The sequence below is a fragment of the Enoplosus armatus genome, chromosome 4 (assembly GCF_043641665.1).
Source record: "Enoplosus armatus isolate fEnoArm2 chromosome 4, fEnoArm2.hap1, whole genome shotgun sequence".
Lineage (NCBI taxonomy): Eukaryota > Metazoa > Chordata > Actinopteri > Centrarchiformes > Enoplosidae > Enoplosus > Enoplosus armatus.
The window spans coordinates 5,223,545-5,488,503 of NC_092183.1; the positions used below are offsets into that span (position 1 = coordinate 5,223,545).

General features: G+C 40.5%; 13 protein-coding genes across 21 annotated transcripts; 8 read left to right on the forward strand and 5 right to left on the reverse strand.

Moving 5' to 3' along the window:
* Nucleotides 1-227: 227 nt before the first annotated feature.
* On the forward strand, nt 228-30,428 carry nos1 (nitric oxide synthase 1 (neuronal)). Its single transcript, XM_070903600.1, has 28 exons — nt 228-949; nt 3,702-3,804; nt 7,952-8,089; nt 12,760-12,905; nt 13,079-13,241; nt 13,508-13,599; nt 15,777-15,918; nt 16,029-16,168; nt 17,083-17,257; nt 17,868-17,969; nt 18,407-18,601; nt 19,031-19,116; nt 19,672-19,816; nt 20,734-20,838; nt 20,916-20,974; nt 21,096-21,212; nt 21,824-21,998; nt 22,556-22,694; nt 23,251-23,329; nt 23,540-23,733; nt 25,240-25,409; nt 26,649-26,859; nt 27,856-27,943; nt 28,600-28,721; nt 29,011-29,159; nt 29,691-29,885; nt 30,163-30,281; nt 30,389-30,428. The coding sequence occupies exons 1-28, from the start codon at nt 228-230 to the stop codon at nt 30,426-30,428; spliced, it is 4,311 nt and encodes a 1,436-aa protein (XP_070759701.1).
* Nucleotides 30,429-35,297: 4,869 nt separating this feature from the next.
* lrrc74b (leucine rich repeat containing 74B) lies at nt 35,298-44,963 on the forward strand. The gene is made up of 10 exons (XM_070905099.1): nt 35,298-35,396; nt 36,311-36,503; nt 37,129-37,271; nt 39,347-39,479; nt 40,526-40,732; nt 41,827-41,936; nt 42,848-42,963; nt 43,423-43,501; nt 44,530-44,625; nt 44,720-44,963. The coding sequence occupies exons 1-10, from the start codon at nt 35,298-35,300 to the stop codon at nt 44,852-44,854; spliced, it is 1,311 nt and encodes a 436-aa protein (XP_070761200.1). The 3' UTR covers nt 44,855-44,963.
* Nucleotides 44,964-46,408: 1,445 nt separating this feature from the next.
* On the forward strand, nt 46,409-54,213 carry nipsnap1 (nipsnap homolog 1 (C. elegans)). The gene is made up of 10 exons (XM_070904446.1): nt 46,409-46,485; nt 48,141-48,268; nt 48,945-48,990; nt 49,425-49,519; nt 49,919-49,989; nt 50,212-50,352; nt 51,654-51,685; nt 51,816-51,910; nt 53,009-53,092; nt 54,149-54,213. Exons 1-10 carry the CDS (start codon nt 46,409-46,411, stop codon nt 54,211-54,213), a joined length of 834 nt encoding a protein of 277 aa, XP_070760547.1.
* A 2,401-nt stretch (nt 54,214-56,614) lies between these two features.
* On the forward strand, nt 56,615-76,239 carry castor1 (cytosolic arginine sensor for mTORC1 subunit 1). The gene is made up of 9 exons (XM_070904526.1): nt 56,615-56,830; nt 62,747-62,817; nt 65,807-66,000; nt 66,579-66,714; nt 69,505-69,628; nt 69,929-70,045; nt 70,549-70,631; nt 71,152-71,246; nt 75,197-76,239. The coding sequence occupies exons 1-9, from the start codon at nt 56,718-56,720 to the stop codon at nt 75,266-75,268; spliced, it is 1,005 nt and encodes a 334-aa protein (XP_070760627.1). The 5' UTR covers nt 56,615-56,717; the 3' UTR covers nt 75,269-76,239.
* A 9,346-nt stretch (nt 76,240-85,585) lies between these two features.
* spring1 (SREBF pathway regulator in golgi 1) lies at nt 85,586-89,713 on the reverse strand. Of its 2 annotated transcripts, XM_070904557.1 has the most exons (5): nt 89,205-89,713; nt 87,685-87,841; nt 87,423-87,574; nt 87,033-87,146; nt 85,586-86,096 (listed from the first exon to the last, which is right to left on the reverse strand). In XM_070904557.1, the coding sequence occupies exons 1-5, from the start codon at nt 89,298-89,300 to the stop codon at nt 86,013-86,015; spliced, it is 603 nt and encodes a 200-aa protein (XP_070760658.1). In that variant the 5' UTR covers nt 89,301-89,713; the 3' UTR covers nt 85,586-86,012. The 2 variants fall into 2 exon arrangements, with proteins under 2 accessions (XP_070760658.1, XP_070760659.1); XM_070904558.1 differs by lacking the exons at nt 87,423-87,574; nt 87,685-87,841.
* A 292-nt stretch (nt 89,714-90,005) lies between these two features.
* On the forward strand, nt 90,006-100,888 carry rnft2 (ring finger protein, transmembrane 2). The gene is made up of 10 exons (XM_070904556.1): nt 90,006-90,091; nt 90,227-90,304; nt 91,066-91,577; nt 91,699-91,775; nt 92,768-92,868; nt 93,212-93,365; nt 97,064-97,213; nt 99,865-99,930; nt 100,062-100,163; nt 100,754-100,888. Exons 2-10 carry the CDS (start codon nt 90,258-90,260, stop codon nt 100,886-100,888), a joined length of 1,344 nt encoding a protein of 447 aa, XP_070760657.1. The 5' UTR covers nt 90,006-90,091; nt 90,227-90,257.
* Nucleotides 100,889-104,679: 3,791 nt separating this feature from the next.
* fbxw8 (F-box and WD repeat domain containing 8) lies at nt 104,680-123,950 on the forward strand. Its single transcript, XM_070904920.1, has 11 exons — nt 104,680-105,165; nt 105,246-105,350; nt 106,116-106,280; nt 106,656-106,744; nt 110,211-110,368; nt 110,652-110,848; nt 111,448-111,666; nt 118,243-118,370; nt 121,950-122,123; nt 122,720-122,836; nt 123,681-123,950. The coding sequence occupies exons 1-11, from the start codon at nt 104,680-104,682 to the stop codon at nt 123,844-123,846; spliced, it is 2,004 nt and encodes a 667-aa protein (XP_070761021.1). The 3' UTR covers nt 123,847-123,950.
* Nucleotides 123,951-124,204: 254 nt separating this feature from the next.
* tesca (tescalcin a) lies at nt 124,205-132,086 on the reverse strand. The gene is made up of 8 exons (XM_070904387.1): nt 131,964-132,086; nt 130,376-130,445; nt 129,806-129,886; nt 128,300-128,439; nt 126,402-126,463; nt 125,265-125,372; nt 125,117-125,164; nt 124,205-125,029 (listed from the first exon to the last, which is right to left on the reverse strand). The coding sequence occupies exons 1-8, from the start codon at nt 132,022-132,024 to the stop codon at nt 124,937-124,939; spliced, it is 663 nt and encodes a 220-aa protein (XP_070760488.1). The 5' UTR covers nt 132,025-132,086; the 3' UTR covers nt 124,205-124,936.
* Nucleotides 132,087-133,157: 1,071 nt separating this feature from the next.
* Nucleotides 133,158-139,488, reverse strand: fbxo21 (F-box protein 21). The gene is made up of 12 exons (XM_070904780.1): nt 139,265-139,488; nt 138,547-138,682; nt 138,156-138,265; nt 137,864-137,985; nt 137,587-137,733; nt 137,215-137,351; nt 136,975-137,111; nt 135,820-135,999; nt 135,473-135,605; nt 135,131-135,321; nt 134,863-135,020; nt 133,158-133,504 (listed from the first exon to the last, which is right to left on the reverse strand). Exons 1-12 carry the CDS (start codon nt 139,486-139,488, stop codon nt 133,263-133,265), a joined length of 1,917 nt encoding a protein of 638 aa, XP_070760881.1. The 3' UTR covers nt 133,158-133,262.
* A 1,355-nt stretch (nt 139,489-140,843) lies between these two features.
* nf2a (NF2, moesin-ezrin-radixin like (MERLIN) tumor suppressor a) lies at nt 140,844-169,368 on the forward strand. 8 transcript variants are annotated; one of them, XM_070904603.1, is made up of 16 exons: nt 140,844-141,039; nt 142,322-142,447; nt 142,583-142,705; nt 145,405-145,488; nt 151,752-151,820; nt 151,916-151,998; nt 153,797-153,872; nt 154,482-154,616; nt 154,941-155,015; nt 155,227-155,340; nt 156,217-156,339; nt 156,710-156,927; nt 158,405-158,510; nt 160,245-160,363; nt 161,923-162,082; nt 167,040-169,368. In XM_070904603.1, the coding sequence occupies exons 1-16, from the start codon at nt 140,926-140,928 to the stop codon at nt 167,088-167,090; spliced, it is 1,776 nt and encodes a 591-aa protein (XP_070760704.1). In that variant the 5' UTR covers nt 140,844-140,925; the 3' UTR covers nt 167,091-169,368. The 8 variants fall into 8 exon arrangements, with proteins under 8 accessions (XP_070760704.1, XP_070760705.1, XP_070760708.1 ...); XM_070904604.1 differs by lacking the exon at nt 167,040-169,368 and adding an exon at nt 162,543-162,609 and having other exon boundaries at nt 161,923-162,081; XM_070904607.1 differs by lacking the exon at nt 154,482-154,616.
* Nucleotides 169,369-210,049: 40,681 nt separating this feature from the next.
* Nucleotides 210,050-230,550, forward strand: LOC139284429 (calcium-binding protein 7). Its single transcript, XM_070904696.1, has 5 exons — nt 210,050-210,158; nt 226,133-226,276; nt 226,420-226,532; nt 228,490-228,640; nt 230,420-230,550. The coding sequence occupies exons 1-5, from the start codon at nt 210,050-210,052 to the stop codon at nt 230,548-230,550; spliced, it is 648 nt and encodes a 215-aa protein (XP_070760797.1).
* Nucleotides 230,551-251,527: 20,977 nt separating this feature from the next.
* LOC139284706 (transmembrane protein 17A) lies at nt 251,528-253,743 on the reverse strand. The gene is given in 5 exon segments (XM_070905064.1): nt 251,528-251,902; nt 251,904-251,930; nt 252,161-252,274; nt 252,830-252,936; nt 253,617-253,743. Coding segments are annotated over 5 exon segments (750 nt in total).
* A 582-nt stretch (nt 253,744-254,325) lies between these two features.
* On the reverse strand, nt 254,326-256,338 carry selenoe (selenoprotein e). The gene is made up of 4 exons (XM_070904943.1): nt 256,231-256,338; nt 255,850-255,926; nt 255,508-255,586; nt 254,326-254,643 (listed from the first exon to the last, which is right to left on the reverse strand). The coding sequence occupies exons 1-4, from the start codon at nt 256,336-256,338 to the stop codon at nt 254,500-254,502; spliced, it is 408 nt and encodes a 135-aa protein (XP_070761044.1). The 3' UTR covers nt 254,326-254,499.
* Nucleotides 256,339-264,959: the final 8,621 nt, after the last annotated feature.

The following is a 264,959-nucleotide window of genomic DNA, read 5'->3' on the forward strand; positions in this document are numbered from 1 at the left end:
TGTGTAATATTACCTTCTGCAAACACTCTGCTTTAATGACTCATATACCCTCTTTGACTCATATTAAAGCAACACACTGTAAACAAATCATGCAGTCAAGGTAATTTCCTCTAAAACTAATAGAACTCCTATTTCCCCTCCCCTCTCTCCTTCTGTTGCATTTCAGAAACATCCCTGGGGACACGCATATACTTGCAAGCACACACACACAATCCCACACAGGCACCATGCAGGAGTCAGAGCCTACAGTGTGCCAGCTGCAGCCCAACATCATCTCAGTGCGTCTTTTCAAGAGGAAGGTTGGCGGTCTGGGCTTTCTGGTGAAGCAGAGGGTGTCCAAGCCGCCTGTCATCGTGTCTGACCTCATCCGCGGCGGCGCAGCAGAGGAGTGCGGCCTGGTGCAGGTGGGCGACATCGTCTTGGCTGTCAACAACAAGCCCCTGGTGGACCTGTCCTACGAACGGGCCCTGGAGACGCTGAAGAACGTGTCGCCCGAGAGCCACGCTGTGCTGATCCTCCGTGGGCCTGAGGGCTTCACCACCCACCTGGAGACCACCCTGTCTGGAGATGGCCGCCAACGCACAGTGAGGGTCACACGGCCCGCCTTCCCAACCTCAAAGTCCTACGAGCACTGCTCCCCTCTCAGCCCATTCAGCCCTGGGCAGCAGCAGCAGGTCAACAAGGAGCCCCAGCTTAGGGCCATTGAGAACCTGTCCTCTCCGTCCATCACCCAGTCCCTCCTGCAGAGAGGAGGCGTGCAGGCCCAGGACCCACTGCTGATGAGGGATGGGGGGCGCGGCGCTCTCCTGTGCAACGGGTTGGAGGAGAACAACGAGCTGCTGAAGGAGATCGAACCAGTGCTGCGCCTCATCAAAAACAGCAAAAAGGAGATCAATGGAGAAGGGCAGAGGAATGCGGCGAGAAGGGACGCCGAGATTCAAGTGGCCTGGTAATTTGTGATGTGATAGTCCCTTATTGATCCCGTACTTAAAGCTTGTTCCCCTCCACAATGTGTGTTGGAGTTAGAGCATGGGTAGAATTAGAATCAGGATTTAGGTCAAGGACTTTTCAACAAGGTGGTTATTAGCCGCCACAAGAGCCTACACCTGGTCCTCCGGTTGAAAGCAAGTCTGCCTACTCACTTTGCCACCCTGCAGTCCCTAAACTACCTTACCCAGCTGTGTTGGGATTAGCTACCACAGATAGGGTCTCATTCATCTAATATGACTCGGCGAACAGTGCCAAGTAATTGCTGTCTGCAGGCTGGTCTCTAGCAAACCTCAATTAAGACGACATCGCTCACAACATTCGTTATGACCATTTGCTATTCTTCAATTACTGGGACAAAACAAACAATGTAGCTTGCCTTTGGCAGTTTTTCCTTCTTTAATTGAAACTTCTAGCCTTGGATCAGGTTTTAGGTTATTTAGCTGCATCTTTTGCCAGAGAAAACCATTAGCATGTATCAGAATGTCATTGCAAGCTGCCTTAATTTGAGGAGGTTTTTACTGCAATTCACATAAATATTTTAGGATACACCGTTGCATTAGCTTCATTAGCATTGATGTCAGTTCCCATATTAATGTGACATAGTACACCCCAATTAGCATCAACACAAAGCTTGTCACAAACTTGTCATCAGCTTGCAAGAGAACAAAACATCCTCCGAACAGTCCCTCTTGGTTATGGAGGTCAGGTGCAGCAGTGTTTCAGCAAGCAAGTAGTTCAGAAATGTGAAATTGGCAACAATTCTGTATATTTGACAAGTCTCCTTTTTAACATTTAATGAGGAAGACTCACAAATGTTGCACTTAGATTTCTTGTTTGTTTTTGAGTGTTCAGTCTGGACCAGCTTTTCGTAAGGCTTCACAGTCTCAGCCAATGCTCCATCCCAGGCTCTGTCTAAATGGTCTGCGCAGTGTACTGTTGATATTGGCGTCTCGGTTATCTCCCATTGTACTCCCACGACCAATTGAAATCAAATTGAGGCCACAGTCTCCTGGAATCAATATCTCATTCTTGACCAATCCATGCACATCCTCCTCTCTTTCGTGAATACACTTTGAGTGATTCATTGCATTCTGAGGAGACATGTGCTTCAAAAAAAACTCGTAAGCAACAGTGACGTTTTGCTAAAATGGCTTTTCGTAATGGGGCCACCTGTCTGCCCAGAAATGGGTTTGAAACCTATAGACAATCTATAAACATACTGAAATTTGGTCAGCACCCGGAAGGAGACGGCTAACTTAATTTTATTTTCTGTTTTAGCTTTGGAAGAAGGCTTTCTGAAGAGTTCTAAATAGAAGCTAATGGGGAAGGTTATTGGGAAGAGAATAGCCAATAATATCTTTTTTTTTTCTGGGCACATTTGTACAATAACATCTCTCATATTACTTCTTGATGACTATTTGCCTGGAATAGAATGGCACATTATAACTGATAGCTTGTTTTCAGAGCAGAAGCAGTTACAATTTCACAATTCAGCATGGGGCTGATGATGCTATATGTCAGTCAGAGCTAATGACAAATGACACATGCAACTTCTCTCGTTGTTTCTGCATGTCTGAACTCCAGCTCCTGGATTGTGGGGATAAATATGCTCATGTAAATTGCAGCAATAAAGAGATACAGTGTGACAGGGAGTGTGAAAGGGAGAAGGGATGCCTGTGAGGATTTACAATTAGCATGGACGTGTGCACATGAGAAAGCTAAGGGGGGGTTAGTGTGAAAGATAGGAGGGGGCAATATGTGTGTGGGCGTTCTCGATTGGAGGAGCGCAAACTTGAAATCACACACCGATGAGTTTGCCGTATTTATCCATGTCTCTTGTGGTTTGCCACAGTGACAGCGCAGCGATCTCCCCTCCCCCTTCTCCTTTAGTCTCTTCGGATCGTACAGTTACAGCTCAGAGTGAGATCTCTCACTGTTCACATCCTGTCCTTTTTGTCTTTAGGGGGTGAATGGCAGCTGTTTGTATAGTAAAGTGTATTCTTATACTCAAAGACTGTGTACATTCAATTAAATGACCAAATAAGACTTGGCCTAAATCAGTCTTTGGCTATGTTCTCATCCATCTAAATGCAGAGATCAGATCTAACGAGTGAGCTTGTGACGAGAAACCTTAACGAAGTTTTAATTTAATTTCCGGGATGAACTAGGAACATGTAGGCAGGGAAAGTGATGGAGTAACATTACTTTTCAGAGAACCTAAACAATCAAAAGTGTTGCTAAAGTGACTGACATCACAGAAGTAATGTCAATACACCTGTGTTTTCCTTCTGAGTTTTTGTGGTTAACACCCACTTCTCCTCAGAATGAAGTTGGAGCAGGGGTGTGGTGAGAAATTCCTGTAGCTTACCTAAAAGTGCGAAGAAGTCGACGAGCAAGTTGTCCCAATGCAGCACAACAGTTGTGATAACACAGGAGAGCTTGATAGATGCCAGCCAAGCTCCATCTACGCACCCACTAAGTCCTGAACAGAGAAAACACCTATGTGGGTGTGCAGAGCCTTTAGAAATTGCGCAGGGATTCCCGATTTAACAGCATTTTGGAAGGTGTACAAGTCTGTTTTATTTATTTGTTTATTTAGATAGAGGGGTTGTTCACTTGTGTTTGGCTGGCATTTTAACATGACATGAAAGAGTTATTTTGCACCAGATGAGAGCACACACACCTGACTGAGAATTGCGTATGACTTCTAGGGACCTTGGCGTGGGAAATGGCACGTCTCCCCAGCTGGCGTCAGATAACAACAGAATGCTGGAAAACATGCCGGTGGTGCTCTACAACGCTGACACAGACAAGGTAAAATGAAACAAACTTCCTCAACCCTTGAATTCATTTCCAGTAAAAGGGATCATGTGTAAGCATAAGTTTGTACAACTCTACTCTCTGAGATCAATACCTTGAAGATCCATTGCCCTTTTTGTCCGTGTGTGCATGTGTTTGCAAGTGTTCATGAGCAGGCTTTCTAAGTGAGTCTCTGCAGCTGTATAATGCATGTGCATCCATGGCTGCCTTTGCCTGTCTGGCTCTTTAGCCTTGTACAATAATCCACACCATTGGCACTTTCCATGCTTTCAGAAATTGAACACGCACATCTGTGTTGCTTCTTTGCACATAGTAGTAAAGCCTTTGCTTAAGATCCCATCACCTAGGCATTAGATCCTTCCGGGGAAAAGCTTGTGCAGCATTAAATCCAGCTTATGCCTACCACACAGAAGGGTCTGGTCACAGGTCTGAGTGCCTGTGACAGGGATAGTGTCGTAATCTGCACATGGTCCGTGTTATCCACCCACTTGTGACGTCTCTCGAGCCCCCATCAATGGGACCGGATGGGGCGAAATGATTCCAGGAGGCATAATGAATGCGTGCAGCTGCTGATCCGTCTCTCTCTCCATGAAATGTGGCCCCTGTTGAAATGATCCAGCCCCTCAGACCTGCAGAGAAGAGAGCGTTAATGTGCATGTTTGTGAGAATATTTGTGTGAGAGTGTTGGAAAGAGGGAGGGGAGAGGGGGATATGGATGATGCATGCTTGACGGCGGTTAGACTGGATATGTATGATGTGGTGAGAAACCATATGTTTTTCCTGGTAGTGTGTGCTCAGACTGAGGAAACCTATGTGCTTGTGAGAAGGTTTGTTTGGGAATCAGTGAATGTGTGTGTGTGTGTGTGTCCAGTATATTCATGTGTACTGACTCATGCAGCAAGAAGTTCCCCTGCAGGCGTTTTGCTAGACACTGATGCTAACTTTGATGGCTCATCGCTCAGTGTTTAATTCAACAGACTCAAGTCAGACACGAAGACACTCATTTTTTTTAAAAAGCACCAATGAAATGGTTTCAGAAAATTTACGTCATATTTTTGATTAAATACAAGAATTTCAAGTCACATGTCAATGGCCTGCAAATTAGTTTTCTCACTTTGAAGGATTGTCCATGTGCCTCCAGCTTGAGCTTCTGCTCCCGCATAATTTAATGTTCAGTAAGCCTGCTGCAAAGGAAAGGTGCCAGAATGTTCTGTCAAATTCCACCAGCTAGTGATTTCTGGAGAAACCACCCATGATGATCCATTGTAAGCAGAAAATATGCCTCAGCGCCTCCTTTTTGGAGGCTTAATGGCTTAATCATCACTGATTTAAGGTGCCAATTGTCAAACCATGAATTTACTTGTCTTAAGAAACATGACTAAATCATATAAATATTTAACAAATAGCATCTCTTTCCATTTCTCAGGTCAGTCTCACTTTCGTCTTTTTCTCTTTTCCCATCTACCCCCTGTCTTGCGCTCATCATCTCCATTTCCCATCAGAAGTTTGAATTGATGGGTGAATGAGGAACTTTTACTGCATAACTACATTTACCAGAAAGACTTTGGTCATTACGCCCCATTATGAAATTATCTTCATCAGATTAGCTTCAATTATCTTCATTTCTAGCTCCATGAATGCTCCCCTCTGTTACATCCACACCTTATTCTTGACATTAAGGCCTGGTGACTGATGCATGATGGGATTTTACACACACTGTAAGTATATGTGTTGCCCAGCAACTTTCCTCAGTAATATGGACTGCACGGGGGAGGACTGTGCCATTAAAACAGGCTGGACTTACTTTGTGCATAAGCAAACAATCATTATCATCAAATATGTCCTTTACAATATTAACGGTAGCAGATTTACACTCAAAATTCCAACAAACTTTTGAAACAATGGGTCCTGATTTCAGGCAGAGATAGACAAAAGCAGGCTATCATTTGTAGCCGGTGACCTTCAATTGCACACTGAAATGACAACTGTTGCTGGCAGATTTTACTCTTTACTGTCTGACATTTTATTTGAGTGTCCAAATTCTGATTTTGTAAATCTATCCACAAAAATTCCACAATGGAACGAAAAAACTAGTGTCCATTGCACGTGCACTACTTTCTGCTAACAATCCTGCAATGCTCTGCATTTTACAGAAGACTTTAGTGATGTGTCAGTGATGATGCAAAATGAGGATGATAAGTAAGTGTCTGAAATCTCAATTTACTGTTCATTAAGTCAGTTGAACAATTTCTGGACAATCATCTCTCTTTATCAATGTCTCTCCAGCCCAAGTGTTTACATAGCAGTCATTCAATAGCTGACCGCGCTCTCAAGTAAATGTTAAAGGGCCAAAAAAGATTTGCAGACTTCCACAGTGACTCAGACATTTAAAGTGTCAGTACACATGTATGAATAAAGACAAAAGTAAACTGACATTTACAGGTTGTTCATATAAACAGGCTTCTCTGAAACCCGCATGTGGCTTTAATAGAAAAGTGACTTTCTTATATGTAAATGTCGAGGCGATTTTTTAAAAAATATAGCAGAATATAACAAATCAAAGTTTGCCGCAGGGGTCTTAACAATCTGTACAGCTTACAACACCCTGAGTCCTTAGACCAGGGATACTCAACTTGCTTTGCCCAGGGGCCACTTTTGCAAGATGACACGAGGCCAGGGGCCAGTTAATAAACAAACATTAATAGGCCTCAGGCCTTTCTGCCAGAAAGCCTTTCTAACACATGGTTAATGTTGTGAAACGGTTGCAGTTTGGTTAGGTTTAGGTGCCAAAACTACTTGGTTAGGTTTAGGATAAGATCATGGTTTGGGTTAAAATAATCATTCAACGTTGACTTTTGGTTTCACACGGGACACAAACAGCAGTCTTCTGGCCGAAAGCCTTGAAGGCAAACTTATCCCACGTGCCCCGAGCAGGTCAGGTCTACATGAACTTTTAGAAACCAAGAAACTGCACAGATCAGATAGGCTAATATGCAACTTCCCAAGTAAAAGCCAAGGGACATTATTGAACATTTACTAATTGGTATAAACAAACAAACAAATTCCCAGTGTGAATCCATTTATTTTCATTGTGAATTACAAAATGGTATCCTATCTCAGATTGGCCCACGGTCCACAAGTTGAGTTTCACTGCTTTAGATCCTTAGCTCCGGTCAGTGACCGACAAGCCTAATGTTCATATTCAAATACACTACCGCTCTGCTTTTATGTCAACAAGCCTTAATTCTCTGCATCTGATTTTCTTTGCCTCTTTGACGGAAAGTCTCTTTACGCAACAATGATCTTTCTTCCTGTTCACGAGCTCAGTGATAACAATGTGTCATATGTGAGCCGCACAGCGGGGGTTACTGCTGTCGGAGCATGAACACACAGGAACTAAGCTCTTCACTCTCAGTGTGTGCAAAATCATATTCGGTTCAAACCTCCTCATTCCTCTCTGCTGTTTGAGAGGACACGAAATGACAATGAGACTCAACTGGCGTGACACTGTTGGTATTCATCTCCCCGGCGAGCATGATGATTGTGCCACTGTTGTTCAGAAGCTGCTCCACCACTGTGCAATTAACAATGCTGTGCGAAATGATGAAAGAGCTTCCAAGGTGTGGGATTGATTACATTGATCTTTGGCAATCACTCGGTGCCTTTTCTCTAGGTACGCTTACAGTTGGCTTTGGGGTTAAATTGCAGGCATTCATCAGTCAATAGCTACAGTATTGGAAAACTCAGTGAGCCAAGCGTTAGCTGCTGTTAAATGTTAAATGGGAAATAAAACCGAAATGGTGGAGGAAGAGAGTGTAAGAGGTTCCTGTGCACAAGTCTGTGTGAGAGAGACTGACAAACTGATTTTCCTGGGAGTCCGCAGAGAAAGTCCTGTTAAAAATGGTTCCACATGTTATTCCCATCTTAAAATTGCCGATCAATGTCCAATTGTGGCACTCAAATCCACTTCCCCACAGTGGGAAGGCTGCGTCTCTTCATCTTTTCTCAGTATGACTCCCAGTCATAACAACTTATCCATCTTGCACCAAAGGTGTCTCCAGAGGTCAGAACCTATTAGCCAGACACAGTACAAAGGCATGAAGTAATGACTTATGTGTAAATGTCTGTGTGCTCTTTCCAGCCTCCGGCCCAGGGCAGGACCTCACCCACTAAGTCGCTGCAAAATGGCAGCCCCTCCAAATGCCCCCGCTTCATAAAGATCAAGAACTGGGAGACTGGCACCGTCTACAGTGACACACTCCACCACAGCTCGAGCAAAGTAAGGCGTATGGAAATCAGTTCATTTAATGGTTGGATAAAGGGGGCTGATGCATCATTTACATTTGTCGCTGAGGCAACCATCCTGGCAAGGATGAGAAAGATTTTGATGTCATGATTCAAGTCATCCTATAATAGCCGGGGTTTCTATGCCAGTGTTGAATCTTAATGAAGGCTGTGAGGTGCTCTTGTTTCTTCACGCCCTGACACCTTTCACTAAATTGAAAAGGATTAAAACTACTGCCACCAAGTGACAAGAAAAATAGAAACACCTGTATGATGCAAGTGTAATGCATTGCAATACAACAGCCCTGCGATAAAAACAACTTTATTTAAAATTCTGTTGGGCTGCAACGAATGATTTTTTTTTATTATCGATTCATTTGCTGATTATAATCTGTTTTAAAGTATTTTAAATGTCAGATAACAGTGAAAAAATCACAGTTTCTCATAATCATTAACTTCCTAAAGCCCATCTTCAGAGCACTTGTTTTGTTCTATCAACAGTCCCAAACCCAAAAACATTCAGTTTGCAATCACAAAAGATACAGAAAAGCACTCACAACAAAAGCTAAGTTAATTGTCAAAATGTATATAGTTTATCGATAATCGTTATTAATTGTTAAGGCTCTAGTTGATTAAGTTTTATGGTAAGTTTTGAGGCTGTGCTTTCAATTGAAAGGTATTTCAAATATTTTATCTGCTTCATTTGAATACGATATTGCAACCCCATTGCAATTCAATCCAACTATACCAAAAACTACGACTGCAAAACACATTAAGATTATATGTTTCACAAAGAGAGCATTTATTACAGGATTGCATTTCACAAAGATATTTACATTGATATTGGTTGCACTTTAAATGTTTTAGAGGTTCAAAATGGAGTGCATGGCATGATTATTGATAGCGATAATCATGTAACTGATTCAGAGGTGATCTGATTTGTCAAATACAACAAATGCACAAATAGTTTGATCTGGTTAATTTGTTGTTTCACATCACAAAAGGGTAAACATGACACCAGATTGCCATAATAGCAGATATAATCTCTGTGGCTTTAATAGTATCTTAAAGGCACTGATGAACATCAAATTCAGCATATTGGGTGACTGGGAAAACATTTGGCCTGCAGACTTACCAACACATAATTTGCAAGTCAAGTAGATTGAAGAATAAAAGCACAGCGCGGCGTGCCTTGTCTCTGCTTCTCACCAACTATTCATACATTAGAGAGTTCTTGCCTGAATTAAGCAAATGAAACAATGAATCCCTCCACACAAAAAAAAAAAAACAACAGATCACTGACATACTGTATGGGGACAGCTCACATGGTCATACAATGACTCACATGGTCATATAATGAGTCAGCATTTTCAGAAAACAGTGCTGAGAAATCAAATGTGACGTTTTTATCCAAAATGCCTGATATTAATGCGTTCATCTGCAGCACGACTAGCTGAACAAAACTGATCCATCCGTCTTAGCTGCAACTACTTCCATAACCTTTACAGAAGAATGGCAGTCTTTCCCACATTTTACATGGTAAAATGCTCGCGGCTCTGTGAGTCTGTACTTTGGCTAAGTGGTGCTTTGAATTGCATGCTAATATCGGCAAGCTAACTTGCTCACAATAATGATGTTAACATGCTGATGTCTAGCATGTATAATCGTTTTTATGTTCACCATCTTCGTTTTATGTTTTTGCTAATTTGCACTAAACGGAGCACAGCTGAGGCTAATAGGAATATCATGAGCAAGTATTGGGTAAATTATAGTTTTGAGCTGATAGTAGCACTGGATGAAAAGTCACTGAAGTTATTACAATGTATCCTGAGGTGAACATGAATGGCTGTACCAAATTTCATGGCAATCCAATCCAATAGTTAGACATTTCATTCAAAATCACAAATACCCGGACAACAAGTCCTCCAAATTAAATGACAAATTGGTCCTTTCAGAACGACACACACAAGCATTTTTCTGATCTGACCCCACTATCAACAAGACAACATCGTCGTTTCTAAAATAATAAGACAAAACCAACTTGGCTAGGGACAGATCATGATTTGGGTTAAACTAACTATAGTGGTCAAGGATAGGAAAACATGGTGGTTTGGGTTTAAATCACAACTTTGCAAAGTTTAGGGGACCTTTTGTCATCGTGGTTACAACGATAAGCACTTGGTTGAGTCTCGGGAACGGTTCCGGTCCATAAACCCACGTCGATTGTTGGTTGGAAACAAGAAACACCAGTCTACCATGCTGACGTCCAGTGTTATGTTGACCCATCCATCCACCCCCAAGGCCTCTCAATGCAAACTTTGTGGCTCTATCATAATGTCACACTACTTCCTCCTTTACTCTCAACGGACAACTGTCATCATTTCTACGGCCGCCAGAGCGCTTTGTCACTTGAATGTAAACACAAGTCGTTTTGGGCACAAAACAATGTGTTTTTTTGGGCAAACGACTGATGCTGTGGTTGTTCTTGGGAGGACAATCTCCCTCGTGATGGCTTCGAAAAGCTAAAATAAGGTCATTTTCAAAGACTTTGTTTGAGGCTAAAACACCAGAAAACGTCAGCTACATGCAAAATACTTTGGTAGGAAAAGGGATTTCTGTGATGCCTTTCCATCCCTGTATATCGACCGCTCTGCCCGTCCATTTTCTCCATTTTATCATGCAGCCAAAGTTTCTTCCTCTAGTTAGTAAGCCAGTCTAGCAAGCACAAGGTGAACCCCGCTGTTTAAGCATTCACCCCTCTAAACACTGCAGCCATTCGTAAACAGCAAACAGCAGCCTAATTACTTCGGTGACTTATCGGACTGGCTGTGCATCCCAATGAATGGCCTGTAGTAGCATCTTCAGATTTATTATATATCACAGACGCTGCTGTATTCGACGATGATCCGTCTTTTTCGAAAAGGACAGCTGGCTGGCATGAATGCCCAGAGCGGTATGATGAGCGGACGTGCTGGAGCACGAGTGATTCCTTTGTTTTATTTTTAACACTCCCAGCTCTACTCATCCATTTCCCCCTTTTACTCTGTCACCTCTTACCGTTCATGTTTTTCTGTCTCAGCTTGTTGTTCTCTCTTGTTGTCAATTATCGCTTCTTAGCTTCCTTTTTTCGTTGTAATTATCCCTGTATTTTTATCTTTGTTTTCTTGACCACTTTTTCAGATTCTAACTCAATTTCCTTTTTCCATTTTGCTTTGTTTTGACTGGCTGTGATGGCGTGTTTGTTGTCTTGTTAAACAGATTTCTTTTCTCTTTCTCTTTATAGAGTTAGGGTTGGATTTGTTGGAAGGGACACGGAGGGAAGTTTATTTTGGACAGACTGCCAGTCCACGTCTGAGTGTTTGGACAGTGCAAGTGTGTGGTTCAGTGTAACAAGCCAATTTTAGCAGCGCTGGGGTCATTGTCAAATTTCCTCTTCGACTGCACGCCTGCGCTATCGTTTCTGTCGTCCGCTCTTGCTCACTCATTCGATCTCTCTCCAAGCTGGTGAAGGCATTTAGGCAAACCAAAGTGACAGCTGACTTCAGCTCTAATCATATTAAACTGACCACACAAGGTTGCTCTCAGCTATGAGCAATTTTCTCTCTGCATCTGTCTGTTTTCTTATTTTCTGTCTTTCCTCCTCGCTCTTTCTGTCTTCCTGTCTCCACTTAATGGAAGGACACCAATCCATGACTCACTGACTTACTCATTCATTAACATGCGTGCCAGCCATGTGTGAGCGATATAATGAAAGAAATTGTAAAACAGTTATGATCCCTTGTGTACGGACATAAGAACAGAACGTATAAAAATTGATCTTACTTATAATGAAAATTGACCTTTTTATTTGAACAAAGTGGAACATATTATGATATAACTGGAACTGAGTTGGTACATTTGAAAGCCTTTCAGTGCAGATGGAAGTGATCTACCAATGGCCTGTTGGCCTTGCATATTGCAATACAGGTTTATTTCATATGGACACCTTTCTGTCTTTTATCTTGGTAAAAATGAAAGCTGTTTGTCCATTGGGAAATCTCTCTATCAGGGATAAAGAGCAGCTCTAAATATGATGTTAGAAAGTATAAGGTAAATATATTTTTACATTGGGTTGGCACGTTCTTCCAAAAGGAAAATAATTGTAGTGAACATGGGTCAGACAACCGCTGAAATTAAAAGAGGAACAAGAAAAAGTTTAATAAAATTGGATTGGTAAACAGTTTTCTTCTCTTTTGAATTATTCCATTTGCATTAAGCATAGTTCAAGCATTTCCTAGATCTGTTCCACATCAAGCAGAGCAAAGACTTAGCCGGTTAATCCAAAATGAATAGAGAAAGAAGGTAATGTGATAGCTCTGCCTTTTGTTAATTAAGAGGACGCCATGCTTCTCTCATTTCGCATTCAATCACAACACAGAGATGGAAGAATTCTTTGTCCAATAAATCTAATTAACAACTTCTGTTTTTTGCAACAACAAGCCAACATGGTATCTTCTGTGTTATTCTTTGCTGGAAAGTAGATTTTGTGGATATTTGCAGATATATTACCGGAGAATTGTACCATATGCCGTGATCACCTGGCTCTTCAGCACAGAAGAAAAACCAAAAAGCAGAATTCATCCCTGAGAAAGCCTCCCTCATCTGTCGTGTTATTTATCTTTTCAGATGCCAATCTGCACTGAAAATGTGTGCATCGGCTCTGTGATGATGCCCAACCAGCACGTCCGCAAACCAGACGAGGTCAGAAGCAAAGAGGAGCTTCTTCCACTGGCCACTGACTTCATAGACCAGTACTACACCTCCATCAAAAGGTTAGCACAGCCTGCAACATCTTTTTTGTTGTGTAATCTCAGAACACTTGTGCAAGAGGGCTGCTGTGTTAAAGATATTTTGATAGATGAAACAGGCCCACATTTGTTCATGGAACTACAGGGTTAGGGTTCTCTTATATTCTGTTGTTCCTGTGGACCTGTCCTGCCTGCAGGTATGGCTCTAAGGCTCATGTGGACAGGCTGGAGGAGGTGACCAAGGAGATTGAAGCTTCAGGAACTTACCAGCTGAAGGACACTGAACTGATCTATGGAGCCAAGCACGCCTGGAGGAATGCTGCCCGATGTGTAGGGAGGATCCAGTGGTCCAAACTACAGGTAATATACAGTATGTCTAAAATCATAGCATGGGGCTGTTGGTGTTTTGTACTCCTTTACATGCTGTTTTTGACAATTTGACAAGTAATGTGGTTAGTTCTTTTTTTGTATGATATCCAAGAGACATAGTATAAGACTTTTGGTTCAGTCACTTGTTTGGCTTTTCTACAAAATATACATGCTGCATTTATTTTATTGGTATATTTAAAACACTTCACTGTGCATAAACCTGGTTCTGAGTTTTCATGTTCGCGTTTGCTTTCCAGGTTTTTGATGCTAGGGACTGCACAACAGCTCATGGAATGTACAACTACATCTGTAACCACATCAAGTACGCCACCAACAAAGGCAACCTGAGGTATAAAACACACACACACACAGAAAAGTTTAGTTTCTTTATGTCGTCTGTTGTTTCCTTTTGTCCATCTCAGCCCGTGGTCCTCCGACTACATATTTTCCTGTCCCCATCTGTCGCTCATGTATGTCCCTAGCCACCCCTCTCCATCTCTGACCATCCCGACTTGACCCACTGTCCCATCTGTCAGTGTGTGCTCTGTCTCTTAAGGCTGTCTCTGACACTATCGGCCGTTTGTTGTTCGCCGGTGAGGCGGTGGGCCTCGCTGACAAGCAGTCATTTGTCAGACCTGCTCGCTCACTTTCTGCCAAGTCCTAATCACATGTGACACCTCATATTTACTTCTTGGATGATGGATAGCTTCTGACTCATTACTACGCTGAGCCTGGCCTTCGGAAGGACCGCACGGATACACATGTCACACAGCCAGGATGTTGTTTCAACATAAATAAACACACATAAATAAACATATAGTGCAATTGCAACATGTTTCAATAGTTTTGGAATTACTTTGCTTATTCAAAATCACCTGTCAATATTGCAAAAGAGGTGATTCTGACTGTTCCCAAAATATAAATGCACTTCCTAAAAGGTCCTAAAGTGATGCAAAACACAAGACTGAGTCAGCTGTTTTAAACTGGTGGATTTCCTGGGAAAAATTATATTATGTCAACAGTGCAGTAAATATTTGGTCAACAAAGAGATTTTTACATAAAAACCTGTCAAAATGTTATCAGATTTCCCTTTTTAAACATGTTGCAAATGAATTCAAAGGCAATGAATGTTGTAAGTTGCTGAATAATATAATATCACACTACCACGTTCTCTTAAGGCACCTTTTATAAAGGGTTTATGAGCTGTAACGAATGGCTTCATCAATTATTTAATCTGTTATAGTGAAGTCATTAGGGATTAATAAGTACAAATGTTGGGTTGCCAGGTTATGAAAAAGCCCATTGGCTGGTGTTTACACTTTTAATTCTTTAATCAATTAATAAGTGAGCATTGGTTTCTCATTTTTAAACAAGCCCAAGCTTTAAGTCTGCAATTATAAATGCACAATAACTCATAGGTGGATTCTGGTCTAGATAGTCTGCGGCCCCTTCTGATCTAACTGGTCAAAGAGTTTTCACAACCTGGCAACCCATACTTAAAATGGCTTATAACTGATTTATAAGGATTTATTAACCATTAATAAAGCTATTAGTTACAACTTTTAAATCCTTTTATAAAGGGTGCCATATTTGAAAGTTGCGCCAATGCTGTACAGGAATGTGATTATTATTCATAAAGCATGTGGCCAATCTGGAACTAATGATTTGGTAATGATAATGTTTAATAATATAATAACTTACACTTTTTGCTCTTCCTTCTCTCATTTTTGAATGATCACATATTGTATGTCCTAATACATCATCTGTCAAATTATTAGACTCCAGGAATTAAGATATATTAATAATTGCTTTACCTGTATCTGGGAAAATGATTACATTATGACTCACTCAGTACAATATTTCTACTTCTTTTTGGAAATCGATTACCCCAACTACCAATTATTACATTATATACAGCAAGTGACAAGTTTCATTTTCATTTGTCCAGTTGTGGGCAACATATAAAGTCTGATCTTACAGACTTTGACTATTGGTTTCACCGTTTACGCCAGTTTTCCGAAGCCAAGCTGAGAGACTGTTTGCTGCGGACGTAGACTGCTAGCACAACTGGCCCAGATTCACACCAGCTGCTCTCTCTCCTCAGCGACTTACAACCGGCTTAGCAGTATTAACACTTTCACCCGGTCATGGCTTTAAAACACCACTGGGATGTAGAACAGACCAAAGGTAGCTAAGCTTTGGCCCTGCTATGAGTCCTTTGATATAACATAATTGAAAATGCCTTTGGGCAGATTACGTGCACAATGCCAACCATCTGTCAGCAATCTTTTTGATTAACGTACTTAAATATTCATATACACTATCTAATGTTTTTGTGTGCAGAGATCAGCATGCTATCGATCTAAGATATTGCTGTGGCAGAGTCTTATTATATTATTCTTAATATTCTTTGAGATATGAGAGTATTACTAAAGCTAATAATAACCTCACATATGCAAATGTTGTGAATATCTACACACAAAATTGTAACTTTTTTTGTTATCTTTTTCTGGTTTTCTTTCGCAGGTCGGCCATCACCATATTTCCTCAGAGGATTGATGGCAAACATGACTTTCGAGTGTGGAACAGCCAGCTGATTCGTTATGCAGGCTACAAACAGCCTGATGGACATATCGTGGGAGACCCTGCTAATGTTGAATTTACTGAGGTATACTAGAGGAGCTGTAGTTTTAAGCCAATGAGGTAAAGCTGCTAAATTTCACTTTAGGAAGAAATGCCCTGTTTTCACTCAGCTCACATGTTGCTTCTGGTCTCTAGATCTGCATGCAGCTGGGATGGAAAGCGCCAAAGGGTCGATTTGATGTCCTGCCCCTCCTGCTGCAAGCCAATGGAAATGACCCTGAACTGTTTGAGATCCCTGAAGACCTCATCCTGGAGGTGCCGATCACACACCCAAAGTGAGTTATGCCTTTCCTCTTGAGCATGCATAAAATATACAGAATTTAGCAAAGCAAGAATAGAGGGGGCTGCAGAAAAAGACATCCACCCACACACACATCTCTTCACAACACCTCTTAAACAATGGGGTACTTTTATGCCAAGAAGTCTGATTGGGTTATCGTCACATTCCAACTGTGCTGAATATTGCCAGAAAGCACAGCTAGCCATGCTTTATCTGTTGCTATGCCAGCTTTTGTGGTAACCATGGGGCTTGTTAGTGAGGTTTGGAGCTCCCTCCTGTTTTTTATTCTTACGTGTTTATTTTACTTTTAAGAAAACTTTTCTTACATTGGTAGCTACTGTACAAAATGCTCGTGAGGTCTTAAGCTTTAAGCTGCTGTATCTAATACCCATAATCACAGAAAAGAATTGGGTATTACCGCTACACTAGTTTTCACACATGCAGACACAGATGCACACAGACTTATCACTACATCGCTACAGAGAGCATTTCAGAATCCCTTGACACACTGATCTCCCTGCCAGACTCCCCCAAAATTGGCATCTCTTGCTCCATACCCTGCATCAACCGGCCCTCAGCTCTGGCAGCAGCTTGGCAAAGGCCGAGACCACCAACAGCGTCTCATCATTACACGAGTTTAGACCCAGCTCTGCAAATAATACACTGAAAGCAATGTTATCAATCCCCCTAGAGGGTGCAAGGAGTGAGTGGTGGGAGGTAGATTGAGGTCCTGCCTGCTCTGTCCGGTGCTGAAAAGCTGCCAAAAGAGGTTTCTTTGTGTTAATGTTGGTTTTGGCTGCGCTCCTTTTTGATGATATGTGTCAGTCACCATGACTGTAATGATTTGTGGCTGAGGCAGTTGAAACAGCTGCAGTTCCCACCCGTCATTCCCCTGTTTACTCTGCGCAGGTACGAATGGTTCAAGGACCTGGACCTGAAGTGGTACGGCCTCCCGGCGGTCGCCAACATGCTGCTGGAGATCGGTGGCCTGGAGTTCACTGGCTGCCCCTTCAGTGGCTGGTATATGGGCACAGAGATTGGCGTGAGGGACTTCTGCGACAGCTCACGCTACAACATTCTGGAGGTAATGTGTTGTGCCAAAATACAGAGTCGTGCTCGATTGGAAAAAGGGAGGGGGGGGGCACAGATTGACTGAAGCCTTGTGCGGAGAGGAGCATGTGTTGTGTCACCAAATGACCCAATCAGAATGCCATTCTTCTTCTAAGAATGAGAAGACTGAGGAGAAAGCTGATTAACAGCACTTGACAAGAAATAAAGCCTCACTGTGTTTTGTCACAAACTTCTTAACAAAATTATATAGCGTTCATTTTAAAATTATGCCAAAATATGTATTTAATTATCTATTTATTTATTCATACAATCATATACTGTATGTTTATATGTATATGGAGAGTCAAATGAAATTGTGAGCTATTCTGTAGCAGTTTAGCCTAAATCTTCAAATTCTTTAAGTGGATATGAAACTATTTTTGATGCGGCATATAGTTAGATCAATCAGACTGTCTACTGTCTTTACATGTATCCTGTTCAGACAAGTAAAAGAGAGGGTTTCCAGTTCAAGCTTAGTCACAAGTCAAGAGTGAAAGAAGCATTTCAACAACTGTGGTTACCAACCGGCACAGTGACTTTCATATCAGAACTGTCATATTACATTTTCTTTCTGTATTATGTAGGAGGTTGCTAACAGAATGGCCTTAGACACCAGGAAGACGTCCTCTCTTTGGAAAGACCAGGCACTGGTGGAGATCAACATTGCTGTTCTCCACAGCTTCCAGGTTGGTGCATCTTAACGTTATGTTAATTTAAAGGAAACTCCCCCCCACCCCCTGTGAGCTGGCTCTGATAAGTTTGTTGTTTATCATTTATGAGGATGACCGCTATAGTCACTTTAGATTGACAGCACTAACAAGTGACCAGAAAAAAGTATCAAAACATTCATACAAACCTCAGATCACTACTGTGACATAATACTCCTCTGTCCATTTGTACACGCAGTATGTCCAAATACTCATGTTTGCCAAAATGTGGCTAAATATGTTTATGCTAATGCAGTTTGCTATTTATGTTTGTCAGTCATGAGTTACATCCAATGTAAGCAGGTGTAAAAAGATTTTCAGTATCACTTTAAATGTAAACTACTGTGATTACTGAAGCATCAGAGAAAAGACATAGATGCATAAATGAGTTTGCTGTTTGTGTCCTCTATTTTTAGTTATGCAAAGTGACCATAGTAGACCATCACTCAGCCACAGAGTCCTTCATGAAGCACATGGAGAATGAGTATCGGGTGCGAGGTGGCTGTCCTGGAGACTGGGTGTGGATTGTGCCTCCCATGTCAGGAAGTATCACACCGGTTTTCCACCAAGAAATGCTCAACTACCGCCTCACTCCTTCCTTTGAGTACCAGGTGAGGGGGAGGTATATATATAAAAAAATCTCATCTGAAAATCTAAATAATTAAGTGCTTAGTGCTTTATAGCTTCACCTTTTCCCACAGGTTGACTTCTCATAAAACAGGCAGAGATAATAATATCTCATTAGCTTACAATAGACCGTAACGCAATTCATGGGATGTGTTTTTGGCAGAGGACACCACTACAATTACAGACATGCACTCATGTTTACAAACTGCTTTGCTGCTAAGCTATATTAAGGAAGTCATTAAGGTAAATTAAAGTTGGAAATCACTACCTGGAGTACAAGTAGACCAGGCACGTTAGAGGAAAGTGTGTACAGCAAATTGTGAATTGCAGCTGATATCTCAGTATCTTTGAATGGATTTTAACCTGAACAAAGACAACCTCTGAACCCGAATTTCTTTTCCCATGTGCAAAAGCCTGATCCCTGGAATACCCATGTGTGGAAAGGAGTCAATGGGACGCCCACAAAGAAAAGAGCTATTGGATTCAAGAAGCTTGCCAAGTGAGTTTGTAGTCACACAGAAATATTAGAAACCATGCTTTGTTTTGTTTAAATTAGCGATTTGTTTCCCTCTCTTTTTTTTTTGTCTTCCTGCATTTATAGACTCAAGGTTAAATTGCAGCCTCAAATGTCAAAGATAATATACTGTAGGATGTGTGTATGATAATCTAAGACCAAACAAGTAATCACTTTCCTGACAAAAGTTAGACACATGGGAAAGAAGCTGGTGTACTCAGCGATGAAATTCATCCAATTAACCCCTCGGGGAGTAATCAAAGCTTTGTCAGTGGTTTGGTTATATATGCATGCACTCGTGCACGCATATGTTCTGCTATTAATATAATTGCCCCGAGGATATGACAATCTAGGTAATCACAATTGTCATCCATCCGCTACCTTGACATGATGTCTGCTGCATGCTGAAGTGAACCATACTACCCTCAAAAACAAATGTTTTATCACACTCAGATCACTGGTCCTTGGATGTTATGACCTGTGTTTTTCTCCGCATCTCATTCTCGCTGCCTCTCTCTCTCTCTCTCCTTGCCTCTGCAGGGCTGTGAAGTTTTCAGCCAAGCTCATGGGCCAGGCCATGGCCAAGAGGGTGAAAGCCACCATACTGTTTGCCACAGAGACGGGGAAATCGCAAGATTATGCCAAAACTCTCTGTGAAATCTTCAAGCACGCCTTTGACGCAAAGGTACGCTTGCTCCTGCCTTGCATCATCTTATCCAAACGTCGAACACCTATGTGTCATTGTATGGACGTCTAATTGAAAAAGGAGGAATTCAAAGACATCATTCCTATACCCCCTCCCTTCCCCCTCGCTTTCTGGTTGATGAAGCCAAGCAGATGCCAGCTGAGTGCAGGCGACGAGAGGGTAGAAGAAGAAAGTGTGTCTTTTGTCACATTTTCTTCTTCTCTCATGCAGTGAAGCGCTGCGGGTCGGAGGCAAGATTTAACCACTGAAGCGTTGAGCAGCGCAGTAGTTTAAGACAAGACCCTGAAGCACCCCTGGCTGTGCAAAACTGTTAAGAAAAAGAGAGGGAGAGAAAAAAAAAAAAGCTAAACATGCTGCTCTCGATCATTCACTGTGTGCTTTTCCTCCAGGTCATATCTTATTTTCCCTTCCTGTTTTCCCAGTGTGATCAATCATTCAAGAAGGGATTTGTGCATGCAAGTGTGTGGATGTGTGTCTCACTGAGAGTGGGTGTCTATAGATGGATCGCAGGGCAGATGTAAACACCCGGGGCAAATCCTCGTTGGTGTGGGGCTAAAGCCTGTTTTCTCTTCACGCCTTTGGTTGTGTGTCTCTGTGTGCGTGTGTGTGTATGTGAAATGCAAGTGAGTTCCGTGGCAGACAAACACCATCACGTTGAGTGGTGTGCATCATGGATGCTCGTCGTGTGGCAGCAGCATATTATCATCTCGTTAGAGGCGAGGACAGAGTGGTCATTACAACCTCCTCCTCTGCCAACGGCTGTGTGTTCAGGCTTAATTTACACGCTCAAGTCATCCTTCGTGTGGAGTGTGTGTCTAGGAGACGAGAGCGAGACACCATGTAAGTGGATGCTAAGATTCCCTCGGCGTGATGCTCTTTTTTTGTGACATCTGCAGGTCATGTCAATGGATGAATATGATGTGGTGGACCTGGAGCATGAGACGCTGGTGTTAGTGGTGACCAGCACATTCGGTAATGGTGATCCACCAGAAAATGGAGAGGTATGTATGTTTATATGTCAACAGTTAAATAAGCACGGGACAGATACACAGGTTACTAACAGCCCTTCTTTGGTTAGAAATTTGGAGTTGCCTTAATGGAGATGCGCCACCCAACATCCAACACAGAAGATAGAAAGTGAGTTTAGTCCTTCAACCTGCCTGTGTTTGCATTCGTGCATGTCAGTTTCCATCTTTTGCGTCCCTTGAGTTATACATCCGTGTGTCTCATCATTTCGCTTCTTTCGCCTTATGTCCAGGAGCTACAAGGTCCGTTTCAACAGCGTGTCCTCCTACTCTGACACTCGCAAGTCCTCCAGCGACGAGCCAGAAGCCAAGATTAACTTTGAGAGCACAGGACCTCTCGCCAACGTCAGGTAAACCAAACCAAATCGGATCATGAAATAAGACTCTGTGATAACACTTGTCTAAAGAATGCTATCCTTCCCAGTGAGCAATGATGTGGTAAGCCCAGTTTTAACCAAGACATGTAAATCACAAAATCAGGTTAACAATAAAAACAATAATGGACATCACTGATTAACAAGTACAAGATATTACACATATACAAGATATTATATCTTTTTCCTACAAACAAAATGATCTGTAATACAAAAGTGAAATAACATGCTGACATTATATTGCAGTGGACAGTTTGCTGACCTGTTTCAGAAGAGGAGGCTACAAAAATGTTGCTCAAAGTTGAAGCTGATGTAGGTTGACTGCTTCACTGTGAAGCATCAGAAGGGTGACCTGTCTGCTCTCAGAAAACCAATCTATTTCATGTTTACATCTATCTAAAACCAAACAGGACACGTATTCGTAAATACGTCAGCTGTTTTGGTGCTTTTTGCGAGGGAAGAAAGGGCAAGTTACTAATGTGGGCTTGGTGGCTGGGTTTGCGAATGTCTGTTGGTGTTTTGCTTTTTTAACACTACCTACTTCTCTATCTCCGCCTCTTTCTTCATATGCGTGTGTCTCTGTTTAGGTTCTCAGTGTTTGGCCTTGGCTCCAGGGCCTACCCACACTTCTGCGCCTTTGCCCACGCTGTGGACACGCTGTTTGAAGAGCTAGGGGGGGAGCGCATCCTACGCATGGGAGAAGGAGATGAGCTGTGTGGCCAGGAGGAGTCATTCAGAACCTGGGCCAAGAAGGTTTTTAAGGTCGGTTTCCTTGGCTAAGACCCTATGGGCTTGGTTTAGTTAATTTTGTCGATCATAACAGGCAGGAAAAGCAAAGGTGTAAATAATCAAATAATGATGGCTGAATTCCAATTAGCTGCTTCAGTTTCAGGGTCCTGGTATATTGTGCATGCTGGCTCACTGTCATGACTTACTAATAGCATTAACGATGGTTCTGTTCTGTTCAGTAACACCTGTGCTTTTTGTGCTTTTCGTACTATGTGTGGTGTGCTTGGAATGGGCTTTAGCTGATGATGTTGGTTACTTGTTGAGGCAAGTGGTCCCCTTATTTCTGTGCAACCACAGCAACAAAAATTTAATCAGAAAGCCTTCTAACCCCTTTTGAAACAACCCCCAACAGTCAAGGTAGCATTTTGAAGGTGTTTGGCCACACATGACCTCGAGCTGGCACGGGCAGCCCTACTTAGAGTGCAAGAGATCGTTTACCAAAATCCTTTTGTTATTCCTGTGTAGGTGTGAAGGGGGAGCTTTGAATAATGGCCGTGTTCTTTCCTGTGACTGTGTTGTTACATGTCAAGGCTGCCTGTGACGTGTTCTGTGTTGGCGATGATGTGAACATTGAAAAGGCCAACGACTCCCTCATCAGCAACGACCGCAGCTGGAAGAAGAGCAAGTTCCGCTTGACGTACACGGCCGAGGCCCCGGCCCTCACAGAAGGTAAATCATAAATCTGTAGGAAGTGAGTGATGTACATGTTGATGGCGTCTTGATATTAAAGGGGCAATAAGTACTGATAAACGCAAAATGACTGTAATATATGTGTGCAGGGATGGTAATGTTATTGATCAAGGCCAGTGACTCATCCATTATAGCACCTGGAGCTGAGATTTGTGGCTCTGTTGTGGAATGAAAAATGATAATGCAATGGGATTTCAAGGCCTTTCTATCCTAGAGGTCTTGAGTTCTAGTGTCCAAAATGTTAGATCAGGTCTGAAATAGACCAGTGGCTCTGTTACCTAATTTGCATACATTCATTTGGTAAATTATAGCACTTTAAATGAAATTGTGAACTAGGCTTGATGCTGAGCTGCATGCAAAATAGTAAATAACGACTACCAAGCTAATAAGATTACATTTAACTTCATTTAACTGTTTCTGTTATTTAGCCGATCCTCACTGAAATACGTGGGGTGGACAAAATAATAGCAACACCTGCAAGAAATCAAAGTAAATTCCATGTATGTGATGTTGTTTTGTTTCTGTCGGCCAACAGCATTATATAGCGTTCACAAGAAGAGAGTTTATGGAGCGAAGATGCTTGAATCTCAAAACTTACAAGCACCCAAATCCAAGTAAGTATGTACTGACGCATGAACCACTTTCACAGCAAAGAAATGAGTCACACATTCGTCTGTTTTGGTCAACTTGTGAAATAATGTTTGATTGATCTAATGCACTCTTTTAGTGTCCAACTCCATTCAGTTTTCTGTGGCGTGTGAACTTAATGGAACAGACTGAAAATGGCGCAACGTTGTTCCCCAAATCTCTGATCTCTTTTACAGTCGCTCTACCATATTTGTGCGGCTCCACACAAACAACCACGACAGACTGAGCTACCAGCCCGGCGACCATCTGGGCATCTTCCCTGGCAACCACGAGGACCTGGTGACGGCTCTCATAGATAAACTGGAGGATGCTTCACCTGTCAATCAAATTGTCAAAGTGGAGTTCCTGGAGGAGAGGAACACTGCCCTAGGTGGGTGATGCTATTAGCAACGTCACGCTACTTTACGAAAATAGTAGGCATGCTATCAGGATGGTTGCAGTTGGAAATCTGGGCAGGATGTCAAAATCAAAACATGAATAAGAAACAGTCTCTCTTGCCTCAGCAGACAACATGAAGTCACACTTTAGCGAGGTATCTATGCCCAGAAATCTTTCAGTGAAGCTGCATATTGGCAAACAGTTGTGGTGACACTGGGTGACTTAAGTGTGATTTTCACTGTGACTGTGAAGCAAGGTGTTTCTTAAACACAGTATGTGAGCTTAATCAAACTTTCCCTTGACAAATAAAACCATTCTTGGTTATGGCTTATTAAACTTCCTGCCTTCCTCTGTAAAATGCTTTCTCCTGTCATACTAGACTCATCTGCCAGGATCATTTGTGTCCGCAGAGTCTTCTGAACTTGGCATAACCGTTCTGTAATAGTTTTAAGGGTTTAAGCAGAAGGGTTTATCTAGAAGGACTAAATAAATGGTTTATAACACACTACAATATATGGTAGATGATAAACTGGTGTATTGCTAGGTAATGAATTCTTGATATCACAGTATAACATAGCAATGACCGTATGTAATATGTGATTACACCGTGTGCAGCATACGTATATAAATAATAACCCAGCTCAAGTTAAAACAATGTGTCCAAATCTTATGAAGTTATATCATTAGATAATATTTGCTTTATATGACGAGTTACAGTTGTTGACAAATGCATTAATAAACCCTTACAAATGCATTAAATCTGCTTGCAAATACATTATACAGTGTTAGAGCATAATCTGTGTAAACCAAGTGTTTATATACTGCTTAACATAAGAGACTTCCTGGTTAGGGAAGGTTAAATACATTTAAAACAATTGCCAGAGAGAGGTGTTGGAATAGGACTCCATAAACAGAACGGACTCATGTCTAAAATTCCAAAAGAATAGACCAAACATGTTGTTATATTATATTAAATTATATTATATTATATATCTTTTGCCACTTGGGGGCAGCGGACCAGACATATTATCATCTTATGAAGGTGTTGCTGAGAACATGTTAGCAAACAACTTCCAATTTACACATTCAAATAACATTAGCTTTCATTTGGATTTGTGTTTCTGTCTCCTCTTAGCTCTTTTTTGGTCTCAACCAACTCCTGAGAAAAATAGCTGGCTCTTTTGTAATAAATTCTCAGTCACCTTTGTCTGTCTGGCGTTTGGTGCTGGGCAAGTTGCAAACAGTGGGTTTATCAGTGCTTTTTGACTTCAAACGGCTGCCTGCTGCACCTGGAGACGAGGTTGATAAGACCTGAAGTCAGACAAAAACAAAACAAAGAGCTAAAATAAGCCAAAATGCTCTGTTGAGCTGAGGGTAACTGAACTGGAGTTGGGTAATAATAATCTGTGGGTTTATAACCACGAGAGAGCCCTTTCATGTTACACACTGTCAATAAAAAATATAAATGAATATAATGAATGCGCCTTCTTTTCTGCAGGGGTAATCAGTAACTGGACAAATGAGACTCGTATCCCCCCCTGCACCATCTACCAGGCCTTCCAGTACTTCCTGGACATCACCACCCCACCGAGCCCTGTGCTGCTGCAGCAGTTTGCTGCTCTGGCAACCAATGACAAACAGAAGAAGAAACTAGAGATCCTCAGTAAGGTAAATTCACTTAGTCTTCAGCTTTACCATTAACACTGACCTTTAGAATTATTGAACTGCAGCTGCACCGAACGCTTATCTTGGTTCGTGACCAGACGTATGAGGGATTTGCGATGTATGTGCGTAGGCTACATCCAAAAATACACCCTCTCTTTTTTTCCATTTCAGAGCCAAATGTATGCAGACATTTTTTTCACTTTTTATTAGAACACTTTTCATAGCACCCTTCTATAAAAAGTCGCCATGTGTTTAAGGCACAACAATAACCAACACATTCATCATGTTTGCTATCAAAATATGAGAGATAGTTTTCTGTGTCTGAAAGCCAATTTGATGCACTTTGCACTGATGGAAATGTGTACAGTAGGAGTCAGCTGGCGCCAAATTAAAGCCGCTGATCGTTCTAACCCAGAGCCATTTTTGTCAATGTGTGGAGAAGGCTGGCTGAGGCCAAGCAGTGACTCACTCATATGCTCATACATCGCATCATTGTCCCAAAAGCAAGAGGAAAAGATGGAAGGCTTCTGAATTCAGAACAGTAGAATCAGCACTGCAGATCGTTTTTATTTTTGTATGCAGCAAACATCAGCAGTAACACAGGGTTTCTCAGACTTTTATAATCCTGTTTTTTCTCACAACAGACATCAGAGAACAGTCAAGCTGTGATGTTTGTTTTCAAAATCATGAAAGAAGTAATTGATTTAAACAAAAATAATATTACAAATGTATTAATATCTCAAATAAACTAACTTTATCAGTCTCTGAACCCCATCTGTGTATCAACATTGAAAAACCTGAGTCCAAAAGTAATTTTGATGTTGAGATTTTGCTAATTGTACATATGGTGCTTCAAACAGTGCTTCAGGCTCCGAATGGAGACCGCACCAGGCTTCTCAATGGGCGCTGTGTCGCTCATTAGCAGCTTGAGAACAAAGCAAAAGTTGGGAACGTATCAAAGTTTTCCAGCCTGGTGGCGGTGCTCTAAATTCATCACATCCAAATGTCAGTGATGACACACAAAAACAGTTGGGCAGTGAATTGTGAATGGCTCTGCTTGTGGCTGCCTCCTGCTCTCGAGTCAGAAGTGTTTACAGATCTAAAAGAGGAAACCATCCTCTTATTGTTGCAGTTACTTTGGTTTCTTAATTAGAACAACAACAACTTACCAGACAGAAATTATATCTAATAAGAAGCCACCTGTGTTTTTATCTCACTTTATCTTTCTCCTCAAATTCACAGGGCTTGCAGGAGTACGAGGAGTGGAAGTGGTACAACAATCCGACACTGGTGGAGGTGCTGGAGGAGTTCCCCTCCATCCAGATGCCCTCCACCCTGCTGCTCACCCAGCTGCCCCTGCTGCAGCCTCGCTATTACTCAATCAGCTCCTCTCCAGACCTGCACCCAGGAGAGATCCACCTCACCGTCGCTGTGGTCTCTTACCGGGCCAGAGGTAAGGACCTACTACTCATTTGGGGCTCTTTTTCAGTTCAAGCACTGCTCTAATGAAGCTGGGCATTATGTAAGGATTTTAAGGCTGTGTAGGTGTACATGCAGGTGCTATGGTCTTTTCTGCTGACTGCGAGGATGAACTTTAATGCTCCCATTAGGCTTTTGAGGGTCTGAAATGTATCTATGGTATTTCGCACGGCCAATTTCTTGACATTTCAGTGAAAAGGCAAAATAAACTCAATCACACCCTGTGGTTTCTAGTGAATTGTATTTAGCAGTAAGTTATTACTCAAAGTACGTATCACACACACACACACACATATATATATATATATATATATATATATATATATATATAAGGCACTGTGCTGTGGCTCTTTGGCTCTTTCAAGGTTGCTGCAAAGACTCAAAAAGTCAAATGACTCAGCCTCTCTGATGGCTCAAAGAAAATTGATTGGAAGTTATCTTAGAAAGCCAGTCTGCTTTATAGAGCAGCCAGGCAGCGACTGTAATTACATGAACCGTAGATTTAGAAACACCTCAGGAAGATTCTAAACAGATCCTATTTAGAGATATGGACACAAACACAAATGAGAGAAGACACTGCAGGTATACTAGTTTGTCTGACAGTATACAAAATGCTACTTAGCTATTCAGGTTTCAGTTTAAGTGTTTGGTGCATAGTATATCACAAGGCTCTTATATCTCCACCTTTTGAAATTAGCATCTATACTCTTAGCCTGTTAAGTAGCCAGTAAACATTACCAGCTGCTATCACTACAGTTTTCTCTCATACGTGTGTAACATGTTACTATGATTGTCTAATCAACGGTTGAATTACTGTAATTTCCCTTTAGCGAAAGAGAGAGGAAAGGCCCTAGCCTTGGAAGACGTGTTAAGGCCACTCTCCTCATGTTAGTTTGTGCACTTTAAGAGAGTGGGAGGTGGAGGGGGCAGAAAACAGGTAAAGTGCTTGCTTGGTAATCATCCCTTTCAGATGGAGAGGGACCTATCCACCATGGAGTGTGTTCATCGTGGCTCAACAGGATAGAGAAGGGGGAGATGGTGCCATGTTTTGTGCGAGGGTAAATATCACAATGTTTTTCACAAGGAATTTTGTAGAATGTCAGATGAATCGTTATCGTGTCATGTAAATGAAAAGTTTGACAATTTACGAAATAAGCTAATGATGATATGATGATGTTGACACCACTCTCATGTCTGTGTACTAAATATGAAGCTACCATCAGCAGCTGGCTAACTTAGCTTAGCATAAAGACTGGAAACGAGGAGAAACAGCTTGCTAGGCTCTGTCCAAAGGTAACAAAATCCGCCTACCAGCACCTCTAAAGCTCACTAATTAGGTGGAGAAACGTCAAAGCGCCATTTTACCACAGGTTACAGGCTGTTTCTTGGTCGGGACCAGTAACTTCTTGGAGTTTCCACGGGTTGTGGACCAACAAATAGTCCAGCCCATAACCCCTTCAAACAGCAATTGTTGATACAGCGTTTTAATGAGTGACCTTTAGAGTGCTGGTAGGTGGTAGCTGTTTCCAGTCTTTCTACTAAACTAAGTTAGCTTCACATTTAGCATACAGACATCAGAGTGGTAACATCCGATCTAACATTTGACAAGAAAGCGAATAAGCATATTTCCCAAAATGTGAATTTCCGTTTAAGTGAATTTCACAAGCTTTGTGTTTTACTTCATTTATATTTTTTGTCTCTTGTATTGTTTTAGTGCACCATCATTCCAACTCCCCAAAGACAATCAAGCACCTTGTATCCTGGTGGGTCCAGGAACAGGTATCGCCCCATTCAGAAGCTTCTGGCAACAGAGACTATATGACCTTGAACACAAAGGTAGGTTTTCTTCTCATTCCTCAGAGATGTATTTATTACTTAGAGAAGAGTTGCGGTTTTCACTGGCTGCACATGAACCTGCAGACAGAATCTTCAATTTGATGGCTGATTATAAAGATATCCAGATATAAGTATTCTCCCAGTTAAAATGCTGTCATGTGCACCTCTGAGTGATAATGGAAATCAGAGCAAATCCCTGTCAGAGATTTCGATAATACACAAAACAGCAGACTATCACTTCTACAACATTATTCAGAGCAACAAAGTAACTCTGCCTGTCACCTTTTAGGGATTGAGTCGTGCCCCATGATCCTGGTGTTTGGTTGTCGGCAGTCTGAGATGGACCACATCTACAAGGAGGAGACCATCCAGGCCAAGAACAAAGAGGTGTTCAAGGAGCTCTACACGGCCTATTCCAGAGAACCCGGCAAACCAAAGGTACAAGTGCTAAACTGTCCGTAACTGGATGAGTCAGCTTGTCACAACTCCCTCTGGACTGCTGCGTGGGTTTGAAGTAAAATCACAGAGCAGAGAAAGGGCTGAATTAAAAAAAAACGCTGTCGTTATACTTTGAGGTGCACTCCGATTGACATCATGTGTTTCCATTTGACGATTTTATAGTTAGTTTTTTTTGCAGTCCTCCTTATGTCTCTGTCTGTTCTGAATGATTCATGTTTTGTTTACTGTTCTGTTCCTTTTAGCAATGACGCTTAATAAATGAGTTTAAAAAGAACGGGATATACAGAATATAAAGTTTGGAAAAAAGATTCTCCATACTCTATATTTATTTAGTCCCTGGACACACCAACAATCTTTCAGCTTTCAGTTTGCAAATTCCACTTCATTTTACTTTATTCCCTATCTGTCAGTTGTCTCTGACTCCGTTTTTTCACCTTGTTTCTTTTCCTGCTTTTCACACACTTGTCTTCTTCATGCACACTCATCATTCCTCCTCTGCCTCTCTGTCAGAAATATGTACAGGATGCACTGCGCGAGCAGCTGTCAGAGACAGTGTACCACTGCCTGAGGGAGGAGGGAGGACACATCTACGTGTGTGGGGATGTTACAATGGCCGGGGATGTTCTCAAGACTGTCCAGCAAATCATCAAGCAGCAGGGCAACATGACCCTGGAGGATGCTGGCTTCTTCATCAGCAAGCTACGGGTGAGAGAGAAAGAAATAGTGCAGTTCATTGTGCAACATTGTCACCATGATGTTCACCATTAAACCCCACTGAATACCTTGGAGTGATGGCTCTCCACCATTGCAAAGCTGCCCTTGAGCAATGAAATCACACCCCAGCTGAACAGGCGAGGTTCCCCTGGGCAGTAAAGGTTAAAAATCAGCCCTTTTATTCACTGTTGAACAATATCCAAATAAATATCCATCTGACATTTTCCTTTCCCTCCTCTGTCTACTTTCACCGTCCCACCGCATCCAGGATGAGAACCACTACCATGAGGACATCTTTGGTGTCACCCTGCGCACCTATGAGGTCACCAACCGGCTTCGCTCAGAGTCCATCGCCTACATTGAGGAGAGCAAAAAGGACTCAGATGAGTAAGTGGTTTGTGTCTTTCATTTCCAGCATTATCCGTAGGTTTGCTGGAAATACCATGACTAATGGCAGATTGGGATTTTAAAAACACACAATTCCTTCTCCAAAGCAGATCTGTACTGGGAGGAGAAAAACATCTCACTGGTTAAGTTAAGCCTCAATGGGTTGGGCCAAATAATAGCAGTTCCTTTTCAAATGTCAATACTAGACGAAATGCCTTCAGGTCATTAAACACAAAGGTCTATCCTATTGCCAATGTGAAGGTGCTTAGTAAATTTCATGGCAACATTGACAATATAATCAGAACAAAGACTAGAACTGTTAATATAATCGAGGCCTCAGGCCTAAAACCTTTCAAGTAGCTATACTAACCTTTTGCTAACTTGATAAGCCATGTCGGTAACCGGCTGACTCAGTCATGAATCATACTTCACCTCATTCACCAAATGAAGCCAGAAAATAACTCGCATTCATTTCTTTATTCCTGCATTCATTCATCATTTTCTTCCCTCCTTCATTGGTTCATTGTTAGTCCATTTGTCTCTGATTGGATTTTAGGAGGTAATGTCTTGTGTGTACACACAACAAATAAAACCAGGATCATTCACTTGTCTCGTCTGCAACACCGCTGAACTGCGTGGGATGCTTAAGGTCTATGATGTGTTTGTCTCATTTATTCGTCTTTTCGACAGAGATCCTTCTTTGCCACTCAGATTTGTCAGCAGGTTAGCTCATGTTTTGTAAGAAAAAGTGTTTCGGCTCAGCCCATTGAGATTTATCTCAGCCAGTGAGATTACCACTGCAGCTCTATCTGCGAGAGGCGTTTGTATAAATCCACCTCCAATCTGCAACCTATAGTTGTTGGCGTCGCCGATTGTGTTATCACCTCTAGTTTCAGATGAAAACAGAGTGGGTAACCATAGAAACCTGTGGAGAAGAGCCTTTAAACTAACAGGATTAGAGTGAAAGCGAGTGGCTCTGTTCCATTTCTGTTTTTGTTTCCGTTGTTATTTGTGCATATTCAAGATTAGACACTTCATATACCCTTGCCATGAGAGCAAAACAAGGGCCCTACATATCCAGTATGTCTCATTAAGCACCAACATAATGCATCACAGACGATGGTTCCTGTTTGGATTGTCACTTGAATTTCACATTTGGCCATCAAAGCCCCTGCTCACTGGATGAGTAATGACTGTAACATCTCTATTTCTATGTCTCTGTCTGTCTCTCCTCCTGTCTTCTCTCTCTCTCTCTCTCTCTCAGGGTTTTCTGCTCGTAGGTCTATGAATCTGGGGCTTTCTGACAACAACCAGTGTAGAGGACACAGCAACGCTGGTTAAAAAATACTGTGCCAATTTTTGTACTGTAAAAAAAATGGGTTTCTTTCTTTTTTTTATACCACTTTAATGTTTCTGTTGGGCTCTGCGATTTTGTCTGTAGCAAGTTGGAAATGTTCTGTTCTCTGAGAATCTGTTTTGCTTGTTGATGATACTTCCAAAAATTATAAATTGATCATTTTGATTCATAATGTGTGCACCTAGTGTAATGACCTGCCTCATTGTGAATGCATGACCAAGACAAGAATATACTCAAGAAATATAATATACTCTGTGTTATTGTTACAGTTAAAAGGCTTTTATTGAGGTTTTATATTTACAAGGAAAAGTGCGGCATTGATAACAAACTCAAAGACATTTCAGAAGTATGAATTAAGTCGACTTTACGTTTCAGGAAAGAATCAGGGCTGGTTGAATCTATTGAGGTTGTTTTTTTTTTATTATCATAGGTTGTAGTTTCAGGACAAATAAGTGAAAGATGTACAGGCATGCAGATAAAAAAAAACCGAAAAGACAGATTTTCTTTTTGCTAACAAGTTTGGCGTGTTGACAGGTCGCCCTGAATTATGAAAACAGCGATTCTGTCTCAGCCTCAACAAACATATTATCTAGCTCTTCACTGGCAATCCATCAAAATGCATCAGCCTCTGTGCCAGCTCTCTTTTTAGTGGCCTGTCTATTCTCTCTCATAACATCATAATGTTGTGTGTTCCAGCTGGTGCTTGCCCAACCCACAGCAGCTGCATTGGAATGTGCAGGGCAGCCACTAAAGAAGAAGAACATATCAAAACAAACTGTAATTGATAACAAATAAAAACCTCTTTAAACTTCTTTGAGGGGGGGCTCTCAGATTATAAAATATCTATAGTATTGATGAGTTGATAAGAATAAAAGAAAACAAATTTGTGTCAAATCATATAATCATGGTGTTTTACAAGTTAAAGGGATTGTTTTGACATTTTGGGAATTACGCTTATTGTCTTTCTTGCTTGAGAGTTAGATGAGAATATCAATACCACTCCCACATCTGCATGGTAAATATGGGGCTGCATTTTTGGCTAATGTAAAGTCTGAACGCGGCCTTACCTTAGCATAAAAACTGGGAAAGGGGGGTAATGTAACAATATCTCTCTACCTGCGCCCTAAATATTAACACGTTATATCTTGTTTGTTTAATCCCCACAAAAAACAAAGTGCAAAAATGGCACGTTGTGGTTTTTACAGGAGATTATGTGCCAGAATTTTTCAGCCACCGCTCCCGGCCAGCTCCCGACCAGCCTGTTTTCAGTCTTAAACAAATAACCCCCCTCCCCATAAAACAATTTTGTTCATTTTATACTTAATTAATGAGCGTTAGAGATGCTGGTGGGAAGATTTCCTCACCTTCGGACAGAGCCAGAGCTAGCTGTTTCCCCATTTTCCAGTCTTTTTGCTCAGCTAAGCTAACCTCCTGGCTGTAGCGTCATATTTACCATGCAAACGATTAATCTTCTCATCTTTCTCTCAGCAAGAAAGCAAATAAGTGGTTTTTTTCCCCCTGTATCTCTGTAACTAAACATTGTTCAGCGAAGCAAAAAGATCTGTTTTAGCACCCTGTGCTGCCCAGATCACATCAGACAGCTGTGGTCCAATCGTCACCTGCTGAGCTTTTAAAATTTGTATTTATCAGCATCATAACTCCTCTGCCTCTTGCCTTACATTAACTCTCTGCCTCTGCCTACATACAGCGCATCCTTTTTCTTTTGTCTCTCTGCATGATGTTGCGCAACCCTGCGGCTCACACGCCACCCTTTCACTGTGACCTGACACCTGCTCAGTAGCATCTGTGTGTGTGTGTGTGTGTGTGTGTGTGTGTGTGTGTGTGTGCGTGTGTGTGCCATAGACTTCATTATAAGTGTGCGCATCTCTATACGAGTGGGTGTAAGACATGCATGTGCTCAGGTGTATGTTTTTACATGGTTCTTCTGCTTGTCGGTTACCTTGTCAAACTGGTCAGATTTTAGAACAAGCATGAATTTGTTGCTCTGTGTGTCACACAAGCCTGCAAATTTAATCTTACAGATGGTGTTTTGGTAAGAGGAAACTGCCCTTATGGCTTTTAGTTTTGATCTCAGCTGTCCAGTTCTATTGTTTAAGTTCCAGTGAAGTTTTTCATTCAGGGACAAGAGGCAACCTCATTGCCGCTGTGGTCATTTGCTGCTTTCCAATGAGTCAGGGTTGTAATTTGAATATATTTGTGCAGGGGCCACACTGTTTGTTGATCACCCACTCTGCAGTAACCTGTGGCTTTTCTTGTCAGCTTCTGAGTCTTGTTTGTTCCCTTTCTAAGTCTTTGACTCAAATTAAAGATAGCTGTCAGCATGATAAACAGATTTCAATGTGATTTTCAAACGTCCCCAGCTGCTGAGAATATGTTTGTTTGTTTTTTTTGTTTTTTTTCTGAGTAAACTATTTTTACTGCCGGGAAAAAAAATGGGTGAGTCCCATTGTCCCCACAGTTGTTCATTCTGGATGAATGCCTCCTCTGTATAATTTGTTTAAACAGATTTAGTTTAATTGGAATGAGAGCCGTCAAGAAAATGTCTGTGATGTAAAATGTGCAACAGGAAAACAATTGATACAAGATATAGCTATATATAAAATGGACTATATATATATATATACACATATATACATATATATGTATATATATATATTCAAAGTATAGAATATAAAGAGAATCACTTCGATCTTTTCTAAGAATGTATTTTGATTATGTAAATGAGCACTATGATTCTGCTTGATTTAAAAAGAACAAAAAAAGGCATATTCTATGGTGTCTCTCATATCCTTTAGGTATGGGGATAAAACAGCAGCATTAGATAAATGCATGGTGATCTTCTGTCTCCTGTTCATATTTAAAAAGCTCTGTCTATTTACCAGCACTGTGTCAGTCGGTGAGACTGTATTGTGAAGTTGTCCGGCCTTTCTCACAGGGCTTTGGATGGTAAAAAACATTCTTGAGGGATTTCTTTTTCTGTGTTTGCATATCGCTGCTGCTATGAACAACTCTGATCATTGATTTACTTACAAATAAAGAGAAATATTTACAGAATATGTCAACACATTTGCTTGGTTTGTTTTTCTTGTTTGTGAGAAAGAGGCCAGACTGGAAAGGTTTATTCCTCCAGTAAAACTTGTTTAAGGTCGAAGCATTTTAGATTGAAGGTCAGACTTAGATACAGAGTTTTTCCCTGAAAAACAGAGTTTGCAGCAAACAAGCCATTTGTTTCCCCTCCCCTTTCTGCCTCTGTAAGTGCTGGTCGTCATGGCTCAGAGAGTTGGCACTCAGAAAACAGAAATGCGTCTCAGCGCCATGGAAACGTGTCAACAAAACAAGCCATCCAAACTTAACACAAGGACTCTGATTGGTGACTGCCTGTCACGTAGAGAAGCAGTGGCCTTTCTAATTAGCCCAAAGAGTTTGACCCTCCTATTAAGCAAGATAGGTTGCATGAACAGGCTGCACTGCCTGCTGGTCAAATGCAGTGCAGTGATTTCACTCGCAGCACAAATGTTTTAACACCACGTTGAGTCTAAAAACAAACAAGCAAAGAAAAAAAAAAGCTATATTCAAAAGTGATAAAGGTAGAAAAATATATCTCAGTATCAATATCGCCATTACTCAGTGTCGAAGTCATGGTTCATGGGAGGAAGTTGGCCAAGGAGACGCTGCTGCCTTCTGTGCTGGAAGACGATGACGCAGACACAGAAAGTGAGAAGCTGCAGCTGGGGGAGGTAGGAAGCTGAACATCCAGCCAAGTCTACAAACTCTTTAGCAATGGAAGTGTGAATACTCAGGTAGGCTAGTGGAGACTTCTAGGACTGGTCAGAGACAGATTTCTATGAAGCCTGTGATTAAAGACACAAGAGGGGGACTTTCGGTGAGAATTCAAAGCACGTTATAGACCTGCAAGAATATATTAGGCTTCAGAAAAGGAGGTCTTAATAACAACTCCATCTCTAGACACGTCTGAGCACTTTCCTTGCCCAGGGCAAGGAAATACAGGCTCAAAAATAAAGGCTAAAGACCAGCTATTTCCTTTTTTATGGATCGCTCTTTTGACCTGTGTACTCGCATGAATTAATTTAACAGAGTCTCACCCTGAAAGTCTGTTTTAATTACACTTTTATGTAGTCTAATCACAGTGCTGCATGCTCCGTGATAAGTGTGAGAAATATAGTATGACAGAAGTGCATTTCAAATACCTTTGGACCACACAAAAAGGGTCCTAGAACATGTGCAGTACTACTCACGTGCCAAATAATGGTACTTCTGAGGAGTCTATTTAGTCCTGAAAATAACAATATATGGCATGGCTGACTGAGACGTGTAGTGAATAAGCCATAGGCCTAAAAATAAAGGGAGTGAAAGACGGCTAAAACAGCCTCTGGTTCACGATGTTAAAGGGAGGTGGGAAGAAAGGAGTAGGAGGGAAGGGAAGTAGTTACAAAGACTAGAAGGACAGAGGGATACAAGCTTAAAGAGACAAGTTAAAATGGTCCATTCACATTGATGGACTCAGTAGTCCAAAGTGTAGGTATCAGATTTATTCTCCTGGCAGCAAATCCATCAAATCTCCTCACTCAGGCTGCCAGCAGCAGCCACCTTTGAGGAGTCACGATGTCTTCATTTGTCATTCTCCACCCAGCAAAGAGTGAGCGGGACAGAGGTCGACGTGCGTGGGCCAAAGGACCTACGCTCAAGCCCTGACGGGAACATGCTAGACGGAGGTGAAAGAGAGGGTGAAGAGGAAGAGGAGGAGGAGAATGAGGAGGAGGAGCTGGGAGGAGAGGAGTGTGTGATCTCTGATGAGGACTACGACACAGATTTGGAGCTCGGAGGTATAGAGAAATTTGATTTTGGATAGAAAAAGGGAGATAAATAGGGAGGGAAGGTTATTAGATTTTATGATAAAGGGTGGATGTTGTAGAAAAGTGGGGAACCTGCTGAGTCATATATTTGAAATTAACCATTTCATGCTGTTATTTTCTGTCTGAAATGATATTATATACTAGGCTCCAACAGTACAAAGTATTTTGACAGTGAGTGTTAACTTGATCTTGATCAGAACATGCATTGATAAGGCAAAGCCCTCATGTCGCACCGTCTGTTAATCTTTTCCCTTCTGCCTTTGCATCTTTTCAATCTTTATGATTTCAGAAAAAAACAAAAAAAACAAAACAGAAACTCCTACATGCACCTGCCCACTCATGTGGAGCCCTGTCCTGCATGTTAATGATTTCATCTCAGTCTTTGTGTCAGGCTAACTTTTCTCCAGAAGTGAAAAACCAACTGGTATGAATGAGCTCCCCTGACAGGGCGAATCAGCCACACTAGGAGTTTTCAATATCACACTCAAAAGGTCCTCCTCCAGGGGAAAGTGCCACATCTCTCCGTTTTCAAAGAGGTATTGATAGCGAGCAACTCAGGCAGACAGTTCAGCTAGCGTCTTTGTTCATGTTGCAGATGAGGAGGAAGCATATGACCCGACGGGGCAGACGTGCTACATGGAGGCGTGTGAAACGTTACAGGTGGTACCTGTCTCTTACTTCCTGCGGCACATGCAAAATAGCGAGCTGTCCTTGATGCATCGTGGGCTGGGCCCTCAGGTATTTTAATCAGAAGTTAAGGACTCTATAAAAATTATTAGAGGGGAAGTGGGGCAAGAATTTGGGGAGGGTTTCCTCATTTTTGACCAACAGGCTTGCACATTAATAGAGAACCATCCTCCCACTCAACTCATTAGTGTAACACAATGTGGGTGCGGAAGCTACTGCTGACTATGACCCTGATGAAGACCTATTTTGGTCCCAACGCGTTGATTTTAAATACATATTGCCATGTAGAATAAACTGAATTACATTTTTTCACAGTGTGGATCATTTTTGAAGAAGACTTGCATTTTACATTTTTGATTATATTCCATCCACACAATGAGCCCTTCACAAGATGGAGTGATAATGCTGCTCTGTAACTGCTGCATGAGTAAATAAACAACTGTTTGCTAACAAGTTCAACATCATTAAGGTCATGATATGTCAATGCTGTGTTCACAGCGTGTTTCTGCTGCCCCCAAGTGGCAAAAAAAATCAGTTATTGCAAATATAAGGTATGGGGGAGGGTGTTTTTTTTTTTTTTGTCAAGGGGAGGTGCCAAAGAAAATATGAATAACTCCCCCCACCCCACCTGCATAATTTTCATACAGTTCCTGACACTGTCTGTCTCAGCTTCATAGCATGTAAGAGGATCTTTTCCTTTTTCTTCACCTGTCTCGCTCATCAGATCAGTTTCACCAAGGGGAAGGTACTCAAATTGAACCTGCCTCCTTGTAAGAAGACGTAAAATGTTTGAAATTCTTTGTCTCTCCAACGCTATTTCAGATCAGCCCAGACCTTTGTTCAGCGAATGACTCATTAATTCAAAGTCACATTCACCTCCAGGGGGACTGCACAGATCATGATAAAGTCTGGGGAGCACTGTGTTAGCAGCTGAGCTTCGAGGAATTATAGGTCTTTTCCCAGGAAATAGATCATGAATGTGTCTTTGCAGCATACTTTACATATGGAATTGCATAAGTGTAGTCCATTACATAGATCTACCAGCATACATTCCAGTGGAGAGTCCTTCAACTCTTCGAAGAGAAGGGAGGCTGCTGGTATTGATTTATACTCTGAGAGAGCTCATTATGCAGATCAAAATTTTAATTTTCTTCTGGGGAAATTTTCTTAATGACAGCAAATGCTTTTCATCATTTAACCCAAGTGAAAGTAGCTTTATTATTTGGAGCATTAGACACTAGGTCAATATTGTTTCTACATGTTTTAGCTCTCATATAGCCCAACATATCTCCATATACAGATCTACAAAGACATAATCAAATGCTTTTGGCAGGTTTAGACCAAACAGGGGAAAAAATTGAAGATGCATATCTAGTATTCTTTTTTACCTTCAACCCTATTCAACCTCATTTAGCCCACAAGTAAATAACAATTAGCTGTCAATGTAAAATTTCTCTGTGGTTGTACATTTCTGACTGAGGGAAGAGTACATCCTCTGCAAATGTAAAAATGCATTGCCTGGAGCTCCTAGCAACACAGCTTGACAGTTTTACAGGCTTCCACTGGTTCATAAGGTAGTAAATGAAAGTTAATAAAAGTAAATCCATTCCTTAACAAGCCATTTCCCGAGGTTTCGGCGTCATTCATACAGATTTAATTGGATTTTGAATAAGTCTTCACCTGTCAATCACAGAGAGTAGAAGTAAAATAACTAAGTGTATCTAAAAGGTTATTTATTGAATGTCTTGCAGACTGATAGAAATCTTACAGAAAGATATTTAAACGTACATTTAAACATACTATAGCCTCTGATGGGGCTGTTTCTGCTCTCTTTTTTTAAGATCAAGTTAACATAAGGCTTCATGTACTCAACTTTCTCATTAGCCGTGCTAGAAACTATAATTTTCATGTTCTGCGAGCTTCATTTCTGACCCACGCCTCCACAGAGCTCCCTTCTGCTTCATTTGTCTCACACAGGTTTAATATTCCTCTCTCTCTCTCTCTCTCTCTCTGCCCACCTGCATCAGTACATCTAGTCTTTTAACTGGAATACAGATAAGAAAATATACTGCAGTGAACAAACAGAAGAATTTCACTTTATGGGGGGGTTGGTTGTGTGTTTGCAGGGCACCAAAGCACTGGCGGTTCCCCTGGTAACCAACACTTCAATACTGAGGCTGAACCTGCGAAATAATTGGATGGAAGGAATGGGCGGAGCTGCTATAGCCGAGATGTTAAAGGAAAATTGTTACATTACAGGTGGTTTTACTGGGCACTAAGCATGCACACATATTCTCTTCCTTTTCCCTTACTCTATCTCACCTTATTCTAGCAAAAGTGCCACCCCCACTCCCACTCATACGCCTCTCACCCCAATTATATGCCACATCACGCGACTGAACATCTGGGCTTCCTGTTTAATATTTGTTAAATGTCAGTCCTATGTGCAGTTCAGGAACCTACAGGGGGGATCTGTGGAGAATGACTCCTGTGAGTCATGCATGCTCTTTGGCTTGACGTTATTTTTAACATCCTTTATCATGCACCACTATTCAACTTTCAGGGGTAATCCAAATTTATGTATATACAGTATAACAGGTTAGTTGCTGATGTAAACTAAAAACATCAATAATATAAAAGGACTAAAGCCACGCTAGCGACAGCGCTTTAAGCTAAATCCTAATGTCAGCATGCTAATATGTAATATTTAATGTTTCATTAATATAATGTTTATATTATTCACCATCTTAGTTTAGTGTATTAGCATGCTAACGTTTGCTAATTAGCACTAAAGACAGCTGAGGCTGATGGAGGATTGGACAAATTAAAATTTTGACCAGACGATGGCGTTGATCCTGGGAGGGGGGGGGGCGTGAATGTCTTTACCGAATTTTATGGCAATCTCACCAATAGTTGTTGAGACCAACGTTACCATCAATAGAGCCATGTCGCTAGCATGTCCAAAAACAGCAGGTATTGTGGACCTTCAGGCATTCTCTGTGGGTCCCTCCCCACATCCACGGCTATTCATTCTAGTATCTTTGTGGGCCCTCCTCACATAAGGGCCTTGCATACTGTTTTTCGTTGCTCTCAATGCACATATACAGAAATTGACAAAGACAACAGGCTCAACAGGGTAAACATAAACATTTAACTAATATGTACAGATATTATATAACAACAACTACAGCATAACAGTATAAAACACCTTTTGAATTGTTGAAAACTCTATTGTACTGCATCTCTTTGGGCCCTTCTGTGATGGGAATCAGCCTTTTACCTGTGTATTTGTGTGTCAATCCCAGAGGTGGACCTATCCGACAACAATCTCGGGGATTATGGGGCCAGAGCCATAGCTGGTATGCTTAAGGAGAACATCACCCTGGTGAGCCTCAATCTGTCAGGAAACCATTTTGCAGACCGGTCCGCCGAACACCTCGGCCCAGCACTGATCACCAACACCAAGCTACAGCACCTCGACCTCAGCCACAACGCTCTAGGAGAGCGTGCAGGTAGCATAGCAATTGTTTATACACATTAAAAGGTCTCATATATTCTGTGAGCCCTTAACCTTTCTAAGAATGAAACGGCACCCATGGCTCGCATTTTGATATTACAGATTTACACTGTATACTTTTATTACCGGTATCCATTATTAGATTTTTGGAAAACCATTCTCATAAAACCAGTAAGAGTTTGGCGTAATGGTGCAGCCTCTTCTCTGAGCAGCAGACTGTGGCATTCAAAGGTCAAGAACATTTCGCCTTCATTAAAACGTCTTTCAATTATGATGTGGATGAGCTTTGTGACAGGCGCCTTGTGGAAGAATGGCAGACCAGGTTGCACTGAGCATCTGATGTGGGTAATTGAAAATAAATCTGTCTTTGGGAAAGGGGACACCACCATGTCTCATTTCCATGTGTGTGGCTATGATTCATCCCCACATATTCAATTCTATTTTCTCCACTGCTGAAATATCAAAGAACATCCTCATTTGTTTTGAGCGCACTCTTCCATATAGTAGGTCCCTGAGAGAAAGGATACCAATCAAACACTCTGACATTCATGCTATGGTGTTATTGCTTTTTCAGCCAAGCACAGTAAGAGCGTCTTTTTCTATGATTATGAACCACTGAGTGTCATGCACTTTCTTATCCTTGTGATAAAGAGGGTGAGATGATGATGGGGGAGCTTTCTCTTTCCATCTCTGCCTCTACAGCTCTCACTCACTAGTGCTTTTAGGCCATGAAACACATAATCACATCATCTCAGTGGAACCTACTGGAGGTGAGAAGAGTGGCTCCCAAAGAGTGTAGAATTGAGTGTTTTAATAAGTACTTCTGACTGTGCTTTCTTACCACTAAAATATCTCAAATATTTGAGATTGTTTTCCCACACCAGGCTGGATGGGAATAATTTTCCAAATTAAGATTTCCATTATTCAGGAGACTGTCCCAAACTCTACAAACTGAGTGATAACAATGAAGTTATATTAGTTTTGAAGAAGATTTTGTAATTTAAACATTTTCTTGGTTTTACAATTAAATAACAGAATTTTTTTTTTAAGCTTTTTTGAGCTAATCTTTATTTTTTTCCCTGTTCGTAGGGCAAAACCTGGGAAACTCTCTCTCAGAGAACACAGGGTTGCAATCACTAAGTCTGTCCTGGAACTGCATTCGAGGAAGAGGAGCTGTGATGTTGGCCAATGGCCTCGGGGTAATACACCTGGAAATCCTTGTTTTAATACAATAATAATAATAAACTTTATTTATATAGAACCTTTATCTAGATCTACAGGTAATACAGTGAATTGTTAGACCAGGGCCATTTTTTGCTCACATCATATGAAGCCATCAAATAAAGAAAAGTTAAATTTAAAACATTGCTCATGTCGGATTGAATAGCACACAAGTTTCATCTATCAGTCATATAGTGCATGGCCAAAAGCATGTGTAGCATGTGGCTAAGAATCTCGTACTAAAACTATGGGCATTAATATGCTGCTACAACAGCCTCCATTCTTCTTTAAAGGCCACAAAATCCAGTTCATAATTGGGACTAAGGGGCATGGACCAAACCCTGAAAACAGCTCCTGACAAAAGTAGCTGGATTTCTAGAACCAGCATTAGAAAGTTAGTAAAGTGACTGTAAAAACAAGATCATGAAATATCCTGGTTATACTGTTTTGAATTTGTAAACAAATATATTAGGTTAAATAATATGATTCAGTAATGCAGATTAATGATTGCTACTAGAGGAAGATACTGCATATCATAAGCTGGCTAACTCGCTTATCCTGTTTTGTGAAACAGCCCCCTGGTCAGGTGTTCATTAAGCATCTCACAGCAGGAGAGACCGCGTAGAAGCAGTTTTTCCTTCCGTATCTTAATGACCAAGATGGTCAAGGGGACCCTGATCAGTAAAGCTGCACTGACAGGTTTGATTGATCAGGTCCTGAGAGGCTTATTAGCCTACTTCAGGATCTATGCTGCTGCTCTCTCAATTTAAATGAAGGTGCTTCTTTGTTCCTCGGTTAATCTTGTTAGAGAACTTGATTAAGTTTTACTTGTTATTGCATTTGAAATCTTACTTTACCAAAGACCTTTTCTCTTTTCCGTTTTCTTTAGGGAAACATTTTCCTTAGAACTGTGGATTTGTCATTTAACGGCTTTGGTAAAGAAGGAGCCATCGCTTTAGGACAGGCTCTGAGAGAGAACGCCGTTTTGGAGGAGTTGAATGTGAGGTATGGACATTTGTTATCTGATCATCAGATTATCCTACAGTAACTGAGTTAAAAGGGGCAGAGGTTGCAACTTTAGTTTAGATCATTCTTTCATGAATCACTACTGAGAGCAATTAACATGTTTTGCCTTGTGATGCAAAACTAATACAAAATATCCTTTATGGGACTCATTATGGGGTCAAATTGCTCTACCAGATTTTATATAATTTTACCAAATAAATCTTCAATCTTTTTTTCTTAAAGCGAGACTGCTGCTATAAACAAAGTTCAAGTAATTCAGTTTTCTTCTGCCTCTCATTTATCCTCTCAAGCAAAACAAAGCTTGCCTCACAAATTTCCAGACATTTGTGCAACATGGATGAATAATGCCATTTAAAAAATAACACTTTATGATTGCTTCCCCTCACACTCCAACACACATTTTTTTTGTTTGTTTTCTGCGTTTGTTTCTCGCCACAGTAACAACCGAATACCCCCTGAAGGAGCCATCCGCCTTGCCATGGGCCTCAAAGTAAACAAGACAATCAAATCCCTGAATGTAAGCTGTTGAAAAGAGATTGGTTCTAGCTTCAAAAGCAATGGGGGGCATCAGTGGATAAAATGGGATAAGTAAATGGATCACTGTACTTTGTTTTAATGTCAACACGCCCAAGCAGAGTTCTCAGGGACTCATCTTAACTGCCTGAATCAAGTTAGTGAGTGAAAAGAAGTTATGGTGAAGACTTATACTAAAACTGAGTTACAGCCTGAGCATTTCAGATTGATCTCATAAGGAATAGAAATAGAGTTTGAAACTTACTACGAACAGCTAAATGTTATTTAGGCAGTTCAAGATATAACAATGTGATTATAGATAAGTTAGTTAAACATTTCAAAGTTCAAAGACGTAATCTAATTTGCATCTGCATTAATGGCAGGTAATTACTGAAACTGTTTTCATCTGTTTTATGTTTTTCTTCTGCATCTAGTCTACTTTAAAAAGAAAAAACAATCTGTTTGGTTAATTTGATAAGTAGCCTAGAATGGCTAACTTTTATCCTGAGCTGCTGGTCAGTTCTTAAAGGAATAGTTGGGGAAAATACACTTATTTGCTTTGTGAAATATGCTTACTATCCAGAGGTTAGATGAAAAGATTAATACCGTTGTCATGTCTGTAAACATGAAGGTACCGCTAGCAGCCATTTAGCTTAGCTTAGCATAAAGACTGTAAACAAGGGGAAACATCTAGCCTGATTAAGTTCAAAAATCCACCTACCAGCACATCTTTGTGATAAGCTAAGCTAAACCACTGCTGGATGTAACCTTATATTCAACGGAGTGGCATTGGTCTTTTCATCTGACTCTGCCAGAGAGCCAAAAAGTGTATTTGCCAAAATGCTGAACTATTCCTTTACAAATGGTTACATCCAATAGAAGGATTGTTTTGAGACAGTGCAAGGGGTGGGAATCTATTTTAAAATGCCATAATAGCATTAACAACTTATTTCATCAGATGCATAACAAAAAACACAGTAAAGCCACAGTCTGTGCCATATTCTTACATTTCTAATATTTGTCTTTGGCCAGATGGGTAGGAACCCCATCCAGAGTGCTGGGTGCTATGGGATCCTCAAGTCTATACAGGAAAACCCAGATTCAGCCATGGAGGCATTAGACCTTTCGGTAACTCACACATTTTCCACCTCTACGAGACTTTCTGCAAATCTTCTCCTTTTTAAAAGTATTTACTCGCTTCTCTGTGTATCACTCTCTCTAGGACATCACAGTGAACCAGGATTTTGAAGACTTGTATACGGCAGTGAAAGAAATATTCCCTGCGCTTACAGTAAATCACGGGGGCAGAATTGGCACATTCAGAAAAGGCAAAAGCTTGAAAAGTGTTTTTGTGTAAATTGTGTAAAAAAAAAAAAAACTAAAAAAGAACTGTAATCGCTTTACTTTTATGCCAGAAAAGATGGAAGGAGTCTTGTCAAAGCCCTGTGGACCTTTTTAATCGACAGATGAACGAAAGGATGAATGCATGAAAGGATATTATTTTTAAAAAGAGCCATGAGAGAATATTCCTCTGAACGACATGTGTTTGGGTAAAATAAAACTTGTTGAATACCCAATCAAATGAAAATAAAGATTATTCAGAGATAATCTGTTCATTTTCCAAAAGCAACTACGTACACCTCATATGTGACTGCATGAAATATAGTGTTGTTAAAGTCATTGAACACAGGCATACAAAACAGGTATTGAGTTCTTTTTAGGTATGATCTGATTTAATGTTATATAATGTCAGTGGGTAGAATGATGGAGAGGATCAGAGCGCACTGCATTGTGTATGAAAAGAAATGAAAGTGGGTTGCACAAAAAGGATTTAAGTACTGCATGACTAGTCTAATAGAGAAACCAGCTTTGAAAGAATGGTCCACTATTAGATAAGAGACCTGTTTACTGCAGCAGGACAACTCAAACAGTGTTAGATACAGTAAGCTGTCAATGGAGACATGTATCCCTCCCACACAACCCCAAGAAATGATCCCCAACCCAGTCATTTTATTTCATATTAACAATAAAAACGCCAAATACATCTAGTAATATTACTTATATGTATTTGTATAAAACCTTACATTGTATGACTTTGTTAGGCCTATTAATAATCTTCAAAATGCAGGGATGGAAAGTAGTTAAACATTTATTTTAGCACTATTTTTAAGTACAATGTTTATTGTTTTTGTGCAACTAGATGGCTCAAAGGAAGGGTTTTCAGGGGAAAGTATTGTAATGACACATTTATCTAATGGCTGTAGTTCCTTTGCAGAGAAAGAGTTTAAGATTTTACATTAAAAAAAGAAGCAATTGGATCAGCTGCTAAACTATAGTGCAGATAATTCAGATAATAAATTCAGTAATTTAACTCTCTGAAAGGGGTCATCCCTCATAATGAGTAGGATATATAACTTATGATAATGTAATTTAATTTTTTATGTACAGATTTTTACTTTTATGAATAGAAATGACTCAATTTGATGTTGAATGTAGGTATTTTAGTTTGGGAGTTTTTAAACATTTTATTATGCGTATTATTATTTTGTTTTAATCTCTCATACACTGTACTAATAAAATAATAAAATAAAATAAAACACAGATGCTATGCATATAATTGCTGGTTTTAGTAAAGGATCTAAATACGCATTTCAGCAACGTGTCAGTGTTTTAAAGTTTCTCATTATCATTGAAAGGAACACTCAACTAATCAGGTCTGATCGATTGTGCGTATTGATCGCTGCGTACTGCGTCACAGAGTCACGCCTGTTTTTAAATCTCCGGCGGGCCGGGCTAGCTGCTCGGCAGGTGTAACTGGGTTAGCCGTCAAAACATCACAGATAGGGAGGTAAACATTAACCAGAGCCGCGTGTTTGTTCGTCAAAAGCAGTTTTTTACTTTACAGAGGAACATGGCGACGACTAGTTGTGTGTGGTCTAAAGGACAGACGTTGTCCAGGTACCCTTTGACTCTGCAGCGAGCGACCAGGTAACGTTTAATACGGATAAAACATTTGTTATGTGACGTTAGCTAAGCATTTATTAAAAGGCCCGTGTAACGTTATGTATGATTACGGTAAATCGCCTTCGCCTAAACTTGAGAACATTTTAAATCATCTAGCGTTAGTTAGCTGTCTAAGTTTAACTTCCAAACTAAAACAAAATTAAATGACTTTTCAGTGTTTGCTATGCGTTAGCGTAACTTAACATTAAACCTAACTTTAACCGCTTTTTAACCGTCGTTTTTTTTTCAGCCAGCGGTTTGTTAACCTGGGTGACTCCATATGTTATATGTTTGTTTTCACTCAAGTGTGACAAATGATGATTGTCTTAATGCTAAGGTGAATCAATGTGTACGTGTGTTACATTATGTTCTAGTAATACCTTTATGTAAGATACCAGGGGTCATTATTAACCAAACAACCGGGCAGTTTTCCAAACCAGCTTTAATCATTTGCTGGACCTCTGAACTTTGTCCTGTAAAGCCACACTGAATGTAACTACCACTTGTTAACAACTTATCTGTGCCTCCACATTGTGTGCGTTTCCTCTGTGGCTCTCTGTGTTCAAAAACAAGTTTTTGGCTTTGGCTACTTTTGTTATTTTTGAGAGGGAGCCATGGGGAATTCATTTCTAATTATAGCTCTCAATTAAAGCCATTGGCCCATGAGGTTATTAAAAGAGAAGTCCCACTGACCTTGAAAGTTTGTGGATTTTAGAATAATAAAATAAAGCCTTTGAAAGTTTGTGAATTAACAGTCGGCCTTGAAAGTGCCCCATATAAGTAAACATATGCACAATGTAGCTCCCTAATCCATAAGTGGGCATGTACCAACTGTTCTCTTTGGGCCATTCATGGTTCAGCATTTCACATCCTGTGAAAAATCCTGAAATTGAGGTTAATGTTGACATTTAAGCTGCTTTAACATGGTTTCAGAATTATGACGAAATTATGAGTTTATAAAAAGCTATGAAAGTCATTCAGTTATCCTTGGATTTGATGTCCAGCTGAGTGTGGGAGCTCTGTTTAACAGTGCATATGAATAGACATATTTTGTGTAGCCGGTGAAGCAGCTGACATCCTGATTCCATTGACAAATTGTCGATTTTTGCTTTCCATTTTTAGTTTTTATACCTTTTACATAAGGCGTTTTTTTCCCCACAGTTATACCCTCACGTTTTGAAAAGATGAGTTATATCTAACTTATTCTGAGCCATAAATAATTCTGTTTTACCTTAATTTAGTAGTGTTACTGGTTGGAATAGTCCCTGATTGCTTTAATGCGACTGTTAGTCTTACTTCTCTGCTCTGAGAGACAGTTATTGATGCTGAAATACTGATTGGAGCCTCTTACATTGTAACAATAGTTCTTAGAATGAATGATATTCCCCTTTTATCCACTCCAGAGTGGGTGAAAAGAAGTTTTATGCTGAAGACACAAGCTGTGGCATTCAGCCCACTCACTCATACAGTATGCATGTTTTTCAAATCAAAGGATATTAGCATGATTATCTTTTAGCCGATATGTCAGGCACATCTCCATGCTCCTTTTTAATTTTTTTTTTTTTATATCGATAACTTCTCTGTTTTATGTTGATGCTTTGAGCCTTTGTGAAACTTTCTTTCATGTTGTTTCTGTGTAGGAGGATTTCAGAGAGCAGCGACAAAGGCTGGTTCCGTTCCTTATTTGTGCACAAAGTCGATGCCAGGAAAGATGCCCACTCCAACCTGCTGTCAAAGAAAGAGACCAGCAACCTGTATAAAATTCAATGTAGGCATAAGATCTTTTACTTACTTACAAGTTAAGATTTATTTTCTTTTAAGCGTGGGGTTGCAGAGGGCCAAACGCAATGTGATACAGTTACATTATATTATAATGAAATGGTTTCTGTTTTGAGTCTCAACAGTCTGTCACCCATTTGTCTCTGCAGAAAACAGCTAAATAAATCATGTTGATTGAATTCAATCCACACTGGCCTCAGTGACCTCAGACAAAATTGAAAGTAACATGAGAGACAAACACAGGACTGCACTGTATAACATTACATAACAAGTTATTTGTTATTATACATGTGCAACATAAAGGCAGCAACAAGTTATTCTGTGATAGTATGACGTATCAAGTCTGTAAAGTCTTGTAAGCAACATCAAAACTATTTGTCTGGTTTTCTTTTGAGCCTGTGGTGATAACTGTGTCTGTCTTTTGTAGAGAAATCTATCATTCTCCCCGGGCTTTGATCTTTTTTTGTGGCGTACATCTCACCATGTAGGGATTTCAATTTGGACACTCTATCAGCCGTAGCCTATAACCTATTGAAAGTGAATCAGTTTTGTATATAGAAGTCTTTGCTGAATCGGAGTGTGAAATTACTTTGTTGAAGAATTTGATTGTTGCTTGTATTTTAAAAAAACACTCATTTCTGATAAGTCTGGCTCTTTTTTTTCAGTTCACAACGTCAAACCAGAGTGCCTGGAAGCATACAACAGTCTAGAGTGAGTGTATTCACTGCTTTAAAACCTTCCCTGCATTAATTCCATCAATCACGTTGTGTCTTCAATCATTTGCTTGTTTTATTGGGGTAAAAAAACATATATTTATAAGTAAATATCCATACAGTCTGGTAGACAAATTAGGTAAAGTATGCTTTGAGTCAAGGAGCAGCTAATTAGATTGTGTTGATGATATAATTTTAGAGTTCCCCACATTCACAATTTGGACTTTATTCCATGGTATTCTTGTAGAATCACAAGAGTAATTTAGCATAAAATGCAAGTAATAGAATTAATGTCTGAGTGAGTGTAACAGCAAGTTGGATAATTGTGGACTTTATGACCTCTGAGTGCCCTCTAGTTGGTCCTTGTGGTGAAGTGATAGTCAATTATAACTGTTGGCATACTGTTTGTATTTTCTTTTATGCTGACTTTAGGGCTGAGGTGCAAAACAGGCTCCATCAGGACCCAGACTACCCATGTGAGGTAGTGGGAAGCTGGAATACCTGGTACGGAGAACAGGACCAAGCTGGTAAGCAGCAGTGCAACAGTAAACGGAGAGCATGATGAAAAGATGATGAAAAGTGTTACGTCTTATTGATCGCAGTCACTGTTTGCCCCCTAAGACTGGACTCATTTTTCTGTCTCAAACCCTCATGGACAACACCACTTCATTTACGTGGCTGCAGTTTGTGCTGTATATTGTTTGGCAGACCATCACAGAAAAATGTACAGACACTACCAGATGACTCACCACCAACACCTCTCCTTGTACATATGATATCATTTACAATATATAGTATATATTAACAGCATTCAGCGACAGCAAAAAGTGATCAAATGGTGATGGAGGTGCTGGATCTCTTGGTTATGTGGGTGGCATCAGTCCTTACACAGTGCTACAGTGACATCTGCTGTTGTGTTTTTGCAGTGCATCTATGGCGATACAGAGGAGGTTACCCAGCCTTGACTGAATGCCTGAAGAAGCTGAACAATAACAAGGTTGACTGCGAACCGTTTCTTAATTTTTTCCTTTGTTACACAGAGTAGGAAATTACAGAGATGCGTATTCAGAAGCTGATATTTTTATCTTAGTTTTATCTCCACAATTTTAGTTCACACTTGAGTAGTAGAAAAGCACAGCACAGTATAGTATATATTATATATAGTATAGTATATATTTGTATATTCTCCTTTTCATTTAAAACATTTTTATCTCTTCAGGAGTATTTAGAGTTTAGGAAAGAGAGGGCGAAAATGTTGATTTCAAGGCGAAATCAGCTCCTCCTGGAGTTCAGTTTCTGGAATGAACCCTTGCCCAAACCAGGACCGAGCATCTATGAAATGCGCACCTATCACCTCAAGGTATCCACATATATTATACCTATTACAACTGCCTGACTTACATGTATTTGAATATTACTTCATAGGTTTTATTTGAGTTCTGAGAGACTTTTGTGTAACTTGTACTTTCATTAAAATGAAATCCAAATTTATTGCTTCTCCACATATTGAGACTACAAAATTACACACAATTGTAATCAAAATGATTTAACCCTATGTGAGAATGTATGGGCTTACACATGAATGGTTTTCTAAATTTATCATTTTTCTAATTACATCTGTATCAGTTGAGTGACGTCATTAAATGTGTGTAACGTAATCTTTCTGAGTAGCAGGATTTTTTATAATACAGCAATTTATTTAATATTGCTGTTTTTTTAATCACTTACTAGTATGTAAGGCTACTAAATTGATGCAAAACACAATTAAGCTTTTTAGGAACTCTATAACAACACTAAAGTTGCCTCAGCTGTAATGCCGTGATATAAATGCAGGTGTTTAAGCTGAGTAGAACTGTGTCAAAAGCTAATAGAAGAAATGATTTCATTACATCAAAAGGACAGTGGTTTCAAAGAACTGTCCAAGACACTTCAAGTTCTAAGAGACACGGTTCACAGCATCATACGCTAGTTTAAAACTCACGGTACAGCAGCAAACCTTCCTGTCAATGGATATTTGTACATACCAATTTTTTATAGAATCGCTGTTAGTCCAGGTTATATACACATCCCTACTTATTTTCAAAATGTTAGGTATTTGCATACTTTTGGGCTGCCTGTAATGCAATTCTCTTCTCATTTCTCTTCATCAACAAGGCATATTTTAGCTCTTAGATTAGCAACTGACAGGATTCATTTTGAATGCATCATTTTATTAACACATTAATGCCAAGAGGTTGACTATTGTGTCTGGTACAGTCATACTATGTCCACATCTTGCCCATTCTACTATTTTACCCCTCCAAAAGCCACCTGTGTGATTTCCACTTACTTAGTCATAGCTGACTCAATGTGTTGAGCTGTCCACAAATGATGAGGTGTACCTAATAAAGTGGTTCAAAACATAGCTACGATAATATATGCATGCAACCAACACTGACGTTCTTTCTGCATGTGGGCTTATGAGGATTATAGAGTTGGTTGGTCCGTGTAAAATTAATAAGCTATGAATGTGCTGTTAAACTGGTGTGACCATGCTGGTTCATACCATACCACTATGGCTGATTAGGCTGTGTGTACATGTAAAAGAACTGTCCTGTGTACAGTTTAATTTAATGTCATATTTTAGTTTAAAACTTCTTTACCTCCTTGTATGTGTTTCAGCCAGGAACTATGATTGAATGGGGAAACCACTGGTAAGGCTCAACAAGTTTAATTTGCTTAAAATATTAATAAATGCTATCAGTTTTTCCAGTGTTAGCGTCAAGTATTACAGGTGTGCAGGTGATCATTATACCCCTGAAACATGAACATGTCTTACAACAGGGCGAGGGCAATCAAGTACAGACAGGAAAACAACGAAGCAGTGGGCGGGTTCTTCTCACAGATCGGCGACTTATACGTTGTTCATCATTTGTGGGGTGAGTATGTAACATGTTCACCACCTCAAAGATATTGTTTTGGGTGTTTAAGAAGTAGGCATGCTTTTGTACCACTCTCAAAGGAAATGGTAGCTAAACAAGCTCTGAATCTGTACAGGCAGATAGCACAAGAGTTGAAACTAGATTTTATGTGATGTCTTGTTTAAAATACATGTGATATATTTGGGAGGTTGATGATTAGAAGAAGGTGAAAATGGAGTAATCACTGAAGTAGAAACAGCATTTAATTTCCCCCACAGGTTCCCATTTTGTAGAATTTGTTTGTGTTTTATAATTTTTATTGTCTATACTGTCGTTTTTACTATGTTGGTCTATTCTGTACACACAGCATCTATTGCATGTCCATCCTGGAAGAGTTCGACCTTATCCGAATCGCTGGTCTAAGGACAGAGGGTGTTGTATGTGTACAGAATGTAAAGCCCCTTGATGCAAATATGTCATTTGTGATATTGGACTATATAAATAAAACTGACTCGCATTGTCAAAAAACTAATTTAGAACAACTTGGATGAAGTGGCTTTACATTTGGCCAATTATTGTTGTATATGCAATATACAACCATGTAAATCTTTATTTCAGCAATGTTGTAATCAATCCAACGTAGTGAGAATATCACAAGGTATCTAACTACCTACCAACAGATAGATGTGGATGTTGACATATGCTACAGAATGACTTGTCCCATGCATAAATGATAACCCCTGACCCACAGAAAAAGCTTCTATGGTGTGATAACTATATAAAGCCTAGATGGATGCAGTTTTAAGGGGATTTGTATAACTTTTCAAATTGTCCAGTAACAAAAATGAAAACTGTTGTTGAAACCTGGGAATAGTAGGGCTTGGGGGTAGAGTTAGCTATATTGCCTCCTCTGTGGCTTGTCAAATTGGAAAAAAAGGGAAATCTTTGTTTGTATATTTCTTTGACTACAGCTACTGAGGTTTAACCCAAGCAATTAGATGATTTCTGCTTCCATAGTGACTCTGCCTCTGAAAATTCATTTGTACAGCTAAAACTCTATTTTACCTGAAATCAATTTCTTAAGAACATATATGGTTTGGTTACTTGTGTTTACAGCTTATGAAAGCCTCCAGTCCCGGGAGGAGACCAGGAACTCTGCCTGGCTGAAGGAGGGATGGGATGCAAATGTGTATTATACAGGTAGGAGAGATGCACCACCCACACATATATTTATTGTTTACTATACTATTTAGTCGAGGGTGATGTGCGCCTCATGAGATGACAGTTATAAGCCAATATTCAACATAATATACAGCATAGTATTTTCTCTGAAATGTTATACTTATAGTAATGCAAGAGGGGGCGGCTTTGTCTCTAAAATGTTGCCATTTAGATCAAATCAATGACTGAAGTTGAGGTATAACTTGTGTGCAGTAAGAATTGTTGCCTCACAGTGATTGAGATAGGATGGCAGATGGGAGCGATGACAACATGCTTTAAAATTCAAACAAGATGGAAAGCACTGGAGAGATGTTTGTACTTCACAGCAACACAAGGAAAGAGTAAAGAGTTCAGAGACAGACAACTTGTTAATTATAATATAAAGTCTACTGGACTATCACTCCCTGTGAAGCGTATTGAGCAACAGATGAGTGCATAGGAAGAGGATCAGTGCAGATCTCCTTCAGGGACTGTAGAGAAGAGAGCCCACAGGTGGATGGTGGAAGCAAACGCATTCATTTATCAAGAGCAGTCTTGTAGCAACATCAGCAAAGTAAGCAGGTAAGCACAGGGTTATACACAACATTAGTTAGCATATAAGGGAGGCACTTTGTTGACTGGCAGTGCCACACAGGCTTGGTTTTATTGATAGCACAGTATTTGTTCTGTCCTCTCATGAAGACACATTTATAGCTACATAGATGTTTCAACAACATAAAAGTATATATCTGGGATTGTAAAACATTGGCAGCTTAATGAAAACACTGAACATGATGTGATGACGGACTAATGAACACTTTGATTAATTGAACTATACTATTACATACTAATATTGTCTAACACTTGTACTGACCTATGACAAACTGTGAAATAATGTAGACATCCTGCTTCACTTTGAATCATATCATGATGTTGCAACTTGAGAAGTTATACTTTTTATTTATTTGTATCCTTTTGAAATGGAAATTACAGTAAGTCCATGGTGTTTGAGTTAATGTTAAACTCCTTAACATGTTTCTCCTGTTCTGCCCTCAGTGCCTTTGATCAGAAGCATGGAGTCTAGAATAATGATTCCCACCAAGAGTTCACCTTTACAATAAGATGATGACTGAAACTGGGAGGATCTCTTTGACTAGAACTCATTCACCTTCTGCCAGTGCAACATGTAGTTTTTGTTTTATCTGCTGGATGATCAGTGTTAAGTTCAAGTATGTAAACAAAAACATTTCCAGATTCTATACTTGCACAGCAGCCAGCCAGTCATGACAAGTAATGATGCAGTGTTTGTGTGCATATATTTTGAGAGTCCAGAAATGCCCATGTTTCCAGAAGTTTAGGTCAAATATGTGGAGCAAAGCAATGACAAACTGGTACAATGAAATGCCAGATTATATGTATTACATTACTTGCATTTATATTACACTATAGAGTGAAAATGACGTGATTGTGGAGAGCTAGGTGTGGTATGTTTCCTGCTTTTTGTTTTTATCATGAATTATTTGTGTGTATTTGCTTTTCATAATGAAGGAATAGTCTCCCCCGGCCTTTTATGATTGTACTTTTATGACTGGATATGAATCACACTGAATGAGATCACACTGAGCTTCACAGCTGTGCCTGTGAAACGCATGTTTGATAAAATAAAACTTGCCAGACTACCTCATTCATTAGAATATTTGTTTTTCGCTGACTAAAATTTACAGTAAGTTGTGTAAAGAGCCTACCAGAAGTGAATGTTTAACTTCTGGTATGAAGTGGTCGGTATTTTCAAAATAAAACTTGAATAACACACAATAGTGTGGTCTTTGTAGTACTCAGAACCAATGTTACAAACTGGATCGTGGGAATTCTAGCCAGTCAAGTTTTCAGAAATATAACTGAGAGCTAAAAGCTAAACTAAGTTAACTAAACTAAGCTGGGCTGTTTTGATGGGTGAACAGGTTTAAAGCTATCCTTGTGATAGTACTTCAACTTTTATACCCCCACATTTTGCTGGTATCCTCCTTAAATTATTATACTCAATTTGGCACGGAAATCCTCCATGCACAGAGCATGTTTTACATTTCCACAAGAAGAAACATTATAGCCATTTAAATTATTTAAAGAAGTAGTTGAATTGATCACCAAACAAAAAATCACCAGGGGAAAGTGATCCCAATGCAATAGGACATCCATTTTACTGATTAAAGGTAGTGTTCGGGAAGTGTAGGGAATGTCCGAGTCCATCAAAGAATTTATTAATTTATCCTGTCACCCTTGTGTGAAGATTTTGATATTTGGCTACAGGGATTTGATGCCATTCAGCCACAGGGACATTAGTGAGGTTGGCTACTGATGGCTGATGATAAAGCCTGGCTCGTAGTCGGCATTCCAGTTCATCCCAAAGGTGTTGGATGGTGTTGAGGTCAGGGCTCTGTTCAGGCCAGTGAAGTTATTTCATGCAAAACTCGTTAAAACATTTCTTTGTGGATCTATGGGATTGTTATGTTGAAACAATAAAAAGCCTTCCCCAAAATGTTGTCACAAAGTTGGATACACCCTATTTGCATGAACAGTGGCCTCCAACCTGGGAGTCAGGACCCCCACAATGGGTCGTGAGATGATTTATGGGGTAGGAAAAAATAAAAAAATTCTGCCAAAAAAAGAATATTTATTTTTTTGGACTTTTCTCCAATCTTTTATTGTTTTACCTTGTACACCCTGTGAAGGGGAACCACAAGTAAATGTTTCATATTAAAGGATAACAAGCAAAAAAGGTTGTTTATAAATGGCCTAAAATATTATTGTATGCTTACCCAGAGTTGGATGAAAAGAACTATAGCACGGTAAATATGGAGCTGCAGCTAGCAGCTGGTTAGCTTAGCTTGGCATAAACACTGGAAATGGGGAGAAGCTAGCCTGGCTCTAATAAAAGCTGCCTACTAGCATAATGAAGGTGGCTAATTAACACTTATAATGTACATGTTTAATCCGTACAAAAACCGAACTGTAAAAACGACACTTTATGGATTTTCAGGGGGTTATGTGCCGGACTATTTCTTGGCCGGACGCATTTGCTCGGCAGCCAGCAGAGATTCGGTCCTCAACCAAGAAACTGTCTTCCTTACGATTATCATTAGATTCCAGAAAACGATTCCTTTAAGATATCCCTTACAACAAAGGGGGGGGGGGTAGCTCAAACTATGAAGACGCTTCAGACTAAAGGAACACAATAGGGTGTCCACATATTTTTGGCCATACTTTTAAAGTACTTCCACGCCCAAATCGCTTAACCGGAACTTAAGTTCCTGCTTCACACTTCCACCCTCTGCATGCAGACGCTGAACATCATCAACCTGCCGCTTTAAGAGGAGGGGGCGTGTCGTGTGCGGGGCTGTCCCTGTTATTTGAATATACAGTAGTTCAGCGGGGCTGGAGTCCGATTGCGTCGGATGTTTTTCGTCTTGTGAGACGAGCACAGCGGGACGCGGTGGCGGCTTTACTCGTCGGTAATGCTCATCATCCAGGCCTATATTTAACATTTTAATGATATCACTCAGCTAGGAAGGCGTTTTCTCCGCCGCATGCACACACAGAGGGGACTGCACCGCTCGCAACCGACAATATGGACTTGCACATATTGGACCACAGGCTACGGGTCACCAGCATATCCAAGAATGGGCTGGTGAATTTCACACACCCCCTGATTAAACTGATATTTCTCCGGAACAGGACACGGTAAGAAGACTCATTCATCGGGGTCAGATGTTGGTGTCGCTCCGGTGTGAATCAGCCTGGTAATCCAGTACGGATATATGAGATAACCTACATCGCCTCTCCATTCACTGGGTGGCCGAGGCAGTATTGGGCTATTTGCCTGTGCATGCCCTGCTCTGCCTCCATGAATGATATGCTGCAGTGTATTTAGCTGTATGTAAGTACAGCAGTTTATGACATATATTGAATGTTTGGAAAACTACACATCAGCCAGAATATGATATTCTTTAGGAATGTGTTCTTACAATGGAGATAGGATTGCATCCACTATGTTAACTAATAATCTACATTATATTTGCACAAAAAAACAGCAGCAATTTAGTAAACACATTGCATTCTCATGAATTTATTTTGCAGTCTTGTAAAATGCATGAATGCCTTTTAATGCATGCTGCTTCAACTGAACATAGGACCAGCATTGATGAAACATCTTAAAAAGCATGTAGTGCCCCTCCACTTTATTTTGGTGGGACATTGTTTCTCCAGCTCAAACCACTTGACCTCCTTTACCTAAAACCAACCATCCAGTTTGCAAGTTGTCCGGATCTCATGTTGGCATTAGTGCCAGTTTTCAGTTAATCCCTGGATATTCTCTCATTGTTATGTAATTGTTTATTGCTCTGGCTGCCCCACATATGCATGGCTAGAAGAAGAGCTCAACATCTGTCTTCAAGCTGCCCATGATATAGGTCAGACAGAGGCTCAGCTACTGCTTTCATGTCAAGTTACAAATAAGTTGTAAGCTAATGTCAGCAAAGATTTTTCTCCTCTGCTCGCCTTTGTGCTCTGTGACGTCTGAAGTATAGAAATCACACTGTCCTCGAGGATTTGCTTAGTGTAAGCATCCTATGAGTACTGGCAACAGAACAGCCCATTTAATAATCAGTTTACAAGGCAATAGGACTAGCCCACGCCTGCATGACTGGATCATGATACTGGAAAACACTTGTTGTCCATTTCTTGTTAAATGAGATAAAGAAACAAGATTTGAATCTTATATTTGGCTGCCAAATGCTTCTCATCCGGTCACGCCTCGCCGCATCCATCAGCTCTCATTTGTTTCAGAGAATCGGGCGATACAGTAGGTTTTGACATGTCCATACCAGACTCACTGTGTCATGATCACTTGCACCACTTTATTATGTCACTCAGCTATGAAGGCTAAGTAAATAACTAGTCACTGTGAATAATACACAGATGTCCTGTAATTGCGCCGGTATTTCTAAGGCACGGGCCAACAGGTTTGTGATGACTAATTCTGAATGTTCAAGAACTGCGTCCAGGTTTACAGTCAGTGTTTTATTTTATTTCAGAAGTGTGAGCCTACATTTTCATTTGAACAGGCTCTGTGAAGCATTCAGTGTCTGGCGGGGGGGGGGAAGCAAAGTAGGGTGAGCCCAGAATGAACCAGAAGGCAGGCGACACTTCCTTGGATTAGCAGGCCTGTCTGCTTTTCAGTGTTTTGTTGTGCATGCTTTGGAGTTATGTAATCATACTGTGATATTGATGTGTTTTTCCTGTTCTTTTACTGTAGCAGGGGTTGTTTTTATTTTTTATTTTTTCCCCCCCTGGTCAAACTATAGACAATGCAGATCAGGGAGTGGTGGAGAAGATTGAGTTCATGGCAACTCAAAACAATAGTGGAGAAAAAACAAGCCTGATTGCCTCTGTTGGTTTTAACCATCTCCCTCTTTCAGGCCCCTGCTATTCATTAGAAAACAACCACCCGAGACCACGCACAAAGTGATTTGAAAGCAGTCCTGAGCAGAATTTTAAGGAGATAATCACTTCTAAGAGGCAGACTTATCCCAAATTGTAAGAACGTAGATTTTCCTCCTGTATCCTCCAACGAAACTGAGGCATTAAGACACCTGTGGTGCAGAGGTGCACTTGATTTAGGTCAATTTAGTAGAAGGTTCGTGCTGTAGTGATATGGGTTACAGGCAAGAGTATGAGTGTGTATCTCCACACACAAAAAGTTAATGCATGCCTGCAGCAGCCAAGTATGATTAGGTTCTATTAAACACCAAAGGGTGTGAATGAATCCACCCATGATGGGCGAGAGAGAGAAAAAAAAAGACCATGGGCTTGTAAGCTGTTAGTTTGGAGTCTTGTAATGTCCTTAGTTGTTGTTTTGGAGTTTATGGGTGTGGTTATAATCAAATCCCTGCATCAGCCCAATATATCAGTCTTACTGTACTGTGCATGCAGTCCTGCAGGCTCCACACAGTCCTCTTTTCTTCTCCTCGGCAGCTCACTAACAAGAGCATGGGTTGGAACAATGCCTAAGCTGAGCCAGAGACCCAGTGGGGAGTTTTCCACTTGTCTGCTTCAGTGGTCTGTCAAGGTTGGGGCTCTCACTCCCCTCGTTTACATAAGGCGCCCCCTCCCTCTAATAACAAGCAGAGATTTCTAGAAAAAAAACATTGTTGTGAGAAAAAGTGGACCCCGTGAGAACGCTATAGATCGGTTTGTAGGCAGCAGACAGCTTGGTCGTCCACTGACGATAGGCCTGAGATAGCTCGAAGCTAACTCCTCACACTTAAACAACATCAGTTTGCTCCACTCTTATCACGTTTCCTCAGCTGGAGCATCAGTTGCAGAAACCCCACCACCACCACCACCAACGCTCACTCCCTCACCGCCGCTACCACCCGTTGCTTTGTGCAGCTGGATCAAAGTCCAGGCTCTTGTGTACTTGGTTTTCATCTTCCCCACTCGGCCGCTCCCTCGCTACCTGTTGCTTCTTCGTCTCTTTTGGTTGTTTTCCGTCTCCTCTTCTTCATGTTCCTTCATGCCTCAGTAGAACGAACTCATTACCACCAGTGATCACACACAGGCTATGTGGCACTGTTACAGAGTGCTGTCCAAGCATGTTTGATTAGTCGATTAATCACTGAGTTTATGAAATGTTCCCACAGCCACATAAATCTATCAACATAGGCTAGTTGTAGACTTATTTTCTTTCAATTGACCAATTGATGAATCGACTAATCATTGTGATTGTGAAAGGGAGGGTTGGTGGTATATTTTCTCAATGATTACAGACGTTTTTGGAGACAATGGAGGCTGAAGAGGACAAGATTCGATGGTTATGTTTTTGTGTTTGTTAAAGCTGAACTAGCGTCTTTGCTTTAAAATGTGTGTATCAAAGGTGGTTCAGGGTTAAGCTGCCAGTATGCTGCTGAACCCTGAAGCAGTGCTTATCGAACGGTTGAATAGCTTCAGACAACACGTCGCACAAACTAGTTCTGTTTCAGCATAACCCAACCCATAGATGCTGTGCTTCCTTTGGGCTCCATTTTTGCCCTCTACTTGTTTGTTTTTCTCTTCGTGTGTTGCTGTGGAGTCAAGGATAGTTTGTCAAACCTCTAAATGCACTAAGTGATGCATAACAATATCCTTCTTTCGTTGAGAAGATTCATTTTTTGGAAGAAAATGGAAAGGAACTTGGTAGTGAATTTCCACCACAAGAAATGTTGTTTTATTTCTTAAGCAGTCCAGGGGTGTACTGATTGTAGGTTAAAACAACCTTCCTTAGACTGTGATAGTAATGAAGAGGATTGAATCTTGATTTTGAAATCAATGTTGGCAAATACATTTTCCTGTGTGCTTTTCAGTATTATGTAATGCAGCTTAGGTGAGGCATCTTATCTGTCATATCTGTACTTCACAAACAGGAAACTAAACAAGCACAGATGTTCCCTCAAGTTTCTTGACAACTCAACCAGTGTGTTGCTGAGGTCTGGTTGCCTTGCAGGTGTAATCTAAGAGCCTTCATTGTCTTCTCCATAAACACACCACATGTGATAACGCTCCTCACTTGATCATTCTCACTTGCAGGATAGATGCTTGGCACACACTACCTGCAGGAAACTGCGAGCTGGGGAAGGGGAAGGGCCAACAGGAAATGAGGGGGGGGGCGGTATTATAACACAATGGGCTGGCTGAGCTTGCTAACACAGCTGGTAGTTACTGTTAGTGTTCTCTCTCTGTCTCTCTCTTTGTCTCTCTGTGGGCTGATTGTCCCATCTCATGGCAGGGATTACTTTTTGCTGAATCAGGAGTTTGGCGGTCTCACTCTGGCCTCTACTGTAATAGCCTCAGCTGACTGATAAGCAGAGGAAGAGGAAGGTGTATCTCCAGTGAGACGCTTTAAGAAAACAGGAATATGTAGCACTTCCCCTTTCAGGAATTCAAATCTCATATCTTCTCTTTACCAACATTTAAAAGCCTTACTAACTCAGTAACAAGGCCTCTGAAGGGCAAAGGCAAACTTTTGGCAGCCTTGAGCCATAAGGCAGGTGGTATTTTGTATTTGCTATCTTCTTGCATCCAACTATTAGTGGACATCTCCTCTCAAGCTTTAATTCCTTTGTTGTTCTACTGAGATATATGTCCAAAGATATGTTTCTACAAAGTGTAATCTTCTGCTTCAGCTTGCCGTTAGCAACACGCACAACATCATTTTAAACTCAGTGACTGAATGTTTCTGCTTGTATGTTTGAGTTTTTATCAAAGAACCAGATATTTCTTAATGCAGTTGCCCCTCTTTTATACTCACGATGAAACCAGGTGAATGTTATGCCTATCCAAGCCTTGGACCGGCTCCAGTCACCTAACATTGTGATGAAAATAAACAGGACTTGTAGGATGCCGGAAATAACACCTCCCACTTTGAACTCCTAACTGTTATATTCTTTTAAGGAGTCTTGGTTGAAAATCTTCCCCAGAAAGTGAAAAAGCCACATCAGCCTAAACTTGAAGTCCTCAGGAGTTTGAGTTGAGAGGGTATTTAAAACGCAAAGTGAAAGCCTGAAGTCTGGACTGGCCAATTGAACACAGGTTTGTCTTGTCAAAGTTTCCATTAATGTCAAAGTGAACAAGAGGCAACAGGGCAAGTCCAACTCCTGAGTTACACAGTAATCAGTTCTCTCCATCTACAGCTCACCTAATGATTCAGTTCAATCCCAGTCTCCTTGTTGTTGCTGGCACACTTATCAAAGATATTTCTTTGGAAGTAGAACGAGGAATTTTCCATCCAGAAACTCAATTTATCATGTGCTGGCCTCAAAGGCTGATGTAATCCAAGAAAATGTGTGTTTCACAGCTCTTGAAAGCCAATGTTTGGCCCCAAGCCTGATGAACAGCCAACTGGAGAGTGGAAGTACAGTAAATTTAAAGGTTCAGTCTTGTAGAGAGCAGTTTTGAGATCCCAAATGACAACAACCTGATGCCAGCTGGTCTTTTTCCTTGTAAATCTTTAACCCCAATGGGCTGTATCAGTTGGAAAAACTGCACTGTCTTTTCAAATATTTAACCAAAGTTTTTTATAGAACAAGGTAGAAGAAGACAGCAAAAGTCACTTTTAAAGATTGTGGATATGTGGATGACTCAAAGCCTGCGAAAGACAGACCTGAGTGGTACTGGTGAAGAGACGTTTCACCAAGTTATACACTTGATTTTCATAGCAGATGCATATACACATTCCTGTGAATTCTGAAACTCGCATCTAATCACATTTAGAGTGGCGTTCTCCGGTCTTTCCTTGAATGCAGCAGTTGGTTACTGAAGTAGTGCCCCAGTTTGGTGTGTTACCCACCATTTGCTGTAGACAAAGGAGCTATGCTGACATAAAGCTGAGCTTGTGCTTGTGCTAATTGAGTGACAGCCAACCCTGAAAACAGTGTGAATTTCGGGGAACCCCATTTATTTGATTCCTGGTAACTATTATTATGAAACTCTGAACCTCCTTTTGTTGGTTGCATATGAATAACACTGTCCTTCCACCCTCTTTCTCCTTCCTCTTTATCTCCTGCCTTTCATGTTTTCTCAACCACATGCCTCTCTCCATCTGTACTTCCTCTCCTGTTTTAGATGCAAGTTTTTCAGTCTGACGGAGACACCAGAGAACTACACAGTTGTCCTTGACGAGGAAGGATTCAAAGGTAAAACACCCTTGCGCACACATACTGTATCTTTCATCACTTTTACCAGGCAGGGGTTTGTCCTCCCACTCTCTGACCACACACTGTACACATTGTACACTATATGGTGATACCATTAAGTATACATTATATACTGTTTTTTGTAGTACAGTGTTTGGCAGCTAGAATACTACAAACAAATGTACCATGGCTTACTTATTTTGTACTCACAGAAAATGATGCAAGACATGCACTGATGTACGTCAACCAAACACTGATTTAGGGAAGCTGCTGCCAATTCCAAATTTGGAGACTTAAAGGGGAATTCCACCAATTTTACCAGCATGGGGAGTACTATTCAGCTTGTGAAAACATTTGTATAATTTCTTTTGTGGCTCAGGGTTATCTCTGCATATTTGTGATAAACTGGGGGTGTGGATTTTGACAGACGTATGCATTTACTAGAGAGGCAAGGTCTAGAAAAGATGCTATGGGAATTGTAATTTTGGAGCTTGACCCATAATAGGGAGTTCCCCCAACTTGATATAGACTTGAAATAGCTGGAGTGCTCTTTTAAGGAAGACAAAGCAAAATGTTTTAGTATTTTCTTAAATCTTCATGGAGCTCTCTCACCATTGCCTACTATTTGTTTTAATATTTATCAGCGAGTATCTCCTCCAGAGTCCAACACCACAGCTTTTTGGGTGTGCTGGAGACGGACTTGATGGCAGATCAATGAGATGAACGCTGACATTTGTTTTTGTTAATCAATGAGTCATTTATGAAATATTCTTAGATCAGAGCTTAAAAATTCTCTAAAAATAACTCTAAAAATTGTTAGACTTATCAAAAAGATGGATAGATTGACAAATTCTTAAGCCATTTGTTAGTTAAGCCCTCTATCAATGTTCTGGCTCCTAGGACAGGGTCAACGGTATATAACTTTCTGTGTGGTATAGTCCCATCCACTCCTCATCCAGCCATTTCTGTCTGGTGCTTTTACGCAGATGTAGTTGTTAAAGGCATATATCGCCTCCGGCTGCTCTGTTTCTCTCCCTGTCTCCTTTGCTCTCCTTCTAACTAAGTGCCTATTTTAAGAGGTGAAAGCTGGTGTAGCGAAGCCACAAGGGGCCATCTGTGACAAATTATGCCAACCAGAACAGTGGCTCTTTGAAGGGGAGCAAAGAAAAAGAAAAAGGGGTATTCACTGCAGGAGGTAGACACCCTTTGTTAATGTTTTTAGTTAGCTGAATTGTAATGAAACAAGTTTCAAGTTTCGAGACTTTAAATGAATCTCATCTCAAACGTGCAAAGAAAGTTTTCTCCACTGCTCTGCATTCACAAGTTCTTTGCTCAGTTGTAGAAGTCGAGCCGTGTATGGAGAGCTAGGAAGCCATTAATGTTTTCATCGTTTAGACCTGTTTTTTAAGTGACTGTCATAAAAGGTCAGGTTGCACATCTCCCTAAGTCATCACCCCAGTATCTCTGTCTTTCAGCTTCTTGTTTACTTCCTGGATAGACACCTGTTTCCCAAATAGCTGCCAGCTTCCACTTGAGTCTTTTTTTGGGACAAAGAGTGAAATATCCTGCTTTTCCATTTTGGCTTAGAAACTTACAGGAATCACCCTGTTTGAACTTTAACCCGTCCTCACCACCAACTAGGAGCCGCATGTCCGAGTGCATTAATGCATTGGTATGAGGTCACGCTCCACAGCCAAGTATGTTGTGGTGATGTAGGTGCTGCTGGCCTCTCCTCGGCATAAGTTTTACTTGCGTTACTGTGTGGTTTAAATAGCAGGGACGATTTAGGTCTCCATGGTGAAGAAAGAGACCACAGGTGGGGGAGAGGACGTTTGTGTACGTTATACTGCGCAGCAAACAAGAGGAAGTTGTTACTTGCAGCTGTCTCATGGTTCACACCTCACGAACATAAAGACACACCGAGTGGTGATGAGGTGCAGACATTAAACACTTGCTGTTGAAATGTTGGTTAAATGACACTGAAACCGTATTTCTGACGCTGCTGATTTGGCTTCTTTAGAGCTCTGTTGTCTTGTTTTACTTTGAAATCACCAATTCAAACAATGCTAGTGTCAGCTTTACATTATCTGTGAGTATTCAAAGTCATTTTTCAGTATTTTGTCATCCTCCTGTGTTTTCCAGTTTCACTGTACTCAAAATACTCTGTCAATCACACAATTTGGGAGGTTTTTCTCCTGCAGAATGAGCTTCTCCTCATGGGAACATCTCTCTGTTTTATTTTTAGTGTGGCAGTTGCACCGTTATTTCACACAAGTGGTTTGTTTTTAAAAGTATATTAAGACCAGTTGTTTTTGGTAACTTTAGGGAGGTGGAATAAATCCACCCAGTAACCACCGCTTCGGTGATTTGAAGGTTAAACGACATCCAGGCCTCTAAGTTAAAGAGGAACGTAAGCGTTTCAGTATTGCACTTCCATAAAGATAGGGGACTTGCAAGAGACAGGTTGAAAAAACACATTTTCAAAAGCTGTGGAGCAAAGTCCTGATTTTTTACTACTACCCCCTACTATGGGTTCCAAAAACACTGCATCCTACATTTCCTATAATGCAACCCAGTTGCATATTTCACACATGGATATGTGTGAAACTCCATGCCTTCAGTTTATAATGCACATGCTCAAATATTAATATAATAATATAATATACAAATATTTGACATCTTTAACCTACCAGGCAGAAAGCTCCATCCAGAGCCACAGAGGACATTATGCAGCTATTTCACAGGTTGAGTAGTACTCTCTATCACAAGTAAACTGCCCTATGTGTATAAGATGGGAGGACCTGCTGCATATTGGAATGTTGTTCAAACAGTAACCGAGGTGTCTAAAAAAAACCTTTTAGATTTTAAATCAATTTTTTATAGACATCTTTTGACCTGCAAATGACCAAATCACTGCCAGTGCTATAATGCATTAGCATGAAGTCATGCACACAGTACGACCAGCTTTTCTCCTCTTGACCCCACTCAGAGCTCCAGCCCTCAGAGCATCTCAAGGTTGAAGGCTCCATCTGGCTGCCGCTCAACGTTGTCTCCAATGGCAACGCCTCCAGCAGCTCTCAGGCTGTTGGGGTGACCAAGATCGCCAAGTCGGTCATCGCCCCTCTGGCCCAGCAGCACGTCTCTGTCTTCATGCTCTCCACTTATCAGACCGACTTCATCCTGGTGAGTCCCATCTACTTCAGTCTTTTTACTTTTTTAGCTTTTTTAGCTCATCTTTATTCCACTCCAGTCTAATCAGCTCCCACAAGTATCTTGTTAAAATGAAAGAGGCACTCTAAGCTGTTCGTGTTGTATAATTTAGAGACGTCTGGAGCAAATTTTCAAACTCTCAAAATGTATAAAAAGTCTAGATCTCCAATCTTGCAGTGAAGCCTTTCACCTTCTGAGTTCTGCCAGACAAAAGAAGCCGCAGTGTCTGCATTTTGTCCACTCACCAATTTTGCTGTTAAGGATTCCCAAATTAATTCCTGCCAGAGCTGAGGGCACAAAAAAGTTAGTTGATGTATTACATGTGAAAGTGTTAAGTGGGCAAAAATAGATAACAGCTTGACAGACGTTTGTGTCAGCAAGTACATTAAAGAACTCAAGTATTCCCACAAAGTGAGCCACTGTTTTGCCCTGAAACGACCTTGTATGGCAAACTCATTGTAGACTATATATGAACAGCATGATAATGATCGAGGAGTTTGCTCTAAAACGTCCCACCACTGATATTTATGTTCCACGTCTATGCTGTGTAGGTGAGAGAGAAAGACCTGTCTGTAGTCATCAGCACTCTGGAGGAGGAGTTCAATATCTACAAGGAGGTGGGAGGAGAGTCTGTCCCTATGCTGTGTCAGGATGTCTCCAACGGCCTCCAGAAGAACGGCAAAGAAGGTAGAGGTCACAGTCCTGCTTAGTGTGAATTCACTTACTGTAGCTCTCAGCTATTGATCGAGCTCGCCTCAGAGGATGACGTTAAGATCCTCTAGCACCACCTTCAGGTTCTTTGTACAAAATGTAAAGACTTACTCATCACATAGGAAGTGATCTTAAAACACAATTCCAGGTCAGATAGTTAACATCATTGCTTTTTCTCTGGGAGTAACTCAAGTAGAAGTATTGTTTCTTGGCTTAAATATTACTTACAGAGAAGTAAGATTACTTGAGAACTAAACTCAAAAAAAGTGTACCAGCTCTTTAGAAGGCTAGCCTAAACATCTGTCACACACGCAGTACAGTGTAGTGTTGTGTTTGAGATAGGCCCTGGCAGTTTGCCTACTAAAGTTAGAATAACATATAACATATCTGTAACTCAACACAGCTCATGAATATAAGGCAGTCACATTAACAGACACAGCACATGAAAGTTTGAATATGCTGTAGTTTTATATACAATATTAATTGCTAAAAAAAACTGCTGCTGCCTTCTTGAGACAGCAATGTAATACATTATTTAAAATAAAAGCTAATTAATAAACCACTTTAGAAACAAAAAACTAGCCAAATTAAAACTGCGTAACACTTTTGTTGCTCATGCTCTGTCATCATGCTGTAGACTTTAAACTGTGATTCAACTCAATGTTTTGATGCTCCCTGTGAGTGCTGTGAACACTGTTGTTCTTCGACGTTATTATTTTGCAACTCAGCAGTGCTGCCACAGTGCTGTTGTGCGGAGGGAAAAAGCTTTCCAGAACAGTGATGTCATGTTTGAAAAGGGTTGACAGTGAATTGTTGTGGATGGTAGACCTGTAAACTCTAAAAACCACTGTCTCACATGGATGTTTGAAATCAGTGATGTTCCATCATAGTAGATAAGACTTAAAAAGGCTAATGGGTCAGTCCGATCATATCCATGTCAATGTGCATACACCCTACCAGCCAGCCTCTCTCCAAGTCAGTGATCCTCTCATAAAGGACGATGGTTTTATCTTTTTATAAGAAGATTTTTTAAGAAATAGCCCCATGAGAGAAAATAAACAAAATCTACTTTAATGAAATAGATTAATACCTAAAAAACTCTGCAATAATCAGAGCCATTGTGCCATTATGAAGGATCTGTATTTATAGCAAGAGGAACCTGCTGTTCAAGGACGCCTGTTGTGCTTAACAAAGCCATGTTTGGCTTAAACAAACATTACAGTATATGACATTATGCAATGAAACAATGCATTCGCACATAAAGGAACATTTGAGCTGCACTGAATTACTGTGTCCTTTACAGGAAGTTATTTTTACGTCAGCATGAAGTACAGGACATGCTGTACGGTGAGGGCAGAACCTGCTGAAAGATGTGTCCACCCTTTCACAGTCTTTCATATCTTTGCATCACTAAGACATCGGCTTTGTGTCGACATTTAAGAAAAACATGTTTTTTTGACTCGACACATTTGTCAGATCAGTTTGGAATTTCGTCCACCCACCAGCTCTGCTGTTTTGTTTTGCAGAATGCAAATTGCATTGACTGACAAACTGTAGGCACAGTAGTGACCTAATTAAAGCTCATATTTCACTACTTTCATCTGCAAGACTGAAGGAGAAGATAAAGTTGTGAAAACTTGGCAGGTATTAATAGAGAGGGAGGCAAGTTATTGGTATCTCACGGTGGAGGGAGAGAGTGAGGCAAAGATGTGCATGCAGGTGTTCTAAAAACATCTGGAAGTTAGTTATTGTAGTTTCGCCCACTGATCAACCATGTCAGCAGTCGGAGCTGCAGCAGTGGCTGTGATGCACAGCTCATAGAGGAAACTGAGGTACTTTGAAATCCTTAGCACCACAATTTCCATCAGAATTCAGTCAAATCTGAGCACACAGACAGGATACACGTTTTTAGATTCAGTGTTGAACGACGACATCATTATTCATTATCCATCACAAACATTCGTCCTTAAATCTGCATAGAAACCGCATAAAAACTCCAGACAACTAATCACGTTCTTTTATTTTCTTCAACATCAAAGTAATCTAGTGATAGCTGTTTGCACATCCATGAGCACACTGAGAGCAGAACTGCTCATAGCTAATTCAGCATACTTGTGATGGTGCCAATTTGCCAAAATATAAACTAAAACTGAAGACCATCTTGTGATGGGTCACACCAGCCACGACGCCCACCAACAGGTTGACGTTCCGACCAATGAGTACTCAGTAGTCATTAATACTTTATTACATGAGTAAGAGAAGATAAGAGAAGAAAAGATAATCCTTTATTGATCCCTCAGCTGGGAAATTTGCATTGTTCCAGCAGCATACAGGATGGTGCAATAGAAACATAAGTAGAACATCAAGATATAATAAATAAGAACAATAAAGACTGTTATAAAAAAAAAGCTACTAAAACTAAAAAACAACCGTAGTTTTTACACATTCACAGAAGAAAGAAATAAAGCTAAAGGGATTGTACTGTTTTGCACATAGAGTACTTCGTACTCGTGGGTTGGACCACACCCACAGACTAACATAGTATTTTGCGGCTGGTAAAAACACTGAATTTGGGCACAGTTGTCTTGTTTTTGTCTGCCGTGGGGACCCACAGTGTTTAAAAACCTCTGATCTAGAAGAAGAACTGTGTTTGGGCTTGTAACCAAATTCAATAACAAAATGGTCTTTACTAAAGTTTTGTAAAACTAGAAATTTGTAAAACTGTTCAATGGGTTAAACAAAACAACACTGTCCTTGCTCTTCCAGCTATGCAGCCTACAGTTCACCCGGTGCTGATCCCCCAGAACCAGTTCTGTGTCATGTCTCTGGACCCGGACACACTGCCGTCCATCGCCACCACACTCATCGACGTCCTCTTTTATTCCAGCAGGTGAGATGCCTCTGCATTACCTCTCTACAACACAAGGTGGCAGCACACGATGCAAACCAGACTCCAGCTCACTGGCTTGTGATGATTTCTCTTTCTTTTTCTACTTTGAGAATCAAAAGTATTTTTAATGAATTTTCTTTTTAATCCAAACTCATCATGTTTTTGAAATACTGTTTTGTTTTTTTTCTGTTCTTGACAATTATTTAATTGTGTGACTTCATGTATTGTTATGATATAAATGACCTCTTTTTAAATCAGTGCTGCTAACTATGTTTGCTTGTCTAATGTCTTCCTCTCTAGTCCTAAAGAGGATGCTCAGTCGTCTCCCAGCCAGGACTTGGACTGTATCAAGTTCTTCTCCTTCTCCCTCATCGATGGCTACATCTCACTGGTGATGGACACTGAGGCTCAGAGACAGTAAGGATTCATAATAACTTACACTGAACCAGTCCACCTTTTTAGACCTTAATAATGCGCACTTATGCCTCATTAAAATGCTGAAATGGCAGAAACAGTGAAGCAACAAACAAACAGGATCCAGCAGTTTTAATGTAATAATTTTCACACTGTCAGCGAGTGAAGTGAGAGCTGCTTTGGGTTAATAAAGGTAGTAAAGTATTTGTACTCGTGTGTCTACTTAAGTGATACTTCTCGGGTACAGTTTACCCCAGTCCTGACGTTTCTTAACAACTGCATTTTAACCACAACAGCTCTATAACGACACTCTGCTATATTTAACTATTTTAATGCAGGCCTTCTTACATCACTCCATTGTTCCCCCTTTTTGTCATTGCTTTGCGGGTGTTGTGGTGTTACAGTGTCTGTATTTGAGGAGGTTATTCCCCTGCCCATCTCTGAAATGGTTTTGTGTTTGCACCTCGTTGCTTGGTAGAAATCAGTGCTTGATCTTTGTGCTGTAGGTTTCCTGCTGATCTTCTCTTCACCAGCTCCTCCGGGGAGCTGTGGAGAATGGTTCGTATAGGGGGACAACCACTGGGATTTGGTAAGGCCTCTCCCTTTTAAATACCTAAAAATGTAGTAATTTACTCTATATACACTTTTAGAGCGTGTCAGTCATATGGCACAGTCCCACCTGCCTCTAGAACTGCTTCCCCTGCTGGGATTAATCAGGTGATTTTGGTGTCTGACTGGTGCCATAAATTAGATTAGAAATCGTTCAGGTTATACAAATAGTCCAACTAAAAAGGCTTTGTAGCTATGTAGCTATCATCCATTCCATGATCTCTGTACACCTATGAAACTATGTAAGTTGTTTTTGCCAAAATATGTGAATGGGACCACCAGTAGTGTCAGTTCTATTGTCTTGTGTTTTTCTATTACATTTCAGGTACTTGCAGTCTGTAGTAGGTTTAGATTAATACAGACTTACAAAATGGCAATAATTGGAAACATATAATATATTTTATGTTATCGTCTGATTACATTTGGCTTATTAACAGCTGTTAATGATTGTGATACTAATTTCAGTGTGTTTCTCTTCCACTCTTTGTATGTTTTCTTAGATGAATGTGGTATAGTTGCCCAGATATCTCAGCCTCTGGCCGACAGCGACATCTCTGCCTATTACATAAGCACCTTCAGCTTCGACCACGCTCTGGTGAGTCCAACATCTTCACCTCATTAGTTAGGCCACCAAAACGTGAAACTCAATGCGTTTTTGACTCAAAAAAGTGATTACTCTTAGCTCAGATATTTAAAGATTTCAGGTTTGGTATTTCTTAGCCCACCCCAAGCATTTGGCCTTGTTTCCCCTTCTGAGAAGTGGTTTAGAAACTGCTACTCGTCCTCTGAGACCACTACAAGACAGCCTTCTTTTGACAGGACTTTGGCTGATTGGAGTCTTGCATTGTCTATTTAGCAGATTCTGTGTCTGTGATGAAGTTGGTTTTTTTATGTATCAGGAAACTGAGCTTGATGTATTGATCTTCTGATGCTGTGGTCACTTTTGGTTTGCCTGATCGTGCTTTGGGTACAACTGACCCTGTTTCTGCAAAGCGTTTTTCAGAGTTCCATGCACTGCCCCCTTAGAAACCTTTAGTCTGGCCGTGATTTGACACTGAGAAAGCCCCTCTTTGCTCAGAATAACAATATGACTTCTGACACTTACACTTAGTTCTGATGCCATGTTTCCCACTATCACAATGCTACTTAGTAAGCAATGATCTGCTGGAAACTTGAGGCACAGCCATATTTATAACAGGTGAACACTGGCTGCCAGCTGAGTTACGTGAACGAGCGTCGCATCCTTCGATGGAAGGGATACAACTCAAAGAAATCTGACTTTTTGTACAAAGGAGTTAAGTTGGTCAATGCCATAAATTGGCTTAAAGTTGATTGCTGACCTAAAAATAGTGCAGAATCAAAATATTTCTTCTTCATTTTACATGTCATAACAGCATATGTCTTGTGTAAATGGTTCTGAATCCTCAAACTTCGTGATTATTTCCAGGTTTACGTGAAAATTTTTGAGATTTTCAATGTAGTCTCAGACTTTTGGACCCCACTGTATATCATATTTATAACTATATACCTGCTATCTTGAACAAAATCATCAAAAGTTTAGAAAATAAAGCATTTTTAACATCTTCAAAAAGGCATATATTTGTTAAGTTAATGTGCAAACATGTTGTTGATGTGTTTCAAGATACATTTAATTGTGGACAATATTAGTGCATTATTAACTTGTCATTACAGTCTTTGTGTGGAATGTATAGAGAAGATTTATTGAACTATTTATACAATAATGAAGACTGAAGTTCATCTACATATATACATGTATATATGCAAGATGAAACTCCACACAGTTGCTGCGTTGATTTTGTCTTCCCATTCACCACATCTGCATCTGTGTCTGTCTGCCAGCTTAGTCAGCAACGGTATCAGTATTATCTTGAAAATTACCAAGAAAGGTTTATCGGCTTTGTTGTTTGTTTCATCTGTTACCCAGAATCTTATCGCAGAATTTATGTCACCGTGTGAATCAGCAAAGCCAAATGTCCCTCCTACATCAATGTGATGGGTGCATTATTTATAAGCGTCCTTCCGCAGAGTGGAGAAGACTGTCATCTCTTCAAATGATCAGTCGTACCTGGGTGACTGTTTTGTGGTTTCTATGGATTGGTTTCACCTTGAATCTTACATTGACGTAGACCAGCGGTTCTCAAACTCTATCTGTCATGCCCCCCGTCAGAAGCCGCCCCCCCATATTGGGGGAGCAACAAATAAAAAAAGAGCCCAGTTGAATTCGATTGAAATAAGATAAATATTTCAGGGCAGCACGATGGCATCAGCAAACTCTTGTTTTTTTATTTCGCTACATTTCCCACCCCCCAGTTTGAGAACCACTGATGTAGACTGATCTCTCAAAGCCTTAAATATATTATAGGGCTCTGTCTCTTTCTGCTCCCTATGCCCTGATCCTTAACATTTGTGAGTTAGTGTGAAGGGCTCTCCCAAAACAAGTTAGGTCAAATAGAGTGAACTTTAAAACCATGATGAATTACGTTATGTGTCTTCTATTGCTTCATTAATAGAAATCCTCTATCTTTCTGCTCTCCCTCCTCGTTGCATCAAAATGCAAAGTATTCAGTCTGAGATAGTTGGGCTGTTTAATCGTCCTAGTCACCAAATACTGACCGAAGGTGAACAAAAAGAAGGATGAACAAAGGTGAACCTTGTCATGACGTTGAACCTTTGGGTATTCCAAGTGTTTTGGAAATGAGAGTGTTACTTACATTCATAGCTGTATTATTCGGTCTAGCATGTCATTGAGCTTAACGCAGGTGTTTTAGTCATAGAGGGTCATTGCACTTTGTCATCATCATGGAATTCAAGTGGGATTAGTGTTAACCACAGAGCGGCCTAATAACATCAAATTCCATTGATAAAAATGTAACTAGCTGTGACATCACAGTGGCTTCCACTGTGGGCGGGACGGGAGGTAAAGTGGGTTGGCAGTTCGCTTTAGCTCTTGGTTGGTTGAAAAGCTTATAGGTATACGTTAGATCCTCTTAATCTGTAGCAATACTTCAAATCTATATAATGTCATCAGAAAATGTAGAGAAAAAAATGTGTTTGCGGTATGATGTAATCCAAAAAACGAAAAACTAAACAGTAAAAGACTGCAAGAATTTTGAAATACAACTTTCAGATTTGAAAACCTGGGTTTTTGAAATCGTTTTGTTTGTTTTACGGCCCATTGAGTTGTTAATCTGTAGGCTTCTTTTCATTATCCATACTGTTTTTCAGAAAAATCGGCACAGCTAAAGAGGAAGAATGAAAAGGATGGAAGTCATTTAGAAAGCTCTTGATGAGACACAATAACAGAAATAGTTGAGGACATTTCCTAACATGGAACAGCACAAAGCTACGTCACTAGAACATGTGAAAGAACATGTGCATACGGGATGATGGGAGGTCACACTCTGGCTCATGTTTCAGTGAATTAGTCAGGATAATTTTATCTTCAATAAAGTCTGAGGAAAATTCCAGTTAACGCTAATGAATTTCATGGGAACTGCTATGTGTGGGAGATATCGTTCCATCCACACAGGATGGAATTATGTTAATTTAATTGTGAGATTTTGGAACTTGGAAATCATTATTTTATTGGTTGGAGTGTGTGGGTTTGAATAATTTGTGATTTACAATTTACATTCAGTTCTAACAAAGACCATTCCTTTAGCCCTTCATCACAAACACAATCTTCCTCAAGGCTTTCACAGGCCCACATTGGACAATAGAAATAGGCCCCCCTTTGACCAGGGAATAATTAAAAATGGAAGAAACCTTGATGGGGATCACAGGAAGTGAACCTTCTTCTGGTTGGTTCTGCTGGTAGGCTCTCTGGGAAAATGGCAACATAGCAAAAGACAAATCTGTTTTTCCTACTTTGGTTATATATTTAATTGTATTATGTTTGACTTATTGATTGATGATTCTTGGTATGTATTGTGGCATTTTAAGAAGTTTAATCCACAATCTCTCATTACACAAAATGAATGTTCCATATGGAGGGCCACAAAGCTCAATTCTGGTTCCACTACTTTTTGTAGTCGCTTGTAGTGCTAAACCCTTAAAGAATTATCACCAACTCAGCAGTTCCCCTCTGCTCTATGGAGCATTTTATCACCTTTCAGCTCATTGTTTTGGTTTTATGATGTTTTGGTTCACTCTCACAGCTCATGTTAAGGCAGCTGCTTTCAGGGAGAAAGCTCTGACAAACCTACTGTACACTACCTACCCAGCCCCAGACAAAGTTAGCAACTACCTGGCGAACATAGGGAAGCATTATGCTAAAGAATCTGATATGTGTTTACCAAAACGGAGCTAAAAGGAGAGTGAATATTAGCCAGAAGCATATCTAATGTTAAAGGTCTTCTATGTCTACCGGATGTGTAAATAGGCAATCGTTTGCTAACACGTTCACCATATCAACTTTGTGAAGTGATAATATGTGAATGTTGTGTTTACAGCTTGTTCTGCTCCCTTCAAGTGGCCAAAAAAAATCAACTAATACTGCTTTAACTTTGCTCTACTATTTTCAAGGTCCCTGAGGAGGACATAGTGAGCGTGACAGGCATGCTCCAGCATCAGAGGAAAGAACCAGCCGCTAGTTGACTTCTAAGGTCCTGAGATGGATGATCCTGGCTCAATGTGCCGCCCCTCACTCCAGACCCAGTGGCCAGGGGTGGCAGGCCAGCAGGAACGGAGGCTAACCCTGTGCCTAGACTAGAACTGCATCGACAGCAGTATTAACTACTACGAACTTGCCATGAACACCAGAAGCGCTTCTCTGTGGTGTGCACACAGTTTGTCTGTGAGGCCTCCTGTCTTACCTATCCAAGGCAGTATGCACTGAGTCCCAGGGGGCCCACAAGCTCACACATGCACATCAAAATGCACAATCACTCCTAAACACATACACATCCACACACACTTGTACATTCAAAGTCACAAGCACAAACTCAGACATATGAACATGTAGGATAGACTCTCTTTCTCTATAATATAGGACTTGAGATCTTCAGGTGTATGGTCTGAAGTTGAATTGTTCATAATATTTTGCTGCAAACAGCAGAACACACTTGCATACATTTCACCAGTGCTATAAACACACACCTTAGTCTTCCAGTAATGTTAATATCATAATGCCATGAGTCTAAACAGCCTTTTTTTTTTTTTTTATAAAGCCATTCGCAAGAATTGCAATTTTCCTTTTTGTGAAACTGAAAGCTTGAAGCTTGAAATGCAAGACAGTTGTGAGAATGTTGATCTTACAATAATTTTCATGCAAAAGCTGACAATTTCTATTTTTTGACAACAGGGCTCACTCGTTTTGGTTTGAGAAGAATGTGAAGGCAGTTCTTACATATTAAAAGTACTACAAAGGCTGTCAAGCTGGATAGTAGGCTAGAGGTCAGCATTTCTTAACCATAGTATTACTCAAGGTCAATAACACTATGTCTTATTTTTTGTTATTTGCACAATAAACTTTTAATTTAGCTAATGTAATTTAGATGTTTTCTTTGGTACAACTACATTTTGTACAATTTGAAGTAAAAGTATTGTGTAAACATTTGTAATATTTGTGCTGCTTCATTCAATAAAGAGTATTGAAAATATGTAGTCTTTCTTGACTTCTTGGCATGAGCCAGTTAAATTCTTGAGGCATAAATACATGCTCATTGTACAACTGCATGTTCCAACAGACCACGTCATGACAGGCATGTTATGCCTTAAAATCTGTCATTCATTATTCATAACTCAAATATAGGAAGTTAGGATGACAGGTTATTTGGGGTTTTGTGGGAACTTCCCTGTGGTGATTTGGCTGTCCCAGCTTTAAAAGGAAGTCTTGGAGCCACCACCTCAAAGGTTTCATCCCTTTGGGTTTGAGTCTGGGGTGAGGTATAACAAGCCCGGTCTTAAAGAAATAAAATCCTAAGAAATATTCTCCGTCCCAGATGAGAAAGTATGAATGAATGCCATCTGCGTACAAATTAGATGCACCTTTAAACTGATGATCTGTCTAAGGGGAAGCATGTACGAGGCAACAAAACAGGAGCCAGAACAGAACCATGGGGCACACCAGAAGACAAAGCTCCCGTCAGAGAGGTAAGAGAACATTAATCCAGTCATTATGGTTCAATAATCAACAGTGTAGAAGAGTACACTGAGATCTAAAAGTGCCATGAGAGAGCATTCACCTGTGTTAAAAATATGTTAAAAGAAGCTGTTTCAAAGGAAAACATCTCACAATAAACAACTGAACGATGTTTGTTATATGTATATGAGCTGTGAGCTGCTTGGCCACTATTTTTTTTCTTTTTTGAGGGGATGATTTTGTGCCCTGACATCTTAGAACAAGTGGAAATTGATACAATCATGGTTTGGAGGGGAAAAGAAAACAAGACGTACAGCTGATGCAGGAGTGATAATGTAGCTGATCATATCAGAAGTTACCTGACCTGACACATATTGGGCAAAATTAAAAGTCTTAATTAAGATTTATTAAGTGATTAAATAACTTCAAAATTAACTTTTTCAACAATTTCTTGAGACTTCCCAACTGTTTTGACTTGTGTCCACTTAAAACAAAGCAATGTCTACTTATGACATAGGTTTAAAGCAGAACTATTCCATATTTGAGAAAAATATAACAATGATTAAAGAACAGTCTGAAAACTTATTTTGTGTAGCAGGAAAGGTTTTTGATTCTTTCCCATTCCTTGTATCATGTCATGACCCCTCAAAGTTATCCTGCGACCCCTTCGCGGGAACACGGCCACTGAATTAGAGGACAAATTGTCATTGAATTACTCCGACATGGTGGTGATTTTACTCGTCATCTTTGTTTCATTTTCAGAGGCCTGAAATATACAAAGCAGTCAAATGGTGTATCATTTAATGTCTTAACTTTGTGGCAGCACACTGTCGTAACATGACAGTGATGTTAGAAAAAAAATGTCATCATGAAATTTGTCATTCCTTGTAGCATAAGAAGTTATGTACGGGTGTGTCAGTGTGGGTGGGTGTAGATGACAAAGCATTCAAATACTGTGTATATATAGGCCAGTTTACCAGTGAAAAGTATTTTGAAAATTTACACATTGCTGTAGTCACTATGGATTATAAACAGAATGGACCTCTAAGCCACTATGGTAAATATCTTTATAATATTTAATAGTACATTAAACATTGTTATTGATGTATGTAATAAAATACTACCTTATATAATGACAAATAGATATTTTTATATTAAGTATGTCAAAACTGTGTACAGACACACGTGCCGGAGTGTGCTATTTTTTGTTGTAGCAGTAATGTGAATGTGTAGGCCTATATATTTGGATACCGGGGGGGGACTGATCCTCCCCAATTTAATGTTTTCTTGTAATTCTTCCAGCATACTCTAGCATACACTAGAAGCTAACTAGACCTACCATAGACCATAGTCCTAACTACAGTAACCTTGTCCAAGGAAATACTTCTAGTGATGTTAAAGGATTTTCCAACACTGTTGCCTTGTGATCCCTTAAAATGAACTAATGTCTGCTTCCTTTCCTGACTGTGCAGCCTGAATTCAAAGAGAAATCCATCCTAAACGCAGCAGAATTCTTTTTGCCTCATATTCTGTGTTGCATTTTGAGTCACCTGTGTCCACATGATCTTTTCTTAGTACTTGTCTTGATGCTTCTGGAAGTCCAGTGGAGGCTAGTGTTTCTTGCTCCAACTCACACCAGCTGTGGCGATGACTTGAAGAGCACTAATTCTCTGACAAAGCTATTGAGAAAGGAAGCAGATGAGCTACTGCGTGAATATGTAAGTACCACCCAGTGATTCTGTCATTTTTACCATGTATGATATATTTCCTGTACTACTTGTTGCATAGTGAGCTACAATCATGCACAAGTGCAGTTTTTGGAACTGGTGCAAAACATTTAACTTTATCCACAGGTACATCATCACTTAGTCACTTGATCAAAACTCATGTTTGATTTCGTCGTTGCGATTTGTGACATCAGAATCAGAATCAGAAATACTTTATTGATCCCATTCAAGAGTAGAAAGCAGCATAAATTTAGAAATAAAAGTATGTACAAATTAATCAGAAGACTATTTCATCCTCTCCTTCAGGCTTTTGTAGAGTATAAATGTGACACCAGGTGCTTTTGTAATGCTATTGCTGTTTTGTTTGACACTGTAGGACATCATCACCAGCCCATCCCGCTCACTCTGTGCTTTGATCATTTGGTTGCTGTGCAAAAATACATGTACAGCCAATCCCCTGCTGAGTCAGCATAATGTAGACATCCCTCTTTATAAATGCCTCACATCTACCCACGGAAAAATGTCTGTACACAAAATTATAAAGTAATCCTTATGATTTTGTTCCTGGTGATCCTTAATTTGGTGGCACGTGTGGTTACCGAGGTAACAGCAAGTGCTGTTTAATAACACGGCAAATGCTTCTCGCTGCTTTGTCAGAAATAACAACAAAAGAGCAACTGGTGCATCTGTTTACAGTGCAGCCAAACAAACGTGTTTTTTTTAATAAAGAAGTCAGTCATAAAAAGTATCAAAGACAGGGTTTGATTTCATGGAAATCTTAAGGATTTTATCTTTAACTCGTACAGACTGGAACAGAAAACATCCCCTTCAGCTTCCATTTACAGTTAACACCAACATGCATTGTCTAATAAAGCAAGCTTAATTGATATCGTGGTACCAATATTGCTTTTTATGTAATGTATGTATGTTGTTTTGTATATACTTAACTATTTTTGTCTAAAAGAAGATTTATTCATATTTATATTTTATATTTCATGTAAACTTAACTTTCATGTCAGTTTACCTTCATTCACTCCCAACTGTACTTATGAACTTGTGCTAATTTGTAAAAGGAAAATCTTATTAATATACTGTAGTTCCTTTAAAAACCAGTTTATGGTGGTGGTTGAATTAGTATCACCATTGACAAGTAGTGCCTGCTAATTTGCTCTTGTTTGAATAAAAATGTGTATTTTACAATGATCACCTCCACTCCACTTCATTTAAGACCTTTTCTTTCTTATAGATACATTTTCATGGACCCCTTAGTGCTTCAGTTCCAGATGATGTCCCTGATTCCACAATATCTGGTATCAGCATAGAAGAGAAGCTGCAGGACATCTACATCAAGAATGTACATTTCTATTTGCACATTTCAAATGTGGGAGAATATCAGAACGAACTTTGGGGCAACCCGAAATCTGTTGCAGGGCCCCTGATACGCGTTAAGGGTGGACTCTTCAACCATTTACATAAAATAAAGGCAATTCTCATCAACATCGACCCAGAAATGCCTTTGCCGACAATGCCAGCCCCACCACAGTTGTCCCACAGTCATGACTATGAAAAAATAGTATACGGAGGGGCTGTCATAGGCACACTGAAGGATTGGCTTACCAAAGTGTTGCAGGCACTTGAGGAGGCAAAGAAAGCGTGTGACAAACAGAAAGCAGAGATTCACTTTTAAGGCACTCCTGAGAAGTCTGAGAAAGTGACCCTGATGATGTCACCTGGTATCCTCATACGTCGTCCGGTATATTCTGCCGTGTTTAACATGTTTTCACACAAGCCCTGGTAAAATTGTCACCATAACTTCTACCTCTGGTCAATGCCAGACTCCCACTGGATGTGTGTTGTGACCTGTTAGGCATCTTGTAATTTATATACTTATATCAGTTTATTTGTGGTATATTTATGTTTTAAACAGGAATTCATGCAAATTAAATCCATGCCCAGCAGACTGTGATATATTTTAAATTAGGATTATATATATTCTTATATTTTTTATATTTATTTAATATGTATTCATTTTCTTAAAAGGGCTGATGAAAACAATTATTATTATTATTATCATTAACAACACTTTACTGAGAATCGCACTTTATTTATACAATACCCCCCTCCCTTTTCGCAAGGCCCTGTTTCCCATTTTTTTGTGTGTGTTGTAGCATTTATCTCAGTCAAATTTCATCTTTTATTTATTGATTAGTAATTTATTAGTTAAGTAACACATAAGTGTAAGTTGTGCAGTTTTATTTGTGCTTGTTTTATTAATTAAAAAAAGGAGTGAAAACAGGTTTGCATCATTAAGTCCTCGAAGCAGTGAGGGACTGAAGGGGGGAAACCGTTCTGCAGGAAGTGGCACTCAAAGTCAAAGTTGGTGCACCCGTAAGTGTTTTGTGATGTCAGCAGTGACTAAGAAATCTTTAATTAATGCTTTATTTGTTATTTTGTATGGTCTGATGTATCCGTTTTGTTCACCATACACTCACCTGAGCAGGTGGTATGTTCCAGTTCGGTAAGGCTGAGACGGTAGAAGGCCATTCACTGGTCTGTAGTGGGAAACAGTATTTGGCAGCTTGCTGTGAGGCTGCTCGTTTTATTTGTTGTTTTTTTTCTATTTTATTCAGCTTATTTATTATTTATTTGTATTATTTTTGAATTTCATTGTTGTTCATTTTTGTTTCTGTTTCATTAATGTTTTTGTTTTTAAACGCCACTTTTTCACACAGGAAAAGAAATGTGTATGTGTATGTATGTATATTTCATATAAAGTACCAACAACGGTAACCTCAGCCTCTGTTGTAAAGTCTGGATGTTGTGACTGTGTAATAATATATTAATAATGTATTAATATTTCTGGTGACTAATTCATGGTTCGCTCTGGCTAAACCTAATAAAGCAATTCAGGTTCTGTAATATTCTGTATCAGTTTGCTTTTTATTTCTTTTGCTGAAAAGAGCTTTGAGGATTGAACCACTTATTAACCGTCCTACCCCATCAAATCAAACCAGTCATGTAGAGGCAGAAAATGTAGTTGGAGGGTAAAACTGGACTGAACCAGGCTGACATGAAAGGATATTGTCGAGTTGTGGTTTGCATCACTTCTACGCACAGGAAGTATTGCGTGATGGGGATCAGAGAAGGAATGAATCAATCGTAAATATGTCATCTCAAAAGTGTCACGAAAGTATGTGACAAACAACTGACGTGTATATGAAAGATATATTTGCCACAGTATGTTTTTTTTATCTGAAATGATGTAAAGATGAGGTGGTTGTTTATTTTTGGTGTTGGGTCCAAAATAAGTCCAAATTGCTTATACAAAATACTAATTAATTGCTTAGTGAATTAGATTACTCAGATTTTTCTATTTCAGTCATTTGCAGAATGTTTATGAATGTCTTTGCGCTGGAAATGAGTGAACCTTCATGACCGTTCTGTTGAATCTCAATCTTCATCGTCAGTAATTTGCAGCATTTCCTTAAGTGGAAGTGACAATGAGCACTGAGCAAGGTGTTGACCAGTCAAACAAGCCACTTTTCTTTTTTCATCAAAGGATACGGCTAAGTCAGAGATAGGGGAAGTTTATCTTCTACACTTCTTTCACACGCCTCCTTTGAGAGCATAGAAAATGATCTTGTGTGATTGTGATTGCATTACTATAGGAATCAGTCCATATTTGAAAACTTGAACAGAGTCAGAATGACATACAGAGCGGGTACAGTATGCCACGTAACTCACTTTCAATCAATGTTTCTTTCAATTATTTAAAACTTTCAAATCCAGGTGATGGATTTTGCATTTGCAGGTTTTCTGAAAGTGGTGTGTGTCTGGATGGTGATTCTGATGCAAAGCTTGGATGCAGGACACGCACCAAAGAAACACGCTGCTGGTGTCTCATGCAGGCCACGAGAGCTGACAGCCCTCACCAAAAGTCTAGTTAAAGCAAGCTTGACAAGTTTCGTAAGTAACATAATACTGTGTGTCTCTACATCATATCTGATGGTAGTCTGTATGTCGCGGCCACTGTCTTTATCACACTGGAATGTCTGCCTAAAGTTTGGACATTTTCAAATTTCAATAGCAGAATGACGAGCACAGAGAAAGTTGTCTTTTTAAAGCTGTTTCTGTGAAGCAGCTCTCAATCACGGTGCAGACATGCAGGCAGTGGTGGAAGGGGGATTAACAAAGTATCACAAAGTACAAAAAATGTCCATTACAAGTTTAAGTTCTGCATTCAAAATGTTATCTAAGTACAATATTAGTATTAGTAGTAAAATGTATTTAAGTATCGTAAGTACAAGTATGCATTAAGCAGAATGGTAGTGTGCAATATAAGCAGAATTTCCATGTTGTAGTTGGTGGAGGTGAAGCAAATCATAATCACTGTTGTAGAGAAATGCATCTCTTTAACATCTACAATGCTGTGATGATATGAACATTTTAATCTGAAAAGTAACTAGCAGAGTAACTATAGCTGTAAAGTCAAATGTAGTAAATGGAAGTCAATTAAGTAAAAGTACAGTCATTCCCCAGTTCTCCATGTGGTGGAATAAAAGTATAAAGTTGCATAAAATGAAAATAACTTTATTTAAAATATAGTTGGATGAGCTCATTTGTGGGTGTCTGAAAGATTGAAAGATGGGCTTTTTTTGCATGTTTTATTTACTTGTGAGACTAATGACAGCTGCCAGTGCATACGCATCTGTTTCATACGACGACAGCACAATATGAACATTAAATTACGCGAGCCTCTCACTTCAGCGCGTGGGATGAGCGTTTTGTTGGACAGTGTGTCTTGTCAGTGCTCTTTCTTTTATCTCAAAAATGTGTCTTTTGTCTTGGTGACATTGGAACATTGACAAGCACCAGTAAGCATTAATGTTGGCTTTTAAAACCACATCTTTTATTAAATCTACAGACACATTTCTTGCGTGGGTGCTCAGATGTCAGAGACAGAGTTTAAGATATTAGTGGCGTATTTGTGATATAATGAGATTACAGATTTGATATTTCATATGTTGCAGCTAAATAAATCGAATTATATACACTGTTGGTCTTCTGTTACAGGACGAAGCCAATGGGAAGCATCTTGGCACCTGGTCCCCAGGCTTCCCTGAGCTCCAGGTCCATCAGAACTCTCCTCTCAATGGGTCAAAAGTTCAGTGCAGCCTCTTCTTCATGGCTCAAGGCCTGGAGAAAGTCCTGGAGGACCAGAGGAGGAACCTGAATCCCGAAGATGTCTCACTTCACAAGAAGCTCAGGGATACCATCTCCACGGTCAACCTCCTTGCGGTGTGTGTGAAGGAAACTTTCAATGGGGAATGCTCCCCGAAGCCATCCCCACCAAAAATGCCCAAGCATGCGTTTGAGAGGAAGCAGTGGAGTCACACCCTGTTGAAGACAGCCAGGGACTATCTGGAGTGGCTGGAGAGTAAGGTTGGGGTCCAAATTGTAAAGGTCAAAGGGAAAAATAAGATAAGACATACAGCTACTGAGGCAACACATAAGAAGTATTTGGAGGGCAGTGGATACCTCTTGTAATTTTTTAACACAAGCTGATCAGTTTGTGACTCAGACATGGTTACACGATTTGAAGATTTATTTCAAGATTTGTTAACACTTTAACATTAACACTTTTTTTACACACGGCATAAATTAGATAAAATAGCTGATTAAATTGCAATTTTTCATATTTGCTTTCTGCTTTGCAGAGAGTTAGATGAGAAGATCAATACTACTCTCATGTTTGTCCAGTAAATAGGGAAATTAAGGTACAGCTAGCAGCCAGTTAGCTTAGCTTAGCATACAGCTAGCCTGGCTCTGTCTGAAAGTAACAAAATCCTCCTACCAGCACATCTAAAGCTCACTAATTAACACGTTTTATTTTGTTTGTTTAAGCCAAGAAATAGCCCAGCAAGAAACCCACCATAACTCAACAACTTGCCATTTTCCACGTTTAAAAAAAACAACATATAACCTGTCAATTAGTGAGCTTTAAAGGTGCTGGTAGGCTGACTTTTTTTCTATCTTTGGACATTCAGGCTAGCTGTTTCCAACCATTTCCAGTCTTTATGCTAAGCTAAGCTCACCAGCTGCTAGTCATATTTACTTTGCAGACAAAAGAGTGGTATCAATCTTCTCATCAAACTCTCGGCAAGATAGCCAGTGTTTTTCCCAAATTATTCCTCGAAAAGAAATGCTCAGAAATGGCTTTGTTCAAATAAACTTGATACTTTTCAGCACCTGACGTCGTTCCCATGTGACGGTAATTAATCAACTTGAAATGAAAAGGGGCTCTAATACATTTCTTAATTACGACAGTTTGTTTTCTCAGCCTTCACAATGATTAATTGTTTTGCTCTGGCCATCTATCCCTTGTGAGCGCGCTACGTTGCCTGAGGTAGAAAGAGAAGCTGATAAGAATCACCTTCAGAGAGCCACCGGTTTGGACTCCAATCACCGTATTCCACAGTGAAATGTGTGGACAGATGGACAGTGCACGGTAAGACAGATAAGTCTGTCACGCTCCCATCAAAGCAATGCAGGAGAACAACAACACGGTAACAAAGATTAATGTGGGCCTCGTCCTCCTCAAATTAAATGATCAATTAATATTCAAAAGAAGTTCCAATGTTTCGTGGGTCTGAATGAGCTTCAAATGAGGCTACATGATGCTGAGATTGTACATACTTTGGAGAACATGGACATTTCCTAGTAATACTTTCCTACACAAGACTGTTGTGGAAATTCTTCATGAAACTCAAATGTCTTTTTGAACACTTTGTACCTTCTGTTTGCGCACCATTGACATAATGATCATTTTGGCTAATAAAAGAAAATGCCTGGTGATACAGTACTTTTCCCCTTTTCTTCTTCTAGTACATCAAACCCAAAGGTTTTCTTCAACAAGCTTTAAAATAAATGATGCCTATTACACTTGTTTAGGATAAACTACATACACACTCCAGTGTTGGACTGCCTTTTACACCTGTCACACAACAGTTCATAAAAATATCAAAGGAACAGAAAATAAGTTCTGAATGTCACCATTCACAAAAAGCATAAACTATAAGACATTTCATTTCACAGTCACTTTTATTAAATAGCAGTTTCATATGCATGCACTATACACAGATGTAATGACACATTCTTTGCTGTTTTTAAAATATTCAACAAAACATGAAACAGCTGTTACCTTAAGCCTATTTTATGACATGAACTGGTTTGAAGATTCTGATGGATGAGCTGCCTGCTATGTAGACATGATGATCATCACGGATGAATGTATGAAGCGTTCTATGCACTTATGAAGTGTAAATAATCAAATCACATACAGCATTTGTCCATTTTGAGGTTGGTCTTGGATGTCTCCATCTCTTTGCCACTATAATACAAAATTGTCTCAGACAGAAGTTCATTTGCAGAGAGTCTCTTCTCCAAGCACCCTTAGTTGTCCAAACTGGGACGTTTTATTGGCCCACTGCGGTTCCTGTACTTCCTAAAACCCGAGAGGAAAGTCAAATGCTCATACGGGAAGGAGCTCTGGAGGACTCTCTCCGTAGCAGTACTTTGCTTGAGGGTTTCGGTAGGTGTTCTCATGTTGAACACTCTGCATGAGAGGAAAAAACAACAAGTGTTAAGTGTGAAGCTTTTCTCACCTAAAACAATAGAGCATTTGAATGTTCATGGGTGGGGGATTTTTGAAAGGTACACTAGGAATGTAATAAAGTAAAACATTCATGCAGTGCCAGGAACCATAAAACTATTTGCCTGATGCTCTTATTAAAAGCAAATGACAAAAAAGTTCAAATTCTGAGTTGTATGAGCAATTAATATATAGAGAGCAAAGGTCAAAGAGAGTGCAGAATGAATGTGAACATACAGTTTTTTATCTCTGGAATGTATGATATGAAACTAAAGTGATAATATTCATAAAGAGAGCAACAAAACATTTTTTGGGTCAGACAATTGCAATGAGTCATAGTGATGCATTAACCCTTTAACACCGAGTGTGACGTCGGAGACACATTTGCGCAAGGGCACTTTGGATTACCATAAGTACGTCACGGGTTTCGGAAAGCTGAGACGTTGCGCTTTACAGCCAGGTTTAGGTTTTAAAGGGTTAAAACCTAAGCCTCAAAATGTCTGCCTGGACTTTTTTGCTTATTTTGACTGGGAGGCGCGAGTAAAATTACCATAATGACACCATATTGGCTGTAAAGCGCAACGTCTCAGCTTTCAGAAACCGTTGGAATTTTTCCAAAGTGCGCTTGTGCAAAAGTGTCAACGACGACACACTCGGTGTCAAAGGGTTAAAGAAAGTTGTGCATATACTCTCGATATGTTCTATCTAGCTTTGACAGCTGAATGAAATATCACCTTTAATTGACAATATCTTAATTGTCAAGAAATAGGCGGGAGGTTTAGTTTCAAAATGACTACAATAATGGAACAGATACGTTTTAGACTGATCCTGTATTAGGAAAGATAGGGTTGAGGTCTGTCAGAGTTGATGGTTTTAATTTGTATCTATCTCATGACATACTTGTGAAGAGGTCCTACACTTGGCCAGGCACAGCTCAAAATGATCCTCCACAGCAGTGAAGAGATTCTGGAAGCCTTCAGCGGCACGATTCAGGAAGCGCTCAAGGAGAGGTTGCTAAAGAAGAGTACACAGATAAGAGAGTGAGCACAAGTGCAGATTTCAATCTTTTCAACCTGTTCTTGCTTTGCCATTAATGATCACTGCTATGTATAAAACGCAAAAGCAATACTCAACTTTGAGACATATGGTATCTGAATTCCTGCATTTCAGGATCATTACTTAAAATGTATACATGCAACAGTCTTTCAAGATGCAGCACGTGGACAGTTGAGCATTTTCTGATGACAGTGACAACCCAAGCCCCTGAACATCCTTGATGTGACTGATTACCTTATCAGGTTGGAGGCAGCAAGACACGCAATACTCATAGATGCTACAACAGCCATTGGCCAGGCAGCTTTTACAAATGTACTGTCTGCTGCTGGGAGCATTGACGTTACAGCAGCCATTAACCAGCAAGTCTTTTCTCTCGCAGACATAACCTGTAAAACATTAACACAGATAAGCATATACATTGATTAAAGGCAACAAAACAGTCTCATGGAGCTGCCATGTTATCATCAGTATATGCCGGCATGGCTGCATTACTCACCGAGTTCGTCTGTGAGCAGTGTCCTGCCCTGGATGGAGTTTCTGCACTGAGTGATCTGTCGGCTGCTGTTGCCCAGGTTGAAACGGACTTTCCAGGGGATGCGATGGTCTGGATCTCTAACCTCTAGGAGTGTGCGGTCCCGTATGGTCCGCTCCTCCTGCAAAATTCACACAGGAGAAGGTCATGAAATGCCATCAAAGAACAACTTAACAAAGTTCACAATAGAGTCAGACAATATGATGACATGTAAAGAGAAAATACAGTAGGGCTGGAAATTGACTTTTTCCCGATAATAGTATACCTGAAATACCTGAATTTTGGTAATAATACTAAAGTTACATTTTTTATTTCTTATTTTGAGAACTAAAAACGTTTTTCTCTACAACCCTTTTTAACTGAACAAAATAAGGTGGTTTCTCACATGTTAAATGCTGTCTTAACAAAGCAGCTGTACAAGACCTTTGCCTAAATAAGTACAATCTAAAAGTGGCACATTTCTGATTTTAGTCAAATAGAGCTGGGCCAATCAGACAATTAACTGATAGGTCAATGGAGAAAAAATGTCTGCAATAATTTAGATAATAAATTAATCACTTTTCAAGCAGAAATTCACTAGTTTCAACTGTTTTTTTTAGTCATCTATGATAGTAAACTGAATATCTTTGGGTTTTGGGTATTGCTAATCAGAAAAAAAAGTAACTTAAACATGTAATTTTGGGCTGTAAGAAATGGATATTTTTCACTACTTTATAAATGGCGACTGTGGCTCAGGAGGCACAGAGGGTCGTCCTCTCCTGTCCACATGTTGAAGTGTCCCAGTGTCCTCAAGACACTGAACCCCAAATTGATCCTAATTGAGTGTGTGAATGGGTGAATGAGAGGCAAATTGTAAAAAGCACTATATAAATGCAGCCATTTAACATTTTATTAGGGCTGTAACTAAGATTTTTTTTCATTATCGATTAATCTGTTTATCATTCTTAAATTAATCAATTACTTGTTTTTACAATAAAATGTCAAGAATTGAAGAAAATTGCCCATCACTGCTTCCCAGAGCCAAGAGCAGATCAAAAACGAAAACAATCATTAGTTACAGCCCTAAAATCCGGATCTATGTGATCAAAAAACAAGTAAACAAGACTGCAAATCTACCTGGCCAGTCAATGCTAGCAACATTTCAGTCAGTTTAATGCCCAGCCCTACACTAGAGATTTTGCTATACCATTTCTATTAAGGTGTGAAGCCATTGAGGGCAATATTGCAAGTTAATGAGCAAGACTGCTTTAGGGCAATATTGGGTTTGCAGGATGCATCAATGTAAAGGAGCACCTTGATTTGTCATGAGATTTCTTGTTTCTTCCCATCTGGTTATTTTTTAAGGTTTCTCAATACATTTTCTAAACAATGTGGTATTTTGCTATATAAAATCACATATCCCAATGATCTTATCCAGCTAGTCCACCCCAGGTGCAGAGGATACCACCATTTACTTTGTCGTAAGTTAGCGTGAATGTCTGTACCTGTTTGAGTGTGCTGGTGAGAAAGTAGATGAGAGACAGTCCGAAGACGACTCCCAGCACCCAGCGCTTTCTCAGTAGCCGCCGTAGCACCATCATAGCATGGCTTTCTTGAGGAGATGCCGGTGACAGTTACAGCCCTAAACATCAACCCTCCACGGGTATCAATTCCCTGACTGGCGTATTTGTCAGGAATATGTAAACCGGCTCTGTAAACTGACGTTAGCTAACGTTAGCTTTATCAGACAGCAAATTTGATGAATACCGGCACATAGGTCCCAACAAGTGAGAACGTTTTATTTTCACAGCCAGCACAGCAGCATTAGCTAACCCATGCTGTCTGGTTTACGTCACTAACAATTACGCTAAACAGACAATGGCTGTAAATACAAAATTATGGTCTGACACAGCTCAAAACAGTTAACTGGTGGGCACACAAGCTAACTGTGTTTCATCATAAAAGCCTGCTTTGTTAGCCTGCTAGCTAGCTGTCGTTAGCATTAGCTTTCTGCCTAGATTAGTAACGTTAACTAAAGTCAGACACTGATGGTGAAAAAATAGATAGCGTTATACTATGACGCAGACTGGTGACGCAGTTTCGTCTCATTTGAAGAAAACGATTCTGTAATGTCGGACATTACGTCTAACAAGCAGCAACTGTGGTATTTATCCAGCGACATCTGAAACCCACCATAAGCAAAACAAATTTCCAACACGGATGTGGTGTGTTGGGAAGGAGGACACTGATTGGTAGATAGGCGCCCTGGGTGACGTCATACAGGAAGTTTTTCGCGCTGGACCGTCGGAGCATCTTCTGCGGCAACATCAACCTAGCTAAGCTGTCACTAAACATGACAAGAGCTGAAGGGCAGTTCGCTGAACTAATTCAGGTAAAGGCGTCCACGTTGTTATGCAGCTTACTGTCTAACGCATGACACACGCACAAAGCAGAATAACTGAAGATACAAGCTGTAAGCCGGCTTCTCTGTCAGTCAGACACTGTTGATGTTGATTTGCATTTGCAGGGCTGGACCATGTGGTGATGAGCGGTATGCCATGCAGAGGAGACACAGCAGCAACACGGATGGCATGCCCTCTGAAAGGTGGGAAGAATAGCTCTCAGAAGCGGCACAGCTGCTGTTGCAAGCCCTTTGTTTGTGTATTGTCCTTATACACTATCCAGCCAAATGTATGTGGACCCCCTCTGTCCACAGCCAACTTTGTGGCAGCGTTTTGGTGGAGGTCTATCCCCATTTCTGACCTCAGCACTTTGTAGCTCTGATTTGGTCATAAAGCACTCCCAAGGCAAACCTAAGGGGGAAACGTCAAAGCCTTATTATTTGACCTGTTACACTGCAGCGGGTTACCACCCCACAGATGTCTGCCGTCTCCCTGCAATTATTAAATGTCTTCCTGAAGCAAAGCCAGTGTTTAAATGCAGAACAAATCCCTGCAGCCAGGTTACACAATCTTCCCAGAAGAGTGGGGCCTTCTCAGCACATGACGCTGTTATAGCAGCAGAATAATGCCCATGGTTTTGAAATGAGATGACCACCATCGTCATTTATGGGTTTGATGTCAGGGTGTCCACATACCTTTTGTGACGTGCGTGTGTTGGGTGTTGATACAACGCAGCTCAGTGTATGCAGCTTTACAACTGTATAGAAGTAGGATGTACCAGAGGAAACTAGCCTTCCTTACCCACACAGACATAATCCTGTAAAATGTACAGATCCCTTTACATGACATATCAACAAAATATTCCATATTAAAAGAATATACTATATAGGATATGAAAAATAAAGCATAGCCATCTTACAGGCCAAGTTTTTCTTTTTGCATCCTCCCCTTTTTTCCCACCCAGGACCCGAAGCCAAACTCTGGGATCAGAGAGCAGCTTAGATGAGGGTGGTGTGTTTGACTGCCTGAAGCCCGACTCACCTGCTTCACCTCAGCAAATCTTCTCCGGCCTGGTGGGTGTCCCCTCCGGCTCTGTCTCCTCTGCCCAATTCCAGGCTGCCGGCTTAGTCCTGGGCTCTCCCCCCGAAGTTTTTATCCAGATGACTGCATCGTCGAGAGAAGAAGGGGGCCCTCACCGCACGGATGGTGGACCTTTTCTCCCTCGGCCGCCCCAGCACCACCATCACCACCACCACTTCCACCACCAGCCCCTGCAGCACAGGACCTCCTCTCTGCTCCAGCAGGCCACCACGGCAGCCGCCTCAGAAAGGCACAGCTCCAGGGAGGAGGCCCAGGAAGACCCGTCCACCCCGGCCCCAGCCCTGTCTGAGTTGAAGGCAGTAGTCACATGGCTGCAGAGGGGCTTCCCATTCATCCTCATTCTGCTGGCTAAAGTCTGCTTTCAGCATAAGCTAGGTACACCAGCATGACGAGTAATGGTGCTGCTAACAGTGTCTAATTGTACACTATTTACAACAAAGAATCATTAGCAGCAAAAGGTCTGCGTTAGTGATGATGTTTTATCTCTCTCCTGCAGGTATTGCTGTGTGCGTGGGCATGGCCTGCACATTCGCCTATGCCAATTCCACGTTTAGGCACCAAGTGTCGTTACGGGTAAAAAAAACTACAGTATATTAACTGCTGTGCTGATACAAATTTTCAAAGACAATGACAACATCTGATATTTTCCATTGTTAGCTTAAACCAATGCTGATACTGAAACACACTTAGTCTTAGATCAAAAGGATAAGGCTGGTGTTATTTTATGTTTTTCTTATTGTCAACAAATCCCATGAAAAGACCAAAAACCAACAGTGTGTCTCTCAATACTGTCCAACTTCCCCACCCTGCTTGTGGTTCTCAACCCAAAGGCCATTAGATCCTACTGAAGATGTAGATTAAAAAAAAGTCCCATTGTACAGTCTCCTTTTTTGTAAAGGCTAAATAATCTTCTGAAACAGCTGGGCACTGTAGTTTTTATCAAACTTTATCAAATAGGAATAAATAGTGCATTTGTTGGGGACTATTTTTAGCTGCGGATTAACACACATTTGGAGTATTTACAGCAACAGGATGGTGTGTGTTGGATTGCCTCAAAATCAACTACAGTGCCAATATTCATGTGATTGCGAATAGTTCCTGGACAACAATGAAGCTCTATGGCACAGAGGAAAATATATATCAGGCCTTGGATTCACAGACAATAACTGTTAGTAGGATGAATTCATCACTGGTTTTGGTAGAAAAATATACAGTATCAGCAGCCTTATCCCTTTAAGTTATTTACATGGTTAAAAAGATAACTATGCACTAGTTGTTCTGTTCATTTGACAGGAGAAACCTCAAAATTTAAATTCAACTATCAAACATCACTATTAAAAATCTATTGATCTAAATTTGATCTGAACCTGGTGATAGGCTGAAAACCACTTTGTTTATAGCTACAATATACAACTTTTCACCTTGACACAGAAAGTCCACATAAGATCACAGTCAAGCAATTAGCACAGTCATCAGCGACATCATTGCAAAAAAAAGTGTTGAATTACAATTTTAGATTTAAAGAAATGTATAGTAATGTTGCTAAAATCTCTTTATGTTACCAGGAGGAACGTTCTGTGTTTGTTGCTCTGTGGATCATCATGTTCCTTGCAGGGAATATAGTGTATATCTACTACACATTTAGTCATGAGGAGCTGCACAACAGGTAGTATACAAGGAGGTATTTCTACAGTAGCTGTGTGTTTCTTTACCTGCCATCTTATGTTTTGGATTTTCTTTATATATTTAACTTTTTCCATTCATTTTGTGTTCTGTAAGCCAATTTATTTTTACCTCAATTTCCTTTAGGGAGTGCTCCTGTTCTTGTCTGGTCTTGTCCTGTGAGTATTTTGTGTTATGTTTTTTTTTTCCATTATTTTGTTTCCAGAGAGTTTCTTACAGTATGGTAAACATTTGCCTTGCTGTTGCTTGTCATTCTACCATCCCGAGTGAAAACACCAGAGCTCCCTATAACAAGTCATCAAGATGTTGTTTTCTTTTTCTTCTAGCCTCATATTTGCCAAGCCCAACCTCAACAGCTTTGACTTCTTTGATCTCATCTGGGCAGTGGGCATCACAGACTTCGTCCTTAAGTACTTCACCATCGGCCTGAAATGCTTTGTCCTCTTTTTGCCCAAGATTCTCCTGGCCTTCAAATCCAGGGTAAGAAATCTACATTTGTTCCTCTGACCCAGAAAACAACACCGTATTTAATGATCTCAGCATAATTAAGAATAATTATAATGGCATTGTAATAGGCTTAATAGGCATTTTAAATCATCAAACAAAAATGCAAAAGAAATTGCTGCTTCCAGCTCCTTTAAGATGAGGATTTGCGTCTTTCAAAGAGAATTTCTTTGAGTTTTGGAGGTTGGACTGTTGTAGGTCTTAACAATCGGACAAGACACGCAGCCCGAGACATCACCTTTCACATCAGCTCTGTAAAAGTGTGATTAGACATAGACATTTTAAAGATGACGATTAAACAAGTTAAACAAAAGATACTATTTAAATTCATAATAAAAATAGTTGTTAATTGTTAATTATATCCATTTGTCCAAACTGCAATAAATGCTTGCAGCTTTTTGCCCAACCAGGTCATGTCAAACCTTTGTATATTTGATAAGCTGACAGCAAAAAAACACCCAAATGAAGATTTAGACCAGCTTGTTATCTCTCATCTCAGCTTCTTGCAAATGCTTCACAGAAAAAGCAGTACCACTATGAGACTATGAGAGCATGCAGGTTGTGGATTTGTCCTTTAGACACATCTCTGAATGTGTAGGGGAATCTTGTATGGCATACTTAAAAGGCATCAAATCTGAGTTTAAGTTTCTGGTAGACTGCCATGTTCATGCTTATCCACAACATGGTGTAGACAGTGATTCAGTTACAGGAAGTTGACTGTCAAAGTTGTGAAACTTGATAATTAAAAAAAAAAAAAAGATTTGCTGAAGTATGATGAAATACTCCACTGAGTGATGAAAGTGCTAAAGGGTCACAGTGTGAAACTGTTTTGTATTCATAAGGTTTTAAATGGTACTCCTTAGGTGAGCTTGTGCATGTGGGTGTCTGTGTGCGTGGTTAGTCTGGCCTGAGGCAACAAAATATGACTGCAAACACACTTACCCCCCCCCCCCCCCCCCCCACACACACACACACACACACACACACGCACACACACACACACACACACACACACACACACACACACAGATAGACTTTGATTTCCATACAGGTGCAGCTCATGTTTCTGGTATGTGTTTGTGTGTTGGATGGCGGGAGGAGGAGGGGGGTTACAAAGTATTAGGATTAAATTTTCCACTGATAAACAGGCCTACAGGCCTATCAGAACCACGGCAGCCAGCAACTGAGCTCATTTGCCCTCGAGGGGTTTGTACGGGTGAGGTCATCCCTCCCTGGAGCTGGACCATTACCTGTACCCTCCACTCACACACACACACACACACACACACACACACACACACACACACACACACTGATATACTATACACACATATAGAATTTGACAGTTTTTTGGGGACACATGTTGACTTTTAGGGAATCCCAGATTATATCGTCACCGTCTTCTACTAGTTCTTAGAGGCCAAACGGTCCCATCCATCCTGAACTCCATGAAGTCACATAATCAGCCTGTCGACTTCATTAGTGCATCCAACCGCGGACACACTAATGATCCTACATGATTACGACAGTCAGCGTCTGCACGAGTGATAGCTGGCACGCATACAGAAGTTCCATGACGGCTTTGTTTTAAAGATGGCTCATATCTACTGCTTGTGTATGAATAATAATTGTCTGTTGCCTAAGTGTGTAAGTATTTTCATTGTTGTGCAAGAGGTGTCTCTGAGTCTTTTGGCAGTTCCTAAATTTGGTCTTCCTAATATCGATCTGTGGTTTATTTTTTGTTCTGTTGGTGTTGCTCTACATGTCTATTCTGTTTGCCTCAAGCAAGATTTAATGTTTAAGACTTTCTGTATTGTCTGAGGGAAATGGTTCTTTTTAATTTATTTATTATTGTTATAACTGATTAAGTTGTTGTTTTAAAATTTTGATGAATTGAATAATTGTTTATAAACGGTCATAAAAGAGTGAAAAATTACCATCACAAGCTCTGAGAGGTGAAATCTTAAATGAGCTTGTTTTGACCAACAGACCAAAAGCCAAATCTATTACATTTACAACAAAATAAAACAAAGAAAGGGAACGTGGACATGAATTTATTAATTGTACCATTAAAGACTTGTTTGTTGTTAAAAGTAAACTATCACTATCTAATTTGAATAGCTTGGTTTGTTTCAATAAATAGATGAACCTGGATTAAAGGGAAACTAAAACTGTACCCTGTGGTGTTTTTGACAACTTGGAGCAATTTTTTTCTGAGTGGGTCCCCGTTTTATTTGTATCGTGCACAAACATGAGCAGGTGGGCGACGCGATTCACATCCTGCTGTTGCTTCCACTGATCAATAGTTGGTGGCGCCAACAAACGTGGCAGTGAAAGACTGTGAGCAAATAAACATGCACACAATGCAAGATTTAAGATCTTTAAAAAGGCGGCTTCACAAAAGCTTTATGAGGAAGGAAATGCTCTCTACTCGCTTCGTCAGGCCTCAAGGATGTATAAAATGTGTTTTAATGAGAAACAGTAAACGTGAAGGTGACTTTTGTTCGTTTAGAATGAAACTTCACAGAGATAGTCCATAGAGAAAGATGTGACAGCACTGGCTGATAAATAAGAAAATAATTTCAGCCATAACAATTTAAAGCCAAATATATCTCCCACCCACTTACCCCCAAATGAATATATATATATATATATATATATATATATGTGTAATAAAAATGTAATAACAGTCTTGCAGATTTAAAATGCAAATTTAGGTGTCTGTTTCTGTGTGTAGTAGTGGGGTGGATAAAGAGATCAGACAAAGTAATGAAACCAAGCAGGAAACTACTCAAACAAGGCCTGCAGTGGAGCTTACTCAAACTCCTTGGCTTCTGTCCAAACTCTAGATTTGACAGTTCCTGCGTGGGCGTGATGGGCACTGTGGGATACGAGGCTGAGGGGACAATAAGGAAGATGAATTAGCCACTGGCAGAGGTCTTCCTCCCCTACCAACCTGGCTGCTCATGGCTCTTTACCCACAGTCATCAATCTTTGTCAGCTAAGATTCAGGAAGTCATTATGCAAGCTGAGATGCCTTGGGGGCCATCGGGGAATCAAGTCTGCCATCATTTTGGTCGCCTCTGTTTTTAACCGTTCTCCAATTCACTTAACGCACTTTGTGGCAGTTAGGACTTAGTCAGAAGTTCATTTCTTCTCTGTGATTATTTTGGGGAGGGGAGGTCCTTTTTATAGGCAGCTAGCAAGCCCCCGTAGGGCTGGGTTTAATGTGGGCACTGGGTAGCAGGTGGAAAGAGCCACTGCCAGTTTCCCTTGCAGTGTGGGGAAATTGCCTGTACTGCTGTGAAACTGCGGAGCTCTGGACAGCAGCCATGTTTGGGCCGGAGGCATGCTGTTTTAAGCTTTTAATACCGCACTGCTCTTGACTAGATAGAAGAGTGCCCCGAAGCTGTTGAGCTCTTTTTGCTTTTTAGACAGTTAGTGAGTGGATCAAAGAAAGAATACATATTGTCTCAATTCATTATGTTTTTTCCTTTAGTTAAAACTTGGGTTAAGAATGCTGAGGTCCCTTTTTGTTTTGTTGTTTCGTCTTCAAAAACACTGCCAGTGGGCACATTCACAGTCACTGCCACCTGCATATGGACAAGATTGATTGATGCATCTAAAGAGGCCTCCTCTAATATTGTAGTTTGTAATTTTGTGTGTTTGTCTAGGGTAAGTTCTACCTGCTGATTGAGGAGCTGAGCCAGCTGTTTAGGGCCCTGGTGCCCATCCAGCTGTGGTACAAATACATCATGGGAGAAGACCCTTCCAACAGTTACTTCCTGGGAGCAACACTCATCATCATCTACAGCCTGTGCAAGGTAATCAGTGCCCTGTAACACAATATTTAACCAAGATCAATAATGGTTTCTATTTACTATTCGTGCAAATAGACGACACAAAATCTCTACATCAGAAACATTTCAAGCTGTCATTAATAAGATGTACAAAGGTCTGACAACAGATGGAGGAAATACTCGTGAAGAATAGAGCTCAGCAAAGCAAAAAGAGAAACAAGTGAAGGTGTCTTAAATATGAATATAGCTACTTAAAGTCTAAACCCCCACTAGCACCCTACTTGAGCCTACAATGTTCATTACACCCTACAATTGTTAAGATGGTGAACATGGTAAATCACGGATGTTAGCATTTAGCTCAAACCACCGTTGTGCTTAAGTTCTATTGTTCTTGTGTGAAGTTTGATAGTGATGGAGTATAACTCAGGGTGGTCATCAGGAACTTTTCAGTTCATCTGTTGGGGACCATGAGTATCCACAAACCCCCAAAAAAGTGGAACGTGGATGAATGATGCAATGCTGAATTATTTACACAGTGAGGTTGTCAGTGTCATGTGTAGTGTAGTGTAGTGTAGTGTAGTGTAGTGTGTGATGGAATAGTCCAGGCTTCTTTTAATACATTCTAATAAATTATTTTAATAGCGGAATTGGGTGGACAGCTTCCTGGCTGTGTGTGCTGAGGTGCAGCCCTCCGGCGTTTCCCATGATCAGGCCATATTAGCAGTGTGTCAACATTAGAGTCTGCTGATGTGCATCAGTGGTTGATTCACTGTTGTCATGCTGTTTTGTCAACAAAGGGTTAGATAAAACTTGGAGAAAGAGGCTTGCCGTTTAGGAGATTACATAAACATTTGCTGTACACAAATTCTACTTGGTGTAGTTTTTAGCTATGCTAGTGGCGTGGCTCTACAGACATATCAGTCGGTTGGTCTGTCGCTTGGAGTGGTCCACCACTTTGGTCCAGAGTGAAATATCTTAGCTGCTGAACCCATACTGACTTTTCATCTAGCACCACCTTTAGATTGACTTTTTGTGGTTTTGAGTAAAAATGTCAACTAATGCATGGATTTCTCTGACATTCATGTTCCCCCTAGGATGAATTGTAATCACTTAGTGGTGATCCCTTAACTATTTATCTAGTCCCATCATCAGGTCTAAAGTGTCCAATACTTACCTGCAAAATGAATGACATTCTCGTCAGCATCAGTTGCACTTTGTGTTCAGAGCTAATTGGCAAATATTAGCATGCGAACAGGCTAAACTAAGATGGTGAACATGGTAAACATTATAGCTTCTAAACGCATTTACAGTGTGAGCACGTTAGCATGCTGATGGTAGCATTTTATTCAAAGCACCACTGTGCCTAAGTACAGTCTCACAGAGCGGCTATTATGGCTGTAGACTATTAGTCTTATTCTTGTGTACACGTAAAATAAAAATTGATAATGATTGAGAATATCTCTGGAAGTTTTTAATTCATACCCACAACGTTCATTTAAATTCAGCCATTAGTTTTCCAGGTAAGCATTGGCTTTGTCTCTGCCACTTTGGGTAAAGCTGGTGGAGGTGCTCAAGGAAAAAATATAACCACCAAATGACACTCTTCACGTGTCATTGTAATTCTTCTCTTGGATTGGAAAGAAATTTTGGGCAGCGATAGTTTAAGAATAAGAATGGATATCGAAATGAGAAGTCACCTCAGCTCTGGGACCTGTGGAAGAAGAAGAGTGAAGGAGACAGGAAACCCACAGAGGTCACAGCAAGGTCAGTTACCAAGAAGGGAGTCAAGACTTCTAGAGTCATGACTCTGTTTCCAGGCGGTCACGATATTAAACGGGAAACTGCAATAGTCAAACTTAGATGAATGATGCAATGATGAATTATTTACACCGTGAGGTTGTCACTGTCATGTGTTGTGTTGTGTAGTGTAGTGTAGTGTAGTATGTGATGACAGTTATAGTCCAGGCTTCTTTTAATAATAATACACCAGTGATTCACCGGATGTATTTGTTGATGATCGGCTTGTTTCAGCTGAATTGGGTGGACAGCTTCCTGGGTGTGTGTGCTGAGGTGCAGCACTCCGGCGTTTCCCATGATCAGGCCATCTTAGCAGTGTGTCAACATTAGATATGCTTATGTGCATGTTGTGCACAAGTGGTTGATTCACAGTTGATAAAATTTAGCAAAACAGGCTTGAGAGCAAAAACAGTTTGAATCTTCAGACCACTACTGACTAACACCTTTAGATTGACATTTGTGGTTTTGAGTAAAATGTCTCAACAAGTATTGGATGGATTTCTGTGACATTTGGGACAGTTGGTCTTCATGTTCCCCTCAGGATGAATTGTAATCGCTTTGGTGATCCCTTAACTTTTCATCTAGTCCCATCATCGGGTCTTAGGTGTCTAACATGGTGAACATGGCAAACATTACGTTTGTTAACCATGTTAGCATTGGCAGTGCTGTTAGAATGCAGACAGTAGCATTTTTAGAGCACCACAGGGCCTAAACAGCCTCACAGAGCTGCTAGTGTAGCTGTAGACGGTTAGTCTTGTTAACAAATGTTTAGCAAAGGCTAAAGGAAAGTCAGAATTGCTAAAATACGAAGGCTTGTGGGCAATAATTGTCGTTCTCATAAAAATACTGATTGTGCTTTTATCTTTATTGTTTTGCAGTCCTTTGACATCTGTGGACGTGTGTCTGCCATACGCAAGGCCTTCGTCATGCTCTGCAGCTCCCAGGTCAGATTCTGACTAATTGTGCTTTTTTCACATATCAGCAAACACACACACACACACACACACACACACACACACGGATATGCTTAACTTTTTGCATTGAGACTTCAGACTTTTGTTTTTGTCTCATGCAGAGTTATGGAGTGAGGGCGGGCAGTCAGCAGTGCAGCGAGGCGGGCGATGTCTGTGCTATTTGTCAGGCTGATTTCAGAGACCCCATAGCCCTTCTCTGTCAGGTAAGGACTCAGTGAAGTAGTTTGAAGAATGTTGAAAATTAGACATTATTATAAATCAATTGATACAAATTTAAAGAGAAACTAGGCTGAAAAGCAGTGTTTTACTGCCCTCTCTGGTTGAAGGTTTGAAGTCTGCTTAAGCTGTGACCACCGAAGTCAGAAATGTGCTGCGTTGCACCTTTAACCACACTTAACAGTGATGTCACGGTGTACTGACACACCCTGAAGTACATTCAATGTCACTGCAGCATGGTGAGAAGTTAATCCACTGGAAGTTGGTAAAAACACCTACATTCAGCTGGTGTTAACTTGCTCTTTAAGTATAAATGCAAAATGTTTGGTAATATATATATATATATATATATATATATATATATATATATATAGTGGTCCTTAAGGAAGGTCAAAGGTCAGCATCAGCTTCTAAACACAATATGCAAAATAACAGTCAAGGCTGTAAAGACATTTAAACCTTGAGTGCAATCCAAGAATTGTTTCCCCCAGATTTTAGAGAGATGTGTTAGCTGTGCTTTTTCTACTTCTCTGTCACGGAAATGAAACACGTACGTGTACATTGTGTTCCTCTGCAGCACGTGTTCTGCGAGGAGTGCCTGTGTTTGTGGTTCGACCGGGAGAGAACATGTCCGCTGTGTCGCTCTACCGTCATTGAGACCCTGCGATGCTGGAAGGACGGCACCACCTCGGCTCACTTCCAGATCTACTAAGCTCTGACGACATATCATATGCACCCAGAAAGATGCGATTGTGCTGTGATGCGAGTTAGACAATGGCGTGTCATCTTTCTCTGTTTATCTTAGCGCGGTACCTCTTTAAATCAGGGTAAGCATAATTGGAGTTACACATAAGACTTTAATTTTAGAGGCATTTGAAAAGACCAGAACAGAACATGTGTCAATCACATAATCTTCAGTTCAGACAAGTTGAGCATCATATGAAGCTGGTGGTAGAGGCCGCATGCACAAACCAAATTATCAACATGGTTTCACTTAAAAGGAACTGGGCTATTGTCAGTTTTGCAGTTGGACTGTATGGCAGTATACAGTCATGGCAACAGTCACATTTTTGTGTACATGTAGACGTGTACACTTGTAAACTGTGAACAACATTTTATTTTACACTAAACACATAAAATAATGTTACTTTGATTTAGTGTGGTGAAAATGTAAATAGTCAGCGTTCACACTTTGTGCTAAGTGTGGCACATTGTTTTGTATTCTTTATGATTTTGTCATATCTGTATGTTGTCTGTATTCATCTTTTTTTAATTCTACAATTGATATTTAACGTTTAAGTTGTATTTAGTTTTAAAATATTTATTTGAGAATGGGATACTCACCTTTTAAACAAAACAAAGTGTCCCACAGAATGAACGTAAGTAGAAAATAAGTTCAAACGTGTAGTTTCAGAAGGTAAAAGTCAAAGTTTTTGGTTAGCAAACGATAAGGTTGTTTAGATGTTGAGCAATGAACGTAAGGTGGTGTGTGACTTTGAATTATCCAGACTGTAAACAGTACAAAGTGTAATTGTTTATGGTGCCAGCCAGGCATAATGTTTTGTAGATTTGTATCAAGTGTGGTGCAGATATAGAAGTCAGATTTGACTTTTCAAACATTTCCACTTGCATTTTCATTGACAGTGGAAGCTCACATCTGATAATCTTCACTGTTATTCTCTGAATATTCATATAATTCATTCTTGGGTTGCATAATAGACAGTATGACTTTAGTGCAGACTGCTGAGGTTTTCAGTTTTAAATTAAAGCACTTTAGCTCACCTTGTCAAGCGTATTTCTTGTCTAACTGTAAGGACACCTGCAGAGAATTTATTTCAGAAAGATTTTATTACTTTAACTACTAAAAATCCATATGAAATATTGAATTAGTATAAATAGCACACACTTTATAAAAGACAGTTTCAGTAATTCTGCTCACATTACACTTGGTATACCAGAGAAAGCTTATTTGCAGAACTCACAGACAGCATTAAGAGCATAGCTTCCTATGCACAGGTCCTGTATGTTGTTTATGATGAAAAGCCACTTAACACTGCCCCCAACAGATCATGCTAAAGCACAGGAGAATGTGTAAACATCATCTAAACACTGTAGAAAACATCTATAAAAACATTCATCCTCTCATTATTGACAGTATAGCTTATGTAAAAAAAAGTACAGTGCATTATGAAGCTTAAGAACAGGTCTATTTCAGTGCATTGTTCAGGATTGCTGCACTAATTGTAGCCTTAGATACATTTGAAGGTCTAATCAGTTTAACCCCTTTCTCATTGATGCACTCACATCGTGGGAGGGAGGGGAAAATTCAAAGGAGTCCTATTAGTAAGCTTTTCCCTCCACTCTACCAGGGGAGGATTACATCACCGTTTTGTAACCGGGATGACAGAATCGGAGAGTCACGCAGGAGGCAGGACGTGCAACTGACTGACTGCAGGGCTGCTGGGGTTCAGTGTGTCAGCTGGTTATGAAACTCGCTGTGCATCCACATCGGGCCTGAGTAAGTCTTCATGACACACGGAGTCCAGTCAGACACAAAGTTCCGACCCTGAAACACACATTTAACGTCCTCTTCTGTCGGTCTTTCACCCCCTGCACACCTTCTCCTGGACCGCATCCTCCGACTCTCCTGCATCCCTTTGCTTTTAGTGCAAATGATGTGAGCCCGTTCCTCGTGCATGGTCCTAAACGCACCACCTATATGAGATATCATATATGCACTTAATTTACATGAAGCATCCATAAAACAATGTAGTTTATAGAATTAAAACGGCCGTTCGTAACGATGTAAACAAATACATCAGTTTCTTATTCCGCTTCTAATGAATTTACAGTTATTACTGTGCATTTAGCATCTACCCCACTCATTCTAACACTGACTGTTTTCATCCTTTCAACCAGGTAGATAAAATACTTTCCCTGACAGAAACCTGGCCAGTAACTGGTCAAATGTAGATAAAAATGTAGGATATTTTAAGATATAAGATAAAACAAATGAATGACGGATGAAGACTTCAACCAATTTGAAACATTTACTATTCCTCATGAAACATTCCTTCAACGCGAATTGAACCCATTCAGAATTTAGTTTGCTTGCGCATAATTAGGAGACACTCTTTTTTTTTTGTTTGCCGTTAAATTGAACACAAAAGTGAAAAGTGTTTATGTGTTTTCATGTGAGAATAAATCCAAATTGTAAAACTACCTAAAGAGATGGAGATAGAATAAATTAAAGCAATGAAAGGCACCTGTTCTGTTTCCCAAAACAAGTGTTTAAATGGCTGAATGTATAGGGCACCTGTGGTTCACGTTATGTTAAATTACGGGTCAGAGGATATAAAGCACCCTTTTACACCCTTTTACACCCTTTTTCCAGTTTATCTAATAACCTGAACGTGATACATTTACTTTAACACTTGCCTCGTGCAGCCAGAGTTTTGCTCATAACTAAGATGTTTTTTTTTCTCATAACGGTTGAAGTCAAAGCTGACACAAACTAAAAGCTACTCTCGCGCAGGTGACGTGACATTGTTTACGCACCTGTTGCAGGTGTTGCAGCCTCGCGCCCTACAGGTGTCGCCTCGCGACGACCAGCACGAGCACGGTGAAGTGTATTGCAGTGCACAGGAAGCTCTTCAGGTGGCCTCGCCCGGTCACCACCACCGTCCCCCTGAAGCCGCTGTCCGTCTCCCCGGCCGCCCAGCTTTTCTCCAGCTGGTCCCCGATCCTCCGCAGGCGCGACGCGAGCAGCTGAGCCACGGAGCACGGCGAGGGTCGGCGGGCACTGCAGGTGGAGTCACCGGGCAGGAGCAAAGGCTGATCTATCGGCAGCCAGCACATCGTGTCTGACAGAACAACCAGTCTTCTCTGTTTAAGTCTTGAGGATATATGACCCTCCTTCTCTTCTCTCATCAAACCTTAACTGTGTTTGTGTTCCCCCTTTCTCTCCCTTTCTCTCCCTCTCTCTCTCTACTGTATTATTCATTACAGTGTCACATGGTGTGGGGTTTACATCATCTTTTCCCAAAAGAGAGATGCAATGGTTAACTCTTCTGTCTGGTTTGATCTGAGGCGTCTTTTGTTATAGGGTGTTCTGGGACATTGTGTTCTCTTCTCTTATTGTTTAACTATAAAAAAAATGCATTGGGTATTATTTTCAAAAATGACCATCCCACAGCCATGGGGTATGAAATCTTTGCATTTACATTCAGAACAACTGCCAGCTGTGGCCACCAAAACATATATCATCCCTGAGATATGCCGGGTCTATAAAATATATATAAAACTGCGGAATTAAAAACACGCGGAACCTATGTACAGCAGCACTTTGTCCCTCTTCGGACTGTTTATAGTAAAGGACATGTGCTTGTTTTGCGTCGGTGTCGAGCTATGGCTTCCCTTAACTAGTCTGTAAAGCTAACAAATGCCCACGACGCCGCTTTATAACACAGTAAAGTTATATTTGGTCAACGATGATTGAGAGATATGGCCGAGGACGAACTTGCTGCGTTCAGGAAAAGTTGGAAACTAGAGTTAACGAATAAAAACGAGGAGCAGCGACTTGTTTGTGCTCCTTCCCCTTCCCGGGATGTCCCTGGTCAGTCAAGCCAGAGAGACTTGAAAAATAGGTATTTCGAAGACTTAAAAAATCTCAACGAGGCCTGTAGTCCTTCCAAACCAGAAGATGGTGGTCGCACTGAGGATGAAGGGTGTGTTGGTGGAGGAGGAGGAGAACAGGCTGCAGCAGAGTCAGAGGATCAACCCAAGTATGTGTCAATTGCACGTAGTTTGTTGGATGGGAGGACCAGTCCCCTGCTGGGCAGGATTGAGGAGGAGAGGACCAGGAGGAAGAGGCAGTATCATAACACCACTAACGTCCGCAGCGCATCCCTGCAGCAGCAGCAGCAGCAGCAGCCTCAGAGAAAGGTCAAGAAAGAGGAGGAGCTGCTGAATCAACTCATTCAGGATCTGGTAAGAGGATGAGGATGGATGATGTGGTTGACCCGAATCAGCTCAGTATACAATGTCTGTTGTGATTCTTTCTTTTGCAGAGTGAAGTCAATGACATTCCCTTCTTTGATATTGAGTTGCCGTACGAGTTAGCCTTGAAGATATTCCAATATCTCGACCGCACCGAGCTCGGCCGATGTGCACAGGTAAGCTGCTGAGGTAAAACTATTCTGGGCAAGAGCTTTGCATTATAGAATTACAGAAAAAGGTGGCTGCAGGAGAAAGGAATGAATAGCCGTACACTCACCTTATTTTGTGTATAATGACATAAAGGCATAAAGGGTTGGATACAACCACCGTCCTAAAACAGCTGCTTTAGACTAAATCCTGTAGAGGTATCAGGGTAACGTGTTCGCGATATGGTAAAGACAGCAGAGAAAAGCAAAATAAAACAAGAATTATGCCACTCTTCAGTCCTCTCACAATTATTCATGTACAATCTGAGAAAGGCACTTTAATTCAACAGCTTACAACTCAGGCTTGTGCGACCTTTGAGGAGAGGTCTAGGTATAGTTTTAGTGAAGTTAGGGTAACGCCTGCAGCTTGGAGGCCTGGAGCAGATTTTTCAGTGAGACACTGACAAGAAATCTTCTTCTGCAGATGAAATGACAAATGAAAACATAAAGGGATCACACTGTGTGCAGCTTTCTCAGATTTTCTTGGTAGTGAAGTCCTTAAATTACAGCTACCCTGCACTTCCCTTAATATGCAGAATTGCTTAAGTCAGCTGTAATACCTCATGTGGCTTTAATTGGTATAGATTAGTAAATTACATTTTGTGTGGCCGACCTTCAGCACGTGGAGTCCATTTGGCAGCCAGCCGGGCTCATTAAGCACACGTAAATCAAGTGATGCAAGCTCGTAATGTATGCTGACTCAATCCACAGCTTCACTGTTCGATCTCCTCCCAGGTGAGCAGGGCATGGAGAGTCCTTGCGGAGGACGGCGTTCTGTGGTTCAGGATGTGCACGAGGGAGGGTTATCATCAGGATGCCAGCGTGTCTGACTCCCCCTGCTGGAAGAGCACGCTGCGAGACTGCAGGAACTCGGCCAAAACTGTGTGCTCCAACTGGAAGGTGGGCTCGAGCTGTTCCGCTGCGGTGAATCAGAATTTGTTCATCCAAAGTCAACACCTATGCTGGAGTTTGTCTGGTGAAAGTGGTGCACAATTTACTTAAATCACCAGTCAGTGTAGAATACACAGTAGACCATGGACGGTATGTCTCCCATCCAATTTTAACTTTAATTTATATCGTAAATATAATATGATAAATGGGACACTTGGCAATGATGAGAAAGTTCTCTTCTGCTTTTAATTTGGAAGAAAAAATAACAAAGACCTTCATTTTGAAAACCAACCTCTTCTGCAGCCAAGTGATTTATAGTTAAATTAGTGTTCAGCTCGCCAGTTGTAACATAATGTTTTCAGCCCGGCAATGTTTTCTTTGTAGAATCGAGTGGGATCCATCAGCCAGCTGCAGTTCGAGCTGGGGAAGGTGCTGTGTGACGTCAGCTCCTGTGACGCCTTCGTCTTGGCTGGGTGAGTTTCAAGGACTCCGACGTGCAGGTTGCTTCTGCCGTCTGATGCGTTTTAACGTGAGCTGTAACTTTGACTGCTCGTGTTCATCTGCCTTGTTTTCTCTGTCACTCTTTTATCTTCTCGCATAAATCTCGGTATAAAATGAATCATGGTTATAAATCTTCTGCTTTATGACTGGGTGTTTAATTAACGATATGTCACATGTAGACATGAGACGTTATGTATCACTGACTGCTACAATGCAATAGTGATTGACAACCAGACTTTTACAGGTTAGTCATTCTTGGGAATGATGCTATTTTCGACGTGAGCAGGAATGGCGAGCATGGCTAGCGAGGAAATTGTATCAATACAGAATTGAGATAAGAAAATAAATGTCACAATATTTGGCACACAAGATGTTTGATTGACATTTGGGTAACTCACAGTCTTCTGTTTAGAGCGTGGCCTAATGGCTGTTCAGGTGTAATCATACAGTGATGGCTTGTTATGATGGGTTACAGAGGTCAATGTTTGATACACTCTCAATATATTAAACAAAGATGGAAAGAATGAAACACACTGTACAAAACTCCTCTTAAATTTACTCCTCCTGAGGCATAAAAATGCAAAACTCTGTTTTCAAGTTTCCACATTCTTCCTTTTAAAATCAGTTTTTATTAGAGGGTTTAGTGCAGTTTGTCTCAAATAACGTCTAAAATGAAAAAAGTAATGCATGTTTTTACAAGCAGACCTTTATTTACATAAAAGTAAATAGGAGAATAAAGAATGCCAGCTAAGGAAAGAGCAACAGTGTCAATAAGTCTCACCCTCCGGCATTAGCAAAGATTAATACCTTGTCATTATTGCCAACTAGTGATTTAGCTGATTTTGCAAGTCAGTTTTCAGCTCATTGATGATTTATACTTCTAATGGCACTACTAATGGCAGTAGTTGGTGAGGGAGAAGTACATTCATGGCAGCTCCACTAAGCTAAACCTGCTGTGAAATAACAGGGCAGAGACAGTGATAGATTGTGAGGGCCCTCAGGAACCTGATAGACTGCCCACAAGGAGAAGTGCAGCGTCTCCAGGGAGTGCTGTGATTAGATTCCCCTCAGTCCTGCTGCGTCTCATTGGAGAAGGCGCTGTGTTTGTATCTTCCCAGGTTAGCAGATGTAGGACACACGCTAACAAAACAGTCTAGACATGAAATAAAGCACTTTGCAAAATGTGAACATACTCTTAAATCCTTCTTTTGCTGCCATTGTTATTAACAAATCCACAACGTCAATACTTTCCCCATTATTGGTACTTAAAGGGTGATTTAGCTAAGTGGAGGTACTTGAATTTGTTTAAGTAGAAAAGAATCAATCACTGTTAAGAGTAATCAAGAATTATTCAATTGCATCCACAAAACCTTATTAGGAAACCAGTGGAATGAGACTTGGCACGTCGTCTCATTAACCCAACAACTCTTGGAGTCACACAGTGACACAAAGTATAAGTCTGTTGAGGTTTGCATGAAGATCGCAGTAAACTGTGCACAAAGTTTGCTGCACGTAAAAGTTTTGACGAATTACTTTGATGAGATTCAGCACCATCATCCTGTTGGTGGTTGGCATTGAGGTGATGTACCAATTAAGCGTAAGTGTGTATTCCTATTGTTTTCTTCCTGCCAAACCCTGCGATGCCAGTCACACACACACACACACATACGGGCGCACACATGTACACCCTCTGTCACACTTGCTGTCACTGTGTCACACACTCTGGCTGCGAGGCGGATACTTGCTCAGACATGATGGTATCTGTGGAGGTGGTAACGCTGGCAGTTTGTCGTCTCCCACAGCGAGAGCTCATTGACTTGGGCGAGGAGCGAAGGGAGAGAGGGAACAGAACAGACGCCTGTTGAGTGCGGGGGGGGCGGGGGGGGAGATAAAGGCAGAGCTAAAGGGAAAACAGGATGAGGTGAAGTTGCACAAGAACAGCCGAAGGTCACGTCCCAGTCTGTTGTTTAAGGGTGCTACGTGTAGTATTTTAAGATCCATAAATCTATCCAAACTTAACAATCACTGAGGAGATCGGCAACCTGTTGACCTCTACACTGCGTGCAGTGAACCGCTGGTCGGTTTGCCTTCAGGCACAGGTCGACAGCGCTGCTCACACAAATGGAAACAGAGCAAAAGCTTTTAGTTTCTCGAAGAGGAAAAGTGAAAGGCCAAGGCCAAGAGAGAATCACAGTTGTTTTAATCTTTATTTTAAAGGGAACGAAAAATATATCTTTGTCTGAAGTATAGGGCTGCAACTAGTGATTATATTCATCATCGATTATTTCCTCCATTCACTGAATAATTGTTCTGTCTATAAAATCAATATGAGAAAATTACAAAAAAAATGCCCATCACAGTTTTCCAAAGCCCAAGACAACTTCTTCACGTCTTATTTTACTCGACCAAACACAAAGAAACACAAAGATATTTATGTTACAATGATATGTAACAGAGAAAAGCCACAAATCCTCACACTGGAGAAGCTGGAACAAGATAATGTTGCCTATTCGCTGAACAAATGACTAAACAATTCATCGATTATCATTAATCATCAATCAACTACTCAATTAAGTAACAGTTACAGCTCTGAACAGTACCAACCAGACTGCTTTTGGGAAACCTGGAGTAAAGTTGGAGAAACGGCTCCCAGTTGTCTCAACCGGTGCTGAAAGTTTGTCGATCGACACAAAATTATTATTAAGGGATTTAAGGGATTTATCTTGTGAAAAAGCAGCTTGTTGCAGCTTCTGTAATCGTTTTTAACCTGATTTATGTAATTATAAATTGCATATCTCGAGTTTTGAACTCTTGGTCAGACAAAACAAGCAATTTGAAGGCTTCACCTTGGATTTCCTTTTTAAACTTTTCTCTTAACATTTTAAGCGAATGATTAAACAATTATTTGTCAGTTGCATACTTAGTCTCAACTGTGGTCTTATTTGTTAACAGAAATAACGCCAAGGTATCTCAGTTAATTTGACTATATGTGTAAAGGTGCAACATTATTAAAAAAAATTGAATTTTAGTTTAAAAGCTCTTCCTAAGGGAGTGAATAGAGTCATACATTCAACGTGTTATAACCTTCACTTCCTGCTGTAAATCATCCCCACAAGCAAACAGTAGCAAGGGGTGAAATGTTCAGCATTGTTCCGCCCAAGCAACACCCCTGTAATCCTCGAGAGATCATGTAACAAAGATTTTAGAAAACAAAATAACAACAAGTCAGAGTGAGTAAAGGAGGAAAGTGTGAGAGGGGAAATGATTCAGTGGTGAGAGGGTGACGTCAGGTATTCTCGAGGAGACAAACCTCTCAGCCTGTGATGGAAAATGGGCGATAATTCTGCTGTAACATTCGTCTGCCTTTTTTTTGTACAAACCTAAATATTTGAATAATGTGTGTTCAGTGTGACTTGATGTTGCTTGTTTGTATCTCAGGTACACGTCTGGTGATGTGAGGTTGTGGGATACGCTGCACTGGGACTCATCGGCCTCTTACTTGAAGACCAACAGCCTGTCAACTAACTCAGACCCTAGACCTCATGTTAGCCACGTCCAGGTCAACAGCACAGTGGCTGCTGCTGCTTATGAAGATGGTGAGTCTGTTTTATGCAGTGTGATCCTTTGGTAAACAGAAATATATTCATTATATCTTCAGAATATTCTTAGGTTTTAAATTATCAAACTGAAAAAATGGGTAGTTTATTCTTTAAATGTAGCTTTTGCCTTATTGTGTAAAGGCTACCAAGGCTCTTTGTAGCTTCTCTGGCTGTGATTTAGTAAAGTGCACAGCGTAGTGTTCTGTGTAACCCTGTGTAGGGACACATCAGGGCAGTTATTAAGGTACTAAGACACTGTGTTTCACTCTCTTGGGTATAGGCTGTGTGGACCTGTGGAGCACAGAGACAGGTGGGGAGCCCATCCACCACTACCAGAGCCCAGGGAGGATCCAGGCCCTGACCCTGAGCCCTGACAGTCCCATCCTGGGCTCCGCCGCGGGGCCTGACATTCGGCTGGACCGTGCAGATGATCGCGGCTACTGGAGGACACTCTGCCAGGCTCAGCTACCCAAGACTGTAAGTCAGGCAGTTTGATTCCTCGTATGTATGAAATGCTCCATGCTGATGTGTTATTGTGTTGATTAATATTTTGTTCTTCACCACTTTTCCTCTCGTGGCTTTCATCTAGAAATGTCTCCCTTTTTATGTGAAATAATGATGGAAGCATTAAACACCCTTGACTTATTCCACATTTTGTGGCATTTCAGTTTATGGCGATGAATCATTTCGTCGATCACAGTGTATATGTACAGTATATGATCGCTGATTAGTTGTTTAAGTCATTTATCAAGCAAAAATGCACAACATTTGTTGGTTCCAGCTTTTCTCAGATTCATATCACTGTAGATTGAATATCTTTGGGTTTTGGACTGATGTTCGCACAAAACAACAAATTTAAAGACGGAAAAATGTGATGGATGTTTTTAGACATTTTAGAAATTATCCAATTAATCAAAAAGACATTGACATTATTGACATTATAAGTTTTGGATGTTATTCATTTGGAATTCAGGCTACACCATGAATACATAAAAGAGTGAAAGGTCCTTGAAGAGAGCACTGTGCATATTACTGCTGTGTGAGTAACGTGGGCCTCTAACTTGTCTATATGGCAGGTAGAGAGCCTGGTTTTGGTGCCAGGCAGGGGGCAGCAGGGCCCGCTGGCGGCCCTGGCAGCAGGAGAGGCCGTGTACCTGTTGGACCCCCGGGAGGAGGAGCCGCAGACGCTCCACTCTGTCTACGGTCATCCTGTTACCTGCCTGGATGCCTCTGACTCCCATGTTGCATTTGGAGTGAAGCGCACAGGCTGGGCCATGCACGATGGAGGAAACAAGGTGGGTTCAGTGTCTCAATTTTCTGCAGAACTGAGACTTTTTGATATGTTGCTGACACCTTTCTGGCCCATCATCCCATGCTTTGTTGTCATGTGCATTTGTGTATGGCATACTTACAAGAAGGGAGCTTAGTATTTCAAACCATGTAACTCCAAAACACAAACAAGCAAAAACTGTGTTAATGAAAAGCTCGGCTAAAAAGATGAGTCTTAAATATAGATTCATGACCCCATCTGCTCCCAGTGTTGCTTCATTTGCACCTCAAGGTTGATTGCCTCTGAATTTAACCTTTTGCAAATCCAGTGGAACAGATCGTCCTGTAATATCTGTATTCACCACCAAATTGACATTGTGGAATTGTGGCTTCAAAAAATCACGGCCATGGAGAGCAGGTCCAGATCCTAGATAAATTACTTGGAGGGCAGGACTAGTTTAGGAGACTAGTTCAAAGCAAAGTGAGCTAGTTAATTAAAACAAAAATCTCAAAGAAATACTGAATAGCTAAAATATCATGATGCACAGTGTTATAATAATACCCTTGCAGTCTTAATGTTACACACTTATCTGTTGAATTATGAAGTACTTTAATCAACATAGTGTGGTGATGATTTTCTAGTCCATTGTGAACAGCACTGCGGTCTGTGTACGAAACAACGATCTGGTGTTTGTTTGTTTGTGAATGGCATCGATGGAGCCGTATCAAGGCCTCTCAGGAAGACAAATACACCTAAACAAAACCTTGAATGTTGATGAAGTAGAAAACAAAGCCTCGGAACTCTGCAGCTGGATTTTTAGATGCATTGTAAGAAAAATGCTATCCAGTCCTCACTAATGGAAATGAAAGGTGTCCAATAGAGATACCAAGGCCACTCTCAACAGGTGCATAATGAAAAAATGGGAAATTGTACTAGGTAAATAATTTGGTTTGCTCAAATAGAATGACGCACATTTTCTTTTAGGAATTCATCAGGAGGAGAGCAGTGAGGACTGAAGTTTTGGCATTAGGCCATTATGAGTTTAATCACTGGCTGATAGCTCAAATACCCATCTTCCCTGCTCTCACGTAAATGAATTCAACCCTGCCTTTTAAATGTGGACCACACTTTTTATTTTGTTACATTAAGTCTGGTCCACACTTTTAGCTCATTTGAATTTCAGATGGATTGCAAACAAAGACTGTTCTCCGAAACTGGGTCTCTTGACAGTGCGCTCACTATTACTCTGTGTCTCCTTAGACTCCTTGGGTCCCCTTAGAAAAATGTGATGAACCTGTAGGGGATTTGTTTGTAGTAGAAATAGCTAGTTTAAATAGCGGCAAGCCCTCCACGGGCCCTGCTCCTAATTACTACAGCCTTCAAGGGTACTTTGATGAACTGCTGTTCCCAAAGCTGCATCTGTTTGCTTCTAATAATAATGTGTTTCTAAGGACCCCATGCACCTAATTGACTCTTAAGCATTTACTTAGAAAGTACAAAGAGCCACGAGACAAACTATTCTGCTGGGATCAGGAGCCAGCAACGCAGCCGTCAATATACTTTCAAGTTCACTTTGTCAAGATATTCTTTGTCAATGATAATGGATAAAACACATGATAAAGAAAGCTGCCGCATCCAAAGAGGATTTTTTTCTTTCAAAAATCAGATGTTAGTTGCCGTAGAGACGGGACAAGTGGTAGCTTTAAAACAGCACACTGTGTGTGTGTGTGTGTGTGTGTGTGTGTATGTGTGTATGTGTGTGTGTGTGTGTGTGTGTGTGTGTGTGTGTGTGTGTGTGTGCAGCAATCCGTTTGTGATTGACAGGTTTTTGGCAAAGCTTCTCCACTGACATCACCCACTATTAGAAAAGCACAGCTGATGTACTGTAGCACTGATTTCAGTGGCAGCACTAAAGCACCACACAGTGGACCAAGGAGAGAGTGGCAGCTTTACCTCATCATGAGACAAAGGCAAAACTATCTACTCATGTAATCAACTACCAAGAAACAAGCGGTCAAGATGAAACAGGTTTTGAGGTTCAGGTGCACAGTGAGAAGTATCAGGTTTGAGAAGTTTTCTTCTTAATGGATTTATTTCATTTCATGGATTTACAGTATTATAGTAGTAACTATTTTTTAACTATTTTATTTGACCTATGTTGGATTTTACTGTATTTCATTTAGAGTTGAAATGATTGGTGGATTAATCGATTAGTCGATCGGCCAACTGCCAATAGATTAATTATTGTGAAATTTCTAATCATTCTCTGAAACCAGCTTCTCCAATGTGAGAATTGGCTGCTTTTCTCCGTTTTATATGATTTTAAACTAAATATCAGTTTTGGACATTTAAAGACGTCACTTTACGCTCTTGAAACTGGGATGGGCATTTTTTTCATTTTATGGACAATATGATTAACTAATTATTGGTAAAAACATTATCAGCAGATCAATCGATAATGAAAATACTCCTTAGTTGCCACCCTAAATACATTTTTATCCCAAGAATTGAAGTATAATCCCATCAATGTATTTCTACCAACTGTTCTTTTTACCTACGGCTGCTGTTGCACACCCAGCCATCAAAGATGTGGTGGTGGGGTGAATTCCCATTTTTGAGCCTATATTTTCTTTTCCTGAGGTTTTTATTTTGTGTCTGTTTTCTTCTTAGAAAACTGGAGCTGGCTCGGTAATCGTTGCTGATGTAACCCCATAAAACCAATTTCAACAGTGTACGCTCATTTTCGGTTAAGCAAATAAATTTGTCTTGACTGCCAATCCAACTGAAATCATAATGAAATCATTTATCTTCAGCATTAAAATGTCCAGAGTTGAGGATAAAAGCAGCAGTTCCTTTCCTCCTGCATTTTAGATTGGATTCATTTTAAGCACAGAAAGTCTTTCAGACTTTCAAGTTTCCGTAGTGAGTTTAGTCCAGACTCCCATCGAAATTATGCCAATTCATGATTAGCATACCTCTCTTACTAATTAAAATATTTCACAAATTTAATTAACTTTGTCTGTCACTCTCGTCACACTTCTAACAGCAATTACATACTGCGGAGAAGACAAAGCATGAATTGGCTGCAACCGTGAGCGATGCCAGACATTTTTTATGCTGCCTTTAGTAAGAAAACATATGCTTCATTAAAATCTGTCAAAATGCATGGAGGTGGCATCCAAGAAAGTCATCTCACACCTTTTTGTATAATTTCCCAATAAAGTATTTCTGATTCTGATTCTGATTGCCTCACAGAGGAGTGAAACATTTTCATTCACAGCATTTTGACTTAGATGAACCACATTGTCATGTTTTTGTTAACTTGGCTCAGACTCAGAATCACTAAGTTTGCAGCAGTTTTGTTTCAAAATCTGACAGTTTAAAGTACAACAGCTGCTTTGTGTCGATGATATAGAAGATTCTTTATCATATTTTGGCATGGATTATCGTTTAGCCTGTGGCTTTGTCTTCTAGCCCTCCCCATCTTTGCTGGTGTTTGTCAGTGGGTGTGTATATGTGTGTGTAGTCAGAGCCAGTGTCCAGATTCTCATTACCCCTGGCCACCTTCTTGCCAGTGGACTGGGGGCACCCAGGCATCCACCCAGCTCGTGGCTGGGCATTCAACTCAAGCTGGCATCTCCACTGGCAAACTATCCATCCGCTGCAGTGGATCCACCACAGAGCACAGAGCACAAAACCTGTCATCCGCTCATCGCCTCAGGTTCAGAGGGCTGGTTGGATGCATGGAAGTATGTATCTACATGGGGTTTATAGATGTATGGATACAGAAATGTAGGATGGTCCATCAGGGTCATTTACTCAGTAAAACCCGAACAGGTCGCCTCAGGGGAAAGAAATTTGTAAAAGTGATTGCAACAGTTACAGCAGAGTTTCAGGTGAACAATGCAATAGCAGCATGTCAGATATCAGCACAGCCCTATTGCTATGGGTGACTTCAGTATACTGTAAGAATGAATGAATATGTTGGATGGGTGGAAATATTGTCAGAATCAAAACATTAGTCCACGCAGTCATGAACTGATGTCAAACAACCTTTTTCTGGGTTTTACTCAGAAATGTTATCCAGAGAACTTTCAGTCACATAGCACACAGTATTATTTGAATATAAAATATGTGTGTATGAGTTCTGACCTTGACATACGCTGATAAAAACGTAATTGCAAAACCACATAGGATGCAAAGATTAACACCAGCCATTAAGGGTAATCTAGGACTTGTGGGTGTCACGTGTTGCCATTACCCTGTCAGGGACTTGAGACCACAAGGGAATGTACTATCTAGTGAGCACCTTAAACATGAAGGGAGGGAATCAACCACTGTGGGACAATTCCCCTGCTGCCTGAGGCCATCAGGGCAATATACTGGTGAATTGAACTGGATAAATATCACTTCACCTAACTACCTTCACTGAACCTTGGTAGCTGCATAACATACACACTTGTTTGACACTCAGCTCTGTAGGATGAGTTGGGAATATACTCCCAAAGGACATCAAACCACAAACCTGCCATTATCATGCATCTGGTCCAGTGTGCTAATCTCTGTTTGTCCACATGGTGTCTAAACCAAATGTAGCTCTGAATCCATATTTGTTTCACATGCGGTTGTTTGTGTATGACAGGGATGGAGAATCGTGGGCCAAGGAAAGCCAACAGTCTATGGATTTCATTCAAACCTTTCACCCCAGCTGGTGGTTTCACTTGTTAGTTTCTCTCTCTCTACTTGATGGAGCGTTAATCAGTGAAACCGGCTGGTGAAGTCTTTGGTTGGAGTGAAAACCCGAAGACAGTTGGGCCTCCATGCCGCATGGTTTTCCATTCCTGGTCTGTGATATTCCATTTAAGATGAATCAAAAACCAAACCAAATTCTGCTCTTTGGCCAAATGTGTTCAATCGACCGTACAGGAAACGGCAACATAAAAGATTTCCTCAGAAGTGCAGCAATAATTGCCAATTTTTTCATCTTTTTAAAAGCAAATAGAGTAATTACATTAACATCCCAGTACAAGCCACCATTAGAGTTTCCTTTGTCTACAAGCCTCACCAGGGTTCCAGCAAGTGCATTAACCTAACAACTCCTCTATAGTCACGCTCATGATTATTCTTCCTCAAAACATACTGCTGCAGTCTCTAAACAGCCCCCAATGTTATCACAAAACGGCTCCTTTGCTTCCCTCAGCGACATTTCTCCATTTTAGTAGGCGAGGTGGGCGGATATTTAATAAAAAATATTTCCCGAAACTGTAATGATTCATCGAGAACAGCAGGCTGAACCTCATTTCTGCGTTCCCCTCCCTCTTTCTCAACTCATCCCCCTCTCTTCCGCTGTCCAAATCCTATCAAGCTGTCATTTCAAAGTCCGGTGTGATTTGGGCTTTGCCCCGGGGTGGTGCACAATTAAAGCTCTGCTTGGCCCAAATAAGGGACACACAAAAACTGCTGGCACCTCCTTGAGGCTTACATCATGGCTCTTTTTTTTTCTCTCCCTTCCCTCAAACTTCTTTATCTTTGTCTCTGTCTCTCCATCTCTCTCTCTTTCTCGCTTCCTGTCTTTCCTTTTCTCTCCTACCTTCTGGCTCTCTGTCTGTCTCTCCCTCCCTCCCTCCCTCCCTCAGTTTAATTTCTTTATCGTTTTAATTATTCAAAGTCAATTTTGCCTGGCGGTTATCCTGTTTATTCGGTCTCATTTGGATGAGAAAACACCAGCCGCTAATTGACCAATTAGGCCGGCTCCAGATGACATCATTGCAACTTGTATGAAGAAAGTTTGCTGCAGCCATCGAGCCAGAGGCAATGCAGTGCATCCCTGTCTGTAACTGAAGTATGCCCCTAGGCTGATTTTTTTTTTTGTTTTCCCAGATTTAACACTTAAGTGCCGCTTCGCTTTTAATTAACTGGCAAAGCATCACTTCAGTTAGCTGATATCCAATATCGTTGTATTTCAGTGTGTAGTTGAATTGTGCAGACAAGTTCACCAACAGTAGATCAGACTTTGTCCAACTGTCCATCCGTCTGATTTAATCATAGGTGGTATTCGACACCACTGATGTGGTTTGGTATCTTTTGACTGTGGTCCAACATCTACGGAGCAAATTGTACACTTTGGGCTTGACTGGGAAGCTGTAAAAAAAATACGACACAATTTTTTCATATATATGCACAGATCTCTGCTATTCAGATCTCAGATCCTGAGTAAAGTCAAAATATTATATCCTATAAATATAGGACAATTATTCATTTTTGCTGCGTTGGCTCTCTACTCCAAGTCCGATAAGCATTGTATCAATCGTAGCCCTTTTTTATACATAATCACCCAATTTTGGAGGCAGAAAGTAATTGGACAAAGTCATGAAGTTAAATAAAGTCAGTATTTTTAATATTTGGTTGCAAATCCTTTGCAATGACTGTCTGCAACCCATAGACATCAACACATGCTCAGTATATTCCGTGGTGATGCTCTGTCAGGCCTGTTCTGCAGGCAACTTTAGTTGTGTTTGCAACTTTAGCGGTTGGTTGTGAATTCGAAGGTTGACTGACTTTAATATTTCAAAATTTGTTTCTGTGTGTTCATGCTTTTCAGATCCACATCTCCAGCCTAGAGACGGGCAAACCTGTGGTTTGTGTCGGCAACTCGCTGGGAGATTTCACTTGCATCAACCTGAGAGACGGCCCTCCTCACCTGCTGGTGTGTGGAAACAAAGACAGGAGGTAGGACACTGGGACAAAAACACACACTTTCATGCTGATGGAGAATACGCAAAGATCATGCATGAGGACAGAATCTCCCAACACTGACACACTCGATTTATTTAAATATAACAGTTACGCTGAAAAGAGTCTGTTCAATAATTTTCCCACAGTGACCTCTAATGATGCTTGGAAGCTGAGGCTATAGTACTTGCAGTGGAGAACAGGTGTTAAGGAAGTGTGTGAGGCTCTATTCAATGTGTGCATTATTCACACTTCTCAGTCTCTCTGTTGCCTTGAAACACAAAGCTTCTAAACGAAGACACATACTTAGATGTTTTGTTCTTTGTGTTGAATAGAGGTGTCTGTCTGTTGCCTCTATTACCTGGGATACTATACAAGAGAAAAATCTGGCCGTCTCCATCCCATCCAGCGGCTACACACACATCCATGCATGTACCCACACTTGCCACCTCGCTAACCTGGCTCTCCAGATGAGGAAAAGACACATAAAAGAGCCATTCTCATCTATTCTGCACTTGTTAGCGGGTGCTGCGGTGCATGAGCTGGCAGGAAAACAAAAATCCCTGGCGCGTCTTTTTCCAAAGCTGCCCCTGCTGTTTCTATTCAGCACCAAATCCATCTGGCTGTTAAGTAGTTGGCTTAAAGCGAGAGACAGACCATATCATATTGTTTAGGTTCTGTTTTTTCGCTCTTCTTACCGGTTTATGACTCTTAGCAACCGTACGACAAAATGCTCCGTTAAATGTTTTGTCAAGAGCCAAATGAAAATGTTCAGCATTGTTTTGACTGAAGAATTGAAATGTTTTTTTTTTTTTTATCCAATTCCTTTCTGCTTTACTTTTGGTCTTTGCTTTTTGATAGATGAGTACTTTTGCTCAGAGAGATTCACACACCAGCTTGGCTCTAATGCAGCACACAGTCAAAGACAAATGGAAATGGTGAAGACTGAGGGACAGTCGGCGATTTTGGCCCTGTGACAGGGTGGCTCGAGGCCAAAGCCTAATGCATCCCTTCTTTTTGTCCAAATGATTTTTGTCCCTCTGTTTTTTGCAAGATCCAGGGCAAATGAGGGGTCCTGATAAGGGCTGTTTGGAAGACTGCCACATCTGTGAAAAAGGGGAAAGATGTGGGCAAAGAGCTAAAGTGGATACAGTAAGAGAGAGCGAAGTAATAGTGAGTGTCATACCTGTGGCTATTTCTCATAAAACATGCAGGACTGCGCTTTACTAAAGTCTTGGACTTGAATCGACTTTGTCCCTCCAATTTAAAAACTTCAATTTGAGTTTTTTCTGCACGTCAAAGTTCTTACTTATCCAGTGTAAAATTACAACGTCTACTAGATGATTTGGCACTCAATTTTCGTGCCAAATCAAGCGTCATCATCTGGTCAATCCTCAGCTGTACTTTACTTTTGTAATTAGCAATTATCAGCATGCTATCACGCTAAACTAAGATGGTGAAGACAGTAAACATTATACCGGCTAAACATCAACATCTTAACATTGTCATTGTGAACATGTTGAAATGCTGATTATAGCTTTTTAGCCTTTAGCTCAAAGCACCGCTGTGCCTAAGTACAGGCTTGCAGAGGCTCTAGTGTGGCTGTAGCTCCCAGTTTACCTTTTTGAATGTTGTGTGTTTAGCCATTTAGCTCTTCAAACTTCTATCTAGCAATTTATTTGATGCTAAAGGGTAGAGTTCACAGTCCTGTACATATTTTCACTTTTAAAAACTTAAAAGTCTTGACGAACAAATTGAGAAATTGGTTTATTCGTCCCTCTTGACTTGATCTTGTCCTGATCTTGTCCTGATCTTGGAATACTGAAGCCTGAATACTGAAGGTGGTGATAACTGAAGGTGGTGATAACTCACAGGCTGTAACTTCAACGTCTGCGGAGCAGAAAACCTGTAACAAAGTCTGTCATTGTGCACTTCAACAGCCAACATGTGTTATAATCTTGAAGGTATCCATTCATATGGAATATCAGACGACCAAATCACAGGTGTGCATCAAATACAATGTTCAGTGTAAAATTGTTTCGTGTCTCATGTAGCTGTAGGAAACTAACTGGAGTTATCCGAGCCTCTCCCACACTTCTCTTATTAGGCAGAGCTCCTCCTGATTAATGAAGAGGAGTCTGGCCACTGACAGTTCACTGAAAACAGAGCCGCCTCCAACATTAGATTTATGGTTCCCCGCGGTCTGCCAGTAATGTTCAGTCCTCATTGTTTAAACGTGTGCTTCCATCACGTAATGCCACTAAACAGGCAAAACTAACTGCAGACAACAAGTCCACGGTGCCCATTTAGCCATTTAACTCTGATTCTTTTAAAACATTTTTGGAAGCGGAAATGAAGTCTGTCTCAGCCCCCAAAGTGAATTTGATTATGGTAATGAAGTCTTGGAAGACGGTCAGGGCTGGATGGAGTCATGTCCTGGATGCTTTCAGCTGCAATAAAGCCACAATGACAACAGATGGAGCTGATGGTCCCCTGGGCTTGTGCTGCTCATGGAACCCAGCAAGCAAAACTCCTGCTCTCACTGCCATTTATCCATAAGAAATACTAATACTAATACTTTAATGATAATAATAAAAATGATTATCATGGCATCATAAAAGAGCATATAACACTCATCTCAAAGAAGAATGTATGAAGTGCTTTATAGCAAAAACATATTTATTAAAATATATACATGAGTAAACATAATGAACAGTCAATACAAAAGCAGTCAAAAATAAAGACAAAATTGCAATTAATTGCAAAATAATTAATTAATCAAACGAATAAATTATTATTTTTTACATTTGCTTTTTAAACCTACTTTCATTCTTTCATTTTATTGTTTGTACCTGCCGTTATTTTGCACACCCTTAATCCTTAATAGTATTTTTTTGTCTTGTTTATTAATTCTTTATTCGCTGTTCTCTGACGCAGATGTTCTGCTGCTTTGTATTTAACAGTCCCTCCTTGATCTGCTCCTAAATTCTGTTACATCATTTTTAGCCTTTTCCTCTGATCTGCTGTTGCCATCCTCCATTTTTGCCATAATGGATTTTTCAAGCCTCATATAAAGTAACATCAGTTTCAGGTTTAGTTGGTTTCTGTCTCTTTTGTTATCTTCTTTTTTTTTATTATACTATTATACTATGGAATGGCAGGAGATGAAATGAGGCTGGAACTAAAGCTTGCATTGGCACGTGCTTCAGTTTCTATTTGTCTTTGGTCTCTTGGCTGGATGTCGGAAAGTTCCTTCAAAAGTGAGAATAGTGTCCTTTTGTCTGTAAATGAATGCAGTCTTTGACAAACTGTACCCTCTCCTCTGCGGTCTTGGAGTCCTCCGCCTCTGTAAGCAGCAAGTGAAATCCAAAATGACCACGCTTCACTGGAAGTGACTGATACTATTGTACTCACTTCGCTTATTATTCTTTTATTGGACTCACTTTAAATCACTCTGGATTGTTAGAGAAATTCCTACAAAGGACAATGCAAATATAAAACATCAAAAATGACCAACAGCAACCTCTGGCCTATAAACACATAATTAGTCATTTGTTCATCTCCGCTGTGATCCAGGGTGAGGGTGTTTGACGTACGAGCCGGCTCTTCCGTGGCGTCCCTGTACGCCCACCACCTGGGTGTCACCTCGGTGCAGGCGGACGACTGGAAGATCGTGAGCGGTGGAGGGGAAGGATTGGTGTGTGTGTGGGAGATGAGGATGGGAGCGAAGCTGTGGGAGATGCACAACAGGTGGGATTTTCTTTCCTTTGAGCCACCGAGAGGAGGTTCAAACTCTAAGGTCACATCTGTTTTTGTAACTGAGCTTCTCCCTTTGTTTCTATCACGTTACAGTTGTGATGTGTGCCTTTGAGATTAAGTTGAGTTAATTAAGACATTTACAAAACCCATTAATGCAGCAATTGTAGATATTTTATCATTGTGGTGTCTTGTTGTTCTCCAAATTATTGCAAGTGCTACAAATAAGATATTCGTCTCAGCTGAATATTGTTTATTTTATTGCAGTATGGACAATCTCTTCATAATTTCTTTTAACAAATGTAAGTTGCATGTAGGCTGTATTTTGGAACCAATTTCAGACCACAACCACGGAGTGCAAATGAAAGGAAAATGTGTTATGTGTGCAGCTTTTTGCTGTTCACTGATTTGAAAATATTAATTTTGTGTTCCATGTGAGGGATAAAATCAGAAGAAGTATAGTTCCAGACATCTTTACATTTACCTCAAGAACCATTTGCACAAAAAGTCTAACGTGCACAAGTACAAGATATCTAAGTAAAAATGTGTATATTTCATACTGAAAGTGTTGCTTTCTGTCGTGGCTGCAGACATCCCGTAAGGCATGTACGCTTCAACACCAGCACCCTGGTAACAGCCAACATCCCAGATGACAAGTCGCCACGGGGGGCCTGCATCACAGACGATGACCTTACAGCTCACCGCAGGTCACTGATCTCCCTCCCACACTCGTCTTCTTATTCTTTTTTTAACCTCTTCTCAGCATCCACCTCCCGTCTCCCACAAGCTTACAGTCTCTGAGTCAGAGACACTCAGTGAATTGACTGCTTCTCTGCACCTTTTAGGTTTTATAAAAGCAGAAACAGCTGGAAGCAGGTAACAAAATCTGCCTAACAGCACCTCTAAAGCTCCAAACCCCTAACCCAAAATCTTGTGTCATGTGTACAAAAGTGATTTCCTGTAGTCACTGGTCCTGGCCAAGAAATAGTCTGACACGTACCCCCCCTGTAAAACCACACATGTTAATCAGTGAGCTTTAGAGGTGCTGGTAGGTGGATTATGTCATCTTTCCCTGTTTCCAGTCTTCATGCTAAGTTAAGCTAACTGGCTGCAGGCTGTAGCTTCAAATTTACTCTACAAACATGAGTGATATCGATCTTCTCACCTTACTCTTGGCTAGACAACGAAGTGATGGCTGGTAACCTGTGTCATGCTAGCTGTGTCATTCATTTGTACCGTTTCTCAAAATTGGTACCACATCTCCCAGACAGCCTGCTGCTCCTCTCTGTTGCATGTGCATCTTTAATGGTTACATGCTGCTTTGTAGGCATAAAATAAAAACAAATCCAACTAACTGAATTAAATCCCACCCCTTATGTCAGATAAAGCTATTAATAATAATTTTGCTCTTCAACAGTTGGTTTAAACTTCAGAATGATCCATCTCTGTCCTACTAGAGCATCCAGTTTAAACACTTTTCCACAAAGTGAAATGAGTAATGTCTCTGTTGTTGTTAATGTTGTTGCTGACGTCACTGTTTTTATCCTCCAGACACCGGGGAGTCATTTGCCATTATGACTTCTCTGAGGACGCTTTGTCACAGGATCACATCTTGCCCATCTGCAGGTCCGACTACACCGAGTCACACGGCTACAACTACAACATCAGCCTGGCGATGCCTTATGACAGGCTGTCTGGGTCCCATGCCTCCCACTGACGTGTAGTTTTCCAAAGTTTCATAGAAACTTTCCCCCTTGATCAGTTTGATTCTCCAAACTGTATCTTTTTATTTTATTACTTTACTTTTATCATCTTAGTCAAATCAAGCTCTTTGGAAATGTAATATTTGTAATGTATATTATCTGTAATTGTTGTACACAGCCTTGTAAACCATCGCTGTAAAATTAATGACATTTTTATTGATTTCCTAGATTTGATTCATTCAACATCACAGCAATAAAATGTCATATTTCTACCTCACTTACTGAATTAGATTGTTCTTTGTACATTTGTTTGTAGTTTCTGAAAAAAAAAACATCTTACACATGCATTTGTTTTATCATAATGTTTTAAATTAATTTTATTAATTAATACAATTCAGTGCAAAGTCTGTAATAATTAATCTTAGAGTAAGTAAAGTGTTTAATTTATTCGCTCGTGATTAAAAATGAGTGGACTTCTATGGTAGAACAGCAGTCTCGGAGGAACGGATAAATTAAACCTGCGACTATTCTGGAGCTGCAGAGGAATGTTATGTGCCTGCAGTCTCACACTTTGGATGTTAGCCCATAACAGACGACCCATGAATGCCAGAGCAGCCGCTGAGCAGGACTGATCTCATCTGAATCTTTCACATTACATGCTGGTTACATAAAGATTTGTAGAATAGCAGGAGAATGGAGAGAGGTAGTGATTTAGTTTGAATCCTGATCAAGTTAATAGGAGTGTGACAAAAGATGGGAAATTAATCTCTTTGAAATATGCAGGATCACAATGCTTAAAAATTGAATAAACAACATTCTGAAAGTGAATACAGGCTTAAAAGTGAAATCTAGAAGTAAACGTCCTTTGACTCCGAATACTTCCATCCGTCTCCGTCTTGTCAAACCTTATACTGCATGAGCAGCAATCTTTATCATTTGTATAAAAATGTCATTACAGAATGGTATTAGGTCTACAATTATTTCCCTCTATCCAAAAATATATTAGTGCATATCAAGAGTGTTTGGCTTCATTCCATTTAAGGATTGGTGAGGTTCTGCTAAAAACAGCAGCAACATAAACATTTCTTTACAAGAAGAACTCCTTCAAGAGGTTGATTTCCCACAACGCATTGTTGTGGTGTCTACATCCAAAAAGCGAATGTGCATCCTGGACTCCATTTCAAGCCCTTTTAAAATCTGTGGGCAGATAACAAAATACTGTCGTAAGTAAGTGACAAATAAAGTGTTTGATTAGGTGCACGGTGAGGCAGGAAAAGTGCAAACCTGTTCAAAATGCTCAAACGTAATTCCTTCATAGAAATCATCCGGAGCCTGAAACGACGAAGAGGCAAAGGAATCTGTTAGTTTACGGCAGAGAGAATTTTATATGAGAATTTATTGTAACCATTTTAGCTCTGATAAGGTCCGTTACCATGTGGGGCACATTTGTGCTCGCCACCTCCAACATGGCAGCGTCTGCGATCGCCTTGGCGGCTTCCTGTCCGATGGCTCCACTTTTTGACAGAAGCTCCTCTACTACCTTGGATGAGAGCACGTTAGTGTTTAAACAGCATCAGTCTTCAGGCCACATGGGACAACTTCAGAGGCTGACCGTTCCAAATGACAGCAAGAGGTTAAAAAAAAAATCCACTTAAATCATCATCATCATCATGAAGGGAAAAACCGTATAACCAGTAAAATCTAATTCTTGATCTAACCCTATCATCTCTCTTTCACCTCTTCCATCTAATAAAACTGCATCTGAAAGGAAAACTGAAACGCTGATGGTAACTCCATGTTTGAATCATCCCTGCCTACACTGCGCTCCATCTATAACTACAGCATTTAAAGATATTGCACCTCCATGATGATTATACCTCTTATTGGGACTGTATGGGTGTGTAGCTTTGTTGTACCTGTCAGGGTGGGACAACTTGAACCTAATAATTTTGAAAATATATGTTTCATGTTCAGTTTTCATGACAAAGTGTAATTTCCAGATTAGCTCCAACATACTTCAACCCCAGTTATATAAATCAGTCAGAAAGACTGTAACTGCATGGGTGTACAGGGCCTGTTGCTTAAAGTGCATACATGTGCATTTTATAATTTTTATAAATCATCTCTTTTCTTCGAAATGAGGTCCAATTTAGTTTAGATAGAATAAATGGTCAGGTATGGCTGTTTGATGCATTAAAAAAAAGGGTATGTGGAAATGAAGTATGATGTGCATCAAAAATGAATTCAACATAAAATCCTGACTCAAGGCTCAGTAGCTTTTTCCAGAGCTCTGACTGCTGAGGAAGAGTGTAAGGTGCAGTTCTGCTCTGGAAAAAGCTAAAAAGGTGGACATTTTTTATTAAACTACTTTTTCCAAAGTCAAGAATGAACTCACATTTATATATGGATTCTAAATTCTCTTTACTGTTGTAACTTTTTAATACAGACTAATAAATTAATGAATGAGATTTAAATGAATAAATGAATGTATATTATGTATTTCATTTCTTTTTAGAGACACGTATCACGTACACCTCAGACAAAGGCTGGCATTGTTACGTTTTCTTACCTTCCTGTACTCCATCAGAGTGATGGTGCCATCATTGTCCGTGTCATGCATGTTGAACAGGACTGAGGAGACAGAACGGAAGAATTTAGTGGTTGGTTGATTTCTAAGGAACTTTCCATCATCAAATCAGAGAAGACAGGATGTTACTAATGGATTATAGGAAGTTGTGATTAGAGGAATGTTTATGAAGAGATAAGAGAGTAGAATAACTAAGCAGGTCCCCTTCAGGCCACTTCAGAATGACCTCTGTTGAATGTAAAGAATCACAATGAGGCCATGAAACACCTTAAAATGCCACTTGACAGTGACATTTACAAGGTTCAGTGACAATGACAACACTTCATGTTTAACAGTCCTGTGGCCCTATTTGCTTCCTTGTCCACCGACATTTTGACTGTGCTGCCGCTGTTATTTCTGGACAGTCGATAGAAATGTCAGTTTTAATGTCAAATTGGCTCATCTTTTTTTTTTTTTCATAAAGTTCCTGAGGTAGAAATGTATCATTGTGACAGCAGGCAGAGATATGTCAATTTATGGTGACCCAGAATAAAAACAAAATCAAATGTGTGGAGAAAAAATAAAATGAATAGTTTGTGTGAAGCGAAGCAGGACTGGCCAGGATCAGTCTTCAGATGCTGTAGGACACAGACACAGTTTTTAGTGTCTGGTAATTATCTCCTTCATCAAAACCTTTGTGCTTTTGGGTTTTCGTCCAGAAAAATGATCCTGGGCCGGCAGCCAGACCACCTTGCTTCACACCAGGGGAAATAAACTTTTATGAAATGTTTTAAAGAATTCATATAATTACAGAACATGAAAGTACCCCAACTAATTTTCTCACACCCTGGAGAGCAAACTGCTTTTGTGTTGTTCTTATCTAAACTCACAACTTCCATTTATTCTACAAGGAAGAGTATAGCCCAAATTGGTGTGCTTGTCACCTTTTAAGCACATTTCCCCTGACACTAAATTTTCTTGAGCAGAGACTGAATAGAAAACCAGGAAATACCAGCGAAAACAGCCTTTTATCAGTGGTGGACGAAGTATCAATACAACAATGTAAACATACTCTATTACAAGTAAAAGTCCTGCATTCACAAGTTCTGCTACACAAATGTCTATTCATTTTTTTTACTTTTATCTAATCTTTGCTTTTTTGTAAAATATTGGATAAATCAAACCGTTATTAAATTGAGAAGTTTAGAGGGGAAATGTGTCTTCATGAAACTGCCCACTTGGGGCAATCTTGGTATATTTCTTCCATATTACTTAGTCTTATGCATTACTGGTCAAACAACTACAAGTTTAAAAGTGTTGTTGTTTACACATATTACGATAGATAGAATAGATGTTTTTAACTTTGAGAGAGGGCCGTGGCTACAATTAGAGACTCACCCCAGTTTTCACAAATTAGTTGGCTAACTAGCTATTATGCATGAGTGGAAACTAGAACAGAGTAACATAACCAACGGATAATAATCTAATGGTATAATGATTTTTGAGAGTGAATTTGGGGGTCAACTCAGTGGCTACAAATGATCCCATTCTACTTGTGAAGCTGCTGTTCTGGCCATGTTCCCAGCCATGAATACCTACAAGCCTCTCCAGTGTGAAAGCTGACATGCAGTGAGGAATCCAGTGCACACACACACAGCTATGCATCGCCACACTCTTTGTGGCATGTCGTGGTGATTCAAATAAGATACTCACATCACAGATTTGTTATCTACACTGGGTGGTGCACTTTTTTCCTGGTATTTCGTAATTGCGACATGAGCAAAAAGGGAGACAAGCTTTGGTCCTAGACCAACAGCCGGAGCTCCAAACATGAGAATCTTAACCAATACGTATATCTGGCTCCCTTGTATCTAATACTGTTATTAAAAAAAGTGTCTTACAGCGCAGCTTCTCTTTTCTCAAAGCTTCCTTCTCCTCCTCCGTCGTCTTCAAGGTTGGAGGTCGGAAATGGGACATGACCATGAGGAACTGCTCAAAGCCAATCTCCTCGAGGGAGCCCACCTCATCCTGATGATGGTTCCTGGGTCACAGCCAGAAGAAATCAAAGTCGAGGCATTGTGAATTCAAATTCAAACAAAGGTCTACACCAACACCAGTATTTTCTCAAGTTCCTAAGTTGTAAATGGACCAATTCTATGCAGATTTCTAGTATTGTGTTTTTCAAGAATTGTTGTCTCTACATTTGTTCGCTGAAAATGTGAAATTTTGATCATTGGATTTTATGGGTGATAAATAAATATAATAAATAGCTCCAAACCAAAAGAAAACATTTACTGAGGTACCTTTGCATATGGTCCCTTTAGGTTACCATTGTGCACGTGACTTGTGTGCTTGTGAACAGTCAAGTCACATGGACTCACAGAGAGCTTGTTTATTGGACAGTCCATATTGTGGTTTGCCCTGTTAAGCTAGGCTTTCAAAAGTATGAGGAACTGCTGTTTTAAAATGTCAACAGCTGTCTCTTATAGCCACAAAGTTTCCTTTAGTTAATGAATGGATTACACACAAAGTGCACCTTATTTATGGATGAGGACTGAAAACCCCCATTATCAGGCATCCTAATGCAATAGAGGTATTTTCTACTGCCCATGTTTGAATGACATTGTTTTTGTTTGTTTAAACAAACAGAAGTAAATCACTGAACACTCAAGACTTTGATTAAACTATGCAATTTAGAGTTGGCAATCAACCTAACGTATGTCTTTGGACTGTGGGAGGAAACTGGAACACGCAGAGGAAACCGACACAGCCAAGGAAAGAATATAAACTCACAAACTCCACTCAGAGAAGCTCCAGCCGGCAGGTTTGAACGGTTTGAGACCAGAACCTTTTAGCTGTGGGGCTACAGTGCTGACCCACTACACTTATTCAGTGACAGGAGATACAGATACCACAGGCCCTTAAAGATTTAGAACCACTCTCGTGTCTTTAAGGTAAATATGACGCTAACCTACCGTCAGCAGACGCTTAGCTTAATTTAGTGCAAAGACTGAAAACGAGGGGAAGCGGCTGGTCTGGTCTGAGAGTGGATCAATCTTCTCTTCAAACTCTCGGCAAGAAAGCAAATAAGTGTATTTTCCAAAATGTTGAAATTCTCCCTTTAATTAAACACACAAAAAGCATAAAGAGAATTTCAATGCTGCTTTTATAGTTTGTGTTTATGCAGCTGTCTTCCGGAAGAAACCTCCATCATATTGACTGCAGATAAAGGCTGATATCTTAAATTAAATATTTACCATATAAGTAGGTTGAGAGATGTCACAATTATGGTTTACTTTGCACAGGGGTTTGGTTTTGAAAATATTCAACGTAATATCATGATAGTGCTAGTAATATCAGTTGAAATGGCCATTAGCCGTAGTGTGGTGTAATTTGACTGTACCCACCTTTTATCAAAGAATGCTTCAATTATTTGTTTTCTGATTGGGTTGTTGGCAAGGGCTGGTATGCTGTCCAAGTCGTCTCTACTGCAGTGCGACAAGAGAAAGCCCATCATCATAAAACAGATACTACAGTACCAGCATGCTGTAATAGCACTGAATGTTATTTATGGAAAGTAACATAAACAGTAACAGTAAACTGTCAGAACAAGTACCTGCTATGAACAAATCTGTTCCCTGTTTCTTTTTAAAAAAGGGAAGGAACTTGTGATCTATCACAACTAGCATGCCACTTTGGCAGCTTTGTGTGTGTTTATACATGAGCGAGCCTGTGTGTACAGTATGTGTCAGCTCTGTATGCCTGATGCATCGACATATTGCATTTTCCCAATGTGTCTGCGTTAGCATTAGTTCAGCCTGCGTGTATCACCATATGTCGCTTGTTTGTGTCTGTGCCAGAGATACCAGAAATACCCACAATTCATCACTCAAGCCACCAAGCAGGTAGTATTTCAATGGGCTTTGCCACATGTGCAGGTATTTTTTTTGTTTTGTTTTATTTCTTCAACATTTTACCTTATTGTCTCTTCATTTCCACTCAGCTGCTGGAATCTTTTGTGAAGGTTTTTAATCTGCTCCAGTGAAACTGAAAAGAAGCAGACACCGACAACATGAAAGTATGTCAGTGACACGCCAATAATTACTCCACACCCATCGACAAGCCTCTTGCACTACTTCAATTGTTTTTTTTTTGGGGATGTTCAACATGCCATTAAATGATAATAAACAGGAGATTATTCTTATTGAAAATTCTCTTGTTTTTCTTTTAATTGTAATATACTGGATCCTGATTAAACAGTGAGACTTATTTTATTAAACTGATCAGGTGGAGCTCTACTATCAGTTTAATGGAAAAGCAAACACCCTGTGCACTAGTGGGATTGTCTTTTTATGCCATTTCAATGGGTTCCTTGAATCATTAACTCACTGTGTGGACTTGTGACCACACACTGAAAGGTTTAAACGTCATGATCTGGCTCCGCATGGTCCCATATCAAGGCAGGTTTGGCATTTTCAAATGTTTCGGTCAACACTCGTGTTTATTTTCACCTTTTCTTCCCTTTCCCTGAGGCTGCTAAGTGGATGTTTGCAGTAGCAACTGTAGCTGCTGAGTGTGGGGCGAAGAATATGCAGAGACAGACTACAGCCTCATGGGTGGTGGGCGGTGTGACTATTACAGTACATGTGCAGGATCAACAGATGCAGATGTAACAGACAATTAACTACAATTACATGGACCAATTAGCCAAAATACAAAAGACAACAACAACAGAATCTGTGGTCTGTGCTCTACCAGCAAGTATAGGCCTGTTAGTGCAATGAAACATTTCATCAGTGTGTCCAGAGCATATCAGTCTGTAAAAACCCCCCACTGAGCCCAGAGAGAAATAGGGTCAAAGCCCTACCTAGAGGAAACAAAGGCAATAAAGCAGTTCAAAGTCTCACCATATAGTATCAATAAAGTTGCGCTCAGATTGGGATGCAAACCTTATCCTTGTTGCTTAGACTCTGCATGCCGCTGCATGCAAAGGTTTCCCACCAGAAACAGCAGAAGTGTGCAGGCCTATTTTTAGAAAGATAAGGATCCTGTCTGCTTTTTGTTTCATTTCTTTACTGAACTTTTCCATCCACATACGGGTTCATGGCAACAAATAAGGGGTGCTGATATTATGTTTACAGCAGTTGGACAAACCCGCAGCTCCTTTCAGCTCATTTCACTGTCTGCAAAGTGAGGAAGTATCAACACAAATTCACGCAGATACAGAAACACTTCACACACAATGGATTGTTTGCGTGGTGTATTGATAAACTATGTACTATTACACGACTACATTGTTAATAAAAGCTACCGGGTGTTGCGCTAAATCTCAAATGCTTACATTTCAAGCTGAAGCACTGCCTGTAGCCTATTTGTCGTTTCACATGATTTGATTTTACCTCGTCACCTCAGCAGCATTTGAATTAACTGTATAATTATTCATGAACGCCTGCAAAAACTTTTGTCTGGTACGATTATCAGGTTTCCATTTGTCCAGTCATCTGTACCATCTTATTACCATCATCAGCGCCACACACAGAATCCGCAGTTATTTTTCTTACTTACATCCAGTTTTATCCGCCAGGTCCTGGTACTTGTGCTCGGAGCGCGTCTGCGAGGCTCCCATCGCTGCTGCGGTTCCACCGGTGCGTCAGGGCGCACAATCTGGGTCGACTGGCTCAACTTTCCTGCGCGGTAGCTGCTTTATCGCGCTGCTATCGGCGGGTCAATGCAACTGTAGTCTGCTGCTGGCGTCCTGGAAACATCTGGCATCCTCAAGGTCCTAAATCCATGCAGCCTGCGGATAAATGACCTGCTGTGTTCCGGTTTCTCGTCAGTTTTCTGCAGTAAATCGTGGTTACTATTGTGCATTACAACAGTAAATTAATTTCCCCATTTATTTCAGTAAAATAAGTCAGAGAGAAGCTAGAAAACAACTTGACAAGCTTTATTTTTTTGTAATTTCCTCAAAGCTCAGTCATTTCTGATTCAAGTCAGTCTGTTCTTTCGTTTGTCTATCAACAGCTCAACAACACTGCTGAGCCATGACATCCTACACGTTTCACTTGTAAGTATACAGGAAAAAAAGATCATCTAGAAATGCGAAAGTTAAACTTCCATAAGTGCGTGAAACTTGATTAAAAGATGGGGAATTTAAAGTAAAAGTCAATGTACAAAGTCTTTTTAAATAGTCTTTTGTGTGGCACTGTAACTGAGGGTTCGGACTATATGCTGGGGGCTTGTTTGACTGGTGCTGGGTGCAGGGAGGTGTGGTCAGGGGTGGGCTCTGGATAAAGGTGCATTCCTATGTTTTAGGTAAAGGGAGATTTACAACATCTGGACACCCATCCTGAACTTCCTCATCCACTTAACTGTTTACTTCAAGTCTGTATTCTTTTTTCTTCAAGGTGTTTACTTACTGTGCGCATTATTTTGGGTTTCCATGCTTTCTCCAAATTCAACTTCGGAACTGGATTTGGAAGATCCTGCATCCTGGACAATGACTGTCATTCAGTTCATAGCTTGAGCTTTGTTTTCACAACAAATACACTGTGGTATTTAGATGTGTGTATCGAAACAGTGACATTCTTTGCTGCATGTTTCCAGACTTTTTGGTCTTTTCCCACACCTTCCCAAACGTGGAATTGTTAAAACACATCTTTCCAGACCTGCACAGGAACCTGACTGTCATACAAAAAGCATATTTGTGAATTATTTCTTGTTCCACCAAATCATCAGTTTCTGAAAATACTGTATACTGGCTGTTTTTTACAAAAACCTCTCCGCTAAGTGGACTATGAATTGAGAATGGGTGACCAGTAATTAGTGAGTCGGGACGGCAGGGTGTTGGACACAGCTACTTTGCTACATGGGCATGGCTTGGTTGTTGTCTTGGTCTGTGGCAGCAGCCTGGTCCTGGTTCCCAGAGCCAGGTGTCAGTCTGTGGTAAAGCTCCTGCACCGTGCCCAAAGTTTCATCCATGTCCTCTGGGTATCGCGTCTGCAGTTCTTCGTTGGCAGCATAGTGGGTGTCGGCAAACTCTGAGAAGTAGCGTCCCACCTCCGGGTGGCCGATCTCCAAGGGGGCCGAGTGTGGCTCCAGGTTCTCTGAGGAACAACAATGGAAAAGTGGGACATTCTGATAAGAGATAATGTACATAAGGTAACCTAAATTGTATAAACAAATTCAACTTAATATACATAATAAATATACATATACAAGACCAGGTGAAACAGAAAACCCACATATCAAAATATTTAGTTTATCAAGAAAACATCAAATGTAATTTATTTTGGCATCACAGCTTCATCAGCTTATCAGTTCCCGTAAAGCGGATTGAGCAGCAGATGAGAGCACAGGGATTGATCAAAACAAATCCCCCTCAGGGTTTGTAGAGAACAGAGCCTGCAGGTGAATGTTGAGGTAGTGAAGAGAAAGATAACACGTACAAACAGTGAAAGCTGTGTAGCAGCAACATCAGCAGGCTGAGCGGCAGAGTGAGCAGGTAAGCACAAGGGAATATATGAGTCAGCCTGTTAGGAAGGAGCTCTCTTTAAGTGGGGAAAATGTATAAGTCACAAAAAGGGTGATGCAGCACCACTGAAGTGTTCACCTCCAAACAACTTGCAGACTTTCATTTAAAGCAACGATGGCCGTCAGTCTTATTGACAGATGCATTAATACTCAATAGTTCTGGATCAACATATAGAGTATGAACTTCGCATAACACTGCAAATGTGACATTATTAAGCATTGTGGAGTTGCGTTAGATTGAAGAGAAAGATGCTGCAAAATCTAATAAAAGATCATCTCTTGTGAGGTGGGCCTGTAAGTTAAGCATGAAGTTTCTATCATCCATCATGTCTAATAAGGCACCTACCAATGTGCAAGTACATATGACAGGGATTCATTAGTCCCACCTGCAGTTAGATTAGCAATAGATTAGCTTAATTTGCCCATGTCATAGCTCTAGTCTCTATGCTTGTATGAGAACTTGAGGTTTGACCTCCTTCCACCGTCTTATAAATTAGCAGCTTCTTTTTTTATTTGTTCTTTGCAGATAACATGTCAGTTTGTTATATGCTCTAATTTAATACCATTTCTGCAAATGAAATTAAAGAGACGTTAATCATTTGATATGAAAGTGAGCCGCTGCATTCATGGCATACATTACATTTGAAATGTTCTCCCAAATAAGCAGAAATGACCCTCAGAAATGCATTCTTGTCACGTCTTGTACAGTAAATAGACAGAACTTTGTGACTGTATCTGTATTTCACTTGATTTATTAGAAGTTGCTGCCTGGAGGGTCCAATGATACATTCCTTCCTAAGGGAATTTATCAAGCTTATACATATTTATGATGATTTTCTTTTTTTAATTTCATAAGTCATCACAGGACCTGCAAACTTTCATTCACCATGAGGATATTTTTCATCCCCATGCTGGTGTATATGATCCATACCCTGTGCTGCGTAGCGACATGTTCCGTCCTGTACGAGGACGTTGTAGAAAGGCTGCTTGGCCCCATTAGAAAGCTGGTGGACCCTCATGGTGGTGATCCACTCCTGACTCATGGTGCACTTTGGATCCCAGCCGTAGATCACACAGTTATAACCCGACCTGGTGGAAGAGATGGAACAGGACACACACACACTATTCTAAGACACAGTATAGGAAGAGAAGTGTTAAAGGAGAAGAGGACTGCTGTACTACATGTGAGCATAACCCACCTCTTGTGTTTCATGATGAGGCCAACTGAATACTGGACCTCCAGGTGTTCTGGAGCGCTACGCCTCTTCACCTCAGGCGTGACGGGACGTCTCTTGTGCTGGATGTGCTCCAGCGTGTGCTGCAACAGGTAACCCACTGCCACTTGCTGGGAGGGATCCAACGCTTGAATGTGCCGCAGGATGTCAAGCACCTGGGACAGAGGACAAACATCAACAAACAATGTGGTTAGGTGAAATACTTAGGGCTGAATAGTAAGTGCTTTGTACTGAATGACAGGTCATGCTAAATTAATTGAATTCTATCGGAGGATTAGAGAAAAGCATCAGGTTTTGTGTCCTGACCTTTTCTGGCCAGATGCCCAGGTGGAAGTAGAGGCGTGCCTGCAGCAGCAGGTACTGCACATTATCTGGGTTGATAGTGAGGTAGAGGTCCAGAGAGTCTCTCAGCAGCTGGTAGGATTTCTCATTGCCCTCCCTGAAAGGAATCACACAGTGCAAGTAAAGTAATTCAACCAGAACATTACATTCATTTATTCATGTAATTCTAGCAACCATCAAATGCACTCAAATTGTTTATTCTATTTTTAGACAACAATCAGCAACATCCCACGCCTTGACCCTTCAATCCTCCACCAACCCCTCTCTCCAGTGGAAGAGATTAAGTAGTGACAGTTGTGTGTTTCTCTTACCCTCTTTTGCCGATGTTAAGCAGGTTTCCCACCATCCTGAGCAGAACCTCTGTGGTGCTGATGGCACTGTAGTAATCTGCCGTCACCTGGTGGCCAATGAGGTACTCGCACTCCTTGGCTGTCAGCTGTTTGCCTTTACCAAAGGCATCAATGTAGACAAAGTCAAAGATGTCCTCACTCCTGCAGAAACAAAGTTCAATAAATCTAATAAGTAAATATATAACAGATACCCTTCACAAATTGTGTCTTTATAACCAGAAGGAGCTTTTTGTTATGACCCAGCTAACTACTATCAAAACACTAAATGAATCAAGGATGAATAGTTTGGCCGCTTAAGACTAGAGAAGGAGAAAAGATTTTCACTGGAAAATATATATCCTTTTCATTTACTTTGCCAGTTAGCATGCACCAATGTACATATGCAGTATTTCCAACATGCTGGACTGGAGTAAGTTCTCAAAAGTGTGGCATGGCTTTACAAAAGACAGTGGTGATACAGCAACATCATGACTGCAGTGTGGCATTTACTGCAGTATAGTAGAATAATGCACTGCTTTTGATGTCCCCTGTTGTAATCATAAAGCCCCAGGATCAGCTGATGCATAGCACATCAAACAGTGAACATTCAACTTGTGCATGGCGAGATAAAGTAAAATACTAATATTCTCTAATCTACCCTTTATCAAAAAGGCACATGAAATACCTCATCATTTGTCAGACTGTATTGTTTATGTTTATGTACTAGATGGATTATGCTAGAAACTAATTCTGGTTTCTCATCATTTTCATATAGTATGACAAGAATGGGAACTACAGTCTGATATGGAGGGAAACTGATAAGCAGAATTGGATTTCATAAAATGTAAACGAGACAGTCCTATGAAGGAGGAGCCAGGATCTCTGAATGTTGTTGCATTGGATGCTACAGATTGCTAATAAGACCTGATGTCATGTGTAATGAGTGATGACAGCACTAAGTCATTACGGCTCTAAGGCTGTGCACAAGACTAGTTCTGTGCATAGAACCATTTTATACAACTGTTTAAAAGTATTAAGTGTTTAAAATGGATGAGATTGAACAGTCAAATTAATTGAGTGGTTGGCTCATGATAGTTCTACTCTTATGCAACATTTAGAGGAATTTCAAAACCCTACCCGCTTGGTTTTTGGCACCAGCGCAGCAGGAAGTGATTGGGAAAGTTGACAGGTTCCACCTGAACACCCAGCTTCCGGGCTAATGTCATGTAGAGGACAGAGAGGCTTATGGGAATGCCTGTATGACGTAGTAGCACCTAAATGAAAAACAAGAAGGTTAAGTCAGTTCTAAAATTAAAATAGTTAAATGAGTGAAAAGCTTACTGACTTAAAATATGCATAATTTCATAGAAGATCTACCTGGTGGATGTAAGAGTTGAGAGGGTTGTAGTAGTCAAACTCGTTGCCTTTGTATAGAAGCTGCTCATACAAGACAGAGTTTAGGGCACAAACCATCTGCCTCTGGAGCTCAAAGTCCTCTATGACAAAACAGTCACCTACATCATACAGAGAAATGAAACTCATAAGAACTTTGGCTGGAAGGGAACATATGGATCTTTGGTAGCTGACACAAATGCCCAAATATACTGGTATTGATTCCCCCCCCCCAGATTGGGCTGGGAATGGAAGCTGATGCATTTTGGGGGAAAGGACATGAAAAAAAAAACAACAACAACAAAGTCCCAAAAAGACAACTTTTTGTTTAGAGTTTTGCTGGTTTTGAAAACCCACCTTCAGCGATACGCAGGCTGGGGTGTGAGGGGTTCTTCATTCTCAGCATCTTTTTTACTTTTTCTGCAATCTCATCCAGCTGAGCTGATATGCCGTTCAGCGTTACATCAGCCAGTGGGTTACAGTACTGATCCACCAGTACAGCACCTAGAGAGGTAGACAGTACACAGGCAGTTATATTGCTATAATAATAAACACTAAGTAACTAAGATATACATACTGTTTGTATATAGCTAAACAGGGCACAGTGCAACTTGAGTCTGTATCCATGTCTCACCTTCTAAAGCTGACTGCTGCTCTGCAGGCTGCTCCAGGAAGGTCTTCAAACTCTTCAGGATGTTCTGCTGTCTCAGGAAGTAAAGGATTTTCTTTGCATAGTACTTCAAGGTCAAACTTTTCCTAATGATGGGCGCAGAGCAGAAAAAGAGAGACATTAAGGGTGAGAGTGCGCACTTTCATAATCACTCCGAGAGGATTAACAAGATCAACACCCAAAACCGATTAATGATTGCAGAATGCAGCGTGTGGCAAGTGGTGTGGTTTTAGTGTGGGCACGGTGTTGCTCTCACCTCTTGTCAGAGTTGAGTATGAAGAGGAGCTCGTCTTCACAGAAGTGGACCGGCATCCCAAGTGACTCAATCTCTGCAAAGCTGTCTCCCAACACCTGGCCAACGCAAGGCTGAGTTACAGATCTCTGGGTTAGTTTGGAACACAGAAAGCTGACATTTTCTCGGACAAACATGCGCCCACACACAGTTCATACACTCAAAAAGGTCAGTCAATTCACAGAGACAAATAACAATGATTTTTGTTATTCAAACAAGGAAAACTTGAACTTTACTGATCCAACTAATGCAACTGAATGCCATTCCTTTACATTTATATACTGTATTTAACCAAGCTAATGTAACAACATAGTAAAAATGATAATGTATTCTTGATTACAAATGTATTACTTACGACTTCTGTGAAGAATCTCTTTGAGATTGATTCCACGGTCCTTCGTATTTGTATACCAACTCTATGGCGTGTTTTGTATTCTCTGAGCCAGTCACAGCACTCATTTTGACGGTAAAACCTCTGCAGTCTTGGCCATCTGTTGACGAAGGCAGTAAAATTGTTATTGCACGAACACTTTTGAGCATGCTCAGAGTTAGTTTAGCAGCCTATGGCCTGAAGCAGTATATGACGTGTCTATGAAACAACTTGCCATCCCTGCTGCAGACATGGTTTTCTCTTTGCACAAAGAAAAGCAATCCGGAGAGTAACAGCCAAGTCAGTCAGGAGGAGGGCTTAGCTTTTGGCAAGAGCAGCACTCTCCTGTAGTTCACAGGCTACATGCAACATTCAAGGTCACACAGATTCATTTTTGGCTGTTCTGGGTGAAATGAAGTGTAAGGTGCAACTTGTGAAAGATTTAAACGCTGAGATGTATAAGCTTCGGGGTTGTCTGCAGAGCAGAAGCGCGCCACTGGCCTGCCGTGATGATGAATTTGGTGCATCAGCAGAATGTCAACGGATGACAGCTGCCTGTGAGTTCGCAGTAAACGAAGCCACCTTCAAGGGCTCTAAACAAGACAAATAAAAAAAGGACTGGGAGACTCGTTTCGGCAGATGGTGTTGAAAAACCACCAGAAGCCAAAGCCCTGAGGAAACACGACAAAAACAATCACAGCACCTGAGTTTGTATTGGTGTCCCCAGACCTTCCCCCTTCCATGGCAAACGTCGTGTAGCCGCTTGCAGCAACAGGAAACGTTACAAATGTCGACATGTTGGAGGTCAGTGAAGCACAGGATTTGTTCGAGCAGCTCGGTCGGCAGGTCGGTCAGATTTTTAGTTTGGGGGTCTGAAATAATCCCATTTAGACCTGGTTGTCCCTCTCCAGCTATAGACGTCGCCATCTTTACTGTTTACCCCGATTACCTCATTGCTCCCGTTGCTAAGGCACCGCCCATTTATGGCGCAGGGGGCAGGGCTACAGGCTGGGCATAAGAGTTGTGGTCAAGAGGAAAAGGGAAGCTATGCTACCTTCATTCACGTCGGAAAACTCCCGACAGAGAGGAATGTACAGTAAATTCTTCAGTTGTCAAAAGTAAATAGTTTCAAAGTACTCGACTTGTTTCACAGGAAAACTTGTGAAAAGTCAACCTGTCCGTGACAATTAGATCTGAAACTGTAGTGAATTTGTGGTTTTACAAAGAACAGAAAACGTGTGACAAAATGTGCACAAATATTAAAAAAAAAAAAAAAAAAAAGGTTTGCAACTAACTATTGTTTTCATTATCAATTACTTTCTTGATCAACCGTTTGGTTCTAAGAGGTCAAAAAATGAAATGGTGATCACCAACAATTTCCATTGTTTTGTCTGACCAACACTCCAAAAACCAAGGATATTCAGATTGGATCACATAAGACAAATATAAGCAGGAAATGCTCACAACTGAGAAGCTGTTTGGCACTGACTAATCGACTTAAAATAAATTTTAAGTATAATAAAAAAATATTTAATAATTAATTAAATTTTTAAATCATTAGTGTTTACCTAGATAGAGTATTTCAATCTCAGACACAAATATTATCCTGTCTGCCCGAAAGAAATTAATTAAATTGTCGTTTAAGTGCGTTACAATGTTTCTACGACATTCTGGACGGCACTTGAATGCACCATCGCTTTTGGGATGAGCTAGCTAACAAATGGCTAGCAGCATTTAGCCAGCGCTTCCTTTCCACCATAGTTTCTATGTAAGAACCTAAGTGTTTTGAACTCTGCAGAGGGGATATTTTGGATTAATATTTTCTTGGACGTGGAGATGTAAACATTAACGGATTTCACGGTATAGATACGTATAACTTTAGCACAAGATAAGGGCTCATATTGGATATGTAATGTTAGTTAAGTTGGCTAGGTTAACTTAGTTTCTAGCAAACCTAGCTAACGTTAGCAACAAGCCCAGGGCAGTACACTGTATTTGTCAGCTCATGCTGAATGTATCTTATTTATAAACTTTTTTGGTAGCTAATGTGAAATTACAAAAAAAAATACCTTGAAATACGTAATGTGTATGAGACATTCATAAACCAAGAAATGTCAGTGAAGTAAACTGATCGAGCTTGATTATATCTATCAATAACTTAGCTGAACGAGATATCGTAAAGCTGGACATTCACATGCACAGCGTCGCTTATCTTTTGATAACTAAGCTATGCCAAATGACTCATCTACTGTCTAACATTGCACCATTGAGTATAATAGACATAATGCCTTGACGGTGCAGTCAAGTTTGTTAGAAATTAACGACTTTGAAAAACTGAATAGTTAAGTTTATTAGCTATTCGCCATGGCAAGTGCCTTAGCAGCGAAAATGGGATTTAACTCACTCATGAGAAAACAAGCCAGGAACTTCAACGTCAGGATCTGCACAATGGAGTCAGACATGGAGTTCAGCTGCGAGGTGTGTAATTATGTGTGCTTGAGAAACTGAACACCATTTCATTCAACTTAAAGGGTTTTTCCACATTTGCAGGGGCCCTGGCCACAACACCAAATACATCAAAGGTTGTAGTGCAACTAAAACCACATTCAATGCTTAATCACAAGCTGTAATGACAACTGAATTAACGTGCAGGTACAGAGTTTATCCTGGCGACATTATGATGAAGGTTGCTCATAAGATATATGAGTTTCACGTTTCGACACTAGATGGCAGCAAGTATCTATGAACACACGCAATTCAGTCTACTCCTCAGAAGACTCTTATCTGTTATAAATTATCTCTATCTTATGCAGCAATGTACTCATGAAAGTTTTAGTCAATGGCACAACTGCACATGCAGTGTAGGACTTGCTGAAATGCTGTGTACATCATCCTGTAGTGTGAATTTAAAAAAAACTGATTCATTATATTTTATATTTTTGGCCTTTTTGCAGTGTTTTTGATGTAGCATATGACTTGGTTGATGATATACCAGAACTGAAAAGCATTGAAATGACTTGCCGACACCACCTCTGTATTTAAAGGGGAGGAACCCCACCAAAGTTTGCAGTTGGTAATTACACAGAGCAGCATAATGTTAGTTGCAGGTTTCTATTTTCTGTGTGCAGATTATAATTGTGTCAATTATGGGTTTTGTAAGTAGCATTTAACAGGGATTGGTCATATTGTTGTTCAGGAATTTTTGATTGGGTCTAGTTGCCATTCCCATTGCATGATGGAGCTGATATTCTCATCACTTGCAGTTTTTAACTCCATTTTTTCACGCCAACCTTGAATGCACTTGACAGAAGCCTGCACCCTGAGTTAGCTCAGAGGCTAGAGATGAAAGCTATCTAAATTGGATATGTGTGCCTGATATGCCTCCCTCATAGCGCTCAGCTTGATGATGAGAACATGTATGGCTCCCTGCTTTGAACCAGAGACTGAGGTTATGATGAAAATACTAGTATGTCCGGATTCACTAGAGACAGCATTTTATGAATGGCTTTCCATATTTAACCTTAAAGAATCAAGTGCTTCTGTTCTCTTGCTACTCTTTATACACATTAGGGGCAGTCAGCAAATGAACGATTTTTATTGTCAATATTTAGCTCTAACAGACTGAATTTCCATTGTGTTTTTAGTTTAGTGTAGTGTTTTTGGTATTCACCAAATTCTGGTAATTTAATTTATTTTCTGGCATTTTCTGTTTAACTCTTTTGAGAAAATTGTGTAAGACTAAAACATTTACGTGTTTCAGGTCAAGTGGAAAGGAAAAGACCTTTTTGACTTGGTGTGCCGAACTCTGGGACTGAGGGAGACATGGTTTTTTGGGCTCCGGTACAACATCAAGGACACAGTTGCTTGGCTGAAGATGGAAAAGAGGGTAAGTGATTCTCATGTTATACTGGCCTTGTAACAGCCATGAGCCATGTAAACATTAATAAAGATATAGAGAGCATGAAAAGGGAATAAGTCACCCCACCGTGTAAATGTTGATTTCTTTGGTTCATGGACGTAGGTTCTGGATCAGGAGGTACCAAAGGAGGAACCAATCACCCTTCACTTCCTGGCCAAGTTTTACCCTGAAAATGCTGAAGAGGAGCTAGTGCAAGATATCACACAGCATCTCTTCTTCCTACAGGTATACATAATATAAACCTGCTGTTTTGTCATTTTGCTTAGATTAAGAGTTTTGTTTTCTCCACTTCAAGGTAAATCAGATTGAAAATTATTCCGTGTAAGCATTGAAATATTAGATTTTTATCTGTAGATTGTTCTTGTGGCTCTGGATATACTCTTCTTTCTCTGCTGCTTTCTAAGTTGAAATTGCTACGGGCTCACAGGTAAACCTGAAATTCAAAGTGCCTCTCAGAAGAAGCTGTGGATTACTGCCTGGCTAGTGGACAGACCAGCTTTTTTTTTTACAACCTCTCTTTCCTTGATCGTAATCTTCCCAGAGGGGTGCTGTGTTCAAGACTTTAAAAGAAAACATTCTTAGTTGTGATAGTCATTTTTCTGAAGAACTTCTGAGGAACTAGTTAACATGAATGCTTTAAAAAAATAGCTGTGTGTGAGAACACAATCATTTAAAGCCTTCAAAATGCTATGTAAATTCAGGATATCCATTTCACCCTTGCACACCAGGCATTTGACTGATGCGCTGTATCTGCGGCTTCCTTACTATTCTGATCCAGTGCCAACAGGGGGCATGCGTCAACAGAGTTTCTGACAAGTTGTTGAGCAGAGCACTCTCTAATACACTTTCTCCATTGTCCCGGTCTTATTGTGTGCAGCCATGTGGAATCAATGCACAACATATTACCGCTGCCCTTTCTCTCCACTTAATACTCTCTGGGGAATTCCTGCAGAGCCTGCCACACCATTCCCCTCGCAAGAGATGAGATTTGTAACTGTGCTCCCATCGTCCAATGCTACCAGCCACATTTATCAATTACCAATTAGGCTTTAAGGGCTCAGTTATTTGCCCAGTTAATGACATATTCTCCATGGGATGCTCGTCCCCCATAGCACTCGCGTCATATACAGCCCAGTGTGCTGGTTTAGTTATATGGCTTGAGTCAGCATTTGTGTTCCTCAACATTTGTAGAGAGTCACTTATTTACTTGAGATATATAAAAAGTATCTCTGTGTCCTTAATCCGTTTAGAGGTAGTGGAAGCAATTTATTTTTTGGAGGGAAACCTTGCTAAAATAATAAATAAATAAAGACTACAGCCAACAAATTACTCAACATAAATAAATCCATATACAGCTACAAGGGGAGAAGAATACAAATGTGTAGTGCCTCGCGCCGCCTGTCTACTTATTACTTTGCTCTCATTAATTCCCATAATGTCGGTAGCAGGCCTCTGTTCAGATAGTGTCACAAGCATGACAGCTGGATTAGTGCTTATCAGAAATGATCACCGACCCGGATACAAACACGCATACACACACACACTTTAGACCACTTACAAAGACAGACACATGCACATCTTCGTCACCTTGGCCTGCAATCTTAGCAACAACATTTCTCATTTGTAAACCAGATTGCAGCCTCAGCCTCTTAGCACTTGCCACGATTAGGGGCTGTCACCTCTGGCTCCACACCTTTTGTTAGTTCAAAACAAGAGAAGACAGCATGACTGGCTTTGCAAATGATAAGGTTTGAAGCATTAAATTGCCCGCTTACATAAGTACAGCTGAAGCATGTTTTCAGAGTCTAACCTTACAATCCAGCTTTGTGCTCTATATGTAGTTATACAAGTTTGTGATTCAATTAGTTTGACAGGTGACTGAGCTCGGGTAGTGACACCTGGTGAGACGCAACCCTTTAATGTGGAAGGAGCTTGTTAAAGGGGATTGACATGAATTCATGTTATTACTGTGATCCATGACAGTTAAGTCAACACTTGTAAACATGAACCACTCCTTCCATAAGCTATAAACTGGAGACCCAAACCTTGGATTTGTCACTCTTACTGACTGGAGTGAATCAGCTATCCTGGGGGTACAGAAAAAAACATGAATTATAAAAATGGGCGACACTCCTTTAATTATGATTTGGAGCTTTTCAAGGACTCATGCATTTCTGTCATGTCATTATGCTCTGCTGACTAGCAAGCTGATATTCTTGGAGCAGCTTAATGATCATATGATATACTGTTGGCTTGGGTACATAGTTCCTGGCTCGGTGTCTAATAGGTCCCCAAGTGGCTATGATACTTAAGTCCTACAATATTTATTTGGCACAGTTTGTCCTTTTTCCAGACCTCTCTAAAATGTGCAGGTTCCAGTCGTGGCTGGGAGTTTATTTACCCAGTTTGCAGCATTTAACAACTTGATTCTGTGGCTACTGAGTTCTGGCTGTCAAATGCACAGTTGCCAGAAAAGTTGTGTTTCACCCTGTCACTCACCTTTCTAAGGTATCAAGGTATCTTTTTTTTTTTTTTTTATGTGTTTGAGTCACCCAAGATCAGGTCAATCTGATTCAGGTCCTTCATCTCACAAGAATCATTTTGTTCCTCTCATGGAAATCAATATAAAAGGAGATGTAAAATTCAAAAAAATAGATGTCCTGATTTATATTATAGATGATAGCCAGCCTTACTGGAAATGTCTTCAGTGCTGTTACAACATTTAACAGTGAAACGCGTCTCCACTGATTTAACAAACAACTAAATGGCACAGAATATACATTAGCTACATTGTTAATTCTGAATAGATTTTTGTGTTAGAAATGCTGAATTGTGGTGGAATGAAGACGCCTTTATTATTCAGGTGGATATATGCATGAAAATGAGTAGTGCCTCAAAGCTGATTATATTTGGTAACTCCTCAGGTGAAGAAGAAGATCCTCGAGGAGGAGATTCACTGTCCACCCGAGGCCTCTGTGCTGCTGGCCTCCTACGCCGTCCATGCCAAGGTTAGTTCTTTTTTTTGGAACTTCAAGCAAGATCAGTACATCCATCCATCCATCCATCCATTCATCTGTGCATTCTTGGTTTATTTATCTGTACTTTAAAATGTAGTATATTTTATTTAATTATTGGTCTGATGAGGTGCTAACAGCTGTGAATAATTTACTAACATAAATTTAGTTGAACTGAGAGAATATCTGCGGAGAATCGTCCACATCCTCCTTTATTCAAAAAATCTGTTATAACCTGTGCTGCTTCACATGGATTCATTTCAGGGACAAAACTTGCAATTACTATAGTGCGGCTCTTTCTCTCTTAGAACAGTGCAGAGAGACTGCATGTGTTTTATCACCCGCAGGCTTGATTATTGTTATCTTCTCATGTCTGGTTTCCCCAAAAAAAGACATAAATCAACCTACAAATGATCCAGTCCTGATAAGAACCATAAGAGCACACATCACACCTTAAGTTAATTCACCAGCTAGTTTTGGCGTTGATTTTTTAAAAATCCTTTACTATTTCATGGAAAAAACTGTAGTCCTGGTGCTCTGAAAGTAGACTTTTTAGCAAAATGCAGGAAGCAGAACCTACCAGTTGGTGAGGAACTAAGACATCTGGAAGAAGCTTGGAGTAGAACTATTGCTCCTTTGCATTGAAAGAAGCCAGTTAAAGCATCTGATCACAATGAACCACCAGGTGAATGCTTATACAAATGGTTAAGACTTGTTGTTATGCGCATGTTGTAAAGTAGGGGCAGCTAATTATGAATGGGGGTCAGCACAGGTTTATTTTGTTATAGATTTTACGTCATATCGTCCAATCAGCTCTTTTTTTAGACTGACCTTTTTAGACTGATTTGTGTTGATAATTGTCATTTGTCCTCTAATGGTATTATTTAATCATTGTTTTATTCCTTTTTACTTCAAGTTATCACTTGAAACTTTTTGTCCTGCTATCCTTTAGTTTGTGTTTGCATGTTTACATTGCTGCACTAACTCTATGAGCACTATAAACTGTATTATCCTGTATGAAAGGCGCTGTATAAACATTTTCATTGATTTATTGGTTGGGGATCAAACAAGTTACCTGAAGTCTACGAAAATCACTCCGCAGGAAAAAAAAGCTCCCTTAATAAACCTCATGCGATCTCAGTCGTTTTGGTTGAAGGATCCCATCTCTCTTAAATCCCCACAAAAAAAGATAGGGAGAGTGAGGTGCAGCTTTTTGACAGGCGGACAGGGTCTAGTGAGACCGGAGCTTTACCTCAAAGGTTTAGCCAAGAGCCCTCAGAGACTCTCCTTTCCCATGCCAATTTAACAGGCCTAGGTTAAAAGAGACGGTGGATAAAAAAAAAAATCAGCAAATGAGCTTGAGACTTGCGCTTTCTGCTGTCGGCACCCTCGATCTGGAAACAGCAAAAAAATATGTGGCCACAATCTGTTTTCATTTAATCAGCAGTCCGCTTTGATTAGTAGCCAATGTGAGTAAATTGACGTTGTAAAAGGGGAGACAGGTACTTGTTTAGCAGTGCAGCTGCTGAGAGGTTTTTGGCAGACTTTTCCCCTCTCCTTTTCTCATCATGAGTTGTTTTTGTGCAGAACCACTGTGTGAACCTGTGAAGTTGAACATATCACACAGTGCGACCTGCTTTGGTGCCTTTGCTCATCTTTAATCATGATTATGCCAGCCTGAAGATAGCAATAAAGAGAGAGTAAAGGCGTATTCCAAGACGGCATTAATGTTTAATAGAGGATATTTTTTTAATCATGTGAATCACAGCTCTGCTCAGGTACGGACAGTCGCGCACAGAATCTGTGTGTGTAATCTGTTTCCAGCTGGAGCAAAAAGTGCAGAATAATTCACAACAAAGGCAGTTGGAAGCCATAAAAGCAGCCATTACCTTGTATGAGTTACAGAGAGTGCATGAATAGAGGAGATAATAGAAGTTAGGAATAGTCGAGAAATGTGTGTGCGCACAAATGCTCTGACTGACTTCTTTACAGTTATTTCACCTTTGTGCATGGGACCTTAAACACAGATAAAAAACAAAGTACACAAAAAGTAGTATTGTTTCATCACTCATTCCAAAAAAGATATAGTGATTATGTAAGGTGTAAAGTCTCCTATTTATAAACCTTGTATATGACACAATTATTAACACTGTCACATACGTTTCATGCAACGTTATACAATACACTAACATTATATGTCAGTGTAGTGCCCCATATACAGTATATTATGTGTTAGTCTATATGATATGTATGTGTATGTCATGATATCTGTATGAAACGGCCAAGACAAAATACACAAACATGGTACTTTCATCTGCAGTTTATTATAATCCATCGTAAGTATTTGTTTTGTTCTATAGTATTAAATACTAAAAATGTTCAGTCACATTACATTTCTGAAATACTATAATATGTTTTTTAGGGCTGCAGCGAACAATTATTTTCATCATCGATCAATCTGCGGATTACTTTCTGAGAAAAATGCCCATGGAAATTTCCAAAAGGCCGAGGTGACATCAAATGTTTGACTAACTGTCCAAAACCCAGAAATATTCAGTTGAGTATGATCGCAAAAAGTCAATGAAAAGCTAGAAACCTGCATATTTGAGAAGTTGTAACTGGGGAATGTTTGGCATTTTTGCTTGAAATATGACTATTTGATTTTTCAACTAATAGTTTAATAGTCAGCTCCATTTTCTTTTCCACAATTCTTTATATCAAAATTTGTTATTCCCACCATTTACAATGGCTTGCACTGATTACAGTCATTATCCTGCTGGAAAATGGGTTTTGTAGTAATGCAACTTTTTAATGTTGAGCTTGTAGGGGACAGATTTTTCAACCCTCTCTAAGACAACAAATCAACAAAATCTCCAGCAATCCTTTGATAATGTATAAAATTCCTCAGATATAAGAACTATACTAATTTTTCTGGGGGTATGAGTACGCTGTGTGAGCCAACAGTTCAGCCTCTGTCAGTCTGCAGAGGTTTCAGTGCCTCCTGCTTTATATTCTGAGTAGGGTACAGTGCTTTAAGGAGGTGTTGACAGGGACAAGAAACAGCCGCTCTGGAAAAATGCAGAGGGAGTCACTCTGGCATGGAAGTTGAGTAGGGAGTGTTGTCGGCTCCCTCAGCCTCAACGCCACAGTGGGCGTGGAGATACGTGTCCAGCCAGGTGGGGAGGGAAGAGACAAGCTAATAGGCATGAATGACACTGAATCACTGTGTTTTACAGCTGGCTCCAACAAGACTTGTACCTAAACTAATTTTTGGAAAAACGGCAACTTTTAGGCTGCAGTATGTTTACTTAGTAGCTGTATCCCAATCTGTTTTTCCTCACAGATATGTTGATTTCCAATCTGTGTAAACAGAAAAGAGCTAAACAGAGTTGTACTTTTCAGTTTCAATCAGTTTCAATCTGTATCACACAATATGTTATTTAATACTCCTTGGAATTTGTCAGCTTTGTCTTGTGATTATGTAAATCCTGCTTCACTCACCTGACTCAACTGTCATAATATTGATGCCCACCACAGCTTGGCTGAGCCAGCATTAGCATGAGGGACAAAGAGACCTGGAGATGGAAAGGAAATAATACAGACAGTTTTACTGCTAGCTAGTTTGCACGTATGTAGAGTAACTGAGAAGTAATCATTTGGAAAAGGGTTTAAAAACGGGTGACATTTTTTATTGTTTTGTCATGTTGTCTGTTGTACTCACGTTCACTTCAAATTAGTAATCCACATTGGTCACACTGTGAGTACATACAGAAATAAATATGAACAGTTATTAAACAAGGCACACCTGTGCTGTGAGCTAAATGCTAACGTGCTCATTTTAAGCAGGTATAATGTTTACCATGTTGATGGCATGCTGACTTTTGGTAATTAGCACTAAACATAATGTACAGCTAATACTGATGAGAATGTCATTAGTTTTGCAAGTAATTAGGCATAAAGTTTGAAAATTGATGAAAAGTTTGACCTAATGATGGCGCTAGATGAAAATCAAGGGATCCCCAAAATTATTACAAGTGGGCATGAATGTCTGTACCAACCTTCATACCACACTTGTGAACCTCATGGTGGTGCTAGAGGAAAGGTCGGGGATCACCAAAGTGATCCTAAAAGCCATGTTAATGTTTTTAGATACGTACAGCATTTCCAAACTGACCAGACACCTTGCACAGTTAATAGCCTTAGTTTTGGTTAATAGCCATCTGTAGAAGCAGCCTAACAAATGCTTGCAAGACAAATGTACCATAGCTGGTTTAGGCTACACGACAATAATGCCTTTCGTTGGTTAGAGTTTATTTCATGGCTAGATACGAGAAACCTGTATTTCTCACTATTGCACTGTAAATGGATTTTCTCCAAAGTGACTGATCTGTGTGAGAAATACATTACACACATAGAGAGGGGCTCTATTGAACGGAATATATCCATTGGTCAGTGGTCACTGTTGCTGCTGGTGATAATTGTTAAGTGAAAATATTGACACGTAGCTGTCCTTTGAGAATCGTGTGTTGCTGTTAGTTTGGGGTTGCTTGAAATAATTGAAAGAAAGGTGTGTAATCAGAAAACATCTGTGAGCACTGTCACTGTAAAAATGCCACCCTGTCTTTCCCTTAGCTGAAGCCCAGTTGGGACAATAATACATCTCTATAAGTCTATATATCATCAATTATGTAGCAGTTACAAACAAACAGGTGAGGAACTGAGGGAGGAGAAGCTGCAAACTGAAGTGAAAGGATCTCATTAAATGGCCCTCGGCTTCTCCTCTCTGTTAGCCACTGCACCTGTGTTCCAGCCTTTCCGGTCTATGTGTTGAGCTTATTAAATTCAGGTCTGTTAAGTACTGTTTTCAGACTGGTGTGCAAAAAAAATAGAATCTAATTGAAGCTCACAATAAAAGTAACACTATACAAAACAAAACACCACAACATATATCACACAAGTGTTCTAAAGCTTCTCATTCATTGTGTGCAAATTAGCTTAAGTCCACTATTAAAAAAACAAAACAACAATGGGTATGCTCTAAATTGTATTTGTAATCTCTTGTTTAAGGACTTGACGATGTATTTTACTCCAAACACAATGTCATGTAACATCAAAATACACGGTTTTGGTCTCATGGTATTTTTCTGCTCCTTCAGGAAACTGGCCAGCCGAAGGTGACACGGCAATAAAATTTTGAGTGCAATTACGATGAGACTTGAGCAGCAGCAGAAGGATTTTTAGCTGAAACCTCAGTGGTAATGTCAGATTTTGGTGTCAAGTAGAGAATGAGTCTTTCTAGACAATTTTCCACCAAGGTACAACCAAAAAGGGAGAAATTCACGAGAAAATGATAAAGATACCAAAGACGAGGGCTTCTTCGAAAACCCATTATTTTGAACCAAAGTTCAACAGCCACTTTGGTGCTTTCACTCTTGAGTTAAGCACTTTTCGAGGATGCCCTTAAAACAGTTTTCCAAAACAATCACCAAAAACCATGTAATCTTCTTACTAAGGATGTCTTATGAATCTCATACATGCAGCATGAGCTGATTAGGGGTGGGACATTTGCATTTAGGCCTAAAATGTGAAGACTAATGAGAAGTGAAGAAGGGTTATAAACATGTTCTTACCCCAATGACCTTGTAATGTCAACCAATGACTTAAGAAATAACAAATAACAAGAATCACAATGCCAAGGAAAGATAGAAGTGGATTTGATAACAGTATTTGAAAACATGCACAGAGCATACAGCAATGCAGTGTATATATATAGGCAAACATTCAAGTTAACCTACTTACATAAATCAACAGTCATAGCCCACTTTTTAAACTGTAGCTACATGTATAATTCATATCCTTCCTCCAGTTATACAGCAGCCCAAAGGAAATTCCCCACCGCCACTCAGTCATGCCTAATCCATCCATATCTCTCTTCAAACATGCATGATATAATTTGTATCCCGGCTCTGTGATGATAAGTGATCAGTCTGTTCTTTCAGATATATCTACTAATAGCATCATTTACACCGTCTCCCAACAACTGGGCCACTGGGTGTGCGGTGCACGTTAATGACCCAATGGCAGACCAGCCTCCATTTATTCAGCAAGAGACCCTTTTTCTTACAGGCGCTGTGGTTTCATCACATGAACAGCTCCCAGGAGAGGCATAGTGTGGCCTGTTATTGGAGGGAAGGTGGATAGAGGCCATTAGTTTGGAGTGATTTTAATCCTTTTGGCACTTTTGCTCTATTTTACAGTACGGAGACTACGACCCAAACATCCACAAACCTGGCTTCTTGGCTGAGGAGGAACTGCTTCCAAAGAGGGTGAGTGACAGCTGTTTACCTATTGACATTCATGAGTGAAGATGTACACATATTTGTCTTATTTTCTAGGCTTATACCTGCTCTCTCCATTTTAGGTGATTAACTTGTACCAGATGACTGCAGAAATGTGGGAGGAGAGGATCACAGCGTGTTATGCAGAGCACAGGGGCAGGACGAGGTAAAAACTGCTGCACTGAACTGTACCACTGTGAAGTTCCACAGTCATCAGCAAATTTCAATTTCAAGTTCACATAGAATGTGTTTAAAACTTGGTTCCACAAGAAATGTTTTATGCAAAAGGTTAATTTTGGCAGTGAGATGCAAAAAGAGTCAAAAAGCTTGTTTCTGTATGGAAGTTTTTTTAAATTAATCCACAGTGTGAACTTTTTAACATCTATTGTTGAACAAGAAAATACACCAACCCCAAATGGCACATCTTACCGCAGCTTATAACTCATCAATTAAGTGTAATTACATGTATTTTCACAAGAGAAACAGAATTCATGTAGCTATTTTTCAAAAGAGAATCATTTAGTGTGGAGCGAATACATCACAGGGAAAAGGACTATAAAAATTATATTGCTGTAATTGCTTTCATAAATCTAAAATGACACGAGAATGAAAATCAGTTGTTCTGTTGTTGCACTTTGCTCCACCACTAAGTTGAACTTCAGTTGAAAATGGATAGGGAGTAAGTGTGAGGGATGTGGAGTGTCTTAAAGCTCCCGTGGGTGGGGAGTTCTGGGCTGGGAAGTGAGTTGTAAAAGGCAGCAAACCTCAGCACTTGGAAAAGTAATAATTGAGTCACTGGTGCTGATCAATAACCCTTTCAACCCCAGCGGTCCTCACACCTTTAGCATTTTAATTGTTTTAGTAAGTGATGCAGAGTAGAGTAGTGGGGCCACAGGAGGGGGGGTCATTGGCCTTCTGAGTTCACAAGGGCTGGGTATCATTAAAACATTTTGATGCTAGTGTCGATACACTGACTGAGTTTTGTATCAATTCCAAACAATATTTTTTCCTCTTACTTTTCTTTGAGAAGTACAAACGTGTTCTTTTGGCAATTGATTCAGATTAGGAACTATCCCATCAAAAATAAACAAAATTATGAATCATGATTTTTGGTACGTGACAGTTTTCTATACACATTTCCTGACCAGATAGTATAAAAATATGATATCCAGCCCATGCAGTGAAAGACTTATTTCATCTTTATGCTGGCTCACATTCTTTTCAAACTTAAGAAATAGATTTTTACTAAACATCAAAGTAACTGACTGACTTTCCATATGCAGAGTGCAACTCTAATGCTTTACACTTCCACAGCATTAATCAAGCACTACCATTTAAATTCCCCCTGACCCATTCTAAAGTCAGAATGTACTCAGTGTCCAACCTAGTTAAGATTTGTTTACTTAGCATAATGCTCTCTCGCCTGTTTAAACTTTGATGAAGCTTAAATCATCAATTTCCCAACCACCCATATCAAACAGCAAGTTATTAAAAGTTTAGGCGGAAGCATGCCCTGATTTTTCCTCAGCCATCAAAGTATGCAAATGTTCTTTTTTTTGCTGAGTTGACCCTGAAATCACAACAGATCTGCCAACTAAGCGGCAGAAAGAGAGGAAGAAAAGAGTTTGATGCATTTCTTTTCTCTATCACAGAATTTAGAGTCTTGGAGGCATCAGAATAAGTCTTCTTTTCCATCAAGCATGACCTCTAAAGCCTGTTAGCGAATTATAGTTGTTTTGTGTCAGCACTGTGCGTATGTTTTCACCCTCACAAGAGCTATGTGGCAGAGTTTTTATAGATCACACAACATGACAGATGCTACACACAAAAGCGGAGGAAACAAGGTCTGATCTCCTTTTCTCTCCACTTCTGCACCTCCTCTCCTCCCACCCTTCCCTCCCTCTCTTCTCCATTCCCTTGGATCCCTCTCAATCTCTTTCCCTCTCTGTCTGTCTTTGAACCAGGGATGAAGCTGAGATGGAGTATTTAAAAATAGCTCAGGACCTGGACATGTATGGCGTCAATTACTTTTTAATCAGGGTGAGCCAATGCTGCTTCGCTATATCTTTACAAAGTAAGCCAATATGAGAGATTAGAAGGCGTGTCAATTTCACCGTGGCGTTATGAAATGAAGTGAGGGAATAGCAGTCTGACTCTCCTGTTCTCAATTGTCTCTAAGTTGAATGCATTATTTGAATGTTGAGCATTTTTATACAAATGTGTATGTTTTGGGGTAAAACAGCTGCCATTTGGCACTGGATCTTTCCCAGGTGAGTCATAACGAAAACAAACCTGTAAAAACTCTTAACAAAAAGAAATTCACTTGAGGTGGCTCTGGCCTTGATCAATGCCTTCTCTAAAAGGCACAGACATTTTAAAATGCCACCAACAAGTCAAACTCAGCAGAAGTAATTCACTGTAGCATTACTTTTCAAGTAAACAACCCCAGCGTATACCCCCCGCAACTGGCATTGTTCAGCTTAGCTCTAACAAATAGTTTTGGCAAGCAGAGCCACCACAATGCCACCATTTGTCAAATGCAGGTGCAAATGAATGTTGGCTGGAGGGGTTTTTCCCACGACTGCTCGCTAGTTTCCCTTAACAGACGGGTAGAAGAAAAGCTTTGATTACTCTGCTGATGTGGTTTAGAATAAAAAGGGAACAGATCTTCTTCTGGGAGTGGACGCCCTGGGTCTGCACATCTACGAGCCGGACAACAGGCTGACGCCCAAGTGCTCCTTCCCTTGGAATGAGATACGCAACATCTCCTACAGCGACAAGGAGGTGGGAGGCTTCGTGATAAAGATTGGTGGGACAGTACTTGTAATAAAGAGGGTTCAAACTTGAATATAGAGCTAGAAAGGCGATAATGTAGTATCATAGTTTATTGGTTTTGAGGGGAATTGTATTGTGTCTTATTACTATTGTTCTGCAAGCTCATCCAAGTGAATGATTCGAATTAAATACCAACAAAGTTTGTTATTAAATATATATGTATCAGTATTGTGATATTGATTTCAAAGATATTTCCCGGCCGTACCTGACAAGATGTCTTTTTCTTTTGTGGTTTGATCAAAAATCTGGAATTCTTGTCTCCTCAATGTTTAGTTTACCATCAAACCTCTGGACAAGAAAACCAATGTTTTCAAATTCAACTCTTCGCGGCTACGAGTCAACAAGTTGGTGAGTTCAGCAGAGATGGTAGAAATTGTTTTGTCTGTGGCAAGTAAATATTGCTTTTCCACCAGCCACTTGAGCAGTCTGGAAACTGTCATTTTGGTTTCTCATAGTGAAGATTAAGAGAAATACTGAAAGTGGCAGGTAAATTAGACTTTACCATTTTGACATATCATTGCAAATAGCACCCATTCTTGGTTTTGTTTCTCTTGAGCAGATCCTCCAGCTGTGTATAGGGAACCATGACCTGTTTATCCGCCGGCGGCGGGTGGACTCGCTTGAAGTACAGCAGATGAAGGCTCAGGCCAGAGAGGAGAGGGCCAGAAAACAGGTACTGAAAAACAAAGAAGAGGAGGTGGGGTGGAACTTGTCAATAGCCAAGTTTCCATCTAAACGGCAATTTTAACGAAATTTCCAGAAAGAAAATAACTACCATTACACAAATATTAGGAGTTGGACACGTCGAGAGAAACTGTTGCAGGTGGTAATTCTCCAGTCAGGTGCCATCAAACTAGTGCAGAAGACTTTTATGTTTGTTTCATTTTTTAACTTGAGGAAGGTTACAGTATCCTCAGATCTGATGATGACTTTTCGTCTCTTCAGTGGAGCGGACGCTGGAGTGACGTTTAAGTCACGTGCTTCATGTGTGTCATGATTTATTGTGTGTTGACTGATGATTTAAGTGTGTTTCTGTTGAACTTTGAGCGCATTTTCTTTTTATCGATACGCCTACTGTTCCACCTCAACCAAGCGTAATAACTTTTTTGCAATATTTGGACTTTTTGTTGAATGTCCTGTGTTTCCAGTGGAAAGAAACACACACACAAAATGCATTTTGTCTGGCCCCACTCATCATTATTATTGTTATTTCATACTTAAACAGTATATGTTTTTAATGTGTTGATTTTAATTGTATTCGTCTGTGTTCCAAGTCATACACAGAGGGGGGGGGGGGGGGGGGATTCAAGGACACTGCTTTGTTATTTAACAAAACAGACTGCTTTGATTTTTTTTCCCTCTCTTGTATGATGCTGTTGATGTGTCCATCAGGTGCACCTGCTTCGTGATTTTCTTCTGTCGGATCCAAGTTGCGCTTTGTCCATTGTATTTTCTTCCTTATTCCATCTTTTGTTTGTTCTGTTCCTTTCTTTCTTTGTCCACATTTCCCACCATATCCTCTTTTTTTTATCCTGTCTGTGTTGTTCAGGTAGAGAGGCAGCGTCTGCAAAGGGAGAAGCAGCTGCGGGAAGAAGCAGAGAGAGCCAGGGACGAGCTTGAAAGGAGGCTCATTCAGCTGCAAGATGAGGCTCACATGGCCAACGAAGCATTGGTAAGATTCACTTGGTTAGCTTAACCCAAAATCCAACATTTTGCTTGCTCTGTCACAAATTTAGTTCCTCTCAGACTCCATCTCCTCCCAGTGTTTCCCCCTTTTCATGTAAATTACTCATTCTTCCCCTTTAATGTTTCTCACTGTCGCCTCTTTCCCCTCCATCAATCTCCCTTGCTCCTTCTATATGCACACCCATCCCTCCCTCCACACCTCTCTTCCCCCTTCTCTCCTCTCCATCTCTGCACATATTTTAATCTCCCTTTCTTTGCTCCATGCCCCCATCTCTCCCTCCCATTTTCAACTTTTCTTTTCCCTTTTCCCCCTTCTTGTGTTTGCCCTTCCTCCTCCCCTTCCTGCTCCTCTCCAGCTGCGTTCAGAGCAGACGGCAGACCTGCTGGCAGAAAAGGCCCAGATCGCGGAGGAGGAGGCCAAGCTGCTGGCCCAGAAAGCTGCCGAGGCTGAGACCGAGATGCAGCGCATCAAAGTGACGGCCATCCGTGGCCAGGAGGAGCGGCGGCTCATGGAGCAGAAGATGCTGGAGGCAGAGATGCTGGCCCTCAAGATGGCCGAGGATTCGGAAAGGAGGTGGGGAGAAGAGGAAGGAAGGACTGCGTGGATGAATGTAGAGTGTACAGCCATCGATGCTGCAGTGAATATGATTTTGATCCAGCTTTGGCAGCTATGTGGCTTTCTTTCTGTCAACACTGTCTTGCTCAAACCCAAATTCTTTCTCTTTGTATCCATCTCACACACAGTCACATGCACCACATGCATACTTTTTTAGATCCTTAGATAACTTATTCCCACATCGTACTTACTTTCCAAGAGGTTTTTTTCCTTTGTAATGCGAATACCTTGAACTGAGGAAGCTGTCTTACAGGAGCATCAACATGCAGTTCCTAAATAACCTCCTCAACTCATGAGCCCCCCCAAATACTATACTGTTTAATGTCAAGGTTCACAATTACGCTGCCGCACTTCAGTTTGCTCAGCAGTACTGAAGTCAGTCGATATGCTCGGAGCATAGAGCTAAGTAACGCAGCTGCATTTAAATTGCACGATCAAAGAATAACAACTTTTAACTTGTTTAAAATCATTTAATTTTAAAGGCTTTGTTCTTTCACTGCAGCTGGAAAGCAGGTAATCATGCAGTTACAGCCACACTGCAGCACACAGAAGGAAAAAGGGAGAAAGCCTTTGTTCGGCAGCCCTCCTCCCAGGTCTTAGGTACAGCAGTTAATTTGTGCTGGTTAATTTTTCGCAGTAGTATTGATCAAGTCCCTATCAAACGTTGAAGCTCCACAGCGCTGAAACTGAAACTTTGGTCTGTGTTTTATCTGTGCCTTAAAAAGCTATTTTGTGATTTTCTTTTTTATATATCCTACAGTGATTCAAATACGTACAATATCTGCTGTTGACATTTTTATTTCTTTGGAGGTCAGGTGGATAAGGAGATAGAAACTTGATGAGTGATCCTTGATCAGTAGTCTGTAAAGCTTGATAGATGCCAATCCACTGTAGCAAAGAACTTAAGTCATTTTCATAATAAAACAGTATACATAGATACTAAGAATATCACTTCACAGCCTCTACTTCACAATTTATTAGGCAATCATTTCAAATGGGAACCATTAACCACTTGCCAGTAACTGCAATTTCTGGATGAGCACTTTCTGCACCAGAGAAATTTAAACCTGTGGCACTCAACATGTAAATGACTACGTCCACTCAAACCCTTGAGGCACATAGCTCCCCCACATCAACGAGGAACTGCTGAGTGCTCAGGAACACAATCAAAAGAAATGTAATCACTCGCATATAACATTCTTACATCTCTGTGTGCAAACGTGATGGTGGAATAATGGAGTCAGAAATGATTGTCTGCTGGGGTGATACATTGATCACCTGGGTAATAACAAAGTGACATTCCTGGTTCATCGAGTACCGACGTACTGATTATGTAAGATAATTTTGGATTCAATTTAGATAATTCTATTTCCTTTGAAGGACTGGGAGGTGAATTAAAGTATTAACAGCATCTGTCTGTCTGTTTGTCCCTCAGGGCCAAGGAGGCTGAGCAGCTGAAACAGGACCTGCAGGAGGCCAGGGAGTCTGAGCGCAGGGCAAAGCACAAGCTGCTGGAGATTACCAGCAGGGCTGTCTACACGGTAACAGACCTGGAACATATACACACATATCTATAACACACAAGTGTTTGTACTCATATATACAGTACGTAAAACACACAGGTAGACACACATAAGTACATATGGTACAACCCAAGAACAAACAAGTCGGCTGAAACTATGAATCAATTAGTCTGGCAGGAAATAAATTCTGCTAATGCTTAGATATTGGTTGATTGAATAGGGACAGTGCATATAGAGCTGCAACTAAAGATTATTTTCAACAATCAAACATTGATAAATGCTGATTATAGTATTCTAGAGCTCACGCTGATGTCTTTTAATGTCTTGTTTTGTCCAACCAACAGTCCAAAATATTCAATTCACTATTATGTAAGACCAAGAAAAGCAGCATATTCTCACATCTCACGTGTTTTAAATATCCCAAAATGTTCTCATGTATGAATATGATATGATATCAAGAAGATTTGTTTTTTTATTGGTCAGACAAGGCGAGCAACTTAAAGACATCACTTTGGGGTCTGGTCAGTTATTTAACAGTTAACTTATTTTATATTTTAAAGACAAAGATAAATGGATTAATTGAAAGTAAATCAAAAGATTAACCATAATGTAAACAGTTGAAAGTTACAGCCGTTATACAGCCTTGCATGAAATAAATGATACACATATTATGCAGTACACGGATACACTCCCAATAGGGTACACGACATGTACATGCAGAGAACCCCACAGAAAAATACTGTGTCCGTCCCTATTGGAAGTATCAGCTGCAACTGTTGGTATGGAAATGATTGACTGCTAATAGCACACACACATACACTCACACATGCACACACACATACTACTGTAGCCCTGCAAAGCCACAATGAACAGGAGATACTTGCATAAGAACAGGCAGCACATAAGGCAGCCTACGCAAGAGCTTCCAACATGCTAAAAACCCACACATTACGCATTCATCTACTAACACACATGTATACACACACACACACACACACACACACACACACACTCACAGATACATATTGAGATGCTGGCCATGGATAGAGAACTACTCACTTGTAAGCTTATGAATGAACAGCCTAAAAGCATACACACACACACACACACACACTGGTGCACATACATACAAAAGACATGCTGCTACTGGAACTCCACTGTATACTTATCAGCTGATAGTCTACACAAACACACACACGCTCGCACAAGTACACAATGATATCTGTTCCCATTTCCGTCGGCCTCTGTCAAATTGCCCTCTGTGCTCGGCAAGACCGTATTTATGTCGAATGTATCCACCATGTAGTTTGGATTCACATGCCAACCAATGGATTTACATTTATATTGTGTATTAGGTCAACTTCGTTTCTAGCCGACTCCTGAGGTGCATGTGGCCAATGCATTTCAGACATTCGGTCAGGATCTAAAAGCATATATTTGTCTGTTCGTGGTCTGTGACCATCAAAGTGGTCATATTTTTCTCCCTCTCTCCTTTTTCACTGTTCTCTCTATGTACAATGTGTCCTTCTTGCTCACATCTTTTCCATGCATTCCTCCTCTCCCCCTATATATACTGTCACCTTCTTTACCAACTTAATTTTATTCCCCCCTCCTTTGTATATTTATTTCATCCTTCATATCTTTTATTCTGTCTTTTTCTTTCACTCCCACTTCTGTTTTTTGTTTTTTTTCATGTCAATTCGTCTACTTCGCTTCCTTTCCTCTAATCTCTCTCTCCATCTTCCCTCCTAGTCCCCTGGACTGCCGTCTGACAGCATGCCTCCCGACCTGAGCTTCAGCAGGGAGAACCTCAGCTTTGACTTTAAAGATACCGACATGAAACGCCTCTCCATGGAGATCGAGAAGGAGAAGTGAGTGGCCGGCCATACATACACATACATGGGACTGCGAGTTTGCATTTTACACTTTCTGGTTATGTTGTTAAGCCTGATTGCAGCGGTTTGATTGTTAATCAGCAGAAGGGATTTATTAACTGATGAATGAAAATATCTATTTTAGAGTAATTTTAAATGCACTCAAAATGTGTTTGAGAAAGATCTAATTTAATGCAGGATTGCACATGGAGGAACATCACTTCTTAATATGCACATTTGGATTCAGTAGTTCAGGTAAGCAATTGACCCTCAGCATTAGCTGTCACTGATGTCACAGCATTCAAGCATTTTTTTTCTCTAGCTCTTGGTGTCAGTGATTGCAGATAGGAAAAACTATGTCTAAACAAGTATGACCCTGGCTGTGTGTTGAATACATTACCTGGGTCCTTGTTGTCATGTAATTAAGTAATTAGGTTTTTAAAATAAAAGCAAACGAGCAGAGAGACTACACTTGAAGAAAGACTTCAATGGGATTGAGAGAAAGATAAGAAAATGAAATGAAATGTGGCACTATGAGAAAGTTAACAAGCGAGATTTTTCTCAGAAGTGTTTTCCCCATTTTCTCCATTATTTTATAAGATCTAATCCATCCTTCGCAACCTACTATTATAGTTAATTGAACACAGCTCATTTAAGTTCTCTGGAGTTACAATACCTAGGACGTTAACCAACCCATCACTCCATGTAATCGGTAATTTAACCTCCTAAGACCCAAGCTCTATCTTAATTTCTCTTTGCTATTTGGGCTTATTGGGACCTGATAAGTATAAAAATTAAGCATCATCTGTTGACATGATGTGGTTCTGCATACGGGGACAATTTTGAATTTCCATATAAGCAGAATTAAGTATTATGGTATAACCCAAAATGTGATGTCCACGCATGTGGATGCCAGGTCTTAGGAGGTTAAAGAACAAACAACATTTTGTCATTTGCAGCTTTCAGTACACTGATTCTAAATTGTACATTTCTCATAATTTAGTTTCAGACCAGAATACCCAGAAGGGAGGAGTTCCTAACCTTTGAATAGAGCTTGCAAAGAAACAAATGTTTTGCATGTTGTTATATTGGAAATAACATTAAAAAGTTGTTAAAGAATTTTGAAAATTGAAAGACTTAAATCAAAAAGGTTTTTGATGACTCGGGGAGGGCCTTTGAATAAATTCATTTAGCCTTAATTTTTCAACGTTTATAGTTTTCTTAATCTTGGCAAATCCTTGATTTATTGAAGTCTGTGCCCCTAATTAAGAGGAGTAAAACAAGGATTCCCATTGTTGCCTTATTCATTCATAATGACTATGAAAATTCAAGTTATTAAAGTCAGATCTAATGGGGACATAGAAGGGCTTGAAGTTGGGGATATGGAAACAAAAAATCATGCAGATGACAAATTTGTTGAAAATTGGTGGTTAACTGACATGAGTACTCATTTGGTGTTCCAAACTGTAGAGCAAAGTTGAAATGTATCTTATGAAAAAGTGCTTTAAGGGAAATCTACTAAATTGTCTCCCAACCTGCAATTTGATCATGTTTAGGGTCGAGTACATGGAGAAGAGCAAGCACCTGCAGGAGCAGCTGAATGAGCTGAAGACGGAGATTGAAAGTCTGAAGCTGAAAGAGAGGGAAACTCCTCTGGACATCATTCACAACCAGAACACAGAGCAGGGGACCAGCAAGCACAGCAACTTTAAAAAGGTGGCTATCATACACATAACACACATAACACACATTGTAACACAAAATACTCAAGTATGTTCACAAATATGTACATAAAATGTATTCCTCCAAAATACACCGAACATGCATGATTCTCCCCATTCATGCCCCATGTATTCACACTTGTGCACACACAGTCGAACATTTGTAGTTATTTTAGCACCTTGTATACATGCACAAAATTCATCAATACGTCTGTGGTAGCAGAACAGAAATCTATTTACCCCTTAAGGTGATTTGACAAATCCACGTGTAAAGATTAATCGCTACATATTGGAAAACCGATATAAGAGCCAGAGATTCAACTACATCAATACACAATCACAGACACGACCCAAAGTCTGCTGAAATTTGCAAAAAAATACCAATTGATCCAGCTGTCAAAAAACAATCTTTACAAGCAACTCTTTGCCTCTTTCTCTGCACTCCTGTGCTTCTTGCGAGTGTGTGCAACACGCCCCTCTCCCGTTAGCTTGCTACATTCCCTGAACACAAAACCTACTTAAAGCCATGCACAACATTACAACACTGAAAGAAATGTCGGGACCACTGTGTACAATGCTCCCTGAGATCATGACATTGCATTTGCATTCTTCAAAACGCACAATGATATCACAAAATATGTGATTATATTCAACTTCTCATTTAAGAAGCTGACTTTGCACTGCGAGTAAAGTTAGCAAGAGTAGCAGTCAGCTCAAGGTATGTAACACTTGCCTTGTATTAGCAGCTACAGTAAAGCTACTTCCAACCTGGCAACCAGGCAAAACTGTTATTGAAGCTGTTTAATTTACAGGGTCATGTGACCATTCTTCTTTATTCCAAACAAAATAAAAACCAAATTCCAAAGAATGACACTAACCCAGGAATTGAGGTCAAGAAAAAAACAGCCAGCAGCATTTAAAGGTGCCTCGCGGAGTTTTCTTGTAACCAAACAAAAGTTAGTTTTATATTCATTGTTACTCACCAAAACACATTCTGTGTATCCTTGAGCTCTAACAAATGTGTTGAATGCATTTCTTGCCTCATAAAACATTTTCAAAGCCGATTTTAAATTCAGCATTGTTTACGTCCATGTTTACTTGCTTACAGTCTTCTTCTTCCCTTCCTTTGCTGGTGGATTGCAGCACATCAGGTCCTCGTGCACATGCATGAGATAAACAGAAGAACTAGAGGTCTAAAACTCCACAGGAAACTTAAATTCCTCCTCCTGTGGGACTGAATAAAAAGTTGTTCAGTCTAACATTGCCTATGATTATTACTGTTGGTGTGGGGTATTTCTGATTCAGTATTTGAGATAAAAGTTGAGAAAATAATGTATTTTATAACAAAAAAAAAAAATCTGCTTCACAGTCATCGTATTGAATCTTTGCAAATGTATCTTTTTTCAATGAGATCATGGTCTGTGTATGTAAATGTGTATTCAATCGCCTAAGAGGGAGACATACACACCCCTATCCATCCCTAATGCATCGTGGTTACATTTACAAGTTGCTTTTTAGCTATTCAAACAGCTGTCCAATCAGCTGGAGACACATGAAGTGGTGAAATGTAAATGTGGTCTTACATCATCCTCCAAGTAAATGTGGTCTTACATCATCTTCCAAGGGTAACTGTTAGTGATAACTGATAGTCCTCCCTCGTACAACACCCGCGCCTAACCATCATATTATTTTATGATTTATGGTATTGATTGTCAGAGCATCACTTAATAGCAACGGTCTCCACTTGGCCCCGGGTTCATTTTTCAGCCTCAAGTTTCTTTTTTGATGGAGCCCGCTGGGGGAGGGGTAGCTATCATTCATTTTCTACTGTGGCCTCTATGAATGCACAGTGATTACAGGCCTTAAGTGTATTGAGAGGAAAAAATCAGACAGATGAACTGAGAGGGAAATCTGTGTGTTTGAATGCATCTTATGTTGACTCCATCAGTAAGAATAGCTATTTCATCTTACCCAAGTGCCTTGGCGATGATGTGGAATGACAGACATTGAAGTGACAGACTCGTTCAGCTTGTGGAATAATCCTAAATTGATTGGACAGAGGCAATTGAACTGTTATAAAAAGTAGATTCTATTTCCACTGTCCTCTGATGAACTGGCAGATTAGACTCATTCTCCTTTATCTTCCCACTCCAGTATCTCTCTAATTTCAATAAAAGCATCAAATGAAAATTTGAGTTATATTCTCAGCACATTGTATGACAAAAAAAAGGCCACCCTTCCTCCCTTCTTCTTTCCCAGTGTAAAATACACTTGTTAAGGGAGCGCTAATTGATTTTTGCTTGGTGATTAGTCATTCGGATGGATGAGGGCACCTCTGGCATGTAGGGGGAGAAGGAGCTAAGTTAAAAGTGTTGGTTTAATTGAACCGGAGGCGGTCGGCATTCATCTTGTTAGTGAGGGAGCATTGCAGGGGGAAGGGGAGAGGAATGGAGAGTCAGGAAACTAAGTCAGCTTTGCCAAAAGAGGCGAGAAGTTTAGGAGAGGCTGAGGTTGACCAAAAATGTTCAAAGGATGAGTTTGAGGGAGGCTGAGTCACGAAGAAGTGCTTAGAATGCACTGTGAAGCTGGCGACCAGAGAGGGACAGGATGAGGGGGAGACGGTGGGAAAAGAAGAGCAGAGGGAATGTGGAACGAAGCACAGATGTCTGAGCCAGAAGCATCAGGACTGGGTGCACCCCCGGGCGAAGCTTTCTCCGTCCAGACTCCCTCTCCCCTCTGGATGATTAATGAATGGCCCCTTAACACAGCCCAACAAGCCTTTGCACTTCTACCAGGCCACAGGTTCTGCTCTGTTAGCACCGGGGCTGCCAGGAGAGCTCATTCTCAACAACTGAATCACAACACAAGAGCTGCAGTAGTTCTGTGTGAAGTTTCCCTGAGAGGAAATGTTTTATATAAATATATAAATTATATATATACACACACACAGCAGTCCATCCAGACTGCGCGAAGTGGCATACAAAGGAGGTCAACCATCAGGGTTACTCTCATTTTGCTCTCCTGCATATTGAAACAACATACAGACGGATTTCTTATCTGGAAATAGCTTGCTGTTGAGCCATTGATGACATTGATACCTGGGACATTGAATAAAGAGTTCCTCTTTTCAGCATGGAGACTGTAGGCAGTGTGGAGTACAAAGCTGCAGTTAGACATCGATAAACACACATTCAGGTTTTCACACTCGCAATTGTAGTTCAGACTGCCTGTCTGCAGGGACAATGGAAGGTGATCTGTAAACATGCTGCAAGCCCATCTGTCTCCCCCACATTATCTGTTTGGATTTGTCCCTCTATCTACACATTCCCCAGAAATAACCCAGATTTCCTTAACCTTCATCCCTGATCTAATATTTACTTTGGCAGCCGCTTTAATTCCCTTTACCCTACAGATGTTTGAGAGAGGAAAAAGTTTGCCCAGCCAATTTGAAGTAGTGCTCACTTATGTTGTATCAGATGAGCTAATGGTTAGCTATGCAGAAGGGGTTAAAGCACAGCCAGCAGCCTGGTTTAATCCATCACCAGCTCATTTAAACCTGGAGAGAAAAACAATTAGCAGTGCTTTGTCTGACTGGCATTGATCTTCTACTCATCCTGTTTTCCCTGTCTGTTAGATTGTCTCTGCAGTAGTAGAGAGTTTGGAAAACTTGCAGATTTCTTTGTCCATCAGGGCCAGTTGCAAACTGATCAATGCTGATTTTCGCTTCAGTGTAAGATGTATCAATGACGCTGCATGTCTTCACATACCATCAGAGATTCATTACAAACAGAATAACCTTGGGGGTATTTTTTCAGTAAACACGCAACAGTGTACAGACTCTCCAATTATCCTCTCCTTATCATCACTTAGTCTTTTTATTAGTCAGGGGAAACAAGTCAGATCACATGTTCTGCTGGAACGTGCTATGGTTTCTAGTGCCTTTTTAAATGTACTCTGGTGTTCATCAGAGGAATGTCTGGATTAAACATGCATGTGTACGTCTTCATTAGATGATCATCATGTTTTATTGTGTTGGTATTATTTTGTGCAGGTTACCATAGCTAGCAAGTGCAATTCACTTGGGACTCATTGGAAAATAAACAGAGAACTCAAGTGATGCTTCAGAACTTACAAATGCCAACAATCAGCCTGATCAATTGATATACAGTTCTCCAAGAATCATTTAAGATCACATGCAACAATGAAGCACAGAAATGGTTGACTGACTTAAAGCCCCTGAAATCTTAAGTATTTCTCTTTAACTTTAAATATTCGTGACTAAATAAGTAGCAATCAAAGTTGACAACATATTTGGCATCACCTTTTTCAACTGAACCCTGCCCACTTCAAATTAGTTAGAAAAGCACAGAGGGAAAAAAGGAAGAATAAAGAAATCTCTAATTTGACACAACCAAAACCGTTCTAACCACAATTGCATTAAATAGACAAAAACTGTTTGTTCTATTATTTTCCACAATGTAGCATATTGCTGTGTGTGGAGTACACAAATGAATGAAACACACTACTTAATCCTTGCACAAGAGCAGGCTCTCATGAAACGGGTCTCAGAACTACAGAGACCCGTCCAGGGTTCTGGGGATTTCACGCGTGTTGGGTGGAATTCTAAAAGTTGGGTTCAGCCAATCTGGTTTCACTCTGCAAGCTTGTCGGCTATTCACACATTGGCTGTGTTTTGCTGGTGTCTCAGTCAGAAATGAAGGGTCTTGTGCAGACTTTGTGGTCATGGCGCTTGCATTGGAGATGCACAGAAGAATTGCATCTGGCAGAAAGTCTGGAGAGTAAGGGTAAGTGATGATTAGTCTCCAGTGAGAATTTCCATTTGGTTACTGCTTGGTTATGTGCTTGCTTTCTCGCTCTACTGCAGTATATTCTGTTTTTGTTTATTTCCTTCTCAGACCTAATAAGGTTGTTTTTTTTTATCTCCTTCACAGCTAACACTACAGAGCACCAAGTCCAGAGTGGCCTTCTTTGAAGAACTCTAAACTACATGCCTGTAAAGGTGGGGATGCACAACTGCCAAGAACCTCATGATTCTACATTCCTGGTCAGTTTTAACGATTGGCTACACTACAAGGCCTCCACTTCCTGAGACACTGCTATGAAACACTACGGGGAAAAAATGACCACTGCCTTGATCTGCTGCAACTACAGGGCCCTCATGTGTACACACAAACAAGGATGCATGCATAATTTTCCTGCACTAAATCTGGGATTCATAAAAAATTGAGCGTGTGTTTACACTAGGAGAGTGTGAAATACAACACATTCTCCTTCAATATTTTAAAGTGAACTTGGGTGTTAGGTTTTATTCATGTCAAAGAACAAAGGTAAACAATGCAAAAAGGAAAAAAGATGGTCTTTGACTGCTCCGGTTCCACTGTGGCTCTGAGACAGTATTTGTGGAAATTAGAATGGTTATTATATAATGTCCAAATGGGGCAACCTACATTATTTGATTGCCTAAGTGTTAATGAAATAGACCACTAAGGGATAAAGTTGAAAGGATAATTCATTGATTATATGGCTTCCCTTACCCTGAACCAAATACTTGATGTATAGTAGTTACAGGCATCAAAATACTGTGTTGTTCTAGACTGCCTTCTACTTCGACACTGATTTATAATGCCAACAAATCCCTTCCGAATTAAATATATAACTATACAGTCACTGCACTCAGCCACGCCCCCCAGCAGGTCATCTGCTCCAGGAACAGCACACTCATGAAATACAAGGACCATCCACCCACTCAGTCTGTCTAAGTTATTCGGCCAATCTGCTCAGGTTTACTCTTCAAGTTGTTGGAGGTTGTTCAGTATGAAAGTGCTTTTTCAGCTGTGAATGAAAGTTGGTTAGTTTCTTGATGGACAGATGGCTTTACTTGTTGCTAAAGTAATCACTAACTACTGCTAACTGTAGCTGCCGTCAGCTAGTTAGCTCAGATAGTGGTCCTATTAGCTAGCTGACTCTGCCCACACTGGGAGCTCAGAGCCTGGGCCTGAAAACCTCCTCCTCCCTGCGGACCATAGCTCCTGTGCTAGCAGTGTAAACACCAACACTCTCCTGGTTCTCCAAGCTCCCAGTACGGGCACAGTCAGCTTAACTAACTAGCTAACGTCAGCTACAGTTTACAGCAGTTAGTGGTTACTTTAAAGCTATCTGTCCATCAGGAAACTCCATTAATCACCTAGAGTTGAGGCAGAGCAGCCAGAGAACATCAGAGGGAAAACCAGAAAATATTTTGTCCATAAAATATGATCCAGTTTCACCAAAATCAGCAAATTAAGTTCTAAAAGTTGTGTGTTTTAGTACAGTAATCATTGAGAGACAGAGCTAAAACGGCTTGTTTCACACAGAGGATGACCTGAGAGGCTGCATGAAGGGCCAGTATGAGATAAATAAGGACTTATTTAAACTGAGAATCATGCAAAGCTACTCTAGTGGAATCCCAGAATAAAAATATAGATCTGGAAATTAGCATTGTATGGGACCTTTAATTAAAAAAGTTTAATATTCAAGCAGCAAAAATGGGACATTTCTTTGCCATAATACATTTAAACAGCCATTTATTGCTAATAGTGGGAGTTGATGGGCTGTGGTGGATATTAAGCTCAACACAACGCAAAAAAAAATCCACTTCTGTGATTTATAACATATAATTTTTATTGGTTACGTTGTGTGAGCAGTGTTTTTTTTTTAATTCTCAGAATGTGTGTCCATGTTTGTGCCTTTATGCAGCTTTTTATGATGAATGTAGACAAAGTGTTGTACGTGAGGCCTTGGGACCTGCGTTTACATCTTGTATACACAGAGAAGTCATGTTACATATCTCTGACTGCCTCAAGCAGTTGAACACTTGATTAGGGTGTCCTTACACCAAGCACCGAGCGCACTATGCTGTGCTCTTGAAAGTGAAGAGACGATCGTTTGTACCAGGTGGTTCTTAGAAATCGAACTGGATGAAGGAACTGTGATTCTTAGATGAGAGCTTGTGTCATATCTATCATCTATCTCAGTTTTTTTTTGTGAAGACAACCACTTTTACAAAACATGAATTTGCATCTATTTTGAATTAATGTGTCTCTTTGAATTAATGTGCTCTTTCCCTCTGAAAGCAATTTATTTTGGGAAATTATAATGTGAAGAAAATTATTATTTTTTTCTTCCTGTCTGCATTTAACAAGGATAGTAAGCAGTATTTCAAATGAAACTTAAGTTACAGTACCTTTATGACTAGATATACATTTTCACATAAACATTGTATTACCAGATATGTATGTTTTTCATGTAAAATAAATGAATATCAGGTCTTTTTGTATGTTTGAGTTTTTTTTCCATCCAGAAATAACTTTGTGTTAGTTATTTTGGCAGGCTTTGATGAATGTCAGCTTTGATATTGCCAGTGCCAAGAGAGTCTTCCACCCGACCCAAACAGACATCCAATTACACCTTTGAAAAGAATCAAGTGTTACGTAAGCACCCTCCATCTTCTGTCAGATCACATACCCTGTTTGCTTGAGTGACAAGGTCTTTGTGTGTGTGCTTACGGATGCGTGGGCGAGTGGGGTGCGCTGCATGCCCCGTGCACTCGTTTGTGTGTCACCACATTAACCCCTTAATGTGAGTCCTTTCTCGTGGTGTTGGGTCCCTGAGACTGACAGCTCTCTGACAGTCTGAGTGGCACTGAGGTCAGGGGGCTTCTCCACAGCTCTGTCACCTCTGGGCTCAGTTGGAGAATGGCCACCCTTGGTTTGTCAGTGTTGTGACAGAGAGGCGTCTTCAGGAGCAAACAGTCCCTGGGGGCCCCGGGGCTCAGAGAGACGGGTGGAGGGTCTGCAGGGGCATCAGGCAAACCAACAGACACATAGATTCTCCTTCATTGCTGCCCCCCCCCCCAACACTGTCCTCTGAAACAGGGAAGAGGGGATGAGATGGGAAGAATCACATCTTTTGTTATTTACCCATTCTCAAAGGATCACAGTTGACGTCACACTTGCACACAAACCGGTGTACACACTAACACACCCGTCTTGCAGCAGATTGGAAAAGGTTCTCAGTTTACTGCAGGGTGAGGGGAGTTGACGGGGACTGCACAGCATCTGCCAGGGGCTTGAATATAGAACAAGCACACACAATAGGAAGGAAAAACCCTTGTGTCATAATCCAGGGTGAGCCTTCATTCAGACGTCAAAAGAATGATGCAGTAACAATTTTAATGGCTTAGTACAGTAGCCAATAAAATCTCCATACCTTTTTACGCTTCACTGCACAGACGTAAGGACGTGGTACCTTTAAACCCAAATAACTTGGAGGTAAAGGCACTGTGGCTTTATTGTTGCCAACTAATAAATCTTAATTGTCTTTCTTTACATCATGAATTGAAATGGAAATGTATTACCTTTCTGCAGGTACATGCATTAATCATTTATCATGTTATAAAGTTACACATACATTCAATCCCCACCTCATGTGGAAGTGAGAATGGGTGAATGAGGGCAAAAAACTTTGGATAAAAGCATGATGTAAATTTGCTGCCATTTGTGGCAAAGCCCAATGTTTATCATTAACACACACTACCATATAGGACACCAAGCATGTTGATTGAACATCAGATTAGCCACCTACTCCAGAAAATAGGACTACTACGTCGAAGCCAGCAATCAAGTCACTAATAGGTCAGCAGAAGTAAATGAGAGGCAAGTCACTAGCATCCCTTGGCTGAACAACCCACTGAACCGGTCAGAGACTTGCATTAGTGGTAAAGAACCTTTATATATGTGGTATACTGCCCTGAGTGTGAGGATATTACAGGGAAAGCTCTGTTGTGTTTTATGTAGCTGTTCACTTGGGTTTTGCAAAGTATGCCATTGCTTTGACTGTTTAATTGTGATATCATGGTATTTATGTTGTGTCAAATAATGACCAGAGTCTCTTAAGCTTTACGTGCTTTAATGTGGAACTGCTAATGTAGGCTACATGGCATAACATAACAGTGCTTGCACATGGTGGGAAGTGTTGGGTCTCTGTAAATATATTATTAAGAGTGCGGTCTAGACCTGCTCTATATGTAAAGTGTCCTGAGATAAATAGATTGATTTAGATAGATTTGTGGTGATTTGGCGCTATATAAATAAGACCATTTCTTTCTTCCATTAGTTAAAGCACATAAAGACACTGAGGTCATCGCCACTGATTATGATTGACACAAAGATTATGAAGTTACAGCCACATAAACACCCTTCTACCTTAGGTCTCTCTACCAACTTCCACTTCACCCCCAAACTTTCCAACCAGCGCTCTGAAACCACCTTGTATTTCCTCTCATCTGCTGTGTCCTCCCATGACATTGTGAGCTCCATGGACTAAATCATCCATTGTGTTTTATCTGCACCACCTATGGTGGAGCTTGCTATTTCCTGTAGGCTTATCAACAGCTTCCTAAAATCTACTCCCATGTGCTAATCTCTTCCCACCCATACCTGTCCTAAAATATGCCAGCTCAGAAATCCTTTTGTCCTTTTCTTTTTAACACTCTGGACAAACGCATTCAAGATATTCACATCAGATGACAAATGGATTTCTACCCATTTGCTCTCAATTTCTGCTGTTAATTTATGTTACCTGGTTTATCATGCTCGGACAAACTGTAGAACTGAACATAAAGGAAAGGAAGAGACCTCACCTATCTGAAGACTGACTATGTAGGGGTGATTTGGATAGGAGATTTAAATGGAGGTAACCTAAGATGTGCTAATATCACTGCTATCATAACACATACAAATTTAATCCGGTTTGCTCCTCACCACAAATCTCCCTCCAGCACAGTTTCTTTCTTGCTTCACATTTACATTTTATCCACGGACTGTTTTGCCTGAGGAACAACTACCCACCTTGCTGCTTCCTCCTGCCAGTGTATTTCCTCCATGACCAGCCTTCTTCCCTATGGACTGAGGGAGTCCATAAAGGTTGCCCTTTGAATGACCCTGTTCTTTCCCGCTCTCTTGTTGCACCTGCCCTACAATATCCCCCCTACCTTACTGCCAACTCTTACCTCTTGAACTACTTTGATTTGGATAAAGAAGGCCCTGCACTTCTGCTGCTACATCTTTAGATACCTATCTATAACCTCACCTGCATGGATTTAAATGCCTCGTCAAGGATAGATATGTAGTTTCCAGAATGTTTTAACCATTTAGATAATCCCTTAATCAAGTAGTTTTAGTTGTGTGAGGTTAAACCATTGAGGCAACAGAAAACTCACACGAGTTGCTTTTGGAATAGATGAATCTTTTTGGGAGGCACTGACAAACAACCTATTTTGTTGTGAAGACTTGTTGCTCATACGTCACCTCCTCAGTCTGCCTGACACTACTCCCTAAAATGACCGGCTTCTCTAAGGCAGCACTCACTTTAGCCCTGCATGAAAAAATGTAGCCCTGTCAATCATTTGAATGGAGCCATCGTCCGTTGGCACAGAGGGGCTGGAAAAACAGCCCCAGTAAAAACTGATTCTATAATTTGCAGGCCAAACGTCAAGGTCTCTATGTTAAAACTGGGTTCAATTTGGCAAAAAAAAAACCCATCTACGTTAAATATAACCAATGTCTCATTGAAAAGACTACATCAATTTGAAGCAGCTGTTAACAACACGTTCAATAGTAGGCTGTTAAAACAATGGCTATATGCTGTAGGCGATATGAGGAGGGATGCCACCCCCCTTGTTATGCCACCCTGCCCTTCTTTTGTCTTGGATCTATAATATTCTCAAAACACTCAATTCTATACTATACTGTAGCCTATATACTCTGTAGAGTAATGTCACCTTCATGACCAAAGTAGCAACGTGTAGTCACGGAAGAATGAGAGGGTCATAGAGACACACTGCTGCCTTTAGTATTCCTGTAATATTCCTGTATTATAGGAAAAATACAGAAAACAAATACACCCCCAGACAGGTAGTGTGACTGAGGAAAAAAAACCCACGCTTACTGGAAGTATATTGTTCATATATGCCCTGATGGATAAGAAGTACAGCCCTTTCTGTTGCTTTTCTCCACTCACCTTGTTGTTTGCCTGATCGTCTCCACTGTCATTATAAAAGGTAGAGGTAAAATTGTAGTCCCATGATCGAGTAAACTCTGCTTTTATGAGTCATCTCTGAATACCTAGAAAATACTGGATGCCCAGAACTCCGCAAATCAAAACCATTCCACAATAGTTGATGTGGTATTCAGCCAAAGGCATTAGTAGGGTCTAAAAATACCATATGGAGATCTCAGCTCTCCAGCTTTGCTGTCTGAATCTGGTGCCAAGTCACACTCGTTTGCTCCAAGCATCTGAAAATGTACCCATATTCCATGTTTTTGCTCTGGTGTGTCAATTTACTCGCTCGAAGTAACTGGACTGTCTCCACCACTATAAAGAAAATATTTGCTTACACTGCAAGCAAGCAAGTATAATGTGAGCATGTACACATTTTCATTCATGGAATACTCTGCAGATCTACGCCCTGATGTAGGAGTTTTATTTCCAAAAAGGTCTTAACTACTAAGGTGGGTTTTAGTAGTTATGTTAGCACATAATAGTTTTGGCTTGTGAAGCGACAGGCAGAAATTTGAAACATCATCTAAATGTACGCGTGTGTACTGTACCGGCATGCTCTGTGAGTAATAATCATTTATCAGCATGTTGTGCAGAACTGTCCTGCCAGGAGGATCCGTGGCTCTTTCATTATGAAACACTTCCTCAAAGAGGTGAAATCCCCTACTTGCCTTGATGTGTGGGGGTGAGGTGCAGCAGCCTGCCTGCTCCTGTGGGAATGTGTTTTATTCACTAGATATTCAGTACGAATCCTCATGACATTACTCCTTTATGCTTCTCTTCATGCTGGTATTTATTGGATAGTGCGTCACCTCACCTTACACATATGTTTAGTGTGATTAAATTTTTCCAGTCGCCGGGGACTCTGTGTGGCGGCAGGGGGTGTATGGGATTTGAAAACTTGGAAGCTTTGCCGTGCTGCATTAGGTTGCTGGCTTATGTGTATTTCACTCAAATTCATGCACCCACACTCTTGACAGACACACACTTACCCACACACACAGAATCACAAAATCCTTCTCGGTCCTTCCAGCCAAATTAGTATCTCCTTTCATTCCAGGATGCAGATGTCTCTGAGTGAAATACCTGTGGAAAATCGCCATGATTGGGTTCATTATGTTGCCCGCAGTCAGCATAGATGGAGATGAGTTTGGTATTTTAGGCTGAGAAAAAATAATAATAAAATCTCCCTTTTCAGAATATCAGCTTGTTAGACTCAAGGAAGTGCTGTGCCTGTTTTGGTACGTCTCTGCGCTGCTTGATGAGGGGCTATGAATACATTTTCTTATGACCCTGAGATAACGATGAGCTCTGTTTTAATTATCTCAGTCCATTAAAAATGACAATATGAATATCTACTTGTCACTCTCATTGTGATATGGATCAATCTTCAGTAATATCCGCTCTTTCTTTGCTTGTCTACCTCACTTATTTCCTCATTTATCTGCTTTTGCTGCTGCTCTCTCTGTCTGTCTTCAGGGGCCAGTGCTGCTGTGGGAGTCAATGGTCATCATGATCATCCCTGTTAGCCCTCCCTTCACACTCTGCACCTCTGCACCAGAGGATATAGGAAAGGTGTGTCTACCGAAGAGCACTGAATAGATGTCAACACAGCGAGACTATTAATGAGACACTATGACATTGTGAATTGTTAATGACTGGAACACTATTTGTGAATATTTAAGGCTGATGAGGAGACCATGAATGAAATATTTTTTTTCTCCTCGATTGCAAAAACTCATTATGCATGCACATACCCCCAGGGGCTGTTCAGTGCACCTTTACCTTGCAATTTCTCTCTTGTTATTTCCAAATTAGTTTCTCTTTACATAGCCTCCATTCTAATCTCCTCATCTGGTGGCGTGACAGATGAGACTCAGCCTTCTCTGTATCGCTCAGACTAATGGTCTGACCGCCGGGCCGCTGGGGGCTTGTTTGGTGTTGTCAGTCTGGTTTTAAACCCAAATACTAGCAGAGAGGAGGAAAAAATAGCTCCGGTCTTGGAGGTATTAATTAGATCGTAAGAAAAATGAGTGTTTCCCTTGTTCATCCACCTTGACCTGTTTAACTGACCCACTTCTGCGACTACCTACCTGTCTGCTGCGGTGTTGAAGATCTTGCATCAGAGGTGCTCAGGGAGAAGAGATCTGCGTGAGGGTTTTTTTGTTTTCTTGCTGGAGGCCTTTCGCTGTCTATGGCAGCCTCTCTGAGTACGCGCCTATCCTCACCTTGCAGTTTATTTCCATCAGGGACCTGTTTTGGGGAAAAACAGTCCACTTTCCCTTGTTTGCACATTATTTCAAGCACAGAGGAAGAAGAGGTCAGTAAGTCACGAAACCACTAGACCAATAAGGCACATGCAGACATCGCAAATATGTTGTGGGTGCCCTGCGGACTGTTTTACTCAGCTGTATATGAATTGAACAACTCCAGGTTAAAACAAGAAAGCCAATCGATGGATGGCAGAACGTTGAGGAGGTGGAGAAGCAGCAGCCCAGTGGTGGTTCTGTAATTGGCTGCTCTATTTATGATTTCTACAGTAGTGCAGCAGCAGCAGCAACAATGTAGAAGTGTCTGGGGGATAATGGTGCAACGTGCACATCTCTCTCTTCTTCACTTGATACCTCTGTATTGATTAAATCTCGTGAGACAAGACTGCACTTGCAGTAATGGCACACCAAGACTTTGAAGGCAGGTTTCAAGAAATTACTGGTAGAGATCCCAAAGCCCAGATTTTCCTTGCTTTCTTTTCCTTTAGAGTCCAATGTGTTGCTACCTTTTTGTTGTTTGTGTGCTCAAGACTCATGGATTTCATCTGATGAAGGTCTGAGGGCCGATACATTGTTAATAAAGTGAGTACAAGCGATCGATAGTGTGCAGGAGTTTTTGGTTTCAACACTCTTATCAATAAGACTCTCTGGTGTGAGAGTAATTATCACCTGTGCTCAGGACTAAAATCACTTAGAGCGGCTATAATCAATACTTTACAATACAATAACAATGGTTTGTGGTTGTGAGAGTAGTCACTCGAGCCACTAACAATACTGTTTTGATTTACTCTTACCACACTCACACTTTTCAGCAGCTGTTTTCAGGAAATGGAAATGTATTGACTACAAAAGATTTGAGAGAGCAAAAAACAAATTTGTGTGCTACTCGGTTATAAATACGGTTATTGCAGGTTTAAAGGATGAGTCATATTCTGTATTTTTCTTATTGTCAACAAACAGACCACCATTGTTGTCCAAAGACTATTAAAACCACATCACATTTAGTGGCATGGTCCTTCATTAACATGAACATGGGCACTTTAGTGTCTCCTTTTTAACGTTTGTAACATTTGCTAAAAACTACAATGCCCAGCTGTTTAGGACATTATTAGCCTCACTAACGTGACACGTTTTTAAATGTTCTGTCTTCAGCAGGAATGAATGAGCTCGGGGCTGAGAGCCACAGACAGACAAGTATTGAGAAATAACATTGGTGTTGGTTTTTTTATGGGATTTGTTGACATTAAGAAACATGTAAAAGTGTGGGTTAGTGTGCTATTTCTGTGTAAAATGAAATGAAATAAAATAAGGACTTGTTACTGAATCCAAGTATGCCAGCTTGGTTTATTTGTTTGGATGTAATAGGGAGTTATGTAACAGGCAGAGATTGGGGCAGAATGCAGCACAGAAGGAGTGATGTCAGTTGCATTGTTCATTCATGTGCCTCTCTTTCTCTCCAAGCTGCTATCCTTCTAACATCCTGGTGGCAGACATCCCAATATCCCTGGTTGAGCGTACGGGATTCACATACACACTTGGCACAGGCTTCTACTCTCTCGATGTCCCTCTTTCTCTGTTTCTTAACAGCTAAAGAAAAAACACTCAAAACACTGTCAGGTCTGGAAGTGCTCCTGCCTATTCCCTATTTTTAGGCTGGCTGTGAAACGGCATATTTCTGCTCTGCTTTATGCGTTTTCCCTACTGTCTAAAATCTATACTTGTGCAAGGAATCTTTTTATCTTGTTCCTCACTCTTGTCATCTCTGTCTTTCTGTGATTTTCTACTTCTCGGCTGCTCTATTTCCCTCTCTCTCTGCCTCATTCTCAGTGGCCACCAAAACAGAAAATTAGGCGAAACCTAAAAAGAAAAAAGAATCACAGAAAACTGATGTGACTCTCTTCGCCACAACAACACATACAACGTTAACTAGCCATATTGTGAAGTGTCTTGAATCTGTCCAGAGCAGTATAATTAGGATCTCTTTGTAGCCATTACTCGGCTCAGCAGAGGCTGTCATTCTGTCCCATATTTTATGCTTTATTTTTCTCTTTGTCTGCTTCATGAATCACATCATCCTACTTCCTCTCCTCCTTATTGTAGTTTGTGGTTTGGTGACCTATTTGTTGGCATTCGGGGAGACTCATATTTTCTGGTTCGTCACCTCTTCGCTCCTCACAGGCGTCATTGATTTGCATTGATGTCTATTTGCTGCCATCACTGACTCAGTACAAAGGACACCTTATTATTCAGCCTGTGTGGTTTCTATATAAAACTGTATTCAGAATTGTCAGGTCTACATTGTTGGTGGGAGTGTATAAGCACTAAAATTGATCTGTTATAGAGATCCTCTATATCTAATATAGAGAATATATTAGCCCAATCCCCTTGGTTACAGTTTCTACACCTGTCAAACTTACGTTCTTGATCCTTGATTTCAGACAGAGGTGGACAAAAACAGGCTTCTCATTCTTTAGCCCGGTGATCATCGATTTTATCAGCTGTAACTAGCTAGCTAACTTTCTTCTTTTCTGTTTCCTTTTTCATTTTGTCCATTTAAAGCACTTTGTAGTTTCTGGTTTTGATAAGTGCTTTATAAATAAACTGTATACTTTTCATTATAAATGAACAGCATTGTTCTTTTATTGCAGTGTAGAGCCATTAATCCTTGTATTATAAATATGATAGCAACATGTAATCAGACTGTTATTTCTAACCCTGTCTGGCAGCTTATCTTACTTGTTGGTATTTTCAACAAGTATCGTTGTCACTACAAGTATCGTTGTCACAGATGATTGGACAATTGCTGTTGGGGGGAGGGGTTTAGCAAATGGCGAATAGCTGCCATTTTCACGTTATCATGCCTGGGGATACAGTAATTAATGACGTGGCCATAGCAATATTCCAGTGCAAGTTCCAATAAAATGCCACAAAGCCCAAGTGCAACTGTATAATAATGATCATGATGATGATGAGAGAGTTAATCATAGTGATACGAATGAAATCTAGAAAATGATATGTTCAGAAATTCATTAACCCCCTGGCTCATATTTACATTCTTTCAAAGAAGCTAAAGAGAGAGAGAATAGAGTGTCATTTGAGTTCCTAAGCGCTGGAGCAGCACAGTTGTTTTATTAATAAGGAGGTCGTTCATTTCTAGAGGGGTCCTCTGGCTGTTAATATTGGATAGACATAAAAGACCAAAGAAATTAGATAAGCTACTGGTATTTGAAAGGGAAAATGGAGCATGAAGTAAAAGATTGACTGGATTTCTGCATCTCTCAGAGAGGCCTAATTTTATATATTTTTTAAATCTCCCAGTGCCTGGTAGGGACTTTTCGGTAGGGAATTAACTGATGCTTACAAGAATAATTTAGGATAGAGTACAAGTTTTCACATAGATTAAAGTATCAGCTGACGGTTTGGAGCACAATTGCCAAAGACCTTTTAATATTACAGACTTGTACAAAGTCTTATTTGTTAAGAGTGCTGAGTTAGTAAGCGAAGAAAAACTTTTATTATGTTCCCTCATGTATAATGACCTTAAAACCCTTTAAACCTCAGTGTAAACTTGTGCTGTGCAGCCAAACATTGTTTGAACTCACAGAACATTCTTTTAAATTCCAGTGGATGTCCCAGAGTTTACAAGGAAACCAAACATGTGAGACTAAATTTTGGGGTAAAGCTTTTAAAAAGATGCACATGCACAAATATTTCCACAAAAAGAGTCTTGGGTTTGAATATTTTACTCGGTATTAACAGCATATGGCATCAATAAAGAACTGAAACATGCTGATACAGAATATATACGTGTGATACTGTCAACCAGGGTGTAAAAAAATAATTTTCCAACCTTAAAGCCATTAAGTGAAGCAATAGTCTATTAGGGGATTTAAGATTTGATTTGAATTGCACCGCCGATACCCGAGTTAGCGAATAAAGAGTTGCAGACGAGGCAAACTCAAGGGGCTGTTTGTCTAAAATGTCCTTTTCTCTTCTGACTGTGCTGACCATAAAGACAACGCTCTCCTCTTTACAATCTGTCTAAAACTCTTTAGCTTATTACACATTTGCTTAGACGAAGAGTTTTACATTATGCTTATTTGCTTTCTTGCCAAAAGTTGGATGAGAAGATCAATACCCCATTCATGTCTGTATGCTAATTAAGAAGCTAGAGCCAGCAGGCAATTAGCATAGTTTAATGTTAAGACTAAAAGCAGGGGTTAAACAGTTAGCCTGGCTCCATCCAAAATAAAAATAAAAACATCAGCCTACAATCACCTTTAAAGTCCACTATTTATCATGTTGCATCTCATTTGTTTAAACAGAAATGTAAAAGTTCTGGTTTTACAGGAGTTACGGGATGGAACTATTTCTTAGTCAGGGGCAGTGAGTTGCGACAAGATTCTCTTATTCACCAAATATTGTCATTCTGTTTCTCCGTATTGTAATTCTATTGGTGTTACTTGCGTCTACTCAGTATACACGGCGCATATTGCATGTCTGTCTGTGCTTTGAGAGGGAGACAGGGAGGGATGCCTTCACTCTTTACGTTTCTCCTTTTTTTATGACGCAAGGGTCTGAAGATAGTGGGTGTCATACAGTACGTTGCACAGATTGTAAAGAGATTTAAAATATCATTGTTAATGAGTTGTGTAAGAAGCCTGCATTTGAAAGGCTGACATGACTGCAACATCCTCATTTCTGCAGAAATTCAAGAGAAAGCACGGATTTGTTGATTTGCTCAAGACTTGCCCAGATGTCTTGGATAAAACTGGATACATTGGGCTGAAAGGTGATGTCAAGACTGACCTTTAAATAGCAATATTTCAGTGTGTCAGGACCTAACACATATGTTGAAATCTAGTAATTCAAACAGAAGTTTATGTAACCTCTGTATAGGTCACTTTTGTCCCAGTTTTAACCTAGATCTTTGACCTGCCATTTACCAAAACCACAGTTACTGGGAAAGGTCTGATGAAGTGGTAACACATCACAGTACAAAATCCTGGAATAAAAGGACTGCTTTATCTCGTTTTTTGGCTTAAGAATGAGGCTTGTTAGCCTTCATAGTTGAATTGTGCTCTGACACCTGCTGCTGACTCGTATTGCTGTCCTCCATCGCTGAGTGGTTGAAAGTGTGAGCAGGTGGAAGGGACAGGGAGTGTGTTGAAATGCCAGTAGATGGGAAGTATTTGTTCCAAAACAGAGTGGAGGCCAGAAAATGAGTTCTGAAAGCCAGACGCCTCAGCACCTGGTGAAGTAAGTGTTGAGTCATTTGTATTTATCAACAACCCTATCAAAGCCTCATAAGTATGGCTAATTAGCACTCTGGGACAATTTTTACTTTCTCCCATTAGAGTGTGCAGTTGTTGCGAAACACTAGTCTGCAGAGGAGTGCCCTACATAGCTGGCACATTGTCAAAGTGGAACTCATTCACAGTTACAAGATCGTGCAGGCACTGCAGACGACACAAAAAAACACAACACCGATGCATGATGATACCCTGCGTCACCACTGCTCTATTCAATTTCATGCCCACCGAGCACTGAAGCAGGTGCTCGCAAGTCCGCTCGTGTATTTGATGCCATGGGCAACTCTCCAGGATTCTGTTTATCTCTTGGCCTGTCTGAGAGAGTCAAGCAACTCTGTTGGAGACCTCAGTCACCCCCAGTAGACACACACCCCCCAGGGCGAGGAGCTGTCTGCTGATATACAGTCAGCTCCATCGCTTTTTCAAGTGTTTTTTCTTTTTTTGCAGCACCGTCATCTATACATGGATGGATCTCTGGTGTCGGAATTTGTTTGTACACGTTTCCAGCAGATGTGCTACAGGCTAATTTTGCTGACAGTCTGTTCATTTTAGAAAGATTCATCTTAAACTCGTGCCACCAAACTAATTTGACTAATCTCTCACCGGCATTTCAGGAGCATGCATCAGAGAGGGGCGGCTGATTGCAATAAGTTGTGTTTGGGAATGCATTTGTGCCGGTATCACATTATCACAGCAAAATGAAATATGTTTTGTTTGTTTTTATCTTTTGTCATCATCAGACATTGATTGACATTGATGTAGCGCTGAAGGACAACTGATAACGTTTATGAAAACACGAGATAAGATCAAAACACATTTACACGCACAAAAAGGGACAATTTTCTATAGAAGCACAATGCAATGCATGTGAAGGAGGTGGAGCAAAAGCCCATCACTCCATCATTTAATAGAAAAATAGCTGCAAAGATAAAGTACATTAAAACTGCATTTATAAAAGGGCAAATTTTGTACAATTGTTGCAACTTTAATTGCATCATTAATACACATTACACATTCTGTTTACGGCGTCCGTTGTTTCCGTCGCCTGGAAATCACTCCTCCCAGTCAAGCTTACTGTTTGCCACAGATGCCAAAAAGCCTATTATCTCACCAAGCCTTTCATTAGAACTAACAGAAAAAAGGACTAGAAAAGAAGAAAAAGTGAAATGGGTGAAATTGCCATTTGCCTCCCTCTGGCCTGTGTGGGGCTGCCAGAAGGGACGGTATTAGCTCGCATTTTGTTTTTTTAACGCGAGGGAGTTTAATTGGGAGGCAGTTTCATCTGGGGGCTATCAAAGCCGAGGCCTGGTCGGCGAGGGAGCCGTTGCGCTGGCTTGTTCTGCAGGGATAATTTCATTGGGATCGTCTACAATTGGCTCTCCTGCCTGTTTCCATTACACTCAGAACTAGTGGAAAAACAAACAAGGTGAGATGAATGAGGGAGTGTGGTGAAGAAAATAAAGCCAAAGGGGTGTTACAAGGAGTTCCTGCTGTCCAGCTTTTACGGTTGGGTGAACAGTGTTTTAACAGAAAAGGCGTGAAGTTACCTTTTTTTGAAGGGAGCGAAGTTAGGTCTGGTGTCAGAAATGTTCCTCTCTGTTCACGTTGTGTGTGACGTTGTGAATGCATGTACTTGTGGATTTGGGAGAATAATTACATGATTATTTAGGCAGGTGTCCTCTGGATAACCTTGTGAAGAGATTGAGAAAGATGTCTAAATATTGAAAATATACAGAACTTTTCAGCGTCAGCGATATATGTTCTCTTCACTGTGACAATAACGACAACTCTAGTCATAAAACCCTTTGTCCACTTTGTTTCCAGAATCTTCCCTCTCTGTCATCGATCAAATGCAGTCAGTGCCATCTGGGAGACTTACATAAGTTCTGTGAAACCCGCCTCTTTCTGCAGCTCCCACTGAACGTGCAGCCTCTTGCTAACAAAGATCCCTCACTTCAAAGACTTTTCTGGAAAGGACTCCAGGCTTAAAGTGTCCTTGTGTGTCCTTCTACACTTCCCTCTCAAAACAAGCAACTGTTGCACGTGAAATGCCACATGTCTAGTTTTAAAAACAAGAGATACTGTACGTGTGTTTTTAGGGGGAGGATTCAGATCCGCTGCGCACAGAAGAAAAAAAAAAACTGTGATTAAATCAAATAGGAATTCAGATGTGTTCGTGTCTATTTCACACTCCAGCTGTTGGCCCATGTTGAGGAGGCAAAGCTAATTAATTCAACACAATCATAATGAAGTTTTATTATTGTAGTTTTCATGCAACACCATCACTCTTAGCGACTTGACTTGAAGACTGCTGCTGTGAAATGCAAAATATCATTCCTTCTTGATATTTATTTTTCTCACACTGTATTTCAAGACCTGACCTCTCTGGTATTTCATACTTAGATATTTTGAGCATGGCTGTGACAATATTTGGCTAAATGTGGAAATGTTTGCCTGATTTTCAAAACCTAATTAGCCGATATGGGTAATTCAGAATTGCTAATTGGTCTCCTGGAAACTCTGCAATTTTGAGACTCGCTTTAAACTGCCAGAAACATTTAAAAAGCTCTCAGCAGTGGTTTCTGTTACCATCTGTTAGAATAATATTTCCCACAATGTCAGAGGCTTTCTTTAAGCTTTTAACAAGTAGGGTGCAGGCCGCCGAATGCGCACAGATCATTAAAAAACAAACATGTCGAGAACATTTTTGCACCTGAACATGTGTGGAGAAAGCACAATGACACCATTAGAAGACTTCGAAGTGTATATATCAGCGACACAGATGTGGCCTTGAGGCGTCTTTAGCTTTTCACTGACTGCTAACGGGAGACCGAATGAGTGCATAAGAGCTCATTCGCGTTTTCTGTTGTGATGTATGTGTCCATCTAATAAGAAAGTAATTTGTTCTCTGTGGTTCCCACGTGGATGATTAATTGTATGAGTAATTGGTTTTATGTTGAAGGTCACCCAATATACAACAGGTGTCCTTGAAAGGATGGTTATCCGTCTAAAAGCATTAGCTCCTGATTACCTGCTCAATGCACCAGTGACAGACGCGTCAGTGCATTGCTTTACATGTAGCAAAGTGAGACTGTAAAGTTGCTACGGTGAATGTGTTAGCAAGTCAGGCCGCAGCGAGTCGAGCAGTATTTTCAGCAGACGGTGAACATTGCAACGTTAGCATTCATTTGGATTCTTCCAGCTCTGTTTTGGTCTCTATCAACTCCTGAGGGAAACATTTACTAAAATGGTTCACTATGTGCATCAGCTAATCGCTAACTGCCATTGGTAAAGGTAGTGGACAGTGAGTGTTTCCCTTTTGGAAACAAAGCTGATGAGAGTGCAGGACTTAAAAACCAAAAGCATTAGCTTTAAAGATACTCTGTAGAGCAGATAACTATAGACTCGGGTGATTACATGTTCATCGCTACGAGCAACCACGTTCACATTACACAGTCATTTGACCCATTGTTAATATGGAAACATTGATTAGTGCAGCTTTAAAACAACCTATATGTATTATTTCCTGACTGTTGTGTGTCAGGACCAAAGGCATAAGTAGCATGGCCTTGTTCTAGAGCTGCAAATCCTCTTGGTTGAGGTGGATGGTTGGATCAACAAAGCTTATACTTCCTTATGTAATGCTGCTGTTCCCTGCACATCCCATCTCCTACCAACAGTCAATACTGGTTTCTTTGAGTCTCCCTAACCGTAACCAAGTAGTTTTAGCTGCCTAACCAACCAAATCTTATTAATCACTTTTGTAACCGTTTTGGAAGGCACTGACAAATGATGTCTCCCTGACGATACCTCTATCAGATGAGGAAATATGGCAATGACAATCTATTTTGTCATTTCGGTTGGAGGACTGGTGGTCATAGAAGTCAAGAACTCAAACAGTTTTACAGTTAACTTCACCTCCCCAAAGTATTTTCATGATGGCACCCCATTAACTGCTGCCTGTTTATTTATCCAAAGTACGAGACTATATTTATATCTCTGTGGAAATCCACTGACATTGGACTCCCGGGCCCAACAACGGCGCCTCAGCATACAGTGACGAAATTATCCTAAACGATTACCAACTAGTACCAATTATGGGCACCCTAGAGTGCTCTCTCTGCCTTTTTAATGCCATAAATATTTCCCTTTATAAAACTTAAGGCAACAAGGGGATAGGCCTCACTTGAAAAATGCATATCAAAGGAATGGGTCGGTCCCTGAGAATGATGAGGCACCAGTACCCTGGGAGGTAATATATCCTCTGATGGTGAATTTGCTTCTCACACAAGTCTGTGTGAGAAGCAAAAAAAAAAAAAAAAGCAATGTTGAGATTTGACATTTTCATACGCATCCAGCATCGTGAAAGAAGAGGGAATGACGCTTGTGTGAAAAATGTAAAAGAACACAATCCAGGTCACACTAGGTTTGCGGCAAAAGTTGCTGAAACATTCAATGCATGAAAATGATTGACATTACTTCAATGATTGCCTCATGTGGTTTTGATCAAAAGCGGTATCAGATATCAATAAATGAGTGCTGGATGTTCAGCACAGCGCTGAGATGGGTATTTCTCTGTGAATTGCAGATTGCAGCGTGTCTTGCAGCAGGATAAGGAGAGTGTGTGATTGATGGCGATTGAGAGAACCGAAATAATAAGCAATAAGAGTTCTTTTTGAAGAATACACACCCGTTATTGTCTGTTTTTTCTGTGAGTGCTCAGTGACAGTAGTCATAGAGGAACAAAGACATTTCCATGCTGTGGCACATACTTAAAACAAAATGTAGTACTTTGATCGCTGACCACAGCAGTTTTACACCCTCGGCACTTTATACATTATCAGTGATATGAACTGTAGCACTGACCACAGAGGTGTAGCTTGGGTTTACGTCACCATTTTGCACCTGGTAGCCTGCACACCTATCCCTCATGCCCTTATCACCTACTGTAGTACATATACTTGTCCACCAGCCCTCCCACTCGGCCAGATTATTTACTGTGCTCTCTGAACCCATTTGCACTTAGTCACTTCATGCGTTTCAGGCGGATCAGATAGCTATCCGATCTGGAAAAAGTGTAAATACATGCAAGAACCTTCCAAGATGGATTGAAAGCTGATTGCTCACATTCTGCAATCTTTACACCTTCCAAATGTGACTTCGAGGTCAGTGGAAATAGTCACTCACAGGGTCTGGCCTTTGAGGTTATGGCAGCTAAAGTTACACTGAAATTAGCGGTTGTGCTCCATGTCTGATTGAAGTGGCAGGAAACAAAACGGCTCCAATGATTTCAACACATATGACAATACTGAAGGTGCACCAAGCTGTTGTAGCATTTATCTGATCCCTGATCAGTTCAACCACTGAATAAGTGAGTGCCCTAATAAAACGTTTTGTTTATGCATGTGTTTGTGGTAGTTTATGAATTGTTAAACTGTTGTTGTGACTAAAAATCTCTGGACTGACATGTAGCCTGGATAAGACTGGATTGCAATCAGATGTGTGATCTTGCCAATGGAGACATCTGAAGATGAAATCTCATCTGGATTTTATCTAAATACGAGAACCTTGAAATGTGAATTGGGGCCTAAACCGTGGCGGTCCAGTGATCATTCTTCCTACCTGCTTACGAGCCGTTTTTTTTTTTTTCTCACCTGCTTTTGGATTTATTTTCTCTTGCTGACTGCCTACCTGCTGCAGTTTTATCTTACCTGCCCTGCCTCTGCGTCCTGCTTTGATTAGTCACAACTATAGTGTTCTTGTCAAGGTAAATGTAGGAATTTAAGGTGGTGTTGTACAGTTGTGTGAACTCTGACACACAGAGAATAAGCTTTTTGTCCAGGTAATATCACGGGCAGCCGTCATCTTTGCCAGTGACATTTAAAAGGTCAGTGGCAAACAAGGTCAAAGTTGAAACTGATTGAGCTTTGACTGAAGTGGCAAGGTGTAAAATGTAGGCAGCATGCAACACCCAAGGTAGACAAGGCTCGTTGACTTTACTCTCAAAACAATGAATCCCACAAGAGCAAAGGGATTCTGCCAAAGAGCATGTGTAGAAACATCTAGATGCTGCTCAAAGTCCTAAACACTGTTAAACTGTGGCATAAAAACTGAACGCTCCTGAAATGCATCGGCACACACGTTGATACTAGCCTTCTTGAATATAAAACCAAATGGGACAAAGAGGTAAATGCCCTGCATCCTCGTCTATTCTTCTCTATTTTATTCTAGTCTATTCCACTGCAGCGTCGTCTCCTCTACTCTTTTCTCTTCAGTGCCAGAGGGGTTTTTTTTGCGTAATACACCCCTCTCCAGGTGAAGACTTCTAAGTGGACTCTGCCGCAGTAGCATTGCAGCTCAACTGACAGTCTGGAAACAAGTGTGTTGCAGAGAGGGAGAGAGAGAGACGGAGAGAGATAAGGAAGGCAGGGGTGTAGCATGGTAGCCTTAAGGTGGGAAAGGTGTAGAAGAGAGACGAAAAGATGACTGGTGAGTGTGTGTGTGTGTGTGTGTGTGTGTGTGTGTGTGTGTGTGTGACTGAATGTGTGTCTCATTCGAGGGAGAGAAGCACGGGGGAGAGTAGAGAGAGAGAGAGAGAGAGAGAGAGTGTAAAGCGAGAGAATACCCCCTCCACCCTCAAGTGAAACCTCAACCAGCGTGTAGTGCAGAATCTTAATGGACTGTACTGTCAGATATGGGGATTTTCCATCCAAATCCCCAGACATAAAAACACACACACACACACACACACACACACACACACACACACATTAATGAGTTAGTCAGGGAGGGGAAGCACCCTGAAGCAGATACCGTGTCCCACAAACTATTTATGTCCACAGAAAACATCATGATAGCCACTTTATCGATCAATATCTTATTATCTACTACTGATAGTCCATTACCTTTGCTGTGTGGCCAGCACAGATAGGGTTTTATCATACTCATCAGTCAGCAGTGAAATGAAGTCTATTTAGTGTTGTTTTTATACACAAACACGCACGCACATGTGCGAGTGAGTCCGTGTGGGAATTGTAAGCAGCAACAATCTGAGATTCAACTCAAATAGTTGCTTTCTGAGGCACTTTTTCAGTATTTGCAGGAGCCAAAGGGAGGTGCAGTGGGGAAATATACTCTCTGTTTGACACAAACATGCTGTCACTATTACAAATGTTCATCACAGCTGGTGTTGGTGTCTTCTCTGTTCAAATCACTGCGAGGCTACAGAGAGAATTAATATGATTTAGCTGCACAAATATGTTTGTTTTACAGTTGTGTTGTTTTCTTGTTTGTGACACACTTTGTTCAAGAGAAACATCTGTTAATAAAAGGAGATTTCCTGCACTATCAATTATCAGGAGACTAATTGGTTTATGTTTCCTAATGCAGGTGTTGTCATCTGGAGAGACTGCTGCGTATTCAGGTTCACTTGTCAGCCAGTTAGAGCCTTTCATCCTCGACAAATGATGTAAATATATGGAAGTCAGGGCAGACTCCTGGACCTTCTCCATGTATTATCTTGCAATAACAGGCTACTGCAGACAACTACTTCTTAAGAATGAAACAGCAAATATAAATTTGGATTATGCATTAATGCACATCAGCAAATAATTTCTTGTAAAGGAGTGAAAAATGTTTCAAAAGAGCAATCCAAAACCTGCGGCAGTGAATTAGTACATCCTCCTACGGTGCTGACATCTTACACTACATCCTTTTACATCATTCGTCACTGTCCAGTGAAAACGTATCTCCAAATTCGATGATTTTTGATTTTTCAGATAAAGTGTAAGGTAAGGTGTCCCTTTTTGGGTTAAAAATGCATTGTCACAAATCAGGGGCAGTTTTCTTAGCTCATAACACATTTTGGAGGGTTATCACAAGACACCGACAGTGTTTCACATTTTTTATAGTATTGCATTGATTGTCGTTTTGCACATGGCCCGTTGCACCTCCAGTACATGAACGAAAATAGACACATTTGCAATTACATACTTAAAATAGAGGCCTATATAACAAATTGCACAGTGCAGACAACCACAGACAGCTCGGAATAACAAGTAAAAACAAACTCTAGGAGTGAAGTGGTCGAGTAAAGGGGAGACGTGGAATGAACTGTGGGAGGCTTCATACATAATTCAGAGAGATGTCCTGAATTCTGATACGCTTGTCTCCTAAATGCTAAATTGAACACTAAAGGACACTTCTATTGACGGATAAACAATATTTTATTCTTGGCCTTAGGGGTATTTTTGTTTACACCTTACACCTTAAAACTTGACTGATTTGTCTTCAGGTTTAAATCAGTTAAAATATGAAATTCTCTCTCCATTTACAATATTAGCAATGTTTATGATTGTCTTCCTGGTTTAGGACAAGTTGCAATATCTGTTATTAATACTGTTTGTGACAGTTAGCTAAGGTTAATAGAGGTATGTGTATTTATTTTAAAAAACATTAATTCTAAAATGTGCCGAAGACCTACAAACAGTAATTAGTTTATTTCAAGTTGGGACCATTTTGTCAGCATTGGCAGCAGATTCTTACTTAAATATAAAACTTAACAAACTGCAGTTTGGTGTGGAACATTGAGCAATCCATACATGCACTCAGAAATACATTTTAAGATTTTCTATGTCAATAGTTGCAAACCTGCCCTACCATGCCCTCATTAAAACTACAGCCAGAGAGGGATTCAGCTTTTTGTAAATAAGGCAGAACTGTGGCAGCTGTAAGGAGCCGCTCCCCTCCTTCTGAAGTTGAACGCTACTTTTGCATGTTGATGAATTTGCTGGCATTTCCTTCTTGACTGCTGGAATTTTAGGTACCCCTGACACTGTTGCAGGGCGAAGGCATTCATAAGTGCACATTTGCATAATGACATATTATGTTGTTTACTCCGAAAAGGGATGCGACAATTAGCGACTGACTGCAGAGTGGGGAAAGAGAGGGACACCTGTTAGTTTGTATTAGCGACAAACAGACAGGTTTCTCAGGTATGGCACTGCATACAAGGCAGAATTGAAGGGATCCATCTCAAAATGTCAGAAGTACTTTGGCCTCATGAAAGGCTTGAGTTAGAAAACAAATATAAATACACCAAAATTCTTATAACTTACTCGTGTTTTCCAGTGCTTTAGTGAAGAAGTGCCACATTTCCTCACAATGAGCCTCAAGCTAACAAGACACATACGGATTCTTTCCCATAGCAAAGGAACTCACTAAATTTCTTCAATTTAGTTTACTCTTCTGCAAATTCCAGCTCCAGGGTTGACACATGCCAGCTCGGCACTGCCTCCTCATATTGCTTTCTACATAATGGAATAGAAATAACTGTAAAAAACATCTTTCAGTTAAATCTTTATGGAAAAACAAACCATAGTACCCATTATGTTGTCATCATAATCAGTCATAATGTACATGTAGGTGCGTGATTTAATTTGAATTGTGTGCAGCAGCAGAATCTGAACAGGCAAGTCTTGTATTTTCCATTGCTGTTGGTGGTGCCTCTCATAATACTTTGTTTTGATGAGTTAACACAACTACCCAGCAAGCACTGATTAGGTAGTAATTGAAAATGAACACAAAAATGAATAAAAGCACTTCTGAGCTTACTATCTACCTCAGTGGTAGATGCAACCATTGTCTGTGTATTGTTTTTTCATATTTCTCTGTTCTCTCTCAAATTAGACCTGGGAAACATTGGGTAGGACCGCTGTTATAATATAATAAAATCCATTTGGCAGATAAACAGTGATTCTGATGGCTGCAAACAGTACAGCCATTCCCTGTTTCTCAGCTGACAACCTCGCTGTCAGTCCACAGATCGTCTGAGGTTCTCTGATCGTGAGGCTTCGAGTGACTTGTTGATATTGTTGAATTATTAACTAGTTCCAAATTCTGCTGCATATGCTCTGCGAGTACAGACACAAATATACACACTGTAGAACAACAAATGTACATACACAGCCAAATGAGTGTGCAAACTCATTAACACACACACAAGCCCTGCATCACGACTCGAACCGTGCCAAACCAGGAGTGAGGGTCTAAGGCTCTAACATCCAGTCCACTTCCTCCGTGGTGACTGGACTGTAAATCAGCACAAACTGGAGCTTGACTTCTCTGCACATGTGTGTCCACTGAGGACCGGTCACGCCACCTGGGCATTGCCCATAAGGTTGTGTTGTGCTTAGCTTGGACAACTGAGATAGTGAACATCTGCTGGAAAGAAACTTCCTCTGCCTCTCTCTTTCTCTTTCTCATCCCTCTCCAGCCCGCCAGACTGCTCACACACACACACACACACACAAACACACACACACACACACACACACACACACACACACACACACACACACACACTCTCTCTCTCTCACATAAACACACAAACAAATATTCACCTAATGAGATTTACTTGTCATGGAATGGTAGTTGATTCATGACATGCCATAGGAACACGATAGAATAAACATGAGGCTGCTAACTCTCAGTAGAATATAACATGCGCCATTTGGTGGATAAGCGGTCATGCGCCTTAATTTCAGCACAGGTGGCCCCAGGGAAACAAACTCCAACCATGCTCTTGTTTCCAGGATCACAAATTGAGAGCCTCGTCAGTTCAATTTTTCTTGAAGGACTTTTTTCCCTTTTTGTGACCGCCATGAAACATTAACTGCCAACTGTCTACATCCAGTTATAGCAGTCAGACACCACAGCAGCGTGCCAAATTGAGATGTGCTAAGAATGTGGAGTGGCAGGGCCAGAGTGTCTTCGACGCCGTTACGCGACCCAGCAGTGGCTGTCAGCGGCTGTCCAGGAAGTGATTGTTGATTTTGGAGAGTCCCCAATGGAACAGCTGTCCAGTCATAATGAGTTTGGAAGCGGCGTCTCTCTCGTTTGCCTGACTCAAAGTGGATGTGATCCAGGTGGCGGGTACTCCAGCAAAAGGAAAGAGTTGTGTTCATGTAATGGAGGGTTGCATCCAAGATCGCTGCTGTATGTGTTTGGTGAAAATCTGATCAGACAATATTAAGAAAAGGCATGAGTTTCAGTATTCTGGAAGCTGGAATCCTTTGGTCTCATAACATAATGTGCATCACTGCCAAACATGTCAGAGGTTATTTGTGACAGGAGGAACATTTGTTTCCCAAAGGGTTATATCTCATTGACAACTGATTGATGTTGGTTCGGTGGGTCAGTTACGCCTTGTCTGTCCATCCGATGTGATATCTAACCTGATAACCCTCTCACATCTTGAGAAGGTCATCACTGCCTTCATCTCATCTAGTTTAGACCTCTCCCTGTCGTCCTCGTTGTCAGATCCATGCGTTCCTGATGAAGGCCACAAGCCGAAACGTGTGCGTCTGCCAATAAAGTTGTGCTCTATGCTACAAGTGTTGCTGGACTGTTTACCTCTTCGTCCTCACACACATGAAAATCAGTCTCACAGCTCCAGCTGCTTCAGAAGCTGTTAAGATCTCAATGATAACAAAGGACATGTATCTCCGATTTTAGAAATTCTCCAGTTACCAACTGGAGTTAAATTTAGTATTTTTTTTTTTACAGTTTTTACAGATTGTCCCTCAGCCTAGAGACTAAGACTACTACTTTATTTTATATTATTTTATTATTTATTTATTTTTTAATTAAAATCTTAGTTAATATTTGTCGTTTGTAATTGTAATTGTGCTTTAGCAACACATCAAATGTCATGCCAATAAAGCCTATTGAATTGAAAATTGAATTGACTAAAGGCGATATAGAGTCAATTCCAGGCATGTTCACATGTGTCAGAGAACATGCTACACAAAATTTAGGTTTATTTTGTAAAATGTATGATATCAGGATAAACCCTTGAGCTCTCAATCAATTATGGAGTGAAAACAGGTTCCAGTCCTGTGTTTTGTATTTTGGTGAACTGGGTTTAGTTTAGTTCAGTGTAGAACTGAACCTTTAAAGCAACCAATTATAGACTCGCATTATTTGTTTTAGTTAATTTCCTCAGTGTATTTATCTTCCTCCTAATGTTTTGTTTTTTCTGGTTCTTATGAGTCTTATTTTGTCTCCTCTTTAGGGATGTTACAGAACTTTTAATTTGTTTGTGTCTCCTTGTAAAGGACGCTGTAAACTCGCTCATGAACTGATGATGCGTCTTGTTTTTGTGATTGATGTGAATGATTTGTGTGGGAAAACACATTTACTTGATTTTGAGTGAAATACTTAGAAGCAGTTACAGTATGTGTTACAGATTCATAGTCACAGTTTACCTTCATTTCTGTCCAATGGTTCCTTCTGTCCTTGGATATTCATACTCATGACCATCCATAACCATAAGTGGCTCAGATATTTAGCTTTTAATAACTTCACTGTCAACTTTGTTGCCAGTCAATGCACAATGTAATGTAATGTGTATCAATGCATACCTCATTCATTTTCACATTGTGATGGTAAACGTTATTAATATATGACAATCAAGTCATTGCTCTATTTTCTTTCTAAGGAAATGATTGTGGCACTTCTTCTATCTGTATGATGTATGTTTGGACTTTGTGTGTTTGAATAATTTCCTCTCGATACCCAAAGTTGACTCATTCTCCAACTTTTCTGCATCACCAGAAGCTTCGTCTCTTATCTAAAAGTGTATTTGCCTCCTTCAATATGTCAACACCATCACCGTCAACTCCAGACTAAAGATATCACATCAAAGATTTTCCCCTCTGTCTCATTCACTTCTTTACAAGGGCTTCATTTACCCCATGATAGCAGTCAGTGATGTTATATTGATTTGCGGCGCCAAACTTAGCGAAGGCCTTGTCTCAGGCTGTGATTGACAGCGCTGCCTCATGCGGGCACTGACGCCAGGAACTGAAACATTGACTGAGGGCTAGTACCAAAATCAATCAAGATCACTTAGGCATGACCAGCTCAGCCCGTCTTTCCATAACCATAGCTGTCAGGTGACTTGACAGATGGAGAATTGACTTGACTGCATGATGAAGGCCCTATGTTAACACTGTTGGGGTCCAATGAGTATTTCCATCCCACACTACTGACATGACTTCAGTTGATATGTTGACATTAATAGCGACCACGTGTGAGCACAGCAGCTGGATCAAAAACTTTTGTTTAGTTGTTGTTGAGGAAATGTACTGATGTGTAGTAGTATGCCAGCTTACTTGTAAAATCGATGGTTGCTTGAAGTTTGAGATAAGAGGATTATGAACTGTGTGAACTCCATTCATTAGGAACAAACTCTGGCAATGTTTTGTAATCCATTGAAAAGTTTACATAGTTTCTGCCATGATAATGTCATTGCACTCTGGCGAACATCCAAATACACAAAACTCAAAACCGAGGATAAATATTATTTAGGGAATAGAAATGGGTTAAATAATGTTTGCATACATTTCTTGACTTAACACAACTTTGTAATTTTTCGTCCACAAACCTGATCTTTTCTGCCTTCGATTAAGCACAATTGGCTTCTAAAAGTTTCACTTAAATCACTTTCTGGCTAATGTGTTAGCAAACAGTTTCCTATATACGCATTTAGAAGACACAGAACAACATTAGCATTCATTTGAGGTTGTTCTTTGCCCTTTGCTGGATAAAAATATCCAAGCCCTTAGCAGCTAATGTTAAACTTTCTTCACCGGCTAGTCGCTAACTTTGTCAAGTGTGCTGTGTGGTGTTGGGCAGGTAGCGTATAGTGGGATTGTTTCATCTCTTTTGCTCAAAGAAGAAGCTGCTGCAGGAAAAGAGGTTGATTAAAGTGGTAAGACTGAACCGTATAGTAAATTTGCAACCCGCACAGGCAACACAACAGGCTGGGGGCCAAGGTATGCTCAAAACGAAGTTGTTTGTACAACATGTCACCATGTCAGACGGAAAAAGCGTTTATAGCTGTTCGGAACGGTCACACTCGAAGGCATTCAGAGAGGGACAAAATGCAGTGAATTGTGCAAATGGGTATAACGGCAAACACAACACCATAAATGCCTCAAAGACACTTGTGGTGTTGCTCTTGTTTGTACACATGAAGAGAGACAGAAGTGGCTGCGCAAGAATGAAAAAAGAGCTTGAAAGAGCTATTTTCTCACCTCTGCAAACCTGGCCAATCCCTGTGTGAAGTGGGCATGCTTGTCCTATTATCGGTTTTTAGTTTGGAAAAGTGTGTGGAGAGAGGGTTTCAGACGCTGTTCAGCCACCCAACAAGCACTTTGCTTGAAGCATAGTGACGCCTGTAACCCTGCACAGTTGGGTGATAATTGTCTTTGGTCACAGCAACAATCTCTTTCAGGACTAACACTGGACAAATTATTTCATTGGTTTGCTGCACAATCTCAAGGCATTTCAGTGCAACATCACAAAAGTTACCACTGGACATACTCATACACATACCCAAAGACATTCATGCACTTTGCATGAAATTAGGTGTAAGGAAAAACAAAAGAAAGAAAGAAAGAAAGAAAGAAAGAAAGAAAATGACCTGTTTAGAAACTTAATGGCTAGTGGAACAAATGTAAACTTGGATCTATTTTTAGTGAATGGGGAGGGGGGGCAATATTGTCGCCCAGATGGCAACAGTTCAGATGATCCCATGCTTGGTAACGTAATCCCTAGAAGTCTGCTGGCCGTTGTTACAGTCTTTTTTTGTGCCTCAGTAGCATTGACAAACCAGCACATGACGCAGACGGTTAAAACACTTTCAATGAAAGCACAGTAAGTTTGAAAAAAAAAAATTTTGATTAATGGAGCTTTAACAATTCTTCATTAAAAGAGAAGTGATGTTGTTATGCTTGTCTATAAAACGGCAACCTTTTATAACCTGAAGTTCACGCTGTCGGTTCTTGGATGCTGTTTTTTAAAAAAAAAAAAGATATCATTGTGATCCTGTTGTGCTATCACATAACCCACCACCTCCACCAGTGTCTAGACACTGATGAATCATTTCGTCTCCCCCATCTTCATGGGCCTACACTTAATGAAGATGCCTCACGTCGACGGGGTCTAATTGCAGTCTTTCTCTGTTGCTAACCTCAATAAATATTGTTACACTTGATCTCTTCTCATCGAAATGCTATTAAGGCGAAAGTATCAACAGAGCTACCGTATATGGGGCAGCTCCCCATGTGTATATAGATAAATCCCTTCTTCCCTCATCTTTAATGGGACGTTTTTTCTGGTACAAAACTGTATATAAAAATTCAGAGCTGCCTATCTTTAATATTCAGGCTTATCAGTTACCTGAACTCCCAGCAATGGAATCCCTAATCTCTACTCAGGGATTGAGAGGACAGCCCATTTCAGACGGTGTGGTGATGAAGGGAAGGGGGCGCTTTTTTTTTTTTTTTTTTACACTCTAATGAAGGCTCCTCAGGCTCCCGCAAGGCACTCGGTTTGATATTCCCCGACAGGCAGAAATACATTAGCCTCTGACTGTCCATTTTCCATTTGACAGCATTACACAGTCAGTCAGTGGCGGGGGGACGGCAGAGGGGATCAGGACCGCCTCAGAAACCCCCACCTTTCACTATATGAATACATAAATAACAAAATCAGAATACAAGTGACCCTTTCTTGGTGTAAAACCCCCAATGATTTATTTGATCAGCAGCAGATAAGGGATGATTTATGATTCATTTTATGCCCACCATATTGGTATGCAGACCAAGTGATGTTTTTGGTTCACTGGTTACAACCAAAGCTGGGTCATTATAGTGGTGCAGCTCCAGCAGCAGAGCACCAAAAGAGGGAGAGAGAGAGAGACAATGTATGCACAGGAGTGTGTACGTATCTGCTGGATATTAGTGTGTACTCAGGCTAGAGCTTATCTGGTGCTAATGCATCAACAAGAGCAGGTCCGTCTTCTACCGTTATACATATGATAAAGAAGTAAATAAAATAACTTACATATTTTAAAGACATTGTGACCGGATGAATAAATATATAATTAAAATATAGTTGTAATAATACCAATAGAATAATAATAATGAACAGAGGTGAGGCTGTTTTGCCTGCACGGACACTTCAAAGACAAAACGTCGTGTCTCCCAAAGGTAGATTTGTTTTTTTCTCTGATCTCCAGCTCGTCTGTGGGAGATGTGACTGTCAGTCAGTCTTTTGCTGACCTTGCTCATGCTGGCACTGTTCCTGCTCTGTTATCTTTCCCACTCATCAAGGCTGCTGTAAAGCTGCTCAAGATAAGGTTCTGCGGTCATGAGGACCCTTCATCCCCCCTACAGTCTCTTAATCCATCTCTGAAGAAAGACAAGGTTGTGTGCTGATATATATGTGTGAGTGTGTGTCTATACAATCTAGGTAAACATAGGCTGCTTTTTTACAAATTGTATTTAATGCATTTTAACATTTCAACAATGAATAAATTATTTAAATAGAAACAAGTAAGTCTGTCTTGAAATTGTGCAGAAGAACACAATTCTCGTCATAGAATCCTTAAAATATGATACCAGTCTAATTTATGTTACGTGTCAGAGGTCTTCTGTGCTTCGGAAAGTGTCCATTATAAACAGCTCAAACGGCTGCCTTAAGCATCATATTGTAGCTCAGTTGTTATTGTAGTTGTAGGTAGGTTTAGACTTTAGTCAAGGGCATCACTGATAGTGATGGAAAAAGGTAAAAACACAATATAAATACATTGGTATTATTATTTAAAGATATAACAGTCACATACAGATGTTCTTTCCCTATATCATCCATCACAATCAGACTGAGACAGACGGTGGAGAGATAATAAGTAAGAAAAACCCTGAATGAATAAAGCGTAACAAATGCAGATGTGTCCGTAGGGGACAGAGGGGTTTACTACCCTTGCTGTCCAAAAAGTCCCAAATCTCCTATAGGTGTTCAGTTGGGTTGAGATCTGGTGACCACACTCTCCACCACCATCATCAAAACACCAAATGAGGGAATATTTTGTGTCATAATGGACATCATCTCTCCAGTAGCATCCAGTCACTTGTAAAATCTCTGCCAAGGAGCACTGAAGCTGTTCTGGCCTCTCATGGCCGACCAACAACTTACAAAGACACTTCATGTCGCCTCAACTGTATTTAAGGGCACTGAAAATGTGTTCCTCTTACCTGACGTTTGTGGGCTTTCTGTCCAGTGACTAATTAATTATCACTGTCAGTGTTAGAGACTGAGAACGTAGTCCCAGTGTAAAGAAAGGATTCACAAAACAGGTATGTGTTCATGAAAGTGCATGCTTTTGTTAAGAATTCTATTTTGCTCAGCAATCAGGGGTCAGTCAATACAGAGGAAATTGACAGCTAGCAGTACCAGAGACAACTGGCATCCATCACTAGTAGGCAACAACTAAAAAGAAGTACAAATATAAAATATAATAATGTGCCTCATACTTTTACTTTAACTCTTATAATGTGACAAACAAATTCAGGAACATCAAAAAACATTCCTCACAGTACAGGCAGAGACAAATATTTTTCTTTGAATGAATGATTGCAGAACTTTCTACAGTGCCAAAGGTGTCACAGTCATACAACTTATTACTATTCAGCACAGATTGAGTGCAAGCAGTGGAAGAGGAAATAACACTCAGTCCATCTGTGTCAATACTTGGCTGCGAACACATAGTCATAGTGTCACAGAGTCTTTCACAGTGGGGGAGTATCGACCACAGTTACCTGGGAGAAATGCAGTAGTGAGGGGAGGTTTGGGGAGGGAGGAGGGACAGATTGATTGACAGGACCCATTGAGCAGCTCGATTGAACTACTGCTTTGTCAGGAGTCCATCCATCAACAGTATATCTGCACATGGGGCGTATCAAGGGCTCCCTGAAAATCGAGAAGAAATTAGGGGTGCCGCACCCATTCGTCTGTCGGTATATCACACCTGCTAGCAGGTTTTTATTTTCAATTTGCGCATAAAAAATCTTGAGAAAAAAGTGGGAAAAAACCTCAAAACTGAAAACGCTTGGCTGAGGTGGAAAAGTTAGTGTGTCGATAAAAGCAAAATGTGACAATTGTGACAGTGCAATAGCAGCAAATTAAGCATGACATGAAATACATGAAGCATGTGACTTAAACGTCCACTGCCATATTTCCATCATTTTTTGTACATGTTTCCCCACCATTTAAGGTTTGACTGCTGCTCTTTTAATCATCATCTCGTTACATCCTCTTCTCTGGCAATAGTAAAATGGCACCTGACTGTTATAGTATCTCGATTAACCAACTCCTACTATTTGCATAACATTAGTGAATGAAAACATGCATAAATTCACTTTTCCTTCTGCCGACTTTCTGAAAATTCTGTTAATATTTGTGCTACATCTGGATAGCCTTTCCACTCACAACAAGGACACCGGGGTGTCCTTCATGGGTATCGGGAAAAGCAGATTGACACCAGCTGTTTTCCTCTGACGGCACCTCTGACAGGTCCGTGACTGCCGGAAACCTTTGAGGGCATTGAGGGTGAGAGAGATTTCACCTTTGTACCTTTAAGTCATTGCAAGTTTGATTCAAAAAAGCAAATTCAGGAGGCTAAAAACAGAATCCTGCAGCCAGAGCGTGCCCATGACAATTAGAGGGATGGAATATTACTCATGCCTTTTTGAATTTGAAAGACGTTAAATGAGGTATGTTTCTCATTTACATTTTAAAGCGTCGCTTTCACGATGTGTGCATGCAGTAGTGCAGGACTCAGGAGTAATCTATCCAAAGACCATAATGAGAAGGATTGTACCCATGATCAGGTAAATTTATTCCAGCATTAATATTCCATACGACTACAGGTACAACAATTAATTAATACAATCAAGATAAAACTGACAATTAAATTAAATTAATTCATCACTCCCATTATGAATATCATTAAGTAAGAAATGAGTGGAAAGTGATATTTAATCAGAAAAGCCACATATTTAAACATGAATGATGCAATAACGTAATGGCATGAGTTTTGTTCTGTTCCATAACAAGACGAGTGTAGTGAAACTGACAGGTGGACTGCATGCATAATATGAATCAGAACCATCGGCTACAATTCCTGCACTTCTATTTCTTTGGTCACAGTCTGGTGATTCTACCTCACTGAGCGAACACATGTGTGTGTGTGTGGGGGGGGGGGGCTTGGTAAGAAAGGCTGTGAAAGAAGAATGCATGGCAGGTCAGCATTCAAATCCAGTTTTCTTCAGATTAATTGTTTAGCCACACAGCAATGTAGTAATGTGCCATTAAGATACTGACACAGGAAGCTGACGGAGCAATACTTGTTTGGTATTCACGAGGAGACCCAGTGCGGTGAAGTGGGGGAGCTGTTTAGAGCATACAAACACTAGTGAAAATGTGTAAATAAATGCATTTGTGATTGAGATTGAGAGGGAAGCAGAGAGGCCAGCTGATTGAATGAATAGTACAGAAAACTGACAAGGACTTTCTTATTAAATCAAGTGCTCCCAGCTAGCAACAGCAGTGAAAACATTCTTAAAAAGAAGCAACGTGCAACTTTTTCCACATTACAGTGAGTACTGAACATTATTAGTCCACCTGTCTTTGACCTTTCTTGACCCGAAGATGATCTGCTTTTTTCTGCCTGTGTGAATTCACACTTCAGTCAGCTAGATATGCTAGTCACTGACTATACATCAATGCTACTCTGTTTTATAAATACAATTACTGAGATGAAGCTGCAGAAGGTGGTGAGACAGTTAGTTAGCATGCTGCCCACAAGCTAACATAACCTCGATCTGAGATAGAGAGATAGAGTTTGCACAGTAAAAAGACAACTCGCAGCCTGTCATATTCTCAATCTGGTGTATGTCAAACTTGTATGTGTGTTTTGTTTTCTCCTTTCCTTCTTATTAGAAGTGGCTGAGGGGTTCAACAGTGTCGTCATGCTATAATTTGAGAGATTCTGTTAGAGGCAGGGAACAATAGAATGCAGAAAGAACAGAGTTTTTAGTGAAACTAAACATGCCGGATGAAGCTTGTTCAAAGAAACACTTTCATTATTTTGTGTTGCGTATTAGCCTCATTCATCATCTTCTCCAGCTCATGTGGTGTCTTACCTCAGCCTTTAGTTAGATGCTGTTTCAGGATAGACAACCCATCAAAGTGGGTGACAGGTGTGGGGGTGGAAAATGGACTAACCAACTTATAGAGAGACGGACATGACTGGCAAACACTTGGCTGACTCATGCTGGAGAGTAACATTGCAGCTTTGAATGAAGGCTGAACGTTTTTAGTCTCTGAAGGCGAGGCCAATGAATGGGCACATCTTTTAATTACGTTGTAAAATTCACAAAAAGGATATTTATTCATGTCAAGATGTTTTTATTCACCATATCAATATCATTTAATTTGCAAGACATAATCTATGTTGCAGCTAATTAACCTGATGTTTACCTCAAGGACACGTCTAACAAATAAAGGCATGAAGGACAGTTTCCCCAGTATCTGTAAACAGATATGTGTGTCTTCCCCTTATTCTAAATACATCTGCCAAGTAAACATTTTGTTTTTAATTAGGCAATAAAACATTAGCTTTGCGACTAATATAAAACATGATTGAATGATGTCATAGAAGTTTTAGGATTAAGCATACATACTGTAGAGTTTGGGATGGATTCTCTGCCAGCTGTAATGGTAGTAATACATGTTGTACTTTTAGTTACTTTTAGTAATAGTAGTATTCCCAGTGGAACAAGTAGTACTGGCAGGCTACTGGGTACGTGCTAATAGTTCCTGCTGTCGGCATTAAGTATAGTAGGGGAAAGAAAGGAAAATGGAAATGAAAAAAGCTGGAATGAGAAGGTAAAGAACAGATGAGCAGGCACACACACACACACACACACACACACACACACACACACAGTTCCAGTCACTGAAGGCTATAGGGGAACAGTGCAAGCTCTTTCTTTATAAAACATTCACAACTTCTCAGCAGTGGGATAGCCAGTAAGACTCTACACTAAAGAGACACTGTAACCTTTTCCTATCTGCTCTTGCAGACCTGTCTGAGAGGCCCATTTTCTCAGCGGGGTTCAGTCATGGAGGAGATGGCAGCGGAGGGGAGGGTTTGCCCGGATACACTCTTCATCCTGAATGTTACTCACATTATGCTAAAGGGTTTAGCTTGAACCGTCAACGTACCCAAACACACACACACTTCATATCATCTTAGGAAACTGCCAGGGCCTGCACATCCCTAGAGATGACTGTGAATAATTGATTTTAACCAGGGAGACGTTTGCATTTTTCCCTCCATTTCCATATAGAGGAGAGTCTTGAGGAGGTGATTCAATAGTTGACTGATACTTGCAACACTTTGGAAAAGTTAGAGAAAGTATAAATTGTAGGTCTAGGATGTGTCCCTAAGGATGTTAGGAAATGATGCCAAGTTTTATTAAGAAGTCTTTGGAAATTGTATGAATATTTCTCTACAGGTTGACAGGTTGGGTGTAAATATTTAAAGTAACATGGAGATACCCATGCAATATGCTAAACAGATGACATACACCAGAACCCCTTAAGAAACATGAGTGTTTTTGTGTTTAAGGACTTCCACGGGGACATTTTCTGCCCCCAGGAACACTAGCGCAAAATAGACAACAAAGAACATTTTTGCCAGTGTCACGGTTATCTAATCAGATTTCACCTCACTCTTAGGGAACTTGGAGTTTGCTTAACTTTTTTCAAAAGGCTAAATTCCCTTGTGGTTTCTCTTTCCACTGCCGTCAGTGTTGTCTTTCATTTCTGGGTCATGCGAGGGAAAACAGACTCGGGCGTTTTTGATGTGTCGAAACGGTTCCTGTAGAAAAGGTGTGTAAACACTCGGCAGCTCACTCAGGAGGTAAACATGACGCGGCTTTCTTACCCTAGTTTCCACAACTTTGATGTTTGGGAGATGGCATTAACATTCTGGAGGTAGAGCGAGCTCGGTGCTTGTGTTCATCTGATATCCCTCAAACTAGGAGCTTAAGGCAGAAAAGTCTACCAAGATTTTTTTTGCCCTAAATCCTGAGCGGTTCTCGGATTATTCAGACGCCTCTGGCTGTTGGTAACACGGTCAGTCTGACATCACAGGGGTTTGTGGGAGAAGCTGGGGGTGAATGTGTGATAGATTTTTAAAAAATGTTGTCTCCTGCATCTGTTCAATATCATTACATCGGGAGTGGTCTCAGTCCTTTGGCTCTGCAAGGACTAATGGGAATCCAAATCATTTAAAATGTGATTGATGCACTCTTAATGGAACATTAAGTTCCATAAAATGGCTGGGGGATAGCCCCGCACTGGCCAGCAGCACAGGCTTTCTGGTTTTAATGAGCAGTGGTCTGGGTGATATATGCACAGAGTTATCTTTGCATTTAAAACTGCTCACAGAGCACTGTAGCAGTTAGCTTGGGCTCATTTCCCCTCAAACACGGCAGCAGCGCTGAGGTGCCCATTTGTCCAATAACCAATAATTAATAAAAGGTTGATCAAATACTGGAGACTGTTTTTATTTTACCGTGAAGGAGACTTTAAACTACAGAAACGTCCTCAAGGCAGTTAAAGTGATCTGGCCTCCTTGGATCACGCTATATACAATAGCCCCAGTGATTACTGCACGGCCCAGGGTGTCTTATTTTCCAGCCCTGCTGCCAAGAATATTGATTGTTGATCAGAGTCCTTTCTATGCATTCCTGTCTCCAGTCAAAATGCAGGCAAGGTTCCTGAGATCCTGAAATGGTTCCTGGGCCCATGAAAAAGTATTGGTTAGGGAAAGATTATGATTGGGCTTTTGAAAAGGTGAACATTAATTGCATGTCAAAAGTCTGGTCAATCTGCCATCCCAAACTTCACACCTTAACTTCCCGCGTCTCTCCATAAAGGGCATAGTACTTTTTGAATTGGCACTGGACGTAAATTGTGACGTCCAATATGGACATAATTTGGAAGAGATACTCGGTTTATTATTTCCTCATTCTGTTTTTATCTTATCGTTCATTGTTTGTGGGATTTCTTGATGCTTTTACGATGCTCATTTAATGATTTCATCTGCCAGATATTTCCCAGTCTTCCTGCCTGTCAGGGACTGTCAAGTCTGTCAGTTTTTTATGTGTGCTTTGTTGAATCCCTCTGGTGACTTTTATAGTCCTCAATCATAAGTCAACCTTGTCAAATGAACAAGGTTCCTAATTGTGCCCAGGAACAGCACCTGAACACAAGTCATATATTTTATCATATATCAGCTGAAGAAATTTTATTTTGGAAAAACAACGAACATTTACTTTACAGAAGTAAGGAGTTGTTCATCTTTTCAGCGCATATAAGCACCGATCAATGGATGTGATTCAGGTGTTAGCTGTATGCCCAATATGAAAATCAAAACTAGAATTAATACAATTTGCCAGACATGAATATAAAGGCATAATAGCAGACATACACTATTTTGAATGATGCCATTCTGCTTGTTCAAAGTCAAAATACTGCAATCTCTTTTTTGCCTTCCCTCACAACAGTAGCTCAAACACCCTCAAAGTTCCAGGCTCCTACAAAGGCTTGCACGGTTTTTAGTTGGAAGATCAAGAGCCTGTTACCACAGGGAGGAACCAGCCTGCATCTGTTTGCCACCAGGGGTTGCTGTTTCGTTTCTTCCCCAAATAAAAAGGTTTTCTGTGCTTCCAAATCCAATCTTTTTTTTCCTCCTACACCTCCTCCCGGCGGAAGATCCCCAAATAGCAAAGCAGCACTTCAAACAGGCACCGACATCCTCTGAAAACCATCGACAGGGTCCAGCTTGGGGCTGCCCGGCGAGGAAAGGAGGAAGGAAAGAAAGGAGGGCGTATCGTGGTTATAAACACAAGCCAAAACACGGAGGGAATACATGTTTGGGCCCGCAGTGCAGCTTATGTTGATCCTGCAGCTTCATTCAGAGGCGGATTCCGCGCAGGCGCCCACTGGCATCTGTAATTCCCTCATAGACTGGAACTCCTCTTCCCACAGCCAGAAACTTTTAAGAATGGCAGCACCAGGCCAGGCATGTTTTGTAGAGGAAAGAGGCATAATCTGAAAGGAGGGATGATGCCAGTTCTCCCAACAGAGGATGTCTGGATGTGTAATGGGACTGGGGGATGGTGGAGTGATCCAAGGTAGAGCTTAGTCAGACTTTTCTCAGCATTTCAGACTCCCAAAACATACTTCTTGTCATTGCTTGTAAATGCATCACTTAACAACGTTAACTAGTTGTAATACAGAGCTTTAATGACATAAGTCTGTTCAGGGGTTCGTGAAATGGCCACATCTGTCTTTCCCGTTCCTCCCAAACGGAGAGGAAAAGCTTTTTCCTCCATCTATCCCCTTTAGTCTCCAGCTCTCTCTGGCTCCATAATCCTGGAGCAGCTCGATGGACTTGCAGTATGGGCCATTATTCACTCCAGTACTTTTCCTCTGTGCTGGTCAATAGCCAAGGATGTAGTCAGAATTGAAAAGGTTTATTTGTTCCACGGGGCCAGACAGATCTGACCACAGGGGAAGCATCACAACAAGCCCTCATCTTATGGACTCTATAGCTTTATTTCCTGAGAAATGAGAAAGAAAATGTCCACATATACCATATACCATTCTATATATATATATATATATCCACACACACATATGGATTTATTTTTATTTTTTTTGTTGTCCCAGCAATTCGGATGTTGTTAATTATTTTGAATTATGGTAAATCCTCAGAAGTAATAACTTCTGGCAGATAGCCTCATGTGAAGCTGCAGTCTTTTTCTCCCTTTGCCTTTAATCTGCAACAATTCAATCAGGCCGTTTATGCGGGTACCTGAGCTCTTCTCTGTGCTTTGTCCTTGTTACAATCTCATCAAGATTTTCTCTTTGCTTATCTGAGGATGAGATTTGGGGGGGAAATGAAGCAAGAGGGTGAGGATTTCAGGTTTTCCCGATCCCGATGTCACATTTTAAAACCGTCATTCTGAGCTCTTCTGTCAAGCCAAGTCGTCATTAGAAATCAGCCGAGCGTGAAGGTACAAGCCATATACCCTTAATTTAATTCAGACTAAGTAAAAAATAAGAAGACATACTTTTAATTGTAATTTGTTTGGGATTTTAATTGTTGGTAGGCACAACAATGAAACATGTTGACATTATTTACTCACTCTCAAATTTCATTAAAAGCAGCACCAATCAACATTTTTACATTGACAATGAAAAGAATGACTTGGTTTAGTGTGAAAGGAGTAACTGGTAATGATGAATCCACAGAAAATTATCACCCAACTCTGCACTTCCCCTCAGCTGGAGAGTTTTAGTGTCTTTCAGCTCGTTGTTTTGGTCTTACAGGCCATAACGTTGCTGTTTTGGTTCCCTCTCACCGCTCTCATCAGCCTTGTTTGCACCTGCAGCAGGCAGCGGTTTTTAACCAAAAATCCACTGTACGCTACCTGCCCAGCACCAAACGGCAGACAAAGTTAACAAAGTCAGCTGGTGAACATGGAGCATTTTAGCGAGCTAAAGAGCCAAACATGGCCCTCAGGAGTTGGTGGAGTAAAAAGGAGTGTGAATATTGGACGGGTGGCCAGACACATGTTTCTTAGTGTCTGCTTGATGTGTAAATGGTGTAAACAGCGGTTTGCCAACATTATAAAAGCTAACAGCTAAATTCAGTCGTGTTCCTTGTCAAGAAAGGGGAAAGACTGGATGACAGGCCATCTCGTCAGACAAGACAGTCTTGATCTTATTGATTTGTTTATGCAACAAAGTGCACACTTTTATTGAAATCATTGGCAAAATTATTCAAATGATAAATTCTGCGGCACAAGTAGTTCTGCACTTCTTAGTCAATAATAAATGATGCAGAAGTAGCTTTTTAGTGATTTTTCAGAGACTATAAGCACTTGAATACACAATGAGCTTTAGGCTCATATTTAAAACTTTCAGTCTTGGAAAGAGGAACTTATGAGCAGATGAAAGCGGCAAGACTCTTTCGCCAGACTGCTGTAGGGTGATGCATGGTGAGTGAGGGAAATCTAGGATTTAATGAGGGAAATATTGGATTCTTGAATCCACAGTGTAATCATTTGGCTTCAGAACACTTGGATCATGCTGCTGAACTGTTTGGGGTAATTTGCTGGTCATTTCTTTTGCACTTTTGGAACTCAAAAGATATCAGCTGATTCAGACTTCCACCTGCTGAGTTAATGTGGATATTAAAACTTGGTTTTTAGATTTACTTGATTAGCATCATTAGTAATTCAAATATAATTCTAGTCCATAAATGTATGTATTTTGTTTTCAGGTGGATATCACTAAGTCCTCTTACACATTCTTTCATCTGCAGTCACAGCAGCATTTAGTGTCCAAACAACAGAGTGGGAAGGCACTGGGGAGGCAGGATCAGCTGCCATCTAGTGCCAGCCTCACCTCTGACATACATACAACGTGTATAACCCGAATCTGAGACCTTAAACTAGCAGGGGGTAATCATTAAACATTTCCAGCGACAAAAGAGCCCTGTGACGCATTGGAGTCTGAACACTGCAGCTATTCGATTCTGAAAGTGGTCTGACCTTCAAAGTTTCCTCCTGTTGAGAGGGCCTTAGGTAGACTGTTTTTGCGGAAATAAAAAGGTGCCGCATGTCACCCGAGGATACAAAGTTGGTGGTGCCCTTTTGTGTCGGCGGTTGTTGGACACTGCTGACACTGTCAGACTGACCAATGGTCTGTTGAGCATTAGAAAATGCCAGCCAGCACAGTGGATGTTTTCGTGTGTGGAGAATGTTGCAACTCAGTGTCCGGGTAAAGGTGGAATTCTGGAGATGTTAAAAGTGTTTTTCAGGGGTGATATAAACAATTCGGACATTACAGATTGTAGCTGTCATATGTGACATAGGTAAACTACCCAAATCCCTGCAGTAGGACACCAACTTTTCCTGGGTGGTCTTATATTTCATGAGAACCTTTATGAGAAATGCTCATAAGGACGAAGTTTCAGAAGTCTGCTATTTCAGTTTGAGGTCTCAGAGACCACAGCTGGAAAACATGCTTGAATATGTCTTTAAGCTCTTTTTCTGTGAATGGTGTTGACGGTACCTTTCAGGTAGCATTACCCTCCCAAATCCCAAATAAGTCTATAAGTCTAAGGTAGTTTGTTCACATAAGGTCTAACAGGGAGCTAAGTTTTATCACTGTGAAGATAACATATTGCATATTTCTGTGAAGTACTTTTTGACAAACAGGAGGAATATTTATTTGTTCATGTAAAGCCCACATAACATGTAAAACAAGAGATATTTCCTTATTTGGATTAATAACACTGCTTTATTTTCACCTTTATCAAATGTAGAAGGGCTAAAACTTCAGTCCTTTTCTACATTATTCTTATAGGTCTGTTGGAACAATGAAGAAGTAAAGGCAGTCTAAAGAAAAACACAAACACACACTTTGTTCCCCAAAACAGATCCATACACCTGTTAAATAACATGTCTTGTCAAGATACAGCCAGGACACCACTATAGTTTATGGACAATAGTTTTATCCACAAAGCAAAAAAAAGCAAAATCATGAAGGAAACATAAACACAGTGGATGGAGGCCCCCCCCCCAAAAAAAAAAATCTCACCGTAGGGCCCCAAGAAGGCCACGGCTGGCCCTGAAAGAAATGTCTGAAACCTACTGGAAACCAGACTCCCATCAAAAGACAGATACATGTCAGGTTATTACCAAGAAGACCGCACCTGGTCATCAAACATTCAAGTAGCTCCATTCAGCGCCGCCCTACTACATCTTACGCCAAACTGCTTAGCCAACCATGTCAATTGAAAAGTACAACCCTTCATTTCAGTTGGGTCGCTCTGCACAGATAGTGAAACGAAAAGTGAGACGATACGAGTGAGACACAGACAGATAGACAGACAGTTAGAAAGAGTCTTTACTTATGGTGGAAGTTTACATCACTGCAGCAGCACAGGAATGAACCACACTGTACAAAGTGTGTGCAGATGATGAGACAGAAAGCTAGAGGGAATTATAACTAATTTTAACTGTCTCCCATCTTCTCTCTCAGAAAAATACTTCCTACTGTAATGCACCTCAGTCCAAACCAGCAGTAGATGCAGTTTTCTGTCAAAACTGCAAATGCATAATGCACAATAGTGGCTGGTCATCCGCCTTATGGATTAAAATGGAAGCTAGTGGCGTTGCAGGGCATTAATTCTTCTTACAGCTTCGCAGTAGGAGGAAACCAACCATAGACCTACCACACTTAGTCATCAATCACACTTTATGGTTTTAGCCTAGAATCGGTGAGCAACCGGAATGCGCGCGAGGAGAGTAATTGAACAAAAAGAAAGAGAGACAGAGAGGGAGGGAGGGAGGGAGGGAGGGAGGGAGGGGTGTTATTCGTGGGGATTGCCTACACCCATACAGAGTGTGTGTATGTGCGGACGCATGTATGAGAGAGACAGAGTGACGGGGGTGAGGTGGGAGAGAGAGAGAGAGAGAGAGAGAGACTACATATCAGATCCACACAGAGAGCTTCCTTTCACAAAAACACTCCTTTACTCCTCCAACTGAAGGTGGAACAGCTGGATCCCACTGCGCCCCCGAACCCACGACCAATTAAGAGCGAGCGAGCAATTGTTGTCTTTGCGGATCCGGACCTGTCATCTTTTCACGCTCTCAGGAGGCGCGTTTAGGTTATTATTTTTCAGGCCATTTCTTCATCAGTATTTGAAGTGTAACACGTCGCCTCTGTGGATTATATGAAGGTGGCTGGATCCTGAGGACGGAGTGCGTCAAAGTGAGCGCACGTATCCAACAAGTGGATGCATGAATTCGCTCGCAGCAGACTCACGCTGGGACTAAAACCACAAACACTCACTGGATTGATAAGCTACAAATCTGTGTATCGATCGGTCGGTTTACAGCAGAGACTAATAACCTGCACTAATTCAGATGTGGAGCTTGTCTTGGTTGATGGTGGTGTGTGTAGCCTATGTGCGCATTGTCTCGGTCTGAGGTAGTTTTTTTTATTATCTAGTGACTTGTGTATTCATCAGGAAATTGTTTTCCAAGCAAATATCAGAACTGCAATGAGGTAAGACACCCCTCTACATTTTCCTGCTTTCGGCGGACACGCTGCGGAATCCACCGTCTCGCACCTCACCCCTCTCCCCCCATCCATGGACTCGCTTCTCCGTTCCCTCGGTGACCGCGGGGGGAAGTTGGGATCCTCTCTGTAGACATTTCTGTATGACGAGGGCGCAGGTGGCAGCCAAAGGTCGCAGTCATGCCGATGCATCCAGTCACCTCCACCTTGATGTACCGGGGGATCTGCACCATCCCTGACATCCTCTCCTACAGCGCCCCGGTGAACCTGCCCGAAGACGAAGTTGAAGGTGAGGCGTTACCTGTTCGTGTGTACCTGAGGGTGTTCAAGGCTAGTGAGTATTGGTAACAGGATCATGTAGTGGCCGTGTACGTGGCTGCGGTCAGCTCCTGCGGTGGAGCTCATTCAAACAGACGCGCGGTCAGCACCTTGGACAGCGCTCAGAGATCCACGATAAAGATCGGAAATGTTTCAGGGTTTTAGATTTATTTTCAAACACCCCCCCCCCCCCCCCTTTTTCTTATCGTGATATATGAAACAGAATGTGCAAAAATATTCACACACTTTGTTGTCAGTGTTACTCAAAGATCATCTTGTTTCAATTTTCAGTTTTCTCTCATTGACTGAATACATAGATTTGCAGCTCATTCAGAGGGCTGGTTGCACATTGCTCTCAGTGTGGAGCTGATCTGGTGAAATAAAATAAGGCATCCCTGCACCCTTTCTGCCATAAAGTGTTGCTTCTTGAGAACAGCAATGATGCATTGGCTCTAACTAGAAGCAGATATCACTGGCCCATTAAGTCTGGCCACACAGACTTTCTGATGGTCAGATGATCCACAAGTGTTTGATATTCTGTCCTTTTTTACATCTTGTCTGGGGGTAGTGAAATATTTGTACCACAGCTACTAAATGATTCAACCAACATCCAGGGCAAACCCTCTCTTGATTTAAAGAAAGTTATCTGAAAATGACCTTTCTACAACAAAATACACGTCCAGCCTCTACAGCACTGCAGAGGCACCTCACAGCAAAAGACATGACATCCCCCCCCCCCCCCCCCAACAAACATGCTGACACATGCCAACTATTCTGAGCGATTTGGTTTCTTTTAGTATCCTGAGAATATTCATGCCTGGAGCACTTGTGATGCGAACCTGCGACATCTGCACATTATCATGCAGCAGCCCCTGGGACAATGTTCAAGTCCCAAAGCGTGTGTGATGACAGTAAGTTCTTGCGTTGTTGCCATGTTTTCAGTGCGATGACGCTGTAAGGTAGCTGACGTATCCCTGCTGAATAATTAGTTCATTTGTTCTCCTCCTTGCTATCTTAATAATGCACACATTGTTCTGGAAACTAAGCACAGACACATGTTTTGATGTTTTTGCCTGCTTTGCTGGACAAATTGAGAGAGATCATGTGTCTTTAAAAGTGATGCATTTCTGATTAGGGTATGACTGAAATGCATATGTGTGAATTACAGACAAGCTGGGTCTTGCCAGTTGGTGCTGGTGCAGAGTTTGCCAAGAAGAAATGAGAAATTAACCATTAATTGAACCTGGAGTTGCACACATTTGAAATTACACAGCCACACACTCCTTCTTTATCTCTCTCTCACACACACACACGCACCAACATAAAGGTTTGCATCTGCGCACAAAGACACACTCGTGTGCACATAATAAGGTTGGCAGGGAAATGGTATTCAGTGCTGAGGTTGATATTAATTAGAAAAGCTGAGTGGAAGAAAATATGAATTGGGTTTGACTCTCAAAAGGTGTTCATTGAACGGCCTCAGTACCTTTTAAACAACACCTGTTTCAGAACGCACACAGCGCCAGAAACATCCGGAAAAGACCAGAATGGGTGCAAGATAGAACGTGCCATTGTGCCTTCTGTATTTTATACTATATTGCTGTTCTTTTTTGCTTTGTAACCCAACAAACTGATCCTGTGGTAAAAGAGAAGTGTCAACATGTCAGTGCCAAAAGTGATCTTTGCATGATGTCATGCTGATGATTATAGCGTTGCATCACTCAGCGCTTTATTGTCAAACATGATTTCCGGTGTACAGAGACCTTGCATGACAGAAATACATTTTGTGCACAGCAGCAGCAAAGCAAAAAGAAGGAATCTCAGTTTCCCTTTCACCCTCCCACTTTAATTTACGCTCAGCTTTGGGTGCGATAAACAGACAACACTTAATTTTGACTTCACTTAGTCAAATCCACTTGCACTGTCTTGCTGCAGTCACTCTGTCGCAGGACTAAGTGAGACATTTGGGCTTCACGGCTCAACTTATAGTGGCAGTTTAACTGCAGAAGCAATGGGATGCTTTGTGGAGAGAATAGGTGAGCCTGAGGTGATGCACAGTTAACAGCAGTGACAGAGCCTTTTTCAGCTGTTGTAGCGCATTAGTGATCCCGTGTGAGGGATGTCTAACAGGTTGTGAAAGAGGCAGACTTTAAAGGCAGTGTCACTGAGGAGATTGAATGCTGTTGTTGTTGTCAAGAGTGTAACTGGGATACACATTCGTGTAGCACACAATGGGAATAACATAAATGTGGAAGGGCTGATTGTTGTGTTTGTTAAATAGCTCAAGAGTGACTACGTGCTTAAACACTTTACTGTGTGAGAAGGTTTGTGCTTTAAAAACTACATTTTTAGTTTTTGGAAACAATCCTGCCTTTAACGCATTTTCAGCTGCTCAAAGATGGAGGACGATGCTACAAGCGAGCAGCTAGGATCACTTTCCTCCCAAGCGATATTATGTTGGATAGTGTTACAGTTACTTTTGGATTTCGTAACTTCCTAAATCTAAATGTACCCTTTTGAGGCCCGACCCTCTTCAACAGCTCAAAACATACTTTTATTTGCTTGGTACTTCATGATTTTAATCATTCATTGTATGAGAATTGCTTATAACCATGATTTTTCGAACGGAGGTTGTTCCAAAAGTCTGCTAGACCTCAGCTGTAAAACATGGTTAAATGCAATAGAATTTTACGCTCTATATTTGTGATTGGTGTTGTCAGTACCTTTTATCCAGCACAACTCAGCAATCCCAATAGATTTATTTGGGATTTTCCAGTTATTGGAGTCATAACAGAGAAGTCTAACAGGGAGTCAGACCTCTCTGGGATCTTATTGACCCAAACATAAGTAACGTCACTGTGCCGTCTGTGAATGACTCTTTGGCAAAAAAGGAATATATATATTTCTACATGCAGAGTCCATATAGCACATAGAGCATGAAATATGTCCTGATTGCTTTCTGGTCATTTCCACATTTTGTTACCTCCATCAAACGTGCAAGGCCAAAGAGAAAGGTTACGCCTTCATAAATGTGCTTTGATGAGATGGTAAAAGAAAGAAAAAATATTTAGAGAAGATTTGGTTGGTTTGTAGGACAACAAACAATGAGGAAGTTAAAGCCAATTTCAACAAAACACAGGGGTCAATGTTATTGTGGTTCCTGGGTTGCAGATACTGTAAAGGGTGATATGTTCTAAGATGTAATATGCATTGAACAATCTCGAGTATATGTCGATCAGAAGAGAAGCGCCCTGCTCGAGCATCAGTCTCCGTGTCTCGTCACCGCTCTCATCTCTGGAGAGATGGACGAGAATTGGTTGGAATTCTGAAGTGTCACATACATCAGCTCGGCCGTCAGGGAGATGAGGCTTTGTCACGAAACGAAATTGCACATTAGAGAATATGTGTGTGCGAGTGCATGTATAGGGACAGGAGGCTCAAGCCCTATTGGCACGCATAGCCAAGGACTTGATTTTCAATTACTGGCTTGGACACCCCAGGGATTGCACCAATGGCACCATACTTTGCGACCGAGAAGGCTGTCAAAGCTATAATTGGAACAAAACGCTATTTTTCTGATGCTCGATGAGCCTGTGTGTATACGTGTGTGTGGTAGAAAGTTAGGGGGGTGGCAGCAAGTACCTTAATGTACAATGATGTGAGCATGAATTGAATTGGACTCCATATTCTCCATTTCCCCTCCTACACAAGAGGGATGGAAAAAAAACTGTTGGTCATATTACAGGAGCTGGATATAGTTTAGACCTCCTCCACCACTAAAAGACACACACACACACACACATACACAAAGCTCAGTGTCAATATCACTGCAGGTGGAATTAAGTGGGTAGCCCATTTCCACACTGCCTAACAACAGCTCTATTGGAAGCAGCTTTAAAATAGTCCCAGGGCCGAGCTTAAAGCATTTGTAACAGGTCCCAGAGTGAGGCTCATGTAAACAGACGGCAGTAGTTTACTGAGACACAAGCAAAAGATAAGACAGGAGCAGCATGTTTGCATCTTTCCAACAAGGTTGTGATCAGTGCAGTTTATTTACCGCTTCAGTTCAAATCTGCTCTGGCTTTCCTTTCGTTGTCTCTCACTTTACTTTCAGTTGTAGAATCGCATAGAAAACTATGAATAGAAAATCAAATTTAATACGATAGAATGATACATATTCCTATGTCTGCCTTTTAATCATTCACTTTGTCTATCTCCAGATAAATAAACTTTGAGGACTGCTTGAGGGGAGCTTATTTAATGAATTAGGCCCAAATTCTGTTTGTTATTAACAGATTCTCAAGGGAGATGTCCCAAAAACCTTAGAACTCCTTTATTTCATTTGGGACCAAGTACAAAAACATAATTTATTCATAAATAGCCAATAAATTCCGACATTAAGGTAAATTAATCCATTCGACAAACATACCACTGCTGGAAAAAGCTGAACAAAATGATAATTCACCTGTTGTCTAATAACTACATTTTATGCTTAAAAACATGAACAAAATAGCTGCAATTTATTAGGGAAGTAGCAGAAGTCATGAATATAAATTAATTCATAACAAAAAGCTAAATATTGTAACCATCCTGATCTATATACTAGTTATTCTTTTTGGAAGCAAAATGTCAATACAACTGTCTGAGTAAAGCATTACTCTTCAAATGCAGCACAAATAAAACGAGAAACAGAGAAGCAAACAGCAGGATTAACTTTATTTACTTGGCAGCCATATGTGATGGACATCATATTTGAAACAGGAACCCTTTTTTCTGCAGATGGAACCAGAATATCAAATACTCCTCGGATTAAAATGTCAATGTGCACCAAAATAATGGTTTCATATCCATAAACATGTTTAAAGATACTTGTTTTCTACACACTCAGTTCCAGTTCCAGTGTGTTTGGTCGGGCATGAAAGCCTTCTCTTAATCACTGTCAAAGAAACATGAAAGTGTATCCCGAGCCAAACCTGTCACAGAGCCCCAGCAGGGACAAATCTCTCAAGGAGCATTATAAACTCACCGAGTAACTGTCTGCGGTAATCAATCAACGCAGGCTACGACGTTATCTCCCCATTTGTTCATGCTCGTGGGAGAGTGAGGGGGCTTTCCTCGTCTCCACATCAAACACAGATTGGGGCTGTCTCTCCCCCGGAGACAGGAAGCCAAGATGTTCCAAACAGGAAGTGATCGGAGTAATGGCACCAAAGTCACTGAGGTGGGTTTATAGCAATATTTGCTTTGTGATATAAGCGATGGTGGGTCTGCCTCGTTTTATTACTGATTAGGAGACTATCAGCATCGCCGTGTTTAAGTTATTTCATTCACTTTGATAAAGCACTTGCAAAACTAATGACATTCCCATCAGCCTCAGCTGTACTTCATTTGGCGCTAATCTGGAAAAGCTAGCATGCTAACTCATGCTAAAGATGGGGAACATGGAAAATATTTGACATGCTTAACATCAGCATGTCATTTTGAGAATTTTAGCTTGGTGACGTTAGCATTAGCTAGCATGGCTGTAGACTCTTGGTCTTGTTTCAAGCTCAACAATCTCCACCTGCATTGAAACCTTGTAGACGAAAATATGAGCAGGCGAAGCCAAGCACAATTCTTGTAGTTTCCACTTGTTGTATTTGTAGCTTCCATTAATTTTTAGGGGAGCTTCATGTTAGCTACGGTGTCGCTACGGTGGCTATCTGCACAGGTTCCGTAACCCGTAACCTTAATGCACAATTATAAATCTCCCTTTACAACAACGCAGGGGAATTGGGCATAAGTGAATGAAATCAGTTTGCAAAAGGGGGTATTAAGCCATTTATCAAAGACCTCCTAAACAAATGAGTTTTACTAAATTGGCAGACAAAAAGAAACTCTGTGGGGGCAGGAATGTTAGGTTGTATATTTCGATGATGAAACTCAGTCAGCGCTCTTGGCTTGTGGACAGGACTGACTGGGGTGTTTTTTTTTTCTCCTCATGGGTCCGCTTGAGTCGTTAATATGCATTTAAGAATATTTTCTTAAGATTTCCTTGCTGCATTTTGTTTTTGAAAGTAAGGCCCCTTTTTCAGCATTTTTAGTCGCTCCCTTGGTTTGGAGTTTTTTGGGACTTTGCAAATCGCTTTGACTGACAGCTGCTCAAAAAAACACTGACACCGCTGTGTTCCTAATGGCATAAACTGCCTGTGAGGCGATCTTGATGTTCCTGTTCGACTCCTACTGTAGCTGCAGCAGAAAACATTGACTCATTCCTTCGCCCTGAGGTGGAGGGTTGACTTCCATTCCTTTGGAAATACTTACATGAATACAAATGAAGATATTTAAAGACACCGGCATCTGCTTGGCAAGACAGAAATTATGCACACAACGTATTGCTGGTGCAGAATCAGTGGGCGTTGCGGGGGTGTACTTCCAAAGGGTCAACTGAGACCATTTTAAAGCTTGTGCTTCTAAGAAGATTTGGACAACACATAACAAACTGACCAATCATGATGGTAGCGGATATGCTGGCTCATTTTCAGGAGTGAGGAGTGTGCAAACGATCCAGATGTGTTTACCAAAACCAAACTCTCTCCTGTTCACTTCAGCTATTGACTACTATTAGCAAGGCTCTCTCCCAGGAAGCAGAAGAATGAGTACAATTATTGTTCTCACACAGAAAAACACCTGGTTTTACCCTTCAGTTGGATCTACTGAACAAACTGTTTTGTTACCTTGCATAGACGAGAGCTTTTCAGACCTTCATACAGTTTTTCATCAAAACATTCTCTCTCTCTGAAACAATATTGAAACAAAAAAGTGAATCAAGCTAGTAAATGTGTTTTTTCCACTGCCAACACTACATTTCCAATTTATGCCTTTCAAATCCTTTTGACAATGTTACAAGTCTGGCAAACATCAGTTCAACTCAGACAGCTTTTGTTAATGATTTACAAAGAAGAAAGACATGCGGCATCAACAGCACTGACTGCTGCAATTACTCCAAAGTTAAATGCATTCATTGTCAGAATTTGACTTTGGTGGAGTTGGATTTGTGACTTTTTATTGTATAAAATACAGATGCAGGATGGTGAGACATTGTTGCATGAGTGTGGAGGGAAGGTGACGGACGTGTAGTGAAATTTCAGTTTGTTCTGTTTTGTGCCTGAAAAGCCTCAGAGGCTTTTCTGATTATCATTAAAGACCACCAAAGAAAAAAAACGTACACACCTGGGTGAAGAAAATAATCACAAGCAAGACATGAAGATTAACTTCATCCATTTTGAAAAAGGACAGGTCGTGGCACGGGGGACACCCATGAAAGCATCCTGCTTGTACATAATCAGGCCGAGAGTAATAAATCTCACTTTGTACATCTTCCCGTCAGTCTGCTCAATCCTCAACCGTTCCCGCTCTACCTGCATGATGGAGTCTTACACAATCTGCCAGACAGACAGACAGGCAGACAGGCAGGCGGGCAGGAACGGATTTCAAAATGGCTCTCCCGGTTGCACATGTATCACCTGCCTGGATGAGACAGGTGGCATATGAAAAAGCTCTACTTGACATAGATGGCGATAAAGATGTGAGATGAAATGAGCCATTTGTTAGAGGGCAAAGTGACCCAGCACCACAGCCGGTGAGCCACAGGTTGTGTCTGCCCACTCATGCCTTTTTTTTTTAAATGTGCGGTTTTGTGTTTGTGATGATATTATTGGCTAAAATGTCATATAGATTTAATGGTATTCTGGAAATAACCACTGAAAAGTTAAAGGTACTATAATGCAAAAGTTTGACGTTTTGGGATATATGCTTATTCGACTTCTAGAGGAGAGTTAAATGGGAAGATTGATACCATTCTAATGTCTGTATGTGAAAACATGACTGGAAATGGGGAAACAGCCTGGCTCTGTCTAAAAGGTAAACAAACATGAAATAACTAATAATTAATGAGCTTTAGAGGTGCTGGCAGGCTGATTTTATTATCGTTAGAGAGAGCCAGGCTAGCCTGTAGCCAGTCTTTGTGCTAAACGAAGCTAACCAGCTGTACGTGGAAGCTTCATACTTACCATACAGATAAGAGTGGTATCAATCCTCTCATCTAACTCTCCATCAGAAAGAGAATGAGCCTATTTCCAAAAATGTTGATTTATTCCTCTAATATAAACACAGAGAAAATGTTTTTACTTCTTTGCGTTTATTCCAAAAGAGGTGCAGGTTATGAAACAGAGAAAATGTTGGCATTCGATATCCCCAGTGCTGTTTCAATAGTGACCACATAATGTAGTTTGGACATTTCTGACATCCAGATCACTTCAACAACCACAGTCTCGTATAAATTCTCAGTTGATAAGTTGCAGTAACCTGGCATGACATCCTACGTGGCCAAGTTGGGGTTTGATGGAAAACATGTGGTACAGATTAGCGGAGAATATCATGAAGTGCTTTGATTACGGCTGTCGGGTAGGTTAAAGTTAAGTCATTTATTTCCATTTTGATCGATTGCCATGAAGGAGTGAATCCAGCAGACTTTATTACCTGTGAAATTAACTGTGATGAGTTCTGGAAGGTGAAGTGCTTTTTCCCCTGGGTAATATTTCCTCCCTTTGATGAACAATACTGCAAAGTCTACACCAGACAATAACAAAATCCAGTGGCGGAAAAACGTGATCCATAAGCGAGCGCGTACCGTTAACGTGGTGGAACTGATGAGGGAGTGTTGGATAAGCTGTAATGCATAGCGGAGGCTTTTGATTGTTCACATCTGACCTTTGTTTGAGGTGCTTCTCACGGGCTTTTGCCTTGTGCATATCGGCCATGGCTCAGTTTGGTATCGGCTGTGATGATGAAAACCTGCAGCTTTGAAAACATAAGAGCGAGGGAGGGGAAAAAATGGAGACAGATCAATGATTCCCCTTGCCTGTTGGAAAGGAAAACCGAAAGAAGCAACAGAGATGGGCTAATATTTCACGGCCTTTCACTGACTTCAATCATTCAAGGTCAAGTGGGGTTTAAGAAGTTGGCTGGGGGATTTTTTTTCTTGCTGAGGATAAAGCACCTCGACCTTTCCATCTTTTTTTTTTTCACTTCCAGTTTCTTCTTCCCTGTGGTCGTGTCAGTGTTGCATTGGCGAGGTTAAAGCGCTTCAAATTTCATAATGGAGGGAGGAGTTTCAATCCAAACCCAGAGATGGGATTTTTCCTTAAGACACAGACGACTTACACTCTGCCATATACCCCTTTTGAATACTCCAGAGCCTTATTAGAAGCCTGCTATGGTAATATTCAAATCTTCCGGGTGCCCAAGTCAGCTCATATCCAGCTAAAGATGGATTAAGGTTGCTATGGGTGTTTAAAAATAGTCGCCTGAGGTTCACACACACACACACACACACACACACACTCTCACAAAGCAAAGCTGTGTTTTTCTCACACTGATAAGGTCTTACATAAAGAGTGGGTGTGCTGCAATTACCGATCCAAAGCAGCCCTCAGCAGATGCAGGTCTGACTGAGGCGAAGAGGATCTGTGGCTCCGAAAAAACAGGCCCTGGATTACATTCACGGACTCTTCACAGCTACAAAAGCCTCGGCATTACCCTGCTCTGCTCAAAGTGCACCGCGTGTAATTAGCAAAAGTTTTCTGCCTGATGCTAAATTTAGCCTGAAAAGGGGTAAAGCTTTGCTCCAGGCATACCTCAGAAATCCATGTAAATATTTCCCATGTGATGTGTTTCTCCTCTGTGAGGATGAGGAGTGTTTTCACCCGTTTTTTTCTGATTACTTTGCTATGTGTATACAACCAAAAGAGGATGACATTCTTAAATCCTGTTCACTTTATCACTGTATCATCTAGAGTCTAAAAAGAAAACACCAGCACAGAAAGTAGATGTCGTGCCCCTCGTCATTGATGCTTCACCCTAGTCATGAATCTAAGCATTTTCTATTTGTCTGCATGAATCAGCTCCATTTCCAAGTGATTCCTGGCTTTGTCTAGTGCTGCGTACAGTTCACAGACTGTTCAGCGGATCTGTGCTGCGGCAAGGATCCAGAGCACTTCATTGATATACACACACACACACACACACACACACAACAGTGTACGGGGAGAGCAGTGCGATGGGAGTACACTGCACCTTTCTCTTGTGGGAGTTCAGCTTCAGATGCTTGGCTCTCGCAGCACATGATCTTAACTTGGGCTTTTCATCCTCTGTCAGATCACACCACAGGGGACCGCATGGCATCACATCTTTGAAGGCCAACAAGCACCTCTCTACATCAAAGCAAATACTACATGCTTTCAACAGAAATATTCACGCCTCCCTGGTGGAGCCGTGGTCCCAGAGACCGAGTGGAAGATGCAACAACAGCAGCTTCAAAATAAAAAAAAAGAAGAAATCATATGTATATTAATAAGGTAATAAAGTAAAATGTAATTGAAGCAGAAAGTGAGAGCTGGAGTTTAAAGAGGCCAGAAGCAATAATAAAATCTGCAGCAATGAAGGACAAATCTAAAATGGTGACACTGCAATTTAAATGAAATGGCAGGTTCATTACACGTCCTGCTTTGATGCCTGTTCAAACTCTTCCAGCCAAAGATGTAACTGTTTGTGTTTGAACACCCCAAAATGTGATGTGTATGTCACCTTTTTCAACAGAAAGATTACTGAACACCATTTATGATAGCAGTTATTATGCACACTCATTGGTTTGCTATATGGCTACTACTAAGATTCAATAATCAAAATATTCATATCATCAAAGGATCAAATGACAATGTGGAAGTGGTTGCATGTAGTGACAAACCCACAGAGACTTATTACCTGACTCTGCAGTTCCCCTGTGCTGTTACTGATTTGGTTCATTCTCACTCATTCTCATCATCAACCCATATTCCAGCCACATGCAGGCAGCTGTTTTCAGCAAAAAAAAAGCTCTAAAGACCCAAAATGACAGAAAAAGTGGAGCATTTAGCGTCTGAATAGTCAGATAATCTATCAAAACAGAGCTTAAAAAGAAGATATTAGACCGAGGTGTCAGGTGGCCAGAAATGTGACTCCAAATGAATGTTAATGATGCTCGTGGCTGTTGCATGTTTAAATAGGCAACTGTTTGCCTACACATTCCTCCTAAAATACTTATAATATAACAGGTGATAATGTGTCATGTTCATGTTTACAGCATGTTGTGAACAACAAGCTTATTGCAGCATTAAAGCTAGTGGGATTTCAGTAATAAAAAACAAAAACAAAACAAAAAAAACAGCAAGTCAATAAGCTGATTAATCAACAACAATGATTAATCAATCAATTAATCATTAAAATCATCAAAAATCTCAAACATTCTTTGGTTTTAGAGTCAGAATCAGAAATACTTTATTGATCCCCTGGGGGGAAATTATACAGTACCTGTGCTCCCATTCAACAGTAGACAGCAGCATCAATTTAGAAATAAGAGTATGTACAAAATATAAAAATAAAAAAATAAAAAAATATACACATTTACAATATTTAAGTGAAAAATAGAAGTAAAAAATATATACAATAACAATATATATATAAATGTATATATATATATATATATATATATATATATATATATATATATATTGCACTGTTGTGTATGAATATATATGTATTGCACTGACAAAGAATAAATAATGAGGTAGTATATGACAGGTGAAGTAGGTCCAGATTTTCAGTCTGTTCATTCTGACACTCAGAGGGAGGAGTTGGACAGTTTGATGGCCACAGGCAGGAGTGATTTCCTGTGGCACCTCTTAAATGTGAGGATTTGTGGATTTTCTCTATAGTATACCATTGTAGACTGATTTTCAAGTGTTGTTCAGACAAAACAAGACATTTGACAATGTCAGCTTGAGCTGTGGAAACCTGAGATGGCCATTTTTCATAATGTTCTCTTATTTTATAGAATACATAATTAAAAATAATAATCATCCGATTAATTAACAATGAAAACAATCCAAGAGGAATTGTTAAACAGGTGTAATGTCAAACTGTTGCTATGATAGAATATGAGGAATTAGCCAACAGTGTGGAAAAAGTAAAATCTCCTGTCGTGGAAAGAAAGATCTCTTTCGGCTCCACCGTCATTATTTCTACCCCTATGATTCAGTTTGGGAACATGAAAGTGGATTTTAGCTACTAACCCACTGATGCTTTAATTATGCGTGCCTCGTATTTAGATCCATTTATTTCAAGGCTACATGAGTAAGCGGTGGTTCAATTTTTTGCCAACTGCCCCTCTGATTGGGCAGGACAATTCAGGTCATCTGTGCAGGCATACACCAATATCAGAGCTATTCACTTTTTCTTTTCGCCAGAGCATTTATTCACAGTCAGGGAGAGAGAACATTTTGGATTCTGACAAAAGCAGTTTCTCAATTACACTCGAGTCACTGTGGGGGCACACGTGGATTTGGCTCTTTTTTTTGGGCTCACAGAGTAAAGTGAGAATGGGAGAATATAGTTGTCTCTCCTGAGGACAATTAAGATAGATAAACTCTCAAAGAGATAGCACTCTATCTGGATGGCGTGTGGTCAAAACGAGAAATTAATTCTTTTAGAGGATGATTAGTCAGCCTCTTTTGATAAATTGTAGAGGGGATTATGTATGGTCTGTTTTACTTCAGAGATCTGTTCATTCTAGTGGTACTCTGTCCTGATTTCAAGCAGAGCCAAGTGGTTTTGATAATATATTTGTAATCGCTGTACATATTCCAGCTTTATGGTTGAATATCTCACTGGACTTGATAAGCCATTCATTATATTTCTGGCCCAATGTGGCGCTAAAGCATTTGTATTCCGTAAAATGGTTTGTGACAGAGTATAAAGCATTCCCACAACAAATTGTGCCTGCAATTTCATTACACAATACAAACTTTTTATATCAAATATACTATATACCACTCACCGGTCGGGATGTTTTGTTCATTTTGGCCTTTGATCAATAAATAAAGCTTTCAGGGGAGACAGAGTATTGACTAAAACTATTTTGGCACCTTATTTAAGTGTGTTTGCCTCCTGTGTGGTGGCAATATGTCTTTTTTTTGGGAGGGGGGGGGGGGGGGGGGGGGGTCTGTGGTTTTTGCCCCTTTTTCTAAAGTAAACAGATGGAGCGGGGACCTCAGGTGGATATGATGTATTGTTATTCTATAAACAATAAGATCACACTCAGGGAAGGAAAAGAAACACCGCTGCAGGCTCTCAATGATTCAAACTATACCCCCCCAGTAAGACATTTTGCAGGGAGAAGCAATGTAAAAAAAACAAAAGCTGCTGCGAATGTCACTCTGCTCGGTTTTATAAATTGCACGCCCAGATGTAATCCATTGTAATACGTGATTGCCAAGTACCCTTGTCCCTGTGGCAGGGTTTCTATTCAGTGGACATGTACTTGATTACAACAAACTATTTCCTGAAGCCCTGCTACCACATTATACTCAGAATGACACACATTGCATTGTTCCCTGCCATCATTGATATTTCATGTTTTGTTTTCCGACATGAAATATTTGTCACAGACTGTCACGCTGTGGATTTTGGCCCCCGAGGCTCGGCCATTCGTCGCCACTCTGACACAAATCACCGGAGCAGCAATTCCCAATTTACAAAACTTTGGGCTTTGCAGTGGATTGATGAAGTTTGTTTAGTATTACACTTCAGTAACTTAACAACAGCTAATTGGTTGTAAGCTGAGAAGGGAAAGTCATTTAAATTCACATTTGAATTTTTATTTCGCCTACCTAGAAGGCTCTTATTGTCAGTCAATTGTGTAACAGAGACAAGTTATTCATTACTTAGCAACAGGATTTGGCTCTTGTTTTGTTTTCATTATTCATTCAAAACCCACTCTACAATTATTTTATAAACTTCTCTTTACTCTGACCTAATCCATAATTATCTGTCAGACCTCTGGAAGTGTGTGGAGTGTGACTCTTACATGACGGATGCGTTTCTGATTCCGACAAACGCTAGATTAGAGAGATTACAGATATAGCGTGTGATTTTTCTGTAGATTTACATCATCTCTATTTTAGGATTCATCTCCTGCTCTGCTCTTTTGTGTGCTAATCAGGCGTGTGACACGAAGATGTGGCAAGTCTAAAATTGTTGGAGACTCGGTTGTAGATGTTATTGCATATAAATGGAGGAATTCGGTCCCTCGTGGAGAGTAAACAAGCAGAGAACGCAGTGTGGCTGGACTGAAGATTAACTACTTACAGATTTCCTGTAGTGATTGTGGCTCTGTTTTAGCGAGGGGCATCCTTTACTCTTCTTCCTTGTGCTCCTCAGAGTTCAAACTGTGTCCAGCACTATGATGTCTTTTCATTGGATTTTATTTTGCTGAGGTTTGAGTTTCTGTGGGTGGTGCTGTGGGCCCTCTAGTTCTTCTTCTGTTAGTCTCAAACTAACTGTTGTCATTACGCCAGTTTTCCAGTACTGAGTTATGTTAAAAGTGGTATTCTAGTGGTTTAGTATTGCACAAGAGACAGGTTATGAATGGTCAAAACTGGTGTATGTTTTGTGTTTCGATAAAGTTTAGTTCTTAGTAGGACTCGTTCGTCACAAGGTTGAGGATTTTAGGAGTAGTATGGCAGTGTGACTACTGCATGAACTGGACAGTGGAGGTGAGTGTCTTAGACAGAGCAACTAGCAGCTACTCAAACAAAACACACATTTTATGTATGAAAACTAAAGCTCTGATCAGCCCACACCTACAGTTCCTCTGCCGCTCTAAACCCAGAACAAAATAATCTCACAGCGGAGGATTTAACAGACTTGGAAGCTTTCATTAACCATTATTATTATAGGCAATGCAACAGGGAATCCAAATACATCGAAAGCACACCATAATCATCCAAAAAATAGAGAAAAGAAAGTAAACAGATGAGCTTCAAACTTCAAAAATTACGTTTATTCTCTTGCTAGTATCAATAAAAAAAGGACTTTTTAGCATTTAGTCGCCCAGAATTTGTACGCAACCACATCACATCTGTCAAAAAAAAAACAATTCACTCCAATCCTCTGTTAAATCACAGGTTGAACTAAAAGAAAAGCAACTGATTACAGAAACAATTCTGGACAGGAAGCATTTGAGACAATCTTGTCTTCTGTGGTATCAACACAAATTCACATCCAACAACTAGTTTGAGAAAGTAATCTCCCCCCCTACACTGAGAATGAGCAAAGGACCCATGACTGCAAAATTTGAACATTTTCAACAAAGAGATCTATTGTGTATTGAATAGTATTAGATCTACAATCCCTTGTGACACACATTTGTGGCTCTTTGGCTCTTCACCATCTACATAGTTACCATTTTGTAATACACATTTTGTGCAGAGGGGATCTTGGTGCATGGTACTATGAGTAATCCTTTCACATTATTATTTGATTCTAATGTCAACTCTTACACATAGGGGTTCAAGGCAATCATTTTGAGTTGGCAGTAAGTGTTTCAAATAGCCATTCATTTGTCTTTCTTTCTAAGAAATGATTGGACGGATGGGAATCTTGGAAATGCAATCGCCAAAATGCTACACTTTCCCCACTTGGTATGACAGCAGAACTTATTCTTGTTTTCAGCATTAAAGGTTTTTAGATTTTGGCAGCCAAGAGAGTAAGACTTCATATTTTTGATCCATCCTCATACAATTTAAAATACAAGGAAGGAAGAGAATACTGCCCTTTAAAATGTCACAATGTTGACAATTTGTCCTGAGCTCAGCTCCTTGTTCAAGGGTATTTATTTTATTTTGGCTCTTTTTGTCATTTTACTGGTGGAATTTGTTCTCCGGAGCTGCCAACCCCCATATAACTATGACTCAAGCATTGATGCGGCATAACAAATGTGTCTTTGGTGTGTGGAACATTTCCCACTTTCATATCCTGCTCAACCGTAAGACTTCAGCTCGAGTGCGCGTGTGTGTTTCTCCTCTGCAGAGATCCGCGAGGCCTTCAAAGTGTTTGACCGCGATGGGAATGGGTTCATCTCAAAGCAGGAGCTGGGAATGGCCATGCGCTCCCTTGGCTACATGCCAAACGAGGTGGAGTTGGAGGTCATCATCCAGAGACTGGACATGGACGGTGAGGCAAACACACAGCTTGGATTTTATTATCTTAAGTCACAAAGCACAGAAGCAGCTTGCTCTCTATTTGCCCACAAAACTGGACTGTTGTAGACAGTAAAACCAGCGACAATAAATGCCAACTGTTCCTCCTTTCCGCAGGCGATGGCCAGGTGGACTTTGAGGAGTTTGTCACTCTTCTGGGCCCAAAGCTGACGGCAGCTGGGTTGCCAGATAAGTTCAACGGCACTGACTTTGACTCCGTCTTTTGGAAGGTGCTCATTATTCAGTCACTCATTTCCTGCCTATTAGAGAGAAGACAGACAGCAGAGTCGCAGCTGTAGCAAACCTCCAAGTGCAGAAACGTTTAGACTCCGCCACTGTACAGAAAAAGGAAAACCAGTTGTAAATGCCACAACCACTGGGTCGTTAATGGGAGGATTTTAATCTTGGAGAGGTTTGGATTCCCCAAAGAACTGTGTCCTTCATCAAGACTTTGAGTTGATATCTCCGCCTCTTTGTGTGTGGTGACAGTCTTATTACTTAGAACATTAAAGTCAATTTTTATGTAAAATAGATATTAATTTATTTACAGACACCTCATTAGATAATTAACTGCTCACTTTGAAAGTGGGATGAAATTAATGGGATGGAGCTCGTGTCAAATCCGCCTTTGTTGCAGCTAGGTGATAACAACGCCAGAGTGGCTGTCAGAAAGTGAGGCTCCAAATCGAGTGTGAAAGACAGGGGATTCATGGGAATTCTTGGTGCATTCAGTGTACGAAAAAAAGAATCTCAACCAAAGATACCTGCTGGGAGAGTCAAGAAACCCGAGGGACTGTTGCAAAAGGCTGCATAGCTTCACGTAACATATGTGAATAGTAGTATCAAGCATGTGCTGCTGGATTGAGCACACAGAGCCTCCGGTCACACTGGTGAGTTCAGGCTGAGCTGAAAATGAGTAACATAGATGAGCTTTCCAAACAGGCACAGATCCTGGATTGGCATTTTGGCAGGGGTATCGTTGGTCTTAGTCATTTGCAGATTCATTATTTCATTTAATTCAAATTTTACATAATGCCAGTGATGGAATGTAACTAAAGTACATATACTCAAAAACTGAATTTTGGAGGTACTTGTTACTTTATACTAGAATCAGAATCAGAATCAGAATCAGAAACTGTTTATTGCCAAGTAACATACATTACAAGGAATTTGCTGTGGTCTGAAGGTGCTATTGTTTTGATAACAAATAAGTAGAATATAAAAGCTAAAATAACAATAAGAATAAAAATAAAAATAAGATAAGATAAATAACAACAGTGCAGTGACCAGAATAAAGTAAAGTGTCCAGATAAAGTGTCCAGTAGGGGGTGAGTGCGTTAATGTAACGCAGTGGGGACAGGGGTGATGTACGTTAATATAACGTATAGCTTGTGGTAGTGTTCGGGGGGGTGTCAGTGAGAGATACTTGAGGCAAATTGTATTTTATCCGACAGCTATAGTCACTTTACAGAATACGATTTTACACACAAAACACATAATCAGCTTATAAAATACAATACATTGCTGTAGGTTAAACAACCCAACAGTATGTAAAGGAGCTCAAATTAGCCCGACCTGCTCACACACTAATGCATTTATAATTACATTATAATCCAATTATATAATCTACAGTATGACACTCACAGGAGCCATACTGTATAATGTGTACTTCTACTTTTGATGTCTTAAGTACTATTTGTTGATAATGCGTCTATATTATGTTTTTGATCTTCTTCCACCTCGGCATAATGCTTCAATATTTCTTAAAACGAGTAAAAGTTTTAGTTTTATTCTCAGGTTTCATTTCAGATAGAATTTTGTTACCAACATTTTAGTCAAAATCTTGTCACATATTGGTCAGATGTGAGATTTCCATTGGTCTCATGTCATCATATTAGTAATCCAATATTAAAGGTAAACCAATAAAAGCAGTTTTAACATCAATATTACAGCTACAGGATTGGATGTCAATTTAGTCAGAAGTTTAACTTTCTGTACTGTAATTCATTCTGCATAAAACGTTTCAACTTAAATCGTTTCCATACACTGCTACTTCCTTCCCGTCCACTTCCTTTTTATGTGTTATGTGTGCGTGTGCCTACATACTGTATACATGTGTGTGTTTGTGGCATCGTGTCCGCCAGCCCGTGTCCATGTTAATGTTCAGTTATGTGTGTGTACCTCCAGTGTGACATGCAGAAGTTAACGGTCGAAGAGCTGAAGAGGCTTCTGTACGACACCTTCTGTGATCACCTTTCCATGAAAGACATCGAGAACATCATCATGACTGAGGAGAACCACATAGAGAACCCTGGGGAGTGCCAGGTGGATATAGACAGTAAGGAAGAACCTCCTATACTTCGACAGACTTCTGCTGTTTGATGTATTTTACATTTCTGGGACAATTTTGCATCTGGTGATATGAATATTCACGTACCTGTCACAGATCGATAACTGGCTAAAACTACATGATGTAATGTCTATATTTTATTAGTGCATGTTCAACATTAAAGGGTGACCTCACCCAAATTTGAAGGGCTATGTTTTCTACCTGCCACCATCCCAAATAGGTGAATAGCATTTTATTTGGAGTAGTCAAAGCTTTCAAAATGAGTATTTGAAGTAATGTCTCTGCATAAATAATATCCTGGTAGATGATATAGTTTCTATTACAAGCCACCATATATGATATGGTATTTTTTTTATTTTGGCTCTTTTTGTCATTTTACTGGTGGAATTTGTTCTCCGGAGCTGCCAACTCCCATATTTTATATATATATATATTTTATATATATATTATTTGTGGAAGTGATGATGGATTTGGAGTTTCAGGACTTGAGCAAACCTGATCAGCATTCCTCAGTTGCACTGCATTGAGTTGATCATAGTAAAAAATACACATCATTTGTAGTCTTTCACCACGCTCCAATATTCATAATAACATTTTTCAATGTACACATTGTGAGGAATTTGTAAGCAATCAGAACCTCTTTCGAGTCTCACAATTTTGGGCCAGGATCCAGCAATCACGCAGGGAGAACTGTGCTGTTGAAACAGCAGCGATACCAATTTCATTCATCAGCAGCCTCAATAGATTATAATGTACTCCAGCCAGTTATCAGCAGCGTATGAAATGCTGCGCCCTCTTAGGCAGCTCTTTCGTAATTTGAGCAACTGTGCACAGCAAATGGAATTGTCCCCTCTCCCCTCTCGCTTTCTCCTCACCTGAAAAAATTACCATTGCTAAAGCTTCAACTGCCTGCACCGAGTCTGCATGGAGAACCCCCTTCTCTGGAGCTCATTTAAAAGTAATTGTCAGTAATGCAGGAAATCCCTAACTGAAGTAGAAGTAGAGGCAAGTTTAGGGAAAATGTCCACAGTGAAAAAGTAAATTAGACCTCCTCAGTAAATTCCAGTTTTCTTTGTAATGGAGATGGCAAACGAGTGGATTTTTTTTTTTCTTTTAATGGTTAATTTACAGGGGGCTGTTATGAGGATGCTTTGCTTTTTATATGGTAATTTATCTAATGTGTAGGTTTAATGATGGTTGGAGCCATTACCTCTAATTCTATGATTTACAATGAGAAAATCTTTTTTTTTTCTGCTGGAAAAAAAACACTTGTTTTTCTCAGAGAACAGCAATGATCTCTGGAGAAAATAAAGATAAATCAAAAACAATATCAATTTTAAGCAGAAATATCATCTATTTGAACAGATATGAAAGTTTGTATTTGAACATTTTGTTTCGCTTCAACTGCCTTGGTTCTCACTTCAGATGAATCTGCAGGTATACAACACCTTTTCTTGGAGCGCTGGTGTTTTGATGCACATCCTTTAATATGCCAGTCAGGTGCCAATCCATTTGTTTGTTGTTCCAAAACTCCAATCAACATTTCAATCTAGATGCAGTTACGCAGCATACAGGTGTGAAAACAAATCCTCTTGGCAGTGTTCATCCCTTATAATTGTGTTCATGTAATTGTAAGGTTTTGTGATGAGCTCTTTCACTTGGAAATGACTATCAGATACCGTTCAAGCATTAAATAACACCTGATTCAATGGACCTTCAGGTAATTTTTTTCTCTTTCCCTCCCACCTGCTCTTTTTCCCCCCCCAGGTTCCAGCCCGACGCAGCAAGTCAAGCAAACCTGTGTGCGCAAGAGCCTGATATGCGCCTTTGCCATTGCTTTCATCATCAGCGTCATGCTCATCGCAGCCAATCAGGTGCTGCGGAGCGGCATGAAATAGGAGCTGTGGCATTTTCAGCCTTGAACACCACCTAAAGGCTACCTTACAGATACTGTAAATGACTGAGGAGATGAAGCTTAAAAAAAAACAAATACAACAGACAATCACACAGCTGTAGAACAGGCCAACATATGACTGCAGAATAACTGGAGTCACCAAGGACACTACATGTGCAGGAGTTTGTCTTGGTATCAAAGACATGCTGACAAATTACAGAGTTTCAAGGACAACAGGACCTCACATACAAAGAGACAGCGGTGTGTTTAAAGTGGACAGCTGACTATACATATCACTCTTCGTAATACAGCATTTAGTATTCATTAGCTATGTGCATTTGAGCAGTGTTTTCAGTATGGTGGCAGCTATAGAGAGAAGTTTAATGTCCAGTTTTGTATTTGTCCAGTGTACCATGCGGTTTATTATAAACGAGTAGAAAGAAATCTGTGAAATATTGTGGGGACATTGGAGAAAATGTATTCCTGAGTGTGGAAAGTGTTGTTATGTGCAAGGTGGCGTGCACAGCGTTGTGGAGATATTGTGTGTGGTGCAACATTGTTCAAAAACCACTTGGGAATAACAATAGCTTGGTAAGAAACAGATGAAAGGGTTTACAGTGAGGTGCATGTGATTGTGTGGATAGTTTTACTCATTCACAGGCTGCAGGACTTTAGTCTGAGAAGGATGGAGCAGGGTGAAGCAGGTTAACTTCTCTCGGGAGGAAGGTGTTGAGGTCTGAATGGACAGGTAACTGGCTGGAAAGTGGCTGGACAGGCAGTGAACACTCGACTCTCTCTGTCTCCACAGCGGGGCTTTGCAGGCCTCAGAGGAAGACCATCATCTATGCATGAAATGCATGGATTTAAACAGTTGTCTTGACACATTTGTAAAAGTTCTTATCAATGTATTAATCATTATGACTGTGTAACAGAGCTGTTTTCAATTACTTAATGACAACTGTGAGCAATTATATGGTGGGGGGTATCAGCAATTACAGCAAAAGTAAAGCATACAACTGCATGAAAAAGAAGGGCTGCTTTAGTACATGCTCGTAAAAATTATTTCCGGGATTACTAAGCTATGGACCTTTTGCCTCGCCGGCCGCCTGATGATCATCTCTCACTGCCACCGAAGAGCTAACGACTTGTGCCACTCAACTAAAGAATATGCATTGAAGTTGGATCCGGTTGGTAGCGCTGATAAAAAAAAGTGCAGGATGTATTTTGTCCTTTTATTATTTATTTTTTTTAGTCCTTTTTCGTCTGGATGCATTGCTATGGAGCAATAAATGTGTGTAAAATAGACATCTCACAATGCTTTGAACAGACTTCAAAACGTTAGCGCCGGTGGACCTACTAACTGTTGAGGTCAGAAAATGTTCTATAGCACTTTCAAATTAAGGTTTTGGCAATAGAAGAGAGACATTGACTCTGATGTTCAAACGGGACAACCCTCTTATTCAGTGAGATACAAAGATCAGACAGATAGTGGAAACCTGGGTGTCTGAAGCTGCCCAGTGCAAAGACGTTTGAAAGGGGCCAAATGGTGTAAACTGTTGCAATAAAACATTAATATCTGTGAAGCACCACATGAATTTGATTGGGTGTAGTTTAGATTGTTGTGCATGCATCTGGGTAAGGTCTGTCACTATCGATGTGTATTGTACATATAAACCAACTTCAACCAAAGCTTTGGAGGAATCTGTGACAAGAGAACTGGGCCGTGTAAAGCACATTAACTAAACAACTGATAAAATTAACATTTGACTTATAGAGAAGAAACCAGAACCAGAAAAACTTTTTGACAGGGCCAAGAGGTGTTTGGAAAGTCATAAGGAAAAAAGCCCTTCAAAGTGCCCTCAAAATCAAGACAATATAGAGATCTAAATAATTCATACCTTATGCATTAGGATAGCAGAATTAGACAACCCTATCGCCCAGAGCCAGGCGGGATAACGATTATCTGATGCACCCGGCAATTTGTCAAAAGTGTCAACTCTGTGGGGAACAGAAAAAAAAAAAAGAATAATAACAATACCTTTGTTTCCATTTTGCACTTTAAGATGTGCTGCAGCGCACAACAACAACTCACCGCCATGATTGTTCATCCATTTCCAGATATAGTTTAGGCATAAAGAATTACTTTACCATAGATATATCTATTTTTGTGATAAGAACGTGATGGAATAGAATATGAAATGACTGAGAAATGGTACTCATTCTCATTAGTTTATCATATCAGTACTGAGGGAATATTTTCATGGGGAATAAAGTTATAATAATAATTTGATTTGTTGCCTTATTCTTTGAGACACTTTGGCATTGTGAATACACATACACGTACACCAATCACAGGTTTATTATTTATCACCAGAGCAAAATTTACAAACCAACATTTATTTTCTTTTTACAGATGAAAAGAACTGTATGAACATGTTGATAGTCTACTGAATGTTCTATTTCCATTGTACTGTACTTTGATACTTGTCTTTGGATCTTGCAAAATGTTTATTGACCATGTGATATCTGTTCATTGACTCCACCCAATGTTCTTCTTCTATGTCTGTGGAATGGTATTTCACATGAATAAAATCATATAACGACTATGTTTATGTGTACGTGAAATCATTTTAGATTTGTCAAACCCTCCATCGGGGAGTTTGAAGTGACTCTATGAAATGGTGAGGATCAGTTTCGCTGTATTGATTGACATCCTGACATTTCAGATTGAAATCCATAGAAAGTGATGGATTCGCTGTATGGATTGCTTTATTCCATTTTGAGAAGCCCTTTGGCTTAGATGAGTGTTTTGGGCCCCTTCTGTCACATTTATCCCAACGAAATCGCCTCTTATATCTCTTATGTCTACTCGCGATGGCCAGGCTGTTCTATTCTGGAGACTGCCAGAGACTTTTTGCAGCCACTAAAAAAATGCTGCTTTATATGTACTGCATTAAATTGTAAAGTATAGACATGAATGTAATTGCAAAAGGTGCATTAAGTAATCAAGGACGGAGGCATTCACTACAGTTGTGCCATTCCCTTGAGCTCCGGTGGCCTGTAATGGCCAGTAAGGTATCTAAAATCCAAGAGAGACATCTTGTAGGGCAGGAATACATCAACATACAAATACTCAAAAAATGATACTGCACGTACATTTTCTTTTTTTGGCTCAAGAAGGAAACATCTCATCCTTTTTTGCTGGTAAATGTTGTGATGTTTCTGTAAGTTGTGTCTCTTGCTTACAGCACCATGTTCCGTCTTTGAGCTGCTGAAAATGCACGTAGGTGGTGAGAAGAGATTAGGAGTGTCTTGAATTGCCAGGAGGCAGGAGACAGTTTGTGTCCCAAAAACTGAGTTTATACCAACCAATATGCTGGAAATCTGAGCTTCCTTTGATGCAACTGTGTAATCATTTATACATTTTTTAAAATCATTTTATGCAATAGAAACTAACAACATATTCAGTTAGCCTCTACCAAAGAGTTATCATTCCATTCGTCCATTAAAATGGTAAATGTCCATTTGCAGTAAAGGTGCACTTGAACAATCTGCAAAGATATCTCTCCATTAAAGTGAACCCAATAAATAAAACATACAAACATACATGAGCCTTTTTTTATTATTATTATTATTATTTTTAACTAACTTAAGATCAAAATGGGTCCTACCAAATGGAAAAAAACATTAAAATCTTCATCTAAGATAATTTCTAAATGACTATCTATTCCTATCGTCAATATTGCACAGCTTCTGTATATTTGCAGTTGGATGTATTTTTCTGTCTTTGCCACACAAGCCATTCAAATCCCTCAAGTGTCAATTCTGCATACTAAATTAAAAAAGGGACTCACATTGTTGAGTGTCAGCAACTGTAACATTCCCGTGGAATCAGACAACAGTATGATGATTGATGTTGCATGTTATTAATGCCTCAAACAGAAATAACTGAAAAGACAAACATGCTGAGATACACACACTGCACATACATTGAAATAGAAACAGCTAAAGCATCCCTGTCCTTCTAGGAAAGTCAAACATGTACAACATGTATAATAAATATACTAGATTAGATTTATTCAAGACAAAACTTTATATAAGAAATGAATATACTTGCAGTTGCAAAGAAAACTGAATCTCCTGCAGGGATAATTGTGTAGCAGCTTCTAGAGAGCAGTTTCATGCATTATTCCATTGTAAGGACTATCAGAGAACAGATAACTGATTATATAATAATGATTATTTTGTGTGTCCTTTACCACATTGTTTCCAGCTTGATATGCTCTAGAACCGAACGGAAGCACAAGCCCTCGCCAGAATGAGTAACGCTTTTGTCATTCCCAGAGGGAGAGGAAATAGGAAAAGTATTTTCATTTATTTTGTCTCAACATTAATCAATCACTGAATGCCTCAAGGTGAACACTGGTAATCAAAAGGAAATAACAGACGTGACATTCATCTTTTTTTGTGTGCTGCGTAAAAAACCTTGGAGACACACAAAAAAAAAGAAAAAAATACAAGCAGCTGCAAATGACCAGCGAACTATTACGGTGACCCGCTGATCAATGGAGGTCAGAAAATGAAGCTCCGCATGAACACATAAATCATAATGGAGGAAGAGGAGGCACTTGTCAGGTTCTACAATGGAGCCTTGTTTTTTTCAGGAGAGAAGCCAGATTTATCCCAGATTCCTCTGTGGGATCAGTGACTCACCTCACGGTAACTTTATTACTCAACTGCAGGGTTCAGAAAGAGCTCTATTGCATCAGTCCGTAAAGGGCTTTCGCTGAAGTTCTGTATATCAACAGTGCATTCGTGCACCCAGGGACGATCTCGCTCCTTGGCAAAGCTTAAAGGCTTTTCATTTAAAAAAATATCTTGATGCTGCTTCAAAGGAACAAGCCAAGGTTTGACATGGTTCTTAATATGACTTGAAATTCAGAGATGGCATGAGCCCAATGGGTGGTAGAGAAAGGACACAAGAACATGTTTCAAAAATACTCAAGATAATACCTAAGAGCTGTGTAAACCCTTAGAGGAAGTTTTGTTAATCTCATCACAGCTGCACAAACAAAATGGGCAATTGAGCATGTTTTCCTCTCTACCATACCTAAATAAGCACTACAGCTAAGCCGATATGGTGCAGTGGCGGAGGTAATCAAATTTATTTATGGAAGGGAGCAAATTAGAAAGCATATAAAAGTTTGTTCTGGGGATCTCTGAATCCATAAAAAGCATATTTAAAATGGATAAGCAAATGTTCACATGGGAGGACAACAATATTCATGCTGGAAAACACTGAATGTTAAATTGCTAATTGCTTGATTGTTTGCCAGTCAGGTGCGTAATGTGTATTTGTGTGCAGATAGTGAATGTGCATGCAAATGTTTGCAAAGTAATGGTTCCAAATGAAGCTGCAAACCCTTGCTTCAGCCAGTTCTTTCAATCGTCCTCGCTCTCCTGGGCGTCTGAGCACAACAGATCATTATCATTTCCCAATAAAATGTGCTGAACACATTTGCACTATCCAACTAAGTTAATCGGCAAGGGACCGTCTGTAGTGTTTGCCAATCACCATCAATTTGGACGGCCCAGGCTGCATACAGATTACTGGTTTGTGATCTATACATGCGGCAACCTTTCCGACACAGCAGTACTGTAATTTGTATCTGTGCATATTGCAGCATCAGATCACATTGTTTTCAACGGGGACATTAGCAGTCACATCAGGCCACACTATGATTTCCCACGGAGAGCGAGTGATTAAAAGGACCGGTTCTCACAGCAGCGGCAGAAAAACTGAGACATTTCTCATCCATTACTGATGAGCATGTTTAGCCTCCATAGATGAAACCAGGGATCTGAGCTTATTAATGATTCATTCTTTCAATCTCAAATTTCAGTGAGGGCAGAGTGAGAATTGTTTAAATGAGCTTTTTCAAGTCATTATATCATCTACAGTTATTGATAGTAAACAAAGGTGCAGAAAACTAAAATCATTTCGGGAAGTTCAGAGTGATCAATTGCATTGACCCAAGTTATTATGGGCCACAAATAACTCTGTAAAATAACTGTAAAATCGATCCACTTTTCTTTCTCTATACTGACGACACAAGGCTGTATGTGTGCTTGCTCCACAAATCTAAAATGTACAGTGGTCATTGCTCAACATCCTACAAAACACTTTGTCTCTCAGCCTCTTAGTCCCAAAACTGTTCTTATATCAGCCAAAAGTTGGAAAGAGAGAAAGATGAGACAATTCTTCCAAACACTTCCTCTGTGGGGTTGGGCACAAAATGCAGCAGTGGTTTAGTACAATTCTGAATAGAAGTTGGGCTTCAGCAAGGCACAGTTTTTCCACTATGGGTTGAACATGCTTTGTTGATCAGCCAACTAATCCTGACTGACCCTGTGAGGAGGGAAAGAGAGAACAAAAAACATTTTCTCCAATAAATCCAAATGTTTGGTCAAAACTAAAAGTGTTTAGTCAGGGTCAACTATAAATCAAGGCAGGTATTTTATACCTCTGCACACAACGCTGTGTAACTGGGTGCTCAGGGAGAACATGAGGTGAACATTCGAGAAAGCACGATTGCATGCAAAGTCAATGAAAAGGTGCGATTAAGCACAAATTTGCCTGGGCCGGCGAAAATTGAGGCGAAGGTGCATCCGTGCGAGTTACGAATCTGCTTCATGAATGTTCGGAGACGGGAGGGAAAAGGGGAGAGGCTGGAGGGAAAGAACAGAAGGAGATCAATCAGATGCTGAGCTGAACACACACACACACACACACCGTCTGTTGCTAGCCAGCTTACTGCTTAAATTTGTACAATCTGTGTATTGGTTGTTTGGAGCGCATAAACATGGACTGCACTTTTCATTTTCTCCACACAACGAAACACACACACACACACACAGAACGTACACATGAGACTCCCAAAAAATACAAGAACATGAGCCTTTTTAGCAAATCAGCTTAAACTGCATGTTAACAAACAAGTTCCAATAGGCTTCCACATGGCTAAACATGAAAACATCTCATCTCCAGCCACCTTCCACTTAAAAATCACCAATCACTTGAACAACATGTCCGTCCAGCTCAGCCTGCCACTCCCTCCCACCCTGTGCCCCGTCCTGCACGTTCACAGCTCAGGAGATGAAGAGTAATCATCAGACTTCCACAAAATCAAACAATGTTATATTTCCTGCCAAGAAGACATGTCATTCATGTTGACCCCCGAGGTCACGGCCAGTTTGCTTACGTGAGTGAGGATCTGGGGACCTATTTGATGCCATCAGTGCTGCACTTGACGGGCGCAGATGGAGCGCTCGCTGCTGATGCTGGGCTAGCTGCAGCTGCCAGAAATCCCAAGATTTATTTCATCTTTTCATTGTTTATTTATTTATGTTTTCATTAATTTTATGTGTGTTCTTTTTTGACTTGAGGAAGCGCTTTGGTGCTTTTTGCTTTTCAGCTATAATTTGGCAGAGCTTCAACGAAGTGTCTGCAACTGGATCACAGATGTCCAATCTGGCTATGTTATCAAGATTTGAAAAATCTGAGAAATTTTGCTGTTTAAGAAAAACCCAACATAATTTGATGGCTCTGGACACCCACACGAGTTGGTTATTCTGGCTGCTTAGACCCAGGCCCGGTGCTACGAGGGTGCAAAAGCATGTATTGCCCCCTCAGTCTAATATTTAGCACATATTTTAATAATAATATAATAACAAATGATGTAATGTAATGAATAAAATTTAAATAACACTTCTGCTATTCATCAAACAGTATTGTGCATTAGTCGTATTCTCATCACTGTCAACACACAACACGCTGTATTCACTTACTACAGTTTACAACTTTTTCCAGGTTAGTGGGGATGCATAGCCTCTGTAGACATGACAATAACCGAGTAATGTTCCCTCAGAGCATAGTGTTGTTGTGTTTTTTAGATTTGTTGCTAATTTAAAAACGAGCTGTAAATCGCCTCTTTCATGTACCCCAAGGTGGCGGCTGTGTGCTGAGTTTTTCCTTAGCGGTGGTTAGCTAGCAGTTAAGCTCACTGACAGCAACATTATTATTAATATTTTGGCATAATGTTTAGTATATTTGAATCGACATCATAGTCATATTTTCTTTGTAAATACGAGAGGGAAAAGGGGTTCAATGTAACAGAACTTACTAACTAAAAAGCAAAAGGCAACAAAACAAGAAACCCCCTGCACACATTTCCTGCCTTTGCAGTGCTGCTCTTTCAAACAGCAGGGAGAGCAGTGTTACTCACCCTTCTGAGCAGTGTGGTTACTCTGAGGTCAGGAGGCGAGAGGAACTACATGAAGTCCAATTAACACATTTCTTGTCTATGAAGACTCTTTTTTAATATATTAAAAAAAATATTCTGGTAAAATACAACTTGTTGGTTGCTTTTTTTCTTTTTACTGATAGAAATACACATTTCCCGTCATTGTTTAGTTGGCAGTCTTAAACCTATGCTGATGGACATTAGCAAATGTTATTGAATTGTATTTTGAGGAAGGTGAAATTGTGTTGTCTTCTTAGTTCAGTGAGTGAGCTAAAATACTGCGTAGTGATGCTAAAGGGACGTGTTTTGTGTGCATTTCTCGGCCAAATTTGTTCCCTACTCTGGACCACATTTGTCCCGGACTTTGGCTGTAGTTGCGAAATATTTTGGCTGACTTTGCACCGTCTTTGTACTAGTTTTTTTTAGCTTCAACGTTTGGAATTTGGAAACCAGTGTTTTTTGGAAGCTATTCAGTGAATAAGCAAGAAAACACTGGGGAAGCTACCAATGAAACCCTCCTGGCAAGAGAAAATTATAACCTCACAAAGAGTATTTCAAGCATTGTGTGTGAACTTTTCTGGCTTCAAAAAAAAGCAATAAAAGAGTAACTGCCCCACCCTGGCAAGTGCAACAAATTAACAGGAGAGTAAGGGAAAATGTCAATCATAACAGCCTGTGCATTCCCACACAGTCCTGAGAAGAGGTCTAATCAGCCCAAATAAGTAAAAACACCTGTGTGGTGTATCTTGTGTAGGTGCTTTAACAAACTGGGAATATGTATATAAACTACACAAAAAGGGTGTATGTACCTGAAAAAACCCCATCATGATGTGGTTGTTGATTTGTATATTCATTCACTTCATTCATTATATTCATCTCACATTCAGTGAGCAATCTAAAAAGGTAGAGTTGTCCTCAGATTAGGGTCGCTGTCACTCAAGGAACTGACCTGTTGACGTTGTGTGATTTTATCAAAAGTCATTGTAAACCTTAGCAACAGTGCTTGTGCATGAGGCACTGCAACTTTCCATCCACACAAAAGGCTGAAAGGTTCTCTTATACCTAATGAGATCTAGTTGGGGAAAACGCCTAATCATTTCACCTTTACAAAGCTCTTAATTGAAAGCTTAAGGTCACAGCAAGCGAAAGGCCACGGTTTGTCAGTTTCATGAGCAGTTGGTAATGCCTTAAATGTAGGGAGCCTGGATCTCAACATTTAGAGACGTGACTCGCTGCCTGTCTGTGGCCATCAAACCAGTCAGGTCCCTCTGCAGGGATGGATAATATCCCTCAACTGCAGACTCAGAGGCTCCGTGCTGCAGAGGTGTCAGGCAGTTGTGCTGCAGGAGGTGGTCACAAGAGGTACTGAAGGATTACAGAGTGACCTCAGATGCAAGGCTTTGTGTATTATGTATGCTTCCTCCAGAAATTTAAAATGTACAGTGGTTATTGCACGTAAATAGATACTTATATACTTAATATGTTAACCACACCACTCCCTATAACAGCCAACGGCTAAAAAGAGAGCAACATGCTTTTCTTCTCTGAGCTGGAGCACAAAACGTAGCAATAGTTTATCAGGATGCTGTGAATAAAATAGACTGTTTGCAAGACTTTGGGTCACGGTTATGTGCGTACAGTGCGAGTGAAATGTAAATCCTTTTGGGGACTACTAGACCTAACCCCAAACACAACACACAGTTACCTTGGATAAGGCGAACCAACAAAAATGTCTTCAAACCGAAGAATTTTCCTCATGTTATTGTGAGGACGATAACAAACACACACTCACACTCACTGTGACAGTGAGCCAGGATGCATAATACCAGGACCAGCTAAATGGAATTCAGCCATCATTCATTTCATTATTTACACGTGTGCTTTTCCTACTGTGACATGTCTTCCGTAAAAAAGGCCTATTGCTCCACCCAACTTCTGCAGCGATATAATCAGCCAGAGTAATTGAAAACACCTGTGTGGGTGTGCAGGACCTTTAAACTTCAATCTTCCAATATAATGCAAAACTCAAATGAGATTATGCAATTTACAAGAGAAAGTCCACCAACAAAGTTTAATTCATAAGCAATGAAACACTTTTGCAACAAAAAAAAAAATCACATCTGGTATTGATGGATTACATGGAGACTTGCTTTTCTGTTTACATTTCTATATCACATCTGTGCCCCATTTTTCTTTTCGCCATCAGTTAATGTTGCGTTTCTTTTCTCCATCGGCCTGATGGCGCAGTGCAGCACACAGTGCTGCATTGGGGGGGATTTTCCTCCCCAACCTTTCCTGCAAGCATTCAAACTGAAACATCATCATTGCAGTCTCTAGACATCTGGCCATCACGCTGCAATTACTTACAGACATATTCTTAGTCTCACTTTTTTTTAAATTCATCTCAGTGCTATAAATTTCCATCATGGTCCTGCCTACCAGATTCCGGTGTCTCATGTTCCTGTCTGTCTCTGCAATTGTCTTCAGTGACATTATCATTCACGTCATGGTCATGGACTGGAGCCAAGAGCTTGACTGGATCAGGAGTCACCGAACTTCCAGTTTTAATTGAATTGAAGCTGCTCTCTCCCCAGGAGTCTACCAGTGGCCCGTGGGCAGATAATACTAAGCAGAGCATTAAGAATATGCATGAGATGGCTAGGGTGCATTAACTGGAGGCTTTAAAGAGGTTAATAGCCAGTGAATATCAATACATCATTTTTTTCTTTGACATTATCCTAGTCAGAAACCATGTGGCTTGATTTCAGACTGAGTAATAAAATATAAACAAACCATTACTCTGGAAACGATACAGCCTGAATAAATATTTCATGAAAAATGTGAAGATAAATGTGGCTCTATGAGATGGAAGTTGTGCCCTCTTCTGATCATACATTTTTAATCTCTATATCTTGATTGTCAAATACTTTCTGCTTTTTATCTCTTTGATGTGCTGGGCTTCACATGAAGAACTATCAGGCTGGAAAGCAGTTATTAGTTTTCTTTCAAAAGCCTGGCATCACTCCCCGCCATGTTTTCCCTCAACTGTTTGTCAGCTTGGAGGCAGCTCGATCATCCGGCTAACTATCACAGTTAAAACATGTTTTCCCATAAGCGCCTGTGGAGAATTCTCAGAAGCTCAGTGGCTTCCACTTCTGCTGTTGCTGCCCCCGACAAAAACACAAACACACCAGAACATGCAGAAAATATGAGTTCATATGAGAGTACTTATTGGGTAGTTATGGGTAATGAGTCATATTTTTCCAGAATAAATTATCCTTGTTCCAAAATGTGTTATAATTTTTGTGTATTTGCACACACCACATGCTTGCATCCCGATCAATAAGCGTAAATGCTCTTATCCTCACTGACCAAAAAGCTTTAATACTTTTGTCAGAACACACCTCAAATGGATATCAGAGTCCCGCCTGAATCAAACGGCTGGCGGACCTGTGACTGCTTCATCCCAGCTTGGAAGTGGAACTCTGCTGCTCTGCTGTTAAATAGAAGGGTCCAAATGAGCCTTCATTATTTATATTCATAGTCATGTCGTCAAAATTTCTTTTGAGCACATAGAAAGTATTAATCAAAAGCCACAAATGGCAGGAGATTTAATTGAAGACTCCTAACTTCATACAGAATATGCAATATAAATGTGAGGATTGAGAAAATCTAAAGATTTTGATCTCTTAAACAAGCTGTCCACATCATAGATTAACAGCAGATGCCACAAATATTGATGAATACTCGTTAGATTATGTGATGCTGCACAAGTGTACCTGCACATCACACCATCAAATGTGTTTGACCTTCCTTTGCTCCTTCTGTCATATAACAGATGAAAGATTAACTTACAAAGTAATCTGAGATATGATATGTGGAAGAATCTGAAGTAATACATGATATAGAAATGAATCCCCCCCCCCCCCCATAATCATAGGCTCATTCCACCTGTTATTAATGTCAACACAAAGCCCTGTGACATTTTCCATGTTTTTCAAAGTCCAACCCCATCAAACTTTAAAGTGATGCTATGTAACTTTCGCTGCCACTGTGGCAACAAAATGCAGGATGATAAATTTCCCTTCATTTCCTAAGATTCTCTTGAGTCAGTTGCTTTAAAAACATCATTAGGCAACCTGAGTTTGAGTGAGTGGGATGGGAGACTCTCCACGGACCACTACGAATTGCAAAGCAAGGGTCACATATGACCGACTGACACGACCAAAGGTGTCAGTAGTAGTCAGTGGTAGCCTTGCTAACTTTTCTACTTTTATTGTATAATGTTAGGCAACCATTGAGGAAACGTATAACACAACTGTCCCTGACATATAAAACAACAAGAAAAACATGATAGTTTTACAAGGTTATTTTTAATCAACCCACTACCTAACTACTTTTCTTTATTTTTTTTACCTCTAGTCACACAGCTAATTTTAGTAGCCCAGTAAGCTAACATACTTAAGTGGTATTGTAGTGAAACAATATAGTCAAACCCACAGCCACTATGGTCTATTTGTAATAACAGCCAATAGTGACCAGCCAGCAGTAAACATGCTAGCTATTAGCTAGTCATAGTGTTAGCTCGGCTACTCTCGTCGGTGACATGACCCTTACATTGTAGGTCATATCGGTCCGTCGAGTGCGGGACCACAAGCAGGAAACAACAAACATGTCTCCTGTTGATGTATGGTGTGTTTAATTCTTGTTTTACTTTTGTGATAAACCCACTGAAATGTTTCTGTGACATGCTAAAATGTGGCAGTGTAACTGTTGAGAAGAGTCTAAAGTAGGCAAACTAACCCAGGTAGTTACCTAGCAATATCTATCTTAAGTTTGCTAACGTTAGCTAATCATTAGCCACCATAGCCTTGCTTTAAAAAGTGCTCTCCCATGGCTCTTAATCATTAAGCATTTAGCTCGATGTGCTGTTCAATGCATGAGAAAACTACATAAGAAGAAGCTATAAGAAAAACACATCACACATCATAGTCAAGCCTCAATTTACGAGTGCCTGCCTGAAGCAGGAATGATGATATTTCTATGGTGATGAAAGAAAGATGGTTCATGTGCTCAGTCCCTGAAACAGCCAAGGTTACTGTAGGTCCATCAAGTGAAGCTGAAGTGTCCTTGAGAGAGGTGGTTAACCCCCACCTGCTCACTCAATGACAGACCCTTTGATCATCAGGCTCTGCAAGTGGCTGAACTGTAACTCATACTTGCTCCAGTACGATGTTTTTATCATCTGTTCCTTTATAGGTTGAACTGTACTCTCCGTTGGTCAGAATGGTTGTTGTCTCACAAGCATTTAATTATGGACGTATACAAATTAAATCAGTGGTCTTGGCAAAAGAAGCCACCGTTGACTTTAAGGCTGTGATGTATGGACAATGTCACACTGGTGACTCTGAACGAAGGCTGAAGATAACTAACAGAGATAATTGAGTAACAGTTTGGAATTCAGTGTCTAGAAATCTTAATGTAATGTGAGTAAAGTCACCACAGCCTGTTTATGTTAGTCTGGGATCATTTGACAAAGGAAGCCAAAAGTTTCTTTTTGATGAAATGCTTGGTCGCAGATTTTTGGGCAGTATTTTGCTTTTCATCCATCAGCTGTGCTGCCAACGACCATGACCAATACAAGATTTTCATGTGGGCAAATAGTGACTCCACTGGATCTTATTTAACAGAGATGGGATGCTTTTCTCTTTTGCATTTCATGCATTTTCCTTCTGCAACTCACTTTGGTAAAATGCATTGTTGCAATGGTCCTTTAAGTGAAGCGTCACAGGCTTAATATTCTCCACAGCTAAAGCATCTATCAGATTGTCTATTGTATTCAGTGTCCTTGACTGCTGCTCTCTGATTTAGCTGTTTCAGGCCTTGTTCCCACACATTAAGTGTTGTATTAATAACTGCTACTTGTAGAATGCACCAAGGCCAAAGGATTGGACAAGCAGATGGATGGCTTTTATGGTGCAGTTAAATTCAATCTATAATAGTGGGGGATTTACAGCTTCTAATGCTGGGTGGATGGATGGAGGGACTATGTTTGCTGGCAAGATTCCTGGCTAGATTTTTGTGAGCAGAGAAGAAGATAGTGGTAGCCAGACCGGAGTTAGATTTTTCTGTTCTGCCTAAAAATGTTTCTGTTTCATGGGAACTCTGGGAAGGCTTTGCAACCAATCCAAATGTATGTTGCATTTTATTTCTTCATTCATACACCCGGAAATTTAATGTTTTATAGACATAGATTGACAACATGATTGATGCTGGTAGCTCCATTGGGTCTAATACGCAGAGCAAAGACATTTGTAAACTGAAAATTCTGTATCAACATGTACTAATGTGGTGGTTTCCTTACTCACTTAGATCCGTGAAACAATTTCAATTCAATTCACTTTATTTCACCAGGATAATCCACTCAATATCAATACTGCTTTCTAGGCACGAGTTCTGGGTACACATCAAAAACAATAAGACAATCCGTCTTTCAAAGACCAACAGCCTGGCTCAGAGTTAGTGTTAGACCCGAGTTAACGATTTATCAACAGAGCTGCACGTCTCATGACAGCTCAGACTTTAAAAAGGACCATATAAGACACATTAATTTGATTTTATGTATGTTTAAGTGAGGGCAGATGTATATATATTAAAATCGTATATTGTATCATGTATATTTTTGTGATTTAGATTTAACATCTGTTTTGTACGGGTCACCATACAGATGCGTGCAAAAATTCTTATCTTCAGGGATCATTAAAATCTTTTAGGTCAATATTTAATCTCCAGTTTGTAAAAAAACATTGCTACAGAATTCAGTCAAAGCTTTCGGTAAAAACATGGACAGAAAATAACAAGTGTGTATTAGAGATGGAGGGTACCATGTATGCTTATACAATGCAGTACAGTGCAAACCCTGCCTGAGCTTTCCAAAAGATTATCATCCAGCTCCCAGAGGGAAACAAACCCCCCTCTCATGTAAAGAGCAAATTCAGGTAACATGCAAATGGGTGTATTCAAAACCCTCTCAAATTATTGCAAAAAAAAAAACATAACAAAACCATAAACTCAATATAACAGCTTTTAGATGATTTTCTCTGAAGGCAGTACATTCTCCTGTGTCATCAAGCTCTGCAGATTTAATACTGTCGCTCCAGATAAAATATTCATCCATACTGTATTGGTGAGTGGCCATTTAAACCACCGGGAGAAGTGAATTGCCCTGCCATTCCCCCTCACCCAGGTAATCAGACCCAAATTGAAAATATCCAGCCACCAATTTCAGTCCGAGTTTCTATATTCCCTGCCTGCCAGTATGATGTCACATTTTCTACGGAGCCTGCTGGCTGTAAAGGTGGAGACAATATAAGTGGCTTATGAATGGGATTTAAATTTCATGGCCCAATATCATTTAGAGTCAGTAACTGGGCAAAATGTATTCTGCACCCTTAAAAGGCCGCTCATTCTGAAGCAGTTGGGTCATAGGAATGACATCAAATAATGGAGCTGTACATGTGTTCCCATCAACTATCATATTGCTATTTCTTTGCAAATGCCAGGTCCTATTCTATCAGCCATATCTGGGGAAATGAGTAAGAAAGATTGAACAATGTCCCAGAGGATTTAGCGGTACGCTCGCAGCTTGACACTCCCTGCAGGCCTGCACAACTGAGGCTAACCGTACTTTCCTTCAGTTGCTAATGGAAACAGGTGATGGAGGAATATCAGGGGCCTGCAGAGGTGGGTCAGTTGTGGATGAGTTATTGGTTTAATGAGTTTTTTTTAACAGCCAAGCATACTCAGATAGCTAAAGGTCAGCAAAATTACAAAACCCCCTTTTCTCACCTCTAGTTACTTTGCACAATTAAAGCATCATGGTAAATTACACACAACAATAAAACTAAATAGATGTTATAAGGGTAAGCCCTGTATCCCCAGGAATTACGTCCATATTGGATGATTCTTCACCTCACGGTTAACGTCCAATGCCAACTTTCATGTAGGAGACCAGATTTTGCTGGCAGGGGAGGAAAGAAGCCAAAGAGCTCACCCTCAAGTCCTACCCAATCCAAAAAAACAAAACCCCATGAATAACAAGAGTGGCTTAAAGAAGCATTGAAGACACTTAAAAAAAAGCAACAAATAAGTACCGAAGCAGATAGTTTTACTTTCACAGGTTTTGAGATATCTGTCTCTGATATTTCTACATTAATTCAGTAAAGATTAATAGAATGTTAATTGTGGTGCTCACAGAAACGAAAAACCTTGCTGAAAATGGGTTCATAGAAATAATTTACTTGATAGTAAGTAGTTCCCAATGGTACCTACACACACACACATCTCAAAACCTGGCCAAATATAATCAAAATTGTTGAATTAAGGATAAGTGTTGTGATATTCTGTATTTTGTTACTGTCTACAAATCTCATTAAAAGATCAAAACCAACTTCCCTAACCTGTCTCATGCCTATTAGTGGCTACTGAAGATGCAAATAAAAAACAGGTCATAGATATATTGTTTCATTTAAAACAGGTACATTTTGGGGGGATTGTTTTCACCTGAGAATTTGATACACTAGCCAGTATTCCCAGTCGCATGACCGTGTATGTGGGATCAACTCAAACTACAGTGCCCAGGTTCATCATATTGAAGGAACGAGTCACTAAGTGCAAGAGTGTGTGGCTCATTGATGTGTTTTTGGATAACAATCGTGGTCTATGGCAAAGAGAAATACTAGAAGGATCAATTCAGTATTGGGTTTGGTCTTTTCATAAGAAAAATATAGAATTTCACCAGCCTTATTCTTCAAGTCAGAAAATGTTCTTGTAATTTGAGTGAACTAACCTTTTAAATAATAATCATGATGTGTGCTTGTCAACACAGTTTATGAATGAAGCTGAACTACAATAGTTTGTGAGGGTTAAAACTCACCTGGGATTAAGAGGATGGGAACATTTCCAGGCAGGCGTCTTGGCGGGGCCGGCAAACTCTCCACGTTGAGGGATTACCGAAATAAGGGATGAGGATGTCGCTGTGATGTCTTGGATATTGCTTCCCGCCGGTGCTTAGCACAGCCTCGTCAGTCACATTCTGTGATTACCTCTGAGCTGCACCCAATCATAATTAAGGTGATGACAGACTCACCGAAGCCCAGCTGACGATGCGCCACGCTGCTGTATTGTGGAAAAGACGTCAAGAAGAAAACTTCTCATTTCCAAAGGATGCTAAAAAAGCATGAGGGAAACAATGTTTAGAGAGAGAGAACATTATGTCCCCAGATTATCCGAGGCCATTATTCACCACGCTCTTTCAAAGAAAGGCAATTTGATGAGGCGAAAGGTGCGAGGAGCTGCTTCAGATGTGACCACTGTATCTCCAGGGGGAGTTTCTATTTCTTTTTTCACCACCAGCTGGTTAATCTTTTTCCTCTCCAGAACCTAATAGAGTTCATACTTATTAAAAGCGGATACAGGAGAAGCAGAATGGGTCAGAGCATCCTGGTGAATGTACTCTCTGGAGAACGGGGAGCGTGAAAGCAATGCTAGAATACAGAACACATGTCAGACTAGTGTCACTCTGAGAAAGATATGAACTCAACAACAGGACTGTTTCTTCTTTTTTTGATCACTATATTCCTGTTGACCATTACTGTTACTTGGAGGAGAAAAGAGAAAAAATATTGAAAGATGCTCAGAGTAGCATTTTCAACAAATCAATACACGACAATAAGATTCATTGTGACTCCTTGGTATAATTACTGTCAACATATGAGAACAAGGTTGAGAGGATCATAGCTCTACCTGATGCCTGCAGCTTCAGTAGAGCTGTTTCTCACAATTGCCTCCTTTTGTCAGTGTCTGTCTGCATGTGTTTGTTTTCTCTTTGGATTTACTGAAGAGGATAAAGATGTTGAAAGTGACTTTTCCATGAGCACTTCACTTGTTTGAACATCTGGCATTATGAGACAGCTTTAGCTCTGTGCGCACTGAAAGAATAGTCAAAAAGACAAACAGCCTCTTCCTGTTATATGCTGTAAATCAAATTTTATGGAGTGTAATGTAATATGGTTGGTTTTTTTTTAAATCTAATCTGAGCAGTATAAACGTCAGGATCAGCTCCTACTCAGGGATGGTGTAGTTTGATTTTAGGGTCTCAGAGTTAATGTGGTAAAGATTAAAGGAATTCTTCATAGTTTTCTCTCATAGTTTTTCTCAGTGTCGGAGAAGCCAAACGTCAGCCAGATCTATTCTGTGATCAGTCAACCAAACCAGTAAATGCTTGCATGGTTGTTTGAAGTTGTTTTTACCTCACAGTACAGAACAGTGGAAAAACAAATGTCAAACACAAATACTAACAAAAAAAGTCTCCTCTTTTAAGCATGTATGCAAATTGTGAAAAATGAATGTAATTATAAGCTATAAATTACAAAGATGTATTGCACTGTCGCAGTTTTAACCGAAAATGTAATTATAAAGTCCAGTTAACGAGTCCTCCCACTCCACTGATGTCCACACTGCCACGAAGCAGGGATGAGTTAAACGGTTTGGTGGAACCGACTGGAATGATCTGATTGGTTGAACATCTTGGGGGCTGAAGATGCTTCATTCATATATATATATATATATATATATATATGTGTGTGTCAACATGGACATGTAAGTGCATGTGTTGATATATGTACATTTATATGCGTAAATATGACCATGTATTAATTGTATGTGCATGTTTTTCATGGAAGACTCTTGTGCAGGGTGTGGAAATAGATACTCTCTAACTGAATTTCTTGAATGTGGCATAATATGCTGCCGATGTACTCGCCTCACATATACCAGATACAGAGCCAACATTAAAAAACACTGATTAAAGTGCTCTTTGTCTCCAATGGTTTCTTTCATTCTATCTTTGTGCTCGAAGCACCAAACCAAGCTGCTTCATCGCCAGCACTGCTTGCAGTTTCTTCCACTCCACAAGGTCGCGCAGATAAAATTCAAGACAAGTTTAGCATTTTAAATTGAGGTTAAAGGGTATTGGGATTCTCCATGTGGTCCCACTTTGCTTATTAAGTCAAGGTAAACTTGTTTCAACCCAGGTTTTACCTCTAAGGGCAACGAATAGATAGATACATAGACAAGTAAATAGATTTTCCACATCTTTCTTCTTTGCAGCAGTATGTGACCTCACGTTTAGGGTCTTTTGAGCACCCACTTCTACATAAAGTGGTAAGCATACATCACATCCTCCACTGTTTTTTTTTCTTCCATTTTCTGCTCTCCATGAACAGTGCAGCAGCCACTGCAGCTTGTTGTTTCCTGAATGTAAAGTAGAGCGGAATAAGCATGTTGTATCACAGAAACTGTGCCTCTGACATAACCAGCTTGTTGACAACTGATTTTGAGTGCACCACACTCAAAATCATTTCTCAACAGCAAAGAAATAATATAGCCCCAAATACTGGCTGTTAGCTTGTGTGTAAAAGAAGTGTGACAATCTATAGTGGCTACATCTTATATCCAAACAGAGGAAAAAGAGGTGTAGACAACAAAACATGAAATCGATTTCCATGTAGACACAATGTGGAGTTATAGATGATCAAATAATACATCATATTCAAGTGTGGACATGCCTAACCTTTATTCTGCTGCCAGAGGGTTTCCTGACAAGGACATGTGCTGCATGGTAATCTCTTCTCATTGGACTTTGCAGCACTGTCATATGCTCCCCATCCCTCTTTTGGTCGCTGACTGCCACTGTGTGGTCATAAATATTTAACACCTTTCTGCTGCAGTTAGGTTTAAACTCTTTCACTTTACAAGCCTTAAGAAATTTGATTCCTGCTTGCCATTTATGAAACAGTAACGGTGTACACTGTAGGGACGACTTAAAGATGAAATGGAAACATTTAATGCAAGTCTCACATTGTTCCTTCCCAAAACAAAAGAACAAGTTTCTTTATACCTAGAGAACCCTAATCTTGTCTCATGGGCAAAAAATGTAATCTACCTCGGCAAAAACAATTCTGTTCTCCCAACACTCCAGCCTCCATCATCCATCATCATTAAAGAAAAGAAAAAAATGAAACCAGCTTCTGGCAATGTACTTGCCTTGTATTTCTGAGCCCATTTTGTTGTTTGATGGCGTATTTTGCTCTATTACCTTGTGAAGTCATGTCACTCCATGACAGTTTGGCTGACGTGGCATCAGGTTTTGACATTTAGAGTGAGGCTAAAAGGATGTTTTTGGTCTTTTTTAATACATCAACTGCAAATGTCAAGATTTGGCATCAGTGTTTTTAAAAAAAAATCAAATAGTACTGGCTTCTTTCTAGAGCTGTCATTTTGATCAGAAGTCATACGGGAAGATACAGCACGCAGACATTTCTGCACTAACAGTGGCCTCAAAAGACCAGAATGCAATGCAGTCACAAAATATATAGAATGTCACAATCCAGTTTTTACGAAATGATATTTTAATACTTACAATGCCACAATTGATTGAAGGTAACAAACTCACATTCATTCTCTGGCAGTTGTTGAGAGGCATACTGGGAAATGTAAAGCTCACAATGCAGTTTTAGGAACAGTAAGTAAACAAAAGTACTGTATATTAGAATTTTTTAGACATTCCACATTGTAAATATCTAAAAGTGTATGGTTAATTGAAAGATAATTTTTGCTTTAATGGTACATATCATGGGTGGGCGACATGGGCAGCACGCTGCGGTGGTAGGGCAGCCCGTACACAGGACTCATCCCTGCGTGGCGGAAGCTGTCCACCTTGCCAAACTGGCGCAGATGGAAGAGCAGGGTGAGCTTTCGGGTCATGGTCCTGAGCGCCAGGAAGGAGGCCAGGATCTGGGCGAGCAGGAAGAGGAGGTAGAGCGAGTGGACGGCTCTCTCTAGAGGCAGGATGATAATTCCTTCATCGGTCAGGAAAAACAGCAGCACTGGCAGCTGGAACATGAAAGACAGGAGCCAGAAGGCTGCCAGCTCTGGCACCTGATGACAGGGAGGGAAGCAGACAGAATTTGGGCTGGTCGATGGAGGCGATGCAATAGATAGAGCAGTCCGGCATCAAGTGCTTCAGTTGTATCCACATGAAAGCACAGACACACACACCTGCACGTCCACACACACACACACACACACACACACACACACAAACTCAATAGACAGTTGTAGCCAAGAGCTGATTGTTTACACATGCAGCCAGAATACTTAAGCAGCCACTTCCTCCGCTGTGTTATTCAGGAGACGGGTTCATAAAAGAGCTCTGCGATGGGCTTCAGAGAGGATGTTGGTTTGAATTACCTTTTCTTTAAGGTTGCCAATGTAGCCCAGATAAAGTCGGACCACTTCAATGACTGTGAGGAGGATCATCCCGGTTATGAGCAGAGCCTGGTAGTACCCAGGAAGATAATAGAACTGGAAATAAAGCAGAGCTTGGATGTCAGAGTGTCAGGAAGGTATGAAAGCATCTTTTTACTTGTAGCTCACTGGACTTCAAACTATTTGGTGGCCACACACAGATACACAGATAACGGTATGATGTGATATAATGTGTGATGTAATGCTCATGGCATAAGTTTGTCTTTACAGAAAGATGAGATAGTCCCAGTGAAAAGTGGTGCAGTCGCATGTATGTGGTACTTTCACTCCAGCATTTTCTGGTTAGATCTGAGGGGTTGCCATATGGTCTCTTTTGGCTGCTACCACTAGACGGCGCCAAAGTCAAACCTTTTCCAATTTGATGCATAGTGGATTAAATGAGTGGATTCAATGGGTAAAGCCTTTAAGTGCAGTGAAGTAAAGCATAAAATGCTCTCAGTCACCAGAATAAACCTTTGTCCATTTGACGCAACATGACAGGTCATCCAAACTTTCCAATGAATGATCTGCCTATCAGTCCTACAATTCCTGGTTCCTGTATAATACATCAGTGTGAACCCAGAACAGTGAGAATGTAGATCACCAACTAACCTTTACTTCCAACATGAAAACAGCAGAAAACCACCAACAGGGAAAATAAAACATGTTGAAGTACAGCAGCATCTGCAGGGGAAGGTGGGAAACCAGCTCGTTGACCACTGCAAGACGAATAACAAGTACAGTGTATAAACACTCACATTCATCACATCTTTGCACAATACTCATCATAGCAGACAGTAGTATGGAATACAATACTCCACAGATGTCATAATATAATATAATAATAATGAACACAGCTCATGAAAAGGGATCTAATCTGTAATGTCACTTAATCACAATTACCAGCACTGCAAAAATGAATCATAGGTTCAATGCCAGTAAACATCATTTGTCAGTTACAGATGAGTCATGTGACTTTTTAAAGTGACAAATCTTCAAAAAGGCCAACACGTACGTCAATAATGGCAGGAGCATCGCTCAATGAAAATAGAATTAATGTGGCAAGAGATACAGAGTTAAAAATGATGTCAACGTGTGACAATCACAGGCTGGGTTTGCTACAACCCACTCCCCGGAGGGAAACGTCAATATGGGACGATTCAACAGTTGCTGCAAATCAGAGTTAAAGGAGTTTTTGTGCAGTGTTCACATTATTTTGTCTACCCCTTACAGTTACATATATGATATCAGAATTTGTTTCAAATACACAGAATTACATATTTTCCCCGTATGTTATCACTATACTATATTATAATATATTCTAAAATGCTATCTTACATCACAGCAGTAAACTCCACTGTACTATCGCTGTGAACAGTTTGTGGAACCAGTAACCAACCAGAGGCGTCCTCCTGCTCCCTGGTGAAGTCGCTGTCTGCTGTCCTGTTGTTGGTGAACACAGAGCCTCCCATGTAGGCCAGACCCATCTGCAGGTTCTCGGGAACAGGTGAGTAAAACACAGGCATTGTGGGTAGAGCCGGGGACCATGACCAAGCCAAGTGTAACAGTCCAAAACTGTGTTTGTGTCCCTGTGTCTACTGCTGCTAATCCTTGTTGTGTTAACTCACACAAGTACACAAATGCATGAAGGCACAGATACAAACGGACACACACACACACGCGCATGCTGGCAGACACCGCTGCTAATCAGATTACAGTGAAGGGGGCGGGCGGAGGATTAGGCTGAGACAGCGACATGGCAGTTTGTTAGTAAGTTACTGGCCATTTATGATGCTCAGTGTGTTTATCTAATTAGAGAATGTAACAGTTATTTAAGCTCTGCAAAGATAAAATAGGTCCAGCAGAATAGGGACCAACATGAAAACCAGAACAATGCATGTTCATTAAAGAAAAAGGAAATCTTCCGCAATTTTACCCAACACATATAATTGTTCTCCCATAGAGACAAAGCACATTCAAATGTATGTTTTCAGTGTGTATGGCGCATACTCTGTGATGTGCTACATATACCATTCTAGTCGAGCGGTAGCCTATATTAAATGTAGACATCAGACACATTAAACACATTCACACTCAATCATTTACTGTGGTGTTTCCGGCTTTTTTTAATTTAAATTCAGCATATAAACAGAGTGACACAGCACGCCGCACCCGGCCAGCAAGTCCTCAGAATGGAGCCTGGCTAATCGTTTTGGCCTTGGGGCCCCACTCGTCATTAATGTGGCTGGGGTGCAGCGGCAGAGTTTGGCCACAAGGGGTCGTCACAGCTCGTCCCTGGGGGCGCGCAGGGGGAAATGCTGGAACTCCTCTGGCACCTCTTCCCCTTTCTGGGACCTCTTGAAGAAACCGAGTGAGTCTAACAGGCTGCCGATCTCGTCTGCCTTCATTTTCTTCACGGGAACAGTCTGACGTGTCGGGCAGGAAACACACACAAGTACAGACACACATGCATTTGGACACATGGTGAAAGGCTTAAAGGCAGTGATGCAGTGTAAATTAGATGTGTGCAGAGAAGTGTGTTTGCAGACGTACAGTGTGTTCTGATTCCCGTTAGTTTATACTGATACATTAATTTGATTTACCGACATTGGATTTTTATTAAAACCTTGAGTCACTGCTGATATAGAGGTTCCTCCTGCACATTTGTTTTCATTTATTTGTTCAATAATTTAGTCTCTGAAATAAATCTTCATATATAGTCAAATTACAGTCTGAAAGGGCGCCCACATTATGAAGCAATAAATGAAAACAACAAACATTAGAGCCTGAATGTCACAAAAGAACATGAGCTTTATAAAGGTGAAAACCTCAAGAAAGCAGTGAGTTTACTTTTAATTCACAGTAATGGCATTTAGAAGAGGCTAACGCTAAAGATATCCATCAGTATTTGAATGCAGGTTCGGGGGCTTTTTCCAAAAATTAAGTGTATGGGGAACAGTTGTAATTTCAGGGCATAAAAATGTTGAAATTGATATCAGCATTCATACCAACTATCATGTTTCAGTATAAAAAATATTTCTCAGCTGTCAGAAAACCACATTTATATACTTTCTTACTCTCCCTCTTTCTTGCCATCTTTTTTTTCTTTGTTATTCCGTCTCGCTCTTTCAAACACACTCAGTCTTGACTTGGTATCTGACAGAGGATCTGATATCAGATGCAGCAGTCTTAAAACTTCCCTACATGAATCTGTCTTGACATTCTGGCGCTCCCTAGATAAGCCCCATCACAAGGCAGATGAGTAAAAGATCCCTGAACTCACATCTCACCTTTACAACCTCGTCCTTTTCGTTATAGAATATCAGACGTGGATTCTTCTCCTCCGATGAATCATATTCCAAGTTGTGGCTACACAGGAAGGAAGGGATCAAGGGAAACAACAGGTAGGTAGTGAAGAATAAAGCGCATCCATCTGTTTTGCTATTTTTAGACTCACTCAACATGATTTCAACTTGGAAGAGCAGAGTTTTGGAAAGCTCACAGAGCTGGCACTGGGCTTGGCAACTTGCTAGGAACATTGTTTTGTTTATGGAAGAGGTCATGAGAAAATCTGTGGTGTGTTTTCTGGAAAAGTCAGGTCTTACCAAAAAGCCTGAGCAGCACAAGGATACTATAAAGCCCAGCGCTCCATGAGAAAATGATGGAGCTCCGGCATTTTTTTTATGCCTCATCCGACCACACTGGGAGCCTGCAGGGATGACAACAGACAGTTGTTAAAGCAGCATGACAATTAGCATTGTGCACTCGTCGTTCTTTGTGTGATCAAAGGCCCCAGAAATAGGTTTCATAGGTTTACTCATTGTCCCATTTGCTCGTTGGATGGTGCCCCCTGTCCTCTTTACATGTGTATATTTAATTTCAGACCTTTAAAGTTTTCTTGTCTCTGCGTAAAATAATTTAACATTGACGACATAACATTTTATGGTCATGAGAAGACATCCAGATGAAATTCTAAAGTTATCCATGTTGTGCGGATTTCAGTCTGTACTCACCAGCAGTTTGCCTCTGGCTATAACAAGCTTTTCTTCAATCGCTGTGTCGTTGTTAGAGTCTGATGCCCGAACAGCGAGGGCAAGGGTGAGCACCAAGAAGGCCCACATTTTCTTTTAATGACAAATTAGTATCTTTGAGTGCTTTTGCCTGAGTTGTTTCCAACAATATGTAACCCTTTAATCCACTTGGACAGTTTCTCAGGGTGGGCAAGACCATGACACATCCCTATAGGGGAGCGGTGCCCTCCTGTGTTAGATTTTTTTCCTGTTTCTTGTTGTTTTTCTATCAAAAATTCTCTATAATCTGAGAAGTAGGCCACTGTTTAGCCAACTGGTCTGCATATATACTTATTTTGCTGCAGTCTTGGTTATTAGGCCGTTTTTGATTTTTCAAAGGCCATGCAGAGGCCCCTGGTTTTATAGTTTATAGTTTCTTCCACATCATATGTCCACAGAAACCACAGAACATCTGTGCTCTTATCACTTTTTCCCATATAGTTAACGTGCAGGTGGTTGATGGCCACTGAGAGCCAGCCACACTCTCAAAGCTCCTGAAAAGCACATTTTATGTAAACTGGATTTGTACAGGTGACCTTAAAAGAAGAAGGACTTGCATTTGTCCTCATTCATCCCTTTTCTTAGAAACAATTATTGAGAAACTTGTTTGAATAAACTGAAAAGAAATGTATTTTGAATCTCGGGATAGTTTCTGGTAGGAGAGAATCTGTATTAACTAAGAGAACCAACCATCCAACTTAAACTCAAAGATGTGTTAATAGCTAGTGGTGAGGGCAACATCAGTCCCTTTTTTAACTTCGATCGATACTACTCTCATCTCTCTGAACACACAACTGGCCTTGCTCTGTCCAAAGTTCAAAAATATGCCTAACAACACCTCTGAAGCTCACTAACATGTCATATCTTGTTTGTTTCATTCATACACAAACAGCAATGGAAGAAAAGACCATTTTTACGGGGAGTTACATGCTGTAACTATTTCTTGGTAAACAGCCAGACACAGTGACTTCCCAGAGACTTGTTGTGAACATGTGCCAGGCAACCAGCAGAGACGCTGCAGAGAAACGCTGGGTGGACAAACTCAAGAAATAATTACACTACAAACAAAGGAGACTCATGTTAAAGCTGTGATAACTTCACAATAAGAATTTAACATAGCAAACTTGTTAGCAAACAAGTGCTTATTTACCCATCCAGCAGATATGGAGCATTTATTTTCAGGCCACCTGGTGAATGTAAATCCAATATTGACTCTAATTTTGCTTCTGTTTTGCTTTCCACCAACTCCTGAGCGAAACATCTGGCTCTTTAGCTGCTAAATACTCCACTATGTTCACAAGCTAGTTGCTGACTTTGAATTGTTTTCTTGATGAAAACAGCTGCCTGCTGCGGCTGGAATTGACACTGAGCGGTGAGAGTGAACCAGAAAGGCCAAAAGTTGCTGAAAGATGCTATAAAGCTAAGTAAAGGTGAGGGGATCGACTGCAGCGTTGGTAATAATACTGTGTGTTTGTCACTACCAGTGACGCCTTTTACATACAAGTCATGTGATTCACTGTAAATATAAAAACACTGATTAGAGCCACTTTAATTAGTGAGCTTTAGAGGTGTTGGTAGCCACATTTTTAAACTGTTGACACCCCGGCTAGCTGTTTCCCCCTGCTTCCCGTCTTTATGTAAAGCCAAGCTCCAGTTGTATACTTAACACACAGACATGAAAGCGGTGACTCTCTGCAAGAAAGTAAATAAGCATATTCCCCAGAAAGTCAAACTATTCCTTTAACTCTAAATGATGTATGCAGAGTTTAATTTAATCCAGCATTGTTTAGGTCTTGTCGGGAAAGTTTATCTCAAGACATGTTTTGTATTTTTTAGATCTTAAAATAGTTTTGCAGACCAAAACACCAGCAACAGATACAATCAAACAACACGGCACACCTCCAGTGCATTTCTTTCTTTCTTTCTTTGTTCTCTTTTCCTTCCTTTCGGTCTCACTCTGTCGTAGTTGCATGAGAAGTAGTGTTTAATTCCATTGTGTACTCGTGTGTGAAATTAGACCTCATGACAGCGCAGCACATTTGCACTATGCTAACACCCTGAAAGAGGAAAACATCTCTCCTCTCCAAGTTAACTCCTCTGTAGTGTGAAAAAGCAAGTCCATTAGGTCACCACAAGAGGGCAGTAACACCCACGTGAACACTTTCTGGCAGTTTGGCGGGTAAAATGTACTTCCAAATCCTAGCCACAGACAATTATGTTTCCAACAAAAATAAACCAATCCTGCCTGGAATGCTGAAGCAAAACCATCTTCCTGTCTCTATCTTTTCCAGACACAGAGCTCTGCAGCTCAGAGTCCCGCGCTCTGCATGTACTGTTTGAGATTATGTGTCAAATGGCAGTAAAACAGTCCCCTTTTTTAACAGGGTTTCCTCCCCTTGGCAGCCATCGTAAATTCACAGGCTGGAGGTTTCTGCATCTTTGTGTTTTGAAGTTCCAGTCTTGTTTCTCACAATGTAAGAAAGAACTAGTTGATTTAACGAAAGAAAGAGTTGATGAGAGAGGGGAGAAAACACAATGCGCGGTGGGGGTGGGGTGGTCTCGCTGTGGCCGACTCCTCAGTCTATATGTGTGGATGCATACCATATGTGTTCACAATCAGCATGTTTCTCCTTACATCACGTGGTGCGTGCCAAAAAGGGGATGCTGTTATTATTAATCTGCTGACAAAGGGGAAAACACAACCATTTATAACCCGTGGGTTATGGAACAGAGAAGTAGATGATGAAAACATTTACAAAATTCGTACTGAGCAACTTTTTCCAGTAGGAGTTTAGCAGATTTGCAACACTTGCAGCTGGCAAAAGATCAAAAGCTAAAAACACCTCACTGTAATCCTGCCTCCCTCAGAGAGCTTGTTATAAAGACACACACACTTCCTGTTTCTCCAAAGCACCGGATGCTGCCTGCCAGCCAGCGGGACATTAGAGTGTGTGTCTGCTCTCTTATGACGGGCACATTCATAGTTAGTGTGTTTGTGAGAAATATTTGGCTCTAGTGTTTCTCTGTGCTTCAGTGCGGACATGTGTTTGTATGTTTAAGGATGACCAAGGGAGATGAATAAAAATATGAGTTTGAGCATAAACAGTTATCTGTGTGTGCGTGTGTGTGTGTGTGTGTGTGTGTGTGTGTGTGTTTGTGTGTGTGTTTGTGTGTGTGCTTATCTGTCTGGAGCCTCGGGGCAACTGGGGGGGAAGCCTGCTGCCTGTCTGCCTGCTGCGCTCCAGTCTGCTCATAAAGAAGAGTGGTAGTGTTGAAAGCAGTGTGGAGGGCTTCATTCAATAACAATACAATGCTAATGAGTGTTATCTACTGTATACTTACAGTGAGTAGACATAACCTCGTGGAAGTTCAGGTTCATGGTGCAAAACATTATTTCCTCTACTTGGAAAATTATATTGTCCAATACAATACATAAAATGACATCTCTAAGATAAAACGTTTATCTGTAAATTGTTATTCTGCAGCATTTGTTTGTCATGATGCGTGACTCTCTGTAAAAAAAAAAAAGCAATAACTTATAGATTGAATTAAAACTAATCAGTAAATGAGGCAATAAAAAAACGGGAATGGAGTAAGATGTCTATGCGTGACAGTAACTGTAAGCAAATTTACAGCTCATGGAGTGAACGAGAACGTCACTGAGTTTGATTTAGCTTGTGGTTGGCTTGAACCTACAACCTAAAATAAGTGGCTCCAATTTTCCCCACGCAGGGAGGCCGCAGAAGGCTGTGAGACCCTGCTGGCCTTGGCAGAGAATCTGTGTTGTGCAGGCATGGATGGATGATGAGGATGGTTTGCTGCCAGTGACCTCGTTTGCAGTGTTTTTGTTATGTTGATGGTGAAGGTGAGAGAAGGCTGCTGCTTTTTTACTCAGATTACAGCCTATTTAGCCAGTTGTGGTACAGTTTTTGATACACTATTTGACATCTCTTCTTAGTCGTGGAGAGTAACTGGTACACAACTGAAGTATGATTCTGAGGTACCTGTACTTTGAGTATTTGCCGCTTTATAATTCTACCATACTTCATTAAGTGAACCTGTATTGTATTTTGTCTCCACTACATGTATTTGACCGCTGTAGTAATTAATTACTTTGCAGATTAAGATTTTACAAACAGAAAATTGTGATAATGTTGTGATGAATTATTATAGAACCACCCAACAGAATATAAAGTAGGCGATAGTTAAAATTAGCCCTTCCTCAACCAGCTACTACAATAATGGGGACTTTCAATACATTTTGTAGATAATACTCCTGTCCTCAAGTAAAACTGTTGATTGCAGGATAGAGACTTTTTACACTGTGGTATTACTTTTACTTACAGGAACAGTCCCACATTTTGGGAAATTATAGCTAAAACAGTGATTGTGATAAACTACTTTCTACTTTTGATTGAAATAACGCTGAAGTGGCTCAGCTTGCACCAAGATCATTTAACTCTTGAACACTTGGGCACTTGGCATGCGAGTGGTCCTATGTAGGCCTCAGGATGCTTTTCATGAAGAAAGTATTTTGATGCAATTTGCATTCACATGGCTGAAGGAATAAAGCTCCTACATTGTTGTTTTAAACAGCATCTGGCTCATTATAAAGGATGATTAAAAACTGGCTGCATTAGCAATGATAATGACCACTTCTGAAAAGACAAAAAAAACTCCACTGACATAAAATGCTAATGAGAAGAACTCAAATTACTAGCAACAGTGTCTGACTGACAAATTCTCTGTCAAACATAGGATTTCATTGATTATCACTCCTAATTTTTGGGATGTATTCATTAAAAAAGTATATTTGTAAGTAAGTTTTGACAACACTTGGACATTGATGAATGATGTGAAGAAATCGCTTGTGCAATTTTTTGCGTGGCCTGTTGACCGTTGAGTGTCACTTAAGTGTCCTAGATTCCAGTTTTCACGTATTTAAATGGGGAACAGGGTAAGGTGGTAGATGGGCCTGGTAGTGACATCAAGGCGGATGTGAAGGTTTGGTGTAGAGGTGGGAAGGAGGCGAGGGCGGCGGAGGGATTTGCGCTGATGGGTGTCCAGTTGCTGGCCACATCAGAGGAGCCAGGGGGCAAGCAGACAGCAACCGCTGCTCCCCTCCCTCTAATCTGTGCCTGGGTAATCAGAAACACATGGCTCCCCATAATGGCTCCAGTGTTGTCCTGTGAAGTAGAACAGGGCTGTGAGGGTTGCGTACACACCAGCACACAGCCACGGTGACGGTAAAATATACAGCAAACACTTCCCTTCACATGCCAGTGCACTGCGACCACATATAGTAAATATATCCTGGCATCCACATGCAAGTATGTCTGTCTTTCTTAAGCTGTTATCAAAAAGTGTCTGACGAAATAGGCCGTGGATAAGAAGAGTGTGAATAATCCTGACCTGGCCTCTGAATCATAAAGACGTGATAAAGCAAATCTGATGTGGTTTGAAGATCGGGGAAATGTTCCTGCAGGCTAAAGGCGAGTAGCTCTGCTTCGACATGTGTTTCTGTGACTGGTTTTGGCAAAAGATTTGGAGTGAAAGTTTACGTCTCGAACAACAAAGCTGTTGTAAGCTACAGTTCGTCGATCGCAGACAGGACTGATTGTCGGGACAGTTGGGGTTCAGTGCATAAAAACATAAGCCATCCGCTTATTTTCCTTGGGTTTGGGCAGACACATTCGGTCTTGTGATCATTTTCTGTCCCAATATCTGGAATAAGGCAGCAGCTTCTCTCTCTCTCTCTCTCTCTCTCTCTCTCTCTCTCTCTCTCTCTCTCTCTCTCTCTCCAGGTTGGAATGAGTGAGAAGCAGAAAAGGGAAAAAAAGCCTATGGAATTATGTGAAAGCTGAAACCTCAAGCCACATTATGAAGTCTGAAGTCCCATTTTACTGCACAGATAGCGGATGGACGGGTGTGTGAGGGAATAAAGGATAGGGGGAGGAGGAGAGGGAGGAAGGAGTGAATGAGGGAGAAGGAAAATAGGCTACAGAGAAAAAACATGAGAGAAAGAGAGAGGGTTTAAAAGAAAGAGGAAGAAGAAAGAAAAAGAAAGAAAGGAAAAGACAGAGAGAGCATCTGACTGATCTGTTTTCTATTAGCCATCCAAGTCCTCTCCCCTGATACACTCGTTCCATAGAATTATGCTGACAAAGGGGGAAAAATCCAGGGCAATTTGAAGTCCCAGACACAGACAACTGTTTGCACACCCATCCATGTGGAAGAAAAGAAAAAAAAAAAGAGAAAGAAAAATCTCCATCTGGATTGAGACAGAAACTGTAGCTTAATTACATTTCTGGCTATTCATTTGTATTTCTACATTTGCAGACATTTACTAGTCAAGATGAAAACTGTGTCTATGTTCTAATACTGCGGGAATAAAGTCTGGCATGAGTGGTGTGAGGTGTCACAGATGCAGCAAAGTGGGTTGAACTACAGTAAACAGTGGTTTTCAGTCTCATACATTTGTGACTTTAAGCACAATACTGATATGTTTATCCATCTCAAACTGAGACTCCTTCAGTTTCAGCTCTTTTGACCTACTTTCAGCACGTCACCGGCTTGTCTGAGCATCTATTTGGGAGGTCGGCTTGTTGTGTGGTTGCTCTTAATTTGTGCATTAAGAGCGGTCTTATTTCGCTCAGTGCCACTGAGAGGGAGTTACGGGGTCTATTATAATGGCAGTCTTAAATCGCAGAGTGAGTATATGTCACTGGAAATCTATAAACACACATTTGATGCTGGCTCTGTTTCTCCTCCCCATTCTGGTTGCGCGCTGACCTCAGTTCTCAGTGGTTTTGGCTCAAGAAAAGCACCAGCTCCATTTCCAGTAAATGTCATTTCATAGTTACTGCATTTCCACAGGGCTGAGAAACAACATTTAACGTGTAAGGAGGACTGCAATTAGACAGTGTTTCTCGCAGACAGCTCGTCGACGGGGATAAGAGACGAAAACAGCATTTTCAAATCTCCTCTGGCTGTATCTGATGCAATGAATCAGCCAGGGAAATGACTGCATTTTAGGAAATCATGCTGCAACAGACACACATTTCTGTCAGACAGTGAAACAGTCGGCGGTTTGAGCGCTAGAACAAAAAAGCTACTTTTCAATTGTAAACGTCAAAACCTCAGACTCTTTGTTACATTGAGTTTTTCAAGAAATAACTTGTGCTAAGCTCATGAACACTGCAAGCATTTCAACAATAGGTTTTCAAAACAAATGAAGGGATTTGCACAGTAAATGGCTTTTTATGACCACATGAAATCTTTGCCTCTTGAGCATATCTATGCATGCATGCTAACAGAAGTTGCTTTCCACTGAATGCCGCTGGATTTCAACTCAAATGGAGTAAAGCTTAATCCATTATCCTGAACTTACATGGGCACAGAAAAAACTGCTCTTGACTGAGTCCATGGTAGAATTAATATTTTCAACCCCTTTCAAGTGTAACTCGACTCCACTTTCTTTCTGCTTTGCATTGCAGAAAATATTTGTCTTTTTCCCCCTCACTCATAAATTTCTTTCTTCCTCTCCTTGCAGGGACTGAAATGGCTACCAGATGTGGTTCCAATCTGTTCCCGTTGCCATGGAAACACAGGGACTGGAATAGGTTTTCTGAGTCCAGGGCTTTTTTGGCTGACTCATAGGGCCTGAGTTTTAAAGCCTCACTGTTTCTATAGACTTGGCATACTGAGGGCGTCCCAGCTCCAAGTCATGTTTAGACTGGCAGCCGCCATGTCATTGAACCCCCTTCCCACACTCCTAACCCTGACTTTTTGACCAAGCTTTGCGTTATCCTGTATAGTCGCTCCTTTGTGTTCATTTGTGTTGCAGCGCCAACGCGAATTTATGTTTCACACATCAACCTTCAATACCAAGTCAATAAAATACGGCAATACAAAATATTACTCTAAGCTAACTGCAGAGGGGACATGAAAAGGCCAAGTTCCATAATCATGCACAGGCCTCTCCAATTTATGTCCATTCAAAAGCAGCAGGCACAGAAATCCATCACAAGTCGTACACATGCTCAATCAACACAGTTTATCCTGAAATGCTGCTCAGTGGTGACACACAATGCACATCTCTAAGCTGTGACTTTCCCACAACATGTCAAGGATGAAAAGCCAGAGAACATGTGTTGGTATGCTCAGCTGAGAATCTTCTCCATGTGTGAGTTGAGGATGGGCAGATGGAGGCAGTCGTGTCAACATTCCTCTCCGTCCTGGCAATGAATCAGACTTCAAGCCGTTGTCACATGAAAAATGGGATGATTTGGGGGGCACCAGTGTATAGATTCCAATATGGGGTTTGGCGGACAGTCTGTAAAGGAAGTTAAAAGGAAGATTGATTTGGAGACAAATCAAGGTTGTGGTAGTTGAGTCAGACTTAAGACCAGGTCCAAAACAGGGCCAAAAAATTAAAGCTAAACCAGATCAAGTTCTGACCTCTTAAGACTAAGACCAAATAAGTCTATAGCCAGTCTAGCCACTCTGTAGACCGTACACAGTGGTTACTTGAGCTAAATAAATGCCTGATTTTAATCAGGCATAATGTTTACCATATTCACCCTCTTAGTTTAGCGTGCTAGCATGCTAACACTTTCTAATTAGCACTGAACAACAGCATACAGATGAGGCTGATGGGAACGTCATTAGTT

Coding starts and splice junctions, on each gene's coding strand:
- nos1 (XM_070903600.1), top strand. CDS start 228: ATGCAGGAGTCAGAGCCTACAGTGTGCCAGCTGCAGCCCAACATCATC. Junction 13,600..15,776: donor ACCAACAAAGGCAACCTGAG/GTATAAAACACA, acceptor TTTCTTTCGCAG/GTCGGCCATCACCATATTTC. Junction 25,410..26,648: donor AACTAGAGATCCTCAGTAAG/GTAAATTCACTT, acceptor TCAAATTCACAG/GGCTTGCAGGAGTACGAGGA.
- lrrc74b (XM_070905099.1), top strand. CDS start 35,298: ATGGTTCATGGGAGGAAGTTGGCCAAGGAGACGCTGCTGCCTTCTGTG. Junction 36,504..37,128: donor CACAGATTTGGAGCTCGGAG/GTATAGAGAAAT, acceptor TTCATGTTGCAG/ATGAGGAGGAAGCATATGAC. Junction 42,964..43,422: donor TTGGAGGAGTTGAATGTGAG/GTATGGACATTT, acceptor TTCTCGCCACAG/TAACAACCGAATACCCCCTG.
- nipsnap1 (XM_070904446.1), top strand. CDS start 46,409: ATGGCGACGACTAGTTGTGTGTGGTCTAAAGGACAGACGTTGTCCAGG. Junction 51,686..51,815: donor ATTGAATGGGGAAACCACTG/GTAAGGCTCAAC, acceptor GTCTTACAACAG/GGCGAGGGCAATCAAGTACA. Junction 53,093..54,148: donor TGCAAATGTGTATTATACAG/GTAGGAGAGATG, acceptor TTCTGCCCTCAG/TGCCTTTGATCAGAAGCATG.
- castor1 (XM_070904526.1), top strand. CDS start 56,718: ATGGACTTGCACATATTGGACCACAGGCTACGGGTCACCAGCATATCC. Junction 56,831..62,746: donor TTTCTCCGGAACAGGACACG/GTAAGAAGACTC, acceptor CTCCTGTTTTAG/ATGCAAGTTTTTCAGTCTGA. Junction 70,046..70,548: donor GACACTGAGGCTCAGAGACA/GTAAGGATTCAT, acceptor TTTGTGCTGTAG/GTTTCCTGCTGATCTTCTCT.
- spring1 (XM_070904557.1), bottom strand. CDS start 89,300: ATGATGGTGCTACGGCGGCTACTGAGAAAGCGCTGGGTGCTGGGAGTC. Junction 87,575..87,684: donor ACTGCTCACAGACGAACTCG/GTGAGTAATGCA, acceptor AATGTTTTACAG/GTTATGTCTGCGAGAGAAAA. Junction 86,097..87,032: donor AGTGTAGGACCTCTTCACAA/GTATGTCATGAG, acceptor CCTCTCATGCAG/AGTGTTCAACATGAGAACAC.
- rnft2 (XM_070904556.1), top strand. CDS start 90,258: ATGCAGAGGAGACACAGCAGCAACACGGATGGCATGCCCTCTGAAAG. Junction 92,869..93,211: donor CATGAGGAGCTGCACAACAG/GTAGTATACAAG, acceptor TTTTTCTTCTAG/CCTCATATTTGCCAAGCCCA. Junction 100,164..100,753: donor CCATAGCCCTTCTCTGTCAG/GTAAGGACTCAG, acceptor GTTCCTCTGCAG/CACGTGTTCTGCGAGGAGTG.
- fbxw8 (XM_070904920.1), top strand. CDS start 104,680: ATGGCCGAGGACGAACTTGCTGCGTTCAGGAAAAGTTGGAAACTAGAG. Junction 106,745..110,210: donor GACGCCTTCGTCTTGGCTGG/GTGAGTTTCAAG, acceptor TTTGTATCTCAG/GTACACGTCTGGTGATGTGA. Junction 111,667..118,242: donor TGCACGATGGAGGAAACAAG/GTGGGTTCAGTG, acceptor CATGCTTTTCAG/ATCCACATCTCCAGCCTAGA.
- tesca (XM_070904387.1), bottom strand. CDS start 132,024: ATGGGAGCCTCGCAGACGCGCTCCGAGCACAAGTACCAGGACCTGGCG. Junction 130,446..131,963: donor CCTGGCGGATAAAACTGGAT/GTAAGTAAGAAA, acceptor GCTTCTTTTCAG/TTTCACTGGAGCAGATTAAA. Junction 125,373..126,401: donor CTCTGATGGAGTACAGGAAG/GTAAGAAAACGT, acceptor CTCTCATCCAAG/GTAGTAGAGGAGCTTCTGTC.
- fbxo21 (XM_070904780.1), bottom strand. CDS start 139,488: ATGGCGACGTCTATAGCTGGAGAGGGACAACCAGGTCTAAATGGGATT. Junction 137,112..137,214: donor TCAACTCTTACATCCACCAG/GTAGATCTTCTA, acceptor TTTTTCATTTAG/GTGCTACTACGTCATACAGG. Junction 135,606..135,819: donor CTTAACATCGGCAAAAGAGG/GTAAGAGAAACA, acceptor GATTCCTTTCAG/GGAGGGCAATGAGAAATCCT.
- nf2a (XM_070904604.1), top strand. CDS start 140,926: ATGGCAAGTGCCTTAGCAGCGAAAATGGGATTTAACTCACTCATGAGA. Junction 151,821..151,915: donor AGGAACTGCTTCCAAAGAGG/GTGAGTGACAGC, acceptor TCTCCATTTTAG/GTGATTAACTTGTACCAGAT. Junction 155,341..156,216: donor AGGAGAGGGCCAGAAAACAG/GTACTGAAAAAC, acceptor TGTGTTGTTCAG/GTAGAGAGGCAGCGTCTGCA.
- LOC139284429 (XM_070904696.1), top strand. CDS start 210,050: ATGCCGATGCATCCAGTCACCTCCACCTTGATGTACCGGGGGATCTGC. Junction 210,159..226,132: donor GCCCGAAGACGAAGTTGAAG/GTGAGGCGTTAC, acceptor TCTCCTCTGCAG/AGATCCGCGAGGCCTTCAAA. Junction 228,641..230,419: donor GTGCCAGGTGGATATAGACA/GTAAGGAAGAAC, acceptor TTCCCCCCCCAG/GTTCCAGCCCGACGCAGCAA.